Below are 288,358 nucleotides of genomic sequence, written 5' to 3' on the forward strand. Positions count from 1 at the left end.
CTTTCCAGTCTCCATTTTTAGTTTTCTTAAGATGTTCTTTAAACACAGACAACATAATGGTAGCCATTTTCTGTCATTTGACAGTCTGTGTGTTGCATCATCATCATCACACTTTCCCATCCTATAATCAAAGTGGTGCATGGTTAGATTGGTGCAGGTTGATCATTCTCTCCCCACCACAGGTATAATAACAGGCGAAGCCTGTGTGTTGCTCAGAGGCTGAGACAAATAAAGCTCATACTGGGTACTCATACTGGGTATGCATACTGTGTACTTTATTGTGAATGACATGATACACCTAATCATGAGTTGAAATTTATGTGTATTTTGCTTTCCTTGCTACAGCACTGGTAGTAATTGAACATAATAAGAGGGTTTAGCTGTTCATGTTGTGTGTAGGCTATGTGGTGCTAATAATGTGTGTATCTATGTGGTGATGAACAGAGCAGCCAGTAGCCAGAGCTCCTTTCTACTTTGCTGTCCTACAGAACACTAAACCAACCAGAAGCTACATAATTCTGAAGTTGATGTGCATTTTACTTTTCTTGAAACCACACTCGAAATTATTGAACTTAACTGCTTGTGTGTAGCCTATCTGGTGGTGTACAGAGCATCAGCTAGATCGAGCATCATCAGACAGACGCACTAAACTAACCCAGAGTAGAGGCCCCCAGGGTAGTGGCATCACTATGAGGACCCGGCTACTGCCTGACACATCTAATCAAGTTCGTGGATCCACTTTTAGACAGGCATGATCCACAGGGACCTATTCCCATGAGTAAAGGTTCCTCGCATCAAGAGAATGAGCAAGAAAAGAAAAAACAAAACAATTCATGTTCTCTTGCATTGGTTTTATGTTCTCACTTAGATTGTATTCATAACATTTCATTTCTTTTGAAGTGGTCTGCTAAGTTACTAGCTTTCTGTTCTGATGACATTTTCTATTTATTTTCATAGAAACATTAATTGAAGTGTTTTGAAGAATCAAACTGTAAATCATGGGTCCTAATAAACTCATTCAAGTCTTAATTTTTATATCACAGCAATTAATCACTCATTTAAACCAGCATTAAATTGTTTTCAACTGCCAGGGCGTGTATTCTCTTAGTAGACGACACATTATTAATCTACTGAGTTTCATATTTAATCATGTCGGACATTTGTTCATGCTTGTTGCACACTAAGAATCACATTTTAGATTGTTCATAAGGAAGGCATAAGGCACAAAGCAGTGTTGTGATTTGGTGCTTTGCTGCAAGTTAACAATGTTTACATACTTTTTTACCCACTTTATATGTACAGTGCCGTCGGAAAGTATTCAGACCCCTTGACTTTTTGCACATTTTTTTTACGTTACAGCATTATTCTAAAATTAAATGTAAAACAAAAACATGCTCAGCAATCTACACACAGTACCCCATAATGACAAAGCAACAACCTTATTTATATAAATATTCAGACCCTTTGCTATGAGTCTCGAAATTGAGCTCAGATGCATGCTGTTTCCATTGATCATCCTTGCGATGTTTCTAGAACTTGATTGGAGTCCGCCTGTGGTAAATTCAATTGATTGAACATGATTTGGAAAGGCACACACACACCTGTCTATATAAGGTCCCACAGTTGACAGTGCATGTCAGAGCAAAAAACAAGCCATAAGGTCCAAGAAATTGTCCGTAGAGCTCCAAGACAGGATTGTGTTGAGGCACAGATCTGGGGATGGGTACCCCAAAACTTCTGCAGAAAGGAATGTCCAAAAGAACACAGTGGCCTACATCATTCTCAAATGAAAGAGGTTTGGAACCACCAAGACACCTCCTAGAGCTGGCCGCCTGGCCAAACTGAGCAATCGGGGGAGAAGGGCCTTTGTCAGGGAGGTGAATGATGGTCACTCTTACAGAGCTCCGGAGTTCCTCTGTGGAGATCAGGGAACCTTACAAAAGAACAACCATGTCTGCAGCACTCCACCAATCATCCCTTTATGGTTGAGTGGTCAGACAGAAGCAACTCTTCAGTAAAAGTCTCACAGACCATGAGACAAGATTCTCTGGTCTGATGTAAACAATATTGAACTCTTTGGCCTGAATGCCAAGCATCACTTCTGGAGGAAACTTGGCAACATCCCTACGGTGAAGTATGATGGTGGCAGCATCATGCTGTGGGGGATGTTTTTCAGTGGCAGGGACTGGGACACTAGTCAGGATCGAGGCAAAGATGAACGGAGCAAAGTACAGAGAGATCCTTGATGAAAACCTGCTCCAGAGCACTCAGGACCTCAGACTAGGGTGAAGGTTCACCTTCCAACAGGACAACAACCCTAATCACTCAGCAAATACAATGCAGAAGTGGCTTCGGGACAAGTCTCTGAATGTCCTTGAGTGGCCCAGCCAGAGTCTGGACTTGAACCCGATCGAACATCTCTGGAGAGACCTGAAAATAGCTGTGCAGCAACCTGACAGAGCTTGAGAGGATCTGCAGAGAAGAATGGGAGAAACTCTCTAAATACAGGTGTGCATGGCTTATAGCATCATACCCAAGAAGACTTGAGGCTATAATCGTTAGCAAAGGTGCTTCAACAAAGAACTGAGTAAAAGGTCTGAATACTTACACTACCGTTCAAAAGTTTGGTGTCACTTAGAAATGTCCTTTTTTTTTAAAGAAAATAATTTTTTAAAGAAAAATAACATCAAATTGATCCGAAATACAGTGTAGACATTGTTAATGTTGTAAATTACTATTGTAGCTGGAAACGACAGATATTTATGGAATATCTACATAGGCGTACAGAGGCCCGTTATCAGCAACCATCACTCCTGTGTTTCAATGGCACGTTGTGTTACCTAATCAAAGTTGATCATTTTAAAAGGCTAATTGATCATTAGAAAACAGTTTTGCAATTATGTTAGCACAGCTGAAAACTGTTGTGCTGATTTAAAGAAGCAATAAAACTGGCCTTCTTTAGACAAGTTGAGTATCTGGAGCATCAGCATTTGTGGGTTTGATTACAGGCTCAAAATGGCTATAAACAAAGACTTTCTTCTGAAACTCGTCAGTCTATTCTTGTTCTGAGAAATGAAGGCTATTCCATGTGAGAAATTGCCAGGAAACTGAAGATCTCGTGCAACGCTGTGTACTACTCCCTTCACAGAACAGTGCTAACTGGCCCTAACCAGAATAGAAAGAGGAGTAGGAGGTCCCGGTGCACAACTGAGAGGACAAGTACATTAGAGTGTCTAGTTTGAGAAACAGAAACATCACTAGTTCTCAACAGGCAGTTTCATTAAATAGTACCTGCAAAACACCAGTCAACGTCAACAGTGAAGAGGCGATTCCGGGATGCTGGCCTTCCAGACAGAGTTGCAAAGAAAAAGCCATATTTCAGACTGGCCAATAAAAAGAAAAGATTAAGATGGGCAAAAGAACACAGACCCTGGACAGGGGAAGATTGGAAAAAAGTGTTGTGGACAGACGAATCTAAGTTTGAGGTGTTCGGATCACAAAGAAGAACATTCGTGAGACGCAGAAAAAATTAAAAGATGCTGGAGGAGTGCTTGTCGTCATCTGTCAAGCACGGTGGAGGCAATGTGATGGTCTAAGGGTGTTTTGGTGATGGTAAAGTGGGAGATTTGTACAGGGTAAAAGGAACCTTGAAGAAGGAAGGCTATCGCTCCATTTTGCAACGCCATGCCATACCCTGTGGACGGCGCTTAATAGGAGCCTATTTCCTCCTACAACAGGACAATGACCCAAAGCACAGCTCCAAACTATACAATAACTATTTAGGGAAGAAGCAGTCAGTTGGTATTCTGTCTGTGCTGGCCACTCCATTATAGTCACCAGATCTCAACCTTATTGAGCTGTTGTGGGAGCAGCTTGACTTGGTACGTAAGAAGTGCCATTAAGCCAATCCAACATGTGGGAGGTGCTTCAGAAAGTATGGGGTGAAATCTCTTCAGATTACCCCAACAAATTGACAAATATATTGCCAAAGTTCTGCAAGGCTGTAATTGCTGCAAATCGTTCTTTGAACGAAAGCAAAGGACACAATTATTATTAAAATTTAAAATCATTATTTATAACCTTGTCAACGTCTTGACTATATTTCCTATTCATTTTGCAGCTCATTTTTAAGTGACCCCAAACGGTAGTGTATGTAAATGTGAGATTTCAGTTTTTTAAACTTTTTTATAAATTAGCGAACATTTCTAAAATCCTGTTTTTGCTTTGTCATTTCGGGGTATTGTGTGTAGATTGATGAGAGAAAAAAACATTGTAATACATTTAGAATAAGGCTGTAACCTAACAAAATGTGGAAAATGTCAAGGGGTCTGAATACTTTCCTAAGGTACTGTACATACTGTATTCTATTCATGGCTCATCCTATATAACTACTGGTGTACACACCTTTTCTATTCAAATACTGTCTATACACCCATTATATGTGTATATACTGTATATATATGCCGGTCTCTGACATTGCTCGTACTGATATTTATTTATTTTTCTGGATTATGTGTGTATTGTGTTTTTTTTTGCTGGTATTACTGCACTGATAGAGCTAGAAACACAAGCATATCGCTGCACATGCGATAACATCTGCAAATCTGTGTACACGACCAATAAACTTTGATTCGATTTTGCATGCCACGCACAACATAAATACTGTAGCTCTGATGGCTGAACACTAACACAAGTTGGCAGACCTGTGCATCAAGTTAAAATCTTCTCTTTCTCTTCATAAACGTTGCTCCCTTGGCTGGCCCAACGGTGTGTGGTTTTGCTGAGGTAGGGCTAGAAGAGCAGGGTTCGGGGGAACAACAGTGATTGTTCTAGCTCTGACTAACATTGCTCCGGTTTGGGCTGTGGTTGTTGTTCCTCCTGCATGGCCTACTAGGGGCACAGCTGTTCCTGACAATGAAGTTGTTGACTACTCTTTATAGATTTAACATAGACAATACAAATAGCAGAGTAGCCCTTTCCTGGTGTTTATTTCCACTTCAAATGTAGTTGGTGATATCTGTTTGAATTAGGCGTTGAGGGAGACTGAGTGAACACCTCTTTGCCGTAGGGACTAACTCCTTGATTGGGAGAAGTGAACCTTTCTTCTCCTGGGTCTACCTACTTGATTGGGAGAAGTGAACCTTTCTTCTCCTGGGTCTACCTACTTGATTGGGAGAAGTGAACCTTTCGTCTCCTGGGTCTACCTACTTGATTGGGAGAAGTGAACCTTTCTTCTCCTGGGTCTACCTACTTGATTGGGAGAAGTGAACCTTTCTTCTCCTGGGTCTACCTACTTGATTGGGAGAAGTGAACCTTTCTTCTCCTGGGTCTACCTACTTGATTGAAGTCCTTTTAGAATTGTTCTGTGACGTATTGTTCTCCTCACGGATCATAACACTGTTATGCTTCTTTTTACTTCAATCGTTTCTCTCGTTCTGCTATTTTGAGGACTTAATGTGTTTTTTTATTTTTTTTTTATTTTACCTTTATTTAACCAGGCAAGTCAGTTAAGAACAAATTCTTATTTTCAATGACGGCCTGGGAACAGTGGGTTAACTGCCTGTTCAGGGGCAGAACGACAGATTTGTACCTTGTCAGCTCGGGGGTTTGAACTCGCAACTTTCCGGTTACTAGTCCAACGCTCTAACCACTAGGCTACCCTGCCGCCCCGTTATAAAAGTGGCAGTGTAGACAGAGCCTATGATCAAACAAATTATCTGGCAAGTCCAAATTAATTGTCACAAAGGAGTGTATTACTGGAAGCCATTAAGAGAAGCACAGGCTTTGGGGATAAGGTTTGACAGTGTCTGTAGGCTAATTTGACAGGAGACCAGTGTTGTGACGGGAGTATATAATTATCTAGCAGTAAAGTAAACAACAACGTTTCCTCTCTCAGCAAGCAGAGTGCCTTGTCACACATATGGTTTGAAAATGCAGATTGCTACAGCTCCATTTCTCAAACACAGATCGAAAGGGTGAGTGAGAGAGAGAGAGCGAGAGAGAGAGAGAGAGAGAAGAGAGTGATGGGGAAATTGAAAGACAGAGGAGAGAGCGAGAGAAAAAGAAAGAAGCAGAGAGTGAGGGAGAGAGAAAGCAGCTACTGAAGTAGAGCCAAGTCCATTATCCAAACCACCTCAGAGATTCAGAGATCAGCTTGAACTCAATTATCAGTGACTGGTACCGCTGAGCTTATTAGTAGAAAAATACCAAAACAAACTAGACATTCAACTATGTTATTTACTGCTCCTTGGTTGTCCAAATCAGCATGTTCTTATAAAGTTATTATCCTCCTCCCCTTGGATGACTGGGTAGAGAGGGAAGCACTGTCTCTGTAATTGGGTGTATTTGGTTCAATCTGCAATATTTCTTTCCCCCTACCTCCTATTTTTCTCTCTCTCCAGCCCCCTCTATTTCTCTCTCCACCCCCTTTCTCTCTCAATTAAATTAAGTTTAATTCAAGGGGCTTTATTGGCATGGGAAACATGTGTTAACATTGCCAAAGCAAGTGAAGTAGATAATAAACAAAAGTGAAATAAGCAGTAAAAATGAACAATAAACATTACACTCACAGAAGTTCCAGAATAATAAAAACATTTCAAATGTCATATTATGTATATATACAGTGTTGTAACGATGTGCAAATGGTTAAAGCGCAAAAGGGAAAATAAATCAACATTAATATGGGTTGTATTTACAATGGTGTTTGTTCTTCACTGGTTGCCCTTTTCTTGTGTTATTTTAATAACACACTGTGTTATTTCACCCTGTAGATATGGGAGTTTATCAAAATTGGGTTCGTTTTCAAATTATTTTTGGATCTGTGTAATCTGAGGGAATATGTATCTCTAATATGGTCATACATTTGGCAGAAGGTTAGGGAGTGCAGCTCAGTTTCCACCTCATTTTGTGGGCAGTGTACACATAGCCTGTCTTCTCTTGAGATCCAGGTCTGCCTACGGCGGCCTTTCTCAATAGCAAGGCCATGCTCACTGAGTCTGAACATAGTCAAAGCTTTCCTTAAGTTTGGGTCAGTCACGGTGGTCAGGTATTCTGCCACTGTGAACTCTCTGTTTAGGGCAAAATAACATTCTAGTTGCTCAGTTTTGTGTGAATTCTTTCCAATGTTTCAAGTAATTATCTTTTTGTTTTCTCATGATTTGGTTGGGTCTAATTGTGTTGCTGTCCTGGGGGCTCTGTGGGGTCTGTTTGTGTTTGTGTACAGAGCCCCAGGACCAGCTTGCTTAGAGGACTCTTCTCCAGGTTCATCTCTCTGTAGGTGATGGCTTTGTTATGGACGGATTGGGAATCACTTCCTTTTAGGTGGTTGTAGAATTTAACGTCTCTTTTCTGTATTTTGATAATTAGCGGGTATTGACCTAATTCTGCTGAGCATGCATTATTTGGTGTTTTACGTTATACACTGGGGATATTTTTGCAGAATTCTGCATGCAGTCTCAATTTGGTGTTTGTCCCATTTTGTGAATTCTTGGTTGGTGAGCGAACCCCAGACCTCACAATCATAAAGGGCAATGCGTTACATAACTGATTCAAGTATTTTTAGCCAGATCCAAATTGGTATGTCGATCCTTTTGATGGCATAGAAGGGCCTTCTTGCCTTGTCTCTCAGATCGTTCACAATTTTGTGGATGTGACCTGTGGTGCTGATGTTAGGCCAGGGTATGTATAGTTTTTTGTGTGCTCTAGGGCAACGGTGTCTAGATGGAATTTGTATTTGTGGTCCTGGTGACTGGACCTTTTTTGGAACACCGTTATTTTGATATTTACTGTCAGGGCCCAGGTCTGGCAGAATCTGTGCAGAAGATCTAGGTGCTGCTGTAGGCCCTCCTTGGTTGGTGACATAAGCACCAGATCATCAGCAAACAGTAGACATTTGACATCAGATTCTAGTAGGGTGAGGACGGATGCTGCAGACTGATCTAGTGCCATTGCCTATTCGTTGATATACAGTAGCTTATGAAAGTATTCACCCCCTTGGCATTTTTCCTATTTTGTTGCCTTACAACCTGGAATTAAAATAGATTTTTAGGGGGTTTGTATCGTTTGATTTACACAACATGCCTACCACTTTGAAGATGCAAAATATTTTTTCTCGTGAAACAAACAAGAAATAAGAAAAAAAATGAAAACTTGAGCATGCATAGTCAGCACTTTGTAGAGCCATCTTTTGCAGCAATTACAGCTGCAAGTCTCTTGGGGTATGTCTAGCCACTGGGTATGTCTAGCCACTGGGATTTTTTCCCATCCTTCAAGGCAAATCTGCTCCAGCTCCTTCAAGTTAGATGGGTTCCGCTGGTGTACAGCAATCTTTAAGTCATACCACAGATTCTCTATTGGATTGAGGTCTGGACTTTGACAAGGCCATTCCAAGACATTTAAATGTTTCCCCTTAAACCACTCAACAGTTGCTTTAGCATTATGCTTAGCGTCATTGTCCTGCTGGAAGTTGAACCTCCGTCCCAGTCTAAAATCTCTGGAAGACTGAAACAGGTTTCTCTCAAGAATTTCCCTGTATTTAGCACCATCCATCATTGCTTCAATTCTGACCAGTTTCCCAGTCCCTGCCGATAAAAACATCCCCACAGCATGATGCTGCCACCACTATGCTTCACTGTGAGGATGGTGTTCTCGGGGTGATGAGAGGTGTTGGGTTTGCGCCAGACATAGCATTTTCCTTGATGGCCGAAAAGCTACATTTTAGTCTCATCTGACCAGAGTACCTTCTACCATATGTTTGGGGAGTCTCCCACATGCTTGTTGGTGAACACCAAATGTGTTTGCTTGTTTCTTTCTCTGTGGAGTGTACGGCTTAAAGTGGCCCTATGGACAGATACTCCAATCTCCGCTGTGGAGCTTTGCAGCTCCTTCAGGGTTATGTTTGGTCTCTTTGTTGCCTCTCTGGTTAATGCCCTCCTTGCCTGGTCCATGAGTTTTGGTTGGCGGGCTTCTTTTGGCAGGTGTGTTGTGTTGCCATATTCTTTCCTTTTTTAATAATGGATTTAATGGTGCTCCGTGGGATGTTCAAAGTTTCAGATATTTTTTTAGAACCCAATCCTGATCTGTACTTCTCCACAACTCTGTCCCTGACCTGTTTGGAGAGCTCCTCAGTTTTCATGGTGCCCCTTGCTTAGTGGTGTTGCAGACTCTGGGGCATTTCAGAACTGGTGTATATGTACTGAGATCATGTGACAGATCATGCGACAATTAGATTGCACACAGATGGACTTTATTTAACTAATTATGTGACTTATGAAGGTAATTGGTTGCACCAGATCTTATTTAGGGGCTTCCTAGCAAAGGGGGTGAATACGTATGCACGCACAACTTTTCCGTTTGTTATTCTTTTGAATTTTTTGAAACAAGTAATTTTTTAAATTTCACTTCACCAATTTGGACTATTTTGTGTAAGTCCATTACATGAAATCCAAATAAAAATCCACTTAAATTATAGGTTGTAACGCAACAAAATAGGAATAACACCAATGGGGATGAATACTTTTGCAAGGGACTGTATACGCTTGAAGAGGGTGGAGCTTAAGCTGCATCCCTGTCTCAACCCACAGCCCTGTTGAAATAAATGTGTGTGTTGTTTGCCAATTTAAACTACAGACTCTCTCTCTGTCCCTCCCCCCCCCCCCCCCCCTCCCTCCCTCTCTTTCTATCTCTCCTTCTCGACTGAATAGGTTTCATTTTATTTCATTACAAATGCCAGCAGCATACCACCCTGCATACCACTGCTGGCTTGCTTCTGAAGCTAAGCAGGGTTGGTCCTGGTCAGTTCCTAGATGGGAGACCAGATGCTGCTGGAAGTGGTGTTGGAGGGCCAGTAGGAGGCACTCTTTCCTCTGGTCTAAAAAAAATATCCCAATTCCCCAGGGCAGTGATTGGGGACACTGCCCTGTGTATGGTGCCGTCTTTTGGATGGGACGTTAAAACGGGTGTCCTGACTCTCTGAGATAATTAAAGATCCCATGGCACTTATTGTAAGAGTAGGGGTGTTAACCCTGGTGTCCTGGCTAAATTCCCAATCTGGCCCTCAATCCATCACAGTCACCTAATAATCCCCAGTTTACAATTTGCTCATTCATCCCTCTCCTCTCCCCTGTAATTATTCCCCAGGTCATTGCTGCAAATGAGAATGTGTTCTCAGTCAACTTACCTGGTAAAATAACAGATAAATAAAATAAACAAAGATTGTATCAGTGCAAGATGATGATTTCTGCAATTGAGAGTGTGTATATTCTTATACATGGGTCAACTATAGTTCATATTCTACATGTTTCACACTGTAATATTCTGTATGCTCCAGAACTGAGGTTTGAGTGAAAGCATTTCCACAGTGCAAGGTCCCTGCAACTCCATTGAATAATTGCTTAAATTCCTATCTTTATCAATTTATCTTTTCAATAAATAATAACACGTTGGATAACAACATGTTTTATTTTCGAAAAGCACTATGGACTATACGTGTACAATGTGTCCGCTGTGAAAAGAAGTCACGCTTCCTTTCTTTCTATCGGCCTTTCTTTCTCTCCTTCAATTTCTGTGTAACCTCACTCTTTTTTTTCTGTTCCTTATAGAACTTTACTCAACTCTTCTTCAATGGCTCTGTACTACAGTACATCTTGTTCAGTAATTGTGTATTCATTCTTTGTCACAGAGACAGAAAGGTGTTTGGTTGTTATGGTTGACAACCTGTTTCTGATACAATGCAGATAAATGATAAATGAATCTGAATGTTATTTTTTGTAATGGAGTTTAGGTTTACTCCTAACGCCAGTACTGCCTACCTGTACTTCATCTCTAATATTATCTTATGAGTGCCAGAAGGTGGCCGTGCGGTTAAGGCCGCACCCCTCAGCACATGTATGATTCCTCCACCTGTGTTGGTACGAATCCATGCACCTATTGGCCCTACTACTTTGTGTCTCCCTTCTCTCAGTTTAGCCTTAATTTCATACCAAGGTTATTATAGTAAACTAAGGCAAAAATTGGAAACACAATTTAGTAAACTGAAATAAAATAATGAAGGGAAAAAAATGTAAAAACCGAGAGCGAATGCAGAGCATGAGCTTGAATTTATCTCAAGTACTGTACATTGCTGGAAAGCAAATGTATTTGTAGTGTCAGAAGATGGCAGCATATGTGGAATGGAGATAAAAGGGAAAAACCCAACCAACCTTAAAGATCATCTGAACAGCTCCCACAAAGAATTTCTGTATAAAGAAAAGGTGAGAATTCGGAATTCGGTCAGGAGTTGACTCCTGGTATCGTATGAACACACATAAGACATGGAAAATGTGTAGAATTGCAGGAAATTAGCTTTAAAACTGCTAAATGTTCTCTCTGCCAGCTAGAAGTGTGTGAACAGCTTGAACAGTTTGGGGTCGCATGGGTTGCGAGGGGTTTGCTGCTACGCCAATAAATTACGATATCCATACGGACCTTTACCGCCTACAGATGTAGGATCTTAATTTGAGCCAGTTTGCTACAGCAGGAAAATAATCCTGCGGCAACAGGATATGTGAATTATTATGGGGATTATAATTAATGGCCATTTTCGTAGGGGTTGAACAATTTTTGTAAGAGAAAATAAAGTCAGAAATGTGAAAGTGTAAATTACAAACTTCAAAAGCCTTTTTAAACCTCAAATACACTACATGTTTAACATTTCCTGCATTGGAGGAACATTTTCCTGCAACAGGGTGATCAAATTAACTGGACCTTCTCAAATAGTACTTGAGTACTATAGGCCGACAACACATGAATGTCTCTTAGCCTCCCATGCACGCTACTTTTAACACTAAAGCGGAAACAAAATAATATACAAACTAAATAGAAATGTGTTTATCAAACTGAAACTGAATAAAAACGAGTAAATGAAGTCTGAAAATTAACTGAAACAAAACTGACTTTCAAATGAAATATCAAAAACGAATAGAAAGTCACTAAACTATAATACCCTTGCTTCATACTGTCTCCGTAAATAAAGAATTAAAATAATAATTATGATCATTGTAATTCATCTCCTGCTCTCATCTGGTAAAGAACATGTCTATCTGCTCATGCTTGGAAGTCAAAGCAGTGGATGTTGTGCAACACTCGGTCTCTGTCTCCAGTGAAAGATTTGTGTGTGAATGTTGTAATGTGCTTGTTGTAATGCAGCATCGACAACACTGTATCCCGAGTTAGGAGAGGTTTCACCGCTCGAGTGTCTGCACGACGCTTGAACTCATTTAGCTGAACATATGGAACGTGTCATCACGTTCCCCCACTGTGGTTCCTATAGTTCCCTTCCCACTACAGACTCTAGAGTGTGTACACACTTTTCATGTTTCATCTACAAACCACATGTACAGTAAATCACACTGGCACAGGAGGAGAACCAACCAAGCTGCTGTCTGCAAATGTACAATAGAGCATTCACCAACCCATCTACTGTATATACATGGTTCTGTGACAGGTTCTGCCTACAAACGCTCAAGTTGACTGCAATTAGAATTTTAATTGCAAGCTGTAGGGCAGATAGCTAAGTGCAGATATGGCAGAGAGAAAACCAGGGTTTATTTGCATATGATTTCAAATGCAAATGAGAGTGTGATACATCAGGGACAGTGAAAAATATCTAATTATTACTCCTTTGGATGTGTTCATGTCTACCACAATATATTTGATTATATCAACAATGTTAGTGTTTGGATTGAGAGAGCCTACTTTTGTTGCCAGCGGTTGTAAAGATTAAAATGTTGATCATGATAATGCAATGCAATTTCATATTAAGAACAATACGTTTCACATTATGTATAAAGTAGCATTATGACCTCTGGGGATATCTTTGGAAAGTTATTGAATTTCCAACAGAATAATAAACCTACTAAGCAACACTACACCATGTACCTGACCTCCAAGAATGACCCATGCATGAGAACCTGCCAGTCCTAGATCACGTTGGAGGCCTACTGAAGTCTGTTAATACAGTTCAGAAGGGTTATGCCTTATCGCGGTGTTGGCAGCTCCAGTAGGCCATCAGACTGAGCAGAGAGTGATACCAGGCCGGCACCATAGAATGATTAGAGTGGGAAAAGCCTGTCTAAGACCACATGGCCGTTCAAGAGAAATGGTAGAAAAATGGTTTCTGTCCTCTGTGCACCTATCATTCAGGGACAGTGTCAGAGAAATGACGTAGAAAATATCAAAACCTGATTCAAGAAAGAGAAGTGAAAATCACTGGCCATTATCCTCCTTCTTCTGCATCTTTTGTTATTTTTCTCCAGTAGCTTTCTCAAGCAGCCACTCTTTTTTTTCCCAGGGCTACAACGTATGACACGAGTGTGAGAAATCCTGTGCGTGAGCGTTTCCATGGGACCGCTTGTATCTATCTTTCAGAAATATAGAGACCTATTTCCACTTTCCATTGAGAATCCTTCTCTGCTGTCTGTGTGCCAGGTAAATATAGAGCCACAGCATTGATGGATATCACATCTCTACTGAGAAATTGGTTTTGGAAAGTAGCCTGATTGAATGGATGGTGGAGGCCCACTGGCACTTACATTAGTTATCATATGAATAACTATAGGTGCAAACATGAAGCATACAGATCTTTACTAGGCTAGGGGGAGTATGGATAAAAAGTATCATTTCTCACTAGCAGTCACATTGCCACAGAAAGAACTGGGATAACTTTCAGTGAGACATCCAGTACATACATTCTGCAGCTGTGCATCTCCATTGTTTGCTAGTCTCCAACAGAGCTACTGTATATGGCTCTCCACAACACACTCCACAATTCAGTCATCATACTGTAGCATTCTCCATGGCAGGGGTTTTATAAACTGCTTACAATGCTTATTCAGACTTGCATAAAAGCTTACCTTATGCCATCTAGGAAAAGTCACAGAAATAGTAAAGTCCTCCAGGTGCAATACCATGTACATACCTAATCACATAAATAATGATTCATTATATTAATTAATTAATTTATATTGAAATTCCTGATTGCAATTCTTAGTTTAAGCGGTACTATTTCTGGTCAAAAGTAAGGGAATAGTATAGGGAATAGGGTGCCATTTGGGACACACAAAATGTTGATTTTTCTCCCGAGTGGCACAGCGGTCGAAGGCACTGCATCTCAGTGCTAGAGGCGTCACTACAGACCCCGGTTCGATCCTGGGCTGTATCACAACCGGCCGTGATTGGGAGTCCCATAGGGCGGCACACAATTGGCCCAGCGTCGTCCAGGTTAGGGTTTGTCCGGGGTAGGCTGTCATTGTAAATAAGAATTTGTTCTCAACTGACTTGCCTAGTTTAATAAACGTTAAATAAAACCTAAATAAGTGAGTTTTAAGAGCCTCTGCAGGGATGTATTCCGTCTCCCTCAGGCTAGCCTCTTCATTAGCTTATTCCCATCTTCCAATCACAACACTCCTCAAAGGAAGGACTAGATAACATTGTTATGTACTCAGTGTTCTGTGGATCAAGAGAACAGCTTTGTAAATGACATTGTTCTATATGCAAATCGATTTACCTAAAGCACATTAGTGCAGATTCATATTCATAATCTAAGTAGTTAATACCAAATTATTATAGTTCCTCAGTTCCCAAGAGAATAGAAAAGCAATGGGGGGGGGGGGGGGGGGGTTGTATGCCTAAAAATACTTTATAAGGGTATACAGGGGCATCATGCACCCCCAAAAGCTGAGGGGGCACAAAGTACTTGAGGACGGCTTGGGGTTGGATAATTTTTTAAACACCTGAAACAGACTTTTTCTGCAATCTATCTAGTCGTTATGCTTAATTTCATTAAATACATTTGTATTTTTCTGCATATCTAAGAATACATCTGGAGCTGTCTGTATCCCCCTGATCTGTGTCTCTATTTTTAAAGAAAATAAATATGCTTCTCTGCATCGAAAATGTGGGTAAAAGATTGAAAGGAATGTGAGTCTAGCTCAGTTATCGCTTGCTTTTCTAAAGCCTACCAACATTGCCAGCAGGCATGCCAACTAATACAGGTAGACAAGCTACCTACTCTAACTTGATTGATAGTCTGAAATTGCTTTTTGGTAGCTCTGCTGAACAAAAATAAAAATGCAACATGCAAAGTGTTGGACCCATATGTTTCATGAGCTGAAATAAAAGATCCCAGAAATTTTCCAAACGCACAAAAAGCATATTTCTCTAAAATTGTGTTCACAAATTTGTTTACATCCCTGTTAATGAGCATTTCTCCTTTGCCAAGATAATCCATCCACCTGACAGGTATGGCATATCGAGAAGCTGATTAAACAGCATGATCATTACCCAGGTGTACCTTGTTGTTGGGACAAAAAAAGGCCACTCTAAAATGTGCAGTTTTGTCACACAACACAATGCCACATATGTCTCAGGTTTTGAGGGAGCATGCAATTGGCATACTGACTGCAGGAATGTCCACCAGAGCTGTTGCCAAAGAGTTTAATGTTAATTTCTCTACCATAAGCCACCTCCAACGTCATTTTAGAGAATTTGGCAGTACGTCCAACCCACTGGGGAGCCAGGCCAGGACCACCCCATCCAACTTCTTCACCTGCGGAATCGTCTGAGACCAGTCACCCGGACATTTGATGAAACTGAGGAATATTTCTGTCAAATAAAGCACTTTTGATTGGCTGGGCCTGGCTCCCCAGTGGATGGACCTGGCTCCAAAGTTGGTGAGCCTATGCCCTCCCAGGCCCACCTATGGCTGCACCCCTGCCCAGTCATGTGAAATATAATTAATTTATTTCAATTGACTGATTTTCTTATATGAGCTATAACTCAGTAAAATTATTGAAATGATTGCATGTTTTATTCAGTATAGTTATGAGGTTTGGAGATTGGGAACCAACAGTGCCTTCATAAAGTATTCATACCTCTTGACATATTCCAAATTTTGTTGTGTTACAGCCTGAATTCAAAATGTATAACTTTTTTTTCACGGATATACCCCATGATGACAAAGTGAAAACATGTTTTTATACATTTCTGCAAATTTATTGAAAATTACATACAGAAATATTCCATTTACATAAATATTCACACTCCTAAGTCAATACCTGTTAGAATCACCTTTGGCAGCGATTACAACTGTGAGTCTTGCTGTGCAAGTCTCTAAGAGCTTTGCACACCCGGAGTGTACAATATTTGCATTCTTTAAGCTCTGTCAAGTTCAGTTGTTGATCATTGCTAGACAGCCATTTTCAAGTTTTGCCATAGATTTTCAAGACGATTTAAGTCAAAACTGTAACTAAGACACTCAAGAAGATTGTATATCATATTGGTAAACAACTCCAGTTTAGATTTGGCCTTGTATTTTAGGTTATTGTCCTGCTGAAAGGTGAATTTGTCTCCCAATGTCTGTTGGAAAGTAGACTGAACCAGATTTTACTCTAGGATTTTGCCTGTGCTTAGCTCTATTCCGTTTTGTTTGTTAGAAAACTCCCTAGTTCTTAATGATTACAAGCATACCCATAATGCAGCCACCACCATGCTTGAAAATATGAAGAGTGGTACTCAGTGATGTGTTGTGTTGGGTTTGTCCCAAACATGATGCGCTGTATTCAGGACATAAAGTTAATTTCTTTGCCACATTTCTTTGCAGTTTTACTTTAGTGCCTTAATGAAAACAGGATGCATGTTTTATAATATTTTTATTCTGTAAAGGCTTCCTTCTTTTCACTCTGTCATTTAGGTTAGTATTTTGGAGTAACTACAATGTTGTTGATCCATCCTCAGTTTTCTCCTAGCACAGCCATTAAACTCTGTAACAGTTTTAGAGTCACCATTGGTCTCATGGTGAAATCCCTGAGTGGTGTCCTTCCTCTCTGGTAACTGAGTTAATTAAGAAGGAAGCTTGTATCTTTGTAGTGACTGGGGGTATTGATACACCATCCAAAGTGTAATTAATAACTTCACCATGCTCAAAGGGATATTCAATGTCTGCATTTTACCCATCTACCAATAGGTGCCCTTCTTTGCAAGGCATTGGAAAACGTCCCTGGTCTTCGTGGTTGAATGTGTATTTGAAATGTAATGCTCGACTCAGGGACCTTATATATAATTGTATATGTGGGGTACAGAGATGAGGTGGTAATAAAAAAAATCTTGTTTAACACAATTATTGCACACAGAGGGAGCCATGCAAATTATTATGTGACTTGTTAAAGCACAGTTTTACTGGTGAGCTTATTTAGGCTTTCTATTACAAAGAGGTTGAATACTTATGGACCCAAGACATTTTTGTTTTTCATTTGTAATTAATATGTAAAAAATTTCTAAAAACGGGTGGCGCAGTGGTTAAGGGCGCTGTACTGCAGCGCCAGCTGTGCCACCAGAGACTCTGGGTTCGTGCCCAGGCTCTATCGTAACCGTCCGCGACCGGGAGGTCCATGGGGCAACGCACAATTGGCCTAGCGTCGTCCGGGTTAGGGAGGGGTTGCCCGGTAGGGATATCCTTGTCTCATCACGCACCAGCGACTCCTGTGGCGGGCCGGGTGCAGTGCGTGCTAACCAAGGTTGCCAAGTGCACGGTATTTCCTCTGACACATTGGTGCGGCTGGCTTCCGGGTTGGATGCGCACTGTGTTAAGAAGCAAGCTTGGTTGGATTGTGTATTGGAGGACGCATGACTTTCAACCTTCGTCTCTCCCGAGCCCGTATGGGAGTTGTAGCGATGAGACAAGATAGTAGCTACTAAACAATTGGATACCATGAAATTGGGGAGAAAATGGGGTAAAAATAAACAATTAAATGTAAAAAAAATTCTAAAAACATAATTCCACTTTGACATTATGGGGTATTGTGTGTAGTCCAGTGACACAAAAGCTCAATGTAATACATGTTTTATTCAGGATGAAACACAACAGAATGTGGAAAAAGTCAAGGGATGTGAATACTTTTCTGAAGGCACTGTATCTGGTCAGGCTAAAGCCAACTTCATAAGATATATAGGTGGCTAGAAGTATTACAGAGAAACAACAACACCTTATATTATTATTTATGTCTTTTTTTATAGATAGGACAAATATGAGGGTGCACGTCCCCCTCTTCCCCCTATGGGCATGACGTCTCTGAAGATACATGAATGACACTTGAACTGGTTATTGTCATTATATTGATCCAACGTTAAAGTATTCACATACTGTAGGTTCTCAGATTGCAGTGTAAACGTTTGCACATCTGTGGATATCTTTTTAAAACCTATTACATATTAAACTAAAGTAAATCTAATGAGCACCTATTGCATATTAAACTAAAATGAATCGGTTTTATATCAGGTACCTACCTATATGTATTAAACTGTTGCCTAATCAGCCATCAACAGCAGAGCTTGCCATTTCCACACGGCCAATTGCTTCTCTGACTTGTTGAAAATGGTGTTTAATTTCGAAATGTCACCCTCATACATATGTATGATATGGCCTTTTGTATTAGCTGAGAAAGAAGAGATACAGCAGCGTCTGTGTGTTTGCATTTCCCTCCGATATTAGTGTATTCTAGATAACAGAGTTCAGAACACAAAATGTAGCTTCTGAAGTTATCTACGAGATAAAGTGAGGGGTCAAGGCACTACGGCGATCAATGGATTATTAGTGACAAAGACACGTCAAAATATAGCAATAAAAGTAGCACAATAAAATAAAGACAGTGAAACAGGTGCAGTGAATTATTGTGATATGATGCTTTTGTGCCTTTTTCTCGCTTGTTAACACTAAAGACGGACTCCCTACAGACAAAACCAGTAAAGTAGTATAAACTCTAGTGCCCTCAGCCTCTCCCTACAAGACGGATACGAAATAATCTGTGGGAGGGGAGAAAGTGGGAGGGAGAAAATGGAGAACTGCCTTTTTGTACCTCTTTTGTATAACCCTGGTGATTTAAGGGCTCCTGAGGTCACCCTATAAAGCTGTTTAAATGAGGTAAGATGGTGGTGTCAAAGGCCTGATAACTAGGTCTGCCTTCTGCACATTTTCCCTTCCTGAGAGTTCTCAGGTAAATGTTAAATGAGGTTCTCACCACCATCTACTATTATGTGGTTCCACGATGCTGTATGCCAGGAAGGATTCACACAGCCTGGTTCTTGGGCCAATTTAACCTGTCAGAACCACTGTGAACTGCTTGGTAATAATGAGGGTCTTGCAGGCTGTAGTAGTTATCTCTTATGCTTTTTTTAGTGCTTTGTCTTTAGCTTTTGAGGATGTAATGTACTGTAGCTCAGCCAACCAAAAACATTCCCAGGAAATTAGCTTTTAATGCTTTAAAAAAAATGTTGCATAATAGTTTTATCTTATAAGAAACACTTGGGAATTTAGTCATATTTTACCATAACTAAACATAACCTATGTATTCATTTATTCGGCAGGTCTGTTCCCTGATTCTTTCTGCCATCACCGAACTGAAGGCAGCTAATGGACTTCTATTCATTCAGGGGAGAATCATTGGAGGGAATCAATTTCCTGATGTTCCTCTGAATGTTTAAATTGATATTTAAATGTCAGCAGCCACAGGAGCACATCAATACCGAGATCATCAGAAGAATGCACAGAAAACAGCAGGATAAAAAAGAACGAGCTGTCTGTCTGATGAATAAACACATTGGAGATGGTAGAACTGTTCAAAACTCAATAGGTCTCCAGGGTCAGTTGTCTGTGTTAGAGCCCACACACTCATAAGCTCCACCATGTACCTTTATTCACAAACAAACAACTGACCTGAGATGACCTGACGGAGATCCTTGCAGGATTGAAACATAGTTTGCTTGTGAATAAAGGTATGTGGTGGAGCTTACGAGAGTGCAGGCTCTATTTCTTAAAAACTAAATAAAGGATGTGCTTGTGATCACACTTGACTCGGTTGTCTGTCGTCCCAGCAAACCAATATTAGTTAGGTTGCAGCAAATGTTCTCAGAACACAAAAACGGTCCAGTCGTGCTGATGATTATACAATAGTTGTATAACACATTTGCCTGATGTTGCAAGAATGTTACCAGTACATATTTAATATGTTCTTTAAAGGTTCCTAGAATGTTTAAGTAGGTTGTGGGAACAGTCTTGTGGGAATATTGTGGGGACATTACAAAGGATAAACTGTCTAGTTGTGCAGATGAAAATACAATGTTTATTTTCAGGTGCAAAAAACATTCTCTTGATTATAGAAGAACGTTCCCAGAACACATTTTTAATGTTCTTTAAAAGTTACTAAACACTGTGGGGATATGGCAAGAGATATAGTTGAAGTCAGAAGTTTACATACACCTTAGCCAAAATACATTTAAACTCAGTTTTTCACAATTCCTGACATTTAATCCTTGTAAAAAGTCCCTGTCTTAGGTCAGTTAGGATCACCACTTTATTTTAAGAATGTGAAAGGTCAGAATAATAGTAGAGAGAATAATTTATTTCAGCTTTGATTTATTTCATCACATTCCCAGTGGGTCCGAAGTTTACACACACTCAATTAGTATTTGGTAGCATTGCCTTTAAATTGTTTAACTTGGGGCAAACATTTCGGGTAGCCCATTCCTCCTGACAGAGCTGGTGTAACAGAGTCAGGTTTGTAGGCCTCCTTGCTCCCACACGCTTTTTCAGTTCTGCCCACAAAATGTCTTTAGGATTGAGGTCAGGGCTTTGTGATGGCCACTCCAATACCTTGACTTTGATGTCCTTAAGCTATTTTGCCACAACTTTGGAAGTATGCTTGGGGTCATTGTCCATTTGGAAGACCCGTTTGCGACCATGCTTTAACTTCCTGACTGATGTCTTGAGATGTCCACATCATTTTCCTGCCTCATGATGACATCTATTTTGTGAAGTGCACCAGTCCCTCCTGCAGCAATGCACCCCCACAACATGATGCTGCCACCCCTGTGCTTCACGGTTGGGATGGTGTTCTTCAGCGTGCAAACCTCCCCCTTTCTCCTCCAAACATAACAATGGTAATTATGGCCAAATAGTTATATTTTTGTTTCATCAGACCAGAGGACATTTCTCCAAAAAGTACGATCTTTGTCCCCATGTGCAGTTGCAAACCGTAGTCTGGCTTTTTTATGGCGGTTTTGGAGCAGTGGCTTCTTCCTTGCTGAGCGGCCTTTCAGGTTATGTCGATAAAGGACTCGTTTTACTGTGGATATAGATACTTTTGTACCTGTTTCCTCCAGCATCTTCACAGGGTCCTTTGCTGTTGTTCTGGGACTGATTTGCACTTTTCACACCAAAGTACGTTCATCTCTAGGAGACAGAACACGTCTCCTTCCTGAGCGATATGACGGCTGCGTGGTCCCATGGTGTTTATACTTGGATACTATTGTTTGTTCAGATGAACGTGGTACCTTCAGGCGTTTGGAAATTGCTCCCAAGGATGAACCAGACTTGTGGAGGTCTACAATTTTTTTCTGAGATCTTTGCTGATTTCTTTTGATTTTCCCATAATGTCAAGCAAATAGGCACTGAGTTTGAATGTAGGCCTTGAAATACATCCAGAGGTACACCTCCAATTGACTCAAATTATGTCAATTAGCCTATCAGAAGCTTCTAAAGCCATGACATCTTTTTCGGGAATTTTCAAGCTGTTTAAAGGCACAGTCAACTAAGTGTACGTAAACCTCTGACTCACTGGAATTGTGATACTGTGAATTATAAGTGAAAGAATCTGTCTGTAAGCAATTGTTGGAAAAATTACTTGTGTCATGCACAAAGTAGATGTCCTAACCGACTTGCCAAAACTATAGTTTGTTCACAGGAAATTTGTGGAGTGGTTGAAAAATGAGTTTTAATGACTCCAACCTAAGTGTATGTAAACTTCCGACTTCAACTGTAGGTTCCCAAAACACTAAAACTGTCCTGTTGTGCTGACAGTCAGATGATGTTTGTATCAGGGTGCATAAAACATTCCTATGATGTTTCAAGAATGTTACCAGAACAGCCTTTCTGAGTTATTTTAAAGGTTCCCAGAACAATGTAATTAGGCTGTGGGAACAGTGTGAGTACATTACAAACGATAGGTTGCCAAAGCAAAAAATATGCTCAGTTGTGATGACATTCATACAATGATTAAATTAGGTTGCACAGGACATTCCCTTAATGTTTTAAGAATGGTGACAGAAAACCTGGTCTAAGTACTTTAAAGGTTCCCAAAACATTTCATTAAGTTATAGGAGTTGTCTGGGTTGTTGCAATAATATTATAATCTTGTGATATTCACATATTGTATTGGAGGTTGCACAGAAAATTCACAAAATGTTCCACAATTTCCAAATATGTCAGTTGTTATGAAGTTCATAGCATATTTGTTTTAGATTTAACATAATATTCCATTGGTGTTCACACAATATACATTGTACCTTGTCTTGGTGGTCCTCAGAACATTTAAAGAACATTTAGAAAATATTATATTTAAGTTTTACCTAATATTACCACAACATTGTCAGCATGCACATTTCTAGTTCCTTAAAGCATAAGAAAAGCGATTGGAATAAATCACCATTATGTTTCTCTCCTGATCACAGCATTTTAACCATACAAACACAACCATATTTTTTACACTTCACATGTTAACAATCTACACCTAAACCTGCAATCTTCAGATCTGTAGCCAGATTATTAGCCTTCTAGCCACCAGGAGATTGCATGATTTTTTTCTGTCCATGAAGATATGGTAATATGGTCAATCAGAACAAAGAACACAGTTTCTTAGTTATTCAAATCCTCTTCATGTCCTGTGTAGGCTACTTGTAACTAGGGGTGTGAACTTTTGAATGAAGTTGTAATCCGTAAACATAAAAAATGAGGTTTTCCTCACATAATTAAAATCACAGTACAGTAATCACAAAACATATTATTTTATGTGTTATAGCCTAACTAGACTATATGGCTATAAAGACCTGGGAAAAGTTGTCTAATTTAAATAAAGCCAGAGAGGAAGAGGCAAACTTTAGGTTACTTTGGTGAATTGGCGAGGCATGCAAGATAAGACATGCAAGACACGGTTCTGCCTGCTCTCCTCTCTCCCTCGCGCTGGCCTGCCTGCTCTTTCTCTTCACTAGGGTTTCCACCATTTACGAATTCGCCCAATGAAGTTTTGCCCCCATTCATTTCCAATGGGAGCACGCCGAGCAATGCACAGGGGATTGTGAGAAGGTGAGCGGCGTGAACCCAGCAATATAAAAAGTTAAGCTCTGCTCTACTTTACTTTATGCAAATTGCACGCGGCCACCGCTGCCGATAACGAAACATACATTCCTTCCGCCTGTCATTAGTTCCGGGGAAAGCAGAACCAAAAAGCATCGAGGAAACCCAATCATTGCTGTGTCTAGTTTTCCAATTCTATATGATTTTACTACGCTAGAATACAGAAATAAAATCATGAGGTCAATGGCATGGAGTAGGACTGCAGAGATTGTTGTTGTTGATGGTGGGTGAAGAGAGATTTGCACAACAATGTTTGCTTGTTCTGCTAGCTAGCAATGGACATCAAGCAACCAAAACCTCAACACTGCGATCAAAAACACCATTTGTAAATGTGTTGAGTAAATTAAATTGTGAAACAAAGGATAGAAATCACCCACCAGTAACATGCATCATAACATGGTAAATGATACACTGAGCATGAATTTCCCATGTACTATGCTACCAATTGGATTATGGTTTCTTAACATTATGATTATCATACAGAATATTGTAGTTTATGGCTCTTTCATTATACTTGTGTCATGATTATAGCTCACTTCCTGTAAAATACATTGGCCTACATGCAGATGAATGGGTACTTTGTGCCTTTGACTTGCAAACATTGTTATGCACATCTGTCTTTACCCACAATCAAATCAAATCAAACTTTATTTGCCACATGTGCCGAAAACAACAAGTGTACACTTCACCGTGAACTGCTAACTTACAAGCCTTTATTAACCAACAGTGCAGTTCAAGAAGAAGAAAATATTTACCAAGTAGGCTAAAATAAAAAGTCATAATAAAAAGTAACACTAAGAATAACAATAACGAGGCTATATACAGGGGGCAGCGGTGCCGAGTCAGTGTGCAGGGATACAAGCTATTTGAGGTCATCTGTACATGTAGGTGGGGGCAAAGTGACTATGCATAGGTAACAAACAAACAGCGAGTAGCAAGTGTACAAGGGGGGTCAATGTAAATTGAACCACCTAGACTTGGCGCTCTGGTACCGCTTGCCGTGCGGTAGCAGAGAAAACAGTCCATGACTGGAGTCTCTGACAATTTTATGGGCTTTCCTTTGACACCGCCTATTACAGTTGAAGTCGGATGTTTACATACACTTAGGTTGGAATCATTAAAACTTGTTTTTCAACCACTCCACAAATGTCTTGTTAACAAACTATAGTTTTGGCAAGTCGATTAGGACATCTACTTTGTGCATGACACAAGTAATTTTTACAAAAATTGTTTACAGACAGATTATTTCACTTATAATTCATTGTATCACAATTCCAGTGGTTCAGAAGTTTACATACTCTTAGTTGACTGTGCCTTTAAACAGCTTGGAAAATTCCAGAAAATTATGTCATGGCTTTAGAAGCTTCTGATAGGCTAATTTACATAATTTGAGTAAATTGGAGGTGTACCTGTGGATGTATTTCAAGGCCTACATTCAAACTCATTGCCTCTTTGCTTGACATCATGGGAAAATCTAAAGAAATCAGCCAAGACCTCAGAAAAAAAATTGTAGACCTCCACAAGTCTGGTTCATCCTTGGGAGCAATTTCCAAATGCCTGAAGGTACCACATTCATCTGTACAAACAATAGTAAGCAAGTATAAACACCATGGGACCCCGCAGCCGTCATATCGCTCAGGAAGGAGACGCGTTCTGTCTCCTAGAGATGAACGTACTTTGGTGCGAAAAGTGAAAATCAGTCACAGAACAACAGCAAAGGACACTGTGAAGATGCTGGAGGAAACAGGTACAAAAGTATCTATATCCACAGTAAAACGAGTCCTTTATCGACATAACCTGAAAGGCCGCTCAGCAAGGAAGAAGCCACTGCTCCAAAACCGCCATAAAAAAGCCAAACTCCAGTTTGCGACTGCACATGGGGACAAAGATCGTACTTTTTGGAGAAATGTCCTCTGGTCTGATGAAACAAAAATAGAACTGTTTGGCCATAATTACCATTGTTATTAGGTGGAGGCTTGCAAGCCGAAGAACACCATCCCATCTGTGAAGCACGGGGGTGGCAGCATCATGTTGTGGGGGTGCTATGCTGCAGGAGGGACTGGTGCATTCACAAAATAGATGGCTTCATGAGGCAGGAAAATTATGTGAATATACTGAAGTAACATCTTAAGTCATCAGTCAGGAAGTTAAAGCTTGTGGGTCTTTCAAATGGACAATGACCCCAAGCATACTTCCAAAGTTGTGGCAAAATGGCTTAAGGACAACAAAGTCAAGGTACTGGAGTGGCCATCACAAAGCCCTGACCTCAATCCTATAGAAAATTTGTGGGCAGAACTGGAAAAGCGTGTGCGAGCAAGGAGGCCTACAAACCTGACTCTGTTACACCAGCTCTGTCAGAAGGAATGGGCCAAAATTCACCCAACTTATTGTGGGAAGCTTGTGGTAGGCTACCCAAAACATTTGACCCAAGTTAAACTATTTAAAGGCAATGCTACCAAATACTAATTGAGTGTATGTACATTTCTGACCCACTGGGAATGTGATGAAATAAATAAAAGCTGAAATAAATAATTCTCTCTACTATTATTCTGACATTTCACATTCTTAAAATAAAGTGGTGATCCTAACTGACCAAAAACAGGGAATTTTTACTAGGATTAAATGTCAGCAATTGTGAAAATCAGAGTTTAAATGTATTTGGCTAAGGTGTATGTAAACATCGACTTCAACTGTATATAGGTCCTGGATGACGGGAAGCTTGGCCCCAGTGATGTACTGGGCCGTTCGCACTACCCTCTGTAGCGCCTTACGATCAGACACCAACATCTGCAATCCTCCTCCATGCCATTGACCTTCTGGTTTTGTCTCTCTACTGTCTCAAATCATTCTCAGCAAATATACGAGGCAGAATTACAATGCTCCCCACGTAACATTATTTTCCTTTTTGATCTTTTTTATTAACGTACAAATTGCCAGCTCCTTATTTTCATGTTGAGTCCTGTACCTAGAATACAAGGGTTGGATTTGCACTAAACAATTTAATGTCACAAAAATGATGTAGAAAATCCGGCATTATCTACTGGTATAATTTTAAACTGGAGAGCTCACAACTGGACAAAAAAGTCATGTTAATTTGAGAAAGCAACACAGAAACACAGACAAATTGGAGACAGATCCCTTCATGCCTTTTTTATTGCAGAATTGTGATCTGTGCTGAATGTACATTCACACTAGTTCATGTTTAAACACTTCACTTCAATGAATCAATATTGAATTAAATAAATGAATTTGTAAATGTTAAACATCTTAGTAAGTTGGCTATTATTACTAAAACATAATTTCAGTGGTGGCCAACCTTCCTCCACTCCCTGATCTACTGGGTGAAGAGGTTTCTATTCCAGTCTAGCAACTATTATCAGCTCATTAGGTTTGATAAATTGAATCGGGTGTGTTGGTGCTAGGCTGAAACAGAAGCCTGCACACGCAGCATACCTGCAGAAGAATTGACCTGCTACAGTTGTAATGCTACATTGTACATTGTGTGTGACTTTTAACTGTATTGTTGTATACAACATTTGCTAACGTAAGTACACATACAACCCATGGCATACAATGATGTGCCAGCAGACTCTTGGGACATTCACTGGGACTTATTCATCTGCAGACAGGCTTTCACAGCTTTCCATATCTGAGGAGAGACATCACAAAGAAACAGGTTTCATTTTATTTCAATTAGACTGCCATGACTATTATCTCTCTGTCTGTCTTCATAGTTTTCCTCTCTAGGGACTAAAACTGGAGACTATTTGCATAATGTCATCCCACAACCTACCCTGTCTAACTAGTAGTACACTGTGCTACCCTTTCTGACAGCTTGAGTAGAACATCATTTCACCCTCTTCCATTGCTGTTATCTACCAATGCATTTGGAGCACGAGTTTTTAATTTACAACGATAAATAGGCCTACATCAAGATAACAAGCTAAGTTAACTAGCTGTAGTATGTAACGTTGGCTAGCTAGCTAATAATCAGCTCATTAGCCTACACACACTGGCCTGCTGTAGCTAGATAATAATACATAGATTTTGTACATTTTCAAAACGCATTTACCTACTTACTTGAATATGTTCACGCCACGCCTACGAAATGGCCAATCTTTTGGAGCAAAGAGTTGTCAAGCAGAGGCACCGCTTCTGGTTGAAACGAACTGTAATGATGCAAGTGTTTGTTCAGTCTTCGGTCGGTTGCCTGTAGAATATCCTAATTTTTGCATGGGGCCGATGTCGGATACAGGGGTATCTTCAGGACAGTCTCGCGCGCACATGGTACTCATCGTTTCTGAGGGGGTGGGGGTGTTTTTGTCTCATAATATGAAATTACAGTAGGCTACCCGATAGCCTGTGTCGATTACCCTTTTCAGATAGAATGTGGTCCCTTGAAAGCGCCTCGGGCAACGTCATGTTTGTTCGTCTGTTATTAGGTTAGGCTACACAATGGCTTTTTTTTAATGGAGACATCAAAACTTTCTCTGGAAATATGAACAGCATTTTACTTGTCTGTAAAGTAATGCTGCGACTGAAGTGAGACACTTCCATCACTAGGCGGCCAGAACTGTCAATCAAGGAATGTTGAGCTGCTGCAGGCATCCTGACTGCCTGCTGCCTGCAAGCAGACTATTCTCTCCTAAAAAATAACTTTACAGTTCTTTAAATACAGTGACTCAAAAACAGCACAGCAGCACATCAATCAGCATCAATCAGCAACATGTATTGTTGTCAGGGAAGCAGTAGCATTTAATGCTGGAGCAGAATTGTACTGTCTGAAAAGGTACACACTTCTGATGCTGCAATTTTTTTAATTGTCTGAATAATTATCTATTTTTGCTATTGACATTTTACTGTAACAGTAGCTGCTTTCTATGATTGTAAAGGGTTGCGGTAGATATAACTTTATTGCCCAGCCCCAGCGGTCAAACATATGTAATAGGACTATTATTCGACATTGTGAATTGACACGGAATTTTGTGATTTGTTTTCTTATCGTTTTAACGGAAAACCAATAACAAATGTCCATTTAAATTATCAATTTGTCACATCCCTACTTGTAACCAACCCTATATTGTAAGAATTTTTTCCTTCATCACTGTTGAAATGTGATTTTACTTGGATACATATTTATAAAGCTTCCTTTTAAAAAACGTGTTCTGGTGTATTCATATAGGCCAACTTCTTAAATACAGGCTCAGGACATTTAAACTACTATAAATACGAAAGAATTATACTTTTTCTCAATTTCAATCAAAACACATACAAATGCATGCAATACTCATGCTGAAAAATGATAAGTAATAAATATACAAAAACAGTTTCAGGTTCAATTAATTCATATTTTATTGATTACATGTTCTGTTTTAATCTTAATTTAGCACCTTCAAGGATACAAAAAAAAACAGATCATTATTGAATATGAAAAGACAACATTTAACAGCATTTGGTTTACTGTGCAAAATGGTATATTCTTCAGATGAGCACCATTATGGTCACTATTCATTCTAAAATAAACCCACGTGCCTTGCACCAGTTCTCCTGTGTGGTGCAGAATGTAGAGTTTGCCCAATGTAAGTTTCCAGTTCTTTCACCTTCACATTCCTGTGATTACGACTGCATGCACCTAAAACCATTAACTGTACTCCTTTTAAATGTTTAAATACTAAATCCTATCACATTTCATAGTCAACTCAAAGATTATGACTTCACAATATTCTTTTAAGAGTTTTTAAATGATCGTTTCCTCTTCCACCCCTTGTAGCTGTACAGTGTTATACAAGTTATTTAAAGGAAGCTTTATAAATATCTATCCAGCTAAAATCTAATTTCATGACTTTCAACACATGATATAGTAAAGTACAGTGTTACAAATACACAGCATATGATCAGGATGGGAACATTTTAATAACTCAGAAACTGCATTCTGTGTCATGATAGGGTAATATAGTCAATCTATATACAGTTTACTGAAAAAGCCCTGCAATACCACAGCTTTCCCCTGGTGGCGCAGAGGGTTAAACAACACATGTAGGCCAAATCCCTTAGATGGTGATATCTACTAAGCTAACATATAGAATTGTTAAGATGGTCATACCATAGATCATTTACCTATTTGATTTTGGATTTTAGGACCCCTGTAGTTATAAAAAAATAAATAAGTAAAAGTTATTTGACAATCCATTGAATTTGGTCTTTACTGCTATAGCCACATATAAATGCATTGAATAACACATTTGTACATGGCAAAACAGATAGTAAAAACAAAAATCTGAGGGAAGTATGTTTGAAGTGTCTGTCCTACAGTATATCTGAGAGATATAAGAAAACTCGGGATTTGTAGAATCTTTTTTAGATCCATATGAAAGCGCTTCTGTCGCGCCCTGACCTTAGTATTCTTTGTTTTCTTTGTTGTTTTGGTTAGGTCAGGGTGGAGGGGTGGTTTGTTGTGTTTTATCCTGTCTAGGTGTTTTGTATGTCTATGGTTGCCTAGATTGGTTCTCAATTAGAGACAGCTGTTTATCGTTGTCTCTGATTGGGAACCATATTTAGGCAGCCATATTCCTTGAGTATTTTGTGGGTGATTATCTATGTCTATGTGTAGTTGCCTGTGTATGCACATTTATATTAAAGCTTCACGGTCGTTTTGTTATTTTGTATAGTTTGTTTTGTGTCCGTCTTTATTAAATGTAACATGTATTCATATCACGCTGCGCCTTGGTCTCCTCCAATCAACGAACGTGAGAACTTTACTCATGACACTTTTTCCCCCATGTTCACAGTGTCATATTTACAGCTCGGTACTGGGTTACCTTCAGACGACAACCGTAAAGCATGTGTGCGTCATAGAGCAAAGCACGTGTCCATGAGAGTCTCAGCTTTCGATGGTGGTGTCATATTAACTTCTAGATCAAGCAGTTTGGATTTGACAGGCGGTTTTACGAGAAGATTTGGGAGGTCCACATCAGCGACTTCAGACGACTGCCGTAAAGCTTGTGGTCGTTGTAAAGCGAAAACAACCGACACCCTTGTGTTCATGAGAGTCTCAGTTTTCGTTGTCATATTAGTTTCCAGCTCAAAGCATTTGGGTTTTATAGACTATTTCATGACAATCTTTATGTCTTGATCTTCTCGTGTCTGGAAAAACACTGTATTCACAAGCCCTAGGTTATGGAAAAGCTGATTGGCGGCTGCTGGCGAACTCAGTAGAATCTCACAAAGCCTGTGCAAGAAACAGGTCTAGCGTAAACACATGGGGAGCTATTTAATAAAACGTGATGACGTCACGGCATGACGAGCAGGTGCATCAATTGACTGGGGGTGGGAGGGCTCTAAAGATGGCAGCTTGAGCACATGCTTCCTACCGAGCTCTGCATACCAACTTTTTAAAGAGAGTGAAAAGTGTATTATTTTGAACTACCAAATTAAAATTTCACTTGCTAAAAACACCAGGTCATTGATGATTTAAGCAAACGCTTGGATTGACAACTGCCACAACTACAGTATACTACAACTGGCCTGACAGACTCTATGACACTTACGGTGTCAGATGAGTATTTCCTTCTTTGCCTATAACCCCAAGCAAGCCTCCAGCTTCCAAGAAAGGCATGTTTGAACCTCGATGACGCTGCCAATAATGATGTTATCACCACTCTTTCCAGGCTCACCAATACAAGGTTCGATTCCATAGAGAAAATGGTTAGCGACTACGCAATGAAAATCGAGGGCATGAAAATCAAGGATGTTAAGTAGAAGGTCACCTACATCAAAAGGGTGTCGAAAAAAGGAGGAAAAGATGGACTTGTGCCAAAGAAGAATTGCAGAACTCGAAAGCTACTCCAGGCAGTGGAATCTGCGACTATATAGAGTTCCTGAGGCAGATGGGAGAACCAGCTCCCAAGCAAGAAACCATCGAAGTCTGCCAAGCTGTCCTACCTGAGGAGAAGGCTAAGCTAGTAGATGTTGACGACACTGTACATCGCCTCGGTACTAGAAGGCAGGGTGACTCCCAGCCCAGAGGTGTCATTCTCCAGTTCACATTATGGATCTACAGGGATGCCACTTGGAAAGCAGCAAAGAGATCTACCTTCCTACGTGACAAAAACCTGCGGTTTGTAGAAGACCTCTCAAAAGCAGACAGAGAAAGGAGAGAGAAACTTTGGCCAGCTGTTGAAAAAGCACAAAAACAGGGGAAAGCTTCTTACTTCATCGGAGGGCACGCTTTCTTCAACGGATCCTAAATCAGCCTTCCTCCTTGAGGACTGTCATAGACTGTGCCTGATGGTCAACATAGGCTACCTAGATAGCTACCTCTGATGTGCTCCTGGCTCTAAGGTGATTTAACTTTTGTTCTAACCAGTTTGACTCAAGGTCTGATTACATGAATCCCTAAGCCCAAGAAAGACCTGCTTCTCCTCGATAATTGCCATCCAATCTGTCTGCTCAATATCGACTACAAATTATTAGCCTCTATGTTTGCAAAAAGAATGACGGCAGTATTGGACTCAATTTTAGAGGAGATCCAATCTGACTTCATGAGGAAAATACATTTAAAAAATATATATATATAATAATAATAATACTTTTTTATAAGGAATAGACATACAGTATATCTAATAATTTCTGACTAATGTTAGACCTTATTGACTATTCTGGTCTAATCTTCGAAGATAGTTGTATTGTATTCTTAGACTTTCTTAGACTATAAAGCCTCCACCCACCTCCAGGTGTCGCCCATCTTCCCCATTATCCCCTGTGTATTTATACCTGCATTCTCTGTTTGTCTGTTGCCAGTTTGTCTTGTTTGTTCGAGTCAACCAGCGTTTTGTGTCTCAGCTTTTGCTTTTTCCAGTCTCTCTTTTCTCGCCCTCCTGGTTTTGACCCTTGCCTTTCCTTCCTCTGAGGCTGCCTGCGTGACCACTCTTCCTGTCCCTGAGCCTGCCTGCCGACCTGTTCCTTTGCCCTCCTCTGGTTTACTGACCCCTGCCTGCCTTGATCTGTCTATCGCCTGACCCTGTTGAATTATTAAACTATTGTTTATTCGACGTGGTCTGCATCTGGATCTTACCTTCATACCTGATAAAAAGAGGAATTATAGGCAAGGTTGCTCAATTTCACCTTCTTATTCTGCTTGCAACCCAACTTCTTACAAGTTTTGTTAAATCCAGTGATATACAAGGGATCTCTATTGCTGACAGATATTATCATAAATCAGCTTGCAGATACAGTGCATTGCGAAAGTATTCGGCCCCCTTGAACTTTGCGACCTTTTGCCACATTTCAGGCTTCAAACATAAAGATATAAAACTGTATTTTTTTGTGAAGAATCAACAACAAGTGGGACACAATCATGAAGTGGAACGACATTTATTGGATATTTCAAACTTTTTTAACAAATCAAAAACAGAAAAATTGGGCATGCAAAATTATTCAGCCCCTTTACTTTCAGTGCAGCAAACTCTCTCCAGAAGTTCAGTGAGGATCTCTGAATGATCCAATGTTGACCTAAATGACTAATGATGATAAATACAATCCACCTGTGTGTAATCAAGTCTCCGTATAAATGCACCTGCACTGTGATAGTCTCAGAGGTCCGTTAAAAGCGCAGAGAGCATCATGAAGAACAAGGAACACACCAGGCAGGTCCGAGATACTGTTGTGAAGAAGTTTAAAGCCGGATTTGGATACAAAAAGATTTCCCAAGCTTTAAACATCCCAAGGAGCACTGTGCAAACGATAATATTGAAATGGAAGGAGTATCAGACCACTGCAAATCTACCAAGACCTGGCCGTCCCTCTAAACTTTCAGCTCATACAAGGAGAAGACTGATCAGAGATGCAGCCAAGAGGCCCATGATCACTCTGGATGAACTGCAGAGATCTACAGCTGAGGTGGGAGACTCTGTCCATAGGACAACAATCAGTCGTATATTGCACAAATCTGGCCTTTATGGAAGAGTGGCAAGAAGAAAGCCATTTCTTAAAGATATCCATAAAAAGTGTCGTTTAAAGTTTGCCACAAGCCACCTGGGAGAAACACCAAACATGTGGAAGAAGGTGCTCTGGTCAGATGAAACCAAAATTGAACTTTTTGGCAACAATGCAAAGCGTTATGTTTGGCGTAAAAGCAACACAGCTGAACACACCATCGTCACTGTCAAACATGGTGGTGGCAGCATCATGGTTTGGGCCTGCTTTTCTTCAGCAGGGACAGGGAAGATGGTTAAAATTGATGGGAAGATGGATGGAGCCAAATACAGGACCATTCTGGAAGAAAACCTGATGGAGTCTGCAAAAGACCTGAGACTGGGACGGAGATTTGTCTTCCAACAAGACAATGATCCAAAACATAAAGCAAAATCTACAATGGAATGGTTCAAAAATAAACATATCCAGGTCTTAGAATGGCCAGGTCAAAGTCCAGACCTGAATCCAATCGAGAATCTGTGGAAAGAACTGAAAACTGCTGTTCACAAATGCTCTCCATCCAACCTCACTGAGCTCGAGCTGTTTTGCAAGGAGGAATGGGAAAAAATGTCAGTCTCTCGATGTGCAAAACTGATAGAGACATACCCCAAGCGACTTACAGCTGTAATCGCAGCAAAAGGTGGCGCTACAAAGTATTAACTTAAGGGGGCTGAATAATTTTGCACGCCCAATTTTTCTGTTTTTGATTTGTTAAAAAAGTTTGAAATATCCAATAAATGTCGTTCCCCTTCATGATTGTGTCCCACTTGTTGTTGATTCTTCACAAAAAAATACAGTTTTATATCTTTATGTTTGAAGCCTGAAATGTGGCAAAAGGTCGCAAAGTTCAAGGGGGCCGAATACTTTCGCAAGGCACTGTAGCACCACCCTCTTTTTGAAAGATGCTGATTGTTACGGATACAGGTATCCTGTGTCTGTGTGTATCCTGTGTGTTTCTTTTCTCTCCGTCTCCCCTCACAGGTGAACATCATCACTCCCCAATCAGTCAACAATCAACCCATCAATCAGAAGACACACCTCCTCCTGTTTCCTACCCTATCACAGTTCCTTCCCCATGGTTTAAAAACCCCATCATTTGTTTGCTCAGGAGCTCAATCTTTGTAATGCCATGTTGGTAGATCTCTATTCTTTATAGATTTCAGTAGCTCAATCTCTTTGTAAATGCCATGTGGGTAGATCTCTGTTCTTCATAGATTTCGGTAGCTCAATCTTTGTAATGCCATGTGGGTAGATCTCTGTTCTTTATAGATTTCAGTAGCTCAATCTCTTTGTTAATGCCATGTTGGTAGAGCTCTGTGTTTGACTCGCTCTCTGTGTATTAATTAACCTCTTCTTTTGTTTGAGCACCTCCAAATCACTTTCATCTCCTGTGAGTATTGTTTTGGTTATGGTGTTTGTTTGTTGCTGGTGGGAAAAGGGGGAAACCAAGACAAGTCGCCCATGGGCATACACTACCCGTAGGTGAACTTTGTTAAACACACTAGTTAGAACTGGGCGGACCACCCACTGTATTTTTGGTTAGTTAGTTAGCTGTTATTAAAGTAGGCTAGTCTAACTTAGGGGTGTTTTTGTATATTTATTGTTTCTTTCCTTGGGTCCAGCTCAGCCCCTTTTTCCTGCTCCCCCCATTACTGTGTGTTTATAAATAAACCCTGAGTTTGACGGTATTATTTCGGTTGTCGTGGTTATTTCGTTCACACTCACTTTGTCACAATTATAATTTACATGAGTTATGTTACGGGTCTCACTACCATCCCCCCTAGACTGTCGGGCCAAAAGGGATTCGTAACACTGATCATATTCCTAGAGCAGTCAACGTGATACGTATTGTTTCTAAAGCATCTGGTCTTTGCCTAAACCTTAATAAGTGTGAATTGTTTGCTGTTAAATACTGTGTGATACCCTCTATCTGCAATATTCCAGTCAAGGAAAAAGTAACATACATTGGGATTACCATATTTAAGGATCAACAGGATAGATGCTCATTACATTTCATACCTATTATTGAAAAAAACAAATAGCAGTTGAACCATTGGTTGCAGAGGGTTTTATCCTTGAAAGGTCAAGTATTTCTTATACAGCCCAGTCCCTACATGTTGACAACAAAATAGGTAAAGCAGTTCACCAGAAGCTTTTCAACTTCATCTGGAAAAATCGTATACATTAAATTAGTAAATCTGTCTTAATTTTTTTTCCTACTTTTAAGATTGGGCTAAACATTTCTTAAAGGATCCAACTTCAGTTTGGAATTTCATCCCTCATTATATCTTCTCCCTTTTCGGTGGCTTCAATTGTATGTTACTTTGTAATTATAACATTGATAAGATTCCTACAAAATTATCTGCTTTTCATAGACAAGTAATCTTAGCGTGGTCATTAATATATTTAAAAAGAATATCCGCAGGTATTTCATTTGGAACAATAAGGATATTTTGTATAGAAACAAGTATTTATTTTTTAAGAACTAGTTTAATAATCATGTCCTGCTGGTGAGTCAACTTTTTAATGCAGAAGGATTGTTAGTCTATGAGGAATTTTTATCTCGTTACAATGTCCCTGTTACACCTAGAGAGTTCGCCATAGTCTTTGGTATAATTCCATCATGTTGTTTAGAGGTGTAACCAGACCTCACCTTCTTAAACTACCCTTGCTTAATCCAGTTGACTCTCCAATAGGGAAAATGTATTTCTCCTTGCTCCCTCAGGCGCAGCGGTCTAAGGCACTGCATCTCAGTGCTAGAGGCATCACTACAGACACTCTCTGTTATTATCTATGCATAGTCACTTTAATAACTCTACCTACATGTACATATTACCTTCATTACCTCGACTAACCGGTGCCCCCACACATTGACTCATTGACCCCCGCACATGTACCGCATTGACCCCCGCACATGTACCGGTACCCCTTGTATATAGCCTCGCTATTGTTATTTTACTGCTGCTTTTTAATTATTTGTTATTTTTATTTTTTATTTTTTTAGGTATATTCTTATATGTTTTTTAAAACTGCATTGTTGGTTAGGGTAAGTAAGCAGTTCACTGTAAGATCTACACCTGTTGTATTCGGCGCCTGTGACAAGCAGCACGAGAGAGGCATGCTTAGTGATCATAGGAGTCCTGTGAGCGGTTGGGCTGGCTGGAGACACGGCGATTCAGACATCTAGCAGGCCGGGGCTAGCAAGCTAACAGATGGGCCTTAGAGGGACGTTGCGATGGAGGAAAGTCTGTTTTAGCCTCCTCGTGCGGTGATGTCGATAGACCAGTTGTGATGTATTAGTAGGGTTCCGAGTAGCAGAGGGGTCCAAGTCCAATTGGCAAAATATTTATAGTAGCACAAGAATTTGGCTGATGGATCTATTCAGTTAACAGTCCAAAATGCTCTAGACAGCTAGCTGGCTGCGGCTAGCAGATGGGCATTCAGGGGATGTCGCGACGGAGGGGCCTGTATGAAAAAAAAACCTGGGGCAGATTACGTCGGTAGTCCAGTCGTGATGGATAAGCAGGGCTTCGTTGAGTAAAAGGGGCCTAGGCCAATTGGCAAAATAGCTATAGTGGCCGAGAAATTGTCCGATGGGCCTATTAGCTAACAGTCCGATATGCTCAAGACAGCTAGCGGGCCGCGGCTAATGACTTTTGTTTATTATGGGAGAATGTGCTGCTTGGTTTCCTTAACGATAATAAGGATAAAGAAAACAATTTTACCTCTTAAATCTAATTGTGCTAACAGAAAAATGTCATATTCATAAATGTAAATTCACTAATAAAAAAACACTTAATAGAAAAACTCTTAGAGCTACCCCCCTACTTTTTCAATTTCCGCCTGAAGACATACCCAAATCTAACTGCCTGTAGCTCAGGCACAGAACCAAGGATATGCATATTCTTGGTACCATTTGAAAGAAAACACGCTGAAGTTTATGTAAATGTGAATATAACACAATAGATCTGGTTTAGATAATACAATGAAAAAAACACACGTTTTTTTATTTTATTGTTGTATCATCTTTAAAATGAACAAGATAAAACAAACATTCAGATGGGATGATGGGGACAATTTCAGTGAAAAACATAAGAGGGCAACAGTACTTGTGCAAAGTTTCAGAATGATAACTTCCAAAATGAGTGTGCTACATGACATTTATCATGAAGTCACCCAGGTGTCCCACACAAGTAGCCCAAATGTACCCAAGTGGCCAAATTGGTGAAGTTATACATTTTGAATGGAATAACTATATACAAAATACCAAAATGGTATTCTAACACCCCCCCCACCCCAGAAAAATGGAGAAAAAACATGAAAAAAATACATTTTCAAAATAACACTTTCAATATTTGGAAGACCCTCAGTCCTCTACACAATATTGTGCTGCTGATGCCAGGTGCCACAGCACATCCATGCCTGCAGAAATACATTTGGGCAGATGAACACCACTTGTGGCAGGAGCTGGATGAACCAGCTTCAGTGGGGGATGGACACCTTGGCCCTGTGGGCTCCCATTCGGAGTCAGTATCACTGTGAAAGAAAATGTTCAGTTAGAATAGTTTCACATATGAGCCCTGTATCAACAGGTATAATAAACAGATATATATAGAGTACAGGGAACATAATAATAATAATATTAATAATATATTATATATTAATAATATATTATTATAGTGTCACGATCATCGTAAGGAGCGGACCAAAATACAGCGTGGTATGTGTTCATGATGATTTTTTTATTAAAGAAAGCACTGAACACTGAATACAAACTATACAAACTATACCTAAGTATGATTCTCAATCAGAGACAACTAATGACACCTGCCTCTGATTGAGAACCATACTAGGCCGAAACATAGAAATCCCCAAATCATAGAAAAACAAACATAGACTGCCCACCCCGACTCACGCCCTGACCATAATAAAAAACGACAAAACAAAGGAAATAAAGGTCAGAACGTGACATATAGACCTGCTAGATCTACTGTCTCATTTATATTATGACATTTCAGCTAGATCTACTGTCTCTATTATATTATGACAGACCAGCTAGATCTACTGTCTTTATTATTTTACAACAGACCAGCTGTATCTATTGTCTCCATTTCACTTTGGCCATTGTTGTGGGCCTGCCCTCCCCTCAACAGCTTCAAATAGGCTATTTCATTTCACAAATAATATTTTATATTATTAATTTCAAACAACGGCATTAGCATGAGAGGAACTTACCAGTCAAAAACGATGTCCTCTCCATTCAAAAAATATTCCTCCATTTGGGAATTGCTAAATGAATCGTCTTCGATCAATTTCTTCTAAAATTGTATGTACATCTGTATATCTAGACTTAGACTTAGCTTTCCCTGACTTAGTCGCCATACTGATTGATATATAAACAGCTGAATATGCGCTTTACCAAAACAATTCTGTACGCATCATGCGTGGTATGAATCGTCAATGGCAAATTAACCTCTTTACGCCGGAGTTTACTTCATGGGTTGGTCTTCCAACACATAAACATTACATGTTGCCGTTTACCTCAGCTCATTGGCTATCTACCCAGCTAGATTTCAAGACGATCAGTGGTCATTGGGTTAAAATACAATCAATCAACAAAACAGAGGGCAAATCATTGGTGCACAATGATGTGCACAACTTGTTGTCTTCAAATCGGTTTATTTCAGTCAATACGTCCCGCGAAATGACCCATCAGGTTTGGTTGTGTTACAAACAAACCAGTTGATTGCAATGAAACCAAACATGACTGGAAAAGTCACGTTTTGTGTGTGTTTTTACCTCAAATGTGTCGGCGAAAATGGAATGAGACGGAATTCACGACACAAGCGGTTCACAAAATGTTTTGTGTTAGGCTATAAAAATGGATTTTATCAAACAAAATAACATTCATTGTGGAACAATGAGCATTGGGATTGCAAACAGAGGAAGATCGTCAAAGGTAAACTATTTATTTTATTGCAGTTTGTGATTTTGTTACGCCTGTGCTGGTTGAAATAGTTGGTTTTTATGGGGCTCTATCCTCAGATAATCGCATCGAATTCTTTCGCTGTAAATGCTTTTTTAAATCTGACAAAGCAGTTGGATTAGGAAGATTCTAGGCTTTCGAAACATGTGAGACACTTGTATTTACATGAATGTTTCAAATGACTATTTATGTAGCGATCACCGTTTGTTGTCGAATTTCATCCCGCTACCAGGTTCGGTGCGCAGAGAGGTTAAGAGTTAGCAGTACGCTAAGACCATTCTACATTCTTTCAATAAGAAAGCTGTTAAAACAATCAATACATGTGTATCTTTTAAACACTTTGTATAATATGTAATTTGTTGTACCGCCTAGCATATGTTAACAATGTCTGTTTGTATACTTCTTCTATGCATACTGGTATTTCTGCAATTATTATAAAAAAAAATGTTTTATCAACTCTAGGGGGTTTTAATGATCTGTCTGAATATCCGAAGATTGCAGGTTCAAACCCACATGCAGATTGTCAACATACAGAGCTGTCGGAATGTATTCAGACCCCTTGACTTTTCTCACATTTTGTTACATTACAGCCTTATTTTAAAATGGATTAAATAAAAAACAATCCTTAGCAATCTACACACAATACCCCATAATGACAAAGTGAAAACGTTTTTTTTTACATTTGTTTGCTAATTAGAAAATTAAATAAAACAGAAATACCTTATTTACATAAGTATTCAGCCCTTTGCTATGAGACTCAAAATTGAGTTCAGGTGCATCCTGTTTCCACTGATCATCCTTGAGATGTTTCTACAACTTGATTGGAGTCCACCTGTGGTAAATTCAATTGATTGGATATGATTTGGAAAGGTACACACCTGTCTATATTAGTTCCCACAATTGACAGTGCCTATCAGAGCAAAAAACAAGCCATTAGGTCAAAGGAATTATCCATAGAGCTTCAAGACAGGATTGGCGAGGCACAGATCTGGGGAAGGGTACCCAAACATTTCTGCATCATTGAAGGTCCCCAAGAACACATTGGCCTCCATCATTCTTAAATGGAAGACGTTTGGAACCTGGCTGCCTGGCCAAAGTAAGCAATTGAATGAGAAGGGCCTTGGTCAGGGACCAAGAACCTGATGGTCACTCTGACAGGGCTCTAGAGTTCCTCTGTGGAGATGGGAGAACCTTCCAGAAGGAGAACCATCTCTGCAGCACTCCACCAATCAGGCCTTTATGGTAGACTGGCCAGACAGAAGTAAAAGGCACATGACAGCCCACTTGGAGTTTGCCAAGAGGCACCTCAAGACTCTCAGACCATGAAGAACAAGATTCTCTGACCTGATGAAACCAATATTGAACTATTTTCCCTGAATGCCAAGCGTCACGTCTTTAGGAAACCTGGCACCATCCCTACGCTGAAGCATGGTGGTGGCTGCATAATGCTGTGGGATGTTTTTCAGTGGCAGGGACTGGGAGACTAGTCAGGATTGAGGCAAAGATGAACGAAGAAAAGTACAGAGAGATCCTAAATGAAAACCTGCTCTAGAGCACTCAGGACCTCAGACTGGTGCGAAGGTTCACCTTCCAACAGGTCAACGACCCTAAGCACACAGCCAAGACAATGCAGGATGTCCTTGAGTGGCCCAAGCAGAGTCCGAACTTGAACCCGATCGAACATCTCTGGAGAGACCTGAAAGTAGTTGTGCAGCAACCATCCAACCTGACAGAGCTTGAGAGGATCTGCAGAGAAGAATGGGAGAAACTCCCCAAATCAAATACAGGTGTGCCAAGCTTGTAGCTTCCTACCCAAGAAGAATCACTGCTGTAATCGCTGCCAATGGTGCTTCAACAAAGTTCTGAGTAAAGAAATCTGCATGCTGAGAATGTTTGTCATGCCCTGGCCATAGAGGTTTTTATTCTCTATTTTGGTTAGGCCAGGGTGTGACTAGGGTGGGCATTCTAGTTTCTTTATTTCTATGTTTTGTATTTCTTTGTTTTGACCGGGTATGGTTCTCAATCAGGGACAGCTGTCTATTGGGAACCATACTTAGGTAGCTTTTTCCCACCTGTGTTTTGTGGATAGTTGCTTTCTGTTTAGTGTTCTGCACCTGACAGGACTGTTTCGGTTTCCCCTCTTGGTTTATTTTGTTCGAGTGTTTGTTGATCCAATAAAATCATGAACACTTACCACGCTGCACTTTGGTCGGATCCTTCATACAACGACGACCATTACAATGTTGTGGTAATATTAGGTCAAACTTAAATATTCTGAGGACCTCCAAGACAAGCTAAAACATACACTGTATAAACATCAATGGAATATTATGTTCACGTAAAAACAAATATGTCATAAAAAAAGGACTTATTTGGAAATCGTGGAACATTCTACAATATTGTGGGAATGTGCTGTGGAACCTCTTTTGTAAAGTATGTGACTATCACAAGAACATTCTTGCAACATCCCAGACAACTCCCAATAACTGGGAATCTTTAAAGAACTTAGATCAGGTGTTCTGTCAACATTCTTACAACATTAAAGGGAAAATCCACCCAAAAGCTGTCATTATCTCTCGCTGTTGATACGGTCCCAAAGTGTTTGCATGTTAGCAGTCAAGATTTCAAGATGTTGAACTTTCAAGAAACAAAGTGTCACCAGCCACATCATCATGATGATATAAAATGCAACAGTGGACTACTATTTGGTTATGTTTTTGAGTGGTTTCCCTTTAATGGAATGTCCTGTGCAACCTAACTTTAACATTGTATGAATGTCATCACAACTAAGAATATTTTGTGCTTTGGGAACCTATCGCTTGTAATTAGGGATGTGCATCTTTCCCTTCCAAGACAATTTGCTATGTATCTGGATACACGGGCTCCGATAAGATACAGGAACGATACATTTTAGTTTGAAATGATTCGGTGCGATTATGTTTGATTAGAGGACAAATCGATGCGATACGTTACAATGCACTAACATTTGTTGCATAAACACATTCATTTTCCATTCTAAATTCAAATCTGCTGCTGATGGGGCTCATGAGTTGAGCTGAGCTCTCTGTCTCTCTCATTCTCTCTCTCTCTCTCTCTCTCTCTCTCTCTCTCTCTCTCTCTGTGTGTGTAAATGATGTACAGTGCCTTCAGAAATTGCCTTCAGAAACTATACCATGAAATCCAATGAACTGTCCGTAGATCTCTGAGATAGAATTGTGATGAGGCATATATCTGGGGAAGGGTATAAAACACTTTCTAGAGTGTTGTAAGTTTCCAAGAGCACAGAGGTCTCCATCACTGGGAAATGGAAGAAATATGGATGGGAAGCTGTTCACCACCGCTCCCCATCTAACTTAACAGAGCTTGAGAAAATCTGCAAGGAAAATGGGAGAAAATCCCCAAATCCAGATGTGCAAAACTGATCAAGACATAGCCAAGAAGACTCAAAGCTGTAATCGCCGCCAAACATGCTTCTACAAAGTATTGACTCAGGTGTTTGAATACTTATGTAAGTTAGATATTTCTGTATTTAATTTCTGTATTGTACCTTTATTTATCTGGGCAAGTCAGTTAAGAACAAATTCTTATTTACAATGACGGCCTACACCGGCCAAACCCGGACGACGCTGGGCCAATTGTGCGCCGCCCTATGGAACTCCCAATCACGGCCGGATGTGATACAGCACATGAGGGGGTACTCTGGACAGAGCAATATGTACTTGGTGGTACATTAACCGAAAAAGATTGTGAACCACTGCTGCATACTATGTAGGTACCTGATCTGAGCCATAAGGAAGACTAGGCATCTACCAGCCCACTATCACTATCAGACTAGGGGGGGCAATGGTGCCTGTTTTCTGCACCTCCACTTTGTTTCTGAAATCACCATCACCCACTAATTAACATGTCATTTTTGCAGATTATGTGTTTGAGTTAGTAATGTATCAATATGTATAATTTACAAATTAGAATATATAACACAATTTTGGATTTCACCCCCCCATCTAAAAATGTAATGGTTTTGACAATTTGGAAGTTTTTAGTGAGCTTCCTTTCTCCTCCCGCTCTGGCCATGCAGTCAGTGCGCAGCGCAAAAGGTATTCCTCATTATAAAATTATCAACTTTACCCTATATATCTAAAAATGACCTTATACACTGAGTGTACAAAACATTATTGGACACCTTCCTAATATTGATATGCACCCCACCCTTTTTCCCTCAGAACAGCCTTAATTCGTCAAGGGCATGGACTCTTACAAGGTGTTGAAAGTGTCCTTGTCCCATCGTGCTGTAGCGACTTGTGTGGCTGGCCAGGTGCATGCATGCTGACACGGTCCAGCTCCGTTAGGGGAGGGTTTGGCCGGCCGGGATGTCCTTGTCCCATTGCCCTGTAGCGACTTGTGTGGCTGGCCTGGTGCATGCATGCTGACACGGTCCAGCTCCGTTAGGGGAGAGTTTGGCCGGCCGGGATGTCCTTGTCCCATTGCGTTGTAGCGACTTGTGTGGCTGGCCAGGTGCATGCATGCTGACACGGTCCAGCTCCGTTAGGGGAGGGTTTGGCCGGCCGGGATGTCCTTGTCCCATTGCTCTGTAGCAACTCATTTGGCCTCTCCTGAGGCCGTACGGGAGTTGCAGCGATTGGATAAGACGTAAAGGGGGTAAAAAAATTATTATGGGTAAAATTTGTATAAAATGTGTAATATGTAAAATAAATAAATTGGGTAATTTTGTATACATTTACATCGGGCCGTTTCTGGGGGAGATTCTGGTAAGATGCCGGCAATTTCAGTCTGAATTCCGGTAGACTGAAAAAGCCAGATGTAGTTGCGCTGATTCTGGGCGGTCATTCATTTTGATTCTGGGCCGAGTCCGACACCCGGGTTGATTCAATCAGTTCCGGCCCCCCGGAAGAGGGCCGCTTCTGGGCCGATTCCTCATTGCTAGCTGGGATGCTTAGTTCGACACTGAAGGAGAGGACCTATCAGTCTTCACAAAAGATTAGGTATTTTCGGAATGTAAAATGAAAGTACAACAAAAAAGTTAATTGCCGATTCGTAACGTTTGAATAGACTTTCTGACTGATGCATAGTACATTTGGATCTGTTTGGGGTCTGCGAATCGATGCAGTCGTATCTTAAACATTTACAGTACCAGTCAAACGTTTGGACACACCTACCTATTCAAGGGTTTTTCTTTATTTTTACTATTTTCTACATTGTAGGATAATAGTGAAGACATCAAAACTACAAAATAGCACATAGGTATCAAGGCGAGACCGAAATGCAGACACAGGAGGCAGATGATTGGAGTCTTACAATGTTTATCAATCCAAAGGGGTAGGCAAGAGAATGGTTGTGGACAGGCAAAAGGTCAAAACCAGATCAGAGTCCAGGAGGTACAGAGTGGCAGACAGGCTGGTGGTCAAGGCAGGCAGAAAGGTCAGGCAGGCGGTTACAAAGTCCAGAAACAGGCAAGGGTCAAAACCAGGAGGACTAGAAAAAGAAGAATGCAACAGCAGGCAAACGGGGAAAAAGCTGGTTGACTTGGAAACATACAAGACGAACTGGCACAGAGAGACAGGAAACACAGGGATAAATACACTGGGGACAATAAGCGACACCTAGAGGGGGTGGAGACAATCACAAGGACAGGTGAAACAGATCAGGGCGTGACAATATGGAATCATGTAGTAACCAAATGAGTGTTCTTCTTTTGTTATGTCCCAACAATGTTCCCACCAGACTTTTCCCCACATTCTTTCAAATGTTTTCGGGGATTTTATAATCTTAAGGTTAGATCAATCTTAGCTAATGTTCTGGGAATGTTCCCATTTTGCCGGGTTTAGACTTCCTTTTGTGCAGAATAATGCACCACGCAGAGTAAGCTATCCTCAGCATATTCTATGCAGAACATATCCATATTTTATGGACATTCAGATACTTTAGAGGTGGAATACATGTTATGAATGTCATCTCATGGCTTTGTCTTTCTGTAAGAACTTCCCATAACTGCCAATCCCATAAAACAGACACAAAGAAGAGGTAGAGCACTTAAGGTGCTGAATACATATTTTATCACCTGCCGTCTAAGCATAGCAAAGATATTCATGAAATCTGTGAACCTTAGACTATCAGGATATCACCCGAGCATAGTGACCTCCTATTTCATTGGCCTTTCTTGGTCAAGGAAGGACTCACAAACAGAATACCTTTATGGAAGATGCTGCTAATGTAAAATGCACTCATCCATGCCTGAGGGTCAGTCTGGGGTTTTGTGAAGTGACCCGTATACCCAAAAGGTCACAGATGGGTTCAGCCCAATATTGATTGACATCAAAACAACATAGGGTAGGAGGATGGGGAGACGTCATGATATGAAGTGTGATAAAATTATACCCTGACACATCTTAAATTGGTTCACATCTTGGTTCTGTTTTCCATGGTCAGTAGATGTTTCTGATAGGATTTATTTCTATGGAACCTGGTAGCTATGTTTTCTCCCTGGTGTCTCATCAGCTGCTCCTTCAGCAGATGATTCAAAACTACTACATTTCTCAAAGAGATCTAATGAATTACAATTTTTGACATGACCTATTATCATATTTACATGTCTGTATTCACAACCGATATGTCTCTGTATGAATAATTGAGTAAGTCGCATTTTAGGAAATGGTCTTAACATAGTTTTCCTGCAAAGATCTGGTAACGAGCGGTGTATAAAGGCCCATGGGATCAGTTGGGATAGTGGGTGAGACAACATGGTGTGTGTGTGTGTGTGTTGTAAGTCAGTGTGCCTCTCTCTACTCCCAGAGCTAGAGACCCTCCTGACCTGCAGTGAGATAATCAGGAAGCCTCAGGGTTTACAGTACTAGCAGATACCCAGAGGAGATATTAGTCTGTGTCCAAAGCAGCACCCTCTTCCCTATATAGTGCACAAATTTTGACCAGGACCCATAGGGCTCTCGTCAAAAGTAGTGCACTATGTAGGGAATAGGGTGGCATTTTATCCGCAACCCATAGGCTTTACCCAGCAACGCCCTGAGAAGATGACTGGTATCCCCACAACACCCTGAGAAGATGACTGTCATAAGACCAGCGGGTTCTGAGTCAGTCAGAGGAAAGTCTGGGAATGCCCCAATGGCTGGAGGGGCTGGGGAGATGCATCATGGGAATGCCCTAATGGCCCGCGGGGCTGGAGAGATGTCAACACAGAGGTCTGGCTGCAACCTGAGGAGTCTGCAATGAGGACTTTCCCAAACTCTACTACTAACATTAAGTGACATTAAATGAATTATTGTCTCATGTCTCACTCTTTATTCAGGACACCAGTGAATGGATTAACATAAATTGGGCCCCTCTTCTTTTTTCATCTCCTCTGTTGGGCTATGTTGGGCTTTGCAAGCATAAATTCATCCTTACTGTAAATACAAACGGAGCCTGAAGTGATTCTGTTTAGCTAGATGGTTGTTTAATGTATGTGTGATGCCACATTTCCACATTGTGCTGAACAAAACGTTTTTTAATTCTAACTTAAATGGAATGTAAGTTAATCAACTGAGAATCCAGCCGCACATTTTTTTATTCCAAATTACTAGCTAACATTCTAGACCTTGAATTGAATAGTGGTGAATAAGCAACAATGCATCTTTAACTAACTCCGAAGAGACATACAGTGACTGTTTACACATTTCATTGACAATGTAAGAATCATTGTTTCCCTAGGTGATGGGTCGAAGGTCAGGTTACAGTTTGCAGTCCTGATGGTAGAACAAAACAAGCTTGACTGAACTGAATGTACGGAGTAGACGCTTTGACATACTGTAGCATTCATAAGTCGACATATGCACACTGCCATACAGCATAGTACACCTTGTCTTCTGGTATATTGACTTGACCCTGGCCCTTTAAAAAAAAGGAAATTACTAGTTGCAGGCACTGTATTTTTGCACTGTGCTTCCTGTATGTTCGACATATGCGAAGAGCATAATTGGTACTTCTTTTTGCAGTGTTCTAACTCTGTGTATGGTATGTTACTCTAAAAATGGTCCTGAGGAGAGAACTATGCTTGTTTCCGTAGCGGGAAAGTCCAAATTGAGGGCATCTGTTAAAAATTCCTGTTTTCTAGACAATAAATAATAATCCTGCCATTGATTTATTTCTGGTATCAGGTCTTGTCTCTGTGGTCTGTCTACCAGTGACTGCCCCAGAAAGGCTGACAGCCTCAGCCTGGGTTGTGTCTCTAGCAGTAAGCTCTAGGTAGACCTGCAACCCCCAATTAATCACACAGTTACCAGGTTAAGTCTGGCTTTGAACAATGTTCATTACTCCTCTTGCGATGCTTGAAATGAAAATGCACAGTCTTCCTTTTCATATGAGAAGCAAAGATCTGTAGTTTGGGTACCAGTCTGTTTGTGCTAACATTCCACTGCTTGTTCTCTGAGTCATATGACATTTTAGCACAACCAGACTGGTACCCGGGTTAAAGAAAATCCTGATTAATATTTAGATTAATTGAGTTGAATTCTGTTTGAAGACTTGAGTCAGAGCATTACAATGTTAAAGGGTTTATTGTTTTCTGGAGTAATGTATTCAAATCCACCTCTTCCAATACCTGTAGTTTGACGACAATTATTTCACCAACTTTTATTACACACTTTGCTGAGCTCTCCTTAGATTACATAACATTTAAATGACCACAATTGGATTCAGGTAATAGGATATGTAGAGGTGAAATGACACATTATATTTTATTCCCCTTCAGGACATAATTATTACCTATTATTAATTATTACCTTCAGCAAGTATTCACAGCCTTTTTCCAAATGCTTTTGTGTTATAGCCTGAATTTAAAATGGATTAAATGTAGCTTTTGTCAGTGGCCTACACACAATACCCCATAACCTCAAAGTGGAATTATGTTTTTAGAAATTTTTACAAATTAATTACAAATTAAAAGCTGAAATGTCTTGAGTCAATAAGTAATTCAACCCGTTTGTTATGGCAAGCCTAAATAAGTTTAGGAGTAAAAATGTGCTTAACAAGTCACATAATAAGTTCCATGGCCTCACTCTATGTGCAATAATAGTGTTTAACATGATTTGTGACTGACTACCACATATCTGTACCCCACACATACAAATAATTGTAAGGTCCCTTAGTTGAGCAGTGAATTTCCAACACAGAATCAACCACAAACACCAGGGAGGTAATTACAATGCCTCGCAAAGGGCACATATTGGTAGATGGGTCAAAATAAAAACATTGAATGAATTCACCTTTGAGCACGGTGAAGTTATTAATTACACTTCGGATGTTGTGCCACTACAAAGATACAGGTGTCCTTCCTAATTCAGTTGCCGGATAGGAAGGAAATCTCTCAGGGATTTCCCCATGAGGCCAATGGTTAAAAAAGTTACATAGTTTAATGGCTGTGATAGGAAAACTGAGGATGGAACATTGTAGTTACTCCACAATAATAACCTAATTGACAGAATGAAAATAAGGAAACCTGTACAGAATAAAAATATTCCAAAACATGCACATTTGCAACAAGGCACTAAAGTAATGCAGGCTGCACCACATTCGACCGTGATTGGGAGTCCCGTGGGAAGCGCACAATTGGCCCAGCATCGTCTGAGTTTGGCTAGGGTAGGCCATCAAATGTAAATAAGAATTTGTTTTCTGCTGTGGTTTTCCTTTGTTTTTCACCAATTTCTCTTTTGTTCTTTTTGTTGGTTGGTGGCACATTAGGTGGGTGGTGGTTTTGGTTGGGTTGGAGGGGGATGGTGGCTTGGGGGTGGGGAGTGGATGGTTGAGGGGCAGCTCTCGAGGAGAACTGTGGGTTCAGGTTCCCGATTTGACTTGGTAGGAGATCTGGCGCATGACCCTGGTTACTCCTGTAGGTCGCTCTGGATGGGAGTCTGCTAGATGACTGAATGTAATGTAAATATTGAGTGGCTTCACTGCAGGTATATTTTAAAATACTATTGTTTTTACATTTAAAAAATTGATAGAGCTTGAACATTTTTGAAAAGAATAATGGGCAAATGTTCTACAATCCAGGTGTACAAAGCTCTTAGAGACTTACTCTATAAAGACTGATTCTGACATGTATTGACTCAGGGGGTTGAATATTCATCTAATCAAGATGTTTTATTTTTCATGATATTTCTTTTTATGTTAGTTTTTCTTCCACTTTAACATTATGGCATTTTGTTTAGATCATTGAATTAAATCAATTTTAATCCCACTTTGTAACACAACAAAATGAGATAAAAAATCAAGGGGCGTGAATACTTTCTGAAGGCACTGTACGTATGAATCACTGTGAAGTATAAACTGTGCCAAATGAATAGGGTGGGCGTTTCAGGATAATCACAATGGCCCTCCTACAGTGTGATGGACAGCTGACCTTGGTGCGCACTGGGGTGTATGGGCTGATTATCTTTAAATATTTCAAATAATTTAAGACACATTACTGGCTGCGTCCCAAAAATCTCTCTTTTCTCCTGAAATGTATACTCATTCTCTACTTCCCACAAATCTAAAAGCATTGGGTGGAGGGATGGGCTAGTGGAAGTTTCCACCATATTTCTTATACCAGTCATTTCCTTTCGAATCAGTAAAGGGAAGTAGACAAGCACAAACTTTGAGAGGAAGGATATACAGTGGGGCAAAAAAGTATTTAGTCAGCCACCAATTGTGTAAGTTCTCCCACTTAAAAAGATGAGAGAGGCCTGTAATTTTCATCATAGGTACACTTCAACTATGACAGACAAAATTAGAAAAAAAATCCAGAAAATCACATTGTAGGATTTTTAATGAATTTATTTGCAAATTATGGTGGATAATAAGTATTTGGTCACCTACAAACAAGCAAGATTTCTGGCTCTCACAGACCTGTAACTTCTTCTTTAAGAGGCTCCTCTGTCCTGCACTCGTTACCTGTATTAATGGCACCTGTTTGAACTTGTTATCAGTATAAAAGACACATGTCCACACTCTCAAACAGTCACACTCCAAACTCCACTATGGCCAAGACCAAAGAGCTGTCAAAGGACACCAGAAACAAAATTGTAGACCTGCACCAGGCTGAGAAGACTGAATCTGCAATAGGTAAGCAGCTTGGTTTGAAGAAATCAACTGTGGGAGCAATTATTAGGAAATGGAAGACATACAAGACCACTGATAATCTCCCTCGATCTGGGGCTCCACGCAGATCTCACCCCGTGGGGTCAAAATGATCACAAGAACGGTGAGCAAAAATCCCAGAACCACACGGGGGGACCTAGTGAATGACCTGCAGAGAGCTGGGACCAAAGTAACAAAGCCTACCATCAGTAACACACTACGCCGCCAGGGACTCAAATCCTGCAGTGCCAGCCGTGTCGCCCTGCTTAAGCCAGTACATGTCCAGGCCCATCTGAAGTTTGCTAGAGAGCATTTGAATGATCCAGAAGAAGATTGGGAGAATGCCATATGGTCAGATGAAACCAAAATATAACTTTTTGGTAAAAACTCAACTCGTTGTGTTTGGAGGACAAAGAATGCTGAGTTTCATCCAAAGAACACCATACCTACTGTGAAGCATGGGGGTGGAAAGATCATGCTTTGGGGCTGTTTTTCTGCAAAGGCACCAGGACGACTGATCCGTGTAAAGGAAAGAATGAATGGGGCCATGTATCGTGAGATTTTGAGTGAACACCTCCTTCCATCAGCAAGGGCATTGAAGATGAAACGTGGCTGGGTCTTTCAGCATGACAATGATCCCAAACACACCGCCCGGGCAACGAAGGAGTGGCTTCGTAAGAAGCATTTCAAGGTCCTGGAGTGGCCTAGCCAGTCTCCAGATCTCAACCCCATAGAAAATCTTTGGAGGGAGTTGAAAGTCCGTGTTGCCCAGCAACAGCCCCAAAACATCACTGCTCTAGGAGAACTGCATGGAGGAATGGGCCAAACAGTGTGTGAAAACCTTGTGAAGACTTACAGAAAACGTTTGACCTCTGTCATTGCCAACAAAGGGTATATAACAAAGTATTGAGATAAACATTTGTTATTGACCAAATACTTATTATCCACCATAATTTGCAAATTAAATTCATTAAAATATTTTTTTTTCTCATTTTGTCTGTCATAGTTGAAGTGTACCTATGATGAAAATTACAGGCCTCTCTCATCTTTTTAAGTGGGAGAACTTGCACAATTGGTAGTTGACTAAATACTTTTTTGCCCCACTGTATTATTGGGATACACAGTACCCACTGTGCATTTATCGCACAACCGTTTGAAAACAAGTTCTGGGAAGGAGTTTGGGGAGAGAGGTTAGTGTTACAACGTTCAAATATGATTAAAACACGGAAAACAAAAAGCACATTTAACCGCTCTTGTAAAAGGCATTTATTTAGGTGCAGTATACTACTTCTTTTGTAAATCTTACATGCAAGCTTGTCAATTATGAATGCATAAAACATAAGATGTGTTGGATCCATTTGATATTTTCTGGGAAACTCGACGGCAGCCCAAACAATTGCGCTGATGGCGGCGTCTTATACGGCCGCCGTTTTGCGAGCTCCAACCCAACTTTGCTATTTTGTGATTGTAGCCGATATCAAATGTTTTTTTTTGTCATTATAATTGTTTTTTTATCCGCTTTTTCTCCCCAATTTCAAACTTGCCTCATTGCTGCAATTCCCCAATGGACTCGGGAGAGGCGAGTCATGCGTCCTCCGAAACACCCGCCCACTTAACCCCGAAGCCAGCTGCACCAATGTGTTGGAGGAAACACCATTCAATTGACGAAAACCTGCAGGCGCCAGGCCCGCCACATGAAATCGCTAGAGCGCGATGAGCTAGGTAAGGCTCCCCCGGCCAAGCCCTCCTCTAACCCAAACGACACTGGGCCAATTGTGCGCCACCCTATGGGACTCCCGGTCACGGCCAGCTGTGACACAGCCTGTGATCGAACCTGGGTCTGTAGTGACGCCTCAAGCACTGTGCCTTAGACTGCTGCGCCACCGCTATTGTTTCTTATAACTGACAATAACTTCTTAACATCAGATCGGCAGTTTCTTACCTCAATTCTGGCCTCAACTTTGACTCATTTGTCCTGGGTTCTTCTATAATTCTGACCCAATTTTCAGGGTATCCAAGAGGAAACAGCTACGTTACAGAGGCAAGAGAGTGGGAGTTCTGTTGAGATTAAGGTGAAAGGAAAACTGGCCACCTCTTCCCCTAGAAGCAGTAAACCTGACTGGGGATGCAGGCTCCCTGCTTCCACAATCAAAAGCCCTGGATTAACACAGAGGTTAGCACTAAACTAAAGGACATGGCTACCACAGACAACCATGAGGCTACGGCTGAGGACAGAAACAAGTACAAAAAGTCCCACGTTGACCTCCACAGAGTCATGAAACGAGCAAAAGGACAATATAGGAATAAGGTGGAATCAAATTACACAGGCTCCGACGCCCACCGTATGTGGCAGGGGCTACAGTCCATTACGGATTTCAAAGGAAGACCCAGCCGTGATCTGCTCAATGATGCCTCTCTACCAGACGAACTCAATGCATTTTATGTACGCTTCGACAATAACAACACCGTGCCACCACCGACCCAGACTGGGTGATTTCGCTCTCCAAGGCACAGAACAGCTGGCAGGCATATTCAAGGTAATTTTCAACCTCTCCTTGTCCCAGTCTGTAATCCCCCATGTCTTATTAAACTGACCACCACAATTCCTGTTCTCAAGACCTCTAAGCCTTAATGCCACAATGACTACCTTCCTGTAGCACTCACATCTGAAATCATGAAGTGCTTTGAGAGGCTGGTTATGGCACACATCAACTCCATCATCCCAGACACCCTAGACCCACTCCAATTTGCATACCGCCCCAACAGATCCATAGATGACGCAATCTCAATTACACTCCACACTGCCCTGACCCACCTAGATAAAAGGAATACCTATTTGTGAATCCTGTTCATTGACTGCAACTCAGCGTTCAACACCATTTTCTCCTTAAAGCTCGTCACTCTTACAAGCCTGGGACTGAACACCTCCCTCTGCAACTGGATCCTGGACTTCCTGATGGGCCGAGCCTAGGTGGTGAGAGTATCACCTCCACCACGCAGACCCTCAACACGGGGGACCCACAGGTGTGCGTGCCTAGTCCCCTCCTGTACTCCCTGTTCACCCACAACTGCATCGCCACACGTGACTCCAACACCATTATCAAGTTTGCTGACGACACGACTCTGATAAGCCTGTCTGAGTTGAGCCTTGTATTTAATTTTTACATAAAATATTTTTATATCAAATACTATGAACACACACACACACACTTCATTTACTCACACAAATAACATGGACACACATTAATACGGACTCTACACACAAGCATACACACTCACATATGATCATCAAATACGCTGCTCCCACTCTGTTTATCATATATCCTAATGCCTAGTCACCTTACCCCTATACATATCTACCTCTACCACTCTAGTATCCCAGCACAATGTAAATATGGTATTGGAACTGACCCTGCATATAACTTACTTACTTTGTTGTGTTCTTCTTATTTCTTGTGTTTTTGTTCTACCTTTTAGTTATTTTTAGTACTACATTTATATTGATTACTCCATTGTTGGGTTTAGAGTATGCAAGAAAGGCATTTCACTGTACTTGTACACGTGACAAAACTTGAAACTTGAAAGTGGGTCAAAACTTATGAACCCTCGGAGAAAGGGGCCACGGGGGCATGGTCTCTTTTCAGCTGGTGCCGTGTCCTGGTAGGTGTTTGATGAATTATTGTGGTTTCACAGTGCACATGCCCAGTGTCCCCGTATTTAGAGTAGGAGTGCTGGTGTAGGAACTGTTTTCCATTATAGATCATAATGAATAAGATTACATAGACAGGGAGGACATGTTCCTTGATCAGCACCAGAGGAGGCTGGTGGGAGGAGGTATAAGAGAGCGGAATCATTGTAATGGCTGGAATGGAATAAATGTTGTTTCCATATGTTTGATGTGTTTGATACTGTTCCATGTATTCCATTCCAGCCATTACAATGAGACCATCCTCCTATAGCTCCACCCACCAGCCTCCACTGATCAGCACTCCTACTCTGAGACACTTTTTTTTTTTTTAAATACGGGGCCTCAGATTTATGGTTCTCTATTTGGTTTATATGATTAATGTGTCAATGTACTACTACTAATGTGTACCACTCTATCAGAAGTCATTCCTTCAACCCAGTGCTACAGATGCACAGAGGCTTGTTGTGGAATTAAACTGAACTTCTTTACTTTAGATCAACTTGTTAGCAACTCATATAAAAAACATTGTGCACCTGTGCACCTACCCTTCACGTGATACATTCTTAAAGCGACTGATTTAATACTCAACTGAGCTAGAACCCCACATTACTGAACACAACAGCCGGGCTCACCATGACAACACTATCCACACGAGGAAGCACCCACGAGGAATAATGAAACTGAATTGAAAGCCTGTACATTTGACAACGGGTATCCCTACAAGGCAATGCACTTTTGAAATGTAATTATCTGTACTCACCTTGGCATTACGGCACATTTCAGGTTGTTATTGTAAAAGTGAACGTGTCCTCTAGTCAAATAAAGGAAACAATTAATAAACAGAGACACACTGTAAAATGAAAGGGCGTGGAACCCACAATCATCACACAATCTTGTGGGATGCTCTGCAAGTCAAGGGCCACAAAAACAAATACAAACAAAAAAAGATCAACGTTACACCAGTAGGGTGGGATTCAAAACATAGATATAGGACCAACATCACACACTGTACAGATGTCAGGGTGTAAATACGCAACCATAGAATTCAAATGTCTATGTTAGATACAACATGCAGGCCTGTAGAGCCTCGATCCAGCCGGGTACTTTTTAAACCATCTTTCAGTTATTATTACCATTAACACACTGAACAGATCTCTCTGCAGAGACTCATTTAATCTGCAGGGAATCATATATTTTAGGCTCTACTGTTCTCTGATTAAAGCGGTGCTGTGGGCAGCCCTAATCCCTCTATGAGGTTCAATTGCTTTTTTATCGCTCTGTCTGCCGTACTGGAAAAACACATTGGATACAGTAAATACAGGGCAGCAGGTCTCCCCTCAGCAGGGGAAATGTCGGCCTTGCTGTGGCTTACTGTAATTTAAAAGTGAGTAAAAAGGTCAGTGTTGGAATGAGGTCTACTGTGCCGTGGCCTGCAGCCCTGTGGTAGTAGACAGGGGATTACTCACTCACTGTATCGGCTGGGTGTGTGTGTGTGTGTGTCACAGGAGGCTGCTGAGGGGAGGACGGCTCATAATAATGGCCGGAATGGAGCAAATGGAATGGCATCAAACACCTGGAAACCATGTGTTCGAGGTATTTGAACCCATTCCAACTATTCCACTCCAGCCATTACCATGAGCCTGTTCTCCCCAGTTAAGGTGCCACCAACCTGTGGTGTGTGTGTGTATATGTGTGTGCACCCTTGCCAACTCATCCCTAATGGCTGGCTGTGGGATGCATTCAGAGGACCATGAAGTCACTCCCTCCCAGTGTGAGGTTATAATGGGTTAGTGCATGGTGTAAAGGTATGCTGATGGATGTCCTATGTGTTCACATTCATACACAACAGGTGTACAGCTATTTAGATAGGAGAGTGACATCACAAAATGTATTTACAAGAAACCCACACATATGTTGTTCATCCTGGAGGATCAACAGTGTATCACAGCCAAACGAGAAAAACTAAAGCTCTATTTAACTGAATAAAAAGTGATACATTCTGCAAAGGAATTCTTCCCAGCACTCGCTGGTCCAGCTAACCACACGGTGACAGTCACAGAGCCACGCAACCACGTATCAATGCCACATCCTACTACACAAGCGTCGTTATTTATTTTTTTAGCAAATATTACTTAAACTTTGCATTGTTGGTTAAGGGCTTGTGAGTAAGCATTTCACGGTAAGTCCTACACCTGTTGTATTCGGCGCATGTGACAAATACAATATGATTTTACATACAAACAGGATACACTAGTGCCTCCCTCCGCACCACACCACAGCTGGTACCATTCTGAGGGTGACAGACAGGCAGCAGGTAAGCTGCAAGAACATGCTGCAAAACATAACGTGAGTGTGGACATTTCCCCAAGCATTAGTGTGTGTGTGTGTGTGTGTGTGTGTGAGTGGATGCAAGCTGTAGTTTACACAATGAGATTCAGTAGCATGCTCCACTTTGTGCTACTGCAGATGGGTAAGGGACCCAGCTGCTCTCTGTTCTTATGGGATTGGGAGAAACTCCCAAAGTGATCCTCAGACAAGACTGTGCATTTTGTTGTCTTGTTATGTTATATTTTGTTTGTGTGAGGGATTCGTTTGTCCGCTCAGTTATAAAATACCTCGTTTTTATAACCTACAGAAAGCAGCTGCAGTTTTGAGTATACTTCTACTTTTGAATCCTAGGTTGAGAATTTCCATGTCTGTTACTTGCTCAAATATTTTGTTCATAAGTCAGTGTGTTGATGGAGCCAGGCACGATTAAATATAGAATAAAATGTGTTTTTGAAGAGGTACAAAACAATGCATGCTCTGGATAAGAGCATTTGCTAAATGACTTAAATGTAAACATGTGAGAATTCTCTCTGAGTGTTGTAGCTCGTATAACGGTCATGCTAATAGTATTCTTTAAAATTTGTCATTAATGTTTGTCCCACCTATTGATTTCCTGTGACCTTTTACTTTCTCCATTTCAAACAACAGATGAAATGATTCTTAATGCAGTGCAATAGTAATATAAATCATCCTGCAAGTTATCTGGCAAGAATAAATACGTGTGTACTGCATTCTTCTGTTTACTGATGGGTGTTCATTGTGTGTGTGTGTGTGTGTGTGTGTGTGTGTGTGTGTGTGTGTGTGTGTGTGTGTGTGTGTGTGTTTGGTGTTAAACATATTATTTCTCACAACGCCCCCACTGCTGTTTCACCTTTAAAAAAAAAAGTTAATTAGATTTGATATGTGACCTCTCAAACAAAACTAGATAAAAGACCAGAGCAGAGAGAACATAGACTAATTTAAATAATGTATTATGTTCTATTGTATCGATCTGTGTTTTTCTAGAAATACCTTCTGGTCCGTAAAATATAGAGATGCAGTATAAGAGAGAACCTCTGAGAGCCTGAGGCTATTGTTTCAGGGAGCCCAGAAGAACAATTAAACCATCTTTACCAGCGGGCACATCTTCCTGAAACACATTCCGCACCTCCCAAAGTGCAGGTAAAACACAATCACTGGAAAACCTTTGAACTCTCAAAGTGTCCACTTTCATATCACTGAGTTTAAGATGGGTCCGGGGAGCAGAATGCCTGCAGAACTGAGCCACTTAAATCTATTTTTCTATTTTTGAGTGCATTTTCATTTCTCTTGTGTGTCTTAAATGTGGATGAGCTCTACCATGGCTCTGTACAGTCTCTTCAACATCAGAGGCGTCATGTCCGTAGGGGGCATAAAGGCACGTGCCCCCTCAGATTTGTCCTGTTTTAAAACATTTCAGATGTTCAATGAATTACTAAACGTAATTTTTAAGCCCACGGTTTATCATAATTACTGTAAAAAAGGTCTGTTAGCTGTATTTTGGAGAGGGGGCACACTGAGTGGACCAGGCAAAGAGTACCCTCCCCCTATTCTCCCTATAAAGTGGTTCCTTCCAATGTGCACCATGGAGTAAAACACATAGCATTCTCAATTTATAGCTGCCAGTGATGAGCAGAACTCGAAGGAGGTATGTTTCTAAATGGATAATTTAATCATAATGCAGCCTATTGATTCCTTATTGATGAATAAATACAAATAAAATGTTTTGTTGTTTCTCTGTAATACTAGCCACCTAGCCATTTTATGAAGTTGGCTTTAGCTAGCCAGCTAGATAGGTTCCCAATCTCCCAACCATGATAACTAGCTACCAAGCCATTTCAAGCTTTCAATCAAATTAGAGTAGCTTGTCTAACTATCATAGCTGGCATGCCTGCTGGCAAGGTTGCTAGACTTTAGAAAAGCAAGCAATTACTAAATGTATTGAATAAGACACATTCCTTTCAATATTTTACCCAGATTTTAGCAGAGATGCAAAGAAACAGGAGGATACAGACAACTCAAGAGATATGCTTAGATACGCAGACAAATACTTGATTTAAATGTAATCTGGCATCTTATGGTAATAGCATGATATTTGTGTATTATTTATGATGCCATGACATGTGCCTGTTTTGATAATATGTGTTATCCCATGTACTGTATTGTACTTTACATATAATATCCTAGGCATGTTAGTGCAGTATATTGAGATGTGTAATTTACAACATTCAGAATAACACCCTCATTAAAATTACAATTGAACAGTCAAAAGGGTAACTTATGTAACCTACGCAGAAAAGTATACATAAAATTAGGCATAATGATCGATTACAGCTTTCGATTGCAGGAAAAAGCTATTTCAAGTGTTTCAAAAATGCAAAATTCCCCAGAACCCTTTTTGGTTCCAGAGGGTTCTGCCTGGAACCAAAAAGGGTTCTTCAAAGGGCTCTTCTATGGGGGCAGCCAAATAACCATTTTAGGTTCTAGATAGCACCTTTTTCCCCGAAGAGTGTAGGTTTATAAAGAGATCAAAAATAAGTAAGGTAAAATCAACTCGGGGCTATGCATTCTATGGAAAATAATGAACAACATGGAAGCTGTGTTCAACAAACTCACCTTCCACGGAGTTGCATTATTTTCCAGAGTACACATAGAGCCCTGAGTTGATTGTCCCTTTTATGCCATGGTAATCATTGTTGGTTTGCTTCCTGTCTTTAAGTTTGGGGTGGGTTTTTCTTTTGTTTGCCTCTCCTTGGGCAAATTTAGTAGGTGCTCATGATGGGGGGTCTTTCAGGTTCTAGTTGTTGTTACAACTGGAACATTCAGCAGACACATCCATGAGTGTCTTTCAGAACTCCTAAAACCCCACCAGTTTCATTTTGGTTGATGGTCAGTGACTCTTTGTTACTTCCCCGTTCTGTTTGAGCGACATTTTTGGTTTTCTTGCTGGGGAACGTAACAACAGGTAAGACATTTAATGTGCTTATTAGTACAGTCCGTTTGTAACGCCACTCACTATTGTAGCTGTATAGTCTGTTGCTGGTCTTGGCTACCTTAATGTTCCGGTTGGCTAGCTAGTACTCACTCATGTGACTGCTAGCACTGTCCTGAAAAAAGTCACGAGGCCCTATAATATTAGTTTTTTCCTTAGTAGTGAGAACACTCGGGAGCAGGCAATGTCGAAAAGTAATCTTTAAACATGTACTTTTCTTAAATGTAGTTTTGTAATTGACTAAAACAAGCTGACAAAAATAAAATTGTGTTTGAAAAAGGCCAAATATTTGCTGTGAGCCAATGGGGTAATCTAGGTAACCACAGGTTGTTTTCCCCACAAGCGGGCGGGACTGCAATGTTCTATCTAATACCGACTGGGTCTATACCATGGCATTGTTGAATACTCGTTTCTAATTGGCTTGAAGGGCATTTTAGAGCATGCATTATTTCCATATATTGCATGGTATATCTGCACGGTAGAATTCAATGGCTATAGTTCATTTTTACATGTTCTATTTTTGAGCTGCTTTTGAAAGCAAAATTCGAATTGAAAACATTACTGGCATTGTTGAATTCAATTTTCGCAATAGCAAGCTTGGACTGCTGGTTTGGTTACCAAGGCAACTACTGTAGCTATCTAGTAAACTTGCTAGCTACTTCAGTGGATGTTGAACACATTTAGAATGGCAAATGAACACATTTCTAGTGGCAAATGTGTTAAATTATAGCAAATGAACACATTTCTAGTGGCAAATGTGTTAAATTATAGCAAATGAACACATTTCTAGTGGCAAATGTGTTAAGTTATAGCCATGGTATAAAAGGGACAATCAACTCGAGGCTCTATGCATACTCTGGAAAATAATGGAACTCCGTGGAAGTTTACAAACTCTGTTGAACTCCGTTGAATCCAACAAACCTTCCACATCGTTAATTATTTCCCATAGAATGCATAGCCCCTCGTTAATTATCCCTTACTTAATTAGCTACTGAGGAAGATAAATATCCAGAAGATGGGCTAGATCTTATTATAGTATTGCTTATTTACACATTAGAAAACAAACGTTTGATTAAACCACGAGGTGGCCTCTGTTATTTGTGGAAGATGTTGGAACAAAGGAGACCACAGCCCACTCACGCACCGGTCTCCACAGGCAATGTTTATGTCGAGGACATCCTTTCATGCCATTAACTTTGTTGTTTCTGTTCCTGTTTTCTCCAATATTCCCTTGCTTCATAGCTATGAATACCTTCACAAATACTTTTTTTGTTGGACACAATGCTGGGGGATAATTAGGGAGCATTGTGCATGACAATGGAAGACAGAGTGCAAACTCTGGGAGGGAATAAGCTAATTTCATGTGGGAAAGGATGGGTTGTGCTCTGCAGTGTTAGACAAAAAGAGTGAGGGAGATGGTGACAGAGAGAGGGCAGCAGAGTAAGGCTCAGAATTAACTTTCATTCCTCTCCAGCGATGGCTTGATACTGATTGAGGCAGGCAGCATCATTAGAATACGATACAGGCCCAGTATGAGGTCCTCACTAAACATACACAACTCTCTCAGTGATTTCTCCTAATATATCCGTCCCAAAACAAGCTTCCCAATATAATTTATTATTTTCAAAGGAAGTCAGCGGAAACTCGAGCATGGATGCCAGATGAGAGAATTCCAACTCGACAGCTCTGAATATTTGAGTCTCCAGATTCTCCATGCAACATTTAGCATCCCTGTGTTTGAAGACACCTGAATGAATCAGAAGATGTGTATTAATTTAACACTCAACTGACTTGCTCCACCTATTGGTGACTTGTTAAAATGTCACACGGTACTGCACTGAGGACACTTAACTGATTAAAACCAGGGCCCGATTTCCTAATAGCGATGGAAAGGGAACTTAGGTTTATGAGTGTTTTAACAATGCATCTTTCTTACAACAGCCGAAGATGCAACATGCATTTCCCAAAATGGCCCGCAGTGAGAGCAGTCGCTTAGTGCATCTATACTGACAGGATCGAAAGAAAGGGAGCGCAGGTCCTGGATCACCCTACTTCATTCAAATATTTCCTTTACATTATAATTATTTCACAATACTGATAACAGATCAGCTCCTAGGGAGATATTATCACCTACGCATTTCATTTTAGGGAGATTGCAAAATACAAAACATTAAACACCTTCCTAATATTTAATTCCACAGGAATGCTGGCCCATGTTGACTCCAATGCTTCCTACAGTTGTGTCAAGTTGGTTGGATGTCCTTTGGGTGGTGGACCATTCTTGATACGGGATACTCATGAACATGAAAAACCCAGCAGCGTTGCAGTTCTTGACACAAACCGTTGAGCCTGGCACCTACAGTACTGTACTACCTTAACCTGTTCAAAGGCACTAAAATCTTTTGACTTGCTCATTCACCCGCTGAATGGCACACAAACACAATCCATGTCTCAAGTGTCTCAAGGTTAGACTAGGTTGAATATACCACTTAGCGACCTCTACCTAATAATTATCATCAAAAACAAAACATTACCATCACAATAAACAATAATGTGAGGCAACAGTCAGAAAGTATATTTGGCATGACAGCCAATGCTTATTATTTTTACCATACTATTAACATAGTTATCCCATAAACCCATCCTCTAATACCTCACATTTTCATTTTGTTCTGTGGTTTGGTAACTTCCACTTCTTCGACGGACTCTGGCCAGACTGAAGAAGACGAAGAGTTTAGAAAAATTAAAAGTAAGCAGTGTCTGTTTCACAATGGAGTCTTCAACCGCAAGGGGGCATTGCATTTTCATTCCGTTGGGGATGGTCCCCATTCAAATGAATGACATCTGGCTCAACGTAACGGAGTGCTTCTGGTTAATGTGAATGAGGCATTCGATTACGAGTGTTTTCAAGTGCAATGCTATAACAATGTTTTGGGGAAACAGTTCTGAGATTTAACAATGCTACTACAAAGGTTCTAAAGTTTAATTTAGCTTTAAGATTCTTTGGGAAACCGGGCCCAAATTGGGATGGTTGCTTTCGACTATGTCAACTACAATTTGAGTGTGCACATTTCTAAATCAACTTCATTTTGAGCATAGAAATGTATTACATTGAGATGTGCAGGGTTGCCAATGGAACAAATATGTTTCTTAAAATGTTTGTGGTGGCAACTCATGCCTACTTTGAAACATCTTCTTAACCTAAAGCTGATTTCCCTGAAAATAAGGGAGGGCTGTGTTCTTTCTTATCCGTTTCTAAGCTTAAAGTGTATTTCTAAGATGACGCCGACAGATATGGCAGCTCTGCTTCTAGCTCAGAAGCAGCTTTGCAGTATTTAATTTTTTTGTGTTATGTCTTACATTATTAGCCAATAATTGTTTTTGTGTTATTACATACAGCCGGACAGAACGTTTGGATAGCAGAGCGGTGGTAACTCACCAGCATTACGACCAGGAATACGACTTTCCCCAATTGGATCCTTTGTTCGTACCCCCCAGTGAAATTGAACTTATTCCAGAGGTTGCCCCAAAACACAGCCGGCAGAGAAGAGGTATTCAGAGTGAACTTCTAGCCTGACTCAGGAGGCGTACACACCATCTACCACTTCCAAGGTTATTACTCGATAATGTTCAGTCTCTGAATAATAAAGTAGACGAGCTCAGGGCGAGGATCTTCTTCCAGAGAGACATCAGGGATTGTAACACTCTGTTTCACGAAAACATGGCTCTCTCTGGATATACAGTCCCCATCCATACAGCCAGTTGGGTTGTCAGTACATCGCACAGACAGGAATAAAGAACTCTCCGCGAAGAAGAAAGGCGGGGGTGTATGTTTCATGATGAACTACTCATGGTGTGATTGTGATAACATATAGAAACTCAAGTCCTTTTGTTCACCCAACCTAGAATACCTCACAATCAAATGCCGACCGTATTACCTCCCAAGAGAATTCTCTTCGGTTATAGTCACAGGCGTGTATCTTCCCCCTCAAGCCGATATACGACGGCCCTCAAAGAACTACACTGGACTTTATGCAAACTGGAAAGCACATATCCTGAGGGTGTATTTATTGTAGTTGGGTATTTTAAGAAAGCCAATTTGAGGAAAATGCTACCGAAGTTCTACCAACACATTGAATGTAGTACTCGCTCTGGAAAAACATTGGACCACTGCTACTCAACTTTTCGAAAAGCCTACAAGGCCCTCCCCCGCCCTCCCTTTGGCAAATCTGATCACGACTGCATTTTGCTCCTCCCTTCCTATAGGCAGAAACTCAAACAGGAAGTATCCGTGCTAAGGTGTATTTAACGCTGGTCTGACCAATCGGAATCCATGCTTCAAGATTGTTTTGATAACACTGACTGGGATATGTTCCGGGTAGCTTCTGAGAATAACATTGACGAATACACGCATATGGTTGCTTCAGGAAGTGTACAGGAGATGTTGTACCCACTGTGACTATTAAAACCTACCCAAGATGGCAGCATTCGCACAAAACTGAAAGCGCAAACCATCTCATTTAACCATGGCAAGGGGACTGGGAATACAAACTGTGTAGTTATTCCCTCCGCTTTACAATCAAACAGGCAGAAAGTCAGTACAGAGACAAAGTGGAGTTGCAATTCAACGGCTCAGACACGAGACATATAGTACCAGTCAAAAGGGTTTTTCTTTATTTTGACTATTTCTACATTGTAGGATAATAGTGAAGACATCAAAACTATGAAATATCCCATATGGATTCATGTAGTAGCCCAAACATTGTTAACCAGATCAAAATATATTTTAGATTCTTCAAAGTAGCCACTCTTTGCCTTGATGACAGCTTTGCACACTCTTGGCATTCTCTCAACCAGATTCATGAGGTTGTCACCTGGAATGCATTTCAATTAACAAGTGTGCCTTGATAAAATATATTTTGTGGAATTTCTTTCCTTCTTAATGCATTTGAGCCAATCCGTTGTGTTGTGAAAAGGTATGGTGGCCGACGTGAGTAAGACATTGAAGCGTGTTAACCCTCGCAAGGCATCCCTAGTCGCATCCCAAGAGCATGCAGATAAGCTGGTTGGAGTGTTTACGGACATATTCAATCTCTCCCTATCCCAGTCTGCTGTCCTCTCATGCTTCAAGATGTCCACCATTGTTTCCTGTACCCAAGCAAAGGTAATGGAACTAAATGACACCTATGTAAGAATGCTGTTCATTAACTTTTGCTCAGCAGTTAACACCATAGTACCCTCCAAGCTCCTCATTAAGCTCAGGGCCCTGAGTCTGAACCCCGCCCTGTGCAACTGGGTCCTGGACTTCCTGATTGGCTGCCCCTATGTGGTGAGGGTAGGAAACAAAACCTCCACTTCGCTGATCCTAAACACAGGGGCCCCACAAGGGTGAGTGCTCAGCCCCCTCCTGTGCTCCCTGTTCACACACGACTGTGTGGCCACGCACGCCTCCAACTCAATCACCAAGTTTGCAGATGACACAACATTAGTAGGCCTACTGGGAGGAGGTGAGGGCCCTGTGAGAGCGGTGCCAGGAAAATAACCTCTCACTCAACGTCAAACAAAACAACGGAGCTGATAGTGGGCCTCAGGAAATAGCAGAGGGAGCACACCCCTATCCACATCGACGGGTCCACAGTGGAGAAGGTGGAAAGCTTAAAATTCCTCGGCGTACACATCACTGACGATCTGAAATGGTCCACTCACACAGACAGTGAGGTGAAGAAGGTGCAACAGCGCCTCTTCAACTTCAGGAGGCTGAAGAAATTTGGCTTTGTCCATAAAACCTTCAAACTTTAACAGATGCATAATTGAGAGCATAATGTCGGGCTGTATCACCGCCTAGTACGGCAACTGCATCGCTCGCAACCGCAGGGCTCTACAGAGTGTGATGCGGTCTGTCCAATGCATCACCAGGGGCAAACTACCTGCCTTCCAGGACACCTACAGCACCCAATGTCACAGGAAGGCCAAAAAGATAATCAAGGACATCAACCACCCGAGCCTGTTCAGGCCCAGGTATCATTCAGAAGGCGAAGTCAGTACAGGTGCATCAAAGCTGGGACTGAGAGGCTGAAAAACAGCTTCTATCTCAAGGCCATCAGACTGTTAAATAGATATCACTATCCGGCTTCCACCCGGTTACTCAACCTTGCACTTTAGAGGCTGCTGCATTATATACATAGACATGGAATCACTGGCCACTTTAATAATGGAACACTAGTTACTTTAATAATGTTTATATACTGCTTTACTCATCTCATATGTATATACTGTATTCTATTCTACTGAATTTTTGTCATTTCCACTCCGACAATGCTCAATCTAATATTCATATATTTCTTAATTCCATTCTTTTACTTTTAGATTTGTGTGTACTGCTGTGAATTGTTAGATACTACTGCACTGTTGGAGCTAGGGACACAAGCATTTTGCTATACCCGCAATAACCTCTGCTAAATATGTGTATGTGACCAATTAAATTTGATTTGATTTATGTGTGAGAGCAGAGCCATACTCTGGCATTGATTGCTCTGCCTGCAGACTTTCTCAGTGGATGAGTGAGTTAGTCCCATGTCTACTGGTATTGATTTAAACTAAACCTTTTTCTCTGTTCCTCCTTGATCTAGTCTAGAAAAAGTGTTTGTCTTGTGTTCTTTTTGGTTGTTTTAGTCTTTCCCTTTAAAGTCAAATCTGCGTTTGCTTGTTTTTTCCCCATCGCCCCCATGAAAGTACTTTAGAAACTTTTTTCAAGCGTGAAAATAAAATTGGTATGAAAAAGATGAATGCATTCGGGATTTGCAAGGGGTTACTAAGACATACATGTAAAGGATGTACAAAATGTCAAGTTGCCAAATCTATGATCAATGTATATGTACATAATATTCAATATTCTGCATAGATCAGCTTAACCGTATAACAGACTTAGAATGTGGGTCTCGACATGTCAACACAAGGCCTTTTCAGAATCGAATCATGGGTATATTAGTCAAATTATTAACGATTATTAAAGACTGCACCTCTCATGATGCACTGCAGTATGTTACTATGAGATGGGATTAAATTCCGTCACTCATCAGCAAAAACACTCCCTGACAAGCCAAAGTGCATTCCCCTGTGAGCTGCTTCAGTATTTCCACTATCACTTTGAGCCCTGAGTGTTGGTTTTATACGTGTTCAAGATTCTGGAACAGCTGCCAATTGGACAAATACACTTTTCAAACTACTGTGCCGAGCTGTACTGCGCTAGCCTGGTTACGTAATCCACCATCATTTCCGAAGCCAATCTGTCAAGGACAATGTGAAAATAAAATATCCAAGTCAGCGAGGTACAGCGGCGATTGGCACGGTAAGAGTATACGAGTATGGGATCAGTTGCAGCGAGGGGAGTGGATGCTCTGGCTCTATTCCTATTTGGGTGAGCTGTTGTAACTTCTCAAGGTTTCTGCTCCGTTCTGCGTTGAACTGTGATGTTATGCATTTCATGGACTTCTGTTATGTCTACACCCCTAACACATTGTGTTCTGGAACTGTACAAATAACTTGTGTAAACAATATGATCGCTTGATCACCTCCCGCTATATAAAAGGTAACCATTTACTCTTTGAGCTCCTTCCATGAATGAGATTCGAGAGGGATCTACCTTGCAGCTGTTGTATTAAATAGTCCCTATCAAACTTTAAATTAGTCTCTGCCTAACCTGTAGATCGAGTCTTCCACAACATTTGGTGCTGTGACACGGGAAGAGAGCAACCTGACTTTTTGATTCGTTTCGCTCGACTTGGACCCAGACATCCCTCTGGCCACAACAAAAAGAAAAAAGGTAAGAGACCTTATTCAAACATCTCTCAGGGGCTGTCTGTTTTCCAGCAGAGCCTTAAGAGTGAAAGATCGCTTGTCCTCCTCATCCACAACATTTTGGGGTTCAATTTGGCAGAACTATTTCCCTATAATAATGAATCTGGCTGAATAACATTGACCAACGGGAGCACAGGGGTTCGTGTCTCCAATAGTAGGGATTGGTCTTCCTACAATCACGTGAATAGTGTTGGATCAGTATATAGATAGGGATTGGTTTCTCTACACTTGCAGGTGAATTCTGTTGGGTCAGTATAAAAACTGTTGGGTCAGTATATACTGTATATACAATAGATTTGTACACAGAGGGTTAAGGAAGTGAGAAGGATTGATTATGTCTAATGAAGTTGGTAAAATATACCGTTTTTAACATTATTAGCAGGGATTGGATAGCCCACAAGAAAGTAAACAGTCGAATTATGTATCTGTAGGAATTGGTTGGCCAACAATTGAATATATTGGTAGTAGGAATTGGTTTGCCTGCATGAGAGGAGAAAGTTGAAGGTAATAACAGAAATCTGACTAATAGTTTGGTTGGCAATAGGACAGGTTGAGAATAGAGAGGAAGTGATGGTCAGATAGATGGTCAGATAGAATTATGTCTATTAAGAGACGTGGTTGGATAAAGAAAGATCGAGTTGTATGTGTGTATATGTGTATGGGTTACTAGATGTGTATGGGTTACTAGATGTGTATGGGTTACTAGAGATTTGGTGTAATAATACAAGAGTAAGAAGACAATTAGAAATCATGGGAGATAAACACTCCAAAATCATCAGTGAAAGTGCTGATCCGGGTGAATTTTAGAAGTACGTAAGTGGGGTAGACGTACTCAGAGAAGTTCAGAGTGGTCCCCTTACGGACCATTTGATAAAGATAAGGTTAAAAGCACTGCATGACTGTCTAAAAAGATTTGGGAATTAAAGTCTCAGACAAAGATTGGCATAGCTTCCGCCCAAAAATATAATCGCCAAGATATCAGAACCTTCGTCAAGAATTTAAATACATTAAATCACTGGAACACTTTGAATCACAATGTCCCTATGGTTTTCCTAATGCTCTTTCACTGGATGATGATGGAGGAGATGATGATGATGATCATTTGGCCTGTTTAGGTCGTACCTATAAATATAATATGTAAACGTTGATAATTACAAAGTGACTCATCAAATAGCTCTTATTCTAATTCGGACAGGCGAGATGGAGAGAGACAGGGTACTGCCACTGAACTTTGAAGAAATCACAAAGGGAGGGGCAGGTGAGCTACTCACCAATAGTGCATAAGTGGTGTGAGAAACTCCTGTCTCTAGTCTATTTGACTTTTTATTCAATTCCCTTATGGGATAAAATGATTTCCTTATGAGTTATCAAGGGTTGTAATTAGTTTATTTTTATTTTTTTCCTTCTGAAGAAATGTAGGTGGGCAGTAAAGCAAAGCTATTCCTACACATTCCTATGCCCTCATAGAAATGTCATTCTGTAGGTGGTTTCTGAAACTAATTAAATGTTGGTAAGAATCCATTGAGCTCCCTGGTTAGGGAGGGTTTCCTCCCCAGGGCTGAGAGAGAAAGCACTGTTGTGTACTCCAGCCAATAACAAGCTACTCTAATAAGTGGTTGATTACTGTAACCAATTATATCAATTTCATACTCTGTTGGCTACATATGGGGAGGGTTTTACGATTTGCCACCGACACTGTTGGGTTACCTTGGAAGCATGTATCACGGTGTGAGTCATGTGTCCAAAAAGTGAACGGTCAGTGCATGCAGAAAACGTACTACATGCACCGATTTGCCAAGAACACAATGCAGGAAAACGAGTACCCACTTCTTAGTCTTGACTACCAGTTCCCTGGGGCCCATTAGTAAAATATGCAAATTGATTTGGCAAGGCCTATGAGAACCCCAGCATCCCCTCCATGTGCTATCCCAGATCTGCATCTGTTGGATGACACTATGATGAAGTACTGTTTAGCTCTCTGACTAACTGTTTCCGAGCTGTTCGCTCACAGGTCTCTGATGCCCAGACCCTCCCAGATGACCGTCCACATTGCGATCTCCAGTCTGGAAGTTGGGTAATGGGCAGGAGGCACCACAGAGGTAAAGAACCTTTAAAACCCAGGTGGAACGGACCACATCAGATCGCCCTCACCCCCGTAACAGATGTAAAGTTCTTAGGAAAAGACACCTGGATCCACGCCTCCCACTGCAAGCATGCAGCAGAGCAGGAAGAAGATGTTACTCCTGCAACAAAGTAGGGGCACTCTGCTCATCCTGGGACTCACAGCTATTGTGTCTGTGGGCATCCTCTGGGTGGTAGCAGACTTTGAGGCAGGTGAAAGTGCTAGTAACCTCTCCCCGACCTCTCCGCTCCAACAAGGCCCGGCTTCCACAGGGTGAAGCCAAGAAGAGTACATATGAAACCTGCCTGGACTCTGACGACCCCACAGACCTGAAGAGGGAAAAAAAGAGGACATGAACATGATGGGGTTTTCCCCAGGTCAAACACTTTCTTACATTTAGCTAATAATGTCTCTGTACTACAGAATGCATCAGATTGTTAGGTTTGTGGATTGTTACTAGACAGTGCTGAGACTATGCCATTACGAGCTGTAACCCTCGGTGCTTATGAAATATTGATGTGGACCAAAGCAGGTAACTATGCTTGATTGGGTGGAGGATGAGGTGTTTTATATTAGAAGATTTTAATAATCACACCTCTCTTCCCAAGCAACCCATCACCCTGGTCCTACTCTCAGGTTATGTGTTATATAGCAAATGGAACCGGTCTCCAGTTGGGGGATAGTCATTGTAAGTATAACCTTTCTATCTACAATAACATAACCATGCTTTTCCTGTTGAGAAATGGAACATTCCACCCTAACATGTCATTAGGGATACGTTATAAACTTAAGAATGTCAGTGTGTATGCTAAACGTATACTAGCGTTCAAAAAATTTAGGGTCACTTAGAAATGTCCTTTTTTAAAAAGAAAAGTACATTTTCCATCCAATAAAACAACATCAAATTGATCAGAAATACAGTGTAGACATTGTTAATGTTGTAAAGGACTATTGTAGCTGGAAACGGCAGATTGTTTTATGGAATATCTACATAGGCATACAGAGGCCCATTATCAGCAACCATCACTCCTGTGTTCCAATGGCACGTTGTGTTAGCTAATCCAAGTTTATCAATTATGTTAGCACAGCTGAAAACCGTTGTCCTGATTAAAGAAGCAATAAAACTGGCCTTCTTTAGACTTGTTGAGTATCTGGGGCAAAATGGCCAGAAACAAAGACCTTTCTTCTGAAACTCGTCAGTCTATTCTTGTTCTGAAAAAAGAAAGCTATTCCATGTGAGACATTTCCAAGAAAAGATCTCGTACAACGCTGTGTACTACTCCCTTCACAGAACAGTGCAAACTGGCTCTAACCAGAATAGAAAGAGGAGTGGGAGGCCCCGGCGTACAACTGAGCAAAAGGACAAGTACATTAGAGTGTCTAGTTTGAGAACCAGACGCCTCACGTGTCCTCAAATGGCAGCTTCATTAAATAGTACCCGCAAAACACCCGTCTCAACGTCAACAGTGAAGAGGCGACTCCGGGATGCTGGCCTTCTAGGCAGAGTTGCAAAGAAAAAGCCATATTTCAGACTGGCCAATAAAATAAAATATTAAGATTGGCAAAAAACACACACTGGACAGAGGAAGATTGGAAAAAAGTGTTGTGGACAGACAAATCTAAGTTCGGATGACAAAGAGGAACATTCGTGAGACGCAGAAAAAATGTGATGATGCTGGAGGAGTGCTTGTCGCCATCTGTCAATCATGGTGGAGGCAATGTGATGGTCTGAGGGTGCTTTGGTGGTCGTAAAATGGAAGATTTGTACAGGGTAAAAGAGATCTTGAAGAAGGAAGGCTATCACTCCATTTTGGAACACCATGTCATACCCCGTGGACGGCGCTTAATTGGAGCCAATTTCCTCCAAACTTTTGAACTTTTGAATGGTAGTGTATGTCCTCAGTAAGTGGAACTATGTATATGTGGGGGGAACGCCTACTATTATCTGCCTAAAAATTGGTCAGGATCATGCTATGCTGCCTATGTTGTTCCTGCGTACTATCCCAATACCTACAAATCACCCTTTCTCCAACTTGTATAGGAGGACCATTGCATCTTGTCCTGCAAAACATTTTTTCCCCCTCTGCATTAATCCCTAATTACGTCTTGACAGTTGCACTTGATTCCATTAGAGAACTAGCAAAGAATGGGCAATGCTACTGCTATTGAATAATTTACTGCTGAACTTGTGGCTATGCGTAGTATGGTCTTACAGAATAGATTGGCTTTGGATATTCTCCTAGCATCTAAGGGAGGCACCTGTGCGGTAGCTGGTCAAGAATGCTCTACTTATATTCCAGACTCCCCTATGGGTTTTGCTGAGTCATTTGCCACTATTAGACATGTGGTTGATACTGTGGCAAAGCGAGATAACGAGTGGGGTTGGGATCTGTTTGCATATGTGAACGCTAGCCTTTGAGAACATTGAAACTCTTGTGTTGCAATGTCTCCTGGTACTGGTTGGATTCCTTCTGATATTGTTCTCTGTTCTCATGCCTGATGACCTTGGTGAGGAGATTGTGTGAAACAGCAGTATCCCCTCCCCACCAGATGGTCATGACCACAGAAGTCAGCTTAAAATTACCTGACGGATCTGGTCACTGTTTCATCCTTTCACCCAGATTTCCCTATCAGAGATGATAGTACCTACTGTCATCGAAATGACCCCGATCCCTATGAACCTCCCTTTTCCCCAGATTATTATTATTAAGTTACCGTTCAGGAGTTCCATTCAGATCACCCCTTTTAGTGTAAAATGAAAATGTCATTTTTTTCCAGAAGGTTTTAAGTTCTGTCTGACAGCTCAGATATATCATGTATGGTGATGATTATGGTTTTCATGGCATCAAAGGGGGAATTGTGGTGGCAGAATTGGGGTGAGCTGTTGAAACGTCTTAAGGTTTATGCTCTGTTCTGATGTTAGGCATTTCATAGACTCCTGTTATGTCTGCACCGTAACACATTGTGTTCTGGAACTGTTGCTGTATAAAATAACTGTTCCTGAAACTTATTTTATCTCCTAAATAGGACAAACACTTCAAAACCTTGATTCTTATTATTTATTTTTATTTGTTACTTTTTTTTGTGCCATTTATGAATGTGCGTTTCTCTGGGCTAGTAGTAAAGGCCTAATTCAATATTTTATCAAATCATTTTGAAATATATATATATATTTTTTTTACCTAAAGGGGTTCTAAAATCAAATAGCTATGATCCCCTTAGACTTTAAATAATTAAATTAGTCTCTGCCATATCTTTGGATCGAGTTTTTGACAACACTATACTGATTCCCCTTAGTGAGGACACTGATATCTGATACAGCAGCTTCCTCCTCATGTCCTTCAAACACGAGCTCCCTATGGTCCCTCTCTGACACACACACACACCAGTCCTTCAACAGAACGTCTTCTTTCATATCCCTTCTGATTAAGGAATATTGATACATCTAAGAAATGTATTCTACCATCCATCTTATTAGCAACATTGTATCCAGGTCTCTCTTGAAAGAGCCATTGTCATCTCAACGATACAGACTTGGCTAATTAAAGGTTAAATAAATGTATTTGATATATTATTCCATCCCTTCGTCTGCTCACTGTAATATATGTGCCTCTGCTCTCTACTGTATGATTTCACTCTGGCATCTGATCTGAATGGAGACCACTACAGTATAGGCCTAGTAAATCCAATTCTTCTATCCCCCACATCTGATGCATTAGATATCGGCCCAGTCAGCAGACAGTACACAACGAAGAGCGGTTCCGTACTTCACTGTCATTCTCCACTCAGCTCAGCAGCTGCCAAGCAACCAGGCTACATACAGTACACTACAAACCAGGAGATGCAAGACCACCAACACCAGGAACATCTGGGACCAGGCTACATAAACACATCTTTAGATCTGTAGGAATGCTGTGATGTCGATGGGTGTAGAGGTGTCTGATTGGCCCATGTCTTTCACCAGTCACCTACTGACAATACTGAAAATGTGCCTGTATGTGAGTACGTACAGTGTCTGTTAGTATGTTATATGCTTGTCTTCGTGTGTAAAGCATGAAGTGTGTGTTGCCATAATCAGGCATAAAGAGCATTGCTTTGTAGTACAACGTAGTAGCCTACATCAGGCAATTAAGAGTCTACCTGCTTTAACTACAGGCAAAATAAACTAAATCTAATGCAAATTGATGCAAGCTTTTCCTAGCTGATATAGGAAACTTGGCAACTGCTCAGTATGAAAACTGGTTCAGATGTGTGTGCATGAATCTGACACCAGAGGTTGCCTGGGGCAACATTAAGTATAAATAACTAAGGTCAGACAAGAAAAAAAAAGATTTTCCTCCTAGGCAATGAGATAATTAGATGTCAAGCTGCATTATGGGTAATTAATGTGGAAAAGTGTTATTACATATGAAACAAACCAACACCATAACAACATGTTAATTGTTATACTTCCAACTGTTGCAATGAATGAGACTAACATGGATAGCAAGTTTGACTGAATCAAAGTAAAACTGAATTAAAAAGTAATTAAGAGTGAATGTAATTATTAACTAATATACTGTAGTCACAAAAAAAGGTTGTTTTCAACAAGGTTGATGTAGTTTGTCTTGTCTGTTGGACTGAATAAAAAGGAAAGCTCAATCGCTCTATTGGCTGACCTATAGTTCACTGCTTATTAGTTTACCTTGAGCCTTTCTCTAGACCAATGACTGTTTAAATGAATGGACAAAGCCATTGATCAAATGACACTATTAATTCTTATGTGAAGACTCAATAGCGCATTGAAGCCAAATGAAGTCGTTTAAGATGGAGAGTAATGGAGACATTCCTTTACCTAACATGCGCAGTTTGAGCTAAACCAGGAAGGCTAGTTCAGTGTCGCCCCCTCTCATTGATTAAACAAGTTGAAGGCCGACTAGGGTACTACAGGCTGCCATTAGCAACTAAATTATCCTTAACTTTTTCTGTGTGCAAATTTAAAATAATCACACATATACAGTACATTTGGAAAGTGTTCAGACCTCATGACATTTTGTTGCGTTACAGCCTTATTCTAAAATGAATTAAATAAAAATAATTCAGCAATCTACACACAATACCCAATAATAACAAGACAAAAACTGTTTTTTTGCAAAACCCCCCCCCAGAAATACTTCATTTACATAAGTATTCAGACCATTCGCTATGAGGCTCAAAATTGAGCTCAGGTGCATCCTGTTTCGATTCATCATCCTTGACGTTTCTACAACTTGGGAGTCCACCGGTGGTATAATCAATTGATTGGGCATGATTTGGAAAAAGCTGTCTATTTAGGTCCCACAGTTGACAGTGCATGTCGGACCAAAAACCAAGCCATGAGGTCGAAGGAATTGTCTGTAGAGCTCCAAGACAGGATTGCATCAAGGCACAGATCTGGGGAAGGGTACCAAAAAATGTGTCAAGCATTGAAGGTCCCCAAGAACACAGTGGCCTCTGTCATTCTTAAATGGAAGAAGTTAAGGTCCACCAAGACTCTTCATAGAGCTGGCCACCAGGGAGGTGAGTAAGAACCCGATGGTCACTCTGACAGAGCTCCAGAGTTCATTTGTGGAAATGGGAGAACCTTCCAGAAGGACTACCATCTCTACAGCACTCCACCAAATCAGGCCTTTATGGTAGAGTGGCCAGACGGAAGCCATTCCTCAGTAAAAGGCACATGACAGCCAGCTTGGAGTTTGCCAAAAAGCACCAAAAGACTCTCAGACCATGAGAAACAAGATTCTCTGGTCTGATGAAACCAAGATTGAACTTGTTGGCCTGAATGCCAAGTGTGACATCTGGCGGAAACCTGTCACCATCCTACCGGTGAAGCATAGTGATGGCAGCATCATGCTGTAGGGATGTTTTTCAGTGGCAGAGACTGGGAGACTAACCAGGATCGAAGCAAAGATTAATGGAAACAAAGTACAGAGAGATCTTTGATAAAAAAATCTGCTCCAGACGCTCAGGACCTCAGACGACAAGGTTCACCTTCCAACCGGACATTGACCCCAAGCACACAGCCAAGACAACGCAGAAGTGGCTTCGGGACAAGTCTCTGAATGTCCTTGAAGGAACCAGCCAGAGCCCGGACTTGAACCAGATTTAACATCTCTGGAGACCTGAAAATAGCTGTGCATCAACACTCCCCATCCAACTTGACAGTGCTTGAGAGGATCTGCAGAAAAGAATGTGAGAAACTACCCAAATACAGGTGTGCAAAGCTTCTAGCGTCATACCCAAGAAGACTCAAGGTTGTAATCGCTGCCAAAGGTGCGTCAACAAAGTACTGAGTAAAGGGTCTGAATACTTATGTGAATGTGATTTTTTGTAAAAATGTAATTATTTTTATATATTTGCCAAAATGTCTAAACATCTGTTTTTGCTTTGTCATTTTAGGGTATTGTGTGTAGACTGATGAGGGAAAAAACAATTTAATAAATTTTAGAATACGGCTCTAACGTAACAAAATGTGGAAAAAGTCTAGGGGTCTGAATACTTTCCAAATGCACTGTATCTGGTGTATTAGAAGCAATTATTTGTACCATGAATGTCTTCGACAAAAATATTTTATTTACACAAAAATTGACCACAAAGATCTGCATTTCTCTATTCACTATTATGGGGGATCCTATTTTCTGCTAACATTGACATCAATACCGTGGTCGGCCTTGAACTTACGTGGCTTCAATGAGAGGGGGCAGGCGTTCTCCCATGCTATATACAGGCCATGTGACACGACATGACACCGACACAGTACACCTCAGACTTGCCATAGGGTTACTGCCATGCTGTCAACAGGTCAAGCCAAGTGGTCAGCCAACAAACATAGAGACAACACCCCATGTCACGATTTACGAGTGAAAAGGGAACTTTTACAGTTCCGTTCCATAGTGGATTGGTGTACCAGGGATGTTAGTATGATGTGACTTTCTTTTGGTATTCCACAAGCCTATACCTCTGACCTCAAAAAGAAACAGAGGCTAATCGCAAAGGCTCATTTCATTACAATGCCCCCTCGCATACTCCCTTACACGCCCTAATTTATCTGACACTTCAAGAAGAGGCTGCTTGTTTGACCCAGACAGACCCTTTGCTCTGCGCCAGGTCTTAGGTAAGGATAATAGACCAAGATTTGCTTTCACTTTAATTATATTTTTGTTTTTTGAGAGACTTGGACGCTGTGTGACAATCTTAATCGCTACGCACGCACACACAATTATCATATGACGGAGTGGGAAGCACTGCAAGTGTGTCAGATCTTCTCAGTCACTGGTTGGTCGGTTTAAAAGTTCATTGGAAAGAGGATGGGGATGGCTAAGAGGCTCAGCGTTTGATCTGCACCCTTAAAAAGGTCCTCTCATCTTTGATATCCTCAGACACTTCTGGGTCACTGGTATGTTATGGATAAACATTAACTACAGCCCTACTAATTTTTTTTACATTAACTCTAAAAGGGACAGCGTTACCAGCTACATGTATATTTGGGCAGCCAAAAAACTGTATTAAAAATCTGTCAAGTTATTCAACACTTAACCCGATCTGTGGGCCAAACATGGTTGAACACGGATGTTCCATTATTGGCTGTTTACTGTTAGCATGCTTCCATAGATATTTGGTCTTGGGTACAATGTTATAAGCTCTTTGAGGTCAAACCAGGTCAAGCACTAGGCCATGTGAGGCTGACTTTTTTCTTGTTGAGCCAAGACTTCCTTCAGGCCGAAGAGGAGGCACAAACTCAGGACACAGCTATTTCTTTACGATAACAGTGGAACAGTGCTCTTCTTGTGTTGTGAACAATCACCGACAAGGACTCCGGCATGTAGCACAGTTTACCATCTGATAGAAGACCGCACGGATAGCACTTAATCCAATGGCGCCACCGCAGATCCTCATCCTACTCTCTGCATGCGCGCTGGTTTGGAGTTGTTGACTGGGGTAACCATAGTTACCAAAAATAATACAAGTTTACAACAGGAATAAATGCAATGCGCAATATAATAATAACAATTTCAACAATGCTCCTAATAGGAAACAGCACAGCTAGCACATCATGCAATGCAGCCGCCACAGATAATCATCGTACTCTCTGTACACACTGTAGAAAAGACATGACCCCCCAAGACACATTGAATAACCAGCCTTAGCTGAAATTATATTCAACAAAATGCACCACAAAAGAAACGCCACATCTCCTGTTTAATATTCCGGCAATGTTAATAACCAAATTGATATAACTTGTGTATTCCGATCTGCACTTAGGAGTATAAAAATCACTTTTGATGTACAGTGCTTTGCAAACCATTTAACTTACCGCTGGTTTGACGCTCGTTGACTGAGATGATTCTAACTCAAACACCGCCCCTCGTAAGCAAGCCACACAAACCAGCCAGTAAGATTCTATATTGAGTGGGTGGAGGCAAGACAACAACAAAAAACAAAAAAAACATTGGCTTACAATAGAGTGGCAAGGGGAATCACCAATAAAAACTCTGTTACACTAGTATAGACTAGTTACTGTCGGTAATATTGCAGTAAAATTACCATTTGATTATTTTCCAATTACACTCCTCAGGTGTCCCGTCACAAACACTTAGCTCCCCTGCCCCTGTAGAGTACATGAATCAGAAGCAGCCAGCAGCCACTGAGCCCACTCTGTGTAATTAACCAGATATGTTGTGACACACCTCCTTCCACAGGTGTGTGTGTGTCCAACCCTGGATATTCCGTGACACACACTCCTTCTTCCACAAGTGGATTACAATTAGAGCTGCTGTGGATGTTTTTTTTTTTTTTACTGAGCTTGAAAACCAAAGCAGAGATCTAGCTATTGAACCCCTTGACTCACAAGTCTCTGCTAGATATACTAGTGAACACAGGGTGGATGCCCCGTCAAATGTGAATGAAAAAAAAAAGATCTCCTCAAAGGGTATTTGTTTCAAGCAGTGAACAGTGAACAGTGAACAGTGTTAAGTACATAGACACAACTTCTTATCTGAACACAGGAACATGTGAAGCTGCTCACTTTAAGCATGAACCCTATTGCATACCTAGCATCAAATAATAAGAATCATTCCGGCCTTTCTCTGGAGCCGACGAACACCTCTTTAATCTATCCTTCCTTCATCACTCCCGAGTGGACCTGTGATGACAGAGGAGAAAAGGGGAAATGAATAGGACTCTGTTGCGACACCATTTCACTGGTGGGTGTACTGAGCCCCCTTTCAATTACTTGGGGTTCAGCGGATTCTCTATTTAAATTTGGCAAATGGAACGTTATTGTTTAAAATAAAATGTCAACTTGCAGATTCGGAGTCCTCCGCTTAATAAAACAACATAACCTATTTCAGAACTCATTATGATGTAAATTGAACCCTTGAGAAGGTTGTTTTAAATACAGAAAAATAATACAATGAAAAAAAAAAAAAAAAACTATCACACAGAGAAAGAACAAAAAGAGTTGCAAAAAAAAAAAACTGTTTAGAAACAAAATAGTTTTCTACAATGTATTTCCTGTCATTTGTGGAGTGGCAGATTTACAGCCTGCAGTGGGATGCTGGAGGGAAATGGAGCTACTTACTGTACAGAGAGGCCGAGAGGCGCTTTGTGACAATGAAGTGACAGGGAAAAAACTATTATGAGTCAGAGGCTGTCACAGTTTCTCTGCCATTAGTGTGTGTGTTTTGTGTCTGTGTATGTGTGTGCCTGTATGTCACAGTGTCATACCATTAGCAGGAGGTAAGGCTAGATGAAAATGAACTCCGCTGTCATGAGGCAATGTTTCTCTCAGGAGACCACAACCTTTAAATTAAGTCAACTTCCCGATCTGCAATACGCTCCTCTGACAGTGAATAATTTGCAGTTTATTAGCAGCTCAATCTGAGCCGAACAGGAAGAAAGAACACTATACAAATGTCTGTGTGTGTGTTTCAGAACCAGATTAATGGCCATAACACCGACAGTGACACCTTTAAAAAGACACAAATCTCTGTAGATGGACGGCGTCAGAATGAAGCTTTTAACCTAAACTTTACTTCCTACAATCAATACAACATACAACACAGAAATGAGGGGAGGGGATCAGTGATTGTACATGTACGTTCTTTTCAAATGTTCCTGCTGTAATAATTATATGCCTGTTGTTACAAACAGTAAGACAAGCAGAGGGGATAGAGAGAAAGAGGGAGGGGGGCATTGCGTACAAAGGAGGGGAAGGAGATTGATGCAAAGTAATTAGGGGTTGTGACAGTCAGAGATTTCTGAATTGGCCTGGACAACAAACCACCTGATGAAAATGTGTTTCCCTCTTCATATCTGCAAAACATTTTTGGGGAAGAACTGCCTCCTTGGCTATGACCTGCAAACAGTAGCCTAAGCGTAATAAGGCAGACAAAGCATGAACTAGTGTGTGAAATATGGACTGTCCCTCATGTCACCGATCCCCTCCCCTCATTTCACTGATCCCCTGCCCTCATTTCACTGATCCCCTCCCCTCATTTCACCTATCCACCCCTGTAATTTCACCGATCCCTTCACCTCATTTCACAGATTCTCTTCCCTCATTTAACCGATCCACCCCCGTTATTTCACCGATCCCCTCGCCTCATTTCACCGATCCCCTCGCCTCATTTCACAGATTCTCTTCCCTCAATTCACCGATCGCCTCACCTCATTTCACCGATCGCCTCACCTCATTTCACCGATCCACCCCCGTTATTTCACTGATCCCCTCCCCTCATTTCACCGATCCCCTCGCCTCATTTCACCGATCCCCTCGCCTCATTTCACAGATTCTCTTCCCTCAATTCACCGATCGCCTCACCTCATTTCACCGATCGCCTCACCTCATTTCACCGATCCACCCCCGTTATTTCACTGATCCCCTCCCCTCATTTCACCGTTCCCCTCCCCTCATTTCACCGTTCCCCTCCCCTCATTTCACCGTTCCCCTCCCCTCATTTCACCGTTCCCCTCCCCTCATTTCACCGTTCCCCTCCCCTCATTTCACCGTTCCCCTCCCCTCATTTCACCGTTCCCCTCCCCTCATTTCACCGTTCCCCTCCCCTCATTTCACTGATCCCCTCCCCTCATTTCTGTGTTGTATTTTAGAACAAAGCAAGATGGAACCACACCTTTTCTTGGATTTCTCTGCTAAGCGGTTGTCCCAAGCCAGGCCAGGGCCCTCAATTTCTAAAGGGAAAGAGGTCGAGCCAAGCCCACAATCCAATCTCAACACTTGGCCAATCTACACATAACATCGGCCTACCCAGTGACTCATCCACTCACGCCAAGCTGCCGTCCGATCCAAGCGAAACACATCTTGTTTCTAAACCCATTTGTATGACCTGATCATCTTCCGGTCAGTCACAGCAGATTGTTTCCCCAGAACTCATTCCACCCAATGGACCTTCCTGACCTCCCTTCCTCCCCAGCCAACACTGTGTCCTGGGACTCCCAAACCCCCCACTACCACCCAGTAACAGCTGCATGTGTACTCACCCTGAGACAATGAACGTTATTTTGTCCATGTTGTGAGCTATGTAGCAAGTTTTCTTTGATTCAGTTTTGCGTCCTGTTTGCTTGATGTAGTGAGGATTGTTGTAGATGTGGCCCATCTGCCGCTGGTCTCTGGCACACACAACCTGCACACTGCTCCAGCCCTGGCACATGTATAGGGGAGATCAAGGTAGATGGAAGCATACATCAACAACTGATGGAACGATTCAGAAAGCCACACACGTCATACATGACATAACAAAAAGAACATAAAAAAACACGAGTCAACAAATCTCAGAACTCCACAGTTTGCTGAGGAATCACAGATCAGATATCCACAGTTAGAAGAATTCTGACTGATTTCCAAAACATACAAGGTAAACACATACTGTATAAAGTGAAATGAGGTGAGGAGGAATTTTAAACAGAAATTCAAACACAAAGACCAGGGAGGTTTTCCAACGCCTCGCAAAGAAGGGCACCTATTGGTAAATGGGTAAACATAAAAAAGCAGACATTGAATATCCCTTTTGAGGATGGTGAAGTTATTAATTACACTTTGGATGGTGTATCAATACACCCAGTCACTACAAAGATAGAGGTGTCCTTCCTAACTCAGTTGTCGGAGAGGAAAGAAAACACTCAGGGATTTCACCATGAGGCCAATGGTGACTTTAAAACAGTTAGAGTTTAATGGCTGTGATAGGATCAACAAACGTGTAGTTTATACAATACTAACCTAATTGACAGAGTGAAAAGGAAGCCTATAGAAAATAAAACATATTCAAAAACATGCCTGTTTGCAACAAGGCACTAAAGTAATACTGCAAAAAAGAATGTGTCAAAGCAATTCACTTTTGTCCTGAATACAAAGTATTATGTTTGGGACAAATCCAATACAACACATTACTGAGTACCTCTCTCCGTATTTCCAAGCATGGTGGTGGCTGCATAATGTTATGGGTATGCTTGTAATCGTTAAGGACAGGGGAGTTTTTCAGAATAAAAAAGAAACAATGTTGCTAAGCACAGGCAAAATCCTAAAGGAAAACCTGGTTCAGTCTGCTTTCCATCAGACACTGGGAGATTAATTCACCTTTCAGCAGGACAATAACCTAAAACACAAGGCCAAATCTACACTGGAGTTGCTTACCAAGAAGAAAATGAATGTTCCTGAGTGGCCGAGTTACAGTTTTGACTTACTTTAAAAAAACTACGGCAGGACCTGAAAATGGTTGTCTAGCAATGATCAACAACCAGTTTGCCATAGCTTTAAAAAAAGAAAAAAAAGAAGAAGAATGTGCAAATGTTGCACAATCCATGTGTGGAAAGCTTTCAGAGACTTACCCAGAAAGACACTGTAAGACAGCTATAAGGCAGCTGTAATCCCTGCCAAAGGTGCTTCTACAAAGTATTGACTCAGGGGTGTGAATACTTATCTAAATTATATATTTCTGTATTTAATTTAATACATTTTATTAAAACATGTTTTCACTTTGTCATTATAGTGTGTAGATCGATGAGAGAAACAAATATATGTAATCCGTTTTGAATTCAGGCTGTATCACAACAAAATGGGAAGTAAGTGATGACTACTTTCTGAAGGCACTGCAAAATGAATTATTAACATCTGTTTTTTAAAGATTTAATATTTCAAAATATAATAGAAGAAACGGGGGGCTCTGTCACTAGAGTAATTGGGTGAGATTCAAAGACATTTGACTGGATGTTTTTGCCTAATTGGCAGTAGCTAACGATGTCTGCTAAGCTGAACAAAGTTGGTGTTAATGGCTGTCCTTTTCATGATGCCAATTTAGTAATCCTAGAAATGGAACTGAAATGACAACTTGGTCAAGTTGGTTGTTATTTTTGAAGTTGTTTTCTAGTAATTGCAAGAAACCTATTAAAGATTCATAGATTATGAACACACGTGACTGTGCTATCTTTGCGTTGTTTGTAACTTGTTTTGTACATAATGTTGCTGCTACTGTCTCTTATGACCGAAAATAACTTCGGGACATCAGAACAACGATTTCTCACCACGAACTGCAAGAAGCGTTCTCCTTTAACGAGTCCAACAAAAAGGATATACTGCTTTCCCGGGAACAGGCCCAAATCTATGTCATTTGACGGGGTGCAGGGGTGCCTTCTGAGAATCCGTACGCGAGCGAGTAAACTCCCAAAGCCATCGGTTCTACTGGCTAACATGAAATCATTGGAAAATAAAATTGATGACCCATGATTATCCTACCAACGGGACATTAAAAAATGTAATATCTTATGTTTCACCGAGTACACGGACAATAGAGCTGGAGCGGTGGGGGTGTGGGTCTTTTAGTCACTAACAGCTCATGCTCATAATATTAAAGAAGTCTCGAGGTATTGCTCGCCTGAGGTAAAGTACCTTATGATAATCTGTAGACCACACTATCTACCAAGAGAGTTCTCATCTATATTATTCATAGCCGTCTATTTACCACCAGACAGATGCTGCCACAGTAAGGTCCACACTTGTTGTATTCGGCGCATGTCACAAATAAAGCTTGATTTGACATGACATAGTTTGAAAGGGTCAATCAGCAGTTGAAAGACAAACAAAGTGCCCTCCCCGCCACTGTTTCGATAAAAAGCTGAGGGATAGGGATGGAGAAATGTAATCACTCTCAAACTGCTCAACTGTGCTGCTCATATGATTATGCACAAAGTCATTATCCAGAAGGTGATTACCAAGAAGCAATAACATCACATTAAGAAGTACATTTATCCTCCAATCAGTCAGCGTGCTGATAGCTTGATCTGCAATATGATTACAAAATGTCCTCGATTGAACCAAACTATCTCTGGCTCATGCCCCTACCCCTATTACTGTATGAGAATGTTGGTGGCTATAACACTTAGATGGACATGAAGTCATGTCTGAGTCAGTTTTCTATGCAGAGGTTAGATTGGCTACGTTCTCTGCCGGTATTCTTGTAAGTGTAAAAGAATGAGTGTTATGTGAACAAAGAGATTCCGAAATGTTTTGAATCAAATTGTTCTGGGCTGGCCTTCCGTTGTAGTGAACACTTGTTCTTTTAGTGGATGAGAAGTGTGTGTGTGTGTGTGTGCATACGTGTGAGAGAGTGATACGTCTAGCGTACAACGTGTGTGTGCATGCATGACATGAATTTACATCAACTGACACGTTGGACCTCTTGTAGGGAGCAAATTCTATTAAGTGACATTTCCATGATCCGTAACAGCTCACAAAATCTAATTTAGCTCTAATTTGCTGTTGTCATCATCATTATTATTGCAATACATGTAAATACAGGAACTCCATATGCCTCAGCTAAACCTTTATATGCAAATTAGGCTCACTTTCCTCTGTGGATGATCACTGGAGCAAACCAAACTGAATAGCAGTGTGTATGTGTGTGTGTGTGTGTGTGTGTGTGTGGTGGTGTGGTGTGTTCATTCTGTTTGCTTATTTCAGTTTATATTTCTATTTGGCTGAAACATTGCCTCCAAACCTACATTATGGTACGAAATATGCTCTACAATTTGCAACGGTGCTCAGTAGAGCAGCACGGTCAATGCACCGAGCACTGAGAAACAACATACATCTCAAATCTTCTCATGAAAAACACATTTGTTGTCATGTCATCCCTCCCAGTGAGTCACACAATCAATGAACAGGAACAATCAAGGAAGTCAATTTCATGCCATTATAACAGGATTGCTTCTCCTTGCCACAACCTGGGCTCGAACCAGGGACCCTCTGAACACATCAACAACTGCCTCCCATGAAGCATCGTTACCTATCGCTCCACAAAATCCATGGCCCTTGCAGAGCAAGGGAAATAAATACTTCAAGGTCTCAGAGCGAGTGATGTCGCCGATTGAAATAATAGCACACACCGCTAACTAGCTTGCCATTTCACACCTGTGTTGTGTCTTTGGCTATGCCAGATTAAGTGATATGACATGCTATTCTATAAAATAATTTCTCTGTAATTCATATTACCCGATTAAGCTAATCAGGTGAATGTAATTATTACGAATGTATCGTGGGGCACCACGAAAGGATGTTTATAGAGCTGTTATCTTCCGAATAAACTCTTAAAGACCTAGTAATCTTTTACATCAATAGCTATCAATATTTAAACATCACCTTGTTTAGTGTGAAAGTTGTAAATTCTTGGTTATCTTCACGAACCCTGGCTAACAAGTTGAATCAGCAATACAAAATATGGTTTAATTATTTATTTACTAAATGCCTAAATAATCACACAGAATTACATATACACAGAATGTATCATACATTGATTACAAATTATGTCATAACGGAAAACGGACGGAACAGATATGACAGCTGGTTACACAAAGAAAGGGGGTGAGGTTTTGAATGAAAGAGCGGGAAGACTGAGGAACAAAAGGACAAGCTATGTCGCTATCAAGCCGTAGGCAGCTATACTATCGTAAATACAGTATCTTATGCATTCTAAATTACTGCCCATTTGAAAAAGGAAAATGCAATAAACATTTACTCTGAGCTGCGCTTCGATCGGTAGTAGATGGGAGGCCGGGTTGTCCTTTGAAGAATGTCTGGTGGTAGAATGGATACTTGGTAGTACCGTCGTCTTGTGGTAGAACAAATACTCTGTCCGTCTACAGTTGCTGCGCTAGCGCGACGGCTAGGAGGTATCACTTCTTTAGTGAATAGGAGTTCAAAGTTCATACCAAGTTGCTATGCTATATGCATATGCTATATTCTGGCTGGTATAGTCGGTATATAATCCATCCTTCCGGCATGTAGGTTGTCACCTTCACATTGAAATTCAATGCTAATTTCATTAGGTTCTCTAGGGTTGGCTTAGTTCTGTAGGTGGTCTTTGTCCTGTCAACGTGGGGACCTCAAGTCCACACATCCTTGGAACAGGAAGTTACATTTTCGTAAATGTGTTTCATAGTTTACAACCCATGTCTTGGGCGGGGCCTCTGAGTGAGCAGAGTGTTGTTCTTCTGACAAACCGTTCTCTCATTAAGAAGCTAAAATTACATTTAATCTTTTCACAAACAGTTTCATATTTAAACATTTAAACTGCACAACAATTCCATGTGAATCTAGAATGTGTCGACTTTCCAAGACAGAGTTTATGTCATCCTGTCATTAGTAATAATGTCTCAGACAACTGATCTGAGATCATATTCATTAAGTACCAACACATATTTTCAACTGGTTGGATTATCGAAATATGGTTCCGTTTCCCATCTTTTGATGTCACCAGACAGAGTTTGCATGTTAACAAAGGGATTTTCAATAGTCACATCGGTAGAGTAGAGAGAGGAAAAAGGGGAAAGGTATTTATGGGGGTCATAAACCTCCCCCATCAGGCCAACGTCATGACAACGGTTATACCTTTAATGGTTTTGATACCTCTTGTCTATGTGTATCACACTTTCCTAAGCTTAGCAGTGAATTCAAAAGTAAGAGTTAGGCATATGCAGTGGTACTGTACGGTATGCATGGGAGGCAATTTGACTTTAAAGAGGTATTGTTACTGTATGTTCTTAGCTCCCAGAGTATTGGACATTATCCATCCATGAAGTGTTCATTAGGCATGCGTTAAATCCAAGGTACTGTATCCTCCTTCAGCAATTTTATTTTTTTCACCATTATTTAACAAGGTAGGCCAGTTGAGAACAAGAACAAGCAAGCAAAGCCCTCCGTCTTTATACTCGGTAGTGAATAATATTCCTAAATTAACTTTCAGGATTACAGTCAGAGTAGCGTGAGCCAAATTAAATGATTTCTGTTTGCCATTAATGAGAACAAAGTACAGTTTCAGTCAAAAGTTTGGACACAACTACTCATTCTATGAAATAACACATACTCATGTAGTAACCAAAAAAGTGTTAACTTCTTGATGCACCCATCCCATAAGCGGGATCATTTTTGTCAACATCCGCTGAATTGCAGAGCGCCAAATTCAAATAAATTACTAAAAACATTTCATTTTCATGAAATCACAAGTGCAATATAGCAAAACACAGTGTAGATTGTTGTTAATACACCTGGCGTGTCAGATTTTTAAAAAATCTTTCAAAAAAGGCAAAAGCATACCAAGCGTTTATGTAAGGACATCTCTCTCAACAGACAAAATATTAAAGAGCTAGCAGCAAAGTAGATTGGTCACGAAAGTCAGAAAAGCATTAAAATGAATCGCTTACCTTTGATGATCTTCTGATGTTTGCACTCACAAGACTCTCAGTTACACAATAAATGTTCCTTTTGTTCCATAAAGATTATTTTTATATCTAAAATACCTCCATTTGGTTGGCACATTATGTTCAGAAATCCACAGGCTCGAGCGGTCAAGACCGGGCAGATGAAAATTCCAAATAGTATTCGTAAAGTTCGTAGAAACATGTCAAATGGTTTTTATAATCAATCCTCAGGTTGTTTTTACAATATATAATCGATAATATTTCAACCGGACTGTAGCTTCTTCAAATGAGAGAGAGAGAAAACATCTGCTCCAAGCTGTTGAGTATGCAAAACGCTGCTGGCACCCAGCCATCCAATGACGCGATGTGATCTTTCACACTCATTTTTCAAACTAAAAGCCTGAAACTATGTCTAAAGACTGTTCGCAACATGTGGAAGCCATAGGAAAAGGAATCTAGTTGATATCCCTTTAAATGGAGCGAAGGCAGGCAATGGAAAAGAGAGCTTTCAGGAAAAGCAGCACTTCCGGGTTGGATTTGTCAGGTTTTCGCCTGTAATATCAGTTCTGTTATACTCACAGACAATATTTTGACAGTTTTGGAAACCTTAGTGTTTTCTATCCTAATCTGACAATTATATGCATATTCTAGATTCTGGGCCTGAGAAATAGGCAGTTTCATTTGGGTACATTTTTCATCCAAACCTCAAAATACTACCCCCTACACTCAACAGGTTAAAGAAATCAAAATATATTTTATATTTGAGATTCTTCAAAGTAGCCACCCTTTGCCTTGATGACAGATTTGCACACTCTTGGCATTCTCTCAACTAGCTTCATGAGGAATGCTTTTCCAGCAGTCTTGAAGGAGTTCCCACATATGCTGACCACTTCTTGGCTGCTTTTCCTTCACTCTGTGGTCCAAATCATCCCAAACTATCTCAATTGGATTGACTTCGGGTGATTGTGGAGGCCAGGTCATCTGAGGCAGCACTCCATCACTCTCCTTGGTCAAATAGCCCTCATACAGCCTGGAGGTGTGTTGGGTCATTGTCCTGTTGAAAAACATATGATAGTCCCACGAAGCACAAACCTGATGGGATGGCGTATCTCTGCAGAATGCTGTGGTAGCCTTGCTGGTTAAAAGTGCCTTGAATTCAAAATATATCCCAGACAGTGTCACCAACAAAGCACCCCCACACCATCACACACCCTCCTCCTCCATGCTTCACGGTGGGAACCCCACATGTGGCGATCATCCGTTCACCTACTCTGCGTCTCACAAAGACACGGAGGTTGAAAACAAAAATCTAAAATTTGGACTCATCAGGGCAAAGGACAGATTTCCACCAGTCTAATGTCTATTGTTCATGTTTCTTGGCCCAAGCAAGTCTTCTTCTTATTGGTGTCCTTGAGGAGTGGTTTCTTTGCAGCAATTCGACCATGAAGGCCTGATTCATGCAGTCTCCTCTGAACAGTTGATGTTGAGATGTGTCTGATACTTGAACTCTGTGTAGCATTTATTTGGGCTGCAATCTGAGGTGCAGTGAACTCTAATGAACTTATCCTCTGCAGCAGAGGTAACTCTTGGTCTTCCTTTCCTATGGTGGTCCTCAGGAGAGCTAGTTTCATCATAGCGCTTGATGGGTTTTGCGACTGCACTTGAAGAAACGTTAAAAGTTATTGAAATTTTCCGGATTGACTGACCTTCATGTCTTAAAGTACAGATGGACTATTGTTTCTCTTCGCTTATTTGAGCTGTTCTTGACACAATATGGACTTGGTCTTTTACCAAATAGGGATATCTTCTGTATACCACCCCTACCTTGTCACAACACAACTGATTGGCTCAAACGCATTAAGAGAGAAAGAAATCCCACAAGCCACACCTGTTAATTGTCCAAACTTTCGACTGGGACTGTATATTAGCAATCTATGTATGACCAAAAGTAGTATGTGGACACATGCTCGTAGGACATCTCAATCCAAAATCATGGGCATTAATATGGGGTTGGTCCCCCCTTTGCAGCTGTAAAAGCCGCCGCTCTACTGGGAAGACCTTCCACTAGATGTTGGAACATTGCTGCAGGAACTTGCTTCCATTCAGCCACAAGAGCATTTAGTGAGGTTGGGCAATTAGACCTGGCTCACAGTCGGCGTTCCAATTCATCCCAAAGGTGTTCGATGGGGTTGAGGTCATGGATCTGTGCAGGCCAGTCAAGTTCTTCCACACCAATCTCGACAAACAATTTCTGTATGGACCTCGCTTTGGGCACGGGGGCATTGTCATGCTGAAACAGGAAAGGGTCTACCCCAAACTGTTGCCACTAAGTTGGAAGCAAACTCTAGAAAGAATCGTTTAGAATGTATGCTGTAGTATTGTGATTTCTCTTCACTGGAACTAAGGGAACTAGCCCGAACCATGAAAGACAGCACCAGACCATCATTCCTCCTTCACCAAACTTTACAGTTTGCATTATGCATTAGGGCATGTAGCGTTCTCCTGCCAAACCCATATTTGTCCGACGGACTGCCAGATGGTGAAGCGTGATTCATCACTCCAGAGAACACGTTTCCACTGCTCCAGATTCCAATGGCGGCGAGCTTTACACCACTCCGGCCAATGCTTGGCATTGCGCATGGTGATTTTAGGCTTGTGTGCGGCTGCTCGGCCATGGAAACCCACTTCATGAAGCTCCCGACGAACAGTTATTGTGCCAACATTGTTTCCAGAGGCAGTTTGGGACCCGGTAGTGATTTTAGCAACCAAGGACAGACGATTTTTACATACTACGTGTTTCAGTGTTCGACGGTCCTGTTCTGTGAGCTTGTATGGCCTACCACTTCGTGGCTGAGCCGTTGTTACTCCTAAACGTTTCCACTTCAGAATAACAACGTTTACATTTGATCGGGGCAGCTCTACCAGTGCAGACATTTGATGAACTGACTTGTTGGAAAGGTGGCATCCTCTGACATTGAAAGTCACTGAGCTCTTCAGTAAGGCCATTCTACTGCCAATGTTTGTCTTTGGAGATTGCATAGCTGTGCACTTGATTTTATACACCTATCAGAATTGGGTGCGTCTGAAATCGCCAAATCCACTCATTTGAAGGGGTGTCCACATACTTTTGAATGTTATGTTATGTTATGTATTATGTATTATATATTATGTTTAACTCTTCTTGAAGTCAATTTGCAGTTTACAACATTTTTATTACTGTATTCCGACCATCCGCTCAAGAAAGTTGATGATCCCTGCCCTAGACCCACTACAATTTTCATACTGCCCCAACAGCTCCAAGAATGACGCAATCGCCATCTGAACAAGATGAATACCTATGTAAGAATGCTGTTCATTGACTACAGCTCAGCTTTCAACACCATAGTTTCCTCCACGCTCATCACTAAGCTCAGGGCCCTGGGTCTGTACCCCGCCCTGTGCAACTTGGCCCTGGACTTTCTGGGGGTGGTGAAGGTAGTCAACAACCTCAGCAACGCTGATCCTCAAAATGGGGGCCCCACAAGGGTGCGTGCTCAGCCCCCTCCCGTACTCCCTGTTCACCCATGACTGCGTTTCCACGCATGTCTCCAACTCAATCATCAAGTTTGCTAATAACACAACAGTGATAAACCTGATTACCAACAATGATGAGCCTACAGGGAGGTCAGTGACCTGGCAGTGTGGGGACGGAACAATAACCTCTCCCTCAACGTCAGTAAGACCAAGGAGCTGATCGTTGGCTAAAGGAAACAGGGGGGGCGAGCACGCCCACATCCACATCGACTGGGCTACAGTGGAGCAGGATGAGAGCGTCCAAATCACTAAGAACATAAAATGGTCCACACACACACGCGCACAGTTGTGAAGAAGGCACGACAGTAGCTCTTCCCCCTCATGAGGTTGAAATGATAATCTCTTGAAATAGTTGAACACGTTATTTGTATTAATTGTATTTAAATTAAATAGGCAAGTCAGTTAAGAACAAATTCTTACTTACAATGACAGCCTACATTGGCCAAACCCGGACGACGCTGGGCCAATCGTGCTCCGCCCTATGGGACTCCCAATCACCACCGGTTGTGATCCAGCCTGGATACGAACCAGGGACTGTAGTGACACCTCTAGCACTGAGATGCAGTGCATTAGACCGCTGCGCAACTCGGGAGCGCAGCGGTTATTACTCCAACCTGGTGAAAGTGACAAGTTTCATTTTCACCAAAAACAACCTATATCGAAAAACAACCCTTCGATTTAAAGGCCTGCACAAGTGCAGTTCGGCGAGAAACGACCGTTAGACCCGATGATGTGTTTCTGTGCATGAGCTTAGCTAGCCAACATCGCTTACAAGTGTGATCAGGGATTTCTATTGGAGAAACAGTTTCTGCATATCTTAATACTGTACTGTCTTTGATTAAACTATTATTGTTCCTGTGTTATAACACTAAGCAACATTTTATTAGCACAATGTTAAATAATAATCTGGTAATTGCATTTTAATTGCATAACAGTGAGTTGGGTGTTTTTTAAACTACTCTACACTACTTTATTCAACTTGTGTGATAACTCAATTATTAAGTAATTAAAAAGCCATTTCTAAAGTCCTATATAACAACAATGTTGCTATTGTAGAAATCATAAAGTTACTACATGAACTTGAAGTCAGGTGTTACTGTATTAGCTTACATGTATGTCTCACTCATTAATGATATATTTCTTAGTCATTTTGAAAATGCAAAACTGTTCTACTCTAATTTTGAGATGAGTCAATTTATTGCCTAGCTCTAGCTTAATGCCTGAAAGTGTCATTTATCCATTTTTTTCAGGCCTAAACATGTGTCTTGTTTGCTTTACATTTGTAGCATTTCTTTCAGTTCTTTTGATTGATAAATGTTAAAGGTCGACTCAGTAATATGATAAACAGCATAGTGTGTCAATTTCTGCAACACCTAAGAGCTTTGAAGCGCGAGGCTAAACTTCTCAGCTGTTTTGGTCCCGTGGCTCCCACGCTGTAAGAGCGTGAAGCAAATCTGTGCACATGCACAGTGTGATTGTGTGAGAGTGAAGTCTTGCATCTCACTCATCTCAATATTTGGTGCTGTTCGTAAAATGTTCTCCAATCATTAAGTATTTAATTCTAGGATATATATACACACACACACACACACACACAGACACACACACACACACACACACACACACAAACTGAACAAAAATATAAACGCAAGATGTAAAGTGTTGGTCTCATGTTTCATGAGATTAAATTAAATATCTCTGAAACATTACATATGCACAAAAAGCATATTCAACAACAAAAATCTCAGAAATGTGTTTACATGCCTGTTAGTTAGGATTTATCCTTTGCCAATATAATCCATCCAATAAGCTGATTAAACAGCATGATCATTACATAAGTGCACCTTATGCTGGAGACAATAAAAGGCCACTCTAAAATGTTCAGTTTTGTCATACAACACAATGCCGCAGATGTCTCAAGTTTTGAGGGAGTGTGCAATTGGCATTCTGACTGCAGAAATGTAATGTTAATTTCTCTACCATAAGCCGCCTCCAATGCCATTTTAGAGAATTTGGCAGTACGTCCAACCGGCCTCACAACCGCAGGCCACGTGTAATCACGCCAGCCCAGGACCTCCACATCTGGCTTCTTCATCGTCTGAGACCAGCCACCGGGACAGCTGATGAAACTGAGGAGTATTTCTGTTTGTAATAATGCCCCTTTCTGGGGAAAAAATGTATTCTGATTGGCTGGGCCTGGCTCCCAAGTGGGTTGGCTGGGCCTGGCTCCCAGGCCCACTGATGGCAGCGCCGCTGCCCAGTCATGTGAAATCCATAGATTAGGGCCTAATGAATTGATTTCAAATGACTGATTTCCTTATATGAACTGTAACTCTGTAAAATGGTTGAAAATATTGCATGTTGAATTTATATTTTTGTTTAGTATTAAGGCCAGGCACCACACCCTCATAGGGTAATTTGGCTGATAAATGCTGATATTTGCATATAGCACAAATCCCTGTTTTTTGGACACTGGATGTCAGCCTAAATATTTTGGTTTCATTTTGTTAAGACATTCCTGGACTGGACCTTCATCCTTCTATCTGTGAAATACTAAAGACATGTACGTAAAATGCATTTTTGGCCGTCTAGAAGCTGTCTTTTGCTGTTTTAAAGTTAATTGCCTGCAATTCTACACATTTTACTATCTCATATGCAGACTGGGATAGACTGGCTAGATCTGATCTCGATACAGTAGTGCAGCCTCGTGCTACAGTGTAGCATCTTGTCACCATGGAGACACCCCGACTCAAATGACTAGGGAACTTGACTGTGGATTTTAGCTAGCAGACTTTGGCATTTGCCAGTTAGCTAGCAAACATTGAAACTCACGGATGAAGAATTATTTCGAGAATTTGCTCTGTTTTGGAACACTCCTGTGGCCAGCGTGCCGACAATCTTAGATTGTAAAGCCAACACTGGACTGATAGCAAGACACATGCATGCCGAGGTTAAATAAAATGACGTTAGCCAGCTAACGTTACTGTAGCCAGCTATTGGAAGTGGTCACATGCCAGTCCAGAATGTTATCTAGCTAGCTAACATTAGTGGTTAACAAAGGAAAGAAGATATCCTACCTGAAAGATGTTTAAGAACGAATATCAGGTAAATCTTAGTTTAACAAATCTTCAATGTACAACATAGCCTGACCGTTACCTTTCAAACACTCATGAAAACAAATGGCATTTCCTTCAAAGGGTGGAGCTGCTGTAGAGATCTTCAGTGCACAAGGGAAAGATCCTGTTGCAAAATGGAAACTTTGTGGCGGAAAATCAGCTATAAATAAAGTGAGTTGCATATTGAGCCAGACATATTGCATGATTTTTCCCATTCAATTGTAGGTCGGAAAAAATAGCACCCTCCCCCCCGCTATGCTTCTTCCGGGTCTCCCTGCCTGTCTGCGCCTTAGGTTATACGTTATAAAAGCCAAGCCGATTTAGGCTGTATTGCAAATTAGTGCCTGTCAAATGTGTTCTCCTGAATCAACACTAAGTGTTAATTACTATTACAGGGCACCAGACTAACATTTTACACTTTTAAGGTTGGTGGCACCAGCCCATGATTTGGTCAGACCCAAATCCTGATCACACCCAAATCATGAGAAATCATCTTATGAAATCATTCATAGTGTTTTACTAATATTAAGAAGTATAATAAATAGACTACTGAGGTAGGCCTATTCATTAAATAAGTTGTTTCACCTAACAGGTCCAAGCAGGAATGTATAATTCAAGATGGTTTTATGTGCTAACTAATTCCAATCATTGTCATGAATTTTGGGTTGACAATGAAACTATAGTTGTTATTCTACTGTCAAAATAGGACTCCAGAATTATTATTTTTTGTTCGTTAATTACATACATCTTTATGTGCACTAACTAATATCATAGGCGTATTAATTTGCAATTACCCAGTGCATTCGGAAAGTATTCAGACCCCTTTACTTTTTCCACATTTTGTTACATTACAACCTTATTCTAAAAAGGATTAAATACACACAATACCCTATAATGACAAAGCGAAAACATAAAAAACAGATACCTTATTAAGAATTCAGACCCTTTGCTATGGGACTCGAAAATTGAGCTCAGGTACATCCTGTTTCCATTGATCATTCTTGAGATGTTTCTAAAACTTGATTAGAGTCCACCTGTGGTAAATTCCATTGATTGGACATGATTTGGAAAGGCACACACCTTCCTATATAAGGTCCCACAGTTGACAGTGCATGTCAGAGCAAAAACCAAGGCATGAGGTCGAAGGAATTGTCCCTAGAGCTCCGATACAGGATTATGTCGAGGCACAGATCTGGGGAAGGGTAAAAAAAATTGTCCCCAAGAACACAGTGGCCTCCATCATTCTTAAATGGGAGAAGTTTGAGTCCACCAAGAGTCTTTCTAGAGCTCGCCGCCTGGCCAATCGGGGGAGATCGTCCTTGGTCAGGGAGGTGACAAAAAAGTTCCTCTGTGGAGATGGGACAACCTTCCAGAATGACAACCATCTCTGCAGCACTCCACCAATCAGGCCTTTATGGTAGAGTAGCCAGATGGAAGCCACTCCTCAGTAAAAGGCACATAACAGCCATCTTGGAAATTGCCAAAAGGCACCTAAAAACTCTCAGACCATGAGAAACAAGATTCTCTGGGTTGATGAAACCAAGATTGAACTCTTTGGCCTGATTGCCAAGCGTCACTTCTGGAGGGAACCTGGCACCATCCCTACCGTGAAGCATGGTGGAGGCAGCATCATGTTGTGGGGATGTTTTTCAGTGGCAGGGACTGGGAGACTAGTCAGGATTGAGGGAAAGATGAACAGAGCAAATTAAAGAGAGATACTTGATGAAAACCTGCTCCAGAGCGCTCAGGACCACAGACTGGGGAAAAGATTCACCTTCCAACAGGAGAACGACCCTAAACACACAGCCAAGACATTGCAGGAGTGTCTTCGGGACAAGTCTCTGAATGTCCTTGTGTGGCCCAGCCAATGCCCGGACTTGATCCCGATTTAACCTCTCTGGAGTGACTTGAAAATATCTGTGCAGCGATGCTCCCCATCCAACCTGACAGAGCTTGAGAGGATCTGCAGAGAAGAATGTGAGAAACTCCCCAAATACAGGTGTGCCAAGCGTGTAGCGTCATACCCAAGAAGACTCGAGGCTGTAATCACTGCCAAATGTGCTTCAACAAAGTACTGAGTAAAGTGTCTGAATTCTTATGTAAATGTTATATTTCAGCTTTTTATTTTTAATAACTTTGCTAAAATATATAAAACCTATTTTTGCTTTATCATTATGTGGTATTGTGTGTAGATTGATGAGGGAAAAAAACAATTTCATCCATTTTAGAATAAGGCTGTAACGTAACAAAATGTGGAAAAAATCAAGGGGTCTGAATACTTTCCGAATGCACAATATGCCTGCGCAATGGCACGTGCAAAAAATGGTCCAGCCCATCTGGCATTTGCCAGAATTGCCAGATGGCCAATCTGCCGCTGCTGATATGAATAATCTGATCAACATAATCTAGCATTTTTGCATTGCTCTGCTCTAGGAGTTTGACAAAGAGGTCAAGAGCTTTGTGTACAGTCTGGAGGGGAGCAGCCAAGCTATTAAAATGCAGATGCCAAAGGATGGAAAAATGTCTCGTAAGTCTCAACCATATACTGTTTGAATGAGACCTAAGAATATTGTACCCAACTAGGCCTATTGAAAAAACAGGGCACAGAGTCTATTACTAATTTACTGTAGGTTGAATAATGTATGTTTGTTTGATTTTCATTCCAGTTGGACTGGTACAGAGATTCTTGGTCCTCCAGGTGAATGTTTCCCAATGTAAAGACTTCTCTACAGAGCTTGTGTAAGTAGCCTACCAGACCAGTATCCTCTTATTTTCACTTACTTCATGGCCTTGCTTCATACCAGAAAAAAACACTGTAATCACACACCTTTAACACTGAAGCTGTCTGTCAGCCATAATCTAACTGCCCCATGTCACATTTATTCTCCCTCCTCCCAACATGAGTTGATCATCTATATCCAGCCACTAATTCCTCAGGGAAACATAGTGACAGTTTTATTGGTTCCAAAAGACATCCATTACCTTTTAATGTAGACATACGCATGCATGCACACAGACTCTCGCTCTCTGTCTGTCTGTCTGTCTGTCTGTTTGTCTGTCTGTCTGTCTGTCTCTCGCTCTCTCGCTCTCATTATAATGACAGTGAGTTAGTATTGGATAATTCTGTAATCTTTTGTCTACTGAAACTTCATTAAGTTAAGAATAAAAGCCCACAGTGGTGGTGTGTCTGAACTGAAGCAATGTGTTTGAAAGGACCTGACCATTTTAATGAAGGGACTGACAAGATGTATCTCTGTGACACATTATACTGTGTCACGCTGGGCAGGCACAGGACCTTTATAGTTTGACCCATTAGGAAACTCTGTTCTGCAGGCAGTAGTATATGTAATTATAGTAGCAGATCATCATGTTGAAGGTCGGGTTAGCTTTACACAAAAGGATTACACATTGTTCACAGAGCAGCAACCATATGCACACACATATAAATGCACGCACATGCACACACACTTTAATTAATTCATTCACACATTCTCACACACACACACACACTTAAATCAGTGTGCTTAGTACACAGTAAAGGAGAGATGGCATACACTCTAAACTCTATGTCTAAGCCTGCCATCCTCAGAAGAATTTCCATAATCAGAATTGCTAAAATCAACACTTCCGATGAGGTGGATATTAAAAAGTTATTATAAACAAAGGTAATCAGGTGTTACATTATCTAGAGTGAGTTCAATTCAAATGTTCTTTTTAATTCAGCAACCTTTTTCTATTTGAGAGAGACAATAACACATTTGTAAAATTGGCTTTTAGCAAGAAGATAATCCATTGTGCTGCAAAACTAATTTCCAGATTAGATAACAGGCGCTGGCAGTTGATCATATTCAAAGCCCTGGCTTGATTTGTAGTCACAATAATGAAGAGGGTGAAGTAAGTGAAGCAACAGTCTTGGCTGCACACTTTCTTTGCTGGTAACTTGTAGTTCATTTGGTTGAAATGGAAACTTAATCAGTTTGGGACTTTCGGTCTGCCAAATGTGTTCTTCAAACACTTTTGTGAATTGTTCTAAATTGAGTAAATATAGGCCTTATTAATGTATTACCGGTATATATAGGCCCTATTATGGGCCGATAATAGGCCCTATATCATTGGACAGAGCAGACTTGTTGGTCCCGCTGCAGTGAAAACATTGATGTGATGTCGATGAATTTCATGCATCATCTTTCTGTGTAGTGTTTGTTATTCTGAAGCACTAATTAATAAAGATGCAATAATGGAAAAACGCAGCGTTTCGATTGTGTCCTGGTCACCGGTACCGTGTAATTATGTAAAACTCCAGGCTGGAGAAAATGCAATCCATTAGAGACATTGGTCATGGTTACTCGCTAGTGTTAATGAAGCTATCGTTCAGATGGAGGAGGGGGCTGTGTGGAAAATGGGCCAGAAGAACTACTTTAGGCTTTCAGTTTGCTTCTTTCCCTCTATTTCATAAATTCCTCCTCTCCTACTTTCTCTCTCTCAAACTCCCTCCCTCCCCTTCCCCCCCTCCCTCCCTGCAGATGATGAAGATACACTACATTACCAAATATATGTGAACATCTCATTCCAAAATCATGGGCATTAATATGGAGTTGGTCACCGCTTTGCTGCTATAACAGCCTCCATTCTTCTGGGAAGGCTTTTAGAACATTGCTGTGGGGACTTGCTTCCATTCAGCCACGAGCATTAGTGAGGTCGGGCACTGATGTTGGGCGATTAGGCCTAGCTTGCAGTCAACGTTCCAATTCATCCCAAAGGTGTTCGATGGGGTTGAGGTCAGGACTCTGTGCAGGCCAGTCAAGTTCTTCCACACCAATCTCGACAAACCATTTATGTATGGACCTCGCTTTGTGCATGGGGCATTGTCCACCAAAAGTACAGTTGGCACAATGCATTGGGGCAGGTAGCGTTCTCCTGGCATCCGCTAAACCGAGATTCATCCGTCGGGACTGTCAGGTGGTGAAGTGTGATTCATCATTCCAGAGAAGACGTTTCCACTGCTCCAGAGTCCAATGGCAACGAGCTTTACACCACTCCAGCTGACGCTTAGCATTGCACATGGTGATCTTAGGCTTGTGTGCGGGTGCTTGGCCATGGAAACCCACTTCATGAAGCTCCCGACGAACAGTTCTTGTGCTGACGTTGCTTCCAGAGGCAGTTTGGAACTTGGTAGTGAGTGTTGCAACCGAGGTCAGACGATTTTTACGCTCTTCAGCACTTAACGGGCCTATTCTGTGAGTTTGTGTGGCCTATCACTTTGCGGCTGAGCCGTTGTTGCTTCTAGGCGTTTCCACTTCACAATAACAGCACTTACAGTTGACCGGGGTAGCTCTAGTAGGGCAGAAATTGAACAAACTGACTTGTTGGCATCCTATGATGGTGCCACGTTGAAAGTCACCAAGCTCTTCAGTAAGGCCATTCTACTGCCAATGTTTGTCCATGGAGATTGCATGGCTGTGTGCTCAAATTTATACACCTGTCAGAAATGGATGTGGCTGAAATAGCCAACTCCGCTAATTTGAAGGGTTGTCCACATACTTTTGTATATATAGTGCAGATGAATAATAGCATAGTACGTTATGATTGCATTCAGAACTGATCACAATAATAGTAATTGGTGCTCACCAGTGTAGTACCCTGACATTGGGTGAGGTGAGGAGATGAGATGTTTAATCATATCTGCTAGGCGGAGTAGAGGTAACAGGTGAACACTGTTCCAAAGTCCATTACAGAGGAAAGACATGCTGGGAGACAGTGGATGTCCCAAATGGCACCCTGTTCCCTATATAGTTCACTACTTTTGACCAGAGTCCTATGGGCCCTAGTCAAAAGTAGTGCACTATGAAGGGAATAGGGTGCCATTTGGGACTCTGAGAGAGGCTGTTTAGCATCAGGGCAGCCATGTTGATAGGCCTTGTCTTAATTTGTGCCTGCGTGAATAGAGGTTAAACACACCATCTTAGCTGTAAGTAGAATAAGGTCTTAATGCTGTAATGCTTTCGTAGGCCAGATAGCTTGATCAGTTGTTAACATGGCGTGTGTGTGTGTGTGTGTGTGTGTGTGTGTGTGTGTGTGTGTGTGTGTGTGTGTGTGTGTGTGTGTGTGTGTGTGTGTGTGTGTGTGTGTGTTGAGGACGGAGGAGAACCCAAGCCATGTGCCATATTCTTACGTGTTGTTGCTTAGAATCATTTCACGAGTAGGGTTGCAAAACTACCAGTAATTTACCAAAGTTACCGCAATCTTCAGTAATTTCTTCGGTATTTTCGGCGATTCTATGTTTAAATTTCAATATTTTTGTCCAAATTGTCCATGAGTTTTTGGTGGATAGACCATAAAGTTCAACAGAAAATAGCCTTATTAATAAGGTTGATGTTCGTGCCCCCTTCGTAAATCTAATTAGCATAATACAAAAATCCCCATATGTCAGTTTAATCTAGAGATATCAGTTGGATGCGTCTTAATAACACTTCCGAAAATCGGTCTTCTCACAAAATCGTCTGAACGGTTTGGCCTAGAAAAACTTTTATTATGACCCCTCCATGGAGAGATGAGAGTCTCAAGAACACGATGGTGTTCTCCGTGTTGCTCTACGACTCCCACACGTGTCTTGGGACTAGTCTGAAGTTGGTACAGCCGATCTGCCAACTTCTGTCTGTCAGTTTGAACTACACCCTAATGTGACCCCTCTGTGTTAAGGTGAAACTCACGAACACGTACATGCCGGTTGTTTTGCTCTAGGACGTCCACAGGCCTCACAAGTCTCATTTGAATATCCCCAATGTACCAGTTGTCAATGTACCAGTTGAAAAAAATGTGGTTAGACAGTATATATGGAGACTGTTTAGTGACAAAATAAATTAACACGTTTCCTGATCAACAAAAAAAATGGACTCATTTTTGATACTTCAAGGGGTCTTAAAACTCTAAATCAAATAGAAAAATGTTCCTAGGTATGACCGTCTTTAAAAAAAATGCATATTGCGTATGTCACGCCCTGATCTGTTTCACCTGTCCTTGTGATTGTCTCCACCCCCTCCAGGTGTCGCTTATTATCCCCGGTGTATTTATCCCTGTGTTTCCTGTCTCTCTGTGCCAGTTTGTCTTGTTTGTCAAGTCAACCACCGGTTTTGTGTCTCAGCTCCTGCTTTTCCCAGTCTCTCTTTTCTCGCCCTCCTGGTTTTGACCCTTGACTGTCCTGACTCTGAGCCCACCTGCCTGACCACCCTGACCTCGAGCCTGCCTGTCATCTTGTACCGTTTGGACTCTGACCTGGTTTATGAACTCTCGCATGTACCCGACCTGCCTTTTGCCTACCCCTTTTGCTATAATATATATCGGAGCTCAACCATCTGCCTTCTGTGTCTGCATTTGGGTCTCGCCTTGTGCCCTTATAGCAGTAGTACCTCCCCAGCTTTGTCATTAAATGTTTTATCTTAAAATCATATTTAATTATTTTATATATTTTACATGTGATAAGGCCACACAGAGGGACAGAAATAAGCACAGATACCTGTGATAATCTGAGGTACCAAAAAAAATGCCATTAGATATTATCTTGTAAAATTCCCCCAAAAACTTGAAAGCTACAAAAATTATAGTAGTTTACTGGTAACATTTGCAACCCTAACCATGAGTAACATGCTTACTTGCACACACATGACTTAAAACAGTTTTTCATCAATCTCTATGCCTCAGATCACACAGTCCTCAATTTTTGACAAATCCGAAATCCGATCCGAGTTGGCTCAAGTTGCCGAAAGCTCTATGTACCCAAAGTAGCAAATGTTTCATTGTTCACATTGTTCAACTGAAGGTTGTGTCAGTTTCGTATCAATGATGCATGTATACTTAATTTAGAAGAACCATATAACCTTGAGACTGAGAGAAATGATTAGTGCTCTGCCTTTGAGCCATTTGGCTTTTAGCCCCCAGTGCTATTATGCTACTAAACTGTAGACAGAATTGCCATGCTATTTATTTTGTACTATGCCCTTTCATCTAAGATGTAACTTACTCTTGCATGTATCCAGAAGGATTTGGTATCACATTTGTTACTTTGAACACCACCAGCCAAGTCAATTTACCAGAAATGGTGGGTCAACAGTGTGTTTGTGTGTGTGATCTCCCCTTGGCTATTAATTAAAAAAAAAAAAATGTTTACACCTATATGATTTTTTTATGAAATCCTATGTATCTGTGTGTGTCTTTGCAGAGAATGCATGCAGCGTACAATGAATGCTGTAAAAGATAGGCCAATATACAAAATGTTATTATAATGACACTTTGTTTGATGTCTTAATAACACACCCTCAGGGGCTTTAAGCTAGCTGTAACATTACATTTTCACCCCTCAACACATCTTCATTCCTCACACAAATTGAATTCTGTTTTAGGGGTGGGGATCGGTAGATAGGTGCTATAATTCAGTGGAGGTGGTGAAAGTGAATTAGCATGTAAATTGATTAATTCCCTCTTCTCTTCTACCCTCCACCTCTAACAATGAAGGGGATGCATCTTATCACGCTGACACAAGGCAATAGATTATGCTCCTGAAAGCTGTGTTAGTGGAAAAATAGGCCAGCTCTCCCTCACTGTTAAAGAGGGAACCCGCATTTGAAACAACAATGGCTTTGGTTAACAGCTGAGGGACGGGCCTGGAGAAATGTTATTTGTTAAAGAGCTATTGATGCAAGGACCATCCAATTTATACACAATTATAGTTGTAAGCATATATTGAGACTACAGTTTTGTGTACATTTACAATGTTTACAAATATTGGAGAAAAACAAGCTTATATTTTAGGTTTTGATGGGGTACGACAGTTGAACTAAGCTCATGAGGCATTTACTAATTCTATTCTTCAAGAATCAATGAGTATATATCATCAATTTATATGTCCAAAAATGGATGTAGCAACTGCAGGTTTGTTCCTTTAAAAGATCAATCGTTTCATTTCACATTTTAATCATATAGCAGATGTTCTTTATCCAGTGCAACTTACAGGAGCAATTAGGGTTACAGTGCATTCAGAAAGTATTCAGACCCGTTGACATTTTCCACATTTTGTTACGTTACAGCCTTATTCTAAAATCAATTAAATTAGTTTTTCACCTCAATAATCTACACACAATAATAACAACCTTATAATGACAAAGTGAAAACGGGTTGAATTCTTTTTTTTTTTGCAAATGTATTAGAAATAAAAACAGATACCTTATTTACATAAGTATTCAGACCCTTTGCTATGAGACTTGAAATTGAGCTCAGGTGCGTCCTGTTTCCATTGATCATCCTTGAGATGTTTAGATTGGAGTACACCTGTGGTAAAATTAATTGATTGGACATGATTTGGAAAGGCACACACTTGTGTACTGTATAAGGTCCCACAGTTGACAGTGTATATCAGAGCAAAAACCAAGCCATTCAGGTTGTAGGAATTGTCCTATAGAACTCCAAAAAAACTACCAAAAAAGGATACCAACAATTTTTTTTTGCAGCAGCATTGAAGGTCCCCAAGAACACAGTGACCTCCATCATTCTTAAATGGGAGAAGTTAGGAACCACCAAGATTGTTCCTAGAGCTGGCCGCCCGGCCAAACTGAGCAATCGGGGGAGAAAGGCCTTGGTCAGGGAAGTGACCAAGAACCCGATGGTCACTCTGACAGAGTTCCAGAGGTCCTCTGTGGAGATGGGAGAAGCTTCCAGAAGGACAAACCTCTCTGCAGCACTCCACCAATCCTTTATGGTAGAGTGGCCAGACTGAAGCCTGAAGTAAAAGGCACATGACAGCCCGCTTGGAGATTGCCAAAAGTCACCCAAAGGACTCTCAGACCATGAGAAACAAGATTCTCTGGTCTGATGAAACCAAGATTGAACTCTTTGGCCTGAATGCCAAAAGTGTTCTTCTCGGGACCAAAAAGGGTTCTCCTATGGGGACAGCCCAAAGAACCCTTTTAGATTCTAGATTTTTTTCTAAGAGTTGAAAGCTTTGTTGTAATATATAATTGCTGTTCACTATTAACTCATAAATTCCTTCACTTGTTTTTCAGGATAACTGATTTAGGTCATCTGAAAAGGAGGCTGTACCTATCCACGGTTCATAAAGAGTTCTCTGCTACACCCTTGCATGCAAGGATACCTTTCGGTCTGAAACGCAACGTTGTGAGTATTGCCCTCGCCTCCACCACTAACATAAGTACAATATATCGAGGTTGCTTGTGACTTAAGAAAGTTCTGCCAATTTCTACCATTTCGAAAGATACTATCCCAGCTTACAATTCTAGGGAGAGAGAACATTTTAGTAATGTTATCTGTAATGTTCTCCTGATGTTTGAGTGTCCAGATTTCCGTTAGTTCTAGGAACATTCTATCGATGTCAGCCTTATGAGAGCCTATTTAGCACGTTTTGGTGTTAGAGTTAGGACAAATGGTACCATGTTCTCAGAATATTCAATATTAGCGTTCAAGACACGCTTCGTGGGACGTTGCAAGAACATTTGCGTGTCCTGTTTTCTGAGGGTTCTGAGAATATTCTATCAACGTCACACCAAACAAACACAGAGCATGGTTGCCATGTTCTTAGAATATAAGATATTTATGTTTTAGACACATTTCATGGGAGGTTGCAAGAACATTTGTGTTTTCAGTTTTCTGAGGGTTAGGAGAATCATCAACATCACACCAAACATACACAGAACATGGTGCCATGTTCTCCAAATATAAGATAACATTGCAAGAGCATTCCTGTGTTCAAAGACATTTAAAACATAGGACATTCTGTTATGGTCCCCTGGAGGTTTTTGTTTAGTTCCCGGGTTGTTCCGGGTGACTTCCCCAAATACGTTTTTCAGGATGTCGCCTGATGGTCCCAAAGAAACGTTCTTCCCCTCCCCCCCCCAACAAAAATTCTGAAGGTCCCCCAGTTGAAAAAATTAATGGGAGTATATATTTTACCAGGTATATATTGTACCAATCAAAGGTTTGGACACATTCAAGGGTTTTTCTTTATTTGTACTATTTTCTACATTCTAGAACAATAGTGAAGACATCAAAACTATGAAATAACACATATGGAATCACGTAGTAACCAAAAAAGTGTTAAACAATCTAAATATATTTTATATTATTCAAAGTAGCCACCCTTTGCCTCCATGACACTCTTGGCATTCTCTCAACCAGCTTCACCTTGAATGCTTTTTCAACAACTTCATATGCTGAGCACTTGTTGGCTGCTTTTCATTCACTCTGCAGTCCAACTCATCCTAAACCATCTCAATTGGGTTTAGTGATTGTGGAGGCCAGGTCATCTGATGCAGCACTCCATCACTTTCCTTCTTGGTCAAATAGCCCTTACACAGCCTGGAGGTGTGTTGGGTCATTGTCCCACTAAGTGCAGACCAGATGTAATGGCGTATCACTGCAGAATGCTGTGGTAGCCATGATGATTAAGTGTGCTTTGAATTCTAAATAAATCACTGACAGTGTCACCAGCAAAGCACCCCACACCATCACACCTCATCCTCCATGCTTCACGTTGGGAACCGCACATGCAGAAATCATCCGTTCACCTACTCTGCGTCTCACAAAGATACAGCGGTTGGAAACAAAAATCTCACATTTTGACTCATCAGACCAAAGGATAGATTTGGTGTCCTTTAGTAGTGGTTTCTTTGCAGCAATTCAACCATGAAGGACTGATTCACACAGTCTCCTCTTGATGTTGAGATGTGTCTGTTACTTGAACTCTGTGAAGCATTTATTTGGGCTACAATTTCTGAGGCTGGAAACTCTAATGAACGTATCCTCTGCAGCAGAGGTAACATCATAGCGCTTGGTTTTTGCGACTGCACTTGAAGAAACATTCAAAGTTCTTGAATATTTCCGGATTGAATGACCTTCATGTCTTAAAGTAATGTCGTTTCTCAGAATCTTTCCTATATCTCTAAGGATAGACCCTTCAAAACAAACTTCCTTTAGATTTTTAGGGGGGGGACTATCTGTTCTTTCTTATTGTATCTGTCTCTTTCTTATTCAATGTGTTTGTATGGGCTAATAGCAGTAAGGCCAAATAAATATTTTTTTCGAATTCATTTTTGATACTTCAAGGGGTCTTAAAAATCCAAAATCAAATAGAATAATAATCTTTGGTATGACCTTTTTTTATTCCATATAGTTTAGTAGAACAATCACAGTAAGGTACTTAATTGTTACCCACAAATTATTTGATATTGAGATGAAAACGTCTGCATTGGACCTGTAAAGGAATGTTCTCTAAAGTTATGTGAGCATTTGTTGTTAGCTGGGATATTGCTTCAACAAACTTTAAAAATAAAAAGACAGGGACAAGGAGAGCTGTCACCTGTTTAAATTGCTTTAGATAGTCTGAACAAAACAATTTCCTTCTCTTCCCTCTTTTCTCATCTCTAGTGGTGCAACATGTGCATCGACCTTGTGTCATTCACCAGTGAGCTGTTTAAAGGTGCAGGGTTCTTATCCCTGGATGGAATCACTGTCTCTGCCAGCTGTAAGTTACGGAGAATCTTCACCATGAAGACTGAGCCTGCAGGGGCTTCTGATGGAGGTAAGACATTCAGTCAGTCAGTCAGTCAGTCAGTCAGTCACACCAAAACACTCTAAACGCTCCATCATGGCCAGACATGTCTTCTTCATTTTTGTCCATTCCATGGATATTAAACTGAACATTTTTATTCTCATGAACATTAGGCCTTTTTGAAAATGGATGCCTGGCCTACCATGGTAGGTTGCTTAAACAGTCATGGTAAGCTGACGTGTATCATGTGAATAGCCTCTTCCCACATGGTGAATCAATGATACACCCCAGGGTGAGTCCAACCTCATGCCTCCATCCCTCACAGAGCATCACGACAGTGATGTTTGATATGGCACAGCAACACCTTGAGCTGCAGATTACTTGTGTGTGTGTGTGTGTGTGCGCCTGCGTGCGTGCGTGCGTGCGTGTGTGCGTGCGTGTGTGCGTGCGTGTGTGTGTGCGTGTGTGTGTGTGTGTGTACACCCAGTACACCGCCTGCCAGTTCATCTGGAAAATGGATAGGCCTGGATTTTTTCAATTTTTTTTATGAATTATAATGCAAAATGGTTATTTTCTCTTCCTTGAGAAAGCCAATACCTCCATGATTATGTTTTCAGCTAGATCACTTTTTGTTTATTCATTCTCTTGTTTCATGTGTAGTTTTTTGTTTTTATTTCCCCTCTGTAGACCTATATATTGGTGTAAATGGTCCCATGGGCTCGATCCCTCGGAGCTGCCAGTTTCCCCCTGACGTCCACCAGGTGATCCAGGTAAAGAACATGGAGAGGCTGAGACTGGCAGACGTGAAGACTTGCCCTCACAACTCTGAGTCTGGTGGGTGAGACAACACATCTATGAAGTAAATAGATAAAGAACCTACATCCCTTCTGTGAGGTGTTGGATACAAGTAAAAAAGAAAGTTGCACACTCAAAATCATGTGGGGGTGTGACTTTCTTCATTTGAGAGAACAAATGCTGCGCTCTGTGTTTATTTCTAATCCCCCTCTTTGGTTGGAACAAGCACGTTATGGCTGGGATAGAGCTTGAGATCTTGTTCATCTTGAGTTCTTGAGTGTCAATCGCTAACCAAGTGATTGTCCAATAATAGTAACAATAACCCAGTAATACAAAACAATCAAATCAAGTCCGGTATTTATTTTCATCAAACAGTTCAAGGCTACGTCCATTTTGTTCCGTCTTTGACCAAGAAACAAATAATAATTCAGTTCAATTAATTTCCATATAAGCCAGACTTTTCCATTTGTTTCAAACAGACACCAGTAATTCTCTGAAATTGGTTTGCCCTTTCTGGCTCCTTCTGTTTTTGTTTCCCTGATTGGATATGCTTCATGACTGGCTAAACTCAGCCTCAGACCCCCACATCTAACCAAAGTAAACATAGTCCCATAGTTGCAAACTGTTTTCCATTTATTGAAAGCAGCATATTGCAAATCTTTATCTTTGAAATGTAAAATGTGTTTTGTTTTTCAATATGTCCATAACATGTTTAAACACAAATAAGCAGTTGAATATAGATTGTGCTTTTCCAGACACTTTTGTTGCATGTAATCATGTGCAGATAGTTTGCTTGTCTCTCATGGCTTACATAATAATCTGTCAGTTCAGTAATCTCCTGTTGATTCCTGAGCTGCTATCACAGATGGTATGTAAAGTCTAATAGAGTTTCTGAGGGATTAAATACATAAAGACAGGGCCTTAAAGGCATACCCAGGAAGACAGCATCATCAGAGTACAGCAATGCCCATTGGGATTTTGTGGCTTTACATAACCATCCCTATAACTTTGAAAGGCGGTCAGAGTTCCATTGTTGTTGTTTTGTGTACTTTTTTGTTGTTGTTTTATGGTTGAAAGCAATGAAAATCCAGAACAGGCAGTAAGTAGTACTTTGAAGGACTTGCATTTATTCTCACCTAAAAGCTTCCACTCTGCTGCAGGCGGCACAGTGTGATTGTTGCACTCTAAAACCCAGGTGGCCTTTGGAATTTGGCTCGCACATCACCCCGCACCTGTACACCCAGAGAGAGAGAAAGAACAGCAATTATATGTGTTTATGAGGGAGAAAGACATGCGCCAGTGATTCAGGAGCCCCACTCTGCTCCCCTACAGACAGACAGTACCTCTGTGGCCTTTTCATCAGCGCATATTTATTTGTTCTGACAGCTGTCTCCAGCATGTTGAGTCACTTGGCCGTGCCATTAGAAATGAACAGTAATCACATGCACACACACACTTGGACGCATGCATGCATACACACACACACACACACACACACACACACACACACACACACACACACACACACCAAGAGAGAGAGACACACATACAATGCACACACTCGTGCACGCACACACCGTTCGTTTTCTTGTAAATTAGTTCTCATAATTGGTTGGTCTAGTTATTAGCATAACATGCCTAATAATGATTAAAAGGGATTGCTATTAAAGTAGACATCCTATCTAATTGTGTAAAAAAGACTGTTGCTAATTACTGTTTCTTGAGTTTAGTACATTCGTCAGCCAAACAGCAAATTAAAAGATGAAACATTTATAGAGATTTTTTGTTGTTGTTGAGAGAGAACAGTTGAACCAATTGCATGCTTGGTTTTGTCTTTTCAACAATGGTGTGACCTTGTCTTTAGGTTCATCCAATTATCACTAGGCACTTTGCTATGGAAAAGTGTAGGCGGGTTGTTCCCTTTTGGGCAGTGTGGTGAAAACCTTTATTTCCCCTCATTTTAACATTCTGTCATGACGAGCTTTTATGTTCAACTTTTACAACAAAAAAAAAACAATCTCAAGAGGTTATTATTATTATTATTTATTTGTTATATGGTAAGTGCCTATTAAGTGCCAAAGAAAGTAACGGTGTTGAACGTTACAGAGTTGACGACTTCATCTTAAATCAGCCATAAATCCCCTTGTGACAGGGGGAATGGAAGCTTGTTGTATGCAGCAATTAGGGGCAATTGAATGCAAGCTTCACAAAGAAATAAAATATTGTGAAAAAATGATTGCCTGTCTATTTATGGGAAACAGGGTTGGCGTGTAATGCTCGACCCACTCAGTTTTCCACCACAAAACCAGAAAATTGCAAAAAAAAAGTAGAACCAGCTCACCCGCTTTCACTATTAGATTTGACATTTTTTGGCATTCCAGTCATTTAGCAGACCCTTTTATCCAGATCGACCTACAGTAGTGAGTGCATACATTTTCATACTGGTTCCCTGTGAGAATCTAACCCTCAACGCTGGTGTTGCAAGTGCCAGGCTCTACCAAGTGAGTCAGGACTGATGTTTAATGTTTCTTTTGAAAAATCATTTTTAAATAGGAATAGTTTCACCATTAATAAATTGAGTTGTTTTTTTAACCTTAAAATAAATCAATAATCACCTTAAATAAATAATAATCTACAGAAACTACTGTACAAACTAACAAGGGGTATACAAAAATCTGATTTATTGAATTTTCCATATGGTCTATATTAAAGAGCACTTCATTTAATATAACAGGCTATTAAAATCCAATATTGGTGCATCATTTCTACTTAAAATATCAAAAGGACGCAAAAGGGACTCATGTTGTGGAACGACCCAGGCCTGTAAGTTGTGGTGTTTCAAACCAATCAGACTCAAGCTTCTGCATTTATATAAAGGAAGCTAGGGTGCTTATTTCCCACTCCCAATATTTATCTGATTAGTTATAGCACCGTTTACATAACATAGCTACAGTTGAAGTCAGAAGTTTACATGCACCTTAGCCAAATACATTTAAACTCACAATTCCTAGTAATAATTCCCTGTCTTAGGCCTGTTAGGATCACCACTTTATTTTAAGAATGTGAGATGTCAGAATAATAGTAGAGAGAATGATTTATTTCAGCTTTTATTTCTTTCATCACATTCCCAGTGAGTCAGAAGTTTACATACACTCAATTAGTATTTAGTAGCTTTGACTTTAACTGGTTTAACTTGGGTTCAACGTTTCGGGTAGCCTTCCCCAAGCTTCCAACAATAAGTTGGGTGAATTTTGGCCCATTCCTCCTGACAGAGCTGGTGTAACTGAGTCATGTTTGTAGGCCTCCTTGCTCGCACACACTTTTTCAGTTCTGCCCACAAATTTTCTACGGGATTGAGGTCAGGGCTTTGTGATGGCCACTCCAATACCTTGACCTTGTTGTCCTTAAGCCATTTTGCCACAACTTTGGAAGTATGCTTGGGGTCATTGTCCATTTGGAAGACCCATTTGCAACCAAGCTTTAACTTCCTGACAGATGTCTTGAGATGTTGCTTCAATATATCCACATAATTTTCCTGCCTCATGATGCCATCTATTTTGTGAAGTGCACCAGTCCCTCCTGCAGCAAAGCACCCCCACAACATGATGCTGCCACCCCGTGCTTCACGGTTGGGATGGTGTTTTTCGGCTTGCAAGCCTCCCCCTTTTTCCTCCAAACATAACGATGGTCATTATGGCCAAACAGTTCTATTTTTGTTTCATTAGACCAGAAGACATTTCTCCAAAAAGTATGATCTTTGTTCCCATGTGCAGTTGCAAACCGTAGTCTGGCTTTTTTTGTAGCGGTTTTGGAACAGTGGCTCCTTCTTTGCTGAGTGGTCTTTCAGGTTATGTATAGGACTTGTTTTACTGTGGATATAGATAATTGTGTACCTGTTTCCTCCAGCATCTTCACAAGGTCCTTTGCTGTTGTTCTGGGATTGATTTGCACTTTTCGCACCAAAGTATGTTAATCTCTAGGAGATAGAACGCGTCTCCTTCCTGAGCGGTATGACAGCTGCGTGGTCCCATGGTGTTTATACTTGCATACTATTGTTTGATGAAAGTGGTACCTTCAGGCGTTTGGAAATTGCTCCCCAGGATGAACCAGACTTGTGGAGGTCTACAATTTTTTTTCTGAGGTCTTGGCTGATTTCTTTTGATTTTCCCATGGTGTCAAGCAAAGAGGCACTGAGTTTGAAGTTAGGCCTTGAAATACATCCACAGGTACGCCTCCAATTGACTCAAATTATGTAAATTAGCCTATCGCAAGCTTCTAAAGCCATGACATCATTTTCGGGAATTTTCAAGCTGTTTAAAGGCACAGTCAACTAAGTGCATGTAAACTTCTGACCCACTGGAATTGTGATACAGTGAATTATAAGTGAAATAATCTGTCTATAAACAGTTGTTGGAAAAAATTATTGTGTCATGCACAAAGTAGATGTCCTAACCGACTTGCCAAAACTACAGTTTTTTTAACAAGAAATTTGTGGAGTGGTTGAAAATGTGTTTTAATGACTCCAACCTAAGTCTATGTAAACTTCTGACTTCAACTCTGTCCGTTTTTTTTTTATCAATCTTGGTTGAGAGGGGTGTAATTTATGTTAGTAAATGAATTATGTGCAGAGGGGTGCTAGTATGCCACTGTAATATCAAGCTCAAATCCATATGTTAAATCAGCTGGAATCTATTTGCAATGTCAGGATATCACTGCCGTTTTACATAGGCAGCGTTTGTCTCTTGCTGTGTTATTCTTAGCCTCGAGTAATATTAATGAAACACAAATAAGTGCAAAGTGGTGACAGTGCGAGTAACAGTTTAATAGTAATGGGCTGATATGCTACATTAAGCCTATGTGTAATGTGTTTGAGCTGGTTACTTGAAAATTACACTAAACAGCCAGACATCGCTGTTGATCACTATCACAGTCAAGATCACTATCTATTTCCCCAGTATTACATTGAAAGAGATGATCCTATGCGTTGTAAACATTGATAACAAATGAGTATCCAAATGATCCGTTTATTTTTGTACCTTCCAGATCAGTCAGGCAGTGGCAGGGTAGCCAGTGCTGCTCGAGCCCCCAAGAACCAGCTGGACGCCTCCCACATCGCATTTGGGTCGAGGGTTTTAGGACCCCCTCCACTGACCGGAAGGAAGAATAGTGGACTCTCAGAGGGACAGGGACAGGACGGGAGGACACAGGACGGGAGGACACACCGGATCATGAATATGGTAATACTCCCCTGAGAAGGGAGCTTGCTGTCCAAACATGGGTTGATGTCATATATAGATATATTGCATGGGAGCGTTAGAGTCTCTCTTTTGAATACCCACATGAACACATGTATCATACGATGTGACTATTGCATTTACCAATAGTGTGAAAATAAGTTTTGGGAGGAGCTGTTGTTATTTTATTGTACCGCTGCCCCACTCTCCAAACATAGATATCACATCCGCAAAGAGACATTTGTGAATAGTATTTGAGGAATTCCTGCTTTTGTTTTCTCTTTTTCTCCAATAGTTTGATGATGATAAGAATCAACGGATGTTGTCTTGAGGGTACCGGAAGTTATTTGGGTCTTTGACGCATTCTGAACTATTTCTGTATTATTATCCGCCTGTCATATCTCCCATCATTGGAAAGCCAGTGTCTTCTAGGACTCCCGAGAGAGATCCGCTCTGTGATCCTCTTTTGTTGGTTTTGGCTTTTCTGTTTCTGTCTTTAGTGCTCTGATTTGATTTATGTTTTATAATATGTTTTTATACCTCTCTCTCTCTCTCTCTCTCTCTCTCTCTCTCTCTCTCTCTCTCTCTCTCTCTCTCTCTCTCTCTCTCTCAATTCAATTCAAATGGCTTCATTGGCATGGGAAGCATATTACATTGTAAATAGTAAGCATTACACTCACAAAAGTTTAAAAGGAATAGAGACATTTATGGCTATGTACAGTGTTGTAACGACGTGCAAATAGTTCAAGTACAAACGGGAAAATAAATAAACATAATGTTGCCCTTTTCTTTGGGCAACAGGTTGCCAATCTTGTTCTCTCTCTCTCTCGCTCTCTCTCTCTCTCTGTCTCTGTCTCTCTCTCTCTCTCTCTCTCTCTGTCTCTCTCGCTTGCTCCCTCTCTCTCCTTCTTTCTCTCTGTCACAGGGGTCTGTATCTGGTGCAAGAACAAATAGAACAGCTGCTTCAGAGAGACATCAGGATCATGGAGACTGGAGCGAGAAACAACCTGGTCCCAGTAGCCAGAAGAATGACTCCGTTTATGAGCTGGCAGGTAAGGACTACACTCTGTCGTCTGTTCCACACAACGTCAAGTAAAAATGCCATAGACATTTACATTCAACTGAAATGCTCAAATCAACCTACAACATTGTTTTACATGTCGATGTTAGGTAACCTTGTTGAACGGGATGTTAGGACAATACTTTTAGAACATAATATTTTAAATTGTTGAAGCTTAGAGAGATGTGGCCGCAGCCATATTGAAACAGAGTAATAGGAATGGTAGAGCGTCCGCGCGCCTACTTTACTCATGGCCTTTGGTATCCGTTCAGCGAGCAAGGTCTAGCTGTGTTAAACATTACAGTAGTTTTGACATGTGCATCTGATCATACTGTGTTTGCCAGCAAGCTAGCTAACAGCAAACAAGTTTAGTAAGCTAGCCAACTGCATGGTAATGAAGTCACTTTTGCAGATCGTGAACACTATGCATGAAACGGTATTCAATATGGTTTGCAGTGAGGGACTTCACTGCAAACCCAGTAGAGGCTAGCAAGCTAGCTGGGCCAGAAACAGCTGGCTAGAAAAAGGACTATTGAAGCTAGCTAGGTGTCTGATCTGAAAGATTTAGCAACCGACATGTCGGGTTGTTAACAGTGTCAACTCGTATTAAATCAATTGCAGCTAGTTGTCAGATTTATGAGACCAAATTATGTTACCAATGTCCATAGTGAAATCCATAATCCATAGTAAAATCCTGCTCTGTAGCAAGCTGTTCCGATAACGACACTAGCATGCAAAATATCCATCAAGGATAGCTGAGCATGCCGTGGTTTTGGACTAGCTGGCTATGATAGCCCACAACGCACAGTATAATTTTTTTGGTCAATTTATCATGCCACATCACCTAGTTTAGGGATCATCAACTAGATTCAGCCACGGGCCGATTTTTTTTCTTAAGCAGATGGTCAGGGGGCCGGAACATAATTACAAATCATTTGTAAACTGCAGATTGACCGCAAGAAGCACAAACGGATATAATATTTAACTAAAACAGAATAATTTCAAACATTGCTTACATTTGTATACGATCGCATACTGTATATCTCTTTATTATGTGTGGGAATACATTGGAACAGATTTCCAAAAATAAATCACTCTAAGCTGATTTGCAGGTGTTTTTACGGTGTTTTATGTCCAACAAGAAAATATACATATTTTTAAATAAAAAATGTTTTCTTACATTTTTGCTCAGAAAACTAAAATAAATAAAATCACCTGCGGGCCAAATTCGTCCAGTGGGCCGCTAGTTGGGGAACCCTGACCTAGCTAGTCTATAACAGGAGTGCCTTCTAAAAAGCACTTATATTTTTTTTTGTTGTCAAAATGAAAACATTGTCAATGAGGCTACTAACATGCTGTTACGACTTCTAGGAGTAGTGGGTGCGGAGTCAGGCGCAGAGAGCAGAGGGTAAAGGACAACTGTATTTATTCCGGAGAAAAGTAGGTCTCGCCAAAACACCAGGCGCATACAATGACCGGCCCAAAAACAGGACACAAACAGTCCGGAGAAATACAAAAATATCACATCCACAAAACGAACAGAGAAACAAGCCCGCACAAAAGGCGGCGGGCCTACTGGGTTTAAATAGCCCACAATCAAAACCTAAACACAAAACAGGTGCAACTGATCAGACACAAGTAAATGAAACAGAAAAGGGGATCGGTGGCAGCTAGTAGGCCGGCGACGACGACCGCCGAGCGCCACCCGAACAGGAAGAGGCACCATCTTCAGCGGGATTCGTGACACATGCATTGTAATCAGGGCTGCCTGTCAGATGAACCAATCAAGTGATGTCGTTGTTGACACATTATCAACATGGCAACATACAGTCCTTTTTTAAATTGAACCTTTATTTAACTAGTCAGTTAAGAACAAATTTTTTTTTACAATGACCGCCTACACCGGCCAAATTGTTTGCCATCCTATGGGACTCCCAATCACGGCCGGCTGTGGTGACGCCTCTAGCACTGATGCAGTGCCTTAGACCGCTGTGCCACTCGGGAGCCCGAGTAGTCAAATGATTTTCATTCATTTTAACATAAATATGAGTTTTTCAGCAGTTTTAAGGGTAGGAATATGCTTCTTTATCACATTTGGTTATCGAAATTACCTTAACTTACTAAAATGTTTCAGTTCATCTGTAATACTTTTGTCGCTAAGCAGACACTCTTAACCAGAGTGATTTACAGTGCAATCATCTGAAAGTAGCTAGGTGAGACAACCATATATCACAGTCATAGTAAGCATGAGGGTGTTGTGGGATTAATCAAGATATTTTTTGATGAGGTTGGTTTTCAGACGTTTTCAGACGTTTTCAGACGATAGGGCTTCCAGATGTCTGTCGGTGTGGATCCCACACTGTAGTGTCGACTGTTATCATTAGCATCAGCAAATCTCAAATCGTTGTAACAGAAATTCAAGCATGAACTGAGAGTTTTTTTTATAGGCCATTAATAATGTGCATGCCACACTACTACAGAAACCATACATTCATTCCACAGTGTGCTTCCCACACTGACCAATAGTCACAGACATGACTTGGAAATTGTGATTTGGGAAAATCTGAAAAACAACTTCCTCCTTAGTTTTGCCTAGCTTGCTTTATTCATCCCAGTTTGTCGAATTACTGCTCCCCTAAGAGAAGTTAAATCAGTGTATATTTAATGTACTTTCAACAGCTGTCCTTTTCCACCAAGCTAACTAACCGTAAACACTGGTTCATTAGTACAATGGTATGACAGAATCATTGACTCCCCAACGTTCATCATAGTTATGGTTTCCCTTCTCAATCTGAGTGCGTAATTGAAATATTACATAAGTATGTCTGGTTAGCATGCTCCTTTATGTGATAGTAATTCAGCCGCACACTGACTCTATACACTCACTGACCTAAATTCTAATATATTAGACTTGGTAATGCAGTACGTTTGAAGTGTGATGGAGTGTATAAGAAGATCATTAAAATATCTAGCTTTAGTTGTGCATTGCTAGCTTTATTTAGTCTGCTGCACTCGCTATTGATGGATTGGATAGAGCTCGTTTTCTGAAATACCTTTTATTGAGAACGAAAGATGGTTTTACTGTGGCATACTATTCAGAACTCCGTAAGCTGTTCCGCTAGCCATTAACAAACTGTTATCTGCTCAGGTTCTAAAGTTGCATTATGTGTTTGTCAGGCTATTATTGTGACTCGTGTTTTTAATGTAACCTCGTTGTGTAATGTACAGGGAAGCCAGGGAGCCTGCAGCCGCGACCACCTAAAGACAGAGCGTCATCAGACAAGGCGGGGTCCAGGAAGCTACGGGTACACAGTGCAGGGAAGGAGAAATTGGCGCCTGGCTCAGGTGAGCTGTGTATGTATTATGAAAGCTTTAGAGAGCCTGTCTGTGTGAACTGGATTGTGTGTCTAAGTGTGAAGTGTGTGAAGTGTGGTGGTCTTAGGGTAGATGTTCTCTTTTCTGTTGTAAATGGACCCATAGACGCTGGACTTAGCCACCATGGAGACAGGAACCAACGACTTTTGACCCCCAGTGAGACGAGTGGAGACCAAACAGAAGGTCAGACACTTCTCTAAACTGACAAACTTTTTAAAAATGGATACAGCCGGGCTCCGGCTAGTGCTTCTGTTTCTGATTTGGGAGTGAAGTGAAGACACTTTAACCCCTTTATCCAGTTCCTACTCCAGAGCAGACATCCAACCATCACAATCTGGAGCTACAGTATGTGGCAGATGGCTTATCTGGCATGACACTTCCAAGGATGGTTCTTACCAAGATTTACTTCCATCTACCTCAATTAATTGGCAAGTTTGGCCAACTTTAGCCATTAGTATATTTGCCTCAGTAGTTTCCAGCTACAGTAATAAAACCCAGCTTCTGAAGTCTTACCCATTTCTACACATTTTATGCAGGATCATTGCTAAGGCTATGAAATACTTGTCTGAGTTTTTTTGTTAACCCCCCCACCCCAGCCACACTAAATGCACACTTTTTTTGCTCTAAGCCCATTTATGGGTTGTTCCCATCTCCAAAAGCCTGGAGCTGTCCCTGTGCTGTGCAGGAGGCAGCACTGCAGCCCTTCCCTCTTACTCTCAGTCTAAGTGCAGTACGTTCATTAATGGTAATGGCACATTAAATAAGAGTCAGAGGGGGAAGTCCCGTGGGTTTGGCTCAGGGTCTTCCACCCAGCAGCACAATTAGAAAAGGTGATTATAGTGTTGAGACAAAAGTGCGTTGAATGTCCATAGACATTTCATACCGCTGAACTACTAGGCTGCATCCCAAATGACACACTATTTCCTGTATGGTAAGTAGCCTTGCGCGAGGCAGAATGGCTCATAGGAGCAGGAGTCAGTAGCTTGAGGCAGCTTGATTTACAAGTATACCCCTTGGACAGGACAATAGTCTATCACAGGAACTTACTCCCAAGCAGAGAAGCATCAAATCAAATAAAACATTTTTTTATTTTTTATTTCACCTTTATTTAACCAGGTAGGCCAGTTGAGAACAAGTTCTCATTTACAACTGCGACCTGGCCAAGATAATGCAAAGCAGTGCAACAAATACAACAACACCGAGTTACACATAAACAAACGTACAGTCAATAACACAAAATAAAAGAAAAATAGAAAAATCTATGTGCAGTTTGTGCAAATGTAGAAGGGTAGGGAGGTAAGCAATAAATAGGCCCTAGAGGCGAAAATAATTACAATTTAGCATTAATACTGGAGTGATAGATGTGCAGAAGATGAATGTGCAAGTAGAGATACTGGGGTGCAAAAGAGCAGAAGGGTAAGTAATAATATGGGGATGAGGTAGTCGAGTGTGCTATTTACAGATTGGCTGTGTGTCAGGTCCTGACCTTAGTTCCTTTTTTATGTCTCTGTTTTAGTTTGGTCATAGCGTGAGTTGGGGTGGGCATTCTATGTTGTGTATTCTAGGTTTTGTATTTCTGTGTTTGGCCTGGTATGGTTCCCAATCAGAGGCAGCTGTCGATCGTTGTCTCTGATTGAGAACCATACTTAGGCAGCCTGTTTTCCCACTATGGGTTGTGGGTAGTTGTTTTCTGTGTCTGTGTTTTACCATACAGAACTGTTTTGGTTTTCATTTATTTCTCTTGTTCTTTTGTATTCAGTGTTCGGTTATATTTCATTAAAATATGGACACTTACCACGCTGCGCATTGGTCCGATCTTTCCTTCTCCTCAGAAGAAGAGGAGGAAAACCGTTACACTGTGTACAGTGATTGGTAAGCTGCTCTGACAGCTGATGCTTATAGTTAGACAGTCTATATAAGACTCCAGCTTCAGAGATTTTTGCAATTCCTTCCAGTTATTGACAGCAGAAAACTGGAAGGAAAGGCAGCCAATGGAAGTGGTGACTTTGGGGATGACGAGTGCAATATACCTGTTGGAGTGCGTGCTACGTGTGGGTGTTGCTATGGTGACCAGTGAGCTGAGATAAGGGGGGGACTTTACCTAGCAAAGACTTATAGATGACCTGGAGCTAGTGGGTTTGGCGACGGATATGAAGTGAGGGCCAGCCAACGAGAGCATACAGGTCGCAGTGGTGGGTAGTATATGGGGCTTTGGTGACAAAACGGATGGCACTGTCTACATCCAGTTTGCTGAATAGAGTGTTGGGGGCTATTTTGTAGATGACATCGTCAAAGTCAAGGATCGGTAGGATAGTCAGTTTTACGAGGGTATGTTTGGTGGTATGAGTGAAGGAGGCTTTGTCACGAAATAGGAAGTTGATTCTATATTTAATTTTGGATTGGAGATGCTTAATGTGAGTCTGGAAGGAGAGTCTACAGTCTGACTGTAGTTGTACAGTTGTTGTAGTTGTCCACATATTCTAGGTCATAAAAATGTTATGCGCCGAATACAACAGGCCTTACCGTGAAATTCTTACTTACAAGCCCTTAACCAACAATGCAGTTCAAGGAAAATAGTTATATATTTACTAAATAAATTAAAGTATAAAATAAAAAGTACATAACAAAAACGAGGCCAAATGCAGGGGGTATCGGTACAGAGTCAATGTGCAGGGGGTACAGGTTAGTTGAGGTAATTTGAACATGTAGGTAGGAGTAAAGTGACTATGCGTAGATAATAAACAGCGTGTAGCAGCAGTGTAAAAAGGGGGAGGCGCTCCGGTACCGCTTGCCGTGCGATAACAGAGAGAATAGTCTAAGACTTGGGTGACTGGAGTCTATGACAATTTTTTGGGTCTTCCGCTGACACCGCCTAGTATATAAAGTTGAAGTCGGAAGTTTACATACACTTGGGTTGGAGTCATTAAAACTAGTTTTTCAACCACTCCACAAATTTCTTGTTAACAAACTGTAGTTTTGGCAAGTCGGTTAGGACATCTACTTTGTGCATGACACAAGTAATTTTTCCAACAAGTGTTTATAGACAGATTATTTAACTTATAACTCACTGTATCACAATTCTAGTGGGTCAGAAGTTTACATACACTAAGTTGACTGGGCCTTTAAACAGCTGGGAAAATTCCAGAAAATGATGTCATGGCTTTGGAAGCTTCTGATAGGCTAATTGACATCATTTGAGTCAATTGGAGGTGTACCTGTAGATGTATTCCAAGGCCTACCTTCAAACTCAGTGCCTCAGTGCTTGACATCTTGGGAAAATCTAAAGAAATCAGCCAAGCCAAAAAAAATGGTGTATCTCCACACGTCTGGTTCATCCCTGAGAGCAATTTTCAAATACCTGAAGGTGCCATGTTCATCTGTACAAACAATAGTACACAAGTATAAACACCATGGAATCATACAGCCATCATACCGCTCAGGAAGGAGACCCCTTCTGTCTCCTAGAGATTAACGTACTTTAGTGCGAAAAGTGCAAATCAATCCCAGAACAACAGCAAATAACCTTGTGAAGATGCTGTAGGAAACAGACACAAAAGTATCTATATCCACAGTAAAACGAGTCCTACATCGACATAACCTGAAAGGCCGCTCAGTAAGGAAGAATCCAATGCTCCAAACCACCATAAAAAAACAGACTACGGTTTGCAACTGCATATGGGGACAAAGAAGAAATGTCCTCTAGTCTGATGAAACAAAAAGAGAACCATTGTTATGTTTGGAGGAGGCTTGCAGGCCGAAGAACACCATCCCAACCGTGAAGCACATGGGTGCAGCATCATCTAGTGGGGGTGATTTGCTGCAGGAGGGACTGGTGCACTTCACAAAATAGATGGCATCATGAGGCAGGAAAATTATATTGAAGCAACATCTTAAGACATCAGTCAGGAAGTTAAAGCTTGGTCGCAAATGGGTCTTCCAAAAGAACAATGACCCCAAGCACACTTCCAAAGTTGTGGCAAAATGGCTTAAGGACAACAAAGTCAAGGTATTGAAGTGGCCATCACAAAGCCCTGACCTCAATCCTATAGAACATTTGTGGGCAGAACTGAAAAAGCGTGTGTGAGCAAGGAGGCCTGCAAATCTGACTCAGTTACACCAGCTCTTCCAGGAGGAATGGGCCAAAATTCACCCAACTTATTGTGGGAAGCTTGTGGAACGCTACCCAAACTGTTTGACCCAAGTTAAACTATTAAAGGCAATGCTACCAAATACTAATTGAGTATATGTAAACTTCTGACCCACTGGGAATGTGATGAAATAAATAAAAGCTGAAATAAATAATTATCTTTGCTATTATTCTGACACTACACATTCTTAAAATAAAGTGGTGATCCTAACAGACCTAAGACAGAACATTTTTACTACTACTAAATGTCAGGAATTGTGAAAAATGTTGATTAAATGTATTTGGCCAAGGTGTATGTAAACTTCCGACTTCAACTGTAGGTCCTGGATGGCAGGAAGCTTGGCACCAGTGATGTATTGTGCCGTACACCCTACCCTCTGTAGCGCCTTGCGGGCAGATGCCAACAGTTGCCATACCGGGCGGTGATGCAACCGGTCAGGATGCTCTCGATGGTGCACCTTTTTGAGGATCTGAGGACACATGCCAAGTATTTTCAGTATCCTGAGGAATAGATGTTGTCGTGCCCTCTTCACGACAGTTTTGGTGTGTTTCAACCATGATAGGTCTTAGTTATGTGGACACCAAGGAATTTGAAACTCTCAACCCGCTCCACTACAGCCCTGTCGATGTAAATGGGGGCCTGTTCAGCCTTCCTTTTCTTGTAGTCCACGATCACCTTTGTCTTGCTCACATTGAGGGGGAGGTTGTTGTCCTGAAGGTCTCTGACCTCCTCCCTATAGGCTGTCTCATCATTGTCAGTGATCAGGCCTACCAATGTTGTGTCGTCAACAAACTTAACGATGGTGTTGGAGTCGTGCTTGGCTACACAGTCGTGGGTGAACAGGGAGTACAGGAGGGGACTAGGTTTGCACCCCTGAGGGGCCCCGGTGTTGAGGATCCACGTGGCAGATGTGTTGTTGCCTACCCTTACCACCTTTGGGTGGCCCGTCAGGAAGTCCAGGATCCAGTTGCAGAGGGAGGTGTTTAGTCCCAGGGTCCTTAGCTTAGTGATGAGCTTCATGGGCACTATCGGGTACCATTTACAGTCTTTGGTGTGACTTGGCCTGAAATCGAACTCCCAACCTTCCAATCTCTGGGCGGACACTAACCAGAATGCCACTGAATTAAAATTCCAAATGTGGTGCACTACTGGTTTTAACCAGAGGTCTATGGGTCCTGGTCAAAATAAGTGCACTAAATATCAATCAAATTTATTGATAAAGCCCTTCTTACATCAGCTGATGTCACAAAGTGCTGTACAGAAACCCAGCTTAAAACCCCAAACAGCAAGCAATGCAGGTGTAGAAACACGGTGGCTAGGAAAAACTCCCTAGAAAGGCCAGAACCTAGGAAGAAACCTAGAGAGGAACCAGGCTATGAGGGGTGGCCAGTCCTATTCTGGCTGTGCTATGTGGAGATAATTACAGAATATGGCCAAGATGTTCAAATGTTCATAGATGACCAGCGTTGTCAAATAATAATAATCACAGTGGTTGTAGATGGTGCAACAGGTCAGCACATCAGGAGTAAATGTCAGTTTGCTTTTCATAGCCAATCATTCAGAGTATCTACCTTTCCTGCTGTCTCTAGAGAGTTGAAAACAGCAGGTCTGGTCTGACAGGTAGCACGTCCGGTGAACAGGTCAGTGTTCCATAGCCGCAGGCAGAACAGTTGAAACTGGAGCAGCAGCACGACCAGGTGGACTGGGGACAGCAAGGAGTCATCAGGCCAGGTAGTCCTGAGGCATGGTCCTACGGTTCAGGTCCTCCGAGAGAGAGAAAGAAGGAGAGAAAGAAAGAGCGAAAAAGAGAGAGAGAATTAGAGAGAGCATACTTAAATTCACACAGGACAATGGCTAAAACAGGAGAAATACTCCAGATTTAACAGACTGACCCTAGCCCCCCGACACATAAACTATTGCAGCATAAATACTGGCGGCTGAGACAGGAGGGGTCGGGAGACATTGTGGCCCCGTCCGACGATACCCCCCGCACAGGGCCAAACAGACAGAATATAACCCCACCCACTTTGCCGAAGCACAGCCCCCACACCACTAGAGGGATATCTCCAACCACCAACTTAGGGAATAGGGTTTAATTTGGGAAGCAGCCATAGAGCCTAGCTCGCTGAAAGTATTAGGATTCATTAGTTACGTTTGGTCTGATGAGAGTCACTTGAACATAGTGGATGGATGGGCTCTTGAGTGTGTGAATCACAGGAGTTTGGAGACACCTTAATTGGGGAGGACGGGTATGTGGTAATGGCTGAAGCGGAATAAGTGGAGAGGTATCAACATCTAACACATGGTTCCCATGTGTTTGATACTATTCCATTCACTCCATTCCAGCCCTTATCATGAGCTGTCCTCCCCTCAGCAGCCTCCACTGGAGTGAATGAACATGATGTTTTCCAAGTCTGGACCTCCTAAGTGGGCCTGGACTCCATTGGTGAACATTTCACAGCATACATACACATACAGCCAATGTCATTGTGTGCAATAAGCCAACGCTACTATTAATCAGCTTGGATGACATGCAGTCAGGCCTCTGGAGCAGTGTGTTCCTGCCTGGGTGTTTTCTAATGCCAGGGCCTGTAGACAGACCCCATGGGCAGAGGTATGGGTGTGTGAGCGATGATTCTGCGGCAGAATGGCGCCCACACTACTAATGATGTCGTTTGTGTGCCGGCGGGTGAGCCCCGCTCTACCAAGGCGAAGCGTTTTTCTCCCCCAGTCCCTCCCTGCATACCACAGACAAATACATTCGCAATCGTTTTCAATGCTTCGGCTTACGCTTATGCATATTTGAAATGCTCATTAAGGCATTATGCCTCTATTAACAAAAACCTGACCAAAATATATACATCTATGCAGGAGTGGAAATTAACGCAGGCCCGCTTTTGGCAACCATGCCATAATCGAATTCATTTCATTCTGCCGTACTGTGATTAGGCAGTAGTTATTTGCATATATGAAAATGAACCCAGGCAGGCAGAGAACAGCAGGAGGTTTTCCTGATGATGAAGAAATTAAGATGGATCCATTGATCACTGTAATAAGATCTCTGTCATTATTCTGGATTCATCATCACCATTGCTCGTTGACTCAAGAGGGGTGTCTTACACAAGAGGCTTGGGCTGTGCATTAGCAGCCTACGCACTCTGATATTGAATACTCCTCATGGATTGTGCAATCCATTCATCCGAGGTTAGGCATTGTGTTTTCATTGTATGAATTTAGTAAGGTGGAACTTAGTTTTAGTATCAATGATACAGTTGTAGCTAACGATCACGGGACGAGCAAATCGAGTCAACAAGAACCATTGGAGAAGACAATCAGAGCAGTCTCATGTTTTTATTGACTGTAAAGCTGTTGTTGTTGTTATTCTTCTCTTAGACAAGTTGTTGTCTCCCAGACCTGTTGACGAGGACAGAACCTGTTTGGAGCCCTCCAAATCTTCTCCAGAGCTTCTGTCTGGCCAGTCGACCCCTGTCCCTGACCTCCCCCCATCACCATTACCCCTGCAGGACTCGGACAGTGATGACAGTGAAGGGGAGAGTGATGTGGATGAAGTCTCTGAGCCTCAGTTCTCAGTGGAAAACGTGTTCACCTTCTCTTCTTGGCCCCACTCAGCCAAGCGAGGACAGGGACAAGGATATGGAGACCAGGGACAGGGCCAGGGACATGGAGAGACCTGCTGGACTGAGGAGGCAGCTCAGGCCACTGACACCTACGGCCAGCAGGACACGGGAGGGCACAGGGGGGCCAGGCCAGACGACGACTTCCTCGCCAGCGAGAGTGAGGAGGTATGTCTATGTGTCTCAAACGACTGGGTCTGTTCCAGATTTGCTGGAGGATGAAGAGTACACACACACACACACAAGACCCTGTGCCCCCTGACACAGTCCTCTCAACATAATTGTTTTTCTTCTTCAAAACATTTAGTTGCTCTGGTACATTTAGCTTCAATAGAAACCTCAATAAAAACCTCAACAATAGGAACCTCAGAGATTGTACAATAGAAACCTCTCTGACCCCCCATGACCTTCAGATCCCCTGAATAAGCAGTCCTACCACCGCCACACAACAACTCCAGTAGGAGCTGCTTCCTTAAAGCAATTGTTTGAAACTGAAAAAAAAAGTTGAGACACTCTATGGGCCAATAAAATGATAGATTTTAAACTTAACCAAAGCATCAACTAAGTGTATATAATAACTAATTATACTCTTAAATCGTATATCTGAGACCATTAGTGCAAAGTGATTGTGATGTGTTATTGTCTCACCTACTTATCTTAAGATGAATGCTCTAACTGTAAGTCGCTCTGGATAAGACCGTCTGCTAAATGACTCTAATGTAAATATAAAATGTAAGAAAGTGTTTACACAGCAATGTAACCCAGTAATAAAGAGCTGCTGATAAAGAGCTGATGAGGAGAATTTTATAAGTAACGAGTACAAAGGCTATTATCGTTAGATGTATTCAAAGGAAAACAAATTGTCTTGACTGGTTTTAAATTTAAGAAGGAATATAATTATTCAGATTTAAGACTTTCATTAACAGTCAAATTCAGAATAAATGGCGGGTCCTTGAGGTGCTCATTGTTCCTTTCTTGGCTTTGCCTAATGGATTCCGCAAGGAGACAAAAAAGCAGTGAGGGTCAGTTCTTTTATACATTCAGTCCATTTCTATATGAAAGAAAAAAATATGATTCAGTTTATTTTTTTATGGGTCCTGTATGAGAAATATAATTCACTTTGTTGTGTGAGAAACGTATCACTCCGCTGGCTCAGACTAGTTAACTTCCATTAGAATTGAGAATATATAGTGTTCATCCTCAATTCAGTTGTGTGTGAGATAGAGAAAGATAATTTAGTTGTTGTGTTGATCCGTCTCTCTCTCTCTCTCCTCTACTGTCCTGAGGGAAATCAGTTTCATCTTCAACATACATATGCTCTGCTACTGTTAATTAGGCCACTTTGATTGATGTCTCTCTAAGTGTGTGTGTGTGTGTGTGTGTGTGTGTGTGTGTGTGTGTGTGTGTGTGTGTGTGTGTGTGTGTGTGTGTGTGTGTGTGTGTGTGTGTGTGTGTGTGTGTGTGTTAGCTGCTCTGCTAGTCTAGAAGAACATATTGTAAAACCTCTGGAGCTTTCTATTTTTCTTTCAATTCCCATCTTGTTCTGTTTGCTTGTTTTCAGCCAATCATATTACTCTGGGAGACCAAGGTTAATTTGAATAAACAACAGACTAGACAGTAGTCACACAGCATGTTTTAGGTAATTCATGGGTTCAAATATCCAACATCACAGCTTACTACCATATCCACAGATAGTCCCAGTTGGCCTTAAAAAAAAACTGTTATTAAACACTGAAAATAGCTTCCTCCTGTCCCTAACCTACAGTACCAGTCAAAAGTTTGGACACACCTACTCATTCAAGGGTTTTTCTTTATTTGTACTATTTTCTACATTGTAGAATAATAGTGAAGACATCACAACTATGAAATAACACATATGGAATCATATAGTAACCAAAATTCTCAAATTTGGACTCATCAGACCAAAGGATAGATATCTATCGGTCTAATGTCCGTTGCTCGTGTTTCTTGGCCAAAGCAAGTCTCTTCTTCTTATTGGTGTCCTTTAGTAGTGGTAGACTGACCTTCATGTCTTAAAGTAATGATGGACTGTCATTTCTCTTTGCTTATTTGAGCTGTCCTTGTCATAATATGGACCTGGTCTTTAACCAAATTGGGCTATCTTCTGTATACCACCCATACCTTGTTACAACACAACTGATTGGCTTAAACACATTAAGAAGGAAAGAAATTCCACAAATGAAGGCACACCTGTTAATTTAAATCCATTCCAGGTGACTACCCCATGAATCTGGTCGAGAGAATGCCAAGAGTGTGCAAAGTTGTCATCAAGGCAAAGAGTGGCTACTTTGAAGAATCTCCAATATATTTGTATTTGTTTAACACTTTTTTGGTTACTACATGATTCCATATGTGTTATTTCATAGTTTTGATGTCCTCACTATTATTCTACATTGTAGAAAATAGTACAAATAAAGAAAAACTTTTGAATTAGTATATGTGTCCAATCTCTTGACTGGCACTGTATGTCGGAACCAAAAGACAGATTGCCCTAAAAGTGTAACTACATAAAATACAATGTTACCAACGAGGGAAATCAGATTATTCTTCCTTATTTATTCCATGTGTAACTCTGTGTTGTTGTATGTGTCGAACTGCTGTGCTTTATCTTGGCCAGGTCGCAGTTGTAAATGAGAACTTGTTCTCAACTAGCCTACCTGGTTAAATAAAGGTGAAATAAAAAAATAAGATAAAATAAATGTATCCCTGATTATTACTAGATAGTTCATTCATATGGACATCCACATTCGATGCCTCGTCCCAGTGGACATCCACATTCGATGCCTCGTCCCAGTGGACATCCACATTCGATGCCTCGTCCCAGTGGACATCCACATTCGATGCCTCGTCCCAGTGGACATCCACATTCGATGCCTCGTCCCAGTGGACATCCACATTCGATGCCTCGTCCCAGTGGACATCCACATTCGATGCCTCGTCCCAGTGGACATCCACATTCGATGCCTCGTCCCAGTTGGATCATGCTTAGTAAATGGCCATGCCAGAGGTGTTGACTCTAAACTGACATCAGTGCCCCATTCAATGATATACGATTCTGAGCATGAAACGAAAAGCAGCAGAAGAAAAGGATGAGAAGAGAGGTAAAAGGGAGGAAGAGGAGGAGTGAAGAAGAGTCAGTAGGGTTCGGGCTAGGAGTCAAACTTAACATGCCCTATCACCAGGTTGTCCTCATTAGTGAACCAGGAACCAGAGCCGTCTGCTTTCAAGCCAAACCTACCGAGACCATTAGCCGGGATGAAAGCCTAGCGCTTTACACTACTTTAAAGCCATTTTAGCCTCTGCCAGCTAAGCAAGACTAATGTTGAGTCTTTTCAGATAGCCTGCTGCCATAGTTAATTGCAAGTAATTTGGGACGTGGGATACCAGCCCACGGCTAGCCGCCAGTATGGAATCGTACAGTACAGCCGTAGCAGTTTATTAGCTAGCTGGCCGGCACACGCATTCTTTTGCATTAATCTGTGGCAGGGTGTGCTATAATTCCCTTCTTGAGGCAGACGTCTTTTTCTTTCAAGGTGTTGCGTCAGTGCCTCCTCTGTCCTTTTAGATATGCCTGCCTGGCTACGATTACTCATATTCTAATAATAAAATAAATAAAAAAATCCTATTTTTAAACTGTTCCTCTCTATTTCTCCCAGGAAGAGACCTCCTCCAGGTTCCTCTATCAGAGGTCCAGTGTCCCCCCCAGCCCGGGTACTCCTGGTGTTCCCTCCAGCTCCACCCCTGGTATCCCCGGATCATCAGGCCTAGATGAGGACACTCTGCCCAGAGCACGGCCTGGGTCCAGTGGTGCAGACCGAACATTTACCATAGAGCGAACCCTAACCCACACAGACCCTGCAGGGTGTAAAACCAGGCTGGCTCCCCACACTGACTCCCAAGCATACAGGAGAACATTAGAGGTGCCTGGGATGGTCCCAACCCGCTGCCGGTCACCCTGTCAGGGTACCAGGCAGGGGCAGAGACACAGCAGTCTGGGCCAGTCTGGACCTGAGGGAAGAAAAGGGGGAGCGAGCCAGACTCAGGACAGGAGCAGCAGCAGGACATCACTGAGCAGGAGATCTCTGCGAGAGATCATCCCCCGAGGAGACGCCACATTAGACAAGGTTAGGTACTGTCTGTCTGCAGCCAGGAATTTAGTATTCACAATCACATCCTTATTATCGCACTGTCTTCGTCAGAAGCTCTTACCCGCCCTGTGGGACAGAACAGAAGCACATGATTTACCAAGAGAGAGAAAGTTCTGCTGTTAACTCCGCCATCTTCCATTTCCTTCTATACTTCTCATGTTATAATTAAGTGAGCAGCTGTCAAGTGACCATCAGTCCTGACTGTCTCTTGCCACTCTGGGATGGAGGCCCTGGGTGGAAGGGAGGCCCTGGGTGGGATGAGAGGGAGGGAGCCCCTAGGAGAGAAGGATGAGGGGGGAGCGAGAAAGAGGGAGGGAGAACCTGTCTGAGAGTCTAATTGAGCAGCCAGCCACATGCCTGATGCCACAACCGACGGGGATTTACAGTTGTCAAAACACATCAGATGTGCCACCGTGTGATTCCTCCCCAAGACAACAGACTGATCATCAGTAACTTCAAGTTATAGCCTAGTAGTCACATATACAGGACATGGATGTATCATATTCAAGTTATAGCCTAGTAGTCACATATACAGGACATGGATGTATAATATTCAAGTTATAGCCTAGTAGTCACATATACAGGACATGGATGTATCATATTCAAGTTATAGCCTAGTAGTCACATATACAGGACATGGATGTATCATATTCAAGTTATAGCCTAGTAGTCACATATACAGGACATGGATGTATCATATTCAAGTTATAGTCTAGTAGTCACATATACAGGACATGGATGTATCACAAGGGTGAAAGTATAGCATGTCCTCATATTTTCTCTTCAGTCTGCCTCATGTTTTGCTTCTTCAAGCTGAGATTCCTACTAGCTACTTGTGCCTATAGTACTTTATTTAGTTAAACCTAGAGTTCTCTGTGATTGTTTTTCTTCAGTGGTCTGTGTTTACAGTAGTATACTGTATAGTAGTTTTATCAATAGAAAAGCACTGCAAATTCCTGGATTTCCCCCCTCTGAAAACATGTAGTTACAAGTCTGCCGGTTGAAATGTCCCAGACCAGCTGAAAAGAAATCTCTGTTTTGATACAGATAGATACAGTGAGTTTGTCGGTGCCCCTTGTTGATCCTCATTCTCCCACAGACATATCGCCAAAGCTTAATAATAGATAGAAAACAGGGAATCAGTGGCGTGGGTAGAGGGATACACAAAGAGCGAGGGAGTGAGAAGAAAAGAGGGAGCAGAGTGCATGTTGAACGAGGGATGTAGAATTATCACTGGGAACTGTAGGAGAGAACAGTCATTCCCCTTGACCTCTCACAACAGAAGAGAGCCCACTGTTTAATTAAAGATGCGGTGTGTGTCCCAAATGGCACCCTATTCCCTGTAACGTGCAATTATTTTAACCAGGGCTGTGGGCAAAAGTAGTGCACTATATAGGGAATATGGTGCCGTTTGGGACACAGCCAGGAAACTCTGAGAAGTCTGAAGAGAGTTTTCAGGGGAGAGGAAAGGTCCCTTTTGACAAAGAGTGGATGTGACAGTCATGTGGCTGCCTGCTTTGTGCCAGTCTTTCTTTTATGGTCGGGGTTGACTCCTCTCCGATGCTCAAGTGGTTGCAGTCAGGATGGGCTTAGATAGAAGAGAGTGAGGAAGAGAAGAGAGAGAGAAGCTTAGATAGAAGAAGAGTGAGTGAGGAAATGTAGAGAGAAGCTTGTTAAAGGGCTTGGCATCGTGCTGTTCAGCTTCTGATGGCATGATGACACGCCGTGTCGCACCCGCCCGCCTGCCTGCCTGTCTCTCCCCTCATCCCTCGCTTCCCCTCATCTCCTCTGCTCACATTAAAGTGTGTGATGTACAGAGCAGAGCAGAGCAGTGATCTAAGAGCAGGTTTGTCAGTCATGCTGTGCTGAGGAGAAGGATTCTGCGATTTAAAATAGAGAGGGTGAGAGAGAGGGTGTAGAGAGGTGGGGGGCTAGCTGTCACACCTTGAGGTGCCCGGGGCTCACTCCCTTCCCGCCTTCCAGCCGCTCCTCCTAAGAGGAACCAGGGGATCCATGATCAGAGCACAGTATTTTGTATTTTTTGAAATATTTTTCTAGGGATCCTCATTAGCTCTAGCTGACACAGCAGCTACTCTTCCTGAGGTCCACAAAAGACAGGGGAGTGGAGGGATCCCAAGCCCACAAAGGAGGCCTGCTGCCTGGGTCGCTGATGAGGCTCAGACACCCCCCTCAACCCTCACCTCATTGTAGTGGAACACACACAGCCCAGTAAGCTGCAGTCTTACAACCACTGACACACCCTACTCCATGTCCCCAGCAGGTAGCCAAGTGAAGGCTGTTGAGCTGTCCTCCCATCAAGTCAAATCAAATTGTATTTGTCACATGCGCCAAATACAACAGGGGTAGACTTTACTTCCAAGCCCTTAACCAACAATGCAGTTCAAGGAATAGAGTTAAGAAAATATTTACTAAATAAACTAAAGTGAAAAAATCAAATCAAAAAGTAACACAAGAAAATTACATAACAATAACAAGGCTATGGTTAGAGCGTTGGGCCAGTAACTGAAAGGTTGCTGGATCGAATCCCAGAGCTGACAAGGTAAAAATGTGTTGTTCTGCCCCTGAGCAAGGCAGTTAACCCACTGTTCCCTGGGCACCGAAGACTTGGATGTCGATTATGGCAGCCCTCCACACCTCTCTGATTCAGAGGGGTTGGGTTAAATGCGGAAGACACATTTCAGTTGAATGCATTCAGTTGTACAACTGACTAGGTATCCCCTTTCCCTATATACAGGGGGTACCAGTACTGAGTCAGTGTGGTAGCCACTGAGCTAGCCTATGGTACAGTAGAGTCAGGGTCCTGATTGAAATGTTGTCAGAGAGAGAGAAGACAGAGATGATTGTTGCGGTTCCCACTGGCCTGTGAAGCTCTCTTTCATGCCAGCAGCCATTGATCCTCTCTTAACCTCCAGGGTTGCCCCAGTTCTTCCTTTCGGACAAAGCCAGTTACCACAGAGCTCCAAGCCTTCTACTGAATTGATAGCTGGACGAGTTACTGTACACACACACACACACCAATCATGCCAGCCAAGCCACAGGCCAGTGGGTGATATCCAAGCCTGGGCTGGGCCCCGGATGGGAAAACTGAGACATGCTGTTTTAAACACACTGATTTACTTACCGTTGTTACACTTACACAGGGGTTGGTTGGGCTCAGGTCATTGACCTGTTTCTTCTTATTGGACGGATCGAACAGAACTTGCTATTTGTGGATGTGATGAAAAAGCATGAATGAGATTCTAGGAATTTGGGGCATGTGCTTGATACACACCATGGTCAAACCACAAAGCCCATTAAAAAAGCTGTCAAATTCCTTTACTGTAATGTCTGGAATGCAATCCATCTTGATTTTGTTTGTTGTTGATTTGAAGGTGGGAGAGGAGAGGGCGGAGAGAAGACATGAGCCTGTTGGGTCCAGTAGCTGTGATTTGCGTCTGTTGGACAGCCTGCGTATGCAGGAGGAGGAGGAGCTACATATGCTGGCCAGTCTACAGCGGGAGCAGGAGGAAGAAGAGGAGAGGGGAGGAGCAACAGGTCTCAGTGCCTCTCAGATCCACCAATGTAACGTCAGCATCAGCACCAGCAGTGATGAGCCATCCACCTGGACACACATACCTATGGTGAGTCATGTACCCCAAAGATGGGGGACAAATGAAGATGTCTTACTCAGGACGTTTGCCATTGACGTAGGGGGTTAGTGTTGCTCATTTCATACTCACATACTGTAATTTGCAGACGCAATGAAGTGGGCCCAGATATCTATTATGCCTTCCTATGTCCTTAAGCTCTTATTTACAGGCAGCTCTCCTGAGTGATAAATCATGGTGCAAATGGGGCTTATTCAAACAAGCTCTCTCTCTCGCTCTCTCTCTCTCTCTTTCTCTCTCTCTCTCTCTCTCTCTCAAGCTGGCTGCTCACCTTTGTTGTGGAAAACGCGATCCAAAGATCAGGCAGAGACTAATAGTATATATAATAGTGAATATTTTCATCAAGAAGCTGCAGGAGAGATCCACCTCTGGTTTCACAGGGAAGAACTCAAAGGATAAATGGTTTCATGTCCCTTATATAGTGGGAGGTGATAATACAATCATATTGTTTACACTCAATCAATCAATCAAATTTATTTTATATAGCCCTTCGTACATCAGCTGATATCTCAAAGTGCTGTACAGAAACCCAGCCTAAAACCCCAAACAGCAAGCAATGCAGGTGAAGAAGCACGGTGGCTAGGAAAAACTCCCTAGAAAGGCCAAAACCTAGGAAGAAACCTAGAGAGGAACCAGGCTATGTGGGGTGGCCAGTCCTCTTCTGGCTGTGCCGGGTGGAGATTATAACAAAACATGGTCAAGATGTTCAAATGTTCATAAATGACCAGCATGGTCGAATAATAATAATAAGGCAGAATAGTTGAAACTGGAGCAGCAGCACAGTCAGGTGGACTGGGGACAGCAAGGAGTCATCATGTCAGGTATTCCTGGGGCATGGTCCTAGGGCTCAGGTCCTCCGAGAGAGAGAAAGAAAGAGAGAATTAGAGAGAGCATATGTGGGATGGCCAGTCCTCTTCTGGCTGTGCCGGGTGGAGATTATAACAGAACATGGCCAAGATGTTCAAATGTTCATAAATGATCAGCATGGTCGAATAATAATAAGGCAGAACAGTTGAAACTGGAGCAGCAGCACAGCCAGGTGGACTGGGGACAGCAAGGAGTCATCATGTCAGGTAGTCCTGGGGCATGGTCCTAGGGCTCAGGTCCTCCGAGAGAGAGAAAGAGAGAAGGAGAGAATTAGAGAACGCACACTTAGATTCGAATAGGACAGGAGAAGTACTCCAGATATAACAAACTGACCCTAGCCCCCCGACACATAAACTACTGCAGCATAAATACTGGAGGCTGAGACAGTTATTAACAACAACAGTTATTTCGATACAGCAACAGTTCCGGGAACACAGTGGGCTTGTGTTAGGGTGCAGACACACCAGGAGCCTATGAAAAGCATAACACAGAACAATAGCATAACCCGTGAGAAGTTACATCAGCTCACCCCAATTCTGCCATAACAGCTTGATGTGCTGTATTCACATTGCTGTTTTTTCGACTGTAACATCAGTGTCACGCTAGGGTATACTCCGTTCTGTTATACTAGAGAAACGGTGTTTCCGTAGCTAGGGCTGACCGTGAGGACCTGTGGAGAGTAAAATCAACAAACTCTGCATAATCAAAACAGTTGCTTTATAAGAAGGTGTTGAATTTCACAGTTAGCCAATGTTATGTAATTGCCAGCTGAAAAGTACCAGTGGCCTGGTTTTGGCCCCATGTGAGAGCAGGTCTGCCGGAGCCATGGCCCGGTGAGACACCGGTGCCGGCCCGCGTAGATGGAAACAGAAAAGTATTTTGGGTAAAACACTGGGGTAAATCCTGTATGGAAATGTGCCATTATAGAGTCCTGAGATAAATACTGAGAACCTTTGCACTCTGTCGTGACATATGTAGCCACAGCGCCCCCATCAGGCAGCTGAGGGAGGTGCACTGAAGCTTTTTTTGTTATTACGCAGATTGTGATTTCACATAATACTGTATGAGATAGTTAGAAAAGATAGCAACATGCTAAATGTGTGTGGCGGGTATCTTTTAATGTTATTAGTCTCTGGTGACTGACAGCCTTTAAATTAAAATGTGAGCGGCCAGCCTGCATGTGAGACTGTCTTCTGGGTGCCGAGATTAGAATCTGAATGATTATAGCATCGCTGGTAGATTATGACGTTCTCTTTTCCTCATCCGTTGTGTTCTGTTGTTCTCAGCCGGCCAAACAGGGCCATCACTACCAGAAGGAAATGAACCCACTCTTACACTCCAATCCAAGGTGAGCATACCTAAAATCTTGTCCCCAAAATAAACAACACATAAACAATGTTTTGTCTTTTAAAAAGAGGGCAGAGTTTTATTTATTTATTATTATTTATTTTATTTCACCTTTATTTAACCAGGTAGACTAGTTGAGAACATTTCTCATTTAAAACTGCAACCTGGCCAAGAATAAAGCAAAGCAGTTCGACACATACAACAGCACAGAGTTACACATGGAATAAACAAACATACAGTCAATAATACAGTAGAAAAAGTCTATATACAGTGTGCAAATGAGGTGAGATAAGGGAGGTAAGGCAATAAATAGGCCATGGTGGCGAAGTAATTACAATATACCAATTCAACACTGGAGTGATTGATGTGCAGAAGATGAATGTGCAAGTAGAGATACAAAGGAGCAAGATTAATAAATAAATACATTATGGGGATGAGGTAGTTAGATGGGCTATTTACAGATGGGCTATGTACAGGTGCAGTGATCTGTGAGCTGCTCTGACGGCTGGTGCTTAATGCTAGTGAGGGAGATATGAGTCTTCAGCTTCAGTGATTTTTGCAGTTCATTCCAGTCATTGGAAGCAGAGAGCTGGAAGGAAAGGCGGCCAAATGAGGAATTGGCTTTGGGGGTGACCAGTGAGATATAACTTCTGGAGCGCATGCTACGGGTGGGTGCTGCTATGGTGACTAGTGAGCTGAGATAAGGTGGGGCTTTACCTAGCAGAGACTTGTAGATGACCTGGAGCCAGTGGGTTTGGCGATGAGTATGAAGTGAGGGCCAGCCAACAAGAGCGTACAGGTCGCAATGGTGAGTAGTATATGGGGCTTTAGTGACAAAACGGATGGCTCTGTGAAAGACTGCATCCAATTTGTTGAGTAGAGTGTTGGAGGCTATTTTGTAAATGACATCGCCGAAGTCGAGGATTGGTAGGATGGTCAGTTTTATGAGGGTATATTTGGCAGCATGAGTGAAGGATGCTTTGTTGTGAAATAGGAAGCCGATTCGAGATTTAATTTTGGATTGGAGATGCTTAATGTGAGTCTGGAAGGAGAGTTTACAGTCTAACCAGACACCTAGGTATTTGTAGTTGTCCACATATTCAAAGTCAGAACCGTCCAGAGTAGTGATGCTGGACGGGTGGGCAGGTGCTGGAAGCGATCGGTTGAAGTACATGCTTTTAGTTTTACTTGCATTTAGGATCAGTTGGAGGCAACGGAAGGAGAGTTGTATGGCATTGAAGCTCGTCTGGAGGTTAGTTTTCACAGTCCAAAGAAGGGCCAGAGGTATACAGAATGGTGTTTCCTGCGTAGAGGTGGATCAGAGAATCACCAGCAGCAAGAGCAACATCATTGATGTAGATAGAGAAGAGAGTCGACCCGAGAATTGAACCTTATGGCACCTCCATAGAGACTGCCAGAGGTCCAGGCAACAGGCTCTCAGATTTGACATACTGAACTCAGAGAAGTAGTTGGTGAACCAAGCGAGGCAGTCATTTGAGAAACCAAGGCTGTTGAGTCTGCTGATAAGAATGTGGTAATTGACAGATTCTAAAGCCTTGGCCAGGTCGATGAATACGGCTGCACAGTAATGTCTCTTATCGATGGCGGTTAATGATATCGTTTAGGATCTTGAGCGTGGCTGAGGTGCACCCATGACCAGCTCAGAAACCAGATTGCATAGCGGAGAAGATACGGTGGAATTCGAAATGGTCGGTAATCTGTTTGTTAACTTGGCTCTCAAACCTTAGAAAGTCAGGGTAGGATAGATATAGGTCTGTAGCAGTTTGGGTCTAGAGTGTCTCCCCCTTTGAAGAGGGGGATGACCACGGCAGCTTTCCAAGATTTGGGGGTCTCAGACGATACAAAAGAGAGGTTGAAAAGGCTAGTAATAGGGTTTGCAACAATTTCGGCAGATCATTTTAGAAAGAGAGAGTCCAGATTGTCTAGCCCGGATGATTTGTAGGGGTCCAGATTTTGCAGCTCTTTCAGAACATGAGCTATCTGGGTTTGGGTGAAGGAGAAATGGGGGAGGCTTGGGCGAGTTGCTGTGGGGGGTGCCGGGCAGTTGACCGTGGTAGGGGTAGCCAGGTGGAAAGCATGGCCAGCTATAGAAAAATGCTTATTGAAATTCTCAATTATAGTGGATTCATCGGTTGTGACAGTGTTTCCTAGCCTCAGTGCAGTTAGCAGCTGGGAGGAGGTACTCTTATTCTCCATGGAGTTTACAGTGTCCCAGAACTTTTTTGAGTTTGTGCTACAGATGCAAATTTCTGTTTGAAAAAGCTAGCCTTAGCTTTCTTAACTGCCTGTGTATATTGGTTCCTAACTTCCCTGAAAGTTGCATATCGTGGGGGCTATTTGATGCTAATGCAGTACGCCACAGGATGTTTTTGTGCTGGTCAAGGGCAGCCAGGTCTGGAGTGAACCAAGGGCTATATCTGTTCCTTGTTCTAATTTTTTTGAATGGAGCATGCTTATTTAAGATGGTGAGGAAGACACTTTGAAAGAATAACAAGGCATCCTCTACTGATGGAATGAGGTCGATATCATTCCAGGATACCCCTGCCAGGTCGATTAGAAAGGCCTGCTCGCTGAAGTGTTTTTGGGAACATTTGACAGTGATGAGGGGTGGTCGTTTGACTGCAGACCCATTACGGATGCAGGCAATGAGGCAGTGATCGCTGAGATCTTGGTTGAAAAGAGCAGAGGTGTATTTGGAGGGCAAGTTGGTTAGATTGATATCTATGAGGGTGCCGTGTTTATGGATTTGGGGTTGTACCTGGTAGGTTCATTGATAATTTGTGTGAGAGGGCATCTAGCTTAGATTGTAGGATGGCCCGGGGTGTTAAGCATGTCCCAGTTTAGGTCACCTAGCAGCACGAGCTCTGAAGATAGATGGTGGGCAATTAATTCACATATGGTGTCCAGGGCACAGCTGGGGGCTGAGGGTGGTCTATAGCAAGCGGCAATGGTGAGAGACTTGTTTCTGGAAAGGTGGATTTTTAAAAGTAGAAGCTCAAATTGTTTGGGTACAGACCTAGATAGTAAGACAGAACTCTGAAGGCTATCTCAGCAGTAGATTGCAACTCCACCCCCTTTGGCAGTTTCAGGGTTTTTGGTGGTCTTCCTAAGACAGGATTAAGACACGGCTAAGACATTTGGGTTGACAAAGTGTGCTAAAGCAGTGAATAAAACAAACTTAGGGAGGAGGCTTCTAATGTTAACATGCATGAAACCAAGGCTTTTACGGTTACAGAAGTCAACAAATGAGAGCACTTGGGGAATGGGAGTGGAGCTAGGCACTGCAGGTCCTGGATTAACCTCTACATCACCAGAGGAACAGGGGAGAAGTAGGATAAGGGTACGGCTAAAGTCTAATAGAACTGGTCGTCTAGTGCGTTCGGGTCAGAGAGTAAAAGGAGCAGGTTTCTGGGCACGATAGAAAAGACAAAGGCAAAGGTATGGTAGGATGTGAGTACATTGTAGGTAAACCTAGGCATTGAGTGATGATGAGAGAAATATTGTCTCTAGAAACGTTTAAACCAGCTGATGTCATCGCATACATGGTTGGTTAAGGCATATTGAGCAGGGCTAGAGGCTCTACAGTGAAATAAAACAATAATCACTAACCAGAACAGTAATGGACAAGGCATATTGACATTAGTGATCATAGGGGTCCAGTCAGTGGTTGGCAGGCTGGAGACACAGCGATTCAGACAGCTAGCAGGCCGGGGCTAGCAAGCTAGCAGATGGGCCTTAGAGGGACGTCGTGACGGAGGAAAGTCTGTTTTCGCCTCGTGTGGTTCCGTCAATAGACCAGTCGTGATGGATTAGTAGGGTTCCGTGTAGCAGAGGGGTTCAATTGGCAAATTGATCTATTCAGCTAACAGTCCAATATGCTCTAGACAGCTAGCGGGCCGCGGCTAGCAGGCTAGCAGATGGGCATTCAGGGGACGTCGCTTCGTATGAGCCGGTTGAGTAACCCCCTCGAGCAGATTACGTATTAGGTTGGATGGAGGAGGTTTCGTCCTTTTTGAATTTCCTAACAATATGGGTCCTCCGCCAACTGTTTAAAGGTAGCCAATATGTTCAGCCTGTAAATGATGTAACCTCCCTTTCCATCAAATCTCTTCCGTAACGTTATCTATGATGGGAAATCGGGGAGGTAGGTAGCCTACTGCTTAGAGCGTTGGGCCAGTAACCGAAAGGTTACTGGATTGAATCCCCTGACAAGGTACAAATCTGTTGTTCTGCCCCTGACCAAGGCAGTTAACGCACTGTTCCCCAGTAGGCCGTCATTGTAAATAAGAATTTGTTCTTAACTGACTTGCCTAGTTAAATAAAGAATACATTAAATAATTCACTGATCCTGAAGTGAGAATGGATGGAGGGTGCGTTCATTCTATCTGTCCATTCAGAATCAGTCAAGAGACCCAGGGCATGGAACCCTTCCTGACAAGTGTATGAAACCGTACACAACATGTAAATATGAACACATACTAACAGATTCCCACCTGTAGCAGTGCGTCAGTGTCTCATTAGCCAAGGCTGTCCCGGATGATTAGCACCGAGTTACTTAGTGTTTCCGTTGGCGCAGGGCCCAAACACACAGAGGTCTAATACACCAGTCACCTGGCTGTCATTACTTGGCTGTCATCACCTGGGCTTGGGTCTGGCTCACCTCACCTCATCTTACAGGATGCCATTGCCATTACTCATTAGAGCTCTTCTTGTCATCCTCTCTGCTCGCCTCTCAATTAGATGCAGGGCTGTTGTCACTCATTAGCACACAACCCGCTCTCTCGCTCGCTCTGTTTTAATGTTTTCAAATTCTTTGTGGGTCTCTCTCTCCCTTTCTCTCTTTCCGCCTCTCTCTCTCTCTGAGGACACACGTGCAGCGCCACCAACATGTTACAAAGGATGACAAAAGTGTTGCATCACCTGTCTCCAGGTTGAATTATGCATTGTTCCTGTTGGCTCAAACATGTCTGATTTATTGATGAAAGGCAGGGAAGGCTTCCTGGTGTATATATCTCTGTCCCCATGATGTATTAAGTGCTCCTTTGTGGTGTTAAACCACATGACTGTTGAATGAACCTGGCAACAAAATTGCAGTCACGTAGGCGAGTGTTTTTGAGGTTCAATTTTGTTTGTATTATACTTCTGTTTCATTTCACACAAGTTCCTAAACCTTCTGTCCTTGAGACTGTCTCTGTCTTTCAAATGTTCAGACTGAGTGCTTGTGTTTCTGCTTGACTGCGCCCTGAGGCAGATTTGAGTACACTCTTAGAAAAAAAAGTGCTATCTAGAACCTAAAAGGGTTCCCATAGAACTGTGTTTTCCAAGAGTGTACTCAAGTATAGGCTTATATTTTTTAAGTATAGGCTTGTTAACCGAACCCTATCCACTAGTGGCCTGTATTTACTACAGCAATACTACAAACACTAGATAGGTGATGACTGAATTTGTGTTACTGTATTCAAGTACAGCTGCAGTGGATCTGAGAGGTGTGGGATGTGGCACGACAACCAGCTTTAACTATCTCTCTGTCAGTGGAAATCTTGTCTGTTCTTTCTCTTCTCCTCTCTTTTATTCTTTCTTTCTTTTGTATTAAGACAGACCCCCAAAGGTGTTTTGTGTTCTGAAAGCCCAAAAGTGAAATCTTCGGTCTTAAGTGTCCTGACTGGCACCATTGTCTGCAAGGCTCCACTGTCAGTTATTTGGAGTGGTAAAGTTTGACAGTTGAAACGGTGCTGCTGCTCCCTGCTGTAGTTTTGTCAGTGCTTTTCTGACACATTTACCATGTTCCTCTGTGTGTGATATCTGTGCCTTCTGCCTCTGGCTGGTAAACAAGCGTTGCATCTCCTAAACACCCTGTCATGGAGATATGGAGATATTCTCACTGAACACAGAATCTGATGCATTCTCACTGAACACAGAATCATCTTTTTACAAAGTCTATGTTCAAAAGAGATAGAAGTGCCAACATCCGTTTTCTTTCGTCTCCAGCTCCAAGCACAGATGTACTGTAGGAGTATACCCAGCAAACCGGGAATATTGGCAGAACATTAGCTAAGATTACCATGAAGTTCTAGTTAGGGTTTTTTCTAACATCAGGATGACAACATCTCAAAATCTTTCAAATAATGTTTTTGATAACAAATTTTTTTTTTAGGTTTAAAATTCAATGTTCTCTTAACATAAAAAATAAATAAAATCCCAGCAAATCAACGTTTTAAAGAACTCAGACAGGCTGTTCTGTCAACATCAAACTCATTTTTTTGTGCAATCTGATACAAATATTATCTGAATGTCAGCACAACTGGACAGTTTTTCTGTTTTCTTTGTTTTTTTTGTGTGTGTTTTTGGAACCTCTCTTGTCATATCCCCACAATGTTCTCACCTAAATAAGTATTTTAGGTACTTTTAAAGACCAGACTAAATGTGTTCTGGGAACGTTCTTGCAACATCAGGCTTATGTTTTATACAAACATTGTATAATCATCAGCACAACTGGACAGTTTTTGTGTTATGAGAACATTTGCCGCAACCTAACGAATGTTCTGGGAACTTCTGCAGAACCAATTTTGGTTTGCTGGGTACACTATAGATAATGTGTTTGTTTTTTTACACTAACCTCAAGGTAAAATACTTACTAAAAGGGACCTTCATCTTTTGTCAGGTAAAAAAAAGGCTAATTTATTTCCTCCCATCTCCAGTTCACTTTTATGCCATGAATATAATGACTTAACAATTCAATCTACAGTCTCTCGTCCAGTCCCACTTAACAATTTCCTCTCCCTGTAGGTAGGTAGCTGCTGTCTGCAGCGTTGAGCTGCGTTGTCCTTGAAAATAGCTTCCATTAAATCTGCCTGTGTTTTGTGCCTCCCAGTGTGGAGTCAGAGGGAAGGGGGGGGGGGGTGTGTAAATGGCTCCGGTAGGGGAAGGAAATATTATTTGGAATATATTTGATTTTAGCTTCGGTCTGGAGAAGAAGTGATGATGTATTTCTAAGGGACACAATGGGGGAGGGTTACTATCTAGTCCTTGAAGTTGAAATTGAAAATCAAGTAGGATCTATATCTGACAGAAGTATAGAATTGCTGTATTTGTGAGTGTGTAGATAGATGTATTTACAAAAAAACGAACTCAGTGGAAGCATGTTGTTTTCCCCGTTTAGAGATTGAAATGCGAGACGTCCATATTTTACCTAAATATATTCCGCAGCCACACTGTTAGAATGGAGGAGAGAGTTACACATCTCAGTCAAGTGATGATATCATATCAACTTATAGTGACTGTTCATTTTGAATATCAAAGATCAGAGCTAACTGGTGGAAGAGAAGGGGGAATCCAAGGCATAGAGGAAAGCAACTATTCCTCTCCAATGGAAAATACTTCTTAGCTGTTATCAAGTTCACAAATGTCCTAAAACCTGTGGACAGTTTACTTTCGGATGTGTTCAAACTATCAGTGACTTACTTGACTCATTCCTTTTAACTCCTAGTTGAACAACTGGCCTCAAGCCATCAGTAAGAGAGGGTATTTTTGAGATTGTCAACTAGGAATCAACTTCAACCATAAAGGTGCCGTTCTGAAAGTCAGAGTTTAGGAGACAGGGGGCTAAAAGTAGTGGGAAGGAGATTTGGTTCAGTTCTGTCTGTTGCATTGACCTCTGATATAAATGGGAGAGAGAGAGAGCCCTGCTGGTAGCAGTACGGTGACACACACAACACACACACACATATACACACACACACGCTGATGAAGTCTGCAGTGCTCCTTCACCCCCATCTCTCGTGTGTAGGAGGAAGAGTACGTCTGTCCCCCAGCAGTACAAGGTGTAATACTGTCCCTCTGACTACCACAAAGACTAGTGACACTCAATTTTAACAATTAAATCCATTTTAATCCCACTTTGAAACATGATGCCACTTTGAAAATAAATTAAACCTTCGAGAAGAAAATAAGTTCAATTCAAAACTTCATAAACCTCCCATGATGTTCTCTGAAGCCACTTTTATCCTGAGGCAAAGAAAGTACAAAAAAATTGAAGACTAGCTTAAAGGCGATACTTATCTGGATGGTGTCTAATGTAGTAATTTACTATACAATGATACTGCCTTGCCTATTTTTCTCCAGTTTCCACCATACATCACTATATACTTACATTTAATTGTTTAATTTCTAACTCCAACGGTAGTTCTGAAAGGGGAGAATGGAGCACAGGGAAGGCAGTATACGGGCCTCTTGCATATAAACTGAGTTTAAATGTATTTGGCTAAAGTGTATGTAAACTTCTGACTTCAACTGTATATTTGGCCTTGTGTTTTAGGTAATTGTCCTACTGAAAGGTGAATTTGTAGCCCAGTGTCTGTTAGAAAGCAGACTGAACCAAGTTTTCCTCTAGGATTTTGCCTGTGCTTAGCTCTATTCCGTTTATTTTTATTCGCCTCAAAAAAAATCCCTAGTCCTTGTCGATGACAACCATACCCATAACATGATGCAGCCACCACCATGCTTGAAAATATGAAGAGTGATACTCAGTGATGTGTTGTGTTGGATTTGCCTTGTATTAAGTACAAAACTTAGTTACTTTAGTGCCTTATTGTAAACAGGATGCATGTATATGGTTGAATCTGTGCTTGAAATTCACTACTCAACTGAGAGACCTTAGTGGTATGTGTGGGGTACAAAGATGGGATAATCATTTTAAAATCATGTTAAACACTATTATTGCACACAGTGAGTCCATGCAACTTATTATCTGACTTGTTAAGCAAATGTATTTAGGCTTACTGTAACAAAGGGGTTGAATAATTATTGACTCAAGACATTTTAGCTTTTCATTTTAGGGAACCACACATGCGGAGATCATCCGTTCACCTACTTTGCGTCTCAAAGACACGGCGGTTGGAACCAAAAATCTCAAATTTGGACTCATCAAACCAAAGGACAGATTTCCACCGGTCCAATGTCCATTGCTCGTGTTTCTTGGCCCAAGCAAGTCTCTTCTTATTAATGGTGTCCTTTATTAGTGGTTTCTTTGCAGCAATTCGAACATGAAGGCCTGATTCACACAGTCTCCTCTGAACAGTTGATGTTGAGATGTGTCTGTAACTTGAACTCTGTGAAGCATTTATTTGGGCTGCAATCTGAGGTGCAGTTAACTGTAATGAACTTACCCTCTGCAGCAAAGGTAACTCTTGGTCTTCCTTTCCTGTGGCGGTCCTCATGAGAGCCAGTTTCATCATAGCACTTGATGGTTTTTGTGACTGCACTTGAAGAAACTTTCAAAGTTCATGAAATTTTACGCATTGTCTGACCTTCACGTCTTAAAGTAATGATGGACTGTCATTTCTCTTTGCTTATTTGAGCTGTTCATGCCATAATATGGACTTGGTCTTTTACCAAATAGGGCTATCTTCTGTATACCATCCGTACCTTATTGGCTCAAACGCATTTAGAAGGAAAGAAATTCCACAAATTAACTTTTAACAAGGCACATCTTTTAATTGAAATGCATTCCAGGTGACTACCCAATGTAGTTGGTTGAGAGAATGACAAGAGTGTGAAAAGCTGTCATCAATGCAAAGGCTTGCTACTTTGAAGAATCTCAAATATAAAATATATTTTGATTTGTTTAACACTTTTTTGGTTACTACATGATTCCATATGTGTTATTTCATCGTTTTGATGTCTTCACTATTATTCTACAATGTAGGAAATAGTCAAAAATAAAGAAAAATCCTTGAATGAGTAAGTGTATCCAAACTTTTGATTGGTACTGTGGTGTACAGACACTTGTGTGAAATCACAGCATGTGTCTGTGTCTGACAAATGGTCCTACAGACAAGTTCTCGGTTGTTGAGCCAGTTAGAACAGAACAGAGGAGATGGGCTGGGAGGCCCAAGGGCAGTGGACGGGGAGGTTCGTGATGGCCCATGGTGGTCTAGTCTAAAGAACAAAAGAGATGGGAGGCTTTAGTGGGCCTCATGGAAAGATCATCAGGTGCGATCCCTACAGTATTTTATTTCACCTTTATTTAACCAGGTAGGCTAGTTGAGAACAAGTTCTCATTTACAACTGCGACCTGACCAAGATAAAGCACAGCAGTTCGACACATACAAAGTTTTCTGATTGATTAAAACTGTCCTCCTTTTTTGACATTATCCGCTATTCACAAATTGTTAATTGACCTACACCGCAACTAATATTATGAATTCCTAATTGTCTGATAGCGTGCGTCTCTGTAGTGATGACTGTGTTCTGATGCCTATTGCCTCTAGGGAATGGATGGATGTCCTCAGCCCTCCCATTATTCCTCCTAGCCAGAAAAAGGAGAAGGGGTCAGAGGGCACAAGGGACCATCGGAGTGGACCCCCGACCAGAGGTGCAGGCTTGGCTCAACACCTCCAACACCAAACTCCTTGTCCTACACACACACACACCCATACACATAAACCTATAGAATCCATATAGTTTTTTATTATTGTCAGAAACCTGTGAAATGGCACCACCGTCACATTCTGCTAATGGAAATGTTTCACAAGTGTCAGAAGTTAGACAGGCTGAAATGTTAAAGCTCTCTTTAAAGAAGACACAGGGTGGAAACGAGGCAGAGCGAGGAGACCCCAAAAAACTAGGACCAATTAGGGCTATAGATCCCAGGAGGCTGCAGCTTTCTGTTCTCCCCGTGACTCCACAGGTCAGAGACAGTCTCGTTACAAGGCTGCGCTTCCAAAGACACGCCTGCCGGGGTTAATTGGCAAAACCTTTCCAATTTACAACATCATTTTAAACCTCTGACACATTGTGTCTCATAATTAGTTTTCATTATCATCCATTGGAGTTTCCAATTAGACACAATGTTTCTCCCAGAGCATTCCATTACCTTTTTAAGTAGTTAACTGCCCGTCAATTTAACAACTAAAATAATGGCGGTTAAAGCAAGGGGTTGGAAATTACATCACCTTTTTTATTTAACAGCTTTCAGAATGTGTCTGTGCGGTATTCTGAGGTATGAGGATCCTAAACGTGACTGTGCTGATTGATGTGAAGAGAGTGTCTGAAATGGCAGAGGAGAAGTTAAGATTCACCTGGGTCCCAAGGTCAGCAGACCCTTACAGCCTCCCAGGAACCATTTAAGTCCACTAAATAGTTCTGTTCACAGGGTAGTAGGGGTACAGATTCATGGCTTACGCTGCTCGGGTCTGGTGTTGGCCGTCTCTTCAGTCGTGCACTTACAGTTCATACACGGTCTTGTTCAGTTCTCGCCAAAAGGAATATTTCCTAAGAGGAAATCGGAACGCTTGTTCAGTCCAAAGGAGGCTGGTGGGAGGAGCTATAGGAGGATGGGCTCATTGTAATGGCTGGGATGGAGTAAATTAAACAGAGTCAAACGTGGTTTCCATGTGTTTGATGTGTTTGATATAGGGTTGCAAAAAGAGGGTATATTATTGGAAAGTTTACCAGTAAACTACCAGAATTTTGGTATATTTCAAGGATTTTATGTAATCTATCACAACACATCTAGTGGCCCTTTTGGGTACTTCAAATGATCACAGGTGTCTGTAATAATCACGTGTAAAATATATTAAATAAGATGATTTTAAAATAAAAATAGAATGACAAAGCTGTAAAACATTATCTTAAATATAAACCATCAACTTAGTGAACACCATTGGTGTTTAATATGAGGGCTTCAGCATGAAATATCCTTTATATATATATTTTTTACACATTTGATTTATTTTACTATGCCAATATGTATTTGATGTCAATATTTTGGCGTCAAACTGGTGGCAGTTGTGAACCCAGTCAACAGTTAGAAGAGTTGCAGAGTTAATTGAAAATAACGCCATTGTTTTTCATTAATTAGGCTATTTCTCTTGAATGATATGGTCTATCCACTAGAAACTCATGGACAATATGGACACAGATATAATAAAATAATACTATATATGAATTTTTAAAAAGTTATTCAGGTATAAACTACCAAAGTTAATTACAAAACTTTGGTCAATTCCAGGTATTGGAAACTTAGAAAGTTTCCAATAATATACCCTCTTTTTGCAACCCTATATCAAACACATCAAACACATGGAAACCACGTTTGACTCTGTTCCATTTATTCCATTTCAGCCATTACAATGAGCCCGTTCTCCTATAGCTCCTCCCACCAGCCTCCTCTGGTTCAGTTGTACTCTTCTATTTATTTATGGGGGGTAATTTATAATGTAGCGAGCTAAATGACCGAGTGGCGCAGCGTTCTAAGGCACTGCATCTCCGTGCTAGAGGCATCACTGCAGACCCTGGTTCGATCCCTGGCTTTATCACAACTGGCCGTGATCGGGAGTCCCATAGGGCGGCACACAATTGGCCCAGTGTCGTCCTGGTTAGGGGAGGCCGGAGTACGCCATCATTGTAAATAAGAATTTGTTCTTAACTGACTTGCCTAGTTAAATAAAGGTTCAAATAAAAACATGTAAATGCCACCTTTGCAATCTCATCAAAACGTTTGGCACTTCTGAGAAAAAAAATGACAAAGGAAATAAAAAGGGTTGGACCTCTTAATGTAACCGGTTAAGGTGTTGGAAATTGGAATAGTAGGGAGCCAGGTTGACGTCCCAGTCGGGCTACCCTCCCCCTGGTGTATGTGCATGTTATGGTATGTCATAACTGCATGTTCCTCCTGTTTGTGTTTCAGGGGCTGATGGATCAGTGAATGGAGGAAATGAGGACGAGGAGGAGTACCTGAATCTGCTCTATGATCCCTCTCTTAACTGCTACTTTGATCCCCAGTCTGGGAAATACTATGAGCTGGTTTAATTCATCAAGCTTTTTGATGAGCAAAATGCAGGAAAAGAACAGAACAGGCATGTTCACTGCTGGAAAAATATATATTTGTTTTGTTTTACTTAATTACGCTTTTCTGAACTATTAACGAGCCTTAGAAAATATTTATACCATTCTGTTATCCTCGGTTGTATTTAATATGGAATGGTGAGGATGCTCTTGTAATTAATTGTTCATACAGTGACTTTTTTAAGTGTTCTGTACTGTATAGTGTGTATGCAGTAGTGTGTGTGTCATGTGTGTCCTCTACACATCTTTGTGATTAAACGTGTTTGTGTTACCCTTGGCTCAAATGTTTTTGTCCTTTGTTCAATTTAAGTGGTTAGACTTAGCCAGGGGCGGACTGGGAGAAGAATTTGGCCCTGGCATTGGATCCACGCCAGCCCACGTCGCTGTGTGCGCCGCCAACTCGCCGTATCTGTCTCAGCATCTTCTCTGCTGTCACTCTGTGCTTCTTCTTGTTCTCTGTTTGTCTTGCCTGTCTGCTTAACCCTTATACATTATAAAAGCCAAGCCAATGATTTAGGCTGTATTGTAGATGAGTGCCTGTCAAATGTGTTCCCCTGAATCAACAGTAAGTGTTAATTACTATTACAGGGCATCAGACTAACATTTCCCCTGGTGGCACTGGTGCCACTAACTTTTACAGTTGGTGGCACCAGCCCATGTTTTAGTCTGACCCAAATCATGAGCAATCATCTTATAAAGTAATTCATAGTGCTTTATTAATATTAAGAAGTATAATATATAGACTATTGAGGTAGGCCTATTCAAGAAATTAGTTGTTTCACCTAATATGTCCAAGAAATAAATATTTTGGTGTGTGTCAATTTCAACCAGCCCATCTAACAATAAAATTATCCAGCTCATCTGGCATTTTCCAGAAGTGCCAGATGGCCAATCCGCCCCTGGACTTTGCCTACACAAGACTTACAAGACAAATCAGGACTGCACTTGAATAGATCATCTTCATTTTTCCTGCATTCACTCTATTACTATGGACAATACATTTCTGTTGATTTCACTGCTTATAAACTGTTAATATTATATTATAAACATTTATTTCAGACAATTTCCCCAAAAAAATATTCCTACAATTTATGCAGCTGTTTCATGGAATTTGTACTTTTCCCCATTCAAGAAACATGCAAAACTCAATCATGCAATATAGCCTACCTTTACAATCTTGTCCTCTCGAACTTCCCTAAATAAGGCATTCCACCTCCTCCAATCAGAAAAGCCTTTCGTTTCCACGTAAACAGGTGAAAAACCCAACCAGGAAGTAAACAATAATGGCGATGACTCCAAGAAAAATAGTTTCTAATGTTTTAAAACTATTTATTATTTTCTTTATTCAACAAACACTTTGTGAGAGACCCACCACTAGTTTATCTTCAACCCAGAAGTTATCGGAGGACAGGAATGAGATCCATATGAGAAGTGTCATCCCCACCAAGCCGTCAACTCAACAGGTGAAGTTGCTGTAGCGTATCCGTTGTCTGTCAATGTAATCGTTGTTGACAGTTGTATATATGCGCATACCTAGGCATTCGGTTAAATGGCAATCACATTTGTGACATTTCATTTCTCAAATTAAATTCCATATCTTTGTCATTCAATAGGCAAGACTGCACCCGGGGGTCATTGCAGCTGTGATATTCGTTACATTTGCTGCAGTTCTTGCTGCAGTTTTTATCATCAGAAAATACTGCTTTCCCCGCAGGTATTTGTGATATTGATATGGATCATCAATAGAGCTGTGTTGGCCTTTCTATTTTAGATCATTATAGATCTTAATATCATGAAAGACAACATCAAACATGTTGCCTGCCTAGAGGTCCAGTATTCTGGATGTTGGCTGTATGTCAATATGAATGGAGCCTTTTAAGGATTTATGATTGCCTTCATGAGGTTGTTCATTATGCTAATTTTATGTTTTTTCATCAATGAGTAAACTTGCTTATCAGGTGTAGTGCCCAGGGTACTATCATAATGAACTGCTTAAGTCATAGTCTCAATAATAAATCATGTAAATGTTAAACAGTGTTTTCTTTTCAGCGAGGCCACATACAGGTACTCAGTGCTGAGGCGGATGGAAGCTGAGGGGTCAGGAGGAACTGAGGAGGAGGAGGAGGATGGGCCCGGGCCCTACACACTGGGGGAGGACTCTGATGAGGTTGGTGGACCTGGTCCTGTGTCTGTCATCCTCCTCGTCACTATAGTGGTATAGGGTGAAGTTGTCCCAGGACTCTTGGGTCAGTTTTGCATTTTCCCTACTGATGATTAAGGTTAGGATTGGGGGAAGAGAAGCTGATCCTAGATTTGCATCTTGGGGAAACATTACCCCTGAGCCACTATAGTCTACTCCAGAACACCTTAATCAGGGGATGGGGAAAATTACATTTTAGAGACTAGAAAAGTTTTGGCAACACCTAAGTTATACCATAGGCTATACGATAGTATTTTTACCTGCATGGACAGTACTTGGCTGCTAAACATTGGGACATGACAGGCCATTTATTTCATAGGCCTAGTCTACTATATATTTTTTTCAGGGTTTGTGGGTGTTTTTGCTGTGATAAGAGATCTAGTCGTGTCTTTCTTCTCTTTTCTCCCCTCCAACAGGATATGTTGGAGTGAATCATCATTCGGATGACACTGCTCTGCGCTCAGGTTAGCTGAGGTCGACTGTGAAGTGTGTGCCGAAATGGCTGGGCTCTTTTGCATTGACTAGTTACAACAGGGCTATTATCCACTGATGCTGGTTCTAATTCAGGGAATTGTTGTCATGACATGCATACCTTATTCTACACATCTAGACTGTTAATAATATTTGTAAATATATAACCGATACCAATGGCAAGCAGACCAAAATAACCATTCTTCACAAGTATAGAAGCTGTGTCTGCACTGTATTCCGCAATCAAATGTTTCTATTTGTTACTGACCTCTTCAAGCACTGTTTCAGTTGTTGAGTATTGTCGTGTCATCTTTAAGTATTATTCACACGTTTAATGTAAAGTATGTGGTACTATGTTAACGTAACACAGCTGCCCAGGTTTTGTCTTTAAGACACAAGCTGTTGTGGTTACGTCCTTTAATTCTTATAATTTTTTTTGTCATTTAGCTCTTATCCAGAGCGACTTAACAGTAGTGAGTGCATACGTTTTTCGTTGTTTATTTTCTTTTTTTATATATTGTATAAACATGTTGTATAAATGTATTTCCCCCTGAGCAGAAATTAATATGTCAATCAATCAATCAAATGTATTTATAAAGCCCTTCTTACATCAGCTAATGTCACAACGTGCTGCACGGAAACCCAGCCTAAAACCCCAAACAGCAAGCAATGCAGGCGTATAAGCACGTGTTTGCCGTTCTGTGTTTAGTGTTTGCAGTTCTGTTTTGTGTTTGCCCTTCTGCACTTTGAAATTAAATCATGTACAGTACCGTTACTGTGAGTTTCTTCAGTGCTTATCAATAAAGAGACGCTCTGCTCACCTGGCATTATCAACCACACCCCCACACCTGTGTATGCTAATCACATAAACCAACAATCTAAAGGGTAAATATGGAATCAAGGAAGGGAGCGATTCCAGTAACAATAACGCCATCAGGCCAGTGTATGCCCTCTTGTCCTGTATGCCCTCTTGTCCATTATGCCCTCTTGTCCGTTGGCCCATTCCCAATCACACTGCTGTGTTCTACGTTAGGTGTTTGATTTCAACACTAGAGGACAGTAAAGGTATGGCAAAAGTAAAAAGAACTGCTAAAGCTGCTTTTCTCAAGTGAAAGGTCTCATTGTGTTTTATTGTTTGATCAAATATCCGTTGTCGTGTCCTCCACGGTGTGGCCATCTTGTTTATATGGTGGGTGTGGGCATATTACCATATCCTGGTTTCACAATGTACCTTACAGGAGTGTTGGCTTTTACTCTATACTATAGGCTACAGGATAATCCTGGTTCTCTATTGAGGTTGAACACTGCTGTAGGTTTTACAGGATGACGGTGGAAGTGGGGACTGTTGCTTGAGCTATACAGCATGACAGAGGAGAGTACTCCAGGCTGGCAGGAAATACTTCAGGAATCTCTTCTTCCAGTGTAAAGAACTGTCAAAATACCAAGGAATTGTCTTCTAATTGGCTGTTGAGATGAGACCAAGAGGTGAGAGCTCTGCTTTTGCATGGTATGGAAATCTTTTGAATAAGTTAAATGTGATTGAGTGTGGAATTTGCATTATCTCACATATGTGTTGTTGTGGTTGTGGTTGCTAGACGTTGTGTATGCTGTTACTTTCCTCATCGTCATCCTCGTTATGTGGGGAATCTATACCAACCCACCCTACATCCATCAGAGAGCAAGGGTTATACAACAACATATCTTTGGTAAGATCACTCTTTCTCCATATCTATTTCTGTGTGTCTCTTTTGCCCTCTACTTAATCGTTTTTCCCCTCAGTATAATAGCACTGTGTTGTGTTTCTCTTATTTCAGGAGCTCAAAGAGCAACTGTGGTCACTGCTGGTAAGTGTTTCAAGCATTTCCATTTCAGCTATTTCCCGTCTATCTTAATAGTATCAATCAATCTTCATAGCTGAACATGCCGAATATTCAATACATGCCAAATACTGAATACAAAAGTAAAATATTCTGCGGGAATAATTTATTATGAAGTAAATAGTTGAACTTCAAAGTGATACAGACAGTTCAGAAGTGTCTCTTATGATGTCTGAAGTTTTCTCTTTGTCCCTGAACCCTCTGTCGCCTATCAGTCAGTAATCTTTAGCTATTCACAGCCTCCTCCCTCACTTCTTGAAAGTAAAGCAGTACTCTGTTTCATCAGATCTAGGAGTGTGATAGTGCTGGTTCTAAAGGAGAGAGACGTAGGAGGGGGGTCCTGCATATGAATTATGTCTCTCATAATATGATTTTCTTAACTTTGCATTAATTTAAACTTTGTATCACACTTTGTATCATGTGTAACACTTTGAATCACATCTGAATAGGTTTCCATCTACACACAGTACCAGTCAAAAGTTTGGAAAGACCTACTCATTCAAGAGTTTTTCTTAATTTTTTTTACTATTTTCTACATTGTGTAGATATTTTGACTACCTCATGAAGCTGGTTGAAAGAATGTCAAGAGGGTGCAAAGCTGTCATCAAGGCAAAAGGTGGCTACTTTGAAGAATCTCAAATATATTTAGATTTGTTTGCCACTTTTCTTGGTTACTACATGATTCCATGTGTTATTTCATAGTTTTGATGTCTTCACTATTATTATACAATGTAGAAAATAGTTTTTTTTAAATTAAGAAAAATTATGGAACGAGGAGGTGTGTCCAAACTTTTTGACTGGTACGGTAGGTTGCTTGACTGGTTGTATATGAGACTTATCATAAGGATGTGTGTTACAGCTGGATGAGTATGTTGTTTTCTCCGTTGGTTTCTAAATATATCATTTCAACACATATCTGTCTGTGCCTGTATTTGTCAGCTGTGCCTGAAATCTCCCATCCAAAATGCAGCCTTTCCAAAAACTGCCCTATCGACCATTTTGCATTTCAAATCAAGAGTGGAGCAGCGACTGTTGTGGGCCCAAAGATCTGCTTTGATGGTAACATGTATGTGTGTTCTTAACCAATTTACATTCATATTGTTAACAGAAATGGACTTATTAGCTAGTGATTAGTGAGCAAGACAGAAATATTTGAATGCAGCCCACCCCTACTTTAAACGTGTCCCAAATTTAAACGTGGATATTTTCACCATGACACTTCAGCTATTGCACATGTGATTGCTACTCCAGCTCTTGTGTTTGCAGTCTTGTGACATGTGACTCTCATCTCCATAGTGTTATGAGTGGTGTGATGAACAACGTGGGACCAGGCCTGAACCTAGTGCTGGTGAATGGTGAGCTCAGCTTCTCCTAACTTCACCACACATAAGCTGTGATGCACATAGACACACTGCTATGGAGTGAATGATTGGATTGTGCAAAAGGGAAATGGGATCAGACATGCCTGACTTGTTATGCAATGTGCATCTCTTGTTTTCAAAGGTGAAAATGGGAAGATCGAAAAATTTGACTACTTTAACATGTACTCTGGAGGTAAGGGCAGTTATAAGGATGCAACATTCAAAAGGCACTCGCACACCTGAGCTATCTTTGTTGCAGGTGCACGGTAACAATTGAATACGATACTAGCAAGAGCAGCGTGGGGGTATCACTGCTGTTTATTAAGCTTTACGTATCGGCCTCAAGGCCTTCGTCAGAGGTTTTTTATTAAGATGCAAAAGCGACATGCATTCTATATTCTGATGGAAATGTAAAAAACTTTCATCTAAACTACTGTTTTTTCCCCCCGTTTTTTTCCCCTACTTTCTCCAAAAAGAAACAAAGGCCATCTTGGACTTCTTAAAGACGATTAAACCCGGAATGATTGTTCTGGTGGCATCTTTTGATGATGCAGCGACAAAGTAAGTTTAAACTAGTGGTGGGCACCAATATCGATCATTTGATATGATATCGATATATCGTTTGATGTTAATATATGAGCAAGGCATATTGTGATATCGGTTTATCCTTCCTGTTAACCTACACTATAATGTGAAAAAAAGCATAAATGGCTGTTCCTGTATGCACAAAACCCTCTCACAGACCTTCTCACAGGCTGTCTACTTAGTATTCGTAGCATGCCTGCTGAGTCATCACTCGGTAGATGGGCCTCCCATTGTATTCAGACTGGGTGGGTAGGTTAGGCTCCCAGAACATTCACACCTGGCCCAATGAGCAAACCGCAAACAGATGTCTGGACTTCCCAGAGCAGAGACAGTTGTAAATGTTGTTTTTTTGTAAACCAATATATTGTATCAAGATAAAAATGCAACTGATATAGATTTTCCATATCGGTGCCCATTCCTAGTTTAAATAAATTCAAACATTCATAAATCAATATTCATTGTACATCCTGTTTTCAAATTCGAACAGTCACACATCTACGCTGACCCTCAATCTCTCCTCAGGATGACTGATGAAATCAGGAACATATTTGCGGGACTGGGAAGCAGCAGTATCAAGGATGTCAAATTCAGAGACAGCTGGGTCTTTGCTGGAGGCGCTGGGACAGAACAGAAAAGCCCCTTTGAGAAGGTGAGAGAGCATTTGTAGCAACGACACTGTCTACAACAAATATCAAGATCAATCGATATAAAATCCCTATTCTGTCCAGCAACATTTTTGCAATACTACTACACAATTATATAGTAGATACTATAGTACTATAAGCTCTCTCTACTTTTGTAATAAAGCGGATGGTATATAGTGTGACAGGTTCTTTGATGAAACTACAGTGTGATGATTTCCTATCTTCTTTTGTTCAGCTGGCTGCCAATAGTCAGAAGACCAATATTTACGGAAACTGGCCAGAGGTGGTGGAAATAGCCGGCTGCTTCCCCAGGAAGATCTGACTAGACATCCCATACAGAGATCTCCGAGTATACTGATCTAGAATCATGTCCATCCTATCCATGTATTGTTATTCATTATTATGTCAAAGGCTAAACAGATCCTGAATCGGTACTCATACTATATGAGACGTTTTATAAGTACAGGCCTTGATAGACTTCCTATGAAAATGGTTCCGGACTGGCTTGATGATTGACAGATCAAACAAACCACTGTCAGGATCACTCAACTTTAAGGAACAACTTCTCTGTTAAGACTGGGCATTCATTGTGTGTTTTTTCATGTCAGATTATTATGGTTACATCATTTTTTGCAAAATAGAGGAGTTTCAAAGTATGTAAAACAATTAAAAAGAACATGTGTTTTTAAGAAATTTGAGAGTTGTTGTTTCAAATTAAATAATGAATCTTGGGCTCCCTCTATAGGATTTTTATTGAACTACAGTTCATGAATTGTACTGAACTTTTAGTATTGTCATAATCCCGGGCCTAATTTGAAATGCGCTGCCTTTTGTGTAGCATCATACTTTTCCCTGGAGAAATGACTTACCTCATTCACTTTTGTGTGTTTAGCGTGGTAGCACAACTATTTTGGGAGGGAGGCACCTCTCATTGGTTGACTAAATAGATGGATTTTTGATCCTTCGATGTCGGCTCTTCCTATCATTGTGAAGCAGAATTCACCAAGCGTTGGATTGTTCACCCACTAATAGGGAACGTGAGCTGGGTTTAGACTGTCGTGAGACAGGTTAGTTTTACCCTACTGATGATGTGTTGTTGAAATAGTTGTTGTTGATGTGTTGTTGCAATTACATCTCTACCTAATCCCTGTTGTTGGTGTTTTCCAGGACTCCCTTGCCTGGTTCCAGATCTGTTTGTGCTATAATGTGAATTCCTTGTCACTCATTATCATGCCACACATGCGCATGTTTGGCGTGACAATGAAACAGACTGGCACCCAGGCTAAGGACTCCCTGGATAGCAGTGGCAATTGCTAGTGAGTGGATTACCTAGGTTAAATAGATAAATGAATGGTGTAGTGGCCAGCTAGACCTTCCCTGGCTGCACAGAGCACCAATACGCCCCCCCCATTACCGTATGCAAACCGGCTGCTCCGTCAACCTCAATTAGCCTAATCTGCCCTGGACCCCCCTTAAGCTTTGGAGAGTGGCGAGTGGGGACCACCGGTTACCCATGAACAGGTGGTCAGGAGTTGTTTTTTCTTCTTTGATGTTATTCTTCTTAATTATCTAATCTCTACCTCCCTTTGTCTCTATTTCTCTCTCTCTCTCTCTCTTTCTCACAAACCCTGACCCTCACTCTTCTCTCGCTCTCCTCAGTTATCTCCTTTCCTTGCAATCTCTTACCCTCTCAACCAAAATATCAACTGCTCCCTTCTCTTTCCTTCTCAAGCTTCTCCCCACCTACCCCCCTTTCTCACCCCTCTCTCTTTCTCTAGGCTCTCTTCCTCCCCCCCCCACTCCTAAAGAGGCAGACCTCTATGTTTCTCTCATTTGTTGACGGGCTTGGTGTGATGAACGGCTGGTGAATTCCCTAGATTTAATGCGCCCTCTCTGAGACTGGTGTCACGCATTAGATGACGGTAGGGTTGTCAACTTGTCCTTGGTCCTGGGGGAGTCCATTCCGCCCCGCTCTCCTCTCCTTCACTAGAGACCAGCTCGAGTGAAACTTCAGAACAAGTGAAACTTCAGGAGCTGTACAGACTCACCTACTCTTGCCGAGGATCTCAGCTCATCCTGAGGCCATGGGAGTCACCCACGGAAAGAAAGTAAGTAACTATTATGTTTCCTTCCTCATTTTATCACTTCTGATTTGACGCGACGCTGGATTGAAAGAGTGACAGTACGTTTTGTCTGGACCTTCAAGCTTTGTATGTAACCCAAAATAATTGTGTGTCTGTGTGAAACAACACGTAGACTAGACCCTGTAAGAGCAGCATGTTTACCCCAGAGCGAAGGTCCTGCTGTTGTGTCACAGAAATGGTCTACGCACAACATCTTCTCCCAGAGATTAGCCAATCAGTGGCAATACCACCTCATTATCTAAAGAGCATTGAACCAACGGAGATGCCATTACTACAGCTCAACCAGATGTACACACACGTACTCTCCTCGTATTCATTAGCAGGGTTTGGGTCAATTCCCTTTGAACAGTGATGCTATCGCTAAACCTCAACAAGATTATAGACTACATTCTCCTGGTATTCATTTAGATGACATACCTTCACTGAACTCTTACAATACTACAGCTCAACAAGATTATAGACTCTTCTCCTGTTAGGGATGGATCCAAATGGACAGAATGGGTACATGGAGGAAAATCGGTGAGGGTCATGCTTTTTCAATTTCAGAAAATGGCAAAAAGCACAGGCCTATCCCTTGTTAGCTTAAGATTTTTAAGAAAATAAAACAGATCTGATAATATAAAGTGATCTATAACAGCGCTTTGGTCCGTGATGCTTTATGCTAGAACCAAGCTGTAAAATACCCACGTAAGATGTCACTCCGATGCATATGGGGATATCGTTGTTTCCTTTCTTTGACATTCAGAGGCTGAGCTACAACCTTCTATATCTAATTCTGTCACCATCAATTGATTACGCTATTCACTTTATGTACAGTAGAAGATGTTTAAACACAGACAGCTTCTAGGGAAACACTTCTTGACCTTCTCTCATTGGGTTAAGCCAAGAGTAGCCGGCAGTTGAAGCTTACATTTTTCTGCATCTGGCAGTTGAAGCTTACATTTTTCTGCATCTGGCAGTTGAAGCTTAAATTTTTCTGCATCTGGCAGTTGAAGCTTACATTTTTCTGCATCTGGCAGTTGAAGCTTACATTTTTCTGCATCTGGCAGTTGAAGCTTACATTTTTCTGCATCTGGCAGTTGAAGCTTACATTTTTCTGCATCTGGCAGTTGAAGCTTACATTTTTCTGCATCTGGCAGTTGAAGCTTACATTTTTCTGCATCTGGCAGTTGAAGCTTACATTTTTCTTCATCTGGCAGTTGAAGCTTACATTTTTCTGCATCGGTAGGCCTACTGTCTGGGTTGGAAAGGTAGGCCTAACTTTTTAAAGTACCATGCTCAGATTCCTACTGATGTCTCAGATTTAACAATTTGCAAACAGGGACAGTTTCTGTGGCAATTTTGATTTGGCATTGGGAAATAGGCGTATGTGTTAATTTTATCATATCTCTCTATCTAATTTTTGCCTGTAATTTAGGTAATTTGTGTGGAATTATAAAATATTCAGCTAATATGTAAAATTACGTAAAATTGCATTAAATGTTTATAAAATACTTTATTTCTCGGACCTGCAAATACGATGATAGATTCATGCAATGCTTTTACTATAAAGGAGATCTTTCCACCCCTACCATTGTCTACGGTGGTCTGTGAAGCCTCAACCTGGCCCACTGCCCTGTGTGCTATTACAATTCCTGCGTTGCCATGTAATGCTTTAAGGATGAAGAACCATTTCTAAAATGGCATATCTAAGGCTCGAGTCTGTCCCGGAAATGAGGGTAAATGGTAAGGATGTTTTGTTTGAATTATTATTGTGGGTATAGAGGATCGTCACTTCTTTTTTTTTCTTTAAGTGCTCAGGGCGGGTTTAGGTAAAATATATTTTGCTGAAGGGAGGGCCATCCGTTTTCATTTCAGAGGGCCGATTTTCTCCATGTAACCTCTTATAATGAATCAAATTCACTCCCTTAGTCAATAGCTGATCATGTTAGTATCCGGGTTGGGCGGTCAATACCATTTCAATTTAGTCATTTGTAGTGGTGGATCAGGACAAAATGACAAAGTCGCTTAAAATACCAGGACACCACTGCCAATAGGTAGACTGAGTCGCTGTGTATAAAGTTAGCCAGCCCCTTCAATATTTCATGAAAACCTATCTGCTGTTGCGACATACATTTTTTTTTTTACTTTTCAATTAATTATATTATATTATACCCATTAAAAAAACATTGAGTATACAGTGGGGCAAAAAAGTATTTAGTTAGCCACCAATTGTGCAAGTTCTCCCACTTAAAAAGATGAGAGAGGCCTGTAATTTTCATCACAGGAACACTTCAACTATGACAGACAAAATGAGAAAAAAAATCCAGAAAATCACATTGTAGGATATGTTATGAATTTATTTGCAAATTATGGTGGAAAATAAGTATTTGGTCAATAACAAAAGTTTATCTCAATAATTTGTTACAGTGCCTTGCGAAAGTATTCGGCCCCCTTGAACTTTGCGACCTTTTGCCACATTTCAGGCTTCAAACATAAAGATATAAAACTATTTTTTTGTGAAGAATCAACAACAAGTGGGACACAATCATGAAGTGGAACAACATTTAATGGATATTTCAAACTTTTTAACAAATCAAAAACTGAAAAATTGGGCGTGCAAAATTATTCAGCCCCCTTAAGTTAATACTTTGTAGCGCCACCTTTTGCTGCGATTACAGCTGTAAGTCGCTTGGGGTATGTCTCTATCAGTTTTGCACATCGAGAGACTGACATTTTTTCCCATTCCTCCTTGCAAAACAGCTCGAGCTCAGTGAGGTTGGATGGAGAGCATTTGTGAACAGCAGTTTTCAGTTCTTTCCACAGATTCTCGATTGGATTCAGGTCTGGACTTTGACTTGGCCATTCTAACACCTGGATATGTTTATTATTGAACCATTCCATTGTAGATTTTGCTTTATGTTTTGGATCATTGTCTTGTTGGAAGACAAATCTCTGCAGACTCCATCAGGTTTTCTTCCAGAATGGTCCTGTATTTGGCTCCATCCATCTTCCCATCAATTTTAACCATCTTCCCTGTCCCTGCTGAAGAAAAGCAGGCCCAAACCATGATGCTGCCACCACCATGTTTGACAGTGGGGATGGTGTGTTCAGCTGTGTTGCTTTTACGCCAAACATAACGTTTTGCATTGTTGCCAAAAGGTTCACTTTTGGTTTCATCTGACCAGAGCACCTTCTTCCACATGTTTGGTGTCTCCCAGGTGGCTTGTGGCAAACTTTAAACAACACTTTTTATGGATATCTTTAAGAAATGGCTTTCTTCTTGCCACTCTTCCATAAAGGCCAGATTTGTGCAATATACGACTGATTGTTGTCCTATGGACATAGTCTCCCACCTCAGCTGTAGATCTCTGCAGTTCATCCAGAGTGATCATGGGCCTCTTGGCTGCATCTCTGATCAGTCTTCTCCTTGTATGAGCTGAAAGTTTAGAGGGACGGCCAGGTCTTGGTAGATTTGCAGTGGTCTGATACTCCTTCCATTTCAATATTATCGCTTGCACAGTGCTCCTTGGGATGTTTAAAGCTTGGGAAATCTTTTTGTATCCAAATCTGGCTTTAAACTTCTTCACAACAGTATCTCGGACCTGCCTGGTGTGTTCCTTGTTCTTCATGATGCTCTCTGCGCTTTTAACGGACCTCTGAGACTATCACAGTGCAGGTGCATTTATACGGAGACTTGATTACACACAGGTGGATTGTATTTATCATCATTAGTCATTTAGGTCAACATTGGATCATTCAGAGATCCTCACTGAACTTCTGGAGAGAGTTTGCTGCACTGAAAGTAAAGGGGCTGAATAATTTTGCACGACCAATTTTTCAGTTTTTGATTTGTTAAAAATGTTTGAAATATACAATAAATGTCGTTCCACTTCATGATTGTGTCCCACTTGTTGTTGATTCTTCACAAAAAAATACACTTTTATATCTTTATGTTTGAAGCCTGAAATGTGGCAAAGGGTCGCAAAGTTCAAGGGGGCAGAATACTTTCGCAAGGCACTGTATATACCCTTTGTTGGCAATGACAGAGGTCAATCGTTTTCTGTAAGTTTTCACAAGATTTTCACACACTGTTGCTGGTATTTTGGCCCATTCCTCCATGCAGATCTCCTCTAGAGCAGTGATGTTTTGGGGCTGTTGCTGGGCAACACAGACTTTCAACTCTCTCCAAAGATTTTCTATGGGGTTGAGATCTGGAGACTGGCAAGGCCACTCCGGGACCTTGAAATGCTTCTTACGAAGCCACTCCTTCATTGCCCGGGCGGTGTGTTTCATGCTGAAAGACCCAGCCACGTTTCATCTTCAATGCCCTTGCTGATGGAAGGAGGTTTTCACTCAAAATCTCACGATACATGGCCCCATTCATTCTTTCCTTTACACGGATCAGTCGTCCTGGTCCCTTTGCAGAAAAACAGCCCCAAAGCATGATGTTTCCACCCCCATGCTTCACAGTAGGTATGGTGTTCTTTGGATGCAATTCAGCATTCTTTGTCCTCCAAACACGACGAGTTGAGTTTTTACCAAAAAGTTATATTTTGGTTTCATCTGACCATATGACGTTCTCCCAATCTTCTTCTGAATTATCCAAATGCTCTCTAGCAAACTTCAGACAGGCCTGGGCATGTACTGGCTTAAGCAGGGGGCCACGTCTGGCACTGCAGGATTTGAGTCCCTGGCGGCGTAGTGTGTTACTGATGGTAGGCTTTGTTACTTTGGTCCCAGCTCTCTGCAGGTCATTCACTAGGTCCCCCCGTGTGGTTCTGGGATTTTTGCTCACCGTTCTTGTGATCATTTTGACCCCACGGGGTGAGATCTTGCGTGGAGCCCTAGATCGAGGGAAATTATCAGTGGTCTTGTATGTCTTCCATTTCCTAATAATTGCTCCCACAGTTGATGTCTTCAAACCAAGCTGCTTACCTATTGCAGATTCAGTCTTCCCAGCCTGGTGCAGGTCTACAATTTTGTTTCTGGTGTACTTTGACAGGTCTTTGGCCATAGGGGAGTTTGGAGTGTGACTGTTTGAGGTTGTGGACAGGTGTCTTTTATACTGATAACAAGTTCAAACAGGTGCCATTAATACAGGTAACGAGTGGAGGACAGAGGAGCCTCTTAAAGAATTAGTTACAGGTCTGTGAGAGCCAGAAATCTTGCTTATTTGTAGGTGACCAAATACTTATTTTCCACCATAATTTGCAAATAAATTCATTAAAAATCCTACAATGTGATTTTCTGAATTTTTTTCTCATTTTGTCTGTCATAGTTGAAGTGTACCTATGATGAAAATTACAGGCCTCTCTCATCTTTTTAAGTGGGAGAACTTGCACAATTGGTGGCTGACTAAATACTTTTTTGCCCCACTGTAACTTATAGATGCCTCGTGAGCTTACGTTCAAATGTCGTACCCCATCAGAACTCAAAATATGAGCTTGTTTTACTTCTTTGTTTGTAAACAATGTCCTGTAAATGTAAACAACTACTGTACAGCCTCAAAAAATGTCTTTATTCAATCCGTATCGCGGAAATTGAGCGTGACAGTGTGGTGTGATTGAAATTGAAAGGCACTGTTCCCGCATCAGCGGAGACTGCATTTACAGTGAACACTGCATATTTCGGCTCAATCTGAAATTACCTTTGCGTTTCCAGCACACAATCTGTAACACTTCAGCGATACAGACTGAGTAGAGCCCATAGTCAAAACTATAATGTTGATATCATGGATGGTCAGTCCTTGTATCCATAGCTCTGTCCATGATGTTTTTAGAGTGGTTACATTTCTCAAGGTCCGTCTCTCCACTGTTGACCACATCAGTGGTGGTGAGGCATTATCATCGTTTGAAATGCAGATTTCCTTTCTTTGAACTATTGTTATGCTGCGCCAAACTCAGGCCATAAGAGATGCTGTCTGGCTGACCTCCACCTCAGGCAACATATGTACATGTAGACGAATGCAATGAACCACCAGATTCTGTTTAGCATTCATTTAAAACAAAGTTGGACTTGCTTTTAATCTGTTGCAGCAGTATGTCCAGATTTAATCTCAGATACACTCAGTGGCCAGTTCACGAAAATGGTTTGCTCCTACAGACAGTCACGTGGCCGTGGCTTGCTATATAAGGCAGGCAGACGGGCATCAAGGCATTCAGTTACTGTTCGATTTGAACATTAGAATGGGCAAAACAAGTGACTGAAGCGACTTTGAGCATGATATGATCATCGGTGCCAGGCACGACGGTTCCATTATCTTAGAAACGGCCGGCCTTCTGGGCTTTTCACACACGACAGTGTCTAAGGTTTATCAAGAATGGTGTGACAAACAAAAAACATCCAGTCAGCTGCAGTCCTGTGAGCGAAAACAGTTTGTTGATGAGAGGTCGAAGGAGAACGGCAAGAATTGTGCAAGCTGACAGGCGGGACACAAACAGTAAAGTAACAGTTCAGTACAACAGCGCTGTGCAGAAGGGCATCTCGGAACACAAGTCCTTGTCGTCCTTATCACAGATGGGCTATTGCAGCAGACGACCACACCGGGTTCCACTCCTATCAGCTAAAATCAAGAAGAAGTGGCTCCAATGGGCACGGTATCACCAAACAACGCCTGGTCCGACGAATCCCGATTCATGTTGCGTCATGCTGATGTCCGAGTCGGGATTTGGTGTAAGCAGCATGAGTCCATGGCCACATCCTGCCTGGTGTTAATGGTACAGGCTGGTGGCGGTGGAGTAAGGGTGTGGGGAATGTTTTCCTGGCACACATTAGGTCCCTTGATACCAATTGAGTAATGCTTCCATGCCCTGAAGAATTCAGGCTGTTCTGGAGGCAAATGGGGTTCTGACCCAGTACTAGATGGATTTGCCCTAAAAAACTGGCCACTGATTGTATATTGCTCCTCTAAACAAGGCTTCATATTGTATTGAAAAAAATAATTGTATTGAACGTTATTGCCAGTAACTAAGGCCTGTTGTTTGTGGTTTTGTCAGTAATGAGGTAGATGGCAGGCCTCCACAAGGGCCTCTCCTCTCGGTTCACTGGTCATCTGGGTCTGTAGCTGCCCCTTCACATCACAAGGGCCTCTCCTCTCGGTTCACTGGTCATCTGGGTCTGTAGCTGCCCCTTCACGTCTGGTCTAACACAAACAACAAAGGACCATTGTTGAGCTGATTGTCCATTGGGACATTCAAAATGAGTAGGATGTGATCACCTTATGAAAGATATCCTCGATATTAGACCATTCAAAATGTTTGTGAAAAACATGGTAAGAGAGAGAGAAGTGAGAGAGAGTGAGAGAGAGAGAGGTGAGAGAGAGGAGAGAGAGAGAGAGAGCGAGCAGCTGGGAACGACATTACTGTGAAACATTCTGCTGTATTCTTTGGTCTGACAGTTCCTCTGACAGTTTCTCATGTGGTTGATTGTGTTTTATCTGTTGACAGAGTGAACACCACCTCCAAATCTCTCCCACAAGAAGTAGAACACCTCTGAAGGGAACAGGTGAGAACAATCTGTTATCCGATTAGAATAGAATAAGAATACATCACTTAACATCTACCTGTATTGTCATTGGACAATGAAGATGTAGGGCAGTTGTCCCAGACACAGGTTAAATCTAGTCCTGGACAGAAAAAGCAGGCTCAATGGAGAATCTCCATTGAAAGTCCTTACTAGTCCGGGACTAGACGTAATCTGTGTCCGGGTCACCAGCCTGTAGTGTCTATCTACCACGAGGCGCGTGGAGGTGCTTTGTGATACTGTAAATCTCTAACCATATTGTGATGGGTGTAATTATGTAAATAGGTCCGGCAGTTGGCTTCCAGTGAGGAGATTTAAACAGGGCGGAGCTCGAGCCCTGGGTAATCCAACCTAGAGGGCGAGGCATGGAGCGGAGAGGAGGGAGAGGGGAGATAGAGAGAGAGAGTGGAGGGATCAAAGTCACAAAGCGAAGGGGAGGGGAGGGAGAGAGGGTAGAGGAGGGGAGGGAGAGAGGGTAGAGGAGGGAGAGGGAGAGAGGGTAGAGGAGGGAGAGAGGAGATAGAGGGACAGTGGGGAGAGAGAGTGGAGGGATCAAAGTCACAAAGCGAAGGGGAGGGGAGGGAGAGGGAGAAATGTTAGAGGGAGAGAGGAGAGGAGGAAGAAGAGAGGAGAGGAGGAGGGAAGAGGAGATGATGTATGGAGAGAGAGGGGGCAGTAGCGAGGCTACAGGACAACCTGAGCAGTCATGTGACTGACTGGCGGCTAGAGGTGTGGCCAGGGCTGGAGGTGGGGCTGAGGTGGAATGGAGACAGAGGTGTTAGGGTAGTGGAGCAGGGAGTGGCTATGGAGGTAGGCTCTCAGACCAGCCCAGCTCTGGCCAGACCTCTGGATTCATAGTGCCAGTGATAGCTTTGCTAGCTTACTTATCACTAGCCGGGCTCTGGGCTCCATAGAAGAGATGGAAACTAGCAGTGTCATCCCAAACAGAACACCAGGGAGGCAGAGAGAGGGACTGGTCAAGTCAGGTAAGGGACCTATAGATAATTTCACAGTGAGAGAAACAACTGCAGAAAGAGTAGCTATTCATAGGAACTGATTGATGATTGGTGTAAAAAGGGCATCATGTGTTGGGTTTGTGAGTACATCATTCATTTATACATAAATGAATGATTCAATATTGGGTTGATGAGTGTTGATGATCATGTTTCCATCCCTCTGGAAAATCACGGAGGCAAACTTTGTATTTATGCAAACACTTTGTAAATATGGTCCTTGGAGTTTGATAGTGAAATGTATAACCACAACATGTGCACAATAGGACACCTGTTGTTCTATGTAGTTCTGATATGGACATAGCTAATGCCCTAACTTGGTCCTAGATCGGCTTGTACTGTACAGCCAACTCCTATGATGTTTCCCATTTCAATAACCGTAGGAGTTGGCAAGACAGCACAAACAGATCTGGGTCTAAGCTACTAATGGATCACTGTTGTCCATGCCAAGGAATAGAACATAAGCTGAACACACCATAAGGGACCTCTCTCCCATAACAAACAGCTGTGGTGCTATAAACAGAACAAAATGACCTGTTTAGCTGATTCTGCTGCTATGATGCAACTGGAGTGTGTCTGGCCAGCGGAAAAGGGACATGATTTTAGTTGTGTAATGTGTAATGTTACTAAGTGATGTAACCTCTGTCATCATTTCTGCTCCTGTCTAATACGAGGCTTACGGACATGTTTTTAAAACGAGGATGTGAGCTCAGGCAAAACGTTCAAGTTGTCTTTGTCTCTGTCTCCCAGCCTCAGCCCACACTGGCCTGCTGTCGGAACAGGATGGAGAGCAGGGTCAACGTGCAGAGGACCAAGAGCAGGGGAAGTCGGGTGGATCACCACCTCAGCCAGAGAGTCAGGAGGAGGAGGGCAGAGACCTTATCATCCAGCCCAAGAAGCGCCTCAACCTGGTCAGAGTCTCCAAGAGCCACCAGGAGCTCCACAGGGAGTTAAGGATGACACACAAGAGGTAGGGCTTGTACAGGGTAGCCCAAGCGCGCGCGCTGCACATAGCTGCAAACACGCTTCAACAGTCCTATTTGTTCTCTGTCAGAGGTCCCTGTCTGGAGGTGAAGCCGGAGCTCCAGCGTGTTCTGGAACAGAGGAACTGGGAACAGGGGATGAAACAGAGGAGAGAGGCAGAGCAGGAGAAGAAGAACAGGTCTCCTCTCCAACAGGAACTGCTCAAGAGGCACCAGAGGCTGGAGGAGGTGTGTATGCGTCATGTCAACGTGGTGGAGACTGCCTTTGCGGTAAACGCTGTGCATGTCGGCAGTACTTTGGCAATTACGGCTTGAATCCAGCCCCTTGCTTTTGCGTCTGTCTGACTTGTCAAAGTTGACATGTTTCGCACTGTGCACAGCTTCACTCATGCATTACTAGCTCATTTACATACGATGCTCATTATTAAAATGTAAGATGGAGTCAAAGCAGACATGACTTATTCAGTTCCTGCGAACTTTACATACTGTGTCCTGTGGGGTTGAAACTTGTACATATACATGGTATGCAGTCCTATCTACTTCTGTATTCAATGACTGTCAGTGTCCATCTGTTCCCTGCAGCTGGAGAGGGAGCTAAAGGCACAGCAGGAGGGCCTGCAGAGTTCCCCAGAGTTCATCAGAGTTAAAGAGAGCCTGAGACGCACCACCATACTGGATCTGGGAGAGAAGGTAGTTTAAAAAGACTGACAGGAAGATGCGTAACGTATGGTTAGAGTGGCGTTGGGGTTGTTTTAGCATCTACATGAGGTAAGGATAGGATGGTGTGGATAAATGATTACATGGAGGTGATGGAAGACTGACATTGAGCTATTCGATTGGGTTGACAGTTGGTGGGATAGTGTGCTTGGCATAGTTCAGCCAGATAGTTCAGGACAACAGTGATCCATTAGTAGCTTAGACCCAGATCTGTTTGTGCTGTCTTGCCAACTCCTACGGTTATTGAAATGGAAAAACATCATAGGAGTTGGCTGTACAGTACAAGCAGATCTAGGACCAAGTTAGGGCATTAGCTATTAGCTAGCTGCATGGGAGTACAGATGGATGCACACATGGTGCAGATTGGTACCTGAACATGTCATCGGCCACACGTCTTCTCCGGAAGAGCCTACTGCATGAAGGTAGGACCCCTTGTCCAATTGGCCTTTTGAAGAACATCTTTATTTGTTCCAATTAGGGATCGACTCCCTGCTAGCCTGGTCCCAGGTCTGTTTGTTGTCTTGCCAACTCCAATATTATCTTCCATGGCAACGACCATAGGATCTGGCTATACAGCACAAAGAGATCTGGGACATGGCTGGCCCCTCCCATCCTCTGAGAGACTTGACGTTAGATTAGTAATTTGTCTCTCATGCCAACCACTGACACAGAGAGAGGGAGAGCACCCCTTTAACCAGGGATCTTACTGAGTTACATACAATGAGTGAACGTAACGTTTTTAATTTCATGCCTATAAAGTGTTCACATTGTGATTGTATTCGTGGAATATGTTGATATACTGTATCAGTAGATGTATTTCTAAAATAATATTACATTTCCTATTTGTTTGTTAATAAGTTTACAGTATTTTTTTACCTGTCGTAAATGTTCAGAGTCATTTTATATTATTAGCAGTTTTGCAACTGGTCTAAGACCAGTTGTTATTTCTTAAATAATGGTTCCGTCCTGTCCTTCCCTGATCCTCTCACGTACACATTCTCTATGCAAATCAACAGAACATACATCATTCACCTAGTGACAACAGTGAATAATAATGTTTAACACTTCGGATGACAGTGTCCTTGGAAATGTGTACTTTGTCATAAATAAAAGGACATTAAACATGAATAAAGTGCATTTTGTATTTTATCTGGACACAAGCGTAAGACAGCATCCCATGTCTGCTGTACCATACGTCCTCTATTATCCAGACTCAGGTACAGTATATACTGCCCCATCAGATGGCAGAATAGGATGCATGTACTGTATTACCGATGGTATTATTATAACATACCATAACCCTCACCGTTCAAGTAAAAAAAAAAAAAAAGTGTAGTCCCTACCTATTTCTTTTATTCTGTTTGGTGCCTAATGAACGTGACCCTGACTGAATTTTTTTTAATTTTTTTTTTTACAAATTACAGTAAAATGACAGTACACACAATGCATAGACAAGGAAGTTTAATTTCATTTCCTGCGATCATATCTCCTCCGATGGTACAAATCATTATCTCCTTTCATACATGTTGATCAATAACCCATGATGCATTGCATCCATACATTAGTAGCTCAAAACAGCTTTTACAAAAAAGGATATAGAATATATATATATATATATATATATATATATATATATATATATATATATACTTATATATATAATATACACGTGTTTCTTTATGCATTTAAATGTTTGTCATGAGTCAAATAAATCCGTTTTTTTTTTTTACAAATCGGAACCAAGGGGAAACAAAACCAAGGAAAAGTTCAACAGAAGGTCTATACCAAACAAATGAACTCAGGTTATTAGGTTAACAAAGTCATCAACAGCAACTACACCAAACATATAACATGAAGCCCTTCACACATGGTTTGCATATTTTCCACTCTGCAGTCAGTCGGTCACTTATAAAGCCAGAATGATTGCCTTCTATGACTGGCCAACATCTTTCGACCAATTATAACCTCATGAAGTCACTGCTAAGGACCAAACACAGGTCACCATTGCCCTAAACCAGGTCCAACTATAAGGTTTTGCCTAGCAGTACCTCTGATTCAACTAAACAATAAGGATTTGGTATCCAATCTGAACAGCCGTTTGGCATGAACAAAACAGATTACAATAGGCTTCCCCAGTTGGCTTTCCATTGTCAGCCTTACTGATGTGTTGAAACCGTAATCATATCAAGTAACACTGTACTTTGAGATTTTTAATCCGACTGCATTCTGTCTTGTCATTGCAGTTAGAGAACTGGTTTCTCATTCCACTCCTAAGCAAACGCTCCAAAGTATTTGAAATATTTCAAATAGTATTTTAACTGAAGTCTGTCGTGTTCACTCAACATGTTTTATGTTACAATCAAAACTGTTACACAGTACCAGGGCAAGGGAGGGGTCAGGGATCATTCAGTATGTTGAGACAAACTACAAAACCTTAAGTGGACAAAACAAATAAATAGACTCCCACGACGACTTATAGAACATCCTAGAGTTATAGAAGACTTATAGAACATCCTAGAGTTGTAATTTAAACTAAATCAACATGGTTACCAGGGAAATGGTGCCAGTGTGCCACTGGGGTAGAGATATGACCATCATATGGACAATGCAGAGGTTAAGGTAAAGTTACAGTTCAGACTGTGCTGCAACGTACATACGTTGTCAACAACAGAACATCTGACTGGTGATTCTCACTTCACATTATATCGTTTTCAGAATTACATTATTCAGAATTACATTATTCAGAATTACATTATTCAGAATTACTTTATTCAGAATTACATTATTCAGAATTACTTTATTCAGAATTACATTATTCAGAATTACATTATTCAGAATTACTTTATTGATTTTTTTGATCAGGACAACAGAGTAGTAATAATAATCATACACGTGTGTTTTTTTAAATATTTATATGTTGATCATCATTCATGTAAACATATTATAACCAGGTCATGCAGACGGTAGACCGATACTTCTTCCACAAAAGAGAGGTGCACAGTACAGAGCAGACAGTGAACACACACACTGAGATCCCTCCCACCACAAAGGATAGGGGTGTAAAATCGGCGGCACGTTTAAATGATCATAACATTTAGGGACCTTTGCGGATAGAGTTGCCAATGCATACAACTGACTCGATTCCTTATCAAGAGTTTATTTGCAAACTACTCCTAACTGAAATGGTCTCAACATCAAACCATGTGCCCCAACTCACATGTTAAGTGGGTGTGGTTACTATGGACATGCTCATTGGCTGAGAGGGTTATAGGATTAATCTGATAGGCTATACAGTCCGTTTGTTGTCATAGGGATCTCAGTGTGAACCTCTGGTAACAGAACTGCCATAAGATTTTTTTTCTCCCTTTTATATCCACACATTTCACATTTTATCATCCAACCGAAGCATGCAGATGCCTCGAACCAGAAGCGCTTTTTACGACCCCAGTCTGAACCAGAATACAGAGTCAATCCAGAGTCCTGCAGTCAACTCACTCATAAACTCTGAAGTGTTTCTGATGGGGATGGAAGCATCAAAACTCAAACAAACACAGGTAAGATACGGATGATTTATGATCCAAATGGAACAATCGAAGAAGAAAAATAAACATTACAATGGAAAGAAGAAAGTAGTAGTGGTTTGAATGTTGATGATGAACTGGTATTGTGCCTGGAAACTATGCCTGGCTGGTTGTGTCCCTCTAGTGGACACAGCCTGTCATAACATCACTCTGCATTCATGGCCAGACTGGGCCGGCTCTGGGTGGCTCCATAGAAACATACGTATCCCCATGGCGACAGAGGGGCGGGGTCTGTGGCTACTCAGACGCGACTTGCTGGCCTGCAGCAGTAGGTGCAACTCCTCAGACTGTCCCGGTCGGCACTGCCTTCTGCACTCCCGCGCCGCTGCGACACTGGAGAGGAGAGGAGAGGAGAGCTTGATGACAGGGACAGTACTCCACAGTGCTGTACTAAAGTCACAGGAGGTTGGTGGCACCTTCATTGGGGAGGATGGGCCTGTGGTAATGACTGGGAGTGGAATCAGTGGAATGGTATCAAATACATTAAACACATAGTTTCCAGGTGTTTGATGCCATTCCAGTTGCTCTGCGCCAGTCATTATTATGAGCCCTTCTTCCCTCAGCAGCCTCCTGTGACTAGAGTACTATACTACTAGAGTACCAATAGAGTACTGTACACAACAATGTACTTGCTCAGAGGCTCCACTGGTGGCTATGTGAGATTTTTATTTTTAACATTTTTAATTTCACCTTTATTTAACCAGGTAGACTAGTTGAGAACAAGTTCTCATTTACACCTGCGACCTGGCAAAGATACAGCAAAACAGTCTAAAACAGTCTAACCTATATACAGTGTGTGCAAATGAGGTAAAATTAGGGAGGTAAGGCAATAAATAGGCCGTAGTGGCGAAGTAATTACAATTTAGCAATTAAACACCGGAGTGATAGATTTGCAGAAGATGAATGTGCAAGTAGAGATACTGGGGTGCAAAGGAGCAAAATAATAAATAACAATATGGGGATGAGGTAGTTGGATGGGCTATTTACAGATGGGCTATGTACAGGTGCAATGATCTGTGAGCTGCTCTGGCAGCTGATGCTTAAAGTTAGTGAGGGAGAAATGAGTCTCCAGCTTCAGTGATATTTGAAATTCGTCCCAGTCATTGGCAGTAGAGAACTGGAAGGCAAGGCGGCCAAAAGAGGAATTGGCTTTGGGGGTGACCAGTGAAATAAACCTGCTGGAGCGCGTGCTACTGGTGGGTGCTGCTATTGTGACCAGTGAGCTGAGATAAGGCGGGGCTTTACCTAGCAAAGGCTTAATGTGAGTCTGGAAGGAGAGTTTACAGTCTAACCAGACACCTAGGTATTTGTAGTTGTCCACATATTCTAAGTCAGAATCGTCCAGAGAAGTGATGCTGGACTGGTGGGCAGGTGCGGGCAGCGATTGGTTGAAGAGCCTGCATTTAGTTTTACTTGCATTTAAGAGAAGTTCGGAGGCCACGGAAGGAGAGTTGTATGGCATTGAAGCTCTTTTGGAGGATATTTAACACAATGTCCAAAGACGGGCAAGAAGTATATAGAATGGTGTCGTCTGCATAGAGGTGGATCACCAGCAGCAAGAGCGACATCATTGATGTATACAGAGAAAAGAGTCGGCCCGAGAATTGAACCCTGTGGCACCCCATAGAAACTACCAGAAAACGGGACAACAGGCCCTCTGATTTGACACACTGAACTCTGTCAGAGAAGTAGTTGGTGAACCAGGCGAGGCAGTCATTTGAGAAACCAAGGCTGTTGAGTCTGCCGATAAGAATGTGGTGATTGACAGTCGAAAGCTTTGGCCAGGTTGATGAATTTGGCTGCACAGTATTGTCTTTTATCGATGGCGGTTACGATATCGTTTAGGACCTTGAGCGTGGCTGAGGTGCACCCATGACCAGCTCGGAAACCAGATTGTATAGCGGAGAAGGTACGTTGGGTTTCGAAATGGTCGTTGATCTGTTTGTTAACTTGGCTTAGAAAGGCAGGGTAGGATAGATATAGGTCTGTAACAGTTTGGGTCTAGAGTGTCTCCACCTTGGAAGAGGGGGATGACCGCGACAGCTTTCCAATATTTTACTGTAATATAAGACTATACGAAAGAGAGGTTGAACAGGCTAGTAATAGGGGTTGCAACAATTGCGGTGGATAATTTTAGAAATAGAGGGTCCAGATTGTCTAGCCCAGCTGATTTGTAGGGGTCCAGATTATGCAACTCTTTCAGAACATCAGCTATCTGGGATTTGGCTGAAGGAGAAATGGGGGACACTTTGGCAAGTTTCTGTGGGGGGTGCGGGGCTGTTGACCGGGGTAGTGGTAGCCAGGTGGAAAGCATGGCCAGCCATAGAAAAATGCTTATTAAAATTCTCAATAATCGTGGATTTATCGGTGGTGACAGTGTTTCCTAGTCTCAGTGCAGTGGGCAGCTGGGAGGAGGTGCTCTTATTCTCCATGGACTTTAAAGGGTCCCATAACTTTTTGGAGCTACAGGATGCAAATTTCTGTTTGAAAAAGCTAGTCTTTGCTTTCCTAACAGCCTGTGTATATTGGTTCCTAACTTCCCTGAAAAGTTGCATATCGCGGGGGCTATTCGATGCATATGCAGTACGCCACAGGATGTTTTTGTGCTGTTCAAGGGCAGTCAGGTCTGGAGTGAACCAAGGGCTATATCAGTTTCTGGTTCATTTTTTTTGAATGGGACATGCTTATTTAAAATGGTGAGGAAAGCACTTTTAAAGAATAACCAGGCATCCTCTACTGACGGAATGAGGTCAATATCCTTCCAGGATACCCCGGCCAGGTCAATTAGAAAGGCCTGCTCGCTGAAGTGTTTTAGGGAACGTTTGACAGTGATGAGGGGTGGTCGTTTGACTGCAGACCCATTACGGAAGCAGGCAATGAGGCAGTGATCGCTGAGATCCTGGTTGAAGACAACAGAGGTGTATTTAGAGGGCAGGTTGGTCAGGATGATATCTATGAGGGTGCCCGTGTTTATGGATTTGGGGTTGTACCTGGTAGATTCATTGATGATTTGTGTGAGATTTAGATTGTAGCACGGCTGGGGTGTTAAGCATGTCCCAGTTTAGGTCACCTAACAGTACGAGCTCTGAAAATAGATGGGGGCAATCAATTCACATATGGTGTCCAGGGCACAGCTGTGGGCTGAGGGGGGTCTATAACAAGCAGCAAAGGTGAGAGACTTGTTTCTGGAAAGGTGGATTTTTAAAAGTAGAAGCTCAAACTGTTTGGGTATAGACCTGGAAAGTAAGACAGAACTCTGCAGGCTATCTCTGCAGTAGATTGCAACTTGTCCCCTTTGGCAGTTCTATCTTGTCGGATGGACATTTCTGGATTTTTGGTGGCCTTCCTAAGCCAGGATTCAGACACGGCTAGGACATCCGAGTTGTCAGAGTGTGCTAAAGCAGTGAATAAAACAAACATAGGGAGGAGGCTTCTAATGTTAACATGCATGAAACCAAGGCTTTTACAGTTACAGAAGTCAACAAATGAGAGCACCTGGGGAATGGGTGTGGAGCTGGATTAAACACTACATCACCAGAAGAACAGAGGAGGAGTAGGATAAGGGTACGGCTAAAGGCTATAAGACCTGGTCGTCTAGTGCGTTTGGAACAGAGAGTAAAAGGAGCAGGTTTCTGGGCACGGAAGAAAAGATTCAAATCGATAGAATAGATAGAAAGCATGAGAGTCTGAGGGGGACAGGCTCAGTGTTTGTCTCACTTACAGCTCTCCTCCTCTACCCCTGGTCCCTCTTCCTCCTCCTCCTCCTCCTCGTCCTCCTCCTGCAGCAGTAGTGCTTGGGCGTGACAGGGGCTGGTGGGGGTGATCTGGCTGGGGCCCTCTAGGCTGGTACCCAGCTGCAGTCTCCGCATGTGTCTCACCACCGCTGTGGCGTTGAATGCTTGCTATATGGGGGGAAAGGGGGAGGGAGAGGGGGGCGATGGGATAGGGGGAAACAAAGAAAAGGATAGAGCAAAAGAAAGGGGAGAGAGAAGGGAAATAGAGAGAAGAAAGTGGGGTGGAAGAGAAGAGGAAGGGGGATGGGAGAGAGGGGGAGGGAGTTGAGAGAGAGACAATGGGAAGGGATTGAGAGAGAGAGAGAGAGAGAGAGAGAGAGAGAGAGAGAGAGAGAGAGAGAGAGAGAGAGGAAGAGACATTTGAAATGTCTTTATTCTTTTGGAACGTCTGTGAGTGTAATGTTTACTGTTCATTTTTATTGTTTATTTCACTTTTGTTTATTATCTACTTCACTTGCATTGGCAATGTTAACATGTGTTTCCCAATGCCAATAAAGCCCTTAAATGGAACTGAAATTGAGAGAGAGAGAGAGAGAGAGAGAGAGAGAAAGAGAAAGAGAGAGATAGAGAGAGAGAGAGAGAGAGAGAGAGAGAGAGAGAGAGCTGAAGATGAGAAATGCACAGTGATTTATCCAACCACCATAAAAAACTGAGGAACCATATAAATTAGAGAGAGGACAGAGAGAGATAAATTAATAAAAAGAGTAAGAACATGAGAGTTATCAAAGCTGTGATTTTGAGCCACTGACCTTCCATTTACTTTTAGCAAAGTTCTTCTTGATCTGAGCACTGACAGACTCATGGATGTTTTTATCAAGAGCTGTGTCTCCACAGATCCTGCAAATCAGAAAAGAGAGAGATGAGAACAGGGGTAAGCTGTCTGAAGTTTAGGATGTGGGACGTAGGCATCGTAGCCTGGTTAAACCAGCCTGAACCTTACGCCAGAATGCATTGAAGGGCTTGGCGGTTGAAGTGTCTCTCTAAGGTCTTAGAACGCATTCAGAGACGACGCTGTCGCATTATTGGAACTCCCTACAACTCACTCCCATTCAGACGGGATGTGGTCCTACAACTCACTCCCATTCAGACGGGATGAGGCCCTACAACTCACTCCCATTCAGACGGGATGAAACCCTACAACTCACTCCCATGCAGACGGGATGAAGCCCTACAACTGACTCCCATTCAGACAGGATGAAGCCCTACAACTCACTCCCATTCAGATGGGATGAAGCCCTACAACTGACTCCCATTCAGACGGGATGAAGCCCTACAACTCACTCCCATTCAGACGGGATGAAGTCCTACAACTGACTCCCATTCAGACGGGATGAAGCCCTACAACTCACCCCCATGCAGATGGGATGAAGCCCTACAACTCACCCCCATGCAGACGGGATGAAGCCCTACAACTCACTCCCATCTCAGGAGAGCAGACGGGATGAAGCCCTACAACTCACTCCCATTCAGATGGGATGAAGCCCTACAGCTCCCTCCCATTCAAACGGGATGAGGCCCTAACTCCCATGCAGATGGGATGAAGCCCTACAACTCACTCCCATTCAGACAGGATGAAGCCAAGACCTTCAAAGTCAAGACCTTCAAAACACTCCTGCATGACCACATTAGTCCACTCAGTGGTGCTAAGAACTTATACGTTAAAGTAAAGTATAAATACTTTAAAGTACTACATACATAGTTTTATGGGGTATCTGTACTTTACTATTGATATTTTTACAACTTTTACTTTTACTTAAAATAATGTACTATTTACTTAACAGGACAGGAAAATCGTCCAATTTACGAACATATCAAGAGAACATCCCTGGTCATCCCTACTGCCTCTAATCTGGCGGACTCACTGAACACAAATGCTTTGTTTGGAAATTATGTCTGAGTGTTGGAGTGTGCACCTGGCTGTCCGTAAATAAAAACATTTAAAAATGGTTCCGTCTGGTTTGCTCTATATAAGCAATTTGAAATGGTTTATACTTTTAATTTTACTTTTGATACTTAAGTATATTCTTGCACTTACATTTACTTTTGATACTTTAGTATATTTAAAACCAAATACTTTTACTCAAGTAATATTTTATTGCGTGACTTTCACTTTTACTTGAGTCATTTTCTATTAAGGTATCTTTACTTTTACTCAAGTATGAGAATTGGGTACTTTTTCCACCACTGAGTCCACTGCACAAATTTCTTGTACACAGAGGCAGTATGATCTGAGGAGGCATTACTCTTTTGCAACAACCAGAGTTCTTTCTTGCCAAGAGCTCTCAAACTATGCAAATGTATTGCTATATCACTAAAGACATTGATATGCATATTTATTGATTTGGTGGTATGCCATTTTGTTGTTTATGACTTATCACTTATTGATGATGTACTATTCATAGAGTTATTAGGCTGATCATATATTTTGCTTGTGTTTTATTTTCTTATTTTTGTACATCATTGCCTTTTATGTAAAAGGTAACTGCCAAAATAAAGGAAACATCTAAATAAATGAGGGATACAAAGCATATTGAAAGCAGGTGCTTCCACACAGATGTGGTTACTGAGTTAATTAAGGAATTAACATCCCATCAACAAAACACCAAATGATGAAATTTCTCGTGGAAGAATAGTGTCGCATCCTCGTAGAGTTCCAGACACTTGTAGAACCCATGTCAAGACGCATTGAACTGGTCTGGCGGCTCGTGGTGGCCCAACCCCCTATTAAGACACTTTATGTTGGCGTTTCCTTTATTTTGGCAGTTACCTGTATGTTTCTGCATATGAACCAAGATGTTCAGATAAACCTCAACCTAAGCTGAGGTTATGGTGTACCGGAATGTGGAAATTAAGTTAGATTTAGGGTTGGAGTCAGGGTTGAACCAGGATGTGGGCATGAAGCTAGGGTTGGGGTTGCGGTCAAGGTCAGGGTTGAACCAGGATGTGGACATGAAGCTAGGGTTGGGGTTGAGGTCAGGGTTGAACCAGGATGTGGACATGAAGCTATGGTTGGGGTTGCAGTCAGGGTCAGGGTTGAACCAGGATGTGGACATGAAGCTAGGGTTCGGGTTGCGGTCAGGTTCAGGGTTGAACCAGGATGTGGACATGAAGCTATGGTTGGGGTTGCGGTCAGGTTCAGGGTTGAACCAGGATGTGGAAATGCAGCTAGGGTTGGGGTTGCGGTCAGGGTCAGGGTTGAACCAGGATGTGGACATGAAGCTAGGGTTGGGGTTGCGGTCAGGGTTATGGTTGACCTAGGATGTGGAAATGAAGCTAGGGTTGGGGTTGCGGTCAGGGTCAGGGTTGAACCAGGATGTGGACATGAAGCTAGGGTTGGGGTTGCGGTCAGGTTCAGGGTTGAACCAGGATGTGGACATGAAGCTAGGGTTGGGGTTGCGATCAGGGTCAGGGTTGAACCAGGATGTGGACATGAAGCTAGGGTTGGGGTTGCGGTCAGGTTCAGGGTTGAACCAGGATGTGGACATGAAGCTAGGGTTGGGGTTGCGGTCAGGGTTATGGTTGACCTAGGATGTGGAAATGCAGCTAGGGTTGGGGTTGCGGTCAGGGTCAGGGTTGAACCAGGATGTGGACATGAAGCTAGGGTTGGGGTTGCGGTCAGGGTCAGGGTTGACCTAGGATGTGGAAATGAAGCTAGGGTTGGGGTTGCGGTCAGGGTCAGGGTTGAACCAGGATGTGGACATGAAGCTAGGGTTGGGGTTGCGGTCAGGTTCAGGGTTGAACCAGGATGTGGACATGAAGCTAGGGTTGGGGTTGCAGTCAGGTTCAGGGTTGAACCAGGATGTGGACATGAAGCTAGGGTTGGGGTTGCGGTCAGGGTTATGGTTGACCTAGGATGTGGAAATGAAGCTAGGGTTGGGGTTGCGGTCATGGTCAGGGTTATGGTTGACCTAGGATGTGGAAATGAAGCTAGGGTTGGGGTTGGGGAAAGCTTGTAGTACCAGGGGTGTTGAAGTGCTTGATCAGTGGTATATCTCTTCATGAAGTCTTTCTCCATCAGGTGACAGATAAAGTCTTTAGCTGGAATTAATCAAAACAGTTTCAAATCATTACTGAACATTCACATTGTTGATTCCTTACCAATTTAAACTATCTCCAGATACACTACAGGACCAAAAGTATGTGGACACCTGCTCGTCAAACATCTCATTCCAAGTCATTGGCATTAATATGGAGTTGGCCCCATCTTTGCTAACATCCTTCACAGTTATTATGCTGATGTTGCTTCTAGAGGCAGTTTGGAACTCGGTAGTGAGTGTTGCAACCAAGGACAGATGATTTTTACGTGCTAAACACTTCAGCACTTGGCAGTCCCATTATGTGAGCTTGTGTGGCCAACCACTTCGCGTTGTTGCTCCTAGACGTTTCCACTTCACAATAGCAACACTTACAGTACAGTCGACCGGGGCAGCTCTAGCAGGGCAGAAATTTGACAAGCTGACTTGTTGGAAAGGTGGCATCCTATGACGTCATCACGTTGAAAGTCACTGAGCTCTTCAGTATGGGCCATTCTACTGCCAATGTTTGTTTATGGAGATTGCATGGCTGTGTGCTTTATACACCTGTCAGCCATGGGTGTGGCTGAAATAGCCAATACCATTCATTTGAAGGGATGTCCACATACTTGTGTATGGTACAGTACAATCAATGGCTTACAAATCCACACAAAGAAGACATGGTATTCATTCACAGTCCAATGCAATCTGTCTTTGAAACGAGTGCAGATCATTGAAAAAGGATTCATGATTTGATTGTTTTTTGTGTGTGATCCTCTGACTTTTTTTCTATTATCAAAAAAAAGTCAAAAGTGTATTCAAGATACCTGAATCGGAGATGTCATCCCAGTAAGGAGAGTCAAACTCATACTCTGCCTTCAGTATCTGCTCAAACAGCTTAGCATCGTTCTCGTCGTAAAACGGAGGGTAGCCACACAACCTGAAAGAGTTCATATGACATGAGGGAACACTTTTTTCTCCATACATCGAACGCAGTTAATAAAATCTCCAATTTAAATTAGGTTGAAAGGATGTAATATCACTGTAGCGCTATTAAGTGCCAAGAGTCCTAGCCACAGATCGACCATACCAATACGACCATACCAAATAACGTGGGGGTGTGAAGATCATTGAAGGACACGGACAGAACCATTTAAGAATTGTACAACTTTTGGTACGAGCTGCTCGAGCGAGTGTTCTATAACAGATGTTGAAATGCACAAGCACCAGTCAGTACACAGAGTATGAGACACTGTATTTGTGTTAGAGGACTAAGCAGATAACTTACAGAATATAAGAGATGACTCCGATGGACCAGCAGTCTACTGCTTTGCTGTACGGTTTCTGAGCCAACACCTCAGGAGCTGCCAACAACATGAAACCGCGAAGTCAGAGGAGGAGAGAGGAAGTCAGAAAGACAGAGATGGAGAGAGATTTGGTGAAAAACAGAGTGGCTGAGAGGGAGAAAGACAGAGAGGGAGAGTGTGATTGAGAAAGACGGAGGGACTGATTGCGACATTGAAGTTCTTGTTTTACCCTCTCAATCAGAGCTCTAGTGGGTTACATCACACACACACACACACACACACACACACACACACACACACACACACACACACACACACACACACACACACACACACACACACACACACACACACGAGAGAAAGACAGAGAGAGCTTTTGAAGGACTAACAGTTGATACAATAGCACTCCAACATAAATGGCATGTGAGGAGGAGGTTGTGAATAGATCAGGGAGAGAAAGAGAGGGGGTAGTGAGAGAGATCACGCATGCACACACCCACAAACACATGGACACACACACACTCATGCACGCACAGATCTCTTACCAACGTATCCTGGAGTCCCACAGGCTGTAGACATGACACTGCCTGTATCCTCGATCTTAGACAGGCCGAAGTCACTGATCATGATCTTAGAGTCCTCGTCCATACTGTAATACAACAGATTCTCTGGCTAGAGAGACAAAAGAGACAAAAGAAAGACAGAGAGAAAGAGGGGGGGGGGGTGAGAGTGTGGAGGGGAGAGAGCGAGAAAGCGAGAGACAGAGAGGGAGAGAGAAAGAGAAACACGGATGGAGAAAGAAAGAAAGAAAGAAAGAAAGAAAGAAAGAAAGAAAGAAAGAAAGAAAGAAAGAAAGAAAGAAAGAAAGAAAGAAAGAGAACCGGAGAGAAAGAGAGCGAGAGAAAGGGAGGAACCAAGAGAGAAAGAGAGAAGGGAGAGAGAGAGAGAGTGAGAGAGAAAGAGAGAAGGGAAAGAGAGATAGCGTGAGAGAGAAAATTAGGCGTTATGATAAAAAGTGAAAAGATTACAACTGGAGCTTTGAAGCTTTTCTTACAGAAACCTTAATGATTCCGGTAAGAAATAATTGGCAAGAAAAGTTGTTGAGGGAGTACATTGGCACCTCTTCTTCCAGCCTGGGATGTGGCAGCATGCCTAAACCTGAGGGAGGATCTGTTGCATTCCATGTTCAAATGGTCAAATGGTGATTGCTTGGCAACATTGCACCAACAGCTGTATCCATGTAAAATATTTAAATATGAAAATTATAATTTGGCAGGAGAGGAGTAAATTAACCTAGATTTCCAGCTTTCTCACATTGGTGAACACGAGACATGGATGTGTGACAATGCAAGACAAAGAGTAATTGGAGTGGTTGTTATTTTTGAGTACTAATCTAATGGACAGCATTAGATTCTTCAGGAATCATGACCATTTCACAACAGTACAAGATCTCATCAACTGACTCTCCAAGGAGGGAAACAAGCAGATTGGCCCTGTGTAGGATGACCATGCGTAGGATGACCCTGTGTAGGATGACCATGCGTAGGATGATCATGCGTAGGATGACCCTGTGTAGGATGACCCTGTGTAGGATCACCATGTGTAGGATGACCCTGTGTAGGATGACCCTGTGTAGGATGACCATGCGTAGGATGACCCTGTGTAGGATGACCCTGTGTAGGATGACCCTGTGTAGGATCACCAGGTGTAGGATGACCCTGTGTAGGATGACCCTGTGTAGGATGCCCCTGTGTAGGATGACCCTATGTAGGATGACCCTATGTAGGATGACCCTGTGTAGGATGACAATGTGTAGGATGAAAATGTATAGGATGACCCTGTGTAGGATGACCCTGTGTAGGATGACCCTGTGTAGGATTTACCCTGTGTAGGATGACCATGTGTAGGATGACCATGTGTAGGATGACCCTGTGTAGGATGACCCTGTGTATGAATGACCATGTGTAGGATGACCCTGTGTAGGATGACCCTGTGAAAGACAACCATGTGTAGGATGACCCTGCGTAGGATGACCCTGTGTAGGATCACCATGTGTAGGATGACCCTGTGTAGGATGACCCTGTGTAGGATGACCATGCGTAGGATGACCCTGTGTAGGATGACCCTGTGTAGGATGACCCTGTGCAGGATCACCAGGTGTAGGATGACCCTGTGTAGGATGACCCTGTGTAGGATGCCCCTGTGTAGGATGACCCTATGTAGGATGACCCTATGTAGGATGACCCTGTGTAGGATGACAATGTGTAGGATGAAAATGTATAGGATGACCATGTGTAGGATGACCATGTGTAGGATGACCCTGTGTAGGATGCCCCTTTGTAGGAATGACCATGTGTAGGATGACCCTGTGTAGGATGACCCTGTGTAGGATGACCCTGTGAAAGACAACCATGTGTAGGATGACCCTGCGTAGGATGACCATGCGTAGGATGATCATGCGTAGGATGACCCTGTGTAGGATGACCATGTGTAGCATGACCCTGCGTAGGATGACCCTGCGTAGGATGACCATGCGTAGGATGACCATGTGTAGGATGACCCTGTGTAGGATGACCCTGTGTAGGATGACCCTGTGTAGGATGACCCTGTGTAGGATGCCCCTGTGTAGGATGACCCTATGTAGGATGACCCTATGTAGGATGACCCTGTGTAGGATGACAATGTGTAGGATGAAAATGTATAGGATGACCCTGTGTAGGATGACCCTGTGTAGGATTTACCCTGTGTAGGATGACCATGTGTAGGATGACCATGTGTAGGATGACCCTGTGTAGGATGACCCTGTGTATGAATGACCATGTGTAGGATGACCCTGTGTAGGATGACCCTGTGAAAGACAACCATGTGTAGGATGACCCTGCGTAGGATGACCCTGTGTAGGATCACCATGTGTAGGATGACCCTGTGTAGGATGACCCTGTGTAGGATGACCATGCGTAGGATGACCCTGTGTAGGATGACCCTGTGTAGGATGACCCTGTGCAGGATCACCAGGTGTAGGATGACCCTGTGTAGGATGACCCTGTGTAGGATGCCCCTGTGTAGGATGACCCTATGTAGGATGACCCTATGTAGGATGACCCTGTGTAGGATGACAATGTGTAGGATGAAAATGTATAGGATGACCATGTGTAGGATGACCATGTGTAGGATGACCCTGTGTAGGATGCCCCTTTGTAGGAATGACCATGTGTAGGATGACCCTGTGTAGGATGACCCTGTGTAGGATGACCCTGTGAAAGACAACCATGTGTAGGATGACCCTGCGTAGGATGACCATGCGTAGGATGATCATGCGTAGGATGACCCTGTGTAGGATGACCATGTGTAGGATGACCCTGCGTAGGATGACCCTGCGTAGGATGACCATGCGTAGGATGACCATGTGTAGGATGACCCTGTGTAGGATGACAATGTGTAGGATGAAAATGTATAGGATGACCCTGTGTAGGATGACCCTGTGTAGGATGACCCTGTGTAGGATTTACCCTGTGTAGGATGACCATGTGTAGGATGACCATGTGTAGGATGACCCTGTGTAGGATGACCCTGTGTAGGAATGACCATGTGTAGGATGACCCTGTGTAGGATGACCCTGTGTCGGATGACCATGTGTAGGATGACCATGTGTAGGATGACCCTGTGTAGGATGACCCTGTGAAAGACAACCATGTGTAGGATGACCATGTGTAGGATGACCATGTGTAGGACGACCCTGTGTAAGAGAACCATGTGTAGGATGACCCTGTGTAGGATGACCATGTGTAGGATGACCATGCGTAGGATGACCATGTATAGGATGACCATGCGTAGGATGAGCCTGTGTAGGATGACCATGTGTAGGATGACCATGAGTAGGATGACCATGCGTAGGATGACCCTGTGTAGGATGGCCATGTGTAGGATGACCATGTGTAGGATGACCATGAGTAGGATGACCATGTGTAGGATGGCCATGTATGGTATGTCCATGTCGTGGAGGTGTGTGTATGTACAGTATGTATGTGTGTGGGTGTTAGGGTCAATTATCTTTCAGTTCCAGACAATTCAGGAAGTACACCGAAATTCCAAATCTATTCAATGCTTTTCAATGTGTAACATTTAGAATTTCTGAATTCACTGGAATTTAAATGGATTTGACCCCAACCCTGGTTTGTGTACATGTGTGAGTGTGTGTGTGTTTATGCATGTGTGAGTGTGTTTAGGCACGTGCGTGCATGTGTGAGTGTGTGTGTGTGTGTGTGTGTGCATTTGTGAGTGTGTGTAGGCACGTGCGTGCATGTGTGAGTGTGTGTAAGGCACGTGTGTGCATGTGTGAGTGTGTGTGAGTGTAGAGTTGCCATACCTTCAGGTCCCTGTGTACGATGCCCATGTCATGGAGGTATTTGACAGCGTCCAGGATCTGGTGGATGAGTTGGCTGGCGTCTCTCTCCGTGTAGAAACCCTTCTCTACGATGCGGTCAAACAGCTCCCCTCCCGACACCCTGACAGAGACACACATCCATGATACTAAAAATGGGACCCGATGCTTCCCTGAATGGCACACAACATCAAGGAGATAGATTGGCAGTAAGGCCCTGTGATAGACTAGTGACCTGTCCAGTTGGTGTACTTGTACATCAAGCTGCCTCATGCTACAAAAAGGGGATAGGCCCTTACTCCTCCTATAAGCAGTTCCCGGCACGCACGAGCCAATGCTACTTACGTATAATACTTACTTACAGGTGCTGGACAAAAAGAAGGTCCCATACATAAAGAAAAAGGGAATGCCCGCTCACTGTTTTGCTTCTCCCAAACACAATATTTGAAGAAGGGAAAAACATGTCTTCAACTCTTACCCCACACCAGTCCAGCAATCCTACCCAGATTCATGACTTATTTCTTATTTCATGACAGTATTTCTACCAGAACACTGAATAAGAAGGGGGGAGAGGGGTGGCAGAGATAAAGAGAGACAGAGAATGAGAGGGGGAGAGAGAGAGAGAGAGAGATGAGAGAAAAGAAAGAGCCGACTCACAGCTGCATGACCAGGTACAAGTGGGATGTGCTCTCAAATATATCCTCCAGTGAAACAATGTTGGTGTGCTTGATTCTGAAAAAGAAAGAAAGACACAAAGAAGACAGAAAGACAGGGATATTATTATGACAATATACACTGAGTGCACAAAACATTAAGAACACCTGCTCTTTCCATGACATAGACTTGACATCGACTGAATCCAGGTGAAAGCTATGATCCCTTATTGATGTCACTTGTTAAATCCGCTTCAAATCAGCGTAGAAGAAGGGGAGGAGACAGGTTAAAGAATGAGTTTTAAGACTTGAGTCATAGATTGTGTATGTGCCATTCAGAGGGTGAATGGCTAGACAAAATATTTCAGTGCCTTTGAACGTGCCAGGTGCCAGTTTGTGTCAATACCTGCAACCGCTGCTGGGTTTTTCACACTCAACACTTTCCTGTGTGTGTCAAGAATGGTCCACTGCCCAAAGCCCATCTAGCCAACTAGACAACTGTGGGAAGCATTGGAGTCAACATGGGCCAGCATCTCTGTGGAACGCTTGACACCTTGTAGAGTCCACGCCCAATGAATTGAGGCTGTTATTGAGGGAAAATTATTATGAATGTGTTCTTTACATTTTGGATTACTCAGTAGTATGCTGCAAGGTGTCTCACTCTCAATACTGTCATGTGATCACCAGGTGGCACCATTGCTGTGTTTAAGAGTGTGTAGGAGTACCATACACAAAGCCTCATCCCATAAATCCAGAACTTGTAATATCGTGGGGTCGGTTGTTTTCTTCTCACACCAAAACGACCAGTAGTCTCTGACAGAGGAGTGTTTCATCATCTCTATTCAGAATATATGGATATATATTGGAGACAGCTCCTGTCGTTGGCTGAACACACCAGTGTCCATGTCTCCATGCAGCACCACTGACGAGAGAGAAGCGAGCCAGATAGGGGGAGTTCTATAGTGACTGAGGGAAATACACTGGCAGGAACAGCACTGGTAATACACAAGCCAACAATGAGACATCCAAGGCTGAGGCAGGACATTGCTCTGTTGTTATACTGTAAGCATGCATGTAGGCGATATGTGACACTGTGTGTTGCTGCTGTAAAGAAAAGAGAGAGAGGAAGGAGGAGAGAGGATATCAATGTGTATGTCTATGAGTATGTCTCTCTCCCTCCCCTCAATTATATCTCTCCCTCGCACTGCTGCAGGGAACTCCGCACACACACACACACACACACACACACACACACACACACACACACACACACACACACACACACACACACACACACACACACACACACACACACACACACACACACACACGCACATCATCTCCCCCCGCCTCTGTATGTGCTGTTGCCCTAGCAACAAGGACACTAAAAATAGGTTTATATTCTTTACTCCTGACATTTCCGGTGCACAATCCTGGTGTTTCTACTGACAGGACACATATATAAAACATACTGTATCATGCATCCAGCCAGTCCCCCTTCTCCACTGGCATTCACTGCTTAACATCAGTTGGCTCTGCCGTACAATACCATGAGCCAATAGATAGATACCATGCTGTCAATTCTTTACAGTGACAGATCCTGTTTGTTATTTAAGCAATAAGGCCCAAGAGGTTGTGGTACATGGCCAATATAGCACAGCTAAGGGCTGTTCTTATGCACAATGCAACGCGGAGTTGCTATTTGCTTTATTGCTATTATTATCTGATTACCGACATAATTAGAGCAGTAAAAATAAATGTTTCGTCATACCCGTGGTACGCCACGGCTGTCAGCCAATCAGCATTCAGGGCTGAAACCACCCAGTTTATAATTTCGATTTTACATTTTTATGATGCTCAGATGCTCTTATCCAGAGCGACTTACAGGGGCAATTAGGGTTGAGTGCATTGCTCAAGGGCACAGCAACAGATGTTAGACCTAGTCTGCTCGGGGATTTGAACCAGCAACCTCTCGGTTACTGGCCCGACCGCTAGGCTACCTGCCGCCTTCAGCCTCTATTAAAATATTTTCATGACTGATGATGGGGAAACGACCTGGTATTCATTATTAAAGCTGGAATCTGCAGTTGCTGCCCCCATTTTTGGACGTATGAATTATTGATATGTATCCATTGATTCTTGAAGAATAGGCCAATGCCTCATGAGCTTAGTTCAACTGTCACTTCCACCAGAACCCAAAATATAAGTTGGTATTACTCATGTTTGAAACAATGTAAATGTAAACAAACATCGTATCGCCTCAAAACATGGTTTAAACTATCATGTTGATATCATGGATGGTCAGTCCTTGCACCCATAGCTCTGTTTATGTATTTGAGAATGATTACATTTCTTCAGGCCCCTCGTTTAGCATTTGACCAAAACAGAGGCGCCGTGGCCACTTTGTTATTGTTTCAACTGCGGATTCTAGCATTAAGGATATCGGGTTATGTGGTGGTGTGGTGTGGTGTAGTGGGGTGTGTTTTGTTGCGTTAATTCTCTATGCTACTGACCTGTGCAGCACAGCGATCTCATTCTCAATGTTGTTCTCCTTTCCCTGCAGAGCCTTCTTGGGGATACACTTGATGGCCACCAGCCTCTGGGTCCCCTTCTCCTCCGCTAGCACCACCTCCGAGAACGCCCCCCTGGAGCACAGGAAACACACGTAATCCAAAAAAATCTGGCACACACTTACAGATACACTTACTAACTGCAAAGACCAATCCAAATACTGTACATTAAATATGTGTTAAATATGCGTTGTATGTCACCAATGAAAAAGTGAGTCAGTTGGTGTTGGTCCCTAGAACCCAAGTCAATAAGGCCTGCTTGTCTCAAAGGTGGGTTACTAAAATGATAGTGACATTTTAATAAGAGGAAAGGGTCTGGTCCCAAATCAATAGGTAGAGTTCTTGGGAAATAAGGCGTGTGGATCACTTTGCACAAAGAGTGTTCGCACGTGAGCTGCATGACTCATGGTGGGGCGAGTGTGGCTACAGAAAGAGCCTCCCTTCCTCCTCAGGGCGGGTGAGGGTATCCCCCATAGATCCCCATGGCCTAACCAGGCACAACCTGTCCAACACATTCCCCATGGCCAGCCACTATTACCATGCACATTCTGTCCACCATCTCTCCCACGAACGTAGGCTCTCTCCACCCAGGGAGGGCCTCCCCGTGGCTGCTATAACCAGGCACATCGTGTCTGTCCTTAACCCATGCCAGTAGCACCTCTCTACCCATGGACGGTGTCCCCACGGCCACCCTAATAAGGCAGATCCTGTTTCTCTCATCCTATCCCTCCCAGTAGCAGAACAGGTTCTCTCCACCCAGGGAGGGTTTCCCCATGGAGGACTAGCTACTATAACCAGGAACATCACATGCACTCCAGGCCCTCCACAGCTGTGTGTGTCATGGCAGCCAGGTCCTGTGGGGTTCAGGGCAGAGGAGAGGCTGGATAAACAAAAACACAAGTGTTTGCTCACTCATCATCACTAGCCATCCACATTACCCATCCCAACCCCAACCCTGCCTGACTCCCACAAAAAATAACCATTGAAACAGCACTCCATCTCCATCTATATATATATATATATATATATTTATATATATATAAAAAATCTACAAGCCAGTCTCTCTCGCTGCTATTTGGGATAGCGCTGTGTTTTTGGTTGCCCCCACTACCACCTACCTGTCAGTCTCAAAGTTCACATGGCAAACGGTTTTAGAGGCACTACAGCAATGTCACCATTGTGAATTATTCAATAGGCCACCCACACACACAGCCATGTGCACGCGCATCAGAAACAGATGCGGTTAGAGACAGATGACGATGAAGACGTGTACACTCACGTTACCAGCTATATTATACAACCCCGCAAAAAAAAATCTCTCTTTTCAGAATCAAGCACACCAACATTGTTTTACTGGAGGACATCTTTGAGAGCACATCCCACTTGCAGCTGTGATGTCTCTCTCTCCTCTCCTCTCCTCTCCTCTCCCCCCGTTAAACAATTCAATTTTATAGAAGAAATATTTCTTTATAGAAGGAATGCAACAAAAAAAGAACAACCCAGTAAACCCACATAACAGTGTGGTTGGTATCGAGCTAAAACATGCACTGATGGGCACGCACATTCACAGAGAACTGGGGCGTTATGGTAATTCTATCACTTGTTCTGGTCAGTTCCATCCCTCCCTGCTGCAGGGCATGAGGGTGAGTGGAGGATCAGTTACGGTGCTGAGGTTCTGAGAAAATCAACATAAAGGCCCCTCTATCCCATTTGGTGAGCCTGACAACCTAATTTGGCCAACAGCACATCTCTTCATCTCTTAATTGTAAATAGCTCTGGATTAGGGTCCCCTAAATTACTAAAATGTCAATGTTAATTGAAAGCATGTAAACTTTACGGTTCTCAGCCTCTGTCACGAACAACCCTGCACTGCTGTCGGGTACATTGGCGCACCACTTTCACTCACTGGCCATCACTGAGCTGAGCATTACACCAACCACACAAACAACACACGGGCACGCACAGGTACACACACTTACATAACTTAAACTAAAACTATGTTACATAACTTAAATGTAATATATTCTAATCCTATGCATTCTGTCGAATTCCCATATCTTGTTTGCTCCCCCCTTGCATTCATTTTGAAAGTCGCTGTAAGTCCTTGACTCCCCGTGATGAGACTTCCTGCCACCCATGGCCCTCAGTCTTGTGCTCAATGAGCCAGTGGGGCAGAAAGGGTTGCATGGTTAGGCTGATTCCAAAAAGAGGGGATCAAATCTCACGCATTCACTGCACTTCCCCTTCCACATAATTGTCTTCAAATTTAGCCTGCAAGCAACAAAATCAAATAAAGTTGCACTTCTCATCGACCTGGAAAAGGAGACAAGCCATTGCTTTATTTGTGCTGTTCGACCCAGAAAAAAACTCTATATTCTCACTGTACCTATAAAGTCTGCCCTGGCCTGTTTTTACAGTAAATGTTAACTGATATTTTATCACTAGGACACAAGGACACAAAGCCCTCTCGTAGTCTGTCAGTAAAATCCTAATGGCCTGTGCCTGGCAACCCCTAAAGACCACTGAGCTGAGGGCCTGAGGCCCATGAAAGGGACAATCAAGGGAGTGTATGGCTCACTCCCTCCCTCAACCCAGAGAGCTAAACATAGTGTAACTAACTATCACACACACAGAGGAGGTCCATTTCAACCGAGGACAGGATTAGAAGCAGATGTGCATCTTTACTTAGCTGGTGAATTGCACGCACGCACGCACGCACACACTATCGTTCAAAGGTTTGGGGTCTCTTAGAAATGTCCTTGTTTTTGAAGGAAAAGCACATTGTTGGTCCATTAAAATAACATCAAATTGATCAGAAATACAGTGTAGACATGGTTAATGTTGTAAATTACTATTGTAGCTGGAAACAGCTATTTTTTAATGGAATATCTACATAGGCGTACAGAGGCCAATAATCAGCAACCATGACTGTGTTCCAATGGCACGTTGTGTTAGCTAATCCAAGTTTATAATTTTAAAAGGCTAATTGATTATTAGAAAACCCTTTTGCAATTATGTTAGCATAGCTGAAAACGGTTGTGCTGATTAAGGAAGCAATAAAACTGTCCTACTTTAGACAAGTTGAGTATCTGGAGCATCAGCATTTGTGTGTTCGATTACAGGCTCAAAATGGCCAGAAACAAATACTTTCTTCTGAAACTTGTCAGTCTATTCTTGTTCTGAGAAATGAAAGCTATTCCATGCGAGATATTGGCAAGAAACTGAAGATCTCGTACAACGCTGTGTACTACTCCCTTCACAGAATAGTGCAAACTGGCTCAAACCAGAGTAGAAAGAGGAGTGGGAGGCCCCGGTGCACAACTGAGCAAGAGGACAAGTACATTAGAGTGTCTAGTTTGAGAAACAGACGCAGTCCTCAAATGGCAGCTTCATTAAATAGTACCCGAAAAAAACCAGTCTCAACGTCAACAGTGAAGAGGCGACTGGGATGCTGGCCTTCTAGGCAGAGTTGCAAAGAAAAAGCCATATCTCAGACTGGCCAATAAAAATAAAAGATTAAGATGGGCAAAAGAATACAGACACTGGACAGAGGAACTCTGCCTAGAAGGCCAGCATCCCGGAGTCGCCTCTTCAACTGTTTGCCATTAGTGGAAATAAATATTATTGTTGCCAAAAGTTTGCCGCAGATTCACCACTAGTGGCAAACATTTGCAAACTTCTGGTAACATTGTTTTGCACACTATTTATGTCACGATCGTCGTAAGAAGCGGACCAAAGTGCAGCGTGGTGTGAATGCATCAATTAATAGATGACGAAAAACACGAAGTAAACTGTACAAAAACAATAAACGACCGTGAAGCTATCATAAGAACTGTGCTGACACAAGCAACTAACATAGACAATCACCCACTAACAAACAGTGAAACCCAGGCTACCTAAGTATGATTCTAAATCAAAGACAACTAATGACACCTGCCTCTGATTGAGAACCATACTAGCCCGAAACATAGAAATCCCAAAATCATACAAAAACAAACATAGACTGCCCACCCCAACTCAAGCCCTGACCATACTAAATAACGACAAAACAAAGGAAATAAAAGGTCAGAACGTGACAATTTAATTTTCAACAAATTTGCCACAAACTTGCCGCAATAAATTATTTTTTGTAAGGGGATATTATATCTATACTTTGACTCCAAGTATCGATAAATGTTAATTTTTGCTAGAGTTGGCTAACGCTAGTCGACTATACTTCCATCCTATAGCCTGTTCTCCATCTACTTTTTAAATAGTGAGCCATGTTTCCAGTACTTTTATTGCCATGACTGATCAAACATTTTCTCATGCTCTCATCTCTCTGAAGCCGACTTACAGTATAGAGACATACAGTATAGAGACTTACAGTATAGAGACATACAGTATAGAGACATACAGTATAGAGACATACAGTATAGAGACTTACAGTATAGAGACATACAGTATAGAGAGCAATATGTTTGGAACATCAAATAGCAATAAAATCACAATATTGAATCGCAATACATATAAAATCATGAGAATAGCAATACATATAAAATCATGAGAATAGCAATACATATAAAATCATGAGAATAGCAATACATATAAAATCATGAGAATAGCAATACATATAAAATCATGACAATAGCAATACATATAAAATCATGACAATAGCAATACATATAAAATCATGACAATAGCAATACATATAAAATCATGACAATAGCAATACATATAAAATCATGACAATAGCAATACATATAAAATCATGAGAATAGCAATACATATAAAATCATGACAATAGCAATACATATAAAATCATGAGAATAGCAATACATTTAAATCATGAGAATAGCAATACATATAAAATCATGAGAATAGCAATACATTTAAATCATGAGAATAGCAATACATTTAAATCATGAGAATAGCAATACATATAAAATCATGAGAATAGCAATACATATAAAATCATGACAATAGCAATACATATAAAATCATGAGAATAGCAATACATTTAAATCATGAGAATAGCAATACATATAAAATCATGAGAATAGCAATACATATAAAATCATGAGAATAGCAATACATATAAAATCATGAGAATAGCAATACATATAAAATCATGAGAATAGCAATACATATAAAATCATGAGAATAGCAATACATTTAAATCATGAGAATAGCAATACATATAGTATCGGCACTTAAGTATCAGGATATTGTATTCGTGAAGTCACTGGCAATTCCCAGGGCTAAAACGGAAGCTTAGCAGCTATCTGAAAAACAATACATACTGGTATTTAAATAATGTATAGAATAACACGACTACTACAGATGATTGCTTATAAACACTTCCAGTATGCCACAATATTGATATTATCCTTAGCAATGGTGACACCAACACCATCTCAGATATGTGGGTTGAGAGATTAATTTTCCAAAATGGAGAATGGATTAAATATGCCATAGATAAATAGGCAGGCCAGCGATGGTTCAGCTAGTGTAATGTGTCTCTAGTGCAGTGATCTGAGTGCACACAAGAGTATGAGTGGTGAGTGAGAATGAGAGGCAGAGAGGAAAGGAGGCTGTGTTTAACCTAGGTTGACATGCAGGGGGAGAGAGAGGGGGGAGGAACGGAGCGTGACAGACCGCGCGCAGGCACACATGCACGCACAGAGTCTGTAGAAACATCACTAGCCTTTTAGCTCTGAGCTTGTAAGCTTTCCATCATTAGCATGGGAATAAATCTCAGCCATGAGAGAACTATCGCAACCATCACCCAACCGAGCCCAAATATTTGGTGCACAAACATATGGATTGAATACACATGCAGTACACACTGTTCATACACGCACAGCACAGTAATACACTGGCTTGTAGTCAATGTTTGCCATTAGCTATTGATGTAAACCTGAGTCCCTGTGGTCTCTCATATTACCAAAACATTGTAGTGGCCAGTGCCAATATGTGTAATGATACCAGTGTGCTTTTAGAATCCACATCCAAATAGACATGTACTGTATGTGGTGATGTCTTCTCTACTGTATAATAGCTTCATTAACTTATCAAATCAAACAAGTGTTGTGAGCCAAACGCAAATTCATATACAGATCTGCCATCTTAAGGATCCGCCCCCTTTTTTTCTTCCCATTTTCGCCTAAAATGACATACCCAAATCTTACTGCCTGTAACTCAGGCCCTGAGGCAAGGATACGCATATTCTAAGTACCGTTTCAAAGGAAACACTTTGAAGTTTGTGGAAATGTGAAAGGAATGTAGGAGAATATAACACAATAGATCTGGTAAAAGATAATACAAAGAAAAAACAACCGTTCTTTTGGGGTTAAATACAGAGCCTTCAGAAAGTATTCATACCCCTTGACTTGTTCAACATTTTGTTGTGTTACAGCCTGAATTGTGTCACTGGCCTACACACAATACTCAATCATGTCAAAGTGGAATTATGTTTTTAAAAATGTTCAAATTAAATAAATTAAAAGCTGAAATGCCTTAAGTCAATAAGTATTCATCCTCTTTGTTATGGCAAGCCTAAATAAGTTCAGGAGTAAACATTTGCTGAACAAGTCACATAATAAGTTGCATGGACTCACTCTGTGTGCAATAATAGTGTTTAACATGTTTTTTTTTTATGACTACCTCATCTCTGTACCCTACACATTCAAACATCTATAAGGTCCCTCAGTCGAGCAGTACATTTTAAACACAAATTCAACCACAAAGACCAGGGAGGTTTTCCAATGCCTCACAAAGAAGAGCACCTATTGGTAGGTGGGTAAAATAAAAAGAAGCAGACATTGAATATCCCTTTGAGCATGGTGAAGTTACTAATTACACTTTGGATGGTGTACCAATACACCCAGTCATTACAAACATACAGGTGTCCTTCCTAACTCAGTTGCCGGAGAGGAAGGAACCGCTCGGGAATTTCACCATGAGGCCAGTGGTAACTTTAAAACAGTTACAGAGTTAAATGACTGTGATAGGAGAACACTGAGGATGGATCAACAACATTGTAGTTACTACAGTGCCTTCGGAAAGTGTTCAGGCCCCTTGAATTTTTCTACATTTTGTTACATTTAGCCTTATTCTAAAATGCATTTAAAAATATATTTAAAATCCTCAGCAATCTACACACACTACCCTATAATGACTAAGCGAAAACAGGTTTTTAGAAATCTTTGCAAATGTATTAAAATTCAAAAACAGAAATATCTTATTTACATAAGTATTCAGACTCCAAAATATCTAAACCTGTTTACTTTGTCATTATGGGCTATTGTGTGTAGATGAGGAAAAAAAACTATTTAATACATTTTAGAATAAGGCTGTAACCTAACAAAATTTTGAAAAAGTCAAGGGGTCTGAATACTTTCCGAAGGCACTGTAAATGACAGAGTAAAAAGAAGCAAGCCTGTACAGAATTGTAAAAAATCCAAAACATGCATCTTGTTTGCAATAAGGCACTAAAGTAAAATTGCTAAATATTTGGCAAAGAAATTACCTTTACGTCGTGAATACAAAATGTAACTTTTGGGGGCAAATCCAACACAAATCTTCAAGCATGGTGGCTGCATCATGTTAAGGTTACGCTTGTCATCGGTAAGGACTAGGGAGTTTTGGGGGGATAAAAAGAAACGGAATAGAGATACAATTCAAAATCAAATAGCAAAATTATCCATGATATGACCATCTTAAAACAATTACATATGTTAGCATCAGGAAATTAAAATGAGCCTTGTGAGCTGGCTGAAAATGAGCAGTTAACTTTCTCTCCATGCGGGTGCAGTTGAGTCATTGGATCAGGGCTTGCTATCAAAATTATGTTCTCAAATCAAATCAAATGTATTTATATAGCCATTCGTACATCGGCTGATATCTCAAAGTGCTGTACAGAAACCCAGCCTAAAACCCCATACAGCAAGCAATGCAGGTGTAGAAGCACGGTGGCTAGGAAAAACTCCCTAGAAAGGCCAAAACCTAGGAAGAAACCTAGAGAGGGACCAGGCTATGTGGGGTGGCCAGTCCTCTTCTGGCTGTGCCGGGTGGAGATTATAACAGAACAGAATGTTCTCTCTCGCTTGTGCAAACACTAGGCCTCGGTCCTATTACTGCAACATTCAAATGTACAAAAATGGATCTAAAATGCAGCCATACACATCAACAACCATTGTTTTATATAGCTTAATAACACAACATGGATATTGGTCTCCACTGAGCTACGACATACAAGTGTCTAGTGCAGGACTCACCAACCCTGTTCTTGGAGAGCTACTGTCCTGTAGGTTTTCACTCCAACCTGATTCTAATAATTAGCTGGTTGATAAACTGAACCAGGTTAGTTACAACTGGGGTTGGAGCGAAAACCTACAGGTGGGTAGCTCTCCGTGAACAGGGTTGGAGACCCCTGGTCGAGTGTATCATAAGGTTACGAATTAACTCAAAATTGGCACAAGTAACTCAATACCCCGATTGACTTGATGTAGTTACACATTTCAAATATGGACAGTCAAGGGTTGTTTTACTCCCCATCTTGATTAGAAATGACCATACCAGACACTTTTGGATAACATAATAGGAAACTAATCAAATAAGTCAGTAGGCTACACCAACATTAGGTTCCAGTCATACAAAGTGTAGGGTAAATTGCAACAGTAGATTTAAACGAGGAAATACTTTATTTACATTGTACGGAATGCTTGTCAAATAAATCACTCAGCCTTACTCTGTTCAAAAAGGACTTAGTTGTTGCAATGACAATACTAACCAGAGGGCAAACATATCTTGAAAGACTGTGGTTACAAGCATCTTTTATGGAGCAGTAGAAGTGCCCAATAATGATTGCAATTAAGATCATCTGTGTGGGTGAATTTAACGTGAATTTATGGTTCAACGAGACATCAACTGGCGATAATAAGGATGCTTGCTGCCTTTTGAGGAAGATTTTCGATGCAGGGTGTCAAAATTGGCGTGTCTCAATCCCATGTAGGAGGCTATCCCATAACACCTTGCGGCGCACCGGGAAAAAAAATTGAATTAATGACCGACAGAAGTCCCTGCTTGGGATAACACTTTCCAGAATAATAATAAATCACTTGTAAATGTAAGTGTAATGTTTATTTATTCACAAAATGATGTTTAAATGTTCAACAAATTACTTTCATTTGAATTGTGAATTCAAATGTTGAGTAACTGGTGTTTAAGAGTTAGTTGCTAAGCTAGCTAGCTAACACGCTGGCCACGACTGCCGGCGATCTGTTTATATAGGCTGTTTTCGAGATGAACACCCTAAACTAACTAGTCGTAGATTCAGCAATGTCTCAATTGTGAAGAACCAGACAGTTTTTTTTTCATTTTTATCCTGAATTGGTGAACTTGCTAGACAGCAAATCGTTTTCAGGTACTAAAGTGGGCACCTGATCGCGTTTCACTCCATTGCATTGGCTTGGCAGGAGAAAACAGTCCTGCCCAATAGCCAGACAAGTTATTTGTACATCCTGTTGATGAGTCTGTTTTGCTACCTAGCTGCAGTGTTACCCAGCTAACTTTCTCTTGCCACTTTCCCTTCCCTTATTGTGTTGCACCATTGGGGTTGGTGTTACAATTTGAGGCAATTTTTCTACTCTTACTGTAAACTTGACAAAGCCTAAAAATATGCAAAACTGTTAACAAATGATTGAAGAGTAATAAAGGTAGTTGTGGCTTAAGCAACTTGAACCAGCATTGAAATTTGAGCAGTGAGGGTAATTTCTTTCCCCTCGTCTCAGCTTGTACAAGGTTGAAGGACATCCCACCCTGACACCCTGCACATGTAAATAACTTGTTGTGAACCTCCCAGCCACCACTGTAATCACCATATCCAAGAATATTATTCAGGAGTGTGCAACATGTTGAATAGATTCACCCATATTGTTTATCCAGATTTGTCAGGACATTGTAATGTATGAAGCTCATTCTCAAATACAGATGTGATTTCTGTCCCAGGGGATTACACTGTTTGCAAGTCTTCAATTTAGACCACAATGTGTTTAACTATGTGGTGGTGAAGTGCTGGAACAAGAACCTGTAAAGTACGGTCCTGCATATAAAAAAACCTGTGGCTGTCATTACACAATTTGCTCTTGTGCACTGAACAAGCTTGTACATGTTGAAAGTTAATCTCCTTGATGTCACTCACTTAGGAATGATTAATTTTGCACAATGGACTGTTTTAAAGACTCATACACAAATACAGTAAAAACAAATGTTAACATTTATACAAAATTACAAGTGTTTCTGGTTTTGAGGCCTGGGCATCTGGTGATCTGTCTAATCCCCTACAATGCTGTAATCATTTCAAGTTTGATATGCATTTACAGCGCATTCGGAAAGTATTCAGACCCTTTTTCCACAGTTGGGCTCCCGAGTGGCGCAGTGGTCTAAGGCACTGCATCTCAATGCTAGAGGTGTCACTACAGACCCTGGTTCAAGTCCAGGCTGTATCACAACTGGCTGTGATTGGGAGTCACACAGGGCGATGCACAACTTGCCCAGTGTCGATAGGGTTTGGCCGGTGTAGGTCGTCATTGTAAATAAGAATTTGTTCTTAGCTGACTTGCCTTTTTAAATTAAAAGAAGTCAAATGTGTTAAAGTTATAACCTGATTCTAAAAGTGATAAATATTTTTCCTCAAATAACCTGATTCTAAAAGTGAATATTTTTCCTCAATCTACAGACACTACCCATAATGACAAAGCGAAAAAAGGTTTAGACATTTTTGAAAATGTATTTAAAAACAAAAAAATCAGACCTTATTTACGTACTCTATGTATTCAGACCATTTGCTATGAGACTCGAAATTGAGCTCAGGTACATCCTGTTTCCATTGATCATCCTTGAGATGTTTCTACAACTTGATTGGAGTCCACCTGTGGTAAATTCAATTGATTAGACATGATTTGGAAAGGCACACCTGTCTATATAAGGTCCAACAGTTGACCGTATATGTCAGAGCAAAAACTAAGCAATGAGGTCGAAGGAATTGTCTGTAGAAATCCAAGAAAGGATTGTGTCGAGGCGCAGATCTAGGGAAGGACACACAAAAAAAGTGCTGCAGCCTTGAAGGTCCCCATGAAAACAGTGGGCTCCATCATTCTTATATGAACCGGCTGACTGGCCAAACTGAGCAATCGGGGTAGAAGGGCCTTGGTCAGGGAGGTGACCAAGAACCCGATGGTCACTCTGAAGGAGCTCCAGAGTTCCTCTGTGGAGAATCTTGCAGAAGGACAAACCTCTCTGCAGCACTCCACCAATCAGGCCTTTATGGTACCGTGGCCAGTCGGAAGCCACTCCTCAGTAAAAGGCACATGACAGCCCGGTTCGAGCTTGCCAAAAGCCACCTAGAGACTCCCAGATCATGAGAAACAAGATTCTCTGGTCTGATGAAACCAAGATTGAACTCTTTGGCCTGAATGCCAAGCGTCGCGTCTGGAGGAAACCTGGCACCATCCCTACGGTGAAGCATGGTAGTGGCAGCATCATGCTGTGGGGTTGTTTTTCAGCGGCAGGGAAAGGGAAACTAGTAAGGATCAGGGAAAGATGAATGGAGCAAAGTACAGAGAGAGACTTGATAACCTGCTCCAGAGCGTTCAGAACCTGAGACTGGGGCAGAAGGTTCACCTTCCAACCGGACAACAACCACAGCCAAGACGATGCAGGACTGGCTTCGGGACAAGTTTCAATATCCTTGAATGGCCTAGCCAGATCCCGGACTTGAACCCGATCGAACATCTCTGGAGTAGAGGTCGACCGATTAATCAGAATGGCCGATTAATTGTGTCCGATTTCAAGTTTTCACAACAATTGGAAATCGGTATTTCTGGACACCGATTTGGCCGATTAAAAAAATGATATACTGTATATATATATATATTTTTTTAAAAATCTTTATTTAACTAGGCAAGTCAGTTATTAAGAACACATTATTATTTTCAATGATGGCCTAGGAATGGTGGGTTAACTGCCTCGTTCAGGGGCAGAACGACAGATTTTTACCTTGTCAGCTTGGGGGGATTCAATCTTGCAACCTTACAGTTAACTAGTCCAACGCTCCAACCACCTGCCTCTCATTGCACTCTACGAGGAGCCTGCCTGTTACGCGAATGCCAAGCCAAGGTAAGTTGCTAGCTAGCATTAAACTTATCTTATAAAAAACAATCAATCAATCATAATCACTAGTTAACTACACATGGTTGATGATATTACTAGTTTATCTAGCGTGTCCTGTAATCGATGCGGTGCATATCGTTGCTCCAATGTGTACCTAACCATAAACATCAATGCCTTTCTTAAAATCAATACACAGAAGTATATATTTCTCAGTCTGACTGAGCGGTGGTAGGCACCATTCATTCAAACAGCACTTTCGTGCATTTTGCCAGCAGCTCTTCGCAAGCACAGCCCTGTTTATGACTTCAAGCCTATCAACTCCCGAGATTAGGCTGGTGTAACCGATGTGAAATTGCTAGCTAGTTAGCGGGGTGCGCGCTAATAGTGTTTCAAACGTCACTCGCTCTGAGACTTGGAGTGGTTATTTCCCTTGCTCTGCAAGGGCCGCGGCTTTTGTGGAGCGATGGGTAACGCTGCTTCGAGGGTGGCTGTTGTCGTTCGAGTGGTCCTACCTGGTTCGAGCCCAGGTAGGAGCGAGGAGAGGGACGGAAGCTATACTGTTACACTGGCAATACTAAAGTGACTATAAGAACATCCAATAGTCAAAGGTTAATGAAATACAAATGGTATAGAGAGAAATAGTCCTATAATAACTACAACCTAAAACGTCTTACCTGGGAATATTGAAGACTCATGTTAAAAGGAACCACCAGCTTTCATATGAGCAAGGAACTTAAACGTTAGCTTTCTTACATGGCACATATTGCACTTTTACTTTCTTCTCCAACACTTTGTTTTTGCATTATTTAAACCAAATTAAACATGTTTCATTATTTATTTGAGGCTAAATGTATTTTATTGATGTATTATATTAAGTTAAGTGTTCATTCAGTATTGTTGTAATTGTCATTATTATAAATAAATAAAATCGTCCGATTAATCGGTGTCGGCTGTTTTTGGTTCTCCAATATTCGGTATCGGCGTTGAAAAATGATAATCGGTCGACCTCTACTCTGGAGACCTGAAAATAGCTGTGCGGCAACGCTCCCCATCCAACCTGACAGAGCTTGAGAGGATCTGCAGAGAAGAATGGGAGAAACTCCCCAAATACAGGTGTGCCAAGCTTGTAGTGTCATACCCAAGAAGATTCTATGCTGTAATCGCCGCCAAATGTGCTACAACAAAGTACTGAGTAAAGGGTCTGAATACGTATTACATTTACAGATTTTTAATACATTTGCAAACATTTCTAAACATGTTTTTGCTTGGTTATTATGTGGTATTGTATGTAGATTGGGGGGAATCATCAATTTTAGAATAAGGCTATAACCTAACAAAATGTGGAAAGTCAAGGGATCTGAATACTTTCCGAAGGCACTGTAGATAATTATAACAAATCAAATGTTATTGGTCACATACACATGGTTAGCAGATGTTATTGTGAGTGTAGTGAAATGCTTGTTGTGGAATTGTTAGATTACATGTTAGATATTGCTGCACTGTCGGAACTAGAAGCACAAGCAAGAATATATACAAATATATGGATGAGCAATGACAGAGCGGCATAGGCAAGATGCAATAGATGGTATAAAATACAGTATATACATGAGATAAGTAATGCAAGATATGTAAACATTATTAAAGTGACTAGTGATCCATTTATTAAAGTGGCCAATGATTTCAAGTCTGTATGTAGGCAGCAGCCTCTCTGTGTTAATGACGGCTGTTTAACAGACTGATGGCCTTGAGATGTTTTTCAGTCTCTCGGTCCCAGCTTTGATTCACCAGTACTGACCTCGCCTTCTGGATGGTAATGGGGTGAACAGGCAGTGGCTCGGGTGGTTGTTGTTCTTGATGATCTTTTTGTCTTTCCTGTGACATTGGGTGCTGTAAGTGTCCTGGAGGGCAGGTAGTTTGCCCCCGGTGATGCGTTGTGTATACCACACCACCCTCTGGAGAGCCTTGCGGTTGTGGGCGGTGCAGTTGCCGTACCAGGTGGTGATACAGCCCAACAGGATGCTCTCAATTGTGTATCTGTAAAAGTTTGAGGATTTTGGGTGACAAGCCAAACTTCTTCAGCCTCCTGAGGTTGAAGAGGCGCTGTTGATTTTACCGATACCGATTTTATTAACATTTGTACAGTTAAATAGTTAACACACATGGACGCAGCGGTCTAAGGCACTGCATCTCAGTGCAAAAGGTGTCACTACAGTCCCTGGTTCAAATCCAGGCTGTATCACATTTGGCCATGATTGGGAGTCCCATAGGGTGGTGCACAACTTGCCCAGCGTCATCCGGACTGTCATTGTAAATAACTGACTTGCCTAGTTAAAGGTTACACACACACACACACCACACTGACCAAAAAATTATTTTGTTGGCATTTACGTATGTCCCCATTACCAGTAAATCATAATCAAAAACCTGTTTCTTTCACTTACTTGCTGTGCTATTTCGTTGTTCAGTCGTTTCATTCTCAACCAGGATTTCTATGGAACGCTGTTTGGGTCTTTAAAGGATACACTATTTGACGTGTCAAATAATACGACAATCTGATTCAGTAGCTACAGTTAGCAAGCTAACTATATAGCTAGGTGTCATCTAACCTTAATTTATAAGACAGTTTTTGATTAATGGTGGTCGGACCCATCTATGTGAAGCTAGCCACAATAAGGATTAGCCACAATAGTGGACTTTGCGGTTAGCCTTCAAAATAAAAGCATGGCATAATTCTACTTCTTGTATTCATTTGCATCACTCAATGACACTTATTTTGAAGGCAAACCGCAAATTCCACTTGGGGGCTATTTTGTAAATTACATCGCCGACGTCAAGGATCGGTAGGATAGTAAATGTTACGAGGGTATGTTTGGCAGCATGAGTGAAGGGTGCTTTGTAGCGAAATAGGAAGCCGATTCTAGATTTAATTTTGGATTGGAAATGCTTAATGTGAGTCTAGAAAGTGAGTTTAGTCTAACCAGACACCTAGGTATTTGTAGTTGTCCACATATTTTAAGTCAGAACTGTCCAGAGTAGTGATGCTAGTCGGGCGGGCCGGTGCGGGCAGCAATCGGTTGAAGAGCATGCATTTAGTTGTACTTGCATTTAAAAGCAGTTGGAGGCCACGGAAGGAGTGTTGTATAGATTTGAAGCTTGTTTGGAGGTTTGTTAAGTGTCCAAAGAAGGGCCAGATGTTTACAGAATGCATAGAGGTGGATCAGAGAATCAGCAGCAGCAAAAGCGACATCATTGATATATAGAGAGAAAATACTGGGCCCAAGAATTGAACCCTGTGGTACCCCCATACAGACTGCCAGAGGTTCGGACATCAGGCCTTCCAATTTGACACACTGAACTCTGTCTGAGAAGTAGTTGGTGAACCAGGAAAGGCAGTCATTTGAGAATCCAAGGCTGTTGAGTCTGCCGACAAGAATGCGGTGATTGACAGAGTAGAAAGCCTTGGCCAGGTCAATGAAGGTGGCTGCACAGTTCTGTCTTTTATCAATGGTGGTTATGATATCGTTTAGGACCTTGAGCGTGGCTGAGGTGCACCCGTGACCAGCTCGGAAACCAGATTGCGTAGTAGAGATGGTACGGTGGGATTCTAAATGGTCGGTGATCTGTTTGTTTACTTGGCTCTCGAAGATTTTAGAAAAGCAGGGCAGGATGGATATAGGTCTATACCAGTTTTGGTCTAGAGTGTCTCCCCCTTTGAAGAGGGGGATGACCGCAGCAGCTTTCCAATCTTTGGGGTTGCAACCATTTTGGAGGATAATTTTTAGAAAGATAGGGTCCAGATGATCTAGCCCAGCTCATTTGTAGGATCCAGATTTTGCAGCTCTTTCAGAACATCAGCTGTCTGGATTTGGGGGAAGGAGAAGCAGGAGGGGGGCTTGGGCAAGTTTCTGCAGGGGGTGCAGAGCTATTGGCCGAGGTCGGGGTAGCCAGGTGGAAAGCATGGCCAACTGTAGAAAAATGCTTATTGAAATGACCGATTATTGTAGATTTATCGGTGGTGACAGTGTTTCCTAGCCTCAGTGCAGTGGGCAGCTGGGAGATGGTGCTCTTATTCTCCATGGACTTTAGTGTTCCAAAACATTTTGGAATTAGTGCTACAGGATGCATATTTCTGTTTGAAAAAGCTAGCCTTAGCTTTCCTAACTGACTGTGTATGTTGGTTCCTGATTTCCCTGAAAAGTTGCATGTCGCTGTGGCTATTCGATTCTAATGCGGAACGCCACAGGATGTTTTTGTGCTCGTCAAGGGCAGTCAAGTTTGGGGTGAACCAAGGTTTATATCTGTTCTTAGTTCTACATTTTGTGAATGGGGCATGCTTATTTAAGATGGTGAGGAAAGCACTTTTTAAAGAGCAACCAGGCATCCTCTACTGGTGGGATGAGGTCAATGAGGGAGTGATCGCTGAGATCCTGGTTGAAGACAGCAGAGGTGTATTTAGAGGGCAAGGTGGTCAGGATGATATCTAAGAGGGTGCCCATGGTTACGGATTTAGGGTTGTACCTGGTAGGTTCCCTGATAATTTGTGTGATCTTGAGGGGATCTAGCTTAGATTGTAGGATGGCTGGAGTGTTAAGCATGTCCCAGTTTAGGTCACCTAACAGTACGAGCTCTGAAAATAGATGGGGGCAATTAATTCACATATGGTGTCCAGGGCACAGCTGTGGGCAGAGGGGGGTCTATAACAAGCGGCAACGGTGAGAGACTTGTTTCTGGAAAGGTGGATTTTTAATAGTAGAAGCTCGAATTGTTTGGGCACAGACCTGGATATTATGACAGAACTCTGCAGGCTATCTCTGCAGTAGATTGCCGACAAGTTCTATCTTGTCGGAAAATGTTGTAGCTGGAAGGAAATGTCAGGATTTTTGGTAGCCTTCCTAAGCCAGGATTCAGACACTGCTAGGACATCAGGGTTGGCGGAGTGTGCTAAAGCAGTGAATAAAACAAACATAGGGAGGAGGCTTCTAATGTTAACATGCATGAAACCAAGGCTTTTACGTTACAGAAGTCAACAAATGAGAGCGCATGGGGAAGGGGAGTGGTGCTGGGGGCTGCAGGGCCTGGGTTAACCTCTACATCACCAGAGGAACAGAGGAGGAGTAGGATAAGGGTACGGCTAAAGGCTATTAGAACTGGTCGTCTAGCGCGTTCAGAACAGAGAGTAAAAGGAGCAGATTTCTGGGCGTGTAAGAATAGATTCAAGGCATAATGTACAGACAAGGGTATGGTAGGATGTGAGTACAGTGGAGGTTAACCTAGGCATTGAGTGACGATGAGAGGTTTTGTCTCTAGAGTCACCAGTTAAGCCAGGTGAGGTCACCGCATGTGTGGGGGGGGTGGGACAAAAGCGCTATCTAAGGCATATTGGGCTGGGGGCTCTACAGTGAAGTAAGACAATAATCACTAACCGAAACAGCAATAGACAAGGCATATTGACATTAGGGAGAGGCATGTGTAGCCGAGTGATTATAGGGTCCAATGAGTAGCAATAGGTGAGTCAGGGAGCCGATTCAGTAGTCGCTACTACGCTAGGCGAGCTGGAGACATGGCGGTTCAGACAGTTAGCAGGTCAGGGTTAGCAGATGGGCCTTCGGTGACATCGCATTGGAAGAGCCTGTTGAGACCACCTCGGACAATTACGTCGTCAGACCAGTCGTGATGGATCGGCGGAGCTCTGTGTCGGCAGTGAAGGGTCACGGCCAATTGGCAAAAGAGGTATTGTAGCTTAAGAAATTAGCTGGTGGACCTCTTCGGCCAGCCGCGAGATGGGCCTAGCTCGAGGCTAGCTCAAGGCTAACTGCTGCTTGCTTTGGGACAGAGACGTTAGCCAGGAGTAGCCACTCGGATTGCAGCTAGCTAGCTGTGATTCTCCGGTGTAAATGTTCAGAGCTTGCGGTAGGAATCCGGAGATGTGGTAGAGAAAAAGCAGTCTGATATGCTCTGGGGTGATATCGCGCTGTGTTGACTGGCTGGTATTGACCGAGCTTAGGCTGGCTGGTGTCCGAGTTAACATTGAAGACCGCTAGCAGTGGATAACTGACTAGTAGCTAGTTAGCTGGCTAGCTTCTGATGGGGGTTCCAGTTCTAAAGTATAAAAATAGCACATCCGTACCACATTGGTTGAGGCGGGTTGCAGGAGTGTATATTCAGTCCGTAAATGTGAAGTGAGATTAAAATATATTTTAAATAAAATAAACAATATTTACACGGGACAGGACGGGTCAAAACACACGTCTGACTGCTACGTCATTTTGGAAGCAGATGCCTACTGCCTAGTAGAAACCAAGGCTGTTGGTTTCATCACATCATCAGGTGATGCTGCCTTCAAATCTCGGCCCAAATGGCAGTAACCTGCTGGAAAAGTGCTACCTACTAAGGTAGTTGCCTTGGTACGCAGTAGGCATCTGCCTTTTGGATTGGTTAAATGTTAACAGTAGGCTACACCAACAGTTTCCATTCATACAAAGTGTCAAAACGATTGCTCAGCACTGGTCACGAACTCTTGATGCTTGAAGCTGAAGAGTGCTGATTAGACCACTGCGCTATGGTGTGCCTCGCAGAGTGGAGTCTGACATTCACAACGTCTATGCAATGGCACCATGCAATGCACCATGCAATGCACCCTGGGCTGAAGAGGCAGACAAATAGGATAAATGTCGTGGAGCCTTGGTTAAATAAAACATTTCTCGAGGTAGGAATATCACAAAAATATGATTAATGGCTCATTCGAGAGAAGACAACCTCCCGCGTTATGACATCGGCCATGTATGATAAACGGTTTTGCGATCTAAAAGTTTCTATTAACTTCCAGTGTAGTGAGCGCAGCTTTATCACAATGGCACGTCATACCGGCTCAGTTTCTGCCTGCTTGAACAGCAATAGCTCAGATACACATGAAAACAACATGAAATTACCCAGGGAATCGATAGAACATCGCTCAGAAATGCACAAAAAACAATAACATTCAATGTGAGCGTTTCTTTCCTTTTTAAGGGAGGAAAGACTGGATTCCCAACTGTGGAAAAACATTATGATGAGTGTACAAAACATTATGATGCTCTTTCCATGACAGACTGATGAGGTGAAAGCTATGATGCCTTATTGATGTCACCTTCAACCACTTAAATCAATGTAGATGAAGGGGAGGAGACAGGTTAAAGAAGGATTTTGAAACCTTGAGACAATTGTGACATGGATTGTGTGTGTGCCATTCAAAGTGAATGGGTAAAACTAAACATTTAAGTGCCTTTGAACGTGGTATGGTAGTAGGTGCCAGGCCACACCGGTTTGAGTGTTGAGAACTGCAACGCAGCTGGGTTTTTCATGCTCAACAGTTTCCAGTGTGTATCAAGAATGGTCCACTACCCAAAGGACATCCAGCCAACTTGACTGTGGTAAGCCACGAAATCCCTAGTTTGAAAGCCTGTTTTTCTGGAAGCTGTGATGCGCCATTTTCCTCCATGTGGGCCAGCCCCCAAGCAATTTGAGTTCCGGCCAATGCGACTCAGCCCCTGACCATTTGAGTGACAGCTAGCAAGATCCACACACAGCAGAGCGAGAGAGCGCAATGACGTGGTGCATATACTGTATGTGACGGAGTAAGCCATTTTTGGTGACCACTTTTGGCTCGTGAGAGCTACCTTCAGAACTACTGGCTAAAAAGTATACAAAAGTACCAGATTGTGTATCTACTGGTGACATTTATATTAAGTTTATCAAAAGGTGGTCAAATATATAATAGTCAGGTACAAAGGAAAGATCAGAAGTTCTCGCGATTTGAGAAAAACTAACATCAGACTGATGATGGATGGCTGTCTGTCGATTCCACATGATTCATGTGCTTCCTTCCAGGCAGCCAAAACCATCTCCCACTCCTGCCTCACCCATGATCCTCACCCAAACATCAACCCCCCAACTCAACAACCCCCCCCCAACTCAACAACCCCCATCCCTACATATCCCCCTGATCCGCACAGTATATGCTTTTTCCCCCTCTAATAGCGGGGGATTCTGACATGAATTAAGCGTGTGTAAATGGAATGTAATTCCCTTTTCTACAGATGCGTCATATTCTAACCTTGACATAATTCCCTCATTCCACCACCTTTACGTGTGATTAAACAATGAATCAGGTCGAGCAACCTGTTGGTTCCAAGTGGAAGAACTTTATTTCTTCTGATAGAAATAACACCATTCTCCATGCACTGTTATTTACAGATTGATGAGAACTATTGATACGAGCTAGGTAAATGAGTAAGTCGTCTGGATAAGGGGATTGTAAATATACACTGAGTGTATAAAGCACCTGCTCTTTCCATGACAGACTGACCAGGTGAATACAGGTGAAAGCCATGATCCCTTATTGATGTCACTTGTTAAATCCACTTTAATGAGGGTAGATGAAGGGGACGAGGCAGGTTAAAGTAAGATTTTTTCGTCTTGAGATAATTGAGTCATAGATTGTGTATGTGCCATTCAGAGGGTGAATAAGCAAGACAAAATATTTAAGTGCCTTTGAACGGGGTATTGTAGTAGGTGCCAGGCGCACCGGTTTGTGTCAAGAACCCCATACGCTGCTGGGTTTTCCACACTCAAAAGTTTCCTGTGTGTATCAAGAATGGTCCACCACCCAAAGGACATCCAGACAACTTTTAACCTTGGTTCACTGGACACAAATGTGAAACAAGTCATTTAGCAGCAATACTAAAGCATGTCAACATATCACCTTTTCCACAGGGAAGTTTATGAAATGCTGGCCTTATAACTTGCAAGGCCGAAATTGAGACCCAAGCTATAGGCTTCTGTAGCCATGCGCAAATGATAGTATAGCGCCAAACCTGAGTTGATTTTTATAATGTTTTAGTTATATGCCCAGACGTCGCTGTATTTCTTCTTAATTTATTGTATCATGTTAAATATTAGCCACTATCGGTAGCCACCATCCGTTATAAATGTCAGTGACTTTAGTGTTAGTTTCCTTACATTTTGCATCATTCCATTACATAGTTCATCTTTCTTTCCTTTGTCATGTTTGTGTGGTTGGAACAAGGAAGTTGTTCCTGAGGATCGCTAGCAACAGTGGATCATATTAGGTTAACGTATTGCAAGTTGTGCAATAATTTTGGACATGTAGCCTATTTGAATCAATATGGAACGCAGAACATAAGTAGTAGTGTAAAATTGGAGCCTGGCACACGGTTCACGACAACTGGACCGTTGTCATCACAGATGACACTTTTCCCTCCTTCCAATATTTCATGGTTTGAACAATTGAAACCAGTGTATTTTGGATTCATCAATATATTTTGTGTGTAAAGGCTCTCCAAACCAGATTATTTTTTTGTCATTCATAAATAGGACAGAGTATTTTTAAATATACTAATTGGTGCTGAAAATATGAATATGCGTGTATTTACATGGCTTTCTTTCATTGGTCCCTTACATTCTGAACCGCTCTCTATATATTCTAGTGAGTCTGTTAATAAAATTTGAATTAAAGGTATGCCAAATGTAAAGGGATGGCTTTAGATACATGTATTGAAAATCCTATTGACTGAAAACTCCACAAGAAAATCTGTTGGACAGCAAGTGGGAGGGTTCTGAGAGGTTGAATTCAAATTAATTCAGCACGCGCAAGGGAACCACACCTGCCAATTCTGTTACGCACCTGCATAAGGTAAGTCTGAATACCAACTACTGAGAAGTGCGTAGGGAAGGCATACATTTCCTACGTCTGAATGTGATCCATAGAGAACATTTTCCTACACCAGAACAATATTTACTTTCTGTACGGGTGTGTTAATTGGTTTGTGTGTGTGCATTAGCGTTGTTGGATTCTAGCTTGAAATATACTTATTCATGTTACCATAACAAAACTTTGATTACTTCACATGTGTAAGAAATGCATATGTTGGGGGTCAAGGAAGGGTGAAGAGGTACTTGGTGTGTGGAAAGTTACTGAGTGATATGGAAAGTGAGAAAAGGGGAAGTGCAGGAAGTTCATATTCTGTTCAAATATTATTGTTGAATATGAATGTTCCTAAGGATAGAGGAAAGGTCAACAGTCAAGTGTCAGTTCTTGATAAGGCAAGCCAGTTGCTGCGGAACCAGGACCATGGGGAATGTGGAACTCAACTCGAGACCAGTTTGAAGAGATGCTGCTGGAAGAACATCTCCTACACATACTCACTTCCACGCCCATGAGGGTCCAAGAGTTAAGCAGGGCCATGACAAAGAGGGAGGAACCTACTGTGTTTCCACCAATCCTTCTTTGGTGTTAGGTAATCTTAGACATGCAAGGAGGTGACTCTGCCTAGTTGTAAGGTATAACGATTTGTTTGTGTGGCTTGTATGTTGTCTTGGCAGCTGTATGACTCAGTGGGGTGAATAAACTTGGTTTGAGCTTTTTCTAGTCGTTGGCGTTCACGTGTGGGCATATGGTCACTGCTCTCTTAACAGTTTCAACCCAACCCCTCAAATCCCTTCCTCTCACCTCGTGTTGTGAACATGATAATGCAACATACATTTACCACCCACGAGTACCAGACCAGCGCCTAACGATGCTAATATATTTTCTATAGCTACTGTTCCAATAACAAATCATACTGTGTCACGGCTCCTCTGGACCTGAATCCTCTCATGTAAACTCATCAGATAGCAGTGGGTGTTTTCCAACATTGATGATTAGTCCACCATGCGTATGAGAACGATTGTCCCAACTCCTAACCATACGTCATTATCCCATATGACTTACTGTGCTGCTGTGAAATTGACAATCTTGTACTGTCATTCCTTCATTACTCTATGGACTAGAATAGATTCTAAAAAGACGGACTGATAGACTAGAAAAGTAGGAAGAATTCATATCCACAATGCTTTTCAACTGGTCTCTTACAGCTGCCATGACTCTAGCAAGCGAGATTACTTTGCAACAAATGATTTTCATGATTGACAGTTATTATGGTTGTGAAAAAAAGCATCTCATAAGACTCATTTTAGATGTCGAAATGACAAGAACAGCAATAAAGCAATGCCGTGATGGAGTGTTGTAGAGTGCAGGAGTCAGGATGAAGCCAAACAGAGGAGTAGTCGGACTGCTAGCATCCCTCTCGTCCCCTCCCTCCCTCTGCCCTCTCTTTCCCCTTCGCCTCCTCTCCTTCCCCTCCCTTCATTTACAGCCTTCAGGAAGAAGAGAAACATTCGGGGTGACTACGAGCCCCAGCCTCCAGATGATCCCAGTTAGGAGAGCTTGAGTCAACAGGAGAGGGGATCTTACTGTGTCTTACAACACATTCATCTGCCTAACGAAAAAAGTTACTTCTGTCTCCATAGTGACTGACTGCATGCAGAAAACTCTCTCTCGCTGTTGTCAAGACTACCAGATCGCTATGACCTCCGAGCAGTGCAAAACAGTTAGACATGCAGGGATCTTTCTTTCCATTAGGCCTTGACTACTGATTGGCTAAAAGCAAAACAAACAGGGAAACATGAGTCAAACACGTCAAAAGCTGGCTGGAGTTCTCAGTTTATTAGGTACAAAACCCAGTTCACAAATGGTTAGCTCCTACAGACAATGAGTCACGTGGCTATGGCTTGCTATATACAGTAGGCAGACAGGCATTCAGTTACTGTTCGATTGAACGTTAGAATGGGCAAAACGAGAGACCTAAGCGACTTTGAGCATGGTATGATCATCGGAGCCAGGCACAACGGTTCCAGTACCTAAAACGGCCAGCCTTCTGGGCTTTTCACACACTACAGTGTCTAGGGTTTACAGGGAATGGTGCGACAAACAAAACACATCCAGTCAGCGGCAGTCCTGTGGGTGAAAACAGAATAATTGTGTAAGCTAACAGGCAGGCCACAAACAGAAAAATAACGGTGCAGTACAACAGTGGTGTACAGAACGGCATATCGGAACACACAAGTCGTTGGTCCTTGTCACAGATGGGCTATTGCAGCAGACAACCACACTGGGTTCCACTCCTATCAGCTAAAAACAAGAAGAAGCTGCTCCAGTGGGCACGCAATCACCAACACTGGACAATTGAGGAGTGGAAAAACATTGCCTGGTTCGATGAATCCCTGTTCCTGCTGAGTCATGCTGATGGCAGTCAGTATTTGCCGTAAGCAGCATGGCCCCATCCTGCCATTGTCAAAGGTACAGGTTGGTGACAGTGGTGTAAGGGTGTGGGGAATGTTTTCCTAGCACAAGTTATGTCCCTTGATACCAATTGAGCAACGTTTCCATGTGTGGATGAATTCAGGCTGTTCTGGAGGCAAAGGGGGGTCTGATTCAGTACTAGATGGATGTACCTAATAAACTGGCCGCTGAGTGTATAGTCTTCTTTACAGGTGAACTCAGTGCGGTTCACTTAATTTCTTATGCAATGTGAACACTCCAAAGGAACTCAGACGCCTTTTAAAAGAGCCCCCGAAGCAAACCGAACGGATACCCTCTCAAGGTGGTCTGAGTTCGGTTTGCTTGAATTCCGCAGACCTGTTCCCTTTTTTTATGTCAATGTGAACACCAAGCTGTCCAGGTTCGCTTGGCATTATTCCCGCACCACACACACTAGACTACTGCAACACCGTTTCCCCTGCCATAACCCTTCACATTAGTAACTACAAAAGAGAGAAAATTATGTGAAGGCTCGTGAATTTTTTGTTGTTGCTTTTTGGATATTGATTAGCAATTGTCAAGGATGCACAAGAATTTCAAAATATGTGTAGAGTTTTGTACTGACACAATGTTCAGATTATTTGTTTGCAACATGTGATCTATAGGGTAAGAAAGCTTCATAAACTGTTGATTCAATTGTGTGGTTTAAATAGTGAGAAGACAACATATTTGGTGAGAATCACAACATTAGGCACCAAATCCTTGCAACCCAGGACTCTTGGGATGTCCCAACTTACGTTACCCCATTGAAGTTGACATTTAAAATGGCTAAGGTTAGGTAAGGGTTAAGGTTAGGATTTAGGGTAGGGATGTCCCAAGGATCGTGTATAGCACTAATCACAAAATGAATGCTACCTCTTGAAAGGGCAGTGTACAATTTTAAATTACAGTATTATTTCATCTGCAGTGTTCCTCTACTATTTATTATGTTACCAATGTTTACATGGTAATATTATCTTCTGATAATTATTACTGGTATATCTTGTCTTTTAACTAATCGCAATCTATTAGTTTTCAAAATGTAAGTAGGTATATTTAGCTGTCCGATAACACCATCTGATGGCATGGCTTGCCCTGTACTTCATAAAAACCCAGAGTGTATTTAGTGAATGTTGGAAAAAGATCTTGGTTCCTTTCTAAACAGCCATGTGAAGGCATAGAGGACTCGGACCACAAAATGGATGAAGAGAACTGGAAAAAAGAGTCCTCATTCAAAGGCAAACTAAAAATGTGTAAAGTGTAAATACTAAGAGAACTGCAAGCTAATAGTTTGAATTTAGTTACAAAATAAGACATACTAATTATAATCTAAATATAATATTTACATGTAAAAATGACTGGTAACAGGATAAATGGCAGAAGAAGAATTGCAGGTTAAATCATGTTTAAATTGAAAATTGTACCTACAACCTGCACATTTTTTGTTTGTGGCACAAATGTAAGGGGCTATGGCAGGGGAAACGGTGCTGCAGTAGCATATGGTGTTTGGAGTGGAAATAATGGTAAGTGAACCTGGAGAGCTTTGTGTTCACATTGCACTAAAAAAGGGAACCGAACTATAGACTTTAAATGAACCAATCTCTCGAGATGGTCTCAATTTGGTTTGCGTTGCAGGCTCTGAGGGGTCTTGAGTAGAGGTCGACCAATTAGGATTTTTCAACGCCGATACCGATACCGATTATTGGAGGACCAAAAAAGCCGATCCCGATTAAATCGGACAATTTTCATTTTATTTTTATTTGTAATAACGACAATTACAACAATACTGAATTAACACCTATTTTAACTTAATATAAAATATCAATTAAATCAATTTAGCCTCAAATAAATAATGAAACATGTTCAATTTGGTTTAAATAATGCAAAAACAAAGCGTTGGAGAAGAGAGTAATATGTGCCATGTAAAATATGTGCCATGTAAAATATGTGCCATGTAAAATATGTGCCATGTAAAAAAGCTAACGTTTAAGTTCCTTGCTCAGAACATGAGAACATATGAAAGTTGGTGGTTCCTTTTAACACGAGACTTCAATATTCCAAGGTAAGACGTTTTAGGTTGTAGTTAATATAGTATTTATATGACTATTTCTCTCTATACCATTTGTATTTCATATACCTTTGACTATTGGATGTTCTTATAGGCACTATAGTATTGCCAGTGTAACAGTATAGCTTCCGTCCCCCTCCTTGCCCTACCTGGGCTCGAACCAGGAACACATCGACAACAGACACACTCGAAGCATCGTTACCCATCGCTCCACAAAAGCTGCGGCCCTTGCAGCGCAAGGGGAATAACTACTCCAAATCTAAAAGCGAGTGACGTTTGAAACAGTATTAGCGCACACCCAGCAAACTAGCTAGCCATTTCACATTGGTTACATAAGCTTGAAGTCATAAACAGCGCTGTGCTTGCGAAGAGCTGCTGGCAAAACGCATGAACGTGCTGTTTGAATGAATGATTAAGGGCCTGCTGCTGCTCAGTCAGATTGCTCTATCAAATCAGACTTAATTATAACATAATAACACACAAAAATACGAGCCTTTGGTCATTAATATGATCGAATCCGGAAACTATAATTTCGAAAACAAAACGTTTATTATTTCAGTGAAATACGGAACCGTTCGGTATTTTATCTAACGGGTGGCATCCCTAAGTCTAAATATTCTTGTTACATTGCACAACCTTCAATGTATGTCATAATTACGTAAAATTCTGGCAAATTAGTTCGCAATGAGCCAGGCAGCCCAAACTGTTGCATATATCCTGACTCTGCGTGCAATGAACGCAAGAGAAATGACACAATGATATAGCCAATTTTGACTTTGCAGCTGGACAATCTAACAGAAATCACTCAGTTATGCCGACAGGGAAAGACTCATGACAATAGACGTCAACCTGCGTTTCACCTCCATGTATGAAGTGCACTAAACTTGAACAATTAACAACTCCTGGAAGGCCCCTCCCTTTGCACGACCAATGTGTACAGTATTTGACATGATAGATTATTCTGAGGCGGGGAGTTTAAACACTGAGCACGGTTACATGCACACAATAATACAATTATTGTGGATAGTCAGATAAATATACAGTGGGGCAAAAAAATATTTAGTCAGCCACCAATTGTGCAAGTTCTCCCACTTAAAAAGATGAGAGAGGCCTGTAATTTTCATCATAGGTACACTTCAACTATGACAGACAGAATGAGAAAAAAAAAACAGAAAATCACATTGTAGGATATTTTATGAATTTATTTGCAGAATATGGTGGAAAATAAGTATTTGGTCAATAACAAAAGTTTATCTCAATACTTTGCAAGCTTCAATGCCATACAACTCTCCTTCCGTGGCCTCCAATTGCTCTTAAATACAAGTAAAACTAAATGCATGCTCTTCAACCGATCGCTACCTGCACCTACCCGCCTGTCCAACATCACTACTCTGGACGGCTCTGACTTAGAATACGTGGACAACTACAAATACTTAGGTGTCTGGTTAGACTGTAAACTCTCCTTCCAGACCCATATCAAACATCTCCAATCCAAAGTTAAATCTAGAATTGGCTTCCTATTTCGCAACAAAGCATCCTTCACTCATGCTGCCAAACATACCCTTGTAAAACTGACCATCCTACCAATCCTCGACTTTGGCGATGTCATTTACAAAATAGCCTCCAATACCCTACTCAACAAATTGGATGCAGTCTATCACAGTGCAATCCGTTTTGTCACCAAAGCCCCATATACTACCCACCATTGCGACCTGTACGCTCTCGTTGGCTGGCCCTCGCTTCATACTCGTCGCCAAACCCACTGGCTCCATGTCATCTACAAGACCCTGTTAGGTAAAGTCCCCCCTTATCTCAGCTCGCTGGTCACCATAGCATCTCCCACCTGTAGCACACGCTCCAGCAGGTATATCTCTCTAGTCACCCCCAAAACCAATTCTTTCTTTGGCCGCCTCTCTTTCCAGTTCTCTGCTGCCAATGACTGGAACGAACTACAAAAATCTCTGAAACTGGAAACACTTATCTCCCTCACTAGCTTTAAGCACCAACTGTCAGAGCAGCTCACAGATTACTGCACCTGTACATAGCCCACCTATAATTTAGCCCAAACAACTACCTCTTTCCCAACTGTATTTAATTTATTTATTTATTTTGCTCCTTTGCACCCCATTATTTTTATTTCTACTTTGCACATTCTTCCATTGCAAAACTACCATTCCAGTGTTTTACTTGCTATATTGTATTTACCTTGCCACCATGGCCTTTTTTGCCTTTACCTCCCTTCTCACCTCATTTGCTCACATTGTATATAGACTTGTTTATACTGTATTATTGACTGTATGTTTGTTTTACTCCATGTGTAACTCTGTGTCGTTGTATCTGTCGAACTGCTTTGCTTTATCTTGGCCAGGTCGCAATTGTAAATGAGAACTTGTTCTCAACTTGCCTACCTGGTTAAATAAAGGTAAAATAAATCAATAAAATCAATAAAATAAATAAAATATTCCTTTTGTTGGCAATGACAGAGGTCAAACGTTTTCTGTAAGTCTTCACAAGGTTTTCACACACTGTTGCTGGTATTTTGGCCCATTCCTCCATGCAGATCTCCTCTAGAGCAGTGATGTTTTGGGGCTGTTGCTGGGCAACACAGACTTTCAACTCCCTCCAAAGATGTTCTATGGGGTTGAGATCTGGAGACTGGCTAGGCCACTCCAGGACCTTGAAATTCTTCTTACGAAGCCACTCCTTCGTTGCCCGGGCGGTGTGTTTGGGATCATTGTCATGCTGAAAGACCTAGCCACGTTTCATCTTCAATGCCCTTGCTGATGGAAGGAGGTTTTCACTCAAAATCTCACAATACATGGCCCCATTCATTCTTTCCTTTACACAGATCAGTCGTCCTGGTCCCTTTGCAGAAAAACAGCCCCAAAGCATGATGTTTCCACCCCCATGCTTCACAGTAGGTATGGTGTTCTTTGGATGCACCTCAGCATTCTTTGTCCTCCAAACACGATGAGTTGAGATTTTACCGAAAAGTTATATTTTGGTTTCATCTGACCATATGACATTCTCCCAATCTTCTTCTGGATCATCCAAATGCTCTCTACCAAACTTCAGACAGGCCTGGACATGTACTGGCTTAAGTAGGGGGACACGTCTGGCACTGCAGGATTTGAGTCCCTGGCGGCGTAGTGTGTTACTGATGGTAGGCTTTGTTACTTTGGTCCCAGCTCTCTGCAGGTCATTCAGGTGGTGGTGCAGGTGGTTTCTTCAGAGAAACTACGTTGTCTGGATGCTGGATGCTGATGTCAAGTACATGCTGGAGAGTAAGATAGCAGAGCCTTCTTTCTCCAGTTGGGCTTCTCCCTGTATCTTGGTCAGTAAACCGGATGGAACAAACCGATTTTGTACGGACTACCGTAAGGTAAACAGTGTCACAAAGCCAGATTCATTTCCTCTTCCTCGGATGGAGGACTGTGTTGATCAAGTCGGTGCAGCTAAGTTTGTGAGCAAATTTTACCTGTTAAAAGGCTATTGGCAGGTGCCACTGACGACTAGGGCACGTGAAATCTCTGCCTTTATTACACCCTTTGGTCTGTACTCGTATTCGGTTATGAGTTTCGGTCTGCGTAATGCACCTGCGACTTTTCAGCGACTTATGAACAGGGTTGTCGCCGGTCTGACCGGGTGCGCTGTTTATTTGGACGATGTAGTGATATATGCAGATACTTGGGAAGAACATCTGTCCCGTATTCAAGCCTTGTTCGACCGTCTGGCTGCGGCTCGCCTCACAATCAATCTGGCTAAATGTGAGTTTGCTCAGGCAACCGTTACATACCTTGGAAAAGTGGTTGGGCAGGGTGAAGTGCGTCCTGTTCGGGCTAAAGTGGTGGCTATTGATGCTTTTCCATCACCAACTACTAAAAAGGAACTGATGCGTTTCTTGGGCATGATTGGTTATTACCGTAGTTTTTGTAGTAACTTCTCTACTGTGGTCGCTCCCTTGACCGATATGCTGAAAGCTAAGGCTGTTTACGTTTGGTCTACTCGTTGTCAACACGCTTTTGAAGATGCAAAGAGGTTGCTTACCTCAACTCCGGTGCTGGCTGCTCCTCGCATGGATTTGTCATTTACCTTGCAGGTGGATGCTAGTCATGTGGGGGCAGGTGCAGTTTTGCTGCAAGCAGATGTGTCTGGGGTTGAGAGGCCTGTTAGTTTCTTTTCCAAAAAGTTCAACGATTATCAGTTGAACTACTCGGTTATTGAAAAGGAAGCGCTAGCACTCATTTGGGCGCTACAACACTTCGAAGTGTGTGTCGGGTCGGGGGTAGTACCTATTGTGGTCTACACCGACCATAACCCCCTCACTTTTTTGAGGTCCATGATGTGTCCAAACCAGAGGATAATGCGATGGTGTTTATTTTTACAATCATTCCATCTCGATGTGCGGCACATCAGGGGGACTGAAAACGTGATTGCTGATGCGCTCTCTCGTGCACCCTGTTCCTAAATGTTTACGTGACTGACCATTGTTTCGTATTGTCATGTTCTCTCTGTCCTGTCTTTTCCCTCCTGGTCTTGTTTTCTTCTTTCCTCTTAAATGTTGCTTCCTGTGCGAAGGTTGCTGAGGTTTGGGGAGGAGGTTGGCTGGGGCAAATTGTAAGTGTAACACATAACCCCTCACCAATTTGGGACGTAGGAGGCTGTGTCAATTTGGGACTGCAGGGGCTGGTATGTTGTTCCGGGGTCCTTGTTGGTCCCCGGTTTTATGGGGAGGAATGTGACGACCCTCCCACTCTGTCTGCCGTATTCTGTCTTTGTTTTTGTTTCCTTATTAGGATGCCGGTGGGCGGAGTTGAGAGGGTCGTCAGCTACATGGGAAACACCTGGGCCCAGGTGTTTCCCAGGATAAATACACCACTTCCCCATTCATGGAGGAGACTCTCTCCATGCAGACATTTGTAGATTGTGTTGTGGTTCTTGGTGGCCTTTTGTTTGTTTGTTTGCTTTGGCACATTTCAACACCCTGCATTCTCACATTCATGCATGCAAAACACTCACTTACACTACTGATTACTGATTACACACACCATTGTATATTTTCCTTAGTTGCTTTAGTTAATAAATATATATTTTGTTACTCCTTATCTCCACGTTGTCTCCCTTTGTTACGGGCTTTGAGCCGGTTCGTGACACTAGGTCCCCCCGTGTGGTTCTGGGATTTTTGCTCACCGTTCTTGTGATCATTTTGACCCCACGGGGTGAGATCTTGCGTGGAGCCCCAGATCGAGGGAGATTATCAGTGGTCTTGGCCATCAGTGGTCTTCCATTTCCTAATAATTGCTCCCACAGTTGATTTCTTCAAACCAAATTGCTTACCTATTGCAGATTCAGTCTTCCCAGCCTGGTGCAAGTCTACAATTTTGTTTCTGGTGTCCTTTGACAGCTCTTTGGTCTTGGCCATAGTGGAGTTTGGAGTGTGACTGTTTGAGGTTGTGGACAGGTGATTTTATACTGATAACAAGTTCAAACAGGTGCCATTAATACAGGTAACGAGTGGAGGACAGAAGAACCTCTTAAAGAAGAAGTTACAGGTCTGTGAGAGCCAGAAATCTTGCTTATTTGTAGGTGACCAAATACTTATTTTCCACCATAATTTGCAAATAAATTCATTAAAAATCCTACAGTGATTTTCTGGATTTTTTTTTCATTTTGTCTGTCATAGTTGAAGTGTTGATGAAAATTACAGGCCTCTCTCATCTTTTGAAGTGGGAGAACTTGCACAATTGGTGGATGACTAAATATTTTTTTGCCCCACTGTAGTTTGTCTAAAATGTTTACATTCTTGGCAAGAACGATTTCCATAATAATCCTATTTACATTAAATCCTATCAACACCTCTAAAAAAGCCTACTGATCTGACTTTTGATAAATGCTGAAAATCAGCAATCAAAAAAAGAGTTCTACCACAGTGACCATGTTATTTTTGCCAAACCTTTTTAACTATACGTTTGGACATATAAAGTTTGTGATAACTATTTCTAAGATGCATACTTAAAGTTTTTCCGAAGCCACTTCACTCGCACATAAGAGGGAGGGTTGCGCTACCGGTGCTGGCATATACACAGATCATATACACCGCTGAAATGCAGATTAAGAAAACCAAGTGTTTTAATCGGTGTATGCTTACTTCTATTTTGACCTTAAGCCGATTAAGATAAACAGAGTAAGGTGTTTACATGACTATTTCCATACTCACTGTGAATGTTTTATTTTTATTTTTTTATTTCACCTTTATTTAACCAGGTGGGCTAGTTGAGAACAAGTTCTCATTTGCAACTGCGACCTGGCCAAGATAAAGCATAGCAGTGTGAACAGACAACACAGAGAACACCCAGAGAACACCCACTGGGCACAAACTGGTTGAATCAATATTATTTCAAATGTAATTTGTCAATGTATTGTGACATGGAACCTATGTGAAAAATACATTGGATTTGAAAATAATTATCCAAACTGTTTTTTTAAGGGTGGGATTTCAACCACAGGATTATGCCATCATTGTAACCCATTTTCAACAAAGACAAACCTTGTATAAAATGTTGAATTTGTATCTTTGAAACAATGTTATATCCACTATCAGAAAAAAAACGACAGGCTGGCAGCACTTCTTCCTGGAGAGTTGATCCATCTACAGCTATTAATTTGGTCTCCCATCCAGGGATTTAACCAAGCCCAGCTTAGTTTTGATATTTGTCACTGAGTACTAGCAATGTGCAATCGTGAGAATGATTATTGAGAGATCTCTTAATAACTAAATATATTCACTGTCGCTATCAAAGTCATTCAAAAGGGTCAGTTTAACATTACATGTGACCGTACTCTATCACTTATATCAACAATGATACTATTTAGGCCTATATAGCATTTGCAAAGTCATCAACAGCTTTCGTTTCAATTCAACCCAGGGTTCAACTAAAAAGAGACAATACATGCCTAGGGTTTCAAGCTTTGGTTGGTTTCAAATTTAATCTTCAAGTTAATCATTAATATGTTGGATTCAACTCTTCTCAACCAAAAATCAAAGGTAAATAATAGGTCTAAAGCAAATATTATTTAAAGTGCATTTAAAGTTGAAACAGTTGTCCTATTCTTTAACTTTTTGGATGTGTCACGCCTGCTCCCGCTCTACCTCCCCAGCATTACGCACTCCTGCCACCGTCAGTAAACACACCTGCCCTTCCCCGTCACTCGCATCAGCGATTACTGGACTCACCTGGACTCAATCACCTCTGTCATTACCTCCCCTATATCTGTCTGGTTCCCCACTGCAGTACTACTCGTCATATGTCCTTGTTTACCCGTGTGCTGACGCTGTTCCTGTTTTGTTGCCTGTCTGTTCCGTATTAAATGTCAACTCCCCGTACCTGCCTCTCATCTCCAGCGTTGGTCCTTACAGGTTGAGCTGGAGACGTGAATCCAACATATCAATATATTATTTTGTAGACAAACTGGATATTGAATTGTGTTTGGTTGTCACCGCAACCAAACATTAACATTTGAAGGAGATATATCTTCTGCTTGGACAGTTCCATCTGTGCCACAGACTTAGTCTGGCTTTAAATCCTATTTTGTCTAGAAATGTAGAATTGATATGTTGGATTCAAATCTCCATCTCATGAAAAATCTAAGGTAAAGAATAGGAGTAAATCAAACATTAAAGTTTTATTAGATTTAGTCTTAAAATTAGATTGTTGGTTAAGAGACATGTGAATCCAACATAAAAAATATATACATTTGTAGACAAACTGGAATTAAAGTCAGTAGCACAAAAGATACATCTCCTTAATGTTGATATATGGTTGCGTTGACAGCCAAACAACTTTTGTAATATAGTAAATAGTCCAAATTTAAGGCTCTTACAAATGAATGTAGCAGTATTTATTCAATCGTAAAATGAGCAGCACATCCATGGACACATTTTGAGGTTAGCCTACAGTAACTATAAATGTCTTCCTATGTAATCATAGAAAATGTGCATGTTCAACATAGCATGCAGGTCTGTGGAGAGATCTTCACAATTGCTAAAACAATCTGTGCAGGATCTCGAACATCATTGATATCTTGCACTATGAACTTTTAATCTAATCTCAACTTCAGTCCCGGTCATTTGGTTGTGCTATTAGATGAAACAGTGATTACACATTCAATTGTTGTATAAATACAAAATATCTGACATTGTATTCCCATTTCAACTTTGTGTTTTTTAAGTGGTTGAAAGTGCAGTGATAACACATTTAGATGACAACTAAACCAAAAATCTGACCGTTTTTTCATCGGAATTTGGTTGTGCTTTTAGATGGTTGAAAGCAGTGATAACACATTGGGAATTCAACAAATTTCTGGCTGTCTTTTTGAGTGGGTGAATCAAAGGTTGAAATCTCATTGAACAACGTCTCAACCAAATATGACCCATATTTCCACATTGAAATGACGTGACGTGCCACGTGGGCAGAGTTTGGTTTTAAAAGAAACAATGTAACATGCTATTCTTCCTAACACTTAGTACCTGGGTATGGTAGCCATGTGTTCAGAGCATTAGCCCAGTAACCGAAAGGTTTCCGGATCGAATCCCGAGCTGACAAGGTACAAATCTGTCGTTCTGAGCCAGGCAGTTAATCCTCTGTTCCCCGTGGATGTTGATTAAGGCAGCTCCCTGCACCTCTCTGATTCAGAGGGGTTGGTTTAAATGCGCAAGACACATTTCAGTAAAAGGCATTCAATTGTACAACTGACTAGGTATCTCCTTTTCTTATTAACACACTATGATTCAATACGGTGCTCTGGTCTGGTCCTAGTCACATAACAACACTACCACATCTTCCCACAGTTTGAGTGTGTTTCAAACAAAGAGCAATTCATTACATTAAACTCACCATCCATTCCACAGAAACTTGTTTTGTCACATTTGTGTCCCACTCAAGACCAGGAAAATACATAGATATAATACATTTTTTTCACAATGTTCAACAAACAAACTTAGATGATCAGTCATCATCAGATATGATCAGGCATAATTCCATGCCACTTACAGTGCATTCGGAAAGTATTCAGACCCCTTGACTATTTCCACATGTTGTTGTCTTGGTTGTGAGCTTAGGGCCGTTGTCCAGTTGGAAGGTGAACCTTCACCCCAGTCTGAGGTCCTGAGTGCTCTGGAGCAGGTTTTCATCAAGGATCTCTCTGTCCTTTGCTCCGCTAATCTTTGACTCAATCCTGACTAGGCTCCCTGTCCCTGCCACTGAAAAACATCCCCACAGCATGATGCTGCCAACACCATGCTTCACGGTGGGGATGGTGCCAGGTTTCCTCCAGACGTGACGCTTGGCATTCAGGCCAAAGAGTTCAATCTTGGTTTCATCAGACGAGAGAATCTTGTTTCTCATGGTCTGAGAGTCTTTAGGTGCCTTTTGGCAAACTCCAATCCGGCTGTCATGTGCCCCTTTACCATAAAGGACTGATTGGTGGAGTGCTGCAGAGATGGTTGTCCTTCTAGAAGGTTCTCCCATCTCTACAGAGGAACTCTAGAGCTTTGTCAGTGACCATCAGGCTTGGTCAGGGAGGTAAGAACCCATCTCCACCAATTGCTCAGTTTGGCCGGGCGGCCAGCTCTAGGAAGAGTCTTGGTGGTTCCAAACTTCTTCCATTTAAGAATGATGGAGACCACTGTGTTCTTCAGGAGCTTAAATGCTGCAGAAATGTGTTACCCTTCCCCAGATCTATGCATTGACACAATCCTGTCTCGGAGCTCTAGGGACAATTCCTTCGACCTCATGGCTTGGTTTTTTCTCTGACATGCACTGTCAACTGTGGGACCTTATATAGACAGCTGTGCGCCTTTCCAAATCATATCCAATCAATTGAATTTACCACTGGTTGTAGAAACATCTCAAGTATGTTCAATGGAAACAGGATGCACCTGAGCTCAATTTCAATTCTCATAGCAAAGGGTCTGAATACTTATGTAAATAAGGTATTTCTATTTTTTTTTCGCCTTGTCATTATGGGGTAAAAAAATATTTTTCATCCATTTTAGAATAAGGCTGTAACGTAACAAAATGTGTAAAAAAATCAAGGGGTCTGAATACTTTCCAAAGGCACTGTACATAGTGACATACTGTGTTTCAAAAATCAAATAAAAACAACATCCACTGAATGATAATTTGTTTTATAGATCCAGATGTTATCAACCCCACATGTCCACAAGGACAGTTTGTACAACAGCCGGGTCCTAACACAAGAGGAATGTCAGGATTAAACCATAAAACCCGAATAAAATATTTCCTAATTAATTAATTAACTCCATACCCTGAATTCCTGGATAAACTGAATTCAGTAATCTCTCTGGGAGCGTAAGGAGCTTTCCGTCAACACATACAGTGGGATTATATTTTGCTCTCTGCCAGGTCTCACTGGGAACACTGACAACAGGGAGGGAAGATTGGTTACGAGGTTTTCATTGGAACAAGGCGATGCTACCCTCCTGGTTATTTACTCCTTAAATCCTGCTTATATAAGACTTTTTTTTAAATAATATCTCAATATTCTGTCAGACTCCACATTACTGTATTGAATTCTCTATCCAATGTTATTGGAAATAAAGAGAATTAACAACTTTAAGGTTGAAATATCTGGATAAAGATTGTTGTTTACTGTTTAACACTGAAGTGGTGATCTGCTTCTCTCACGTTGATGCAACATTGGGATAAATATGGTGTAATACCGGAACTGTATATGACTGACTTGTCTCTCTACTTACTTTAGCTTTCCCCATTCGGCTACATCAGGTCTGATATACAGTAAGGGACCACCTCCTTATCCATCCAACAGTGGTTGAGTCCCAAATGCCACCCTATTCTCTATATTCTCTACTTGTGTGAACTGACTGAAACATCATGTGATGATCCTAGGCTTCATATGCGCTTCAAAGTTTGGACCATTACAATGTCTACTGAGAAATGTTTTATAAATGTGAAATTTAAAAATTAAACAATGCATAAGAACGTTTTCTCTGTCTGATCACAAACACATTGACAGAAGAGCAATGGTCTGAATAAGACCGCATAAGACAGTGACCGTAATGCAGCAGTCAGACCATCTTGCCTTTAGCATCTGAGAGACCAGTAATGACTATATCCGAGACGGGCGGATCTGCCCACGCCACCTTATATCTACCCACTATACCCGAAGGATAGAGTACATTGCATTCTACCCCAAGCAGAGACATGCTAAGGTACACATACGCACTGTGGGAAGGCAAACAAGGATACATTTTTAAGTACACATTCTAAATTGAACTACTCAAGGACATAAGAGAGTTCTCCTTCTTCATTATAGGATCGCTATGGTTCTCCTTCTCAGAACATCCAAGTAAACGCATAATGGATCCATGGCAGCTTGATGCCGTGCTACAGAAAAAGGCCAAAATATGTTGAAAAATGTTGGCCCCATGATCACATCCAAGTGTGTGTTATTACCGCGAACGACATCCATGTCACCCTTGCAAAAAATAAGATTCGAACCTCAAGGGTGTTTCCTGGTGAAATTAAATGTATTCTTCTCACCCTGTTTTTCATTGGCTCCTTTTTTCATTTCCCCCTCTTTGCTCCTCTCATGAGCTGCTGTTACTGGGCCATTTGTCCTGGCTGCTCTATGCTCTGTTCTCACTGAGACACTATAAATAAATACAATGATGGCCAAGAACACTAATCTCTCTGGAACGCTAAACATACTATACTTCTCCTTGCACATCTCTCTCCCAGCATTGAGAGTTACTGTATATACAGTGAGGTCCGGAATTATTGGACCCCTTTATGAAGATAAGCAAAAAACTGCATAAAATGAACAATTATGTTATTTTATATTAATCCAATTCCTCATAAAAATAGATTTTGTTTAACAAGTAATAACACATTTTAAAAGTAGGAGTAAGAATATTTGATCCGTTGTTTTCAAGCACCCTCGCCTTGCGAGGATAACGACACGGAGCTGTTTTCTAAAATGTTTTATGAGGTTGGAGATTCTTTCCAGATCCTAGATAATTAGGGCCCTATAAAATCTGCGTTGCGGAGAATGCGGACGGAATCCAGGAATCTAGACATTAAATGGAATTCAACAACATACCTTTTTTTTTAATTCGTAGATAAATCAACTAAATGTATTGAATTTATTAGAAAATGCATTCATCTGCCCAAGTTTAACATAAAAGATGCATAAAAAGCCTCAGTGATTCATATACAACTTTCTGAAGAGGCAAAGTCACGGGAATCAAATAATCTAATAAAATTTCATGTCACCTGTGCCAAATACAAATGCTTGTTTACAAGCCCTTAACCAACAATGCAGTTTTAAGAAAATAGAGTTAATAAAACATTTACAAATAGTCTGGCTGGCCATTTGATTTAAATGTTCAGCAGTCTTATTGCTTGGGGTTAGAAGCTGTTAATGAGCCTTTCGGTCCTAGACTTGGCACTCCAGTACCTCTTGCCGTGTGGTAGCAGACAGAACCGTCTATGACTTGGATGACTGGAGTCTTTGGCAATTTTTTGGGCCTTCCTCTGACACTGCGTGCGCACGCATTTGTCTACCACTTTGTGTTGCCGTTAGTGATAATGCTAATGTAATGGCAACCTTCTTCTGGTAGATGGAAAGGCTTTCCCAAAAACCTTAAATGTTAACTACAAAGTAGCCTATGCCTAAATGGCAGAATGATATAATGATTATTTGCATCAATCCAGCCTTTTGTTTTGCAACTCTGCAATCACATGAGTGCTACAGAAACATTGCTAACCAAACAACGGTCCCTTGCTGGTGTGCAGTTGAACTAGGGTAAATATACCCAAAATTCGAAATGTCTGATTTTTCCCAGACCCCAAAAGGGGTCTTCTGGTGTGGTTTAAGCATTGTTGTGGGCTTATAACATCCTTTTTTTTTCTTCCTATTAAGAAAGTATGATTTTGAGATTGAAAAACAGAAACCTGGAAAAACTCAAACAAAAAATGGAATGAGGCAAAAAATAACTGATTTAATAGGGCCCTATTGATATCCTTAGTCTGTGGTTATGGACTTGATGTGCGCTAGGGGTTATTTTCTTGCAGGAAGATTCACTTGCATTCAAGTTTCAGCCTCCTGACAGAGGCAACCATTTTTTTTGGCTAAAATGTCCTGGTACTTGGTAAAGTTCATGAATCGGTTGACCTTAACAAGGGCCCCAGGACCAACGGAAGCAATATAGCCCCACAATATCAAAGATCCACCACCATATTTTACAGTAGGGATGAGGTATTTTCTGCATATGAATTGTGCTTTCAAAAGGCCATTGGTCCTGGGGTGCAATGGCATCATGAACATCACCAAGTACCAGGACATTTTAGCCAAAAACCTGGTTGCCTCTGCTGGGAGGCTGAAACTGGCTGCAAGTGAATCTTCCAGCAAGACAACATCCCAAGCGCACATTTACAAAGAAATGTGTTAATTGACCACAAAATCAACATTTAGCAATGACCATCTCAGTCTCCGGACATGAACCCCATTGAAAACCAGTGGTTTGAATTGAAGAAGGCAGACGAAGGATATCAAGGATCTGGAAAGAATCTGTATGGAGGAATGGTCTAAGATCCCTCCCAATGTGTTCTCCAGTCTCATAGAAAAAGGCTCAATGTCATTCTCCACTAATTTTGACCTCTATTTTGGAGGGATGTTTGATATTACTTGTTAAACAAAATCTATTTCTCTGAGCAATTGTATTAGTATACATTTTTCCATTTCTTTAGCATACAATATATCTCAGTATTTGTATCATTTTTTTTTAATACACAGTCATTTTTTGGCTCATCTTTATCAAGGGATCCCATCATTCTGGACCCCACTGTAGCTATTACTGTAACAGTGGTGTCAGAACACTTACGTTCCCAGAATTTCTTTGAAGTCGTAGTTTTCTTTGATGTCTGACGTCTTCTTTTTCCATCCATTCCCGTCCTCTAGATCTCCAAGGGGCATCCTATCCTAAACTGTCAATCCGATCGGCCAAGGGAGAACTGTGGAGGAATAAAGTGGTGGACAGTCAGGCAGAAAGCTTAGCATCACCATTTCCTAGCTCACATTTCTCAGGCAAAAAGTCAATCCACCTTCAAGGAAAAACTAAAGAACATCTAATGCAATCAACCATATGACTGGACAGATACTAAACCCAGAGAGCATTCACTGAATGCTAAATATATTACCGGTCGGGTATTTTAATTGTCTGCAATGTCTACTTGGAAATGTCTTAATGTAAATTGTAATTGTTTGTAATGTCTATTTAGTTCTGTGTTGGACCCCAGGAAGATTAGCCGATGTTATGCATGGCGTCAGCTAATGGGGATCCTAATCAAATTCAAAGTTAGCCAGAAAAACCTGCTCACTGGAAAAGACACACACAACACACACACAAATAAGGAATAGGGTGCCATTTGGGAAGCAGACATGGTGCTAAACCAGATGTATGGATCAATATTGGAGATTTAAAGCACTTTCCAATGCCGTCTCCCTTTAGTATGTAATTCATTACAACTCAAAGGACATTTCAATCGATAAATTACCAGAGTAAAGAGTGATCACCACTTGAGATTGTGTATTTACCACAAGGCTAAGAGAAGGAAAGAGAGCGAGAAATGTGGTTATAGTTTCTGTATACAGTATATTATACGGAACAAAAATATAAATGCAAGATTATTTTTATTTATTTAACTAGACAAGTCAGTTAAGAAAAAATCTTATTTACGATGACTGCCTAGAAACAGTGGGTTAACTGCTTTTTTCAGGGGCAGAACGACATATTTTTACCTTGTAAGCTAGGGGATTCAATCTAACAACCTTTTGGTTACTGGCCCAGCAAAGATTTTACTGAGTTACAGTTCATATAAGGACAATCAATCAATTGAAATAAATTCATTAGGCCCTAATCTATGGATTTCACATGACTGGGCAGGGGCGCAGCCCAGCCAATCAGAGAGCTTTATTACAGACATAAATACTCCTCAGTTTCATCAGCTTTTCGGGTGACTGGTCTGGAGGTCGTGGGCTGGCGTGCTTACAAGTGATCTGCGGTTGTGAGGCCGGTTGGATGTACTGCCAAATTCTCTAAAATGATGTTGCTTATGGTGGAGAAATTAACATTAAATTCCCTGGCAACCGCTCTGGTGGACATTCCTGCAGTCTGCATGCAAATTGCATCTTCCCTCAAAACTTCAGACATCTGTGGCATTGTGTTGTGTGACAAAACTACACATTTTAGTAGCCTTTTATTGTCCCCAGCACAATGTGCACCTGTGTAGCGATCATGCTGTTTAATCAGCTTCTTGATATGCCACACCTGCCAGGTGGTTGGATTATTGTGGCAAAGGAGAAATGCTAACTAACAGGGATGTAAACAAATTTGTGCACAACATTTTTGAGAAATACGCTTTTCCTGCAAATGGAACATATTTTTTACATTTTTGTTCAATATATATAATGGGTAACTGGCAGCCCGCGGTCCTACCTATTTCATAAATAGATAGTCAAAATCGTATGTCCTAGGTTGCAAAAATATAGAGTTCCAAACTGCCTCTGGGAGCAACGTCAGCAATAGAACTGTTTGTCGGGAGCTTCAAGAAATGGGTTTCCATGGCCAAGCAGCCGCACGCACACAAGCTTAAGATCACCATGCGCATTGCCAAGTGTCGGCTGGAGTGGTGTAAAGCTCGCCACCATTGGACTCTGGAGCAGTGGAAACGTGTTCTCTGGAGTGATGAATCATGCTTCACCATCTGGCAGTCCAATGGATGAATCTGGGTTTGGCGGATGCCAGAAGAACGCTCCCTGCCACAACGCATAGTCCAAACTGTAAAGTTTGGTGCAGGAGGAATAATGTCTGAGGGTGTTTTCGATGGTTTAGACGAGGCCCCTTAGTTCAAGAAATATTAACGAAATATTAACGCTACAGCATACAATGGCATTCTAGAAAATTCTATGGTCCCAACATTGTGGCAACAGTTTGGGGAAGGCCCTTACCTGTTTCAACATGACAATGCCCCCATGCACAAAGTGAGGTCCAAACAGAAATGGTTTGTCGAGATAGGTGTGGAAGATCTTGACTGGCCTGCACAGAGCCCTGACCTTAACCCCATCGAACACCTTTGGGATGAAATGGAATACCGAATGCGAGCCAGGCCTAAACATCAGGGCACAAACTCACTAATGCACTAATGGAAGCAAGTTCCTGCAGCAATGTTCCAACATCTGGTGGAAAGCCTTCCCAGAAGAGTGGAACCTATTATAGCAGTGGGACCAACTCCATAATATTGTCTATGATTTTGGAATGAAATGTTCGATGAGCAAGCGTTCACTTTGTCATGTAGTGTGTGTGTATATTGTTTAACACTTTTTTGGTTACTACATGATTCCATATGTGTTATTATAAAAAAATGGTCCTCCTCAATCTACGTACAATACCCCATAATGACAATGTGAAAACAGGTTTTTAGACATTTTAGCAAATATACCAGGAATTAAAAACAGAAATACCTTATTTATATAAGTATTCAGAACCTTTGCTATGAGACTCAAAATTGAGCTCAGGTGCATCCTGTTTACATTGATCATCCTTGAGATGTTTCTACAACTTGATTAGAGTCCACCTGTGGTAAGTTCAATTGATTGTACATGATTTGGAAAGGCGCACAGCTGTCTATATTAGGTCCCACAGTTGACAGTGCATGTTAGAGAAAAAACCAAGCCATGAGGTTTAAGGAATTAGCCGCAGAGCTCCACGACAGGATTGTGTCGAGGCACAGATCTTGGGAAGGGTAGCAAACCTTTCTGCAGCAATGAAGGTCCCCAAGAACAAAGCGGCCTCCATAATTTTTCAATGGAAGAAGTTTGGAACCACCAAGACTCTTCCTAGAGCTGGGCAAAATGAGCAATCAGGGGAGAAGGGCCTTGGTCAGGGAGGTGACCAAGAACCTGATGGTCACTCTGACAGAGCTCCTCTGTGGAGATGGGGGAAACTTCCAGAAGGACAATCATCTCTGTAGCACTCCACCATTCAGGCCTTTATGGTAAAGTGGCTAGACGGAAGCCACTCCTCAGTAAAATACACATGACAGCCAGCTTGGAGTTTGCTAAATGGCACCTGAAGGACTCAGACCATGAGAAACAAGATTCTCTGGTCTGATGAAACCTGAATGCCAAGCGTCACATCTGTAGGAAACCTGGCACCATCCCTACGGTGAAGCATGGTGGTGGCAGCATCATGCTGTGGGATGGTTTTCAGCAGCAGGGACTGGGAGACTAGTCAGGATAGAGGGAAAGATGAATGGAGAAAAATATAGAGATCCTTGATGAAAACCTGCTCCAGAGCGTCAAGGACCTCAGACTGGGGCAAACGACCCTAAGCACACAGCCAAGACAAAGCAGTAGTGGCTTTGGGTCAAGTCTCTGAATGTCCTTGAGTGGCCCAGCCAGAGCCCACACTTGAACCTGATCTCATCTCTGGAGAAACCTGAAAATAGCTGTGCAGTGAAGCTCCCCATCCAACCTGACAGAGCTTGAGAGGATCTGCAGAGAAGAATGGGAGAAACTCCCCAAATACAGGTGTGTCACGCTTGTAGTGTCATACCCAAGAACACTTGAGGCGGTAATCGCTGCCAAAGGTGCTTCAACAAAGTACTGATAAAGGGTCTGAATACTTATGTAAATGAGATATGCATTTTATTTTTAATACCTTTGCAAAAAAAAAAACTGTTTTTGCTTTGTCATTATGGGGTATTGTGTGTCGATTGATGAGGAAAAAAAACATTCATACATTTTAGAATAAGGCTGTAACGTAACAGTCAAGGGGTCTGAATATTTTGAATGCACTGTATATGCACTGAGCAAAAATATAAAACACAACATGCAACAATTTCAACAATTTTACTTATCTTCAGATTATATTGTTCAACATCCAAGAGTCAACACTGGAATCTGATGGATAAAATCTTTTTTTTTAAGTGCAGGAGACATTGGCAGGCTTAAGTAGTCCCATCCACCATAATTAGGATGGATGTTTCATTTCGTGAAGTGTACAACTAGGAGATTTAGCAGTACCATTTTTATTAATTTCACATACTTTGACTGTAGGTTGTAATGAGGCGAAAAATAAGTTGAATAAGGCAAAGGTCAAACATACTTGTTTAGGGAGATTTCTCTGGACCCTAACATCTGTTGTACACCTGCAACCTCTCTACAACTGTCTTTCATGCCAACCTATCGATAACTGATGATGACCATTACCCTATTGGCAAAGTCCTAGCGTGTAGCACAGTGCAGTAGTCACATGGAAACGTGTGGCAGTCCTGGACATTATTGCTTTATGCATGAATAGTAGTATAGTATTGCATCTCTCAAAGAGTAAGGAAAGCCATAGGATTACAGCAGAATGTCACCAATAACACAGGAAATATGCGATATCTTGTTCCATAGCCTCAGTTCTTCTATCTTTATTCGGTTTCCAACAGTACAAGACTTGAAATGTAAGAAGAAATAGATCTGATATAGAAAATAATAGAATAGGGCTGCATTTACACAGGCAGACCAATTCTGCCCTTTTTTTCACTAATTGGTCTTTTGACCAACCTGATCAGCTCGGAAGAATATCGGATGTGAAAAGATCGCATGTAAAAAAGCTCTGAAAAATACCTGATATGAAAGAACTGATTAGTGAAACAAAGATCAGAATTGAACTGCCTGTGTAAACGCAGCCAAGTACTTACTTCACTGTCAATTATGTGAGAAACTGGCAGGTTTTCATAGGCACGAATAGGCTATCAATGACAACGGTAGGCCTACAATAGCAGACGGGTTAAGAAATGTAAAATATTATCATATAGACTAATCTGTCAAACACAGGTAGCCTACAAGTATAGCGCACATCAATAGGCGATGGTTGGAATCAAAATACAAGGTGTATGGGTGTACATAAACATTCTGAATGTTCAAGGGTAGGCTATAGTCCAGCGAGAGTATAAAACGGCTATAGTCATAGATGGATATGCATTGTAGGCTAAGGTAGTACGTAGAAGACATTGCAAAATCGAACATGCGCCAGTTGGATAGACAGGCTATAGAATAGTCTACTGCGACATTATTAGCCTACCCGAGGACACAAAAAAAAACGCTATGTGTAAAATGTGGTTAGCCTATGTTTTATTTTGCGTCCAAATTCAATACAAATCTTACCTGAATGCGCAAAGCTCAAGAATCCCTTCTCCCTCTCAATGGGCTGTTTGGCTCTATGCGCAGCGCTATATCAGTTGAGGCTGCTGGTCTCGCGCCTGACGTCAAAGAAGGGTATTGGCTTCACAGCTCGGGAAATCAAACAGCCCTAAATCAACCACAGCTAAAAAAGTAGCCTACTGGACTTACTTAACCATTGTGTGGTGTTCATGTTTTTGTTATCCACCCAATGTTCGCGGGTCTGTTTGACCCACAGCATTATTGGGTTTTTAAAACAATACAGCCATAACAATTTACGTAAAAATACTTCATACTTATATGTTGACTTATATCAATTAATATTTTCCAGATCACATTTATCAATAAAATCACTATTCGTTTTTTAAAATATAAATAGTAATTAAGAGATGGGTGGAATGAATCATGTTTATATTGAACAAATATAAATGAAACAAGGTTTTCATCACTATTGATGTTTATTGCTTTGAAATGAACAAATTGGAAGGACACATTTTACATACAGTATTTTATGGAAACGATAAATGAGCCCCATTGAACACAAATTAATGCGGGTCTACACACCACATGAGGGACAGAGATTTACTGTGTGTGTTGCAAATGTATTTCTTAGACTTTATGCATGTGCACTGTGTCTTCCTGTCATTCTTGGGCCCACACACATCGCAGTGCTTCTTCTTGTTGCTACAGGCTGCAATCTAGAATGATGAAAACACTTAGTTCAGGAATTTTACTAACATCTCACTCACATATATAGTTAAAGCAGGCCAAGGTAGGAGAGTCAGACACACACACACATGCAACAACATCACTCACACTTCCGGAGTTGTTGGTTCTGTGGGTCGGATGGATGGGCGGATGGGGCACCAGCATCCTCCTCCTGAATCCTCCTCACAATGGCTGCAGAAGCTGGTGTCCTTGGGATATGTTGACTCTTCTGGATTTTAGGTCCTACCAATGCCTTGCCCAGATCCTCGAGAAAGAGCCGTCTCCTCTGGAGCTTCCTTCTGTTCCAATCTGGGTTCAACACCATCCAGATGACAAACGCGTTGCAGGGCGAGATGTCCAAGATGTTGAAGAATATCACAAGTGGCCAGCGTACGGTTCTTCTTTTGCAGCTGTAGCCAGTCACCAGCGTGTCTAAATTGTCCACCCTTCCTTTTGTGACATTGTAATCCATTATGATTTCTGTTTTGTGATGTTCCTGGCCACAAATTTCCCCATCCCTATGCAGCATACTCATGAGTACCACATTTTTGCCTTTCTTTGGCACATAGGACACTAAGGATGTGTCGGCCGTGAACATAAACTTAGAGGAATTGATAGGCCTGTTCCGTGTATTCAACAGCTGAGGTTGGAGCTCTGGCTTGTTTTTTTGTACTGTTCCTACCATCGTCAGCTTCCTGTTGAGGAGCTTCTGTCCCAGCTTCTGCAAAGTAAAAAAGTTATCGCATGTGATGTTGTGGCCACGTAGTCCCTCTGTCACGTCCAGGACAAACCGCATCCCTTGGTTCTTCTCTGGGGCTCCTATCTGGCTTCCCTGTATCCACTTGCAAGTTCCACACATATGATGAAGCAGCATCACAGGCAGCCCATATCTTGATTCCATATTTTGCGGGTTTAGATGCTATGTACTGCCTGAAGGGGCAGCAGCCCCTAAATGGCATAAGCTGCTCATCAACAGTAATGTTGGGCCCAGGGTTGTAAAACAGGGGAAGACGGTCCACCCACTGACCTGACTGCAGCTAGCTTGTCTCTGCCGCCGAGCTGGTCTGGTGTCTCGGTTATTGAAGAGGATAATCCTGGAAATAATGTGGAAGTTTTCCAAAGACATTGTTGCACAGAAAAGTTATCTGACAGTTTCTGCATCCCACAGGGATTCTGTGGATCTGAAAACACCAGCAAGAATAAGAACCCCAAAGTATGCATGTAAATGAGTTTAGTCCATCTCCTTCCAAAAACACACCTTTCCTCCAAATTAGTGCAGTCCAGAGTGTTTTTGTGAATGGTGTCTGGGATGAACAGTTCAAAAGAAGACTTTATGTCCTGTACATGAGTAACCGCCATCAGCGTCGGCCCTGGTATCATTCTTATCACATTGACAGCCATGCGGGGTGGCTCATTCCGTGGGCAATAAGACCATTCCATTTCACAATATTTTGACATTCATATTTGTCCTCCTTCAGGCTGCTGACGGGCTGTTCCTGGGGCTGGCTGCTGACTGGCTGGTCCTTGGTCTGACTGAGGGTCAATCTCATCCTCTTCTTCCAACTCACTGCCGGACTCAGAATTGACGGAGACATGATCCTCATATTCTGAATATTCTTCATCTTCCAAAGTGGAAGATGCTCCTACCACACCAGCTTCTCTCTCTGCAAAATTATTTCTAAGGCCCTCTGAGCAGAGATTATTTTGACCATACGGATTGTGGTAAGAAGTCACACATGCAAAGCTATTTATTTGTTGTGTCCCTCCCCCACTTTGCACCTGGCTGGGGTAGAGTGTGAGAAAATACAGAATTTTTTACATTGTATCGAAATAATGTATTGTAATAACACTGTGCAGGTTCCCGCAATACATTGTGTAGTTTCACACTCTACAAAGGGTAAAGAGTGTGATAAAAGCAGGAGACAGCACCAAAAACTGTATCTGTGTCTGTATCCCTGCCTATGTTGAAACAGCAGGCCCAGGGAGGAGGAAGACAGAGTGAAGGCACACAGCAAACCTTTTTTTTCATTTTTACTTGTTTTCACCTACACACACACTTTTCCACACTTTTATTACCCCCAGGTCCAGTGGACCCAAACACCACATATGCAATATAAATGTGTATGTGTTCTTTTACATGTTCTTCATAGAAAATGAGCCAAGGCCAATGAGTCTCAGGTTGAAAAAAAATATTAATTGTATCATTTTTTTCAGTAAACATTCAAAATGGGTCCCACAGACACAAACACCTCACAAGGGTTGAATCAATATAGCCTGGCATCAAGAGCCTGGCATGCAGGTTTTAAAGCTACCGGTAATTTACCAAAGGTAGCGGAATCTGTCATTTCATAATAACAGGTATCTATGGTAACTTCGGTAATTTACACTTGAATAACATTTATTTTATTATTAATATACAGCAGGCCTGATATATAGGCTAGTGTTACTTTTTTATATCCGTGTCCATGAGTTTCTAGTAGATATACCATATGGTTCAAAAGAAAATATCCTAACTAATGAAAAAAGCTCATCTAATCAACAGCAATGACAATTTTTTCACAATTGCCACCAATAGTGGCAACAAAACATTTACAAAAGACATAGTAAAAAAAAAATGTGTAAAAAAGATTTATAAAGGATATTTCATGATGAAACCCTCATTATACAGTGGGGAGAACAACTATTTGATAACCTGCAAAATCGGCAGTGTTTCCTACTTACAAAGCATGTAGAGGTCTGGAATTTTTATCATAGGTACACTTCAACTGTGAGAGACGGAATCTAAAAAAAATCCAGAAAATCACATTGTATGATTTGTAAGTAATTAATTTGCATTTTATTGCATGACATAAGTATTTGATACATCAGAAAAGCAGAACTTAATATTTGGTACAGAAACCTTTGTTTGCAATTACAGAGATCATACGTTTCCTGTAGTTCTTGACCAGGTTTGCACACACTGCAGCAGGGATTTTGGCCAACTCCTCCATACAGACCTTCTCCAGATCCCTCATGTTTCGGGGCTGTCGCTGGGAAATACTGACTTTCAGCTCCCTCCAAAGATTTTCTATTGGGTTCAGGTCTGGAGACTGGCTAGGCCACTCCAGGACCTTGAGATGCTTCTTACGGAGCCCCTCCTTAGTTGCCCTGGCTGTGTGTTTCGGGTTGTTGTCATGCTGGAAAACCCAGCCACGACCCATCTTCAATGCTCTTACTGAGGGATGGAGGTTGTTGGCCAAGATCTCGCAATACATGGCCCCATCCATCCTCCCCTCAATACGGTGCAGTCATCCTGTCCCCTTTGCAGAAAAGCATCCCCAAAGAATGATGTTTCCACCTCCATGCTTCACAGTTGGGATGGTGTTCTTGGGGTTGTACTCATCCTTCTTCTTCCTCCAAACACGGCGAGTGGAGTTTAGACCAAAAAGCAGGGGGCAGGGGGACCTTGCGTGCGCTGCAGGATTTTAATCCATGACGGCATAGTGTGTTACTAATGGTTTTCTTTGACGCTGTGGTCACAGCTCTCTTCAGGTCATTGACCAGGTCCTGCTGTGTAGTTCTGGGCTGATCCCTCACCTTCCTCATGATCATTGATGCCCCACGAGGTGAGATCTTGCATGGAGCCCCAGACCGAGGGCGATTGACCGTCATCTTGAACTTCTTCCATTTTCTAATAATTGCGCCAACAGTTGTTGCCTTCTCACCAAGCTGCTTGCCTATTGTCCTGTAGCCCATCCCAGCCTTGTGCAGGTCTACAATTGTATCCCTGATACCCTTACACCCTCTCTGGTCTTGACCATTGTGGAGAGGTTGGAGTCTGTTTGATTGAGTGTGTGGACAGGTGTCTTTTATACAGGTAACGAGTTCAAACACGTGCAGTTAATACAGGTAATGAGTGGAGAACAGGAGGGCTTCTTAAAGAAAAACTAACAGGTCTGTGAGTGCCGGAATTCTTACTGGTTGGTAGGTGATCAAATACTTATGTCATGCAATAAAATGCAAATGAATGACTTAAAAATCATAATATGTGATTTTCTGGATTTTTGTTTTAGATTCCGTATCTCACAGTTGAAGTGTACCTATGATAAAAAAATTACAGACCTCTACATGCTTTGTAGGTAAGAAAACCTGCAAAACCGGCAGTGTATCAAATACTTGTTCTCCCCACTGTATATATAAACAATATTTAATTATGAAACCCTCATATTAAAAACAAATGGCATTCACTAAGTTGATTGTTTATTTTTAAGATAATGTTTTTACAGATTTGTCATTCTTATTTTAATTTTTTTAAATCATCTTATCTTACATGTGATAAGCCCACACAGAAGGCCATAGTAATTACAGACCCATGTGATAATCGGAAGTACCCAAAAAGGCCACTAGATATCATCTTATTAAATTCCCCAAAGAACTTGAATGCTACCAAAATTCTAGTAGTTTCCTGGTAAACATATAACGTTTCCAGTAATGTGCCCTCTCTTTGCAACCCTACTGGAAAGGATTGTAGCCTAATTCTTAATGATAATAGCTTAACACACACCATGACGCTGTTATTATAAATTATTATTGAGGGTGCAATTCCAGAATCCACACAATTCCATTCCAATGAATGAAATACAATCATAATTGCATGAGATTTAATTTCAGAATGTTAAAACAAATTAATTTTGATTCTGAGAACTCTACATATGTAATTTGAGCCAGTTTGCTACACCAGGAAAATAATCCTGCATCAACAGATTTCACCGAGTTACAGTTCATATAAGGAAATCAATCAATTTAAATAAATTATTTAGTCCCTAATCCAGTGTTTCCCAACCCTGGTCCTCGAATACCCCCAACAGTACAGTTTTATTGTAACCCTGGACACGCACGCCTGATTCAACTTGTCAACTCATCATCAAGCCCTCAATGAGTTGAATGAGGCATGTTTGTCAAGGGCTACAACACAAATGTGTGCTGTTGGGGGTACTCGAGGACCAGGGTTGGGAAACACTGCCCTAATCTATGGATTCCACATGACTGGGAATACAGATATCCAGTCAGTATCTGACCAACAGATGCAACAGAGCATCCCAAACTTGCTCAATGGGTGACATGTCCGATGTGTATGCAGGCCAAGGAAGAACTGGGACATTTTCAGCTATCAGGAATTATGTACAGATCCTTGAGAGGTGAGACATGGTGCATTATCATACTGAAACATAAGGTGATGACAGTGGATGAATGGCACAACAATGGGCCTCAGGAACTCGTCCACAGTTTCTCTGTGTAATAGAAATTCCATAGATAAAATGCAACTGTGTTCGTTGTCCGTAGCTTATGCCTACCCATACGATAACCCTACCACCACGGGGCACTCGGTTCACAACGTTGACATCAGCAAACCACTCGCCCACACAATGTCATACCTGCCTAGTACAGTTGGGATTCATCTGTGAAGAGCACACTTCTCCAGTGTGCCAGTGTCCATTGAAGGTGAGCATTTGCCCACTGAAGTCGGTTACAACGCCGAACTGCAGTCAGGTCAAGACCCTGGTGAGGACAACGAGCACGCAGATGAGCTTCCCTGAGACGATTTTTTACAGTTTGTGCAGACATTTTTCAGTTTGGCAAACCCAGTTTCATCAGCTGTCTGGGTGGCTGGTCTCAGCCGATCCCGCAGGTGAAGAAACCGGATGTGGAGGTCCTGGGCTGGCGTGGTTACACGTGGTCTGTGGTTGTGAGGCCGATGCTGGAGGCAGCTTATGGTAGAGAAATTAGCATTCAATTAGCAACAGCTATGGTGGACATTACTCTAGTCAGAATGCCAATTGCATGCACCCTCAACTTGAGACAACTGTGGCATTGTGTTGTGTGACAAAACTGCACATTTCATCTCATGAAACATGGGAACAACACTTTACATGCGTAGCTATTTGTTCTTTATCAAAAAACAGGACCGACAGACTTTCTTCTTTTTCTACAATGTTAGACAATTTACTTTCTCCAGTTTTCGATACTACTGTCCATTGTGAACATTCGTCTTCAACCTTTCTTGACATGCTGCTTGATTCGAACTCATCATCCACTTCCACCATGTTTCCCATTCACCGTAAGATAGAAACACTCAACCACCATAACAGGGATATTTTTACAGACATTTGATTTGTAAGTCCAACGTCGCCTTCTTCTTTGATGAGGTGTAACGGCGGTTGGCATCCAATAAATGTTGCATTACCGCCACCTACTAGACTGGAGTATAACTCCCTTATACTTTGCTTGAAATAAACAAACAAATATCCTACCATCTAACACAACACTCACAAAAAATGTAATAATAAATCAAATAATAAAAAATAACACCACCCTACTCCACTATTTCAATCTATTTAGTCCTACCTCATGCCAACAACCTGAAAGGATGAGACCACCACTTAACACACCCTGTATCTCTTTTGATGTCAAATCTCACACACCCAAATACCCCTCTGCAGCTGCCACCACAACCTACACAAACTTATGTTCCATCCCTGCAGTACAGTTGATAACCATTGCTATACACGTTAAAAATCAAATTTTACTGAAACATATCACTTGTTGGCCTATCCCCCTGTACTGGTACAGATCTCCTACTCACAACACTCCTCTCAGGACTCCTCCCACTTGACCCATCTTCCTCTACTTTCTTCACTGCCTCAGCATATGACAACCTTTGCTCTACTCCAACCCTGGAACCTCAACCTGCTTCTCTTGCATGGAACATTTCTGATCCCCAGCCTTAAGGGGACCTCTACAATTAACATACCACGACTTTCCCCAATGCTACACATTCCTTTGTCTCGTGCCCTTCCGCACACCTAGGAACCTCCCCCCTACACACTGTTGCCACATGCCCATAAGCTTGACACCTATAACAACGTAATGCATTTAGCACAAAAGCTCAGAGGAAACATATTTATACAAACATCACTTTGTCGGGCAAAGAGTCAACATCAAAACTCGAAAGAACAGACAATGACTCTTCTGTTTCACCACTCACTGTCTGTGTCGCACCAAACAACAAGCATCACAAACCCCAGGAATATTCCCCTTCAGTTGGTCCATTTTTACATTAACTGCTACCCTAGTAATCACTCCTTTCAATGGAACCCTTTTCTTGAGAGCAAAACAATCAAATCAAATTGATTTATATAGCCCTTCGTACATCAGCTGATATCTCAAAGTGCTGTACAGAAACCCAGCCTAAAACCCCAAACAGCAAGCAATGCAGGTGTAGAAGCACGGTGGCTAGGAAAAACTCCCTAGAAAGGCCAAAACCTAGGAAGAAACCTAGAGAGGAACCAGGCTATGAGGGGTGGCCAGTCCTCTTCTGGCTGTGCCGGGTGGAGATTATAACAGATCATGGCCAAGATGTTCAAATGTTCATAAATGACCAGCATGGTTAAATAATAATAATCACAGGCAGAACAGTTGAAACTGGAGCAGCAGCACGGCCAGGTGGACTAGGGACAGCAAGGAGTCATCATGCCAGGTAGTCCTGAGGCTTGGTCCAAGGGCTCAGGTCCTCCGAGAGAGAGAAAGAAAGAGAGAAAGAGAGAATTAGAGAGAGCATACTTAAATTCACACAGGACACCGGATAAGACAGGAGAAGTACTCCAGATATAACAAACTGACCCTAGCCCCCCGACACAAACTACTGCAGCATAAATACTGGAGGCTGAGACAGGGGGGGGGGGGGGGGTCAGGAGACACTGTGGCCCCATCCGATGATACCCCCGGACAGGGCCAAACAGGAAGGATATAACCCCACCCACTTTGCCAAAGCACAGCCCCCACACCACTAGAGGGATATCTTCAACTACCAACTTACCATCCTGAGACAAGGCCAGGTATAGCCCACAAAGATCTCCGCCACGGCACAACCCAAGGGGGGGCGCCAACCCAGACAAGAAGATCACATCAGTGACTCAACCCACTCAAGTGACGGCATGAAAGAGCACCAGTAAGCCAGTGACTCAGCCCCTGTAATAGGGTTAGAGGCAGAGAATCCCATTTGAAAGAGGGGAACCGGCCAGGCAGAGACAGCAAGGGCGGTTCGTTGCTCCAGAGCCTTTCCGTTCATCTTCACACTCCTGGGCCAGACTACACTCAATCATATGACCCACGGAAGAGATGAGTCTTCAGTAAAGACTTAAAGGTTGAGACTGAGTTTGCGTCTCTCACATGGGTAGGCAGACCATTCCATAAAAATTGAGCTCTATAGGAGAAAGCCCTGCCTCCAGCTGTTTGCTTAGAAAGAGAGATCAGGGTCCGAATTCACATTTCTTGCCCCTATTAGTTTAACGCAGATCACCTTCTCCTTCTGACCAGCAGAAACACAAACAATTATCACAAGACCACTTCTGGTTAACTTCACCGATTCCACAGCACCCAACTCTGTTTTCATCCACCCTGAAACCACAAACTGATCAGCCAAAAGGCAAGGGTCCACTTTTTCAAAAAAAGGTCACTCCTGTCACAGGCTCATCTTTATCCTAACCCTTGGTGCAAGCCTCAGGCTCCGAGAAATTCACCACACCTACCACCTCCGATACTTCGCCCTCATTCTTCCTCCTGTCTTTAGTTCTCTGCGCGTACACTTTCTACCATTCAACTTGAACAAACCATTTCACTTTTCCCAGCCATTTTTAACATACTCAAGCTCACCCTCTTCCTCCCTCGCTCTTAGATCTCCTCCACCTCTTTCTCCCTCCATTCCTCCTCGTATCCCAAGTGTGTGTGTATACAGTGCCTTGCGAAAGTATTCGGCCCCCTTGAACTTTGCGACCTTTTGCCACATTTCAGGCTTCAAACATAAATATATAAAACTGTATTTTTTTGTGAAGAATCAACAACAAGTGGGACACAATCATGAAGTGGAACAACATTTATTGGATATTTCAAACTTTTTTAACAAATCAAAAACTGAAAAATTGGCCGTGCAAAATTATTCAGCCCCTTTACTTTCAGTGCAGCAAACTCTCTCCAGAAGTTCAGTGAGGATCTCTGAATGATCCAATGTTGACCTAAATGACTAATGATGATAAATACAATCCACCTGTGTGTAATCAAGTCTCCGTATAAATGCACCTGCACTGTGATAGTCTCAGAGGTCCGTTAAAAGCGCAGAGAGCATCAAGAAGAACAAGGAACACACCAGGCAGGTCCGAGATACTGTTGCGCAGAAGTTTAAAGCCGGATTTGGATACAAAAAGATTTCCCAAGCTTTAAACATCCCAAGGAGCACTGTGCAAGCGATAATATTGAAATGGAAGGAGTATCAGACCACTGCAAATCTACCAAGACCTGGCCTTCCCTCTAAACTTTCAGCTCATACAAGGAGAAGACTGATCAGAGATGCAGCCAAGAGGCCCATGATCACTCTGGATGAACCGCAGAGATCTACAGCTGAGGTGGGAGACTCTGTCCATAGGACAACAATCAGTCGTATATTGCACAAATCTGGCCTTTATGGAAGAGTGGCAAGAAGAAAGCCATTTCTTAAAGATATCCATAAAAAGTGTTGTTTAAAGTTTGCCACAAGCCACCTGGGAGACACACCAAACATGTGGAAGAAGGTGCTCTGGTCAGATGAAACCAAAATTGAACTTTTTGGCAACAATGCAAGACGTTATGTTTGGCGTGAAAGCAAGACAGCTCATCACCCTGAACACACCATCCCCACTGTCAAACATGGTGGTGGCAGCATCATGGTTTGGGCCTGCTTTTCTTCAGCAGGGACAGGGAAGATGGTTAAAATTGATGGGAAGATGGATGGAGCCAAATACAGGACCATTCTGGAAGAAAACCTGATGGAGTCTGCAAAAGACCTGAGACTGGGACGGAGATTTGTCTTCCAACAAGACAATGATCCAAAACATAAAGCAAAATCTACAATGGAATGGTTCAAAAATAAACATATCCAGGTGTTAGAATGGCCAAGTCAAAGTCCAGACCTGAATCCAATCGAGAATCTGTGGAAAGAACTGAAAACTGCTGTTCACAAATGCTCTCCATCCAACCTCACTGAGCTCGAGCTGTTTTGCAAGGAGGAATGGGAAAAAAATTCAGTCTCTCGATGTGCAAAACTGATAGAGACATACCCCAAGCGACTTACAGCTGTAATCGCAGCAAAAGGTGGCGCTACAAAGTATTAACTTAAGGGGGCTGAATAATTTTGCACGCCCAATTTTTCAGTTTTTGATTTGTTAAAAAAGTTTGAAATATCCAATAAATGTCGTTCCACTTCATGATTGTGTCCCACTTGTTGATTCTTCACAAAATAATACAGTTTTATATCTTTATGTTTGAAGCCTGAAATGTGGCAAAAGGTCGCAAAGTTCAAGGGGGCCGAATACTTTCGCAAGGCACTGTGCACTGTATATATACACTGCTCAAAAAAATAAAGGGAACACTTAAATAACACAATGTAACTCCAAGTCAATGACACTTCTGTGAAATCAAACTGTCCACTTAGGAAGCAACACTGATTGACAATAAATGTCACATGCTGTTGTGCAAATGGAATAGACAACAGGTGGAAATTATAGACAATTAGCAAGACACCCCCAATAAAGGAGTGGTTCTGCAGGTGGTGACCACAGACCACTTCTCAGTTCCTATGCTTCCTGGCTGATGTTTTGGTCACTTTTGAATGCTGGCGGTGCTTTCACTCTAGTGGTAGCATGAGACGGAGTCTACAACCCACACAAGTGACTTAGGTAGTGCAGCTCATCCAGGATGGCACATTAATGCGAGCTGTGGCAAGAAGGTTTGCTGTGTCTGTCAGCGTAGTGTCCAGAGCATGGAGGCGCTACCAGGAGACAGGCCAGTACATCAGGAGACGTGGAGGAGGCCGTAGGAGGGCAACAACCCAGCAGCAGGACCGCTACCTCCGCCTTTGTGCAAGGAGGAGCAAGAGGAGCATTGCCAGAGCCCTGCAAAATGACCTCCAGCAGGCCACAAATGTGCATGTGTCTGCTCAAATGGTCAGAAACAGACTCCATGGGGGTGGTATGAGGGCCCGACGTCCACAGGTGGGGGCTGTGCTTACAGCCCAACACCGTGCAGGACGTTTGGCATTTGCCAGAGAACACCAAGATTGGCAAATTCGCCACTGGCGCCCTGTGCTCTTCACAGATGAAAGCAGGTACACACTGAGCACATGTGACAGACGTGACAGAGTCTGGAGACGCCGTGGAGAACGTCCTGCTGCCTGCAACATCCTCCAGCATGACCGGTTTGGTGGTGGGTCAGTCATGGTGTGGGGTGGCATTTCTTTGGGGGGCCTCCATGTGCTCGCCAGAGGTAGCCTGACTGCCATTAGGTACCGAGATGAGATCCTCAGACCCCTTGTGAGACCATATGCTGGTGCGGTTGGCCCTGGGTTCCTCCTAATGCAAGACAATGCTAGACCTCATGTGGCTGGCGTGTGTCAGCAGTTCCTGCAAGAGGAAGGCATTGATGCTATGGACTGGCCCGCCCGTTCCCCAGACCTGAATCCAATTGAGCACATCTGGGAAATCATGTCTCGCTCCATCCACCAACGCCATGTTGCACCACAGACTGTCCAGGAGTTGGCGGATGCTTTAGTCCAGGTCTGGGAGGAGATCCCTTAGGAGACCATCCGCCACCTCATCAGGAGCATGCCCAGGCGTTGTAGGGAGTTCATACAGGCACGTGGAGGCCACACACACTACTGAGCCTCATTTTGACTTGGATCAGCCTGTAGTGTGGTTTTCCACTTTAATTTTGAGTGTGACTCCAAATCCAGACCACCATGGGTTGATAAATTTGATTTCCATTGATAATTTGTGATTTTGTTGTCAGCACATTCAACTACGTAAAGAAAAAAGTATTTAATAAGAATATTTCATTAATTCAGATCTAGGATGTGTTATTTCAGTGTTCCCTTTATTTTTTTGAGCAGCGTATATACATGCTAATACTGCACTTGTCCTGACATACATCGTGTTCTTCCCTTCTCAAGGGACGCCATTTAACCGGCTGTCACAATCTCCGAACAATCAGCACGAACGCGCTCGGGATGTAGCGCTCAACAGTGCATCCCACTTATAAAGCAGCTGCTTCATATTGATGTTCCTCTTTATCAAAAGCTACCACGACGCTTTTCCATTTCAAACCAGCGCGCTCTTTCAACCACCACCCCCACAGTCTCGGCTTCATGCGTTTGATACCCTTTCAAGTCCCTGCCGCATCCACTGTTTTCAAATGGATCGCAGCTTTATAGGGTCACATCCGGTCACAATATACTGCCACGGGGGAGGAGCTTGACTAGCTAACGTTTCGAATGAATTGACTTTTTAACGAAACAATTTTGCTCAGGGAAACATACTACAATTCAGGTAAACCGGGATTGCATTTTGCTTTCAATTTGTTTATCAAAGTAGCATTACAACTAGCTTGTTAGCAGGCTAGCTCTAGTTTTTACGGTTTAGCGAACGTTTACATTTTAGGCGCTCGCCTTTGTAAGTTTACTTAGTCATCTAGCTAGCTAACAACGTTACTGCTAACTCTGTATTTATCAGCAGATTGTTAGCTAGATAGCGAGATAAACTAGCTAATATTCTACGTCGAAGATCCCATTTTCCCATGTTTGATAACTAGCTGCTACCTAGCTAACGTTACCGGTAGCCAGATAAAGTTAACACGGACGTATTTAAATGCTTTTCAGAGTTAATCTCTCAATGTTTGTGTGGCTACCGTGTTATGTTGCTACGGTGGTGTTGTTTTGCTGCCATGCTGTGTTGTCGTCTTTAGGTCTCTCTTTATGTAGCTAGTGTTGTGGTGTCTGTCTTGTCGTGATGTGTGTTTTGTCCTACTAGTGTACAGTACATTTTATTTTTAATCCCAGCCCTGCTCCCAGCGGGACTCTGTTTCTTTGTAGGCCGTCATTGTAAATCATAATATTTTCTTAATTGACTTGCCTAGTTAAATAAACGAATTATAATAAAATACTTCATCCTGTAACGTTACAGGTCTAGTCAGTGTTTATAATATTATTAAAAAATTGGATGGCTACTTAGCAAGCTAACGGTATTTGTGTGTGTTGTTGTGAAGGTACCATCAGTTATACCAATGAGTTCGAAAAGGAGAAGGGCCACCTCTCCATCCAGTAGTAGTGTGAGCGGAGGAGACTTTGACGATGCCTCCTCCTCCACTCCCGGAAGCGGGCGAAAGAGGAGAAGACCCTCTAATGTCCCTACGGTAGATCCTGTGAGTTGAATTTCTTACTCTTCTAGCTCTGATGCAGTGACGATTTTAGCATGTAGATCTTGGTGGGGCAAACTCCCCCCATTATTTTTATGCATGCCAGCAAAGCCACTAAACAATGCATTAATTGCACTATAACGGTGACAAACGGTGTCCACAAACTTTTAGGGCCTAAATAAAGCTGTCCCAACAGCAGATCTTTCTTTTCAGCACCATGGAGTGAATCCTTACCAACGCTACACCTAGCTATCAGCAGAGCCTTGTCTGGCAGCAAAATAGTTCATTCGGCCTCATTTACTGCCCTTAAAAAAACACAGCTGATATGGCTGACTTGCTTATACAAATGTGGTTTCTACTGACAATTAAGATGTCCCCTTATGCCATAGTTTGCACGACGAGCGGAAAAGAGGCAATGCATCATTTCGATGAAGACATTATTTGAGCAAGCTAGGATGGACGTAGTCAATATAAATATATTTTTTTCAGCCCTTTTGAAATGTACAGTGACAGAATTCCCGAACATGGGTCGTCGTTCTTACAGTATTCTCCCTGTACACGAAGTCAGAACTGTAGGATACATAAAGGGAGCATATAAGCAGACAATGAAAGCTCTTACAATATTCAGTGATTACATTTCTCTAAAACAGGCAATAGGCTACATGTGCACCACCAAGTTACAACAGTAGGCTAAGTTAAGAGAGGGAAAGGGACCAAATTAATTAGGGTGAGGCACATGAGCTACTATCAGCTTACTACACAACACACACATAGTGTTACTTTCTTAGCTACAGTATACATATCTCCCTGGCATATTACATCATTATGCAGCAGCATACAATACATTTATGGAATAACCTTGTTGTTCTGTGCTCAATTGAAGAGAAGGGCGGCCCTTCTTGTGGGCAAATTTTGTCATCAAAGTGGGACATTCTCTGGATTTATGGTGCTTTCAAGACAACTGGGGACTATTGGGGGAGGTGGGGGGGGGGCAAGGTTGAAACGTCAGTGATCTTCAGGTCGGAGCTCTACAAAGAGGCCCAAGTTCTCAACTAGGATTGTTCAAAACTTATTTTCCCAGTTGAAGCTATTTTTTCCCCCCAGAGTTCCCAGTTGTCTTGAACTCACTGAAGTCTGAGATTTTCCAGTTGTTTTGAACATGGCAGAAGTCATGCTGGATTGACACCACGGCCAATCTATTCAACCTTTTCTGGCCCATGGTGTTATATGTGAATGTTTGTCCGTTTAAGCTTGGAAAAGAGACCCGTAAACCCAGACTTGGACTACACACCCACTCCACTGAATAGCAGACTAGTGATTGCTTTGCACCGCTTGCAGTTAGCCACTGATTCCTTCCAAACCACTCATTGCTGAATTTGGGATTTCCAACTTGTTGTGTAATGTTCATGTCAGATGAGCACCGATATGTTTTATCTATCATTTCTCTTCATATGACAAGGTTTGAAAAGGATTTGCCAGTAGATTGTCGACTTGATTCAAGATGACTGCTTGTCTAGCTTGCTAGCTAAGATTTTGAAAGTATGATGTTGACATGATCAGTCCAATCAAATATTGTGACCAGTGACCTTGAGCCTTTTTGGATGCGCACTTCTAATGTCAATCTATGGCAGCACCCAAGGGGCTTGAATCTTGCGGTGACGTAGTGTCCCCATGAGTGACAGAACACTGAGCCAATTACGGCGCAACTAGAGAACATTACCAACCCCTGCGCTCTGTATTTTCCGCTGGCTGCCCCACCACCACAGAAAGCAGTGAGCTAGGCTGAAATTAGTGTATTTTGGAGATGCCTTACTCAAGAAAGCAAAAAAGAAACCATGTTTGTATGCGGATTTATGAACTAACCCATTCAAAGAAAAGCTCATTTTTGGTCCATTTAAAATAACATCAAATTGATCTGAAATACAGTGTAGACATTGTTAATGTTGTAAATGACTATTGTAGCTGGAAACGGCTGATTTTTATGGAATATCTATATAGGAGTGCAGAGGCCCATTATGAGCAAACATCACTCCTGTGTTCCAATGGCACATTGTGCTAGCTAATCCAAGTTTATCATTTTAAAAGGCTAATTGATCATTAGAAAACCCTTTTGCAATTATGTTTCCACAGATGGAAACTGTGGTGCTGATTAAAGAAGCAATAAAGCTGTCCTTTAGATTAGTTGAGTATCTGGAGCATCAGCATTTGTGGGTTTGATTACAGGCTCAAAATGGCCAGAAACAGCGTGAGGTGTTCTCCCATTAGTGTTTGGAAGAAGCTAGCCAGATTTAGTTAGTTAGCTTGGGCTCTTGACTACTGTTGTGAGGTCAGAATGCTCGGATCAACCCTGCTCCTCGGCCAGAGCATCCGGTGTGCACTCTGAACGCTCCATGAGCGAAATGCACTGAATTTACGAATGGACAATCGAACAAAGCTCTTAATTTACGAACGCAGAGAGTGCAGTCTGACACTCCAGAGTGAATTTACGAATCCACCCTAACTATCCCTTTGATAAAGCTTGTGGTTATCTTTATCAACATCCTTGTTTTAGTCTTGGTCAGGTTTGTCATGTTTTATTTGTGTGATGCAGTGAATCCAAGTTTCCCAAACACGGAATTGTTTACTGTAACCTGCTTTGACCCACATTATTATTATTATTATTATTATTATTATTATTATCATGTTTTGTGTTCAACAGATTGCTGTGTGCCACGAGGTGTACAACACTGTCAGGGACCACAAGGACGACCAGGGAAGACTGCTTTGTGAGCTGTTCATCAGGGTACCAAAGAGAAGGTAAGGGTCATAACAAAACAATTTAGTCCCTCCCTTTCGCAACCCATTTTCTGATATTTGGTGCCAAATGACCATAGACGAAATGTAGAGGAAAAGCCCCCAGGTGTCTTATCTCTGCCTCTTCCTCCCCCAGGAAACAGCCAGACTACTATGAGGTGGTGTCCCAGCCCATAGACATGACCAAGATCCAGCAGAAGCTCAAGTCAGAGGACTACCAAGATGTGGAGCAGCTCACTGCTGATTTCCAGCTCATGTTCAACAACGCCAAGACCTACTATAAGGTGACACACACACTATGTGGATTGAAGTCTAAGCTGAAAATCGATTGAAAACTTGATTGTGCTGTACTTTGTGATATTACACTTTGTGATAACAAACTTTGTTAGTCTTTGACTAGTAGGAAACACATCCTTTAGACACAGCAGGTTATTCATGCTTTTATATCAGGGTTTCCGTTAGGATAATGTGGTACTGGACAACGTGACTTGGAAGATTTACATTTACTGGCCATTTTGAGAAATATACCGGAACCATATGCATTGGGTTTGTAACCCATTAGGGCGTCTACCTCCGGTGCTCGGAATGACAGAAATAACATTTACATTATGGTAATTCATCTTAACAGAACATTCAACTCCTGTAATGAAGCAGACAATAAAACGTCACTTTCAAACGTTTGCCTAAATGCAGTTCTAAACCGTGCACCTGATGCCAGCAGTATATGACCGAGATGAAAATCTCCTTAGAAAGAGGGTGACTCTAAAGATGCAACAACTAGGACGGGTTGCTAATATGACTAGGATTGTACCTTTGGCTTTGGACAACAAAATAAAGTTGATATGAAAATCAATAGAACAGGAGAGAAATGGCATATGAGGAAGTCTTTCATAGGCAGCGCAGGTGGCAAAAGGCCTAGTTGATTATTGAGTTGCGGCGGTCAGCGAAAAGCATATAAGTTATGTGAGAAGATTTAAAATATTGAGACATGAAGAAGGGGAGGGTGTGTGGCGAAGATAAGACTATAGGCGCGTCTTGTGCCTCAACTAGCCTACCTGGTTAAATAAAGGTGAAATAAATAAAAATCTCTCCAGAATGCATGCTCTCAGCTCTCCAGAATGCACTCAGCTGTCTCCTGACAATTATTTTGCTGTTTCATTGTGTGAATTGTTTATTTTTATCAATTCCCCATTACATGTGTCACGAGTAGTAAAATGTACTGTTAATGCCCGTCATTTTGTTAAATTAATTTATGTTAATGCTTTGTATTACTAATTAGGCCTATAGTCATTTACCATTCTCATTCTTGGGGTGGAAATGTGTTTTGCAGAGTTCACAACCTGCTACATTTGTGAGAAACAAGTTTAGGTTTATTTCATAAGTATCATTTATGAGTTTAGCCATTTTTTTCATTGTCTTTTGTTTGGAGTGCTCCATGTGAGCAATGAGCATAGGTCTGGTTTCTCTGTCTTGTTCATGTTGAGGGAGCAAGCACAGAAGTAGCCTACCTGGCCTGCTGTGCACATACAGTGGGGCAAAAAAGTATTTAGTCAGCCACCAATTGTGTAAGTTCTCCCACTTAAAAAGATGAGGCCTGTAATTTTCATCATAGGTACACTTCAACTATGACAGACAAAATGAGAAAAAAAATCCAGAACATCACATTGTAGGATTTTTTTATGAATTTATTTGCAAATTATGGTGGAAAATAAGTATTTGGTCACCTACAAACAAGCAAGATTTCTGGCTCTCACAGACCTGTAACTTCTTCTTTGAGAGGCTCCTCTGTCCTCCACTTGTTACCTGTATTAATGGCACCTGTTTGAACTTGTTATCAGTATAAAAGACACCTGTCCACAACCTCAAACAGTCACACTCCAAACTCCACTATGACCAAGACCAAAGAGCTGTCAAAGGACACCAGATACAAAATTGTAGACCTGCACCAGGCTGGGAAGACTGAATCTCCAATAGGTAAGCAGCTTGGTTTGAAGAAATCAACTGTGGGAGCAATTATTAGGAAATGGAAGACATACAAGACCACTGATAATCTCCCTCGATCTGGGGCTCCACGCAAGATCTCACCCCGTGGGGTCAAAATGATCACAAGAACGGTGAGCAAAAATCCCAGAACCACACGGGGGGACCTAGTGAATGACCTGCAGAGAGCTGGGACCAAAGTAACAAAGCCTACCATCAGTAACACACTACGCCGCCAGGGACTCAAATCCTGCAGTGCCAGACGTGTCCCCCTGCTTAAGCCAGTACATGTCCAGGCCCGTCTGAAGTTTGCTGGAGAGCATTTGGATGATCCAGAAGAAGATTGGGAGAATGTCATATGGTCAGATGAAACCAAAATATAACTTTTTGGTTAAAACTCAACTCGCCGTGTTTGGAGGACAAAGAATCCTGAGTTGCATCCAAAGAACACCATACCTACTGTGAAGCATGGGGGTGGAAATATCATGCTTTGGGGCTGTTTTTCTGCAAAGGGACCAAGACGACTGATCCGTGTAAAGGAAAGAATGAATGGGGCCATGTATCGTGAGATTTTGAGTGAAAACCTCCTTCCATCAGCAAGGGCATTGAAGATGAAACGTGGCTGGGTCTTTCAGCATGACAATGATCCCAAACACACCGCCCGGGCAACGAAGGAGTGGCTTCGTAAGAAGCATTTCAAGGTCCTGGAGTGGCCTAGCCAGTCTCCAGATCTCAACCCCATAGAAAATCTTTGGCGGGAGTTGAAAGTCCGTGTTGCCCAGCTACAGCCCCAAAACATCACTGCTCTAGAGGAGCTCTGCATGGAGGAATGAGCCAAAATACCAGCAACAGTGTGTGTCAAAACCTTGAGAAGACTTACAGAAAATGTTTGACCTCTGTCATTGCCAACAAAGGGTATATAACAAATTATTGAGATAAACTTTTGTTATTGACCAATACTTATTTTCCACCATAATTTGCAAATAAATTCCTACAATGTGATTTTCTGGATTTCTTTTTCTCATTTTGTCTGTCACAGTTGAAGTGTACCTATGATGAAAATTACAGGCCTCTCTCATCTTTTTAAGTGGGAGAACTTGCACAATTGGTGGCTGACTAAATACTTTTTTGACCCACTGTATGTAGGAAAGTGCCCAGTTGGGGATGTTTCCTGCTTGTCTTAACTTACCACATCCGCTACTAATAAACCAAGCTTTTCAGTAATTTTATAAGTGTTATATTTTTTTATTAACTTTTTACATCCATTGCGAATGATAGGTCTATTGTGAGGAACTATTAGGCTATTTGAAAAAAATCACCAAGCCTCAGTGGAAAAGTCATAAAATACAGTTTGCTTTTGCAAAAACAGCTGTCTGAGGGCTGTAATAGGCGGGTAGATACAATGTTGCAAGTTAGCTAGAAACCACTTCAGGCTGGATCCAGTTGATTGATTTGATACAATGTTGCACTTCACTAGCAATAATACCTCCAGTCAAGACAGATAGGAAAGGGAGGCAGACAGGCTGAGTAGAGAGATTAATGTGATTGAAAGACCTGGAATTTCCATTAGTATGTTTTATTTGTCAGCTTTATCTAATTTTACTTCGTTGACAATAAGTTATAGGCCACCAGATGCATTGGCCACCCCTGAGTTCCATGTGCTCATTTAGGCTATTTAGCCACCAATGATCACAGTGTATCAATGTGTCCATATGGCAGATGCTAGTGCTCTCGCATTAGTTGAGTTTGAACTTTTATATTTTTAGCAGTATAAATAAGATTTTTATGATTTAACGTGATAATGATTTTGAGAAACAAAACGTTATTATTGAAATGAAGCTGTTCCACGGAAATGCGCGTATGAAACTCATAACTGGCACGCAGATTGGAAGAAGTGGTAGGATAAATTGTATGCTTCCCCAAACTTGAAACAAGTCTTTATAAAATAATTGCCTACACATTTCTTTGTTTGGATTTTCAAGCAAGGTAGGACATGCATCATGAAATTAAGTAAAACATTCAGATTTCAAACGATGTTTTCAAAATGCATACTAGAGGTCGACCGGTTTAATTGGAATGGCCAATTTAATTAGGGCCGATTTCAAGTTTTCATACCAATCGGTATTTTTGGGCCCCGATTTTATTTATTTATTTAAAAAAACATATTTATTTAACCAGGCAAGTCCGTTAAGAACACATTATTTTCAATGGCGGGCCTAGGAACGGTGGGTTAACTGCCTCGTTCAGGGGCAGAAAGACAGATTTTCACCTTGTCGGCTCGGGGGATCCAATCTTGCAACCTTACAGTTAACTAGTCCAACGCAATAACGACCTGCCTCTCTCTCGTTGCACTCCACGAGGAGACTGCCTGTTACGCAAATGCAGTAAGCCAAGGTAAGTTGCTAGCTAGCATTAAACTTATCTTATAAAAAAACTATCAATCATAATCACTAGTTAACTACACATGGTTGATGATATTACTAGATATTATCTAGTGTGTCCTATGTTGCATATAATCTGACTGAGCATACAAGTATCTAAGTATCTGACTGAGCGGAAGCAGGCGCGTAAACATTCATTCAAACAGCACTTTCGTGTGTTTTGCCAGCAGCTCTTCGTTGTGCGTCAAGCATTGCACTGTTTATGACTTCAAACCTATCAACCCCCGAGATGAGGCTGGTGTGACCGAAGTGAAATGGCTGGCTAGTTAGCGTGCGCTAATAGCGTTTCAAACTTCACTCGCTCTGAGCCTTGGGGTGGTTGTTTCCCTTGCTCTGCATGGGTAACGCTGCTTCGATGTGGTGGCTGTTGTCGTTGTGTTGCTGGTTCGAGCCCGGGGAGGAGCGAGGAGAGGGACGGAAGCTATACGGTTACACTGGCAATACTAAAGTGCCTATAAGAACATCCAATAGTCAAAGGTTAATGAAATACAAATGGTATAGAGGGAAATAGTCCTATAATAACTATAACCTAAAACTTCTTACCTGGGAATATTGAAGACTCATGTTAAAAGGAACCACCAGCTTTCATATGTTCTCATGTTCTGAGCAAGGAACTGAAACGTTAGCTTTCTTACATAGCACATATTGCACTTTTACGTTCTTCTCCAACACTTTGTTTTTGCATTATTTAAACCAAATTGAACATGTTTCATTATCTAATTGAGGATAAATGGATTTTATTGATGTATTATATTAAGTTCAAATAAGTGTTAATTCAGTATTGTTGTAATTGTCATTATTACAAGTACATTTTTTAAATCTATTTTTAAATCGTCCGATTAATCGGTATCGGCTTTTTTGGTCCTCCAATAATCGGTATCGGCGTTGAAAAATCATAATCGGTCGACCTCTAATGCATACTGCCTCCAGCTAAAGTGGTGGGTGACGTGCTGATAGCCTGCCCACCGGTGGGGTTTTTTCTCCCGGGTCAATTTGGCCGAAAACAATTTTATTTATCGGCCTTTTGTTTTTCTGGCCAACAGCCAGCAATTACCGGCTAACGGAAACTCTGTTTTATCTCTGACTTGTCAGGCTGATGGTGTGGAGTACCAAGAGGCCTGCAGGTTGTGGGAACTCTATGTCCACACCAGGAATGAGTTTGTTCAGCCAGGGGATGGTGATGAAGATGACGACGATGGTGAAGACATCCTAGATAATCGTGCTCTCTTCACTGAAGATGAGGTAAAGATTAAAGATCATCTGACAAATATATCTATATATCATGAGATCTTTAAGCTCCATCCTGCTTTGCATGTCTATCTATCATGGACAATCTACATCATGTTAACTCAACTACATATACCTTTTATTCTCACCTCTTCTGTGTCTACAACATTTACCCTCAAGCTAAGTTTACTCATTGTTGACAAGCTCTGTAGACTTGCAACACTTGCAACTAAAGTTCCATAAGTACTGGATGTACGTGGGATCATAGCTTGTGGTTGTTCCTGTTTGCGCTGATCTACAGACCCCACCGAGCTGCCTGAAGGAGGTTTTGGAGCAGCTGCTAGATGCTGTAGTATCATACACGGACCCCTCAGGAAGGGTCATCAGTGAGCTCTTCCAGAAGCTGCCTTCCAAAGTGCACTACCCAGACTACTATGCCGTTATCAAGGAGCCCCTTGATCTGAGAGCCATCACTCAGAGAATACAGGTATCCTATTCACCTGATGCATTGCAATTTGTGTAGAATTGATTGACATCTAATTGGTTAAGCGTATTAATACATAAAAACATGAATATAGGCCAACTTGATATAATTTGTTATTTTGTGTAATCATATAAGACCTCATATAAGATGTGTAGCTCAGTTCGTAGAGCATGGCGCTTGCAGCACCAGGGTTGTGGGTTCGATTCCCGTGGGGGACCGGTATGAAAATGTATACTTTCACTACTGTCGGTCGCTCTGGATAAGAGCGCCTGCTAATTAACAAAAATGTAACTCTGTAACCTAACCATGATATTTTGTGAATCTTTGTCAGATTGGATACTACAAAAGTGTCACCGGCATGGCTAAGGATGTTGACCTTCTGGTGAAAAATGCAAAAACATACAATGAACCAGGATCTCAGGTTTTTAAGGTATATTTATCCTCCTATATGGCATAGGATATATTTTATACAGCATTTCCCTATTGGTATCTTATGTTCTTGTGAGTAGTTGTGCGGAAAGTCTAGTTTCAGTAGAGCCATGTTGTGCTCAAGATTTCCCTGCATGTCTACAACTTAGATGTTATAGAAAGCACACTAATCTCAATGCTTCCTTATTTGATGTCAAGGATGCTAACATCATCAAGAAGGTCTTCATCCAGAGAAAGACTGAGATAGACCATGCTGAGCCCACTAAGACCAGTGTCCGCATCAAGAACCGGAGGTCAGCCCAGGGAGACCGTTTCTCTGCCATCACCCTGGCTTTGCAGTACGGCTCAGAGAATGACGAGGACGCCCTGCTCTCTGGTGAGTTTGTCAACACAACAAACGCGCGCACACACTAACCAGATTTGAATTGTTGAGTCTTTGAGGCCAAGTCCTCTTCATAGCTTTATGTTGTTACGGTGTGGTTAAGTATGCGTGATTTTGTAAATGTGTGCACTTCTCTGTGTATCATGTGTTCCAGGCTCTGTGCATTATGACGAGGGTGAGTCTGAGGCGGAGTGCCTGAGCTCCAGTATGGACATGGGTAACCCAGTGTTCCAGCTGTACGAGGCTGTGAGGGGGGGCAGGAACAGCCAGGGACCGCTCCTTTCTGAACCCTTCCTCCAGCTGCCCTCCAGGAAAGAATACCCTGACTACTACCAGCAGATCAAACACCCCATCGCCCTGCAGCAGATCAGGTAGGAATAGGCTACTACAGTACATCGTCCTATAGGCACTGTACATGGAGAGTTGGTGTCCGTGTAGCTAACGTCAGTCAATGATGAAAAAGAGAATGTCCGCTCACAGTGTTGCTGCTCCCAATGCAATTTTTTTGTTCGTTTTTCTTTTCTCCTTTTTTGCGAGCAGCAAAACTCTATGGACCTTGTTTTTGTCCAGCTCCTGGTGCTATTTTGAATGTATGTAAAAACCCATCCATTCAGTGAATGATGAACTTCTTTGTCCCTGTCTCAGGGAGAAGATGAAGAATGGGGAGTACGAGAGTGTGGAGCAGATGGACTCTGACCTTACTCTGATGTTTGAGAACGCCAAGTGTTACAACGTGCCCACCTCAGGCATCTCCAAACGGGCCCTCCGGCTGCAGCAGATCCTGCTGGTCAGTAGAGGGACTTGGATCTTGTTTGCCCTTTGCCGTTGGTTTAGGAGGGGGCTCTCCAGCCCTGTTCCTGGGGACCTACCCTCTTGTAGAGTTTCACTCCAACCCCAGTTGTAACTAACCTGATCTAGTGCCTTGCAAAAGCATTCACCCCCCTTGACCCCTATTCACCCCCCTATTTTGTTGCATTACAACCAGTAATGTAAATGGATTTTTATTAGGATTTCATGTAATGGACATACACAAAATAGTCCAAATTGATGAAGTGAAGTGAGAAAAAAATTGTTTAAAAAAATTATTTAAAAAAAAAATGGAAAAGTGGTGTGTGCGCATATATTCACCCCCTTTGCTATGAAGCCCCTAAATAAGATCTGGTGCAACCAATTACCTTCAGAAGTCACATAATTAGTTAGATTGCACACAGGTGGACTTTAAGTGTCACATGATCTCAGTATATATACACACCTGTTCTGAAAGGCCCCAGAGTCTGCAACACCACAAAGTGGCACTATGAAGACCAAGGAGCTCTCCAAACAGGTCAGGGTCAAAGTTGTGGAGAAGTACAGATCAGGGTTGGGTTATAAAAAAATATCTGAAACTTTGAATACCCCATGGAGCACCATTTTAAATCCATTATTAAAAAATGTAAAGAATATGACACCACGACAAACCTGCCAAGAGAAGGCCGCCCACCAAAACTCACGGACCAGGCAAGGAGGGCATTAATCAGAAAGGCAACAAAGAGACCAAAGATTACCTTGAAGGAGCTGCAAAGCTCCACAGCAGCGATTTAATTAACTGTCCATAGGACCACTTTAAGCCGTACCCTCCACAGAGCTGGGCTTTACGGAAGAGTGGCCAGAAAAAAAATAAGCAAACATGTTTGGTGTTCGCCAAACGGCATGTGGGAGACTCCCCAAACATATGGAAGAAGGTACTCTGGTCAAATGAAACTAAAATTGTGCTTTTTGGCCATCAAGGAAAACGCTATGTCTGGCGCAAACCCAACACCTCTCATCACCCCGAGAACACCATCCCAACAGTGAAGCATGGTGGCGGCAGCATCATGCTGTGGGGGTGTTTTCCATCGGCAGGGACTGAGAAACTGGTCAAAATTGACGGAATGATGGATGTCTCTAAATACAGGGAAATTCTTGAGGGAAACCCGTTTCAGTCTTCCAGAGATTTCAGACAATGCCCCTAAGCATACTGCTAAAGCAACACTCCGGTGGTTTAGGGGGAACATTTAAACGTATTGGAATGGCCTAGTCAAAGCCCAGACTTCAATCCAATTGAGAATCTGTGGTATGACTTAATGATTGCTGTACACCAGCAGAACCCATCCAACTTGAAGGAGCTAGAGCAGTTTGGCCTTGAAGAATGGGCAAAAATCCCAGTGGTTAGATGTGCCAAGCTTATAGAGACATACTCCAAGAGACTTGCAGCTGTAATTGCTGCAAAGGGTGGCTCTATAAAGCATTGACTTTGAGGGGGCGAATAGTTATGCACGCTCAGGCACCCCCCCCAAAATCTATTTTAATTTCAGGTTGGCAACAAAATTGGAAAAATGCCAAGGGGGGTGAATACTTTCATAAGCCACTGTATAGCTTATCAACCAGATAATTATTAGAATCAGGTGCGCTAGATTGGGGTTGGAGAAAAAGCGGTAGCTCTCCAGGAACAAGGTTGGAGAGCCCTGGTTTAGGGTAAGAGCTGAATATATTAAACTAGTTCAGAGTTCACTGGTAGGATTTCTTTCTGGTGGTGGGTTGGGACTGGAACTGTAGGAATACAAGACATAAAAATGCTAATTCTGGTAGGGTTTCTATATAACAGTGGTGGCTGCTGAGTGGAGGGTGGCTCATAATAATGGCCAGAACGGAGCAAATGGAATGGCATCAAGCACATGGAAACCATGTTTTTGATACCATTCCACTTATTCCGCTCCAGCCATTACCATGGGCCCGTCCTCCCCAATTAAGGTTCCACCAACCTCCTGTGCTGTATACAAAATCATTTAAGACCGAATGGTGAGTAGTACACTATTGTTATTGTTTTGAATGCAGTATGTAATGAATGTTTTGCAGCTTAAGAAGAGGGAGCTTTTGAGGAGAGGTGACGAAGAGGAACAGGACAGCATTCTGTCCTCTGACACAGGAACTGGCAGTACCACCAAGAGGAAAAGGTAGGACCACTTCTCTCGTTCTCTACATAGATGCCGATTGTTGCCATCTCACACCAAGTCAACCACCTATCGATTTCTGTGTCTATCTACAACAGCTGCCCTCATGCTTATAAGTCACAGTAGGTTGGTGGCACCTTAATTGTGCAGGACGGCCTCATAGTAATGGCTGGAACAGAATGGACGGAATGGTATCGAACGCATCTAACACATGGTTTCCATGAGTTTACCATTCCATTGACGCCAATCCAGCCTATGTTATGAGCTGTCCTTCCCTCAGCAGCCTCCTGTGTTATAAGTTGACCCTTTGTCAAGCTAAGTAGATCTGCAACACTTGCACTCAAGTTGCCTACAGGCGGCCAGGTTTTTTTTAAAATCAAATCTATAAAGCATTAATTCGCTATCCTGACAACTTGTGTTAGCTAATATTGCATTCATACATATTTTATATTTCATTTAAAAAAGTAACTTCACTAACCCAGGCTTCTCTTGCCCTGCAGCCATAAGAAGAACATGAAGAACCGTATGAAGGCACTGTATGCTGCAGTGACTGAAGCCAGAGAGCCAGGGACCAACCGGAGGCTCTGTGATCTGTTCATGGTCAAGCCCTCCAAGAAGGATTACGCAGACTACTACAAGGTAGATATAAGTTCAACACAAGGCTTTCACAATCCACTAGTTGGTGGTAGCTAGGGTCAATTAATCAACGTTTTTCTTTAAACGTACCAATCTTACTTTCCATGACAAAATGTAGTCCGGTGTATTGGACGTATCCTATTGCAGTGTAGAAACGCCACACATGTTTTATATCCAAGCAGAATCTTGTTTATTTGAAAAGCGTATCTCGGGTTCAGCAATGGAAAGTATCTTGGAATTGTTATTTTTATTCCCCAATGTTGGAATCGATACAGATGCTGTGGATCGACTAATCTATGAACCTAACTCCTCCCTACTATCAGGTGATCCTGGAGCCCATGGACCTTAAGACCATCGAGCACAACGTCCGCTCAAAGCGCTACGCCACCGAAGAAGCCCTGATGGACGACATGAGGCTGATGTTCCGCAATGCACGTCACTACAACGAGGAGGGATCTCAGGTAGGACCACAGCCAATCACTCACAGGGCCATGTCGCTGTGAACAGTGTGAAGCGAACCGGTGCACATGCGCAGATAGTGTGTGAGAGCAAAGTGTTGTATCTCGCTCATTCAGTATCCTCAGCTATTCATTGATGATAGGCCCTGCTTTACTGAAGTTGAAAGACATTGTGAGATTATTACATTGCAAGATACAGCTTTTGATTGTCGTTAGGTAGGTCTAGTGCACGGTCTGACTGTCTACTAGGTGGCCGACCTGCCTGTACAGTGCCCCTCCCCTCTCTCGCCATCCCTCGCTAGCTTGCTATGACGACAGTGAGACCCAAAGAATTGCTGGCATTATGAATTCACGTGGAATTTCTTCTTCTCATTATAACAGAAAACTGATTTTGAAAAAATAAAAATGTCAGTTTAAACATTTAGATCGTTTTTTTTTTTCAATTTGCCATATCCCTAGTAGGTGTAAAACTGGGTGGGACTGACTACCTGAACTTGTCCAGTAAGAAACTGAATGCTGTCTATTCTATTCCTTAATGAACACAACCCTGGGCTAAATTTACAACAAAAGGGAGGGTTGAGTGACATGTTCTGATGTTGTTTTGCTGTGAAGGTTTATAACGACGCTGGCATCCTGGAGAAGATAGTGAAGGACAAGAGGAAGGAGCTAGGAGCTTCTCCCGAAGAGGACACTGACAACATGGGATCTCCTAAGCTCAAACTAAGTGTGTTTCACTCTTCTCTATGGCCGTTTTAACATTACTTCCGAAAAATTCCAAGAAAACATACACCTTAGCCAAATACACTTAAACTTTTTCACAATTCCTGACATTTAATCCTAGTAAAGATTCACTGTCTTAGGTCAGTTAGGATCACCACTTTATTTTAATAATGTGAAATGTCAGAATAATAGGGGGGAAGAGTGATTTTTTTCAGAATTTCTTTCTTTCATCATATTCCCAGTGGGTCAGAAGTTTACGTACACTCAATTGGTATTTGGTAGCATTGCCTTTAAATTGTTTAACTTGGGTCAAACGTTTCGGTAGCCTTCCACAAGCTTCCCACAATAAGTTGGGTGAATTTTGGCCCATTCCTTTGACAGAGCTGGTGTAACCGAGTCGGGGTTTGTAGGCCTCCTTGCTCGCACATGCTTTTTCAGTTCTGCCCACAAATGTTTATAGGATTGAGGTCAGAGCTTTATGATGGCCACTCCAATACCTCAACTTTGTTGTCCTTAAGCCATTTTGCCACAACTTTGGAAGTATGCTTGGGGTCATTGTCCATTTGGAAGACCCGTTTCCAGCCAAGCTTTAACTTCCTGACTGATATTCTTGCTTCAATATATCTACATAATTTTCCTCCCTCATGAAGCCATCTATTTTGTGAAGTGCACCAGTCCCTCCGGTAGCAAAGCACACCCACAACATGATGCTGCCACCCCATGCTTCACGGTTGGGATGGTGTTCTTCAGCTTGCAAGCCTCCCCGTTTTTCCTCCAAACATAACGATGGTCATTATGGCCAACTGTTCTATTTTTGTTTCATCAGACCAGAGGACATTTCTCCAAAAAGTACGATCTTTGTCCCAATGTGCAGTTGCAAACCATAGTCTGGCTTTTTTATGGCGGTTTTGGAGCAGTGGCTTCTTCCTTGCTGAGTGGCCTTTCAGGTTATATCGATATAAGATTTGTTTTACTATGGATATAGATACTTTTGTACCTATTTCCTCCAGCATCTTCACAAGGTCCTTTGCTGTTGTTCTGGGATTAATTTGCACTTTTAGCACCAAAGTACATTCATCTCTAGGAGACAGAACGCGTCTCCTGAGCGGTATGACGGCTGCGTGGTCCCATGGTGTTAATACTTGTGTACTATTGTTTGTACAGATGAATGTGGTACCTTCAGGCATTTGGAAATTGCTCCCATGGATGAACCAAACTTGTTGAGGTCTACATTTTCATTCCTGATGTCTTGGCTGATTTCTTTTGATTTTCCCATGATGCCAAGCAAAGAGGCACTGAGTTTGAATGCAGGCCTTGAAATACATCTACAGGTACACCTCCAATTGACTCAAATGATGTCAATTAGCTTATCAGAAGCTTCTAAAGCCATGACATCATTTTCTGGAATCTTCCAAGCTGTTTATGTAAACTTCTGACCCACTGGAATTGTGATACAGTGAATTATAAGTGAAATAATTTGTCTGTAAGCAATTGTTGGAAAAAGGACTTGTGTCATGCACAAAGTAGATGTCCTGACCGACTTGCCAAAACTATAGTTTGTTAACAAGAAATTTTTGGAGTGGTTGAAAAACGAGTTTTAATGACTCCAACCTAAGTGTATGTAAACTTCCCTCTTCAACTGTATATCTTGCTGTTTTGATTACATTTTCATGGAATTGTCTCTGTAGGGAAGAGTGGTGTGTCTCCTAAGAAGTCCAATAAGTGCCTGACCCCCCTGCAGCAGCGCCTCAACGAGCTGTATGACGCTGTGAGGAACTACACAGACGCCAGGGGGCGACGTATCTCCACCATCTTCCTGCGCCTGCCGTCCCGTGCCGAGCTGCCTGACTACTACGCCACCATCAAGAGGCCCATCGACATGGAGCGCCTGCGCAGGTAAGCTAGAGGCTAACCTGTGTGTGTGTGTGTGGTAGTGATGCGCGGGTTGACTCATAGAACCGCAGGAACTGCGGGTTATCTGAGGGTTTAGGGTCATGTAATATTGTGTGGATAAAGGCTGGGTTGAATAAAGAGAAAACAATGCCTTACATTCATGGATGTTTTATAATTCTTGTGCAATTTATATTTCTAGGCTACATTGAGGTTTTTCTTTCATTATTTTAGGCTAACTGTACGCGTGCCAAATAGTCAACAAATTATTTTGGGAACGGGCAAAAAAAAAAAGCACGCGTTAATCCACGGCGGCAAAAAGGACAATGTCAGAGTTTTATTCAATATGAGAAAAGCTGTGAAATGGAGAGTTGAAAATAGAGCAAAGGGAGGGACAGAAATGTAATGTTTTGGAAAGATGTGGTAAAAGGATGATAGCAGTACAGTCTATGTGTAATTGTGAGGGCTATACAAATTCAACAGTCACAAGACTGGGACTTCAAATAAGCCTATGACACGTTAAGGGAACTGTAGCCTACTGTTCGGATGGGTTAAATGGAAAATGAAATCTGGACACTGACTCTATGTCTATAACCTCTCACATAGCCTTAATATTATCTCCTGAATTAAGCATTTCTTACAGTAAATTTAGGCTATACACCAAATGTAGGCTACATTTTGACTTGGAAACATGAGTTGAGACAAAATCTTTCTTTCAGTATCTTGAGAGAATGTGAATGCACAGTTAGCACCACTACAGCCCGAATCTATCTTTATCAGCATCATAAAAGCTGATAGTATTTCAACCACAAAATATGCATCCAAGCTGAACTAAAATCTCATCAGAAACATGTTGGGTCGTTTTCACAGATTTCTATTTCCTTACAACCGGTCAAACTGATGTAATTTGGAAGTTTGAATCCCAGTAAATATTTCAATTTTTTAAGTTATTGCATTTTCTCCTCAGCCCCTAAACATCTTTAGCTCCGCGAAAGAAGCAGAGATGACAGAGAACTTTACCAATGTCAACTAGATTGAAGCATTCATTCTGTTGAATTCTTATTTTTTTTTTTAATTTCACCTTTATTTAACCAGGTAGGCTAGTTGAGAACAATTCTCATTTACAACCTGGCCAAAATAAAGCAAAGCAGTGCGACACAAACAACAACAGAGTTACACATGAAATAAACAAACATACAGTCAACAATACAATAGAAAAAGTCTATATACAGTGTGCAAATGAGATAGGATAATGGAGGTAAGGCAATACGTGGGCATAGTGGCAAAATAATTACAATATAGCAAATAAACACTGGAGTGATTGATGTGCAGAAGATGAGTGTGCAAGTAGAGTATTATGTATTATGACATTATTCTGGTGCGCAAGGGTTTATTTAGTATTCTAGTGTAACATATAATGAGAGGAGAGAAGCTGCATGTATCTAATATAGACAAGTTGACTAAGAAATAGCCTACCAAAATGTCAGAAATTATAAGCAGAACCATATTTATCAGGTAAGAAACTCCTGCACCTCCTGTCAACTCTTTCTGCCATCTCTGACTGTAGTCCACAGCGAATTCTCTAAATTAGCGGGTCAGGGTTGAGTATGTGCCTCAGATTTTCACTTTATTACATATAGTTGGGTGGTTGCGGGTGGGTTATTAGCAATTGCAGGTGGGTGCGGATGAACAAACAGCTGACCCTTCCACCACTAGTGTGTGGCTAGCTAAAGGTTAGGTTGCTGGGTGGTTAGAGAGGTGTGCCAGGAACTAAGGTTGCCCTGTTTGAATCCCAGCTCTAACGGGGAAAAGCTGTTGTGGAGTGAGCCAGCAACTGGAGGGTTGCTTGTGTAAGTATCCTTGAGCAGGGCACTTATCCCCTAAACTGCATCAGTGGCACTTGGGGTTGGGATCTGATAAAACTAAAAACAACCTTTCATTCAGTAGAATAAAATAAGAAGAGTATAATACAAAAATAACAGGTATCAGAATAAAATTGACTGTAACATCAACGTCAATGACGTTTATTTGAGTATGATTTGCCCTCCAAAAATGAATAATTAAATAAATACTACATAGGTTGTTGTAGCTCTATTTGAATGAAGTGAGATAAATGACGAGTCCATAAAGCAAACCATATTAAGTAAAGATGTAAAAAAAAAAAAATATATATATATATATACATATATACATACACACTGCTCAAAAAAATAAAGGGAACACTTAAACAACACAATGTAACTCCAAGTCAATCACACGTCTGTGAAATCAAACTGTCCACATAGGAAGCAACACTGATTGACAATAAATTTCATATGCTGTTGTGCAAATGGAATAGACAACAGGTGGAAATTATAGGAAATTAGCAAGACACCCCCAATAAAGGAGTGGTTCTGCAGGGGGTGACCACAGACCACTTCTCAGTTCCTATGCTTCCTGGCTGATGTTTTGGTCACTTTTGAATGCTGGCGGTGCTTTCACTTTAGTCGTAGCATGAGACGGAGTCTACAACCCACACAAGTGGCTCAGGTAGTGCAGCTCATCCAGGATGGCACATCAACGCGACCTGTGGCAAGAAGGTTTGCTTTGTCTGTCAGTGTAGTGTCCAGAGCATGGAGGCGCTACCAGGAGACAGGCCAGTACATCAAGAGACGTGGAGGAGGCCGTAGGAGGGCAACAACCCAGCAGCAGGACCGCTACCTTCGCCTTTGTGCAAGGAGGAGCAGGAGGAGCACTGCCAGAGCCCTGCAAAATGACCTCCAGCAGGCCACAAATGTGCATGTGTCTGCTCAAACTGTCAGAAACAGACTCCATAAGGGTGGTATGAGGGCCCTACGTCCACAGGTGGGGGTTGTGCTTACAGCCCAACACCGTGCAGGACGTTTGGCATTTGCCAGAGAACACCAAGATTGGCAAATTCGCCACTGGCACTCTGTGCTCTTCACAGATGAAAGTAGGTTCACACTGAGCACATGTGACAGAGTCTGGAGACGCCGTGGAGAACGTTCTGCTGCCTGCAACATCCTCCAGCATGACCGGTTTGGTGGTGGGTCAGTCATGGTGTGGGGTGGCATTTCTTTAGGGCGCCGCACAGCCCTCCATGTGCTCGCCACTGCCATTAGGTACCGAGATGAGATCCTCAGACCCCTAGTGAGACCATATGCTGGTGCGGTTGGCCCTGGGTTCCTCCTAATGCAAAACAATGCTAGACCTCATGTGGCTGGAGTAAGTCAGCAGTTCCTGCAAGAGGAAGGCATTGATGCTATGGACTGGCCCGCCCCTTCCCCAGACCTGAATCCAATTGAGCACTTCTGGGACATCATGTCTCGCTCCATCCACCAATGCCATGTTGCACCACAGACTGTCCAGGAGTTGGCGGATGCTTTAGTCCAGGTCTGGGAGGAGATCTCTCAGGAGACCATCCGCCACCTCATCAGGAGCATGCCCAGGCGTTGTAGGGAGGTCATATAGGCACGTGGAGGCCACACACACTACTGAGCCTCATTTTGACTTGTTTTAAGGACATTACATCAAAGTTGGATCAGCCTGTAGTGTGGTTTTCCACTTTAATTTTGAGTGTGACTCCAAATCCAGACCTCCATGGGTTGATACATTTGATTTCCATTGATCATTTTTGTGTGATTTTGTTGTCAGCACATTCAACTATGTAAAGAAAAAAGTATTTAATAAGGATTTTTCATTCATACAGATCTAGGATGTGTTATTTTAGTGTTCCCTTAATTTTTTTGAGCAGTGTATATTTCTCCCTGTTTCAATAGAAAATGCAATGATCTTATCATCTTGTTCTCCAGCCATATGGCGGGAGGCCGATACCAGGACGTGGATGCTCTGGTGGAAGACTTTGCAGTGATGTTCAACAACGCCTGTACCTACAACGAGCCAGAGTCCCTGATCTACCGTGACGCTCTGCTCCTCCACCGCGTGCTCCTGGATACCCGGCGGCTGCAGGAGGGAGGGGAGGAGGGCGGCGGCTCTCCCCCTGCTGTAGGGCCAGTGGTCATGGAACTGATCAGGAACCTGTTTGTGTCTGTGCTGGCGCACCAGGACGAGGAGGGGAGGTGTTACAGCGACTCACTGGCTGAGATCCCTGCCCAGGTAAGAGAAAGGAGATCGCCCATACTCTACCTGGTGCTGCCGTATTCATAGTGTCTCGGGGTAGGAGTGCTGATCTAGGATCAGGTCCCCCACTGTCTATGTAATCTTATTCATTGTGATCTAAAAGGCAAAACCTATCATAATTCAGCACTCATATGGCCCTTGGTTATGCTCTTAAAAATAACTGATGTTTAAGATATCAGCAAAGTCATTCAGAGTTTTTAATAGCAACTGTTTTTCTGAACGACAAATAAAACTGTTAACTGACTTCAACAGGACCCGACCAGCCCGGAGAACCCTCCGCTCAACTTCGACGTGATCCGGGCCAACATAGACCGAGGACGCTACCGCAGGCTGGACGTGTTCCAGGAGCACATGTTCAATGTGCTGGAGAAGGCCAGGCGCCTGCACAGGTACGTAGTCAATAGAAAGGCCTTTTGAATTACTCTCCAACCTTTTTTAGTCTTGAACCACCCCCAGAACACTCACCTTGCCCTGTCTCTTCCCAGGACGGACTCTGAGATCTTTGAGGATGCGGTGGAGCTGCAGCAGTTCTTTATAAAGATCCGGGATGAGATATGTAAGAACGGAGAGATCCTCCTCTCTCCTGCGCTCAGCTACACCTCCAAACACCTGCACAATGACGTGGAGCAGGAAAAGAGAGAGAAACTACCTAAGGAGATAGAGGAGGACAAACTGAAGAAGGAGGAGGAGAACAAAGGTGTGTTAGTGCGTGATGGCGTTGTGGCCGGGTATGTGTGTGTAGAATACGTGCATTTCTTCTGTGCTGGTGTGTGATTGCCAGTGCAGGTGATTGATGTGACATAGACTCTGAGTCTGAAGCGTATACAATGTGAGAGCTATTATAATATTCTAATTTACTTCCAGAGGAGGGAGAGAAGGCTGAGGACCCAGCTGGGGGAGGTGCGGGGCCAGAGAGGACATACCGTCAGGACTGCAGCTTTGAGAACAGAACCTACCACGTGGGTGACTGTGTCTACGTGCAGCCAGCCGAGGCCAACCTCAAGCCTCACATCGTCTGCATCGAGCGCCTGTGGGAGGATGAAGCAGGTAACCAACTCAACACGCAGGTTTAGACATGCACGCTTTGAGACACACACACACACACTCTTACTGCTTTCTGACACTCCCTCCTGTTAGTAATGTATGTGTGTGTGTGTGTGTGTGTGTAGGTGAGAAGTGGCTGTATGGCTGTTGGTTCTACAGGCCTAGTGAGACCTTTCATCTAGCCACACGCAAGTTCCTCAAGCAAGAGGTCTTCAAGAGTGACTACTTCAACAAAGTACCAGTCAGCAAGATACTGGCAAAATGCATGGTCATGTTTGTCAAGGTAAGGCCATCCTATATATCTGAACGTTTTTGATAATACACACCCCGGGACCATAGATGTATGCAATTCTATGCTCGTCTATCGGATCATTATTTTAGCTGAACATTATAGCTACATGCATGCCCCGCCCACCTCAGGATCTGTCTTCTTCAGCCATCTATTTCCTGTGTTTGAAGGGTGCTTTTATTTCTCTCCTGCAACTCATTCATGCTCTTACTTGTGCCTGTCGCTTTTTCACGTTAACGTTATGACTGCTGAGATGTTTATAATGACCTGTCAAACACACCCCAGTAATTGTTGAAATGGGCTCAATGGAATACATTCTTTCTGTTGCATCTATAAGAACGCTAAAGCTTTATCTGGAATGTAATGTAGGCCTGTTGTCTCGACACTTTTACATCACAAGAAAGAGAAGAAGTAACTTTTAATTGGTGTTCATTTTTTTTTGTGGAAGTGAAAAAAGTGATCATTTAATACAGTTGAAATGTGTACAAATTAGATGCTCTGAAATGAAAGCAACTTCAGAAAATGAACATTCGGATTATACTGATATTATGTCTGATCTCGCAAAACAATGTTAAGTGTATAGATGGGTGTAATCTAGAGCCAAGCGTGTTGATTTTTAATCCGAGAGTATCCTGCTATTGAATGCTATTTGTATCCTGCTGTTGAATTATGCAACAGAACGTGCTAACAGTAATTTATCAGGCAGTCGAGACAGTGCAGGTAGGCCAAGACAGAGCAAGTTTTTGGTGGTTGCAACCCTGTTCCACCTCTTTATGTTAATTTTGTGGTTTATGCACTATGCAAATGAACCTAGTGTATTTAAACAAATGAGGCATGTATATATATTAATTTGAACACACACACACACATATATGTGTATATATATGTGTGTATATGTATATATGTGTATATATATATGTGTGTATATATATATGTGTATATGTATGTGTGTGTGTGTATATATATGTGTGTATATATATATATATATATAAATAATGTATATATATATATATATGTATATATATATAATGTGTGTATATATATATATATATATATATATACATTATTTATATATATATATATATATATATATATATATATATACATTATTTATATATATATATATATATATATATATATATATATATATATATACATTATTTATATATATATATATATATATATATATATATATATATATATATATATATATATATATATATATATATATATATATATATATATATATACATTATTTATATATATATATATATACACACATTATATATATATACACATTATATATATATATATATATATATATATATATATATATATATATATATATATATATATATATATATATACACATTATTTATATATATATACACATTATTTATATATATATACACATTATTTATATATATATATATATATATATATATATATATATATATATATATATATATATATATATATATATATATATATATATATATATATATATATATATATATATATATATATATATATATATATACTGAACGAAAATATAAACACATTTTATTTCTTGCGGTTGCAACACTCACTACCAAGTTACAAACTTCCTCTGGAAGCAACGTAGGCGATCTTAGGCACAAGAACTGAGCTTCATGAAATGGGTTTCCGTAGCCGAGCAGCCACACTCAAGCCTAAGATCACCATGCGCAATGCCAAGCATCGGCTGGAGTGGTGTAAAGCTCATCGCCATTGGAGTCTGTAGCAGTGGAAACACGTTCTCTGGAGTGATGAATCACGCTTCACCATCTGGCAGTCCGATGGATGAATCTGTGTTTGGCAAATGCCAGGAGAACGTTACTTGCTCCAATGCATAGTGCCAACTGTACAGTTAGGTGGAGGAGGATTAATGGTCTGGGGCCGTCACTTACTGCCTGTTCACCCCGCTCTCATCCAGAAGGCGAGGTCAGTACAGGTGCATCAAAGCTGGGCCCGAGAGAAAAACAGCTTCTATCTCAAGGCCATCAGACTGTTAAACAGCCATCACTAACATTGAGTGGCTGCTGCCAAAATACTGACTCAACTCTAGCCACTTAAATAATGGAAAAATTGATGTAATAAATGTATCACTAGCCACTTTAAACAATGCAACTAATGTTTACATACCCTACATTACTCATCTCATATGTATATACTGTACTCTATACCATCTACTGAATCTTGCCATCTTGATGTAATAAATGTATCACTAGCCACTTTTAACAATGCCACTTTATATAATGTTTACATACCCTACATTACTCATCTCATATGTATATGCTGTACTCTATACCATCTACTGCATCTTGCCTATGCCGTTCAGCCATCACTCATTCATATATTTTTATGTACATATTCTTATCCATTCCTTTACACTTGTGTATAAGGTAGTTGTTGTGAAATTTAGGTTAGATATTACTGCATGGTCTGAACTAGAAGCACAAGCATTTCGCTACACTCACATAAACATCTGCCAACCATGTGTATGTGACAAATAAAATTTGATTTGAAATTTAAAAAATTCAATAATCTCTCAGACAATTACTCAGATCAGAATTGGATCAGAGAGGCCAATGTTGGAATGATATAAAAATACATGTTTAATGTACATAAAAAGGCCTACATGTCAAAGTGTAGGGGATATGCATATTGACTACAGGCTCATATCCAAACCCATGCTGAAATGGGGAAATTGCCAGAAAATGTAGCCAAACTTTTTTTTAACGAGACAATTAATTACACAAATCAATGGAGGCTGCTGATGGAAGGACGGCTCATAATAATGTCTGGAACGGAGTGAATGGAATGGTAGATGTATTTGATTATTTTGTACACTAGTTGATGCATCTTTAGGTCACCTCTTTTTCTTAATTTCTAACTAATATTTTCTTCTCTGTCACATGAAACCGCTTGCACGTGTGGTGCACTTTTGAGAATGCCGTTTTCCCTCTAATTTCATTTTGGAAAATTCACATGTAGCCTTCAGCCATGTGCGCTTTGCTGAGCTTATAATATTAATAAATAAAACTGTATCGACATTTTAAGGCTAAACAGTGATCTGTTGCATCATCCTCATTGTATGAATTTGGGATCGGTCTTTCTTGAACTGTCCCAGAGTCTTGCTTTGAACCGTCCTAGACATTTCTTTTATCGCCCCAAGGACGACAGGACGCCCTTAATTTCAAACCGTGGAGTGACTCATTTTATTATTTGCTTGTAATTGTAATGTTACAATATTTCATAGGCTACCAAGGGTGGCCAACCATCCTCCAGGATAGCCTTAAATGGGCAGTGTTGAATATGCAAATAGTGTTACCTATATATTTTTTGTCTGATTCTCTATGGTTAAAAAAAAGATACTAATGCATTTTATTTTGTAAAGTGGTTCCTTGCATCATACAATGATTTAAACATGGTGTTACAGACTATTGTTTTTATTTTTGGACAAGTAACTTGGGCTTTCAGACAAGCAAAAAATCTGTCCTTGTCCTAAAAAAGTTAATTCCAAGCCCCGCTGTTGCTAAATATTGTAATGTCATTTTGTAATATGAGATACACTGCCTTGTATAAAGCATCATCCCTCTCATTTTGACATGTACTAGTCCATATTGTTTGTGTTTTGAAATTGTCTACTGTGCAGAACCACTGATCTACAAGTCACCTTGTATCCCAAATAACTACTCATTACCAAGATTAGTGATTCTTCCTCAAACTGATTCCCTCCAACACACTGACCAACTGTGTGCTCCCCCTCTACAGGATTACTTCAAGCTTCAGCCTGAGGGAGTAAGACCAGAGGACGTGTACGTCTGTGAGTCCCGTTACTCTGCCAGGAACAAGGCCTTCAAGAAAATCAAGATGTGGGCCGGGCCAGCCGGCGTGAGGTTTGTCCCTCGGGATGTGCCGTTGCCCGTTATCCGGGTGGCCTCCATGTATGCCAAACGTGATCAGGAGAAACTGTTGGCCGTGGCCGATAACGGCAACCACAGCATCGTCGACAAGGTGAGAAGTCTGCGCACAGGAGGATATTAGCTCAGTTGGTATAGCATTGTGCTTATGCCAGGATAGTGGGTTTGATTCCCGGGACCACCCTTACATAAAAATGTAGCACACATGACTAAGTCGCTTTGGAGAAAAGCATCTGCTAAATGGCATATATTATTTTGTGCTGTCAAACAATTAAAATAATTAATCAACATTTTAGAATTTGTAACAATGTTGGCCCTGAAGAGAGATATTTATGTTGTTTTTTTAAGCAGTGCATTAACAGGTATAATATGATTAGATTATAAGGGAAGAAACATAAAATAATCTGTATCAGACTTGCTTTCAATGAGAATGACGGATCTATAAGTCCCATTTCTATGTGAATTTGATCGGGATGCCCAAAAAGTTACATATTGCAGCTTTAACTTTGACAGCCCTAATTATTCTATTTTATTTTAGAGCATAAAATGCATTTGTCCTGCTTATTGGACATGTCCATCACAAATAAGACCATCATATTTACTGTACTTGTGAGAACACTTCATTGAGTACTTCTTTAAAGGTAGAATATTTTCCTGGTATTTTACAATTCACTCTTCTCCCAGGTAACCCAGTATTTCCTGCCAAACCGGAAGTGTTATTCAAAAGCATTATAAAGCATATAAATATGTCTGGATTTGATTGGCGCTTTGATAAGCATGAACATTTTAACCTGATGCTACCAGGTAGGAGCCATATATTACATACATTTTATGAACTCGACATGAACTCAACTCGACATGAACACGACATTTAATGAGCCCAAGCTCAAATGATTGTGCCATTATCCAATACATCTATGATATAGGCTACTACACATTTATGCATGACAGAAAAACATTTTAAAAAGCCCATGATGTAGCTAGCTACTGTAGTTGTGACCACTCATCTGTCTGTCTGCAACATGCTCTCGGAGCATTTTGTATTATTCTGTGCATAAATCTGAGACAACATTGGCAGTAGAGTGGCCCATACTGAAGAGCTCAGTGACTTTCAACGTGGCACCATCATAGGATACCACCTTTCCAGCAAGCCAGTTCGCACTGTATATTCTCTCTTGGGAAAATAAATGAAACTAGCTCCAGTAGGCTACTGTTTTTAGTGTGAACTGCGTTACTGTACTGTATTATGCTGTATTATATGGACTGGAATTACACACATCGTTCAAACCATGATAAAGCAGAAGAGAACATGGGTTCTGGTGCAGCCCATGAGGTCTACAATGTTGCAAGCATAGGCTAGCGAATTTAGATTTTAATTTTGAAATATAATACAGCCAATTTGTATAATTAGTAGGCTGACGCATATATCACTTCCATAACATGTCCCCTAATGTTATTAGACTACCTCCTTTTTGTCACTCTGTTGTTGCTTCATTACTTCCTCGCTTTCAACAGTTAAATGAAATCAGTCCTCATTATAATGACATCCTAGAATATTGGACTAGAATTAGATGAAGACTTTCACTTCTCTTCACGAAGATTGAATGGGTCTGAATGAATAACTGCCAAAGCCTATCGCCATCGCACGTTCACGCTTCTTTTAAACTACCCGTGAGTTCTATTGGCTGCTGTATTTAACATTCAGCAAATAAAGAGCTTACGTTCCTATTGGAATAGTGTATTGGTATTAGAAATGTTTAAAAAGCTATTCTAGTCTACCTTTTCCTGTATGGGACTCAGAGCTAAGGAGCATTTTTATTTAAGGAGAGACGAGTACAGGTGCTTGCGTATTGCGCAAGTAACAGAGGCTGTAAGTTAGAAGCATATTATGCATAACCCATCATTAATTAGCTAAATATAAGGCTTATACTGCATTGAATTTATTATCTTAAAGAGGTTGACTAGGAGGATGGATGCTTTTGTTCATGTAGTGTATGTGGACACCTGCTCGTCGAACATCTCATTCCAAAATCATGGCCATTAATATGAAGTTGGTCCCCCTACCTTTGATATAACAGCCTCCACTCTTCTGGGAAGGCTTTCCACTAGATGCTGGAACATTGCTGCTGGGACTTGCTTCCATTCAGCCACAAGAGCATTAGTGAGATCGGGCACTGATGTAGGCCAATTAGGCCTGGCTTGCAATCGGAAATCCAATTTATCCCAAAGTTGTTAGATGGGGTTGAGGTCAGGGCTCTTTCCACACCGATCTCGACAAACGATTTCTGTATGGACCTCGCTTTGTGCACGGGGGCGTTGTGATGCTGAAACAGGTAAGGGCCTTCCCCAAACTGTTGCCACAAAGTTGGAAGCACAGAATCGTCTAGAATATCATTGTATGCTGTAGCATTAATATTTCCCTTCACTGGATTTAAGGGGCCTAACCCGAACCATGAAAAATAGCCCCAGACCATTATTCCGCTTTCACCAAACTGTACAGTTGGCACTATGCATTGGGGCAGGTAGCGTTCTCCTGTCATTTGCCAAACCCAGATTCGTTAATCGGACTGCCAGATGGTGAAGCGTGATTCATCAATCCAGGGAACGTGTTTCCACTGCTCCATAGAACAATGGCGGCAAGCTTTACACCACTGCAGCCGACGCTTGGCATTGCACATGGTGATCTTAGGCTTGTGTGCGGCTGTTCGGCCATGGAAACCCATTTCATGAAGCTCCCCCCGAGTTATTGTGTTGACGTTGCTTCTAGAGGCAGTTTGAACTTGGTAGTGAGTGTTACAACAGCTCTCGGTGGTCCTGTTCTATGAGCTTGTGTGGCCTACCACTTCATGGCTGAACCGTTGTTGCTCCTAGACGTTTCCACTTCACAATAACAGCACTTACAGTCGACCGGGGCAGCTCTAGCGGGCAGAAATTTGACGAACTGAACTGTTGGAAAGGTTTCACGTTGAAAGTCACTGAGCTTTTCAGTACGGGCCATTCTGCTGCCAATGTTTGTCTATGGAGAGTGCATTGCTATCTGCTATTATACACCTGTCAGCAACGGGTGTGGCTGAAAGAGCCTAATCCACTAATTTGAAGGGGTGTCCACATACACTATATATAGATGCACTATATGAGAGAGAGATCTCTAGGATGCAATTTGAATGCGAGAGAATGCTCGCGCATGCAATGATATTCGAGTGATAGGCTGTTTTTAAGACTCAGCAACTGCAATTTTTAAAAATGTATCTTTACAATAAAAAAAAAAACAAAGTGACTTCCGAAAGCCAGATAGAGATTGGTAAATTTAGACGCGCATTCGGACTTTATATTACTGTAGCATAGGCTATGCTGCAGCAAATGTAAGCCTACCTGTCACAAGAAAAAAGTTACCATGATGGGTCTACGTACATTGTGAACTGACTCCATACTGAGATGGACTGTCTGTCCCCACCCTGATTTCATCATACAGGCTGTAGAGAAGCCAGATTTAGACATTGCACATCATTTAACAGTTCCATATCACTCCATGCTGTTCATGTCAGTCATTTATTATTATAATTTACCGGTTTCTCACAGTTATTTATCCCGGGAAAGGGGAGTTATTTTGGGAGGTTAATCTCGATAACCGGATTCGAACCATTCATCCTTACTTCTTATCTATAATTTCATCGTAAACAACACTGAAACATTGGAATGTATTAACGTACCCATTCCATATTGTTGAGCCGAACTGATCAAAGCAAGCTGTGTTGGTTACTCACCATAGTTGCTGGAGCGGTGTTGGAAAGGACGCCGTGAAAGGAAAATATCTGAGTCGGCACAATACGGGTTTGGGTTGACACGATAGTGTAAAAAAGTGTACCGCTGTTACTGAGTGTGTGCTCTCATACTATGTGACTGTGTGTAGGAGCTTGAGGATGTCCCGGTAGAGATGAGTGGAGGGGAGCCAGGCTGTCAGTACTACGACCAGCTACACTACAACAACATGTGGCTGAAGGTGGGAGACTGTGTCTACGTCCAGTCACATGGGCTCGTTAAACCCCGTGTCGGCAGGTATGTCAAACACACCTCGTGGTATTTGGTTTCTCTTCAGAACTCTTTTGTAATGTGTTGATGGTGTCGGTGGCTCTTTCTCTTTCCTCGATTCCTCTCATCCTATCGCCTCTTTCTCAAAAATGCTTTGGAGAACATGGTCCGAGGGGAGGGACCTGTGACCTTACTCCTCCAATGCAGTTGAGGAGATAAGAAATCACAGAAATGTGGATTGAGATAAACCCTTTGTGTTTTGAGTATGGAGATGTGGTGTATGTGGCCATTAGGAAGCCAACAGGGCTATTTTAATGGATTGAACTGTAACAGGATAGAGAAGCTGTGGGTGCGTGACGGCGCAGCATTTTTCTTCGGACCCATCTTCATCCACCCAGAGGAGACGGGACACGAGCCCACCAGGATGTTCTACAAGAGAGAGGTGTTCCTCAGCAACGTGGAGGAGGCCTGCCCCATGACCTGCGTCATAGGTACCTTCCTACTTTGCTAGGCTTCTGCACTGCCTTCCGCATCCTCTCTACACTCAACATGCATTCATTATAGTTGTTTCAATTATCAAACCTTTGCTAGACTAGTTTCAGACATTCAAACCGTTTTAGACATTAAGTACCCCCTGGAATACTAGGTTCAATAGCAGTATAATTGGCCCTATAATTAACCATCACTCTCTCCATCCCTCCGTCCTGCAGGTAAATGTGTGGTGTCGTCCTTTAAGGACTACCTGTCGTGTCGGCCAACTGAGGTGTCTGAGGAGGACGTGTTTCTGTGTGAGAGCCGTTACATTGAGAGTGAGAAGCAGATGAAGAAGTTTAAGGGCCTGAAGCGCTTCTCCCTCCACGCTAAGGTGGTGGACGACGAGGTCTACTACTTCAGGTGGGAGTGACTCACAAGCCCTATCCCCTTCCTCCTCCTGAAGTGTGCCCTGAACTAATTCACTCCCCCTCGTGAATTGGACTGGTGTGTATATACAGGCTAAGGAAGCTTCTCTGCTTACTTCAGGGAGAACAAGGGAAGAGAATTGGACTGTAGCCAAAGACTTGGTTAAATAGATAGCACTTGTGATTTTCTTGTTTAGCTGGTATCAACCCTCTTCTCTGATTGGTCCATATCCAGGAAGTTGATAGTGCCCCAGAAGGAGCCGTCTCCTCTGCTGAATAAGAAGATTGAGGAGCTGGAGCTGAAACTGGCAGACATGGATGAGGGGGATGAGGATCTGGATGACCTGGAGGATGAGGACGAGGCTCCAGAGACCCCCTCCATGCCCACCATTCAGACCCCTCTGGCAAGCGATTTGGACATCATGCCTTATACCCCTCCTCCCCAGGTCTTACAAACACCCACACGCACTGAATGCCCAACTGTTGTACCCTTCCACACACACACACGCCTCTCCTCGCCCCAAATATCTTATCCCTTCCTCATATACAGCCATTCACACATCCTTGGCCCAGTGTCTTACTTTTATCCAAGCATCCAGTTCGTATGCCTACTCCCACCTAACCCCTCCATTCAGCCAGTCATGCATCACACACAGCTCTATGCAGATTTTACACCCATTACCATCATTACCCCAAGATCTTAAAACTTCTACTAAGCTAACATATGAAATTGTTTTAAGATGGTGATACAAAGGATAATTTAGCTATTTGATTTAGATTTAAGTCCCCTTTAGGTGTGTATTGTATTGTATTGTATGTATGTATGTATGTATGTATGTATGTATGTATGTATGTATGTATGTGTGTGTGTGTGTGTATGTATGTGTGTGTGTGTGTGTGTGTGTGTGTGTGTGTGTGTGTGTGTATATATAGTAACAGTCAAAAGTTTGGACACATATACTCATTCAAGGGTTTTTCTTTATTTTTACTATTTTCTACATTGTAGAATAATAGTTTAGACATCAAAACTAAGAAACATATGGAATCATGTAGTAACCAAAAAAGGTAATATTCAAAGTAGCCACCCTTTGCCTTGATGACAGCTGTGCATACTCTTGCCATTCTCTCAACCAGCTTCATGAGGAATTTTTTTTCCAACAGTCTTGAAGGAGTTCCCACATATGCTGAGCACTTGTTGGCTGCTTTTCCTTCACTCTGCGGTCCAACTAATCACAAACCATCTCAATTAGGGTGATTGTGGAGGCCTGGTCATCTGATGCAGCACCCCATCACTCTCCTTCTTTGTCAAATAACCCTTACACAGCCTGGAGGTGTGTTTTGGGTCATTGTCCTGTTTGGGGAAAATATTATAGTTCCACTAAGCGCAAACCAGATGGGTGGCGTATTGCTGCTGTGGTAGCCATGCTGGTTAAGTGTGCCTTGAATTGTAAATAAATCACAGACCGTGTAACCAGCAAAGCACCTCCACACCATCACTCCTCCATGCTTCACGGTGGGAACCACACATGCGGAGATCATCCGTTCACCTACTCCGCGTCTCACAAAGACACATCAGACCAAAGGACAGCTTTCCACCGGACTAATGTCCATTGCTCGGGTTTTTTGGCCCAAGCAAGTTTATTCTTCTTACTGGTGTCCTTTAGTAGCAATTTGACCATGAAGACCTGATTTCGCCCCAGTCTCCTCTGAACAGTTGATGTTGAGATGTATCTGTTACTTGAACTCTGAAGCATTTATTTGGGCTGCAATCTGAGGTGCAGTTAATTGCATATTTCTGTGGCTGGTAACTGTAATGAACAGCAGAGGTAACTCTGGGTCTTCCTTTCCTGTGACGGTCCTCATGAAAGCTAGTTTCTTCATAGCACTTGATGGTTTTTGCGACTGCACTTGAAGAAATTTTCAAAGTTCTTGAAATTTTCTGGATTGACTGATCTTCATGTCTTAAAGTAACGAAACTGTCGTCTCTCTTTTCTTATTTGGGCTGTTCTTGCCATAATATGGATTTGGTATTTTACCAAATAGGGTTATCTTCTGTATACCACACCACCCGTTCCTTATTGGCTCAAACGCATTAAGAAGGAAAGAAATTCCACTAATTCACTTTTAACGAGGCAGACCTGTTAATTGAAATGCATTCGTTGAGAGAATGACAAGAGTGTGCAAAGCTGTCATCAAGACAATGGGTGGCTACTTTGAGCAATTTCAAATATAAAATATTTAATTTGTTTAGCACTTCTTTTGGTTACTACATGATTTCATGTGTTATTTCATCGTTTTGATGTCTTAACTATTATTCTACAATGTATAAATAGTAAAAAATAAAGAAAAACCCTTGTAGGTGTGTCCAAACTTTTGACTGGTACTGTAAGCATTCAGACCCTTTGCTATGTGACTTGAAATTGAGCTCAGGGGCATCCTGTTTCTATTGATCATTCTTGAGATGTTTCCTCAACTTGATTGAAGTCAACCTGTGGTACATTCAATTGATTGGACATGATTTGGAAAGGCGCACACACCTCTCTATAGAATGTCCCAGTCAGAGCCAAAACCAAGCCTTGAGGTCGAAGGAATTGTCCATAGAGCTCTGAGACAGGATTGTGTCGAGGCACAGATCTGGGGAAGGGTCCCAAAACACTTCTGCAGCAGTGAAGGTCCCCAATAACACAGTGGCCTCCACCATTCTTGAATGGATGGAGTTTGGAACCACCAAGACTATTCCTAGAGCTGGCCGACCGGCCAAGCTGCACTATCGGGGGAGAAGGGCCTTGGTTTCCAAGAACCCAATGGTCACTCTGACATAGTTTCTCTGTGGAGATGGTTGTCCTTCTGGAAGGTTCTCCCATCTCTGCAGCACTCCACCAATCACGCCTTTATGGTAGAGTGGCCAGACGGAAGCCACTCCTCATTAAAAGGCACATGACAGCCCGATCTGCAGAGAAGAATGGGAAACACTCCCCAAATACAGGTGTGCCAAGCTTGTAGCGTCATACCAAAGGAGACTCGAGGCTGTAATTGCTGCCAATGGTGCTTCAACAAAGTGCTGAGTAAAGGGTCTGAATACTTATGTAAATTTTTTTTTACATTTTTTATACATTTGCAAAAATGTATAAAAACCTGTTTTTGCTTTCATCATGGGGTACTGTGTGTAGATTGAGGGAAAATAACCATTTTAATCAATTTTGGTATGGCTGTAACGTAACAAAATGTGGGAAATGTCAAGGGGTCTGAACACTTTCCGAATGCACTGTATATAGCTATCTATCTTTTGGACACTACAGTTGTTTTCGTGAGAAAGATTTTCAGGATGTCTCCTAGTCTGACAAACACCTCCTGTAGCTCTGCCACCTTTCACCGCAGATACGGAAGGCCAACATTGACAGATGCGGTGGATTGAGACGCAGCCCATGCAATAAAAAAAACACATCTTTAGCTTTATACAGATGGATGTTATGGGGTGTATGTATTATGCTAATTAGGTTTATGCAGGGGTGTGACTAATTAACATGGGTGTTACTGTTCATTGACTGGTCTACCCCCTGTTTCTCTCACAGTCCACTCCCAAGGCGAAGGGTGTTTCTAAGAAGGAAGGAGCCAAGAGGAAGGTCAACATGAGTGGTTATATCCTATTCAGCAGTGAGATGCGTTCCGTCATCAAGACCCGCCACCCTGACTTCTCCTTCGGGGAGCTCAGCCGTCTGGTGGGCACCGAGTGGAGGAACCTGGAGGCTCCCAAGAAAGTAGAGTATGAAGGTAGGAAGGCCAGGGAAGCATGCTAGTACTGAGACATCTCTATGGAGACTTTGTTTCACCAGTGGGATTCATACACCGGTTGAGATCTGCAATCAGATTGGTGATGACAATAACCAGGTTTCCATCCAACCTTTTCATGCGAGTAAAGTACATGTTGGATAAAAAAAATGTCACGTCAGGCCTGCTAGAAACAGCTAATTGGAAGGTAAACTTTCCAAATGTCGACAAAACAAAATGTGCTAGTCCATATCCCTAGCCAAACATCTGACAAACTTGGAGTGTTATGTCCCTTCAGTGTTAGCGTTATGAAATAATCCAAGTCTGCGTATTGTTGTTTGTTCCAGAGCGGGCAGCCAGGGTGGTGGAGCGGCAGGAGAAGGAGAGGGCAGCCCAGCAGCAAGCATCCCCGAGAGCAGGTACCCCAGTAGGGTCCATGATGGGGGTGGTGCCTTCGCCTAGCCACATGGGAATGATGCCTGGTCCAGGTAACCCCTTCCTCACAGAGACCGACATCCCAAATCAACCACTAGCCCCTAAGCACCCAGATCTACAGTGCCTAAAGTGTAGTGGCTAGGGGAGATTTGGGATTCAGGGAGATGGCACCATTGCTTGGGACTTAGCAGCTACCTGGGAAATAATGAAGCTGGACTGCTAAAACAATTCAACCTTAATTTATTTACCCTCTTCCCCTATCCAGAAATTGCCCATTCAAAATTGTCCAGTGGCTTTCAACTGCATCCTCATTATAGGCTGATTGTTTTTGTCTCTGTTGCTGCTAATTTTAATTTAGTATTTCATCCCTGTTTTATATTTTGTTTTGCATCAAATGCATTGAATCAGAGTTTGCATGATCCAAATCAACTGCATGACCAGAAATAGTATTTGTATTATTTTAAACTCTTCTTTACATCCATTCTTGTTTTACTTACTAGCTTGTTTAACTTAATATTTTATCATTCATTAATATGTAGTGCATGTCTTTTGGATAGTCAGTTGCATGTCACTTATGCATGGGTATCGTTGTTGTTGTCATTCCCGGCCCCGCCTCCTCCTCCTAAGGCATGATGGGAGCTTACTACGGCATGCCCATGCAGGGCCCCCATGAGGGCTTGCTGGGTATGGGCCCAATGCCACCTCACCATATGGGCCCGATTCCCCCCCAACACCTCCAGCCAGGTATGCCTGGGTACCACCCTGGCATGCCCTACCCGGGTAAGGACCCCACCCACCTTCCGCTCCAGGCCAAGGCCACACCTGTCCTGGTCAGTCAGTAGCTTCCAGTCAGTCATGTCTTGGTCTCTCCTGCTGGAGGGGTTTACCTGGTCCACAGACAGGCTGTGCTGTGGTGGCCCACTGACCATTCAGGCTGCCAAGCCTGGTCTCTGTCTGTCTGTTCCGAGATGGGAAAATGTATACCTGAGTTGGCGAGGTCCAGGTTGCAGAACAAAACACTTTGAAAAGGAAAGAAGGTAGCTGGACATTCTATTGCTCTGCATCAGAGCTACAGTGCCTATCGAAAGTCTACAAATTAATTGTGATTTTTTGTCATCGATCGACACCTAATACTCCATAATATCAAAGTGATAAGAAAATGATATAAAGGAATACACTTTGGCCTAAATGCAAAGCAACCACAACACATCACTAAGTAACTGCTTCCTTATTTTCAAGCATGGTGGTGGCTACATCATGGTATGGGTATGCTTGGGGAGTTTTTCAGAATGAAAATAAACTGGATAGAGCTAAGCACAGGCAAAATCCTAAAGGAAAACCTGCTTCAGTCTGCTTTACACCAGACACTGGGAGAGGAATTCACCTTTCAGCTGGACATTAACCTACAACACAAAGCCAAAGCTTTCACTGGAGTTGCTTACCAAGAAGACTGTGAATGTTCCTGAGTGTACAATGTCACAGTTTTGACCTAATTCTCCTTGAAAATCTGTGGCAAGACTTGACAATGGCTGTCTAGCCATGATCCCCAACACCTTGACAGAGCTTGAATAATTTTTAAATGAATAATTTGCAGGTATTGCACAATGCAGGTGTGCAAAACTCTTATGAGACTTAGCCAAGAAGACTCACAGCTGTAATTGCTGCCAAAGGTGTTTCAAACATGTATTGACTTGTGGGGTGAACACTTATCTAATCAAGGTGTTTTATATATATATATATATATAATTATTGTTATTATTATTATTTTTTTATTTTTTTCACTTTGACAGAATATTTTGTGTAGATCATTGACAAAAAATGACACTTAAATCCATTTTAATCCCACTTTGTAACACAATAAAATTTGAAGAAATCCAAGGGGGGGTTTGTAGACTTTCTGTAGGCACTAGTGGGTAGCGACCTTCTCTACAGGGGTTCCACCGTCCTTTACCTCTCCTCTACACATTCGCACAGTATTACTCTGTTCCATCTGCTCGCATATCTCGGAATCCATGGTCAGCTCAAGTAACACATGAACAAACATGTAATGCATGTGGAGCTATATGACTACAAATAAAGAAGCGCACACATTTATTCTACAGCATGCATTCTATGCACATCCACCATGTTATACATCCTACACTAACAATGCATGTTGTTGTGTGTGGAAACTCATTGCTTTTGTGATAGGTATGATGGATCCTGGTATGAATGGCATGCAAGGAAGTCCTGGAGGCCACTACTACATGCAACAGGTAAAAGCCTAACTTATTACTAAGAACTACCAATGAGCAACTGCACTCATTAGTTCCATACATGGTATATTGTACCCAAATGCAGTGGAAAAGCAGTGCTCTTATTATGTTTTCCTGTATCTCCCTTCAGCCTGGGATGTTTAGCCCGGGGCAGCAGGCTCCTCCACCCTACCCAGGCCAGCTAGGCCAGCCCTCTCACCTCCAGCCCATGACTCCCATGTTTGTGGCTCCACCGCCCAAGACACAGAGGGTGCTTCACTCTGAGGCCTACCTCAAGTACATTGAGGGCTTGAACGCAGAGACCGACACAGTCAGCAAGTGGGACCAATCTCTCAAAGGTATATTTCTAATCACAAATGTGCTGTTCTTCTCTATGCACCTGCAGCATACTGAATTAACTCCAATGAATTGAGCGCAACACTTTCCTTCTCCCTCTACTTCCATGTATTATTGGTCTCTTGAATAGCTGTCCTCTTAGGTGTCCTTTATTGCTGAGTTTCTACACTTTTGTTTGTGGGTGTGTGTTGTGAGCAAAATGGGTAACGTCTGTCATTTCCACAGCGCGTCGGAGAGATGCCCACCTGTCCAAAGACCAGGAGAGCAGGCTCCCTTCCCATTGGCTGAAGAGCAAGGGAGCCCACAAGACGATGGCAGATGCACTGTGGCGCCTGCGGGACCTGATGCTTCGAGACTCACTGAACATACGGCAGGCGTACAACATGTAAAAAAAACTCAAACTACTGGCCGTGTTCCTGGCTGACTTCATTGCAGACACCTGCCAGATCTCACAATGCCTGGATAGGTGTTTAACATATTAGCTAACCACATCTTTCCCACGCAACAGACAGCAAGTGGTCCACTAATACAGGACTAGTAAAGGCCCAGTACACTACTTTTGTGGAGAGAAAAAAATATATATATATTTGCTGTGATTATTTTGGGGGATTTCTCAGGGGGTGCTGCAGCACCCTCCGCACCCATACTTCGCGCCGCTATGCAACCACTGGGCTTGTTTGGGTCCTGTGTGGCTTTTGGTAGAGTATGGCGCTTGCAACGCCAAGGTTATGGGTTTGAATCCCACAGGTGATCAGTATGAAAAAGTACAATTATGCACTCACTACTGTAAGTTGCTCTGGATAAGAGCATCTGCTAAATGACTAAAATGTAAATGTGAAATGTTCGACAGTGCAGGCGACTGCTGACTGACTGATCTACTATTGACCTTGCATCGTAAATAATGAGTCATTATTACTTGTACATCAGTCAGTCACAATTTACCCATGATACATCACGTTTTTGATGCTCTCAAACACAGCTATTGTCTCTCTCTCACTGTCCTCATGAATGGACAGACACAGGAAGAAAAAATATGGTTATAGAGAAGCAATATTTTATAGTGAATCAATCATGGATTTTATATTTTTGAGCATAATAATCTTAGGTTTGTGTGTGTGATTTTTCTCTTTTGTATCATGGTTGTGAAGATTTCTCAATGTAAGTTAAAGTTCTTTGCAGCTTATCGGTCGGTCATTCACTGACAAAATAAATGTGCTGAGGACAATTATGGTGGTTTCGTTTGATTTGTTTGTTTGATCAATCCATGCACCATTAGGTTTATTATGAGAGACATCCCTCAAGGAGATTAGTGATGAGCATTATCATTTGACTCCATTCACGTATAAGACACTTATCATTTGACTCCCAACGGCTCTTTGTTCAAAATGCTTAAAAATGTACCTAGCACCATGACATTTTTTAAAATCTAATGTAAAGCCCAAAAAGTAGGCGACCATTATGTCACATCGTCTTACGTTAAAATAAATGTTTACCTGGCCAAGTTATTAGATCGCCTGCAAAAAAGGGAAATTAGTAATTTTGTAACTTATTTTCAGATAATCCGTTGTTTTGAATCTCAAAAAATAGTAACAATATGCAAATCAGCGAGCCAAACCTACGTCTCTTTAGCCAATGCGATTCGGTTCCCAACGTTCACTTAAAAGAGCAATTAGTTCGCAAATGACCCATCACTAATGGAGAATCGCATACTGTAGTTGTGGCCACTCATTTCTGTGTCTGCAACATGCTCTCAGAGCATTTCGTATTATTCTGTACGTAAATCCAAGGCACAACATTGACAGTAGAATGGCCTGTACTGAAGAGCTCAGTGACTTTCAACGTGGCACTATCATAATACACTACCTTTCCAACAAGTCAGTTTGTCAAATTTCTGCCCTGCTAGAGCTGCCCCAGTCAACAACAACTCGGTTGCAACACTCACTACCGAGTTCCAAACTGCCTCTGGAAGCAACATCAGCACAATAATTGTTCGCCGGGAGCTTCACGAAAGGGGTTTCCATGACCGAGCAGCCACACACAAGCCTAAAATCACAATTTGCAATGCCAAGCGTCGGCTGGAATGGTGTAAAGCTCTCCGCCATTGGACTCTGAAGCAGTGGAATTGTGTTCTCTGCAATGATGTAACACTGAAACATGCATGAGAGCTTCAGCTGTTCCGGACGACTGTGTGATCACGCTCTCCACAGCCGATGTGAGTAAGACCTTTAAACAGGTCAACATTCAAAAGGCCACAGGGCCAGACGGATTACCAGGACGTGTACTCTGAGCATGCGCGGACCAACTGGCAAGTGTCTAAACTTACATTTTTCAACCTCTCCTTGTCGGAGTCTATAACACCATAGTCCCAGTGCCCAAGAACACTAAGAACCTGCCAAAATGACTACCGACATGTAGCACTCACGTCTGTAGCCATGTAATGCTTTGAAAGGCTGGTCATAGCTCACATAAACATCATTATCCCAGAAACCCTAGACCCACTCTAATTTTCATACCACCCCAACCGATCCACAGATGATGCAATCTATTGCACTCCACACTGCCCTTTCAGACCTGGACAAAAGGAACACCTATGTGAGAAATGCTATTCATTGACTGCAGCTTAGCGTTCAACACCATAGTGCCCTCAAAGCTCATCATAAGCTTAGGACCCTGGGATTAAACACATCCCTCTGCAACTAGATCATGGACTGCCTGACGGTCCGCCCCCAGGTGGTAAGGGTAGGTAACAACACATCTGTCACGCTGATCCTCAACACCGGGGCCCCTTGGGTGCATGCTCAGTCCCCTCCTGTACTCCCTGTTCACTCATGACTGCATGGCCAGGCACGACTCCAACACCATCATTAAGTTCTCCAAGATCGCATAGCAGTTCAGACGTCTTTTGTCCTCGTCTTGTCGTGTCCTGTATATATATATATATTTACAACTTTTTTCACATACATTTTATTTTTATTTTCCATCAACTCATCTTCTAAACACTCTCCTGCAACCAGCCTCACCAATTTATATTTATAAAAAATTATTATTTACCTCAGATCTGTAATCCTCCAAGAAGCTAGCCAGAAACTCCAAGAAGCTAGCCAGAAACTAGCCAGAAGCTAGCCAGGAGCTAGCCCAGAAGCTAATCCAGAAGCTAATCAGAAGCTAGTTAGCTTCTTTACTGGCAAATCGTTAGTATTCAGCTAACCACGGTTTGTGGTCATCAGCTATCCTTTAGCTCGAAAATCTATCGCCAGTTTTGTACGGCGCAGCGCGGCTCGGAACGGAACATACCGGACCAATTTTTCTCTCCATGTCCCTGGATTTCAACTGCTCTCTGGACATTCATACCCGGATCTCACAGCTAGCTAGCTGCTATCCGTGTGACAGTCGGCTTTCGTCGATTCCGGAGCAAACATCGATTGTTCCGGTGCTAGCCAGCTCCGTCAATCACTCCTGAGTTCCATCATTCACTCCTGGGCTGCAGTCACCTATCCGGACCCGTTTCACTGCCTACGCGGAGCCCCACCGGGCCTTCACAACTGGACTGCCGACGTTATCTACCTGAAGGAGATCCGGCTGGCTCCTCTGTCGCGACGTTACCTGAACGCCCATCTGCGGCCCGCTAACCGTTAGCTGTCTTACCGGCTGCTATCTGAATAGACAATCGGACAATTTATTTATTTTTATTATTATTATGTTTTCTTCTCGGGCCTCTATAACTATATCTATTGTTCTTATTTTTGTTGTTGTTGTGTGATTTGGATTAATCCCCTCTACCTCACGGAACCCCACTAATCTACTGACCGAACGCAAGAGGTGGCTAACAACAGACTCCATCCTATGCTAGCTTGCTACCGGTTGGCTTGGCTAGCTGTCTAAATCGCCGTGACCCTCAACCAACCTCTCCACTCACTGGACCCTTTTGATCACTCGACTAA

The 288,358-nt window shown here is 41.9% G+C and overlaps 5 protein-coding genes, 2 long non-coding RNA genes and 1 pseudogene across 9 annotated transcripts; 4 read left to right on the forward strand and 4 right to left on the reverse strand.

The window, feature by feature from the left end:
• Positions 1–26,353: 26,353 nt before the first annotated feature.
• LOC110495177 lies at positions 26,354–27,843 on the reverse strand. The gene is made up of 2 exons (XR_002469394.2): positions 27,299–27,843; positions 26,354–26,867 (listed from the first exon to the last, which is right to left on the reverse strand). It is a non-coding gene; the product is annotated as an uncharacterized LOC110495177 (long non-coding RNA).
• A 40,715-nt stretch (positions 27,844–68,558) lies between these two features.
• Positions 68,559–94,007, reverse strand: LOC110494081. Its single transcript, XR_005037004.1, has 3 exons — positions 93,765–94,007; positions 80,829–80,989; positions 68,559–69,640 (listed from the first exon to the last, which is right to left on the reverse strand). It is a non-coding gene; the product is annotated as an uncharacterized LOC110494081 (long non-coding RNA).
• On the forward strand, positions 93,259–147,710 carry cfap20dc (CFAP20 domain containing). The gene is made up of 16 exons (XM_021568790.2): positions 93,259–93,713; positions 93,806–93,895; positions 96,158–96,251; positions 96,391–96,463; positions 103,777–103,888; positions 106,154–106,307; positions 106,965–107,111; positions 112,116–112,309; positions 113,232–113,358; positions 116,595–116,711; positions 124,283–124,692; positions 128,202–128,669; positions 132,086–132,334; positions 134,515–134,576; positions 144,865–144,968; positions 147,285–147,710. Exons 1-16 carry the CDS (start codon positions 93,693–93,695, stop codon positions 147,404–147,406), a joined length of 2,544 nt encoding a protein of 847 aa, XP_021424465.2. The 5' UTR covers positions 93,259–93,692; the 3' UTR covers positions 147,407–147,710.
• Positions 147,711–151,340: 3,630 nt separating this feature from the next.
• LOC110494082 (protein FAM3C) lies at positions 151,341–155,311 on the forward strand. Its single transcript, XM_021568791.2, has 9 exons — positions 151,341–151,598; positions 151,709–151,819; positions 151,928–151,957; positions 152,930–153,056; positions 153,287–153,345; positions 153,494–153,544; positions 153,828–153,912; positions 154,459–154,585; positions 154,816–155,311. The coding sequence occupies exons 1-9, from the start codon at positions 151,586–151,588 to the stop codon at positions 154,900–154,902; spliced, it is 690 nt and encodes a 229-aa protein (XP_021424466.2). The 5' UTR covers positions 151,341–151,585; the 3' UTR covers positions 154,903–155,311.
• A 1,068-nt stretch (positions 155,312–156,379) lies between these two features.
• LOC110494083 (actin-associated protein FAM107A-like) lies at positions 156,380–168,078 on the forward strand. 3 transcript variants are annotated; one of them, XM_036950124.1, is made up of 5 exons: positions 156,380–156,688; positions 164,152–164,209; positions 165,991–166,210; positions 166,295–166,451; positions 166,786–168,078. In XM_036950124.1, the coding sequence occupies exons 1-5, from the start codon at positions 156,665–156,667 to the stop codon at positions 166,819–166,821; spliced, it is 495 nt and encodes a 164-aa protein (XP_036806019.1). In that variant the 5' UTR covers positions 156,380–156,664; the 3' UTR covers positions 166,822–168,078. The 3 variants fall into 3 exon arrangements, with proteins under 3 accessions (XP_036806019.1, XP_021424467.2, XP_036806018.1); XM_021568792.2 differs by having other exon boundaries at positions 156,395–156,688; positions 166,806–168,077; XM_036950123.1 differs by lacking the exons at positions 156,380–156,688; positions 164,152–164,209 and adding an exon at positions 164,878–165,213 and having other exon boundaries at positions 166,806–168,077.
• A 308-nt stretch (positions 168,079–168,386) lies between these two features.
• Positions 168,387–233,009, reverse strand: camk1a (calcium/calmodulin-dependent protein kinase Ia). Its single transcript, XM_036950122.1, has 12 exons — positions 232,893–233,009; positions 227,560–227,689; positions 187,183–187,314; positions 184,674–184,748; positions 184,002–184,140; positions 180,181–180,307; positions 179,617–179,692; positions 179,156–179,268; positions 178,275–178,353; positions 175,065–175,152; positions 174,243–174,423; positions 168,387–170,854 (listed from the first exon to the last, which is right to left on the reverse strand). The coding sequence occupies exons 2-12, from the start codon at positions 227,649–227,651 to the stop codon at positions 170,763–170,765; spliced, it is 1,194 nt and encodes a 397-aa protein (XP_036806017.1). The 5' UTR covers positions 227,652–227,689; positions 232,893–233,009; the 3' UTR covers positions 168,387–170,762.
• A 582-nt stretch (positions 233,010–233,591) lies between these two features.
• On the reverse strand, positions 233,592–235,210 carry LOC110493209 (annotated as a pseudogene).
• A 10,662-nt stretch (positions 235,211–245,872) lies between these two features.
• Positions 245,873–250,335, forward strand: pb1 (polybromo-1). Its single transcript, NM_001160635.2, is given in 4 exon segments — positions 245,873–246,004; positions 246,720–246,875; positions 249,568–249,665; positions 249,799–250,335. Coding segments are annotated over 3 exon segments (432 nt in total). The 5' UTR covers positions 245,873–246,004; positions 246,720–246,737; the 3' UTR covers positions 249,995–250,335.
• The last annotated feature ends 38,023 nt before the right edge of the window (positions 250,336–288,358 follow it).

This window comes from Oncorhynchus mykiss, chromosome 17, assembly GCF_013265735.2.
Source record: "Oncorhynchus mykiss isolate Arlee chromosome 17, USDA_OmykA_1.1, whole genome shotgun sequence".
In the NCBI taxonomy this organism is placed as follows: Eukaryota; Metazoa; Chordata; class Actinopteri; order Salmoniformes; family Salmonidae; genus Oncorhynchus; species Oncorhynchus mykiss.

Excerpts from the sequence above, each read along its gene's own strand:
- cfap20dc (XM_021568790.2), top strand. The coding sequence starts at position 93,693 with ATGTTTAAGAACGAATATCAG. Across the intron at positions 93,896-96,157 it reads GAAAATCAGCTATAAATAAA|GAGTTTGACAAAGAGGTCAA; the intron begins GTGAGTTGCATA and ends GCTCTGCTCTAG. Across the intron at positions 106,308-106,964 it reads TGCAGGGGCTTCTGATGGAG|ACCTATATATTGGTGTAAAT; the intron begins GTAAGACATTCA and ends TCCCCTCTGTAG.
- LOC110494082 (XM_021568791.2), top strand. Across the intron at positions 153,346-153,493 it reads GAACCTAGTGCTGGTGAATG|GTGAAAATGGGAAGATCGAA; the intron begins GTGAGCTCAGCT and ends TTGTTTTCAAAG. Across the intron at positions 153,913-154,458 it reads TTTGATGATGCAGCGACAAA|GATGACTGATGAAATCAGGA; the intron begins GTAAGTTTAAAC and ends ATCTCTCCTCAG.
- LOC110494083 (XM_021568792.2), top strand. The coding sequence starts at position 156,665 with ATGGGAGTCACCCACGGAAAGAAA. Across the intron at positions 166,211-166,294 it reads TTAAGGATGACACACAAGAG|AGGTCCCTGTCTGGAGGTGA; the intron begins GTAGGGCTTGTA and ends GTTCTCTGTCAG. Across the intron at positions 166,452-166,805 it reads GGCACCAGAGGCTGGAGGAG|CTGGAGAGGGAGCTAAAGGC; the intron begins GTGTGTATGCGT and ends TGTTCCCTGCAG.
- camk1a (XM_036950122.1), bottom strand. The coding sequence starts at position 227,651 with ATGCCCCTTGGAGATCTAGAGGACGGGAATGGATGGAAAAAGAAGACG. Across the intron at positions 187,315-227,559 it reads TTCAAAGAAATTCTGGGAAC|GGGGGCGTTCTCGGAGGTGG; the intron begins GTAAGTGTTCTG and ends CCTGTGCTCCAG. Across the intron at positions 175,153-178,274 it reads CAAGCACTTCAACACCCCTG|GATCTGTGGAGACACAGCTC; the intron begins GTACTACAAGCT and ends TCTGATTTGCAG.